Source organism: Haliotis rufescens, unplaced genomic scaffold (assembly GCF_023055435.1).
Source record: "Haliotis rufescens isolate VD_foot unplaced genomic scaffold, xgHalRufe1.0.p SCAF_14, whole genome shotgun sequence".
NCBI classification, from domain to species: Eukaryota; Metazoa; Mollusca; class Gastropoda; order Lepetellida; family Haliotidae; genus Haliotis; species Haliotis rufescens.
In genome coordinates this window covers 14,417,935-14,706,292 of record NW_025963824.1, presented here as the reverse complement: position 1 = coordinate 14,706,292, position 288,358 = coordinate 14,417,935, and the positions used below count along the sequence as shown (strand labels likewise).

Below are 288,358 nucleotides of genomic sequence, written 5' to 3'. Positions count from 1 at the left end.
AAAGAGCTTGACTTTAACGGCCCAGTTTTCTTTAAATGCGATATACTGTGACATTATAAAGTGGTATATAGGTAGATTTAATACTAATCTATAGATGTAAACACATTTGAAGATACATCTGTGTGTTTAAAGTAGATTTTGACCGCCCGGGCCAAGTCGGACCCAACACAAGCCAAACACTTCTGATAGAGACTATGTTCAGAATGTAGAGGGAAAAGGGCTTCACTTTGAGCCCCTTGTTTTCTATAAATACTGCGATCTGTGACATTATAAAGTGGTGTATAGGTAGATATAATACTAATCTATAGATGTAAACACATTTGATGATACATCTGTGAGGTTAAAGTTGATTTTGACCGCCCGGGCCAAGTCGGACCGAACACTTCAGACAGAGATTTTCTTAATAAAATACAGTAAAAGAGCTTGACTTTAACGGCACAGTTTTCTTTAAATACGATGTACCGTGACATTATAAAGTGGTATATAGGTAGATTTAATACTTATCTATAGATGTAAACACATTTGAAGATACATCTGTGTGTTTAAAGTAGATTTTGACCGCCCGGGCCAAGTCGGACCCAACACAAGCCAAACACTTCTGATAGAGACTATTTTGAGAATGTAGAGGTAAAGGGCTTCACTTTGAGCCCCTTGTTTTCTTTAAATACCGCGATCTGAGACACTATAAAGTGGTATTTTGGTAGATATTATACTAGTTTATAGATGTGAATCCATTTGAAGATACATATGTGAGTTTAAAGTTGATTTTGACAGCCCGGGCCAAGTCGGACCGAACACTTGTGTGACTGTTAAGAGTATAGGGAGAAGAGGTCTGCTTTAACCAACGTGTCTGCTTTAAATACGATCAACAGTGACATTATAAAGTGGTATTTACTTAGATATAGTACGTTCCTATAAATAGAAACGCTATGCCGACAGATGGAAATTTGTATCATGATAGCTAGAAGTATTGATACGTTTCAAATCTTATTTCGTTTAACGATTGCTCTTTTACATGTTACCTAGATCAGCGACGCTTACACACAGCTCCACTCTCTGGTTACTCCGAATTACTCAATTATTGTGGACTTTTTTGTTTGGTGATTGTTCATTGATGTCATGTGTGTATGTTGCATCAATTATATGTAGGTATGATGGCCAATAATGAAGTAATTAGCCAATAACACTTTGGCCCGTCTTGGCCCGGCCCGGTCCGACTTTTAGGCAATGCCAAATCATTTCACACGTTAACAAAAGATCGCAGAGGTAAAATCCCTGCCTTTGTCTGGCATATACAGCAATAAATAAAGACCCCGTGTATTTGAGCGTCTCTGACGACGATGTGTATCAAACCACAGACTTTAAATAGTTAAATACCATTAACAACACTTTTAACCGATTTTTTGTTCTCGACACAATATTAAAGTTATCATGTTTTCTTTTAAATTACTGACAAATATACATTGTTGATAAAAGTCCGGTTTGAATTAAGTTATAAAAATATTATGACCCGCTGGTTTATTGAAATCCGGGTGATAATCTCTATTGAAACATGTTTGATACAATAAAGTGCGGTAAAGGATCCTATGAGTGTGATTATAAATGTTTGTAGCGCATTGAGGTAAGGTACTAGTACACGCCACATATTATAAGTTTCCCAACGAACTCGGACTGAAAACAGAAATGCTGGGAGGTGTTAATTGTGTCGAGTTTGTCCCATGTGGACAGACGGATTACCGACATGTCTTATTAATGTCTTGCACCTGTGGCAGTTTAATAAAGCATTTTAATAAATGTAGATTTAACATGCAGCTACCATAAGGGTTTATATTTGAGTGAGTTCAAAAGAATAATATCGCGGTAGCCAGATTTTCTACAAGAAGAAAGCCTGTTTGAGCAATTGTGGAATCTACGAGGTAGTAGGGTGGTTGGTATACTGCAGTATCGCACTCTGTCCTCGTCCTGTGTGGAACTGTTCCACATTAACCTCGGATTTTAGGCTTGTGATGAATTATTTTCGACTTCTTAAAACTTCACTTATTTGAATGCTACTCGTAATCATGCGTGTCTAAATTGTTTAATACGGACAAAGAATAAACTCTAAGTATTTGCTTACCTTTTGAGGTCTCTTTGAGGGGGCCAACAAGACCCATACCGATCTGTAAGATTGGTTGGTTGGTTGGTTGGTTGTTCAACGCCGCACTCAGCAATATTCCAGCTATATGACGGCGGTCTGTAAATAATCGAGTCTGGACCAGACAACCCAGTGATTAATATCATGAGCATCGATCCACGCAATTGGGATCGATGACATATACAGTCAAGTCAGCCTCTACATTGAAAACACTATGTCTGAGTGAAGCCATTTCGTCAACAAAACTTAGTACATGGATAGGTTACATGGTGAACTGGTGCCTTTTGATCCTTTGTGATTTTTGAAAAGTGACATTTGTTTTGGCTCCGTGGCATAAACTTTTATTTGGACTGAAAATGACAAAAGTGCTCGTTTCCGGAGTAGATCTTAAAAACCGTAAAATATGTCGTCATCAAACTTGGTACGTTGATATGACTAATGGTGATGGTTTCGGACCTTTTAAAAAAACGACGTTGACTGAGACGGAAAGTTGGGGTAGTGCTCTTTTTCGTATTGGATCCTAAATACAATTCGATATGTCTTCACCAAATTTGGTACATTGGTAGGCCTCGTGGTGAACTCGTGCTTTTTCGTAGTTTGGGAGTTTTGAATCATATATTTTTCGAGTTTCAATGGCAACACGTTTCATTATTTATTCACGACAATTATCATCATTGCAGGGTTATCGATGAATTTGTCCTCTTGTTTTTAGCCGGTTAAGGGATCACCACATACAAGTCTTTACCAACTGTTGTTTTTTTCTGAAACATTGTTAATTAAATTCGGCAATAAAGTAGGTTCTTTAATCAAAGTTACAACACTGTTTTGTTTGCTCTACGCCAACGTATAGTGTAATAAAGTGTTGTTTTTCCCTGAACTATTAAAGTTACAGCAGTTTATTTTGTTCTACCTTAACGCGTGTAGTGTAATTAAGTATAATTTTGCTCTGAACTATTATTTTTAGAGTACGATGACCTTATTAATATCATCTTGTTCACACACATATTCAAAAAACGATCGAAATGTTTTCTGTTGAAAACGTACTGATCAAGGGTGATCTTGCATCGATAATCAGTGTAAGAGGCGATATCAGTTTATGACGTCACATTAAAAATATAATTAACTGAACAAAAATGCCCACTCTGCCATATGTATGACATAGGTGACGAATTCCACTCATGTTTTATATGTCCTTCATTTGAAAAGAGTGGAAACAACTAATTCAAAAATGTAAATATATTAAATCTAACATGCAACTTTTTAATAACTGAAGATAAGGACTCGTGACATTGAGAAAACTATCAAGATTATATTAATGATGAAGATCAAACCTGGAAAATATACTTCACAATATTTTAGGACACATTTTCAGTGCCCCATGAAGATTCCGGGGTAGAATAGGTCTTCAGCAAACCATGCTTGCCGTAAAAGGTGACTATGCTTGTCGTTAAAGGCGACTAACGGGATCGGGTGGTCAGGCTCGCTGACTTGGTTGATGCATGTCATCGATCCCAATTGCGTGGATCGATGCTCATGATATTAATCACTGGATTGTCTGGTCAAGACTCGATTATTTACAGACCGCCGTCATATAGCTGGAATATTGCTGAGTGCGGCGTTAAACAACAAACCAACCAACCAACCACATTTTCAGTCGTGTACTGTACCTGACTCGACTGCTGGGAAAATATGTTCAAGACATTGTAATATTGTTTTTATGTACATACATTTGGTACAATCAATATTTGAATTGTACCCCAAATGTCGCCTCTTCGAATTCAAACCTGAGTGTAATAAACTTAAGTTCAGTTCAGTTTAGTTCAGTAACATGGATATGCTTGCACGATACAGAGATTAGTCGGTTTTCTGTCAACAACCACCTAGTTAGAAGTGACGTCGCCATTTCTATCACCAACCAAGCAAAGACGATATCTATAATACGAGGGCAGGTCAAAAAGTTCAAAAACTTTTCCGTAGTCAACAACTACCTAGTTAGAAGTGACGTCGCCATTTCTATCACCAACCAAGCAAAGACGATATCTGTAATACGAAGGCAGGTCAAAAAGTTCTAAGCCCAACAATCATATGCAACAATTGTAAAAGTGTTTTTAATTTTATTTTTCCACATGATCTTTTTAATACACTTTTCATATTGATAGTGAAGCTTTTGAATTGCAGTCATGAAGAACTTAGAAGCCAACCTGAAAACCCCATTCACGGAAGCTTTGAAATCATCGTTGTTGTCATAGCGCTTTTCACGAAGGTGTTCTTTCAGTTTAGGAAACAGCTGGAAATAACTTGGTGCCAGGTCTGGCGAGTATGGAGGGTGAGGAAGTTCTTTAAAACTCCATTGTGGCACAGGAGCCTTTGCAACTCGAGAGGTGTGAGAAGACGGATTGTCATGAAGTAGTAGAACTCCAGCAGTCAGCATTCCTTGAGATTTTCTTTGATTGAATCTATCACGCGATGAAGCAGATCAGCATAGCTAGCACCGGTAACCATGTTTTGACTTTCTAAGTAATCAACGAGGACACCCTTTGCATCCTCATTGATCTTTGGTGCCAGAGAAGACCAAATTCACTTTAAATGAACTACTCAAACAATGTACTACATTGACTAGTTCACTTTGTTAAGGCCCATAGTTGAAAGTTATTCAGGCTTAGAACGTTTTGACTAGCCCTAATGTGCCTGTAGTCGCATGCCAATCGAATCAGAAACTAAGGGAAACAACGGTGGCGACGGTGACGACAGCGTGTAAACATAATAGAATGGAAAAATAATTAGCTCGATATCAATGACATGACAATCAGAGAAGTAGTGAGTCATATTGGTTCATCTCCATGGAACAGCCAATCACGGACCTGGCACTCGATATCAGTTATCTCACTTGGTTACTCACCAACAAGCGTGTGAGGAATACCGTTCTCTCACATTACTGTGAAAACGACACCTTCCGCATTCTCACCAACAAGCGTGTGAGAAATACCGTTCTCTCACATTACTCTGAAAACGACACCTTCCCGATTCTCACCAACAAGCGTGTGAGAAATACCGTTCTCTCACATTACTCTGAAAACGACACCTTCCGGATTCTAACTAACAAGCATGTGAGAAATACCGTTCTCTCACATTACTCTGAAAACGACACCTTCCCGATTCTCACCAACAAGCGTGTGAGAAATACCGTTCTCTCACATTACTTTGAAAACGACACCTTCGGAATCTCACCAACAAGCGTGTGAGAAATACCGTTCTCTCACATTACTTTGAAAACGACACCTTCCGGATTCTCACCAACAGGCGTGTGAGAAATACCGTTCTCTCACATTACTTTGAAAACGACACCTTCCGGTTTCACACCAACAAGCGTGTGAGAAATACCGTTCTCTCACATTACTCTGAAAACGACACCTTCCGGTTTCTCACCAACAAGCGTGTGAGAAATACCGTTCTCTCACATTACTCTGAAAACGACACCTTCCCGATTCTCACAAACAAGCGTGTGAGAAATACCGTTCTCTCACATTACTCTGAAAACGACACCTTCCGGTTTCTCACCAACAAGCGTGTGAGAAATACCGTTCTCTCACATTTCTCTCAAAACGACACCTTCCCGATTCTCACAAACAAGCGTGTGAGAAATATCGTTCTCTCACATTACTCTGAAAACGACACCTTCCGGTTTCTCACCAACTAGCGTGTGAGAAATACCGTTCTCTCACATTACTCTGAAAACGACACCTTCCCGATTCTCACAAACAAGCGTGAGAGAAATACCGTTCTCTCACATTACTCTCAAAACGACACCTTCCGGATTCTAACCAACAAGCGGGTGAAAAATACCATTCTTTCACATTACTCTGAAAACGACATATTCCGGATTCTAACCAACAAGCGTGTGAAAAATACTGTTCTCTCACATAACTCTCAAAACGACACCTTCCGGTTTCTCACCAACAAGCGTGTGAGAAATACCGTTCTCTCACATTACTCTGATAACGACACCTTCCGGATTCTAACAAACAAGCGTGTGAGAAATACCGTTCTCTCACATTACTCTGAAAACGACACCTTCCGGATTCTCACCAACAAGCGTGTGAAAAATACCGTTCTCTCACATTACTCTGAAAACGACACCTTCCGGATTCTAACCAACAAGCGTGTGAGAAATACCGTTCTCTCACATTACTCTGAAAACGACACCTTCCGGATTCTAACCAACAAGCGTGTGAGAAATATCGTTCTCTCACATTACTCTCAAAACGACACCTTCCGGATTCTAACCAACAAGCGTGTGAGAAATACCGTTCTCTCACATTACTCTGAAAACGACACCTTCCGGATTCTAACCAACAAGTGTGTGAAAAATACCGTTCTCCCACATTACTCTGAAAACGACACCTTCCGCATTCTCACCAACAAGCGTGTGAGAATTATAGAATACTAAACGAGCTCCCGTGTAGTACCAATTTTATGAAACGAGTGAATAGTTCTGGTATCTGACGAGCGAAAGAGTTTCATAAAATTGGTACTACACGGGAGCGAGTTTAGTATTTTATTTATTACTCGTCATTTGTACCTACGTAAAAATCAGCTGATTGACTCCGTACGTCGCATCCCGAGTTCAAATCAGGTCATGCGTATGAATACAAAGTCATGTAAATAGTCATCGTCAAGTGCATCTATAATATCAAAATTTTAGCAATTCCAATAGAGAAAACACCCGAACGCTCTTTTTTTCCACAATAAATCTACTTTAATGAACTTCCTGCGAAACTTCGAAACTGCGGTAATGTTTCGAAAACAATAACAAAACAAGTTTATTCGTTCGTTGACAAGGCCAAGGTCACAACGTCACATGACCGCAGGCAGAGGGATTCCCCCGATGACAGTCTGTTTTCAAACTTTCTATCACTGGCGATTCATGTCTGATGACATGTCACTGCTATGGTTTAGAAAATTTACATTCATCACAGAATTGGTGATTGTACCGGCAAAGATAGAGCTGAGTGTGCGAGACTGGCTAGCTGTCACATTGAAAGTTTGGGATGGAGCAGAGACGGTCGACGGTTGGCAAGTCGGAACACAGAGCAGTGATTGTGAAGTGCAAGAATCACTAGGCCTGTCAATCAATGTACTGATGTGTTTGTGCTGCTCTTCAGAAATTTGTGAATAGTTATTGACACTCTGCACATTTCTATGGCCACTGATTTGAATTATCTGAGTAGGTGGAACATTTTTCTCAGAAAGAGTTTGGACCAGATACTTTCGGGCGGAATGATTCGTCAACCGTTTGGTAGATTCAAGTTTTGCATTCGCTGCCATGCGTTTCATTATGGACCCAAGCTTGTTGATGCCAACAGGTTGTCGCTTAAACCAAGGATGTGTCGGAGCGGGAGCAGTTTTAGAATTTGTTGCCAAGTAGAAAGGCGCGTCATGGCCACTGAAACCAGTTGGTCTAAGGTTAGCATAGCGCTTATACGCAAGGACGGGGCAGCGATTGTCACCTGTCGCCCAAGCTTTCGGCGTGACAGTCCGAACATCCCGGATGTTTACACCAGTGCGTGTTTTGGTTTGCCGCTCAGCAAACTGCAGGTACTCCATTCCATTTCCATCTTGATTCAACATCACGTCTCCCCAGTGCATATTTCTATGGGGAGTAACGCTACGCAGTCCAAAATGTGTCGTGTTGTGCCACCAAAGTGTATACAAAATGGACTCGGGAGTTTCGAGACCTAATTCCCCGGATTTCAATAACGTGTCAATGTCGTTCTGACTTAATGACTGCGCACGCATAGGTAAGTTTCCGAGACCTTCTTGTTTTAGAATTTTTTGTTTGGTTTTCAGTACCTCCCTGACGTGTGTAAACTCTAAATCGTGCAAAATTGATTTCCCGTAAAATTTTGTTTTGAGGTGCCTGTCTATACTGGCAATCATCCCCCTCAAACTTGTGGGCTCATAATCGGACCCGTCTCCCTTTTGGACGTTCATAAAGCATTTGCATAAAAGTTTACAAAGTTCATGGGCAGGAATGGCTTCTAGTTGTCTGAAGTCATTCTGCTCGTGCATGAATCTAGTGATGATTTTCATGTCATACGCGGTCTTCCTGGAAGTGTTGACATTCTGATTTGTTGCAATGAAATTCGCAATTTCGGATTCGTCACAGTAGGTTGGCGGAACAGGTATTTCATCCCCCTTTAGAGGCACAGGCACAATATCAAAAAAGTCATCTTTGAATAGATCATTAAGATCGAACAAACTGTTGTCATTATCAACAAAGGTGGGTGGGGGTAACATGGCCGAAACTGTCTCCGGAATTCGTTGCGTTCGATAGCGAGGTACCTGTTTCATGGAACCATCATCCAGTTTAACGTTGAACATGCTGTATGTCCCTAAAGGTTGAACAACCGATAGCACCCGTCCCTTCAGCTGACCATCAATTTTGACACAATCGTTTACTTTTATGGCTTCGGTTGCCATTGTGATAGGATTATTCACTTGACGATAGATTCATCGTCTGCTATATGTACTTTAATGTTCATGTCGTTTATTATTTCTAAGTAATGAATATTTTCTCATCCATATACTTAGAACACATTATTTTTTCGATTTCATGAAAATTCATCTGAAGAAAAAGTATTTGTAGTCACGCCCTGGTGAGAATCGGTACATTTTGACAGTAGCCATTTTGTTTGGTCATGTGACGTATCATGTGGCCGGCCAAAAATAGTTCCGTGTGCACGTGATGTTATTAAACAATGTGTAATACTGCTGTATGTTTATTAAACGGGTGATCTATTCACGGATGAGTAATAAATACCGTTCTCTCACATTACTCTGAAAACGACACCTTCCGGATTCTAACCAAAAGCGTGTGAAAAATACCGTTCTCTCACATTACTCTGAAAACGACACCTTCCGGATTCTCACCAACAAGCGTGTGAGAAATACCGTTCTCTCACATTACTTTGAAAACGACACCTTCCGGATTCTAACCAACAAGCGTGTGAGAAATACCGTTCTCTCACATTACTCTGAAAACGTCACCTTCCGGATTCTAACCAACAAGCGTGTGAAAAATACCGTTCTCTCACATTACTCTGAAAACGACACCTTCCGGATTCTAACCAACAAGCGTGTGAAAAATACCGTTCTCTCACATTACTCTCAAAACGACACCTTCCGGTTTCTCACCAATAAGCGTGTGAGAAATACCGTTCTCTCCCATTACTTTGAAAACGACACCTTCCGGATTCTAACCAACAAGCGTGTGAGAAATACCATTCTCTCACATTACTCTGAAAACGACACCTTCCGCATTCTCACCAACAAGCGTGTGAGAAATACCGTTCTCTCACATTACTTTGAAAACGACACCTTCCGGATTCTCACCAACAAGCGTGTGAGAAATACCGTTCTCTCACATTACTCTGAAAACGACACCTTCCAGATTCTCACCAACAAACGTGTGAGAAATACCGTTCTCTCACATTACTCTGAAAACGACACCTTCCGGATTCACGGAGTTTCACTTCACAATCCACGGAATATGACATTTATGAATAAAAAGGAAAAAGGAAAGGAATAGTTTATTCAGTTAATGATGAATACATATAATTAGTTGCGTGTACATGTCAAAATGTAATTTGATTAATCTAGTATCAGGATCAATCAGTATAAGTGGACTATCAAATCCTTATCCCGTCAGTTTGACAAAAACGCCGTGTCGGAAAGTGTATCTTTTCACTCGCATCGTGCCGAGTAATGACCAAGGTTCTGGATTCGATTCATTTCAAGGTCAAAGTCTTCAGGTCCATGCAAGGTTTCCTCTATCGCATCCATTCGGCTTTGGCTAACTGGGGCGAAGTGGATCAGCTGAAATGGTGGCAGAAAATCAAGTTATTGCAAAATGTTCTTTAGAACGATATCACAGTATTCATAACTGACAGTGAGTGAGGTAAATTGGTGCAACGCGCCTTTAAACAGTTTCATGAATAGCCTGAAGTTATGCATGAAGAAACGTGTACCACGTTGGTGAAACCCACGACCACTGGAATGGTAAAAAAATATCCACGCACACGCACACGCACACGCACATGCACACATACACAGACAGTCGTTAATGTACTAACCATACATATTTCTTATAAATATGAGAAGGGTTTTCTCAATTTTCTCTTAACAGTATGTATGTTAAAGGTATGGAGTGTCGAGGTCAACCAGAAATGATGCATGAATAGATCGTTTCCGATTAGAAGCACAACAAATGGTACTTAATTTTATATACAAACAAAGTGGTTGGTTAATCGTAAAGAAAGAGAGAAAGTAGTGTGAGTGAGTGAGTAAGTGAGGAGGAGGTTACTCCACTTTGAACAGTATTTAGGTTATACCACGCCGTCTATATTTGATGTGGCAGGAACGACTGACGTGATACAGATTTAGACGTTTTGCATCTTTGGTAGTGGTGCTGACAAACCTTGAAACGAGTGAGTGAGTATGGTTTTACGCCGCTTTTAGCAATATTCCAGCAATATCATAGCGGGGGACACCAGAAAACGGCTTCACACATTGTATCCATGTCGGGAATCGAACCCGGGTCTTCGCCGTGACGAGCGAACGCTTTAACCACAAGGCTACCCGACCGTCCCATGTTGAAACGAACTCAGGGGATTAATGAAGTGTGCAAGGAGGGTTACCTCAACTGGAAGGCTTGCTAGAGTTCTGAAACATGCTGCCCGTTGACCAGCGTTCAGAATGCCCACGTCTCTCACAAACATCTGTCTCATCTTCTCGTCAAACTCAGCTGTTGTTATATCTGAAATGTAAGCATGAATAGGATAAAATACATGAGTCTGGAATAGGAACTTTGAGATTTTATTCACAGAGGATGGTGTATTGTGATCATTTGTGAGAAGCTGTCACTTCTCTTGTCCTATTCTATCGATACATGTATACTTTGACCCGTGAAGATTCCGGGATAGAATAGGTCTTCAGCAACCCATGCTTGCCGTAAAAGGTGACTATGCTTGTCGTAAAAGGCGACTAACGGGATCGGGTGGTCAGGCTCGCTGACTTGGTTGATGCATGTCATCGATCCCAATTGCGTGGATCGATGCTCATGATATTAATCACTCGATTATTTACAGCTGGAATATTGCTGCGGCATTAAACAACAAACCAACCAACCATCCAACAAGTATATTTTAATATAAACCACCTCTGATTGTACTGTATAAGTTTAACCGCTATCCGCCTCAGATGTTTCAGCAATATTAGTTGGTGACATCAAGGAAGTACTAAAGCCTCACTTGGAATGCGATGAGCAACTGGTTTACAGATTTCTACCTCAAAGTAAAAAAGTAGGCCAACTAATTGAGAATTTTGGCCAAGGTTATACTCGCTGGAACGGGTGCAGTGTTTACACACATCTCAACACCTACCGGACTAGGCACATCTGTACAGACGAGTTATCCTGTGTGTACATTGAGCGATGCTCCACCCATATATTTTTAACTCTGGATACTACTCACACGTAACTATCTATCTGTAAGAGCTTAAGTGCCAGGCATACCTTTGACATAAAATATCTGCCGGCCAAGAAGTAAGTTCTCGTCATCCTCGAGACTAGAGTCATAAAAACCTCTCGTCATATGGACCCCAAGTTCCCGGGCGTAGTCACTGCAGCGGTACACTGGGGTCGTCTTCACCTCATAGCCCTTTCGTGACAGAAAGCTTGTCAACTGTGGCCAGCTGCATGCTTTCTCGACATCAAGAACTGAAATTGAAAGAAGCGTAAATGGTCAATTTAGTGTGTGTTTTCCTATTAGTCTTCTGAAAATCATTGTGTCATCAAAGCAAACTGTAGGTCATTAGACGACAACAGAACAACATCAAATGTAAACATCGCCATGGATTTGGCGCCGTAATCTAGTATTAGAGTTTAGGAATACATTCTGTATAGTGAATCTGTGTTTCGTAACAATAACGCGTTTCTTAAAGCAAGTGTGTTATGAAGAAATTCACAGCAAATTGTCCATAAATGAACTTACCATAAATTAGCCTTGGGTTCCCAAGATCCTGTTAAAAGAAACAGGAGTTTGTTAGCTCGTGCGTGCGTGCGTGCGTGCGTGCGTGCGTGCGTGCGTGCGTGCGTGCGTGCGTGTGTGTTGATTGAAGTGAATTGGTGAAGCCACAATTAACACTGTTTGAGCAGCCTGTGAATAATCTTACCTTGGCCAGACAAACCATAGGAATGATACAGGGCCATTTAAGGCCAATTTAAGGTCATATCACCGACACATAAGGCCCTTTCAAATACAATTGTATTGTATGTCAAACCCCACAGATCTTTGTCTACAAATTACCACATATAAACCGGTGATGAGAACGAGGGAGGAACAACACCATCGGGGCAAGATCACTTGCAATCAGCTCTAACCCAGACCACCCGATCCACAGAAAGTCGTCTCACGTGACAAGCAACGTAAGGTTGTCTACGCGTTAGAACCAAAATGGCAATGCAACTATTTCACAAACCTTAAATGATAATAGCACGTTGATACCAGTTAGACCTCCCACTGTTGCTTTTATTGCCAGTATGTCCGCCGTCTCGTCCCTCCCCACCTTTGGGGGAAGAGTGATGTCCATTCTGTACAGAAGGGCGTCTCTATCGACATCGGAGCCGAGGACCGACCGGGGGAGACACGACAGGGTGAGGAGACCAAAGAGGAGCTTGAACATTGTTGTAAAGTCGTAATTTCTCCGCACAGACAAATACCAGGATTCTTTGAGTTCCGCACTCAAGTTCTGCCAACAGGATAATATAATTGCCATATGATTAAGCAAATTGTTAAAACTGCCAAAACATGTGTGTATTAAATAATTAAAGACAAATGTATTCCTAGTATTGCTAGTCGTGAGAATGACTCAGTTGAATCTGGTGGTCAGACTTTGGTGCCTCGATTGATATCAAACCTGATGGCGTAGAACGTTTCTCATGTCACTCGATTGTCTGGCCAGACTCGATGATATCAATGGCGTCGGTTAATTTCAAGGATTGATTTTGAGCGTTTATATAACACTATCAATAGCTTTGGTCAGAAAATTATTCATTAATGAATCCATCAAAATGATCAGTCTTCAGCTTATAACCATCGATCAGGTGGCGAGAATCAGTGTCAGTCAAGCTCGACTTACTGCTTGTGAATACGGTAAACTACGGTTATAACGAACTCAAAGGGACCACAAATTTTAGTTTGTTATAACCGTAGTTCGTTATGAGCATATATACAGCATATATATACAGCAAATGGCCGGGACCCAAAAAAAGTTCGTTATATCCCCCAGTTCGTTATAAGCGTGTTCGTTATAAACATAGTTTACTGTCATCTTTGACATCAATGTCTTAACTGATATATATATATATATATATATATATATATATATATATATATATATAAATTTGAATCTTCTAAACTGTTATAGTGTAGGAACAAATGATATTTCTTATCCCGTATTTGTGTCCTCCCGTAAGCAATGTAGCAATATCATTAATAGAGTATTTATATTACATCACAAGTGTAAGTAAATGATTATAACATTACCATTACTAATTATCCCAGCACGACAACGAAACATTATAACATTTAGACTATAGAACTCCTGCTAGGCCGTCCTAGGGGCACCATACTGTTTTCTGCTATTGGAATGTTACTCTGCGGGACTTCCACCATTACCCTAGCTAATGGCAACTGTTGAAAAGGTCGTTTAGCACAAATACCATTCACGCATTAAATAAGATCAAGGTATCATAAGAAAAGGTTTTGCCAAAAAGAGCCGTCTATTATAATAATTTTGGAAACCTTTTGAAATTGCTATACATGTAAAAATAAATGTTGTTATTCCCAGGAACTAGAATATGGCAACTTGCCAGAGTTTTGGCTTTTGACAAAAGGACAACCGAGTTCCAGTTTGACAGTGGTTACACTTCTGCCTCTACTTATGGTGAAAATACGTCTACAATACTACGTTAGGACAAAGGAACCTTGTGACTATTGTATTGTATGTCTCTCTCTCTCTCTCTTTCTCTCTCGCTCTCTCTCTCTCTCTCATCTCTCTCTCTCTCTCATCTCTCTCTCTCATCTCTCTCTCTTTCTCTCTTTCTCTCTCTCTCTCATCTCTCTCTCTCATCTCTCTCTCTTTCATCTCTCTCTCTTTCTCTCTCTCATCTCTCTCTCTTTCTCTCTCTCACTTCTCTCTCTCTCTTTCTCTCTCTCATATCTCTCTCTATCTCTCTATCTCTCTCTCTCATCTCTCTCTCATCTCTCTCTCTTTCATCTCTCTCTTTCTCTCTCTCTCATCTCTCTCTCCTCTCACTTCTCTCTCTCTCTCTCTCTTTCTCTCTCTCTCATATCTCTCTCTATCTCTCTATCTCTCTCTCTCTGGCACAAATATGTTAATAAGAATTCGTTATTGGTACGCCGGTTACGGTCCGTCCACCAATTTGTACAATCATATTTGATCAAGTGTACAGGGCAGTTATACCGTGATAGGACGAGTTAGCTCGACACGCAGCTTATATCCAGATATAGGCTGAATCGGCATGCCATCATCCAAATCATTGGGTCCCACCTCCAACAGCCGACTACGATACTTGGCAAAAGGTGGTTTTCAGTCTGACATCGGGGACCTGCACGGCGTCAGTCAACCTACCTAGTGTATCGAGGGTGATACACAAAACCATAAATCTACTGTGCAAACATCTGAATTTGATACACTTTCCAAACGATGCTTTGTAAGTGGCAGACCGCCTCCGTGGTCTAGTGGTAGAGCGTCCGCCAAGAGAGCGGAAGGGCCGAGGTTGGATCCCCGTCCGCGTCATACTAAAAGACGTTAAAAGATGGTACTTGTTTTTACCCTGTCTGGCGCTCGGCGAAAAGGGGCTAAAACAAGGAATGGTCGGCTCGGAGTCAATATACTGTGTCTGAGTTGGGCATTCAAGATAAACTGCGGCATGGTATCTCAGTGAGCTAGCAATATAAATCGGCATCAGTCCGGACTAGTACAAGCAGCCACACACACACACACACACACACACACACACACACACACGTGCATGTACGTCGCTAAATAAGTGGAATTTTCTTAGACGCGACGTTAAACCCAATTTCACCTCACCTGTAAGTGGAACATTGTCTGATACTGAGGTGATCAGTACTAGCCCCATGCCTGTTCCTTGTGAGGTGAGGTGAAATGGGGTTTAACGTCGCGTTCAAGATTATTGCACTTACATAGCGACGTGCATGTACTTGTGTGTGTTTGTGTGGCTGGTTGTACTAGTCCAGACTGAAGCCGATTTATAGTGCTAGCTCACTGATTTATAGTGCTAGCTCACTGATATACCATGCGCAGTTTAACATGAATACCCCACTCAGACACAGTATACTGACTCCGAGCCGACCAGTCCTTGTTTTAGCCCCTTAATGCCGAGCGCCAGACAGGGTAACAACAAGTACCATCTTTTAACGTCTTTTGGAATGACGCGGCCGTATGAGCTACATTCCAAAATATACTTGGAAAAAGAAAACTTTCAAAATGTTAAAACACACAAACACCCGGGTGATATATTGTCGTCATCGGGCAAGTAGTCATGTCATATTGATTTAGTCGTTATAACTACATGAAGATGTTTTTGTCGTTGTGTAACGCCGCACTCATCAATATTCCAGCTATGTGACGGTGGTCTGTAAGAAATCGCGTCTGGGCCAGTCAATCCAATGATTCAAGATGGCAATAATCAGTTGATGGAGTTGGCAATACAGCTGTTTCAAATAATGCCTCCGAACACAGTTTTAGGAAAGTACATTCAAGTAGGAAGAAAACAAAGAGCAAGGTTGATGAACATAGGTTTGTTGCATCTTTCCTTTCTGTCGACCCGCGAAGATCCAGGGTAGAATAGGTCTTCAGCAACCCATACTTGCCGTTAAAGGCGACTATGCTTGTCGTAAAAGGCGACTAACGGGATCGGATGGTCAGGCTCGCTGACTTGGTTGATACATGTCATCCATCCCAATTGCGTGGATCGATGCTCATGATGTCAATCACTGGATTGTCTGGTCAAGACTCGATTATTTACAGACCGCCGTCATGTGTAGCTGGAATATTGCTGAGTGCGGTGTAAAACAACAAACCATCCAACTAAAATTTCTCTCAGTTAATGCTTTAAATGTAAATAAGCATACATGTACATCTATGAGATACATTCAAATCTGTAATATGATACAGACATTCAAGTATATCAGTTAATTTAGGAAGGCATTTGTCAAATTTTAAACAGCTTACCTTGTGGGTTGTTGCTCTGTTGAATACTGTTTGGAGACTGCAGCGATACAGATTCTTCTCATAGAAATTCCCACTGCGCATGTCAGCATAAGGCAGAGAGGGGGCAAATGAGCACGTGTTCCACTATACTCTATGCATATATAAGAGATAAACTTTGTGATTGAGATGAAGATTACTTACCTGCAGATTTAACCCTATTATGTTTTGTTTGTTGTTTAACGCCGCACTCAGCAATATTCCTGCTATATGACGAGTGTGGACAAGACAATTCAGTGACTGACTTCACGAGCATCGATTCATGCAATTTGGATACGATGACAGGCATCAACCAAGTCAGCGAGCCTGACCACCCGGTCCCGTCATTCGCATCTTACGACTCGCATAGTCGCCTTTTATGGCAAACATGGTTTGCTGAAGACCTATTCTACCCCGGATTGGTTAGGTGTAGATCGAACTATAACACAATATATATATATATATATATGTTGTTTTGCAGCGCATAATTAATTTCTTACGACAAGAAAAGTCGCCTTTTTCGACAAGCATGGGTTGCTGGGGAGCTACTCTCAACGGATCTTCACGGGTCAACAGCACTATGTGGGCAACTTCATACACATCTAATGTTAAGAATCTACATTCTGGGGCGTCCAGCTACTCTACTCCATACACAGGCATTGAACTTGGCACTGAAACTTCAGTCAACAATCTGTGGCGTTAACCTACTTTACTCCCTGCACAAAGTTCAGTATCTACACTCTGTGGCGTACACCTACTTTACTCCCTGCACAAAGTTCAGTATCTACACTCTGTGGCGTACACCTACTTTACTCCCTGCACAAAGTTCAGTATCTACACTCTGTGGCGTACACCTACTTTACTCCCTACACAAAGTTCAGTATCTACACTCTGTGGCGTACATCTAGTTCACTCCCTGCACAAAGTTCAGTATCTACACTCTGTGGCGTACACCTACTTTACTCCCTGCACAAAGTTCAGTATCTACACTCTGTGGCGTACACCTACTTTACTCCCTACACAAAGTTCAGTATCTACACTCTGTGGCGTACACCTACTTTACTCCCTACACAAAGTTCAGTATCTACACTCTGTGGCGTACATCTAGTTCACTCCCTGCACAAAGTTCAGTATCTACACTCTGTGGCGTACACCTACTTTACTCCCTGCACAAAGTTCAGTATCTACACTCTGTGGCGTACACCTACTTTACTCCCTACACAAAGTTCAGTATCTACACTCTGTGGCGTACATCTAGTTCACTCCCTGCACAAAGTTCAGTATCTACACTCTGTGGCGTACACCTACTTTACTCCCTGCACAAAGTTCAGTATCTACACTCTGTGGCGTACATCTAGTTTACCTCATATCATATTTTGACTCGCTCTCAGAATTGTTCTTGCTTTGTCAGCATCTTCCTAGACTGGGTGCAAATGTTCACGCCAACGACTGTACCTATCTACTGATTATGTGTCTTGGTTTGTGAGCATCATATCTATACTTGTTGATTTCACTAAAGGTGGTCTAAAACCTTTTGGGGGTTTCCTTAACATCAAGCTGACACGTCGTGATATATATGAAGTACACGTTTCCTGTGGCATTCAACAAAACTCACTCGTTCGAATGAATGAATTAGACAAAAATAAATCCAAATTGAACTTTAAAAAAAGGAGTAAAAAATTGACATCGCATCTGCATTATTTCAGCCATATAGCGACGAGAACAAGTTGATATACCCACAATTTATCTATGAATACAAAGTTTTAATAAAAAACAAATTTATGAAACATATTTGAGCATATTATTTATACAGGTTAAAAAACGTGCTATAGGCCACCAGTAACCAAAGCTAGGCCACCTCGCTGGGGATCATGGGGACTTACAGTACCTCTGCTTCCTGCATGATACCCCAGCAGGATTTACGTCATCACTTTAGCCACCGGTGGTTGTGCACAATACTAGCCAATATTAAAAAGTACTCAGCAATGAGTTGGCACAAAACACTGGTTGATGTTAGTTACATCTATTATGAAAGCGATTACGTGTCACACAGGGGGACAATTATTTTACGATTCTTAAACCTCCTGGTCAGCCTTCAATAATGTTAGTTGACAAAAGCATCACACAAAACAAGCACTTAATTATCCACATACATATTCACAAATTTATTATTCAGACCGATTTCTTTCAAGTAACTGAGTATTTGATGCCCGCCTATACGGGAAAAGCGATCTTTCAGATGTACTGTTTAATAATGTGAATCCTTTGCAATTGCAACGTCCACACAGTCAAGCAGTATATGCTTGACGGTGAACCTTTCATCACAAGGGATACACTTAGGAGGTTCGTCCCCATCTGTTTTAAGCAGATATTCGTTGGTAAAAAGACGTTGGCCAATACGACATCGTAAAACGACCTCATCATGTCTTGACAGACAATCCAAATAGGTATGACCGATAGTTCGTTAAAATTCATGAAGTTTATTGATTCCTCCCTGGTTTTCCCACCTTTTTTGCATTAGATCCCGGGTATTGCTCTTGACGGTTGGTTTGAATTCACTGTACGGGATAGGGAGTGGAAATAACGGTTTGTCAGGAGCTGTATCCTTGTAGGATTCTTTTAACATTCAGGGTGTGGGACCACAAACGCATTCTGGGGAATAGGCAAGCAATAGTTCCAGGACTCCCCTCGTTACTATGTATGGTTTTCTTAATGTTGCCACAACGTCATGGCGTAACGTTACTAAACACATTATAACATGTACACCATTGCATTTTGTAAACGCTCTTATTCATGATAGACATGCCCCCTTTCATATATTCTCATCACTTCGTGGAAGGGCTGATATATGTAGTTATACGTCCGTGCTAGTTTCCATCTGTTTCCAATACTGTAGATTTAGTGATGTGGTGCTCTGTGTTTTTAAACATGACGGTCATAAGCTAGAGCTGCTGCTGACCACTGTTTCCAATATCCCAATTGTCAATCATGTGCAATGTTTTAGGTTTGAAAAAGTGTATATAATGATCTTACAATAGTTTCTTTACAAAATGAAAAGAAAAAAATAGCCAACTTTCAAAATGGCAGTGTAGGAACAAGTGTTTGTCATGTGTTGTGAATGTTTCACTTTTTTCGCATACAGTAAACTACGTTTATAACGAACACGCTTATAACGAACTAACGGATATGACGGACTTATTTTTTTGTCCCGGCCATTGCTGTATCTATGCTGTACATATGCTTATAACGAACTACGGTTATAACGAACTAAAATTAGTTACAACCGTAGTTTACTGTACAGGTCAAAGTAGATGATGGCATTTTTGTCACTGATGCGATAAATTTGGAACTGACATCCACATGTCTACCATAAAACGTTTTGAAAGCTTTCCTGAGGCCTAAAATGTTGTAACTCGGATAAAACTACTTTTGAACACGAATCGTATGGCGCTCTTTGAAATCATAGCAGAAAGAGCACCCTGGTTTGTAACTCAAATGTTGTGAAATATATACACCAAACAATGGATGACGTCTACTGGTATTTTGATCATTGTTGATGTAGAAATACTTGTTTAGTGACTTCTATATATGTATGTCCAGATGTCTACAGGCTGTGCTCAATTGGGAAACATTATTGTCTTTAGTGAGTGAGTGAGTGAGTACGGTTTTACGCCGCTTTTAGCAGTATTCCAGCAATATCACGGCGGGGGACACCAGAAATGGGCTTCACACATTGTACCCATGTCAGGATTCGAACCCGGGTCTTCGTCGTGACGAGCGAACGTTTTAACCACAAGGCTACCCGACCGCCCCTATTGTCTTTAAGTTTCTAACGAGGGTGTGTGTGTGTGCACTTCTGTCTTTCTGCCGGTTGACAAACCAGTTTCATATCGCTACGTGATTCCACATTGAATACTGTTCTCAATGTCACGATAACTTTTTACAGATATCTCCTTGGACATCATGTATTAGAAACAAAGTCACGTTTCTTCCTTGTGTTTTAGCATGTGAACGTATTCATTTTTTTCAATAGTATTTTCTTCCGTCATATTTATCTTTTTCGTCATCAGATGTAAAATGCATATAAAATGTGTAGTATGTCAATAAATGCAGTTTGACAAGTAGGTGTCCTTAACATTTATAAAAAGGTGAGGTGAAATGGTGTTTAACGTCGCGTCCAAGATTATTGCACGTATATAGGGACTGCATGTACGTGTGTTTGTTTGTATGGCTGACAAACACACTGATGCCGATTTATAGTGCTAGCTCACTGAGAAACCATACCGCAGTTTAACATGGATACCCCACTCAGACACAGTATACTGACTCCGAGCCGACCAGTCCTTGTTTTAGCCCCTTAATGTCGAGCGCCAGACAGGGTAACAACAAGTACCATCTTTTAACGTCTTTTGGTATGACGCGGCCGGGGATCGAACCCCGGACCTTCCGCTCTCCGGGTGGACGCTCGACCACTAGACCACGGAGGCGGTCACATGTATAAAGAAGCAGCAGGGATCAAGGAGCAATTAAAATATATTTCTTAATTTTTTCATAACGTACCTGAAAAAACACTCACCGGACAATTTGTTGACAAAATTTGTGTAACCTGACACCACATATTAAAGCCAGATCTTTGTTCTCGGAAATGAACTTCTTTCATCGCCACTTGAACAAGTCTCTAAGGTAAAAACTATTAGTTTAGATCATTAATTCTAGATTATAAAATAATAAGAACAAGTTGTCCCTATAACAGAATGGCGACCTTAGACTGTCCATTTATCTAGACTTGCCTATTTTAAGGAAAGAATTACAATGCACTCATGGGCTTACCATTCAGAACAGCTTTGTATCAAGGGTATATGGTCTTTTGTCTTCTTTGAGGTTGTCCGCATGGTACAACGCAAGAATGTAAGAGGTAAGATGAGGTTATTATAAACTAAGAGACTGTCCCCCACTGTGTAGGTACAGGTCAAAATGGCTACAGATGGCCAAAGAAAAATAATTTAAAACGGCCATTGAATAAAGTCAAAATGACCAATAGGAACTAAATTCAGCCAATGAAAAATCAAATGTAAACAGTGTGTATGACATTATATTTATTGATATAACATATCACACACATCTTTATTGATAAATTTGGCAAACCAACAATTATATTCATCTTAATTTACAGTGAGTGAGTGAGTGAGTATGGTTTTACGCCGCTTTTAGCAATATTCCAGCAATATCACGGCGGGGGACACCAGAAATGGGCTTCACTCATTGTACCCATGTCGGGAATCGAACCTGGGTCTTCGGCGTGTCGAGCGAACGCTTTAACCACTAGGCTACCCGACCGCCCCTCTTAATTTACAACAACCACAATAACATAACACAAATTTGTTGTACAAATGGAATGGTTGAAAACTGTGTTATTCATCTGCTGCGAGGGGGCACGGGTGGCCCAGTCGTCTAAGGCGCCGTGATTCGCTGTGCAGAGTTGCGTCCCTTGGGCACGCCAGAAACCTATGATTGTGGGTTCGAATCCCGGTTCACCCTGATTATGTTTCTAGGTTTGTCAGCACCATACCCGTGCTCGTGGGTTTCACCGGAGTGGTAAACGTCTGAGACCTGCATCACTTCGGACTTTCCTCCCACATTAAGCTGACACGCCGTGATGTAACTGGAATAATGTTAAAAGCGGCGTTAAACCCAACTCACTCACTCACTCATCTGCTGCGATGACATGTAGTCAGAGAGATCAGTTAATTTTCCTTCGGGTAACTGTCGAAACATTGGTTACCAGTGTGCAGTGGGAATGACATGCGGGACAATCAGCTGCCTGTTGTATTCGTTGTGTCTAAAGAAGTTAAATAATTGAAAAGTGTATAAGTTTGATATTATCTATGTTTCGCTATATCCATTAAGTTTTCCACAATTGTCAATGTCGCCATATTCCTGTGTCAGATGGGACCCGTGAAGATTCCGGGGTAGAATAGGTCTTCAGCAACCCATGCTTGCCGTGAAGATTCCGGGGTAGAATAGGTCTTCAGCAACCCATGCTTGTCGTGAAGATTCCGGGGTAGAATAGGTCTTCAGCAACCCATGCTTGCCGTGAAAGGCGACTATGCTTGTCGTAAAAGGCGACTAACGGGATCGGGTGGTCAGACTCGCTGACTTGGTTGATGCATGTCATTGATCTCAATTGCATGGATCGATGCTTATGATGTCAATCACTGGATTGTCTGGTCCAGACTCGATTATTTACAGACCGCCGTCATATTGCTGTAATATTGCTGAGTGCGGCGTTAAACAACAAACCAAACCAAAAACTGACGCCTTGCACTCCATCTTATTTCTAACACGACACCTCCAGTCGGTCTTCTTTTCCGTGAGAGACAACAACACAGTTACACATACACAGATAATAATATGTTTTAATGTATTTATATCTTGCATAATACTACTGTTTATCAACTATATATAATTTATACATTGTGAAAATAATATGTAAATCCGTCTCTGCCATCAAGCTTCTGTAGGGACAACTAAGGGTAATGGCGTATGTCGTCGCCGGTCGGACCTCTCGTCAAGAAAAGTTTTATTCTTCCCTGTATCAGAAAATGAACACATTGAATAACCTCAGTGTAAATATAATTACTTAAGAAATACACGACGAATGGCGCAGCTCCGCATGGTTTATTCTCCCTGCAGTATTTTAACTTCTTTCAGTGGCATTTAGAAGTTGGTGTGATTAAGAAAGACAAGTTCTATGGATGAACAACTTCTTTATTACAACTTCTTTAGTAATAAAGAAGTTGTTCATCCATTGAACTTGTCTTTCTCCTGCAGTGTTTTCTTGTACGATAAACCATGACCACGAGTCGTTTATTTCTTACATGAGATATCAAATTTATGTACAACCTCTTTAAGGAGGATGATGAAAATACAAGCTTTAACAATATTTAACCGTATTTAAATAATGATGACTCCTTCAATAAAATCCAACTTCGGCAATGTCGGACAGGTCCATTTTATGCACAGGTTGGTATTTCCGCATATTCTCACAATCCTCACGTCGATTACCTGTACCTTATCTCCCAATACCGAGTGTCATCTCTACCGCTTCTGGATGCGATCGACCGCCTCCGTGGTCTAGTGGTAGTGCGTCCGCCCGGAGAGCGGAAGGCCCGGGGTCATACCTAAAGACGTTAAAAGATGGTACTTGTTGTTACCCTGTCTGGCGCTCGGCATTAAGGGGCTAAAACAAGGACTGGTCGGCTCGGAGTCAGTATACTGTGTCTGAGTGGGGTATTCATGTTAAACTGCGGCATGGTATCTCAGTGGGCTAGCACTATAAATCGGCACCAGTACACTAGTACAATTTCACCTCATCTCACCTCTGGGTGCGATCGATCGGCCATTGCGTTCATCTACAATGACAAGCTTCGTCTAAGGGCAACAACTCACTATACACTCCACTCTCAAAAGTAACGTCATCCTATATACGACGTCATCAAGTTGCGAGCGCATGTTCGAATCTCCGGAAATGACGCCATGATAGAACAATTTTTTATCGAGAAAACAAACACACATTTTCACGTATGCTTACATGTCGTGTATAGTCCGTACATCTTCAATAGATGTGCCTTGATTCTCCAAAGTGGATATGTCTGCATGTACTTCATTGTCAAAAGAATCCCAGCTGACGGTGAATTCTGTGGGTGGCATATAGACACTGATTTTAATGAGTGTGACTGGTGACACATGCTGCATATACCTCGAAGTAATTCGCCAGATGAGCGTAGTTCCAAATTTAAATGAGTCAAAACTTTACATTGGTCGCTCAAGGGCATGCTAATTGCGCCTGATTATCTAATCATAGTTTAAGCACTTGACAGACATTGTACACGCCCGCCATGGAATTGGTCAGAAAGCGTAACACTCTTCATGAACGTATTGCACGTCACAGATGTTTCCAGCTTGGAGTGGGGGAACGGGTGGCCCAGTCGTCTAAGGCGCCGCGATTCGCTGTGCAGACTTGCGTCCCTTGGGCACGCCAGAAACCTATGATTGTGGGTTCGAATCCCGGTTCGCCCAACTATGTTTCTAGGTTTGTCAGCACCATACCCGTGCTCGTGGGTTTCACCGAAGTGGTAAACGTCTAAGACCTGCATCACTTCGGGCTTTCATCCCACATCAAGCTGACACGCCGTGATATAACTGGAATACTGTTAAAAGCGGCGTTAAACCCAACTCACTCACTCACTCACTCACTCCAGCTTGGAGAGCAACAAACTCTACAGGTACACCGCAGGTAGACGACGACGGTCAGTTGATTATCATACAATGAAACAAACACCACAGGGAGATGAACCAGCGGGCATTCCACTGTACGATTGTACACTAACCATACTTTCATGCTTTCATGAACCACAACCAAACAGTGATGAGACCCGTGAAGGATCCTGGTTCGAATAGGTCTTCAGCAACCTATGCTTGCCGTTAAAAGCGGCCATGCTTCATGATACCTGGTTTTCGCGAAGAGGTGAGTAGCAAATTGCAGACTGAGCAATACCATATGGTTATTCTACCATCGAAAATAGTCCGCCCGGAGAGCGGAAGGTCCGGGGTTCGATCCCCGGCCGCGTCAGACCAAAAAGATGGTACTTGTTGTTACCCTGTCTGGCGCTCGACATTAAGGGGCTAAAACAAGGACTGGTCGGCTCGGAGTCAGGATACTGTGTCTGAGTGGGGTATTCATGTTAAACTGCGGCATGGTATCTCAGTGAGCTAGCACTATAAATCGGCATCAGTCCGGACTAGTACAAGCAGCCACACACACACACACACACACACACACACACACACACACAAACACACACACACACACACACACGCACACGCACACGCACACACACACGCACACACACACACACACACACACACACACACGTCGCTATATAAGTGCAATTATCTTGGACGCAACGTTAAACCCAATCTCACCTCACCTCACCTCACCTCACCATCGAAAATACACTACATGTTTCGAGATAAGTTAACGCCGGAGGAAGGGACAAGAGAGATAGCGAGGTCTGAGTGTTGCGGCAGACAATCGGCTTCCCGGTGGGAAGGAAATCAAACGTGTTACAACAATACGTGACCACAAACACATTGTTACTTTACAGATCGAAGATCAAGTGAGCACAAACAACGTTAGTATTGACCAGATGACTCGGACGAAAGAGGCAATGACACTAACGAGTTAGAGGTGAATATAGTTCCACAACCATCTGCTCGATATATTACTATCAGAATATTTTAAAAATGTACGGCTTATTTCTCGTTACGATTTAAGCGACATAGATAAGCTGATACAAATATGTTTTTATTTGAAGTACAGTAAACTACGGTTATAACGAACTCAAAGGGACTATTATTTTTAGTTCGTTATAACCGTAGTTCGTCATAAGCATATATACTGCATAACTACAGCAAATAGTCGGGACTAAAAAGTTAGTTCGTTATATCCGTCAGTTCGTTATAAGCGTGTTCGTTATAACCGTAGTTTACTGTATGTGTTATGAGTTAATGCCTGTGTCCCCTTACATTCAATGCGTTCATAATCACTCACTCCGTGAAGAATTGGTACAGAACAGGTCTTCAGCAACCCATGTTTGCCGTAAGAGGCGACTTTGCTTGTCGTAATAGGCGACTAACGGGATCGGGTGGTCAGGCTTGCTGACTTGGTTGATGCATGTCATCAGGTCCCAATTGCGTAGATCGATGCTCATGATGTCAATCACTAGATTGTCTGGTCCAGACTCGATTATTTACAGACCGCCGTCATATAGCTGGAATATTGGTGAGTGCGGCGTTAAACAACAAACAAACAATCTAAATTACTCAAATAAATACATTTGACACACATGCAGATGTATGTCATTAAAGTGTCAACATTGTTTCTCATATACACTTCAGACTCCATTTAAAAAAATACTGAGGTCACGTTTTCTTCCATCGCCACTTGAACAAATCTCGAAGGTAAAAACTAATAGTTTAAATTATAATTTCTAGGTTCTAAAACTAATAAAAACAAATTGTCCCTATAACAGACTGTCTGCTGATCTAGACTTGACTATTTAAGGAAATAATTATTATTCACCCATGGACTTACCATTCAGTTCAGCCTTGAAACAAGGCTAATTGGTGGGCATCCTATTCGTCTTCGTTGAGGTTGCCTGTCTCGTACAACGCAAGAATGTTAGAGGTAAGAAGGGGTTATTACAAACTGAGAGACAATAAAACTGCCCCCCCCCCCCCCCCCCCCCAACTGTGTTGCAAAAGGAGAGGAGTAGATTTTTTTATTATGTTTCTTTACTTACAAGCAGCAGAATGTCTCCACTTGTACACAGTACACAGCAGGTGTAATTCAGATTTAACATATCGTTTTTTATTAGTTACAACAAAATATGTTTATAACGTCTGTATGAACAGTTGGCGATAAAATAATGATATCTTAGTCTAAAACTGTTTGAAATGGGAAATTATGTGTGTACATCTCCCTGTCGAGTGGTCACTTCATTCACCCAAGATAAATCTTATGTTGGTAGTAACACGATCTAGACATGCAAAATTACAGGTATAGGCAAACACTGTTGTGTCGAAGTTGAAGGGACCTGCGTAAATATTTCAAGTTTTCCGGGGTTCGACACAACCAAAAATGATGAATAAATAAGAAAAACACAAGGAAAAACAACAACGTGCAGGATAGAATGGAAATGAAGCTCAGAACTCCTACCTACCTGCCTGCCTACCTGCCTACCCCCCCCCCCCCCCCCCCCCCCCCCACACACACACACATATATATATACATACATACATACGCACTATATACTGAACAACAAAAGTTCCTGTGACATTGAATAAGATTAAATGCAAAGTTATGTTTTTTTTACCAAATCTGAAACAATTTCGGTTTGCAACTGCTATAAGACTCCTGTAGGTGTTCAAATGGTTTAATTTGCCATACTGACTTCAGAAAATGCGTGATTTCATAAAAAAAAAAACATGAACATGCCAAAATGTCACCTTACAAATCAATAGCGTGTGTGTCCACCTCTGGTTGCGATGCAAGCAACACATCTTCGTCTCATGGAATGGACCAGGCGCCGCACAAATTCTTGTGGGATATCTGTCCGAAAGCGCCGATCCATCTCATCCCACATGTGCTCGATTGGTGAGAGTTTAGGGGAGCGAGCCGGCCAGGGGATGACATTCACGTTGTTTTTTTTAAGAGTATCCTGAGCTAGTCAAGCAACATGAGTCCGGGCGTTGTCATGTTGAAAGGTAATGCCTGGGCCGTGGGGAGGTAAAAACGGTAGAACGACAGGGCCGATGATCTCGTCGCGGTAGCGCTGTCCATTGAGATTTTCCTCTAACACTATCAAACGGGTCCTCTGTCTTGCTGTAATCCCACCCCATACCATAACGCTGCCGCCCCCGAACCGATCTTCTTCCATGACACAATGATTGACGTAACGTTCACCTCGACGTCGGTACACTCGAATCCTTCCATCGCTGTGGGTGAGGTGAAAACGAGACTCGTCAGTGAATAGAACTTGTCCCCATTGCATGGCCGTCCAGCGTAGACGCTGTCTGCACCACTGTAGACGTGCTTGACGGCGGTTTCCTGTCAAAATGGGACGTCTGGTGGGTCTTCTGACGACAATCCCTGCCCATCTGAGGCGACGACGTACGGTTTGTGAAGATATTCGTCGAAGGCCAGGGATGCTTCTTGCAGCCACTGTTGCTGGCTGGAGTCGAGTTCGTAGGTGTGTTGTTCGAATCCAGTTGTCTTGTCGATTATTGGTAACGCGTGGCCTGCCACTCCGAGGATGGTCTCTGACTGCATTCGTCTGTTGCCAACGTCGCCATAAACACCAAATGATGTGTCTGCTCATTTTCGGAAAGGCGTGGCATTGCGTAATGTTGAATAATTGCGTAATTGTGTTGTTTTTCTGAGTGGTTGTTGTCAGCACGATGCTAAACAAGACTTATGGAATCCCGTTAACGCACATGTTTTTATACCCATTCTTGGGTCGTGAAATGCATGGTTCTTGCATTAAAGTCAACTTTTGCGTGGGATGCATGCTGTTCTGTTGCAGTTGCGTTTTTGTGACTTGATTCCATACATGTACTACTATTGAAAACCAAACTTTACTTGTTTAATAAATACACTTAAACATTGGTGTCACAGGAACTTTTGTTGTTGAGTATATTAACCAAGAGTACTAGGTAATTTTGACCTCTGACTAGAGATATTGCCTCGTTGTAGACCGGAAGCTGTTTGTCTGTATTTTTGTGATGCCGGTGTAATCACACGGGACCCGGAAGACGTCACCTTTCGAAGCTATTCATTTATGCGTTTGTCAACCAGCAAGAAGCCATGTCCTTATATAGCTCTATTGTTTATGCAATTTCATCTTCCTCATATCAGAAATCCAGTTATGTTCGTCATTAATATTTCGAGTGTTTAGTTTCATAAAGGTTATGAGAGTGTCAGTGTATTTGTTCGGTTGTATTTGACGGCGTCTTAACAACAGCAAGTATGCACATGTTTTCTCTGTTGTCAACTCGTGTTTTGTGTTAAATAATGTGAAGCAAAACATATATAACACATTTATATCGTTATTTATTGTCAAAGCCTTAAAGGGGGCACGGGTGGCCCAGTCGTCTAAGGCCCCGCGATTCGCTGTGCAGAGTTGCGTCCCTTGGGCATGCCAGAAACCTATGATTGTGGGTTCGAATCCCGGTTCGCCCCGATTATGTTTCTAGGTTTGTCAGCACCATACCCGTGCTCGTGGGTTTCACCGAAGTGGTAAACGTCTGAGACCTGCGTCACTTCGGGCTTTCCTCCCACATTAAGCTGACACGCCGCGATATAACTGGAATACTGTTAAAAGCGGCGTTAAACCCAACTCACAACTCAAAGCCTTATAACTCCTGAAACCACATTTGTAGTTTCAAATGTATAAATAATACATTCGAAATGTATAGTTCATGCTTCTGGCGTCAATTATGCGGAAGTATTTATTGTGTGGGTTTTACATCAGTCAGTGTCATCATTGTTTTGTACGACGTATTTGTTAAAAGCTATTGTGTTAGACTCCCACCTACCAGTGGCCCTTCCTAACTTGTAATTCGAAGTAATTCTATTTCTCAGAACACTATGGATTTGTTATGGGCGATGTTCTGCTTTAGCTGTTTGACCGTTTCTTCTCCAGGACCTGGGGTTAAAGGTACAGATGTTGTTTTGTCACATGTTTTGTACTTCATATGGATTTACGTGACATTTTTTTTGTGCTTTGAAAATTAATTTCGGGCTCACAGGGATGCATGCGTGATTGTCACGTAATACGCACCAATCCGAGCGTGAGAAACTGTAGATAATTATTTAAAAGGTTCCGACTTTGCGGAATTGTTTTCTTCATTTGCGCTGGAAATTGTTAATCGATGAGACCCGTGAAGATCCGGAGTAGAACGGGTCTTCAGCAACCCATGCTTGCCGTAAAAGGCGACTATGTTTGTCGTAAGATGTGACTAACGGTTTTGGGTGGTCAGGCTCTCTGACTTGGTTGATGCATGTCATCGTATCCCAATTGCGGGGATCGATGCTCCTGTTTTGTCAATCACTGGATTGTCTGGTCCAGACTCGATTTACAGACCGCCGTCATATAGCTTGAATATTGGTGAGTGCGGCGTTACACAACAAACAAACAAAAAACAAATGTTAATTGATGATGAAGTAGATTCACCTTGATTAGTGATGATTTAGTGGTCGCTGGTACGGCAGGTTTTTTAATGTAGGCTAGTGTAAGCTTACTTCATCATGTGAGATTTCTAGTTCGGGACTTACAGTCAGCGCAGCTTCCTTTAAATATATGATATCTTTACATTAGCAATATTTACTGCAGTATTATTAAATGGGTGAGATGAAATTGGGTTTAACGTCGCGTCCAAGATTATTGCACTTATATCGCGACGTGCATGCACGTGTGTGTGGCTGCTTGTACTAGACCGGACTGATGCCGATTTATAGTGCTAGCACACTGAGATACCATGCCGCAGTTTAACATGAATACCCCACTCAGATACAATATACTGACTCCTAGCCGACCAGTCCTTGCTTTAACCCTTAATGCCGAGCGCCAGACAGGGTCACAACAAGTACCATTTTTTAACGTCTTTTGGTATGACGCGGTCGGGGATCGAACCCCTGACCTTCCGCTCTCCGGGCGGAGGCTCTACCACTAGACCACGGAGGCGGTCTATTAAATGACATATCTATGCCATGTAACAGCAAATTGTATCGATATTTCAGCAACCCAGTGCAAGGATAACCAACACTGTTCAGACTGTGACAGCATATCAGGACACTGCATCATAGAGTGTGACCCTGGATACTACGATCAGAAATGCTCGTCTGTGTGCAACGAGAACTGTAAAAATAATACGTGCGTCATTTCAATCAGTGGCAGTGGTAATTGCACCAACGGATGTGTCCCAGGATATCAAGGCACCAGCTGCAACATACCATGTGACAGTCCAGGAGGTAACTGTACAGCATGTCCAGGTGGTTGTGATGGAGGATATTGTCAGCTGGGCTCCTCCTGTGTGTCTGGATGTGAGGACTCCTACTACGGGACTGGCTGTAAGAACTGTTCAAGTGGATGCTCTCCATGCAACACAGTAACAGGAACATGTAAGACAAGAATACGTGCAACGATTTGCAACCATGGACATCATATTTGTAAAATATGTCTATGCTTAAGGCTCTGAGCCATAGAACGGTTTCTTGAACCAGCAGAAAGAGTGAGTGAGTATGGTTTTACGCCGCTTTTAGCACTATTCCAGCAATATCACGGCGGGGGACACCAGAACAGCAGAAAGAACATGAAAAAGACATAAAGATTCCATAACGACCAACATAAATATGTCATTTAAAATTTTCAAAATATTTTAACATGTTCGTATTTACACTCGCACTTTTGAACGATGGAAATGGAGCAACCAAATTAGTTGGTTTGAATGCTTTTTATACCTTTTAGAATTCCGCTTCAAACAGTATATTTCAGTAAAGCTGATAGATTCAAAGGAGAGCAGAGCAGCAAACCAATAGTGCACACAACCCTTACATTCTGCCACAAAAGTGGCTGCTTAGTGTTGACGCAAAACAGTTCGTGAAAAATTAGCAACATCATTTTTCTTCATCAGTGATGTATCTTGATGGTTGCAAAAATTCAATCCAAAATCTTCTCAAACCTTTAAATTCTTACATTAGCCCATATGACAACAGCCGATCAACGACTTAACTACTGTGTGTGCCTCTATGTAATAATTGTGTATAATGAGATCATACTGTATCCCGCTGTCATGACAACTAGTGTTTTCTATGAGTATCTGTTTCAGGTCCCCATGACGAGGGAAGATACTCCACATATTTAAACCTTGCAGTGGTGACGTTATCACTGGTCTGTGTATTCTGCGCGTGCACAACAGTTGTCGCGCAGGTCCTGAAAATGTGGCATACAAAACGGTGAGTATGTTATATTTTGCTTCATTTTGTATACGCCGTTGAGAATCAAGACTGATTTACAGCAATATATGCTGTTACCACCAAAATATGATTTAAACTGGTCCATCAGGACCATGTTAGAATTGTGGAACCTATATAAAAACTCCTATTTGGAATTATAAAAAAGAAACTCAGAAATGTAGTATGTTATGCACACAGACATGGTTGTTCATACCAGGGCTGACGACAAACGTATCTTTTATAGAGAGGCTCAACAGGAGGAGGTTGAGCTTGAATATCATCGTGTAGCAGACCGATGGAGCTCTTCACCTGATACATTTCGACAAACGGATGAAACATACAGTGAAGTCCATGACAACGACATGGGTAGGGTAGTGGTGTTCCTCTAGCAACAACTGGCGTCTATAACACGGGCACCGTAGTGGTCTTCCTCTAGCAACAACTGGCGTCTATAACACGGGCACCGTAGTGGTGTTCCTCTAGCAACAACTGGCGTCTATAGCACGGGCACCGTAGTGGTGTTCCTCTAGCAACAACTGGCGTCTATAACACGGGCACCGTAGTGGTGTTCCTCTAGCAACAACTGGCGTCTATAACACGGGCACCGTAGTGGTGTTCCTCTAGCAACAACTGGCGTCTATAACACGGGCACCGTAGTGGTGTTCCTCTAGCAACAACTGGCGTTTATAACACGGGCACCGTAGTGGTGTTCCTCTAGCAACAACTGGCGTCTATAACACGGGCACCGTAGTGGTCTTCCTCTAGCAACAACTGGCGTCTATAACACGGGCACCGTAGTGGTGTTCCTCTAGCAACAACTGGCGTCTATAACACGGGCACCGTAGTGGTCTTCCTCTAGCAACAACTGGCGTCTATAACACGGGCACCGTAGTGGTGTTCCTCTAGCAACAACTGGCGTCTATAACACGGGCACCGTAGTGGTGTTCCTCTAGCAACAACTGGCGTCTATAACACGGGCACCGTAGTGGTCTTCCTCTAGCAACAACTGGCGTCAATAACACGGGCACCGTAGTGGTGTTCCTCTAGCAACAACTGGCGTCTATAACACGGGCACCGTAGTGGTGTTCCTCTAGCAACAACTGGCGTCTATAACATTCCATGTAAATAAAAGCTACAAACCCTTTCCGTATTCATAAAAAATCTCTGCAAAATGCAGAGTCGCTTGTACGATTCCGACTACATCATGAGAATGTGTTTATGAATCGCTATCAAATAGTGATGATACCATGTGTTCGCGAAACAGTGAGCGTATCAAGTGTCACCCGTCACAAACACATGCAGAGGCAAGTCAATTGTTCACCTGAAAAACGCTGGAACATATGGCACAAGTCAACAAAAGGGGCATTTCATCGGACATCATTCTTGTCAAATGACGCATCTACCACGAAGAGTGAGTGAGTTGTGTTTATCGCCGTTTTTTAACAGTATTCCAGTTATATCACGGCGTGTCAGCTTAATGTTGGAGGAAAGCCCCAAGTGATGCAGGTCCTAGACGTTTACCGCTTCGGTGAAACCCACGAGCATGGGTATGGTGCTGACAAACCTAGAAACATAATCGGGGCGAACCGGGATTCGAACCCACTATCATAAGTTTCTGGCGTGCCCAAGGGACGCAAGTCTGCATAGCGCATCGCGGCGCCTTAGACGACTGGGCCACCCGTACCACCCGTGCCCTCCTACCACGTGGAAGAAACATGATGAAGAAACTGAAGGAAACTGGTCGTGTCATTTTAGTTTTCAACGGACCTGATTTGTGTTTCATCTAGGCCTGTGTTTTAATACCATTTTTAAGCTCTTTGTAACGTGTGTCAATATACTCTGTGTTTGTTTCCTACAACAGTACTTAAAGAAATAAACAAAACTTCGAGTCTTCCTTTTATGTTTTGGTTACAAGATCGTGTTAGTCAACTAGTTAAGTTATACTCCTCGTTTATATAGTCCTAACTCTCCAAATCTGCTTGTGAAAACGTAATGTATGCGATAATTCATGGGTTGAGGATAAACTTACCGTAACGATGTACTACAATACCATCCAAATTGTAAGAATTGCTCATTGCGTTTCATCTGTTATGAATTACATGGTATGATTTCGCATATCGTTTGATTATCAAATTGTGAGCTGCGAGTTACTTGTTAGTTGGAAACCAGTTTCCTTCCTTCCTGTTAATGAATATCATCTGACGTCGTCCTGTATTTGTGTAGTGCACGACGTGTGTCTGTTGTTATACGGCCATATCAGTTTATCAATATTTTGAGAAATGATTTTATTTTGAATATTACAGTAAACTACGGTTATAACGAACACGGTTATAACGAACTGACGGATATAACGAACTTACTTTTTTGGTCCCGACTATTTGCAGTAGTTATGCTGTATATATGCTTATAACGAACTACGGTTATAACGAACTAAAATTAGTAGTCCCTTTGAGTTCGTTATAACCGTACTTTACTGTAGTATGCTTATGATTGAACATTTATGATACAGGCATCAAATCCGCTCTCCCTGTACAAATAAGGAAGATTTACACACCAGATCGATTTATCGAATTATATCATATGTTTATGTTTAACAAGTAGATGTTTTCATAAAGTGCATGACCTTAGCTCGTGTACGTTTGGTTGACATGCTATCGCTTGATTCAGCTGTAGGACCCACGTCACAGACATGCCTATACAAACATAAAGAGTCTACACAAATTACGTACGCAAGTCATCCCTGAACACTTGTCAGCACAGTGTCAATGGCCCTGTATTACATGTGTCACATTTACCTCGCGGGTGGAGTGATGAAGAAGATGCAAAGATGGGGAGTTGCGGGTTAAAAGATGGGGAAGAGCGGCGTACTGAGATGTGGGGGATGAGGGTGTAGAGATGGAGAGGTGTGAGTGTTGTGATGGGGAGGTGCAGGGGGTAGAGATGGAGAGGTGTGAGTGTTAAGATGGGGAGGTGCGGGGTGTAGAGATGAAGAGGTGTGAGTGTTGTGATGGAGAGGTGCGGGATGTAGAGATGGAGAGGTGTGAGTTTTAAGATGGGGAGGTGCGGGGTGTAGAGATGGAGAGGTGTGAGTGTTGTGATGGAGAGGTGCGGGATGTAGAGATGGAGAGGTGCAGGGTGTAGTGATGGGGAGGTTCAGGGTGTAGTGGTGGGGAGGTTCAGGGTGTAGTGGTGGGGAGGTGCGTGGTGTAGTGATGGGGAGGTGCAGGGTGTAGTGATGGGGAGGTTCAGGGTGTAGTGATGGGGAGGTGCAGGGTGTAGTGGTGTGGAGGTGCAGGGTGTTGTGATGGGGAGGTGCAGGGTGTAGTGGTGGGGAGGTGCAGGGTGTAGTGGTGGGGAGGTTCAGGGTCTAGTGATGGGGAGGTTCAGTGTGCAGTGATGGGGAGGTGCAGGGTGTAGTGATGGGGAGGTGTGGGGTGTAGTGATAGGGAGGTGCGGGGTGTAGTGATAGGGAGGTGCGGGGTGTAGAGATAGGGAGGTGTAGAGATAGGGAGGTGCAGAGTGTAGTGGTGGGGAGGTGCGGGGTGTAGTGATGGGGAGGTGCGGGGTGTAGTGATGGGGAGGTGCGGGGTGTAGAGATAGGGAGGTGCAGGGTGTAGTGGTTGGGAGGTGCAGAGTGTAGTGGTGGGGAGGTTCAGGGTGTAGTGATGGGGAGGTGCAGGGTGTAGTGATGGGGAGGTGCGGGGTGTAGTGATGGGGAGGTTCCGGGTGTAGTGATGGGGAGTCGCGGGGTGTAGTGGTGGGGAGGTGCGGGGTGTAGTGATGGGGAGGTGCGGGGTGTAGTGATGGGGAGGTGCGGGGTGTAGAGATAGGGAGGTGCGGGGTGTAGTGATGGGGAGGTGTGGGGTGTAGTGATAGGGAGGTGCGGGGTGTAGTGATAGGGAGGTGCGGGGTGTAGAGATAGGGAGGTGTAGAGATAGGGAGGTGCAGAGTGTAGTGGTGGGGAGGTGCGGGGTGTAGTGATGGGGAGGTGCGGGGTGTAGTGATGGGGAGGTGCGGGGTGTAGAGATAGGGAGGTGCAGGGTGTAGTGGTTGGGAGGTGCAGAGTGTAGTGATGGGGAGTCGCGGGGTGTAGTGGTGGGGAGGTGCGGGGTGTAGTGATGGGGAGGTGCGGGGTGAAGTGATGGGGAGGTGCGGGGTGAAATGATGGGGAGGTGCAGGGTGTAGTGATGGGGAGGTGCGGGGTGTAGTGATGGGGAGGTGCGGGGTGTAGTGATGGGGAGGTGCAGGGTGTAGTGGTTGGGAGGTACAGGGTGTAGTGGTGGGGAGGTGCAGGGTGTAGTGATAGGGAGGTGCAGGGTGTAGTGATGAGGTGCAGGGTGTAGTGGTGGGGAGGTGCAGGGTGTAGTGGTGTGGAGGTACAGGGTGTAGTGATGGGGAGGTGCAGGGTGTAGTGATGGGGAGGTGCGGGGTGTAGTGATGGGGAGGTACAGGGTGTAGTGATGGGGAGGTTCAGGGTGTAGTGATGGGGAGGTGCAGGGTGTAGTGATGGGGAGGTGCAGGGTGCAGTGATGGGGAGGTGTTGGGTGTAGAGATTGGGAGGTGCAGGGTGTAGTGATGGGGAGGTGCAGGGTGTAGAGATGAGGAGATGCAGGGTGTAGTGATTGAGAGGTTCAGGGTGTAGTGATGGGGAGGTGCAGGGTGTAGTGATGGGGAGGTGCAGGGTGTTGTGATGGGGAGGTGCAGGGTGTAGTGGTGGGGAGGTTCAGGGTGTAGTGATGGGGAGGTGCAGGGTGTAGTGATGGGGAGGTGCAGGGTGCAGTGATGGGGAGGTGTTGGGTGTAGAGATGAGGAGATGCAGGGTGTAGTGATTGAGAGGTTCAGGGTGTAGTGATGGGGAGGTGCAGGGTGTAGTGATGGGGAGGTGCAGGGTGTAGTGGTGGGGAGGTTCAGGGTGTAGTGATGGGGAGGTGCAGGGTGTAGTGATGGGGAGGTGCAGGGTGTAGAGATGAGGAGATGCAGGGTGTAGTGATTGAGAGGTTCAGGGTGTAGTGATGGGGAGGTGCAGGGTGTAGTGATGGGGAGGTGCGGGATGTAGAGATGGGGAGGTTCAGGGTGTAGTGATGGGGAGGTTCAGGGTGTAGTGATGGGGAGGTGCAGGGTGTAGAGATGAGGAGATGCAGGGTGTAGTGATTGAGAGGTTCAGGGTGTAGTGATGGGGAGGTGCAGGGTGTAGTGATGGGGAGGTGCGGGATGTAGAGATGGGGAGGTTCAGGGTGTAGTGATGGGGAGGTTCAGGGTGTAGTGATGGGGAGGTGCAGGGTGCAGTGATGGGGAGGTGTTGGGTGTAGAGATTGGGAGGTGCAGGGTGTAGTGATGGGGAGGTGCAGGGTGTAGAGATGAGGAGATGCAGGGTGTAGTGATTGAGAGGTTCAGGGTGTAGTGATGGGGAGGTGCGGGGTGTAGAGATAGGGAGATGCAGGGTGTAGTGATGGGGAGGTGCAGGGTGTAGTGATGGGGAGGTTCAGGGTGTAGTGATGGGGAGGTTCAGGGTGTAGTGATGGGGAGGTACAGGGTGTAGTGATGGGGAGGTTCAGGGTGTAGTGATGGGGAGGTACAGGGTGTAATGGTGGGGAGGTGCGGGGTGTAGTGGTGGGGAGGTTCAGGGTGTAATGATGGGGAGGTGCAGGGTTGTAGTGGTGGGGAGGTTCAGGGTGTAATGATGGGGAGGTGCAGGGTTGTAGTGATGGGGAGGTGCGGGGTGTAGTGATGGGGAGGTACAGGGTGTAGTGATGGGGAGGTGCAGGGTGTAGTGATGGGGAGGTACAGGGTGTAGTGATGGGGAGGTGCAGGGTGTAGTGATGGGGAGGTACAGGGTGTAGTGATGGGGAGGTGCGGGGTGTAGTGATGGGGAGGTACAGGGTGTTGTGATGGGGAGGTGCAGGGTGTAGTGGTGGGGAGGTGCGGGGTGTAGTGATGGGGAGGTACAGGGTGTAGTGGTGGGGAGGTGCGGGGTGTAGTGGTGGGGAGGTTCAGGGTGTAGTGATGGGGAGGTTCAGGGTGTAGTGATGGGAAGGTTCAGGGTGTAGTGATGGGGAGGTTCAGGGTGTAGTGATGGGAAGGTTCAGGGTGTAGTGATGGGGAGGTTCAGGGTGTAGTGATGGGAAGGTTCAGGGTGTAGTGATGGGGAGGTTCAGGGTGTAGTGATGGGGAGGTTCAGGGTGTAGAGCTTGGGAATGTACACTGGATGGGACGTGTGTGCCGTAACTTCTGGTGTGCTATACGTCACACATATGAAGAGGGACTATAGTTGTGTCAACATGACCTGACAAGGAATAGTGCGCATTAATGTGTTAAGATCGCAAAAGGAAGTGTTTGCTTTGCTATGACACCGGGACATTTCAGTTTCATAAATATGGTTAATATTAGCTGACAACGGTAATTAATTTACACAATATCAAACTTCCTGAAAATGTGTTTCCTCAAATTCACAACCTTTACACTCACAACAATGAAGCAGAAAACAAACACTTTGTATGCAAACAATCTTCCTTTTCACGATCATTTGTGCATTAAAACATACACTGAAAGGCAAAAGAAACGTCACTTCTGAAAATACTTATAAAACTTAACAGACACTAGCAGTTACATGTTCTGTAGTCAATAAACTCATTTATCGTTCTACTGCTTCTCTTTGTATCCTTAAAGTCCATTTAACAATTGAGTTTAAAATGGAGTGTTTTCCCAAACACAGCCTACAAAAGTGCAACGGGACTCAGTTGCGGAAAAGTCTTGTCAAAAACATGATGCACGTGCATCCTGTGCAACTAATTAAATGAAGTGGTACATCACAACTGCAGCTGAAAAACTAGAGACAAATCATTATTTGAAGTGGCGCGTTACACCAGGAGCTGAAACATAAGAGACCAGCTCATTTTCCAGGAAGTGGCGCTTCTTATAATTGATCTGAAATGTTGAAAGACCAACTCATTTAAAAAGGATTTTGCACGTTTAGATCAAAAACATTAAAAGACATCAACATGACTAAATAATCTTTACTGGAGGTGGTACATCCCACTATAGACTATGGAGTCTTGATTTTGTTTTCCAAAATGATCCTTTGGTAGTGATACGCAAATCGTTATAAACCTCTACAAAAGTTACTTGACGGAACGGGTACACACCACAGAGGTCCAAAACTCCAAATCTTTGCACTGACTATTGTGCTAAATTAATAGTCAAACGGAGACAGCGTATCTCTTCATTTTAACCTGAAGCTTAGAGCTTTTTAATGTTTATCAGTATATGTGCTCTAGAGATCAGACTTCCAGACGACCTCAGCTGACACTACAACTGCCTTTCTACGGTAACTGGGGTATCATTGGGTGTGGACAGCACCCGCAACTCATTCTTACACTTCACCATGAATGCGGAAGGTTATACTTTCCCTACTACTCGGAACATTCGGACCAGCAAAATACACCCCTATATCTACTGACCACATTCTTCACAGAGAAAGTCCAGCATAGCATGGCTTTCTCAGAATGGAGCCCACATGACCACGGACAGTTGCAATGTGTAACCCATGTCCAGGCACCTTGGTCGTCTAGGTATAACGTACAATCGTAGAAGGACATGCTTACATTCAGTCAAGGTCACCGAGTCTATAGAAACTATATGGAGTTAAAGTACCACCGATGTTATACCAAAATATTGAAAAAATGATTCCGTCTGGAGAAATAATCTGCTTCGTCTAAGTGATGCGTCTCAACTGGACATAAATCATGAAAAAAACAGATCATACCAGAAGGAAGTGGCTCGTCACGACTGGATCTAACATATGAGACCAACTTATATGAAGTGTTGCTCACAACTGGACCTGAAACATCACAGACAAACTCATTACATCAAGTGTTGCTCACAACTGGACCTGAAACAGTGAAGAACAATTAATATGAAGTGGTGATCACAACTGGACCTGAAATATCACAGACAAACTCATTACATCAAGTGTTGCTCACAACTGGACCTGAAACATTAGAGACCAACTAATTTGAAGTGGTGCTCAAAACTGGACCTGAAACATTGGAGACCAACTGATTTGAAGTGGTGCTCACAACTGGACCTGAAATATGAGAGACCAACTAATATGAAGTGGTGATCACAACTGGACCTGAAACATTGGAGACCAACTAATATGAAGTGGTGCTCACAACTGGACCTGAAACATATGAGAACAACTCATTACATGAAGTGATGCTCAAAACTGGACCTCAAACATTAGACACAAACTCATTAAATGAAGCGTTGCTCACAACTGGACCTGAACCATTGGAGACCAACTAATTTGAATTGGTGCTCAAAACTGGACCTGAAAAATTGGAGACCAACTAATATGAAGTGTTGCTCACAACTGGACCTAAAACATCACAGACAAACTCATTACATGAAGTGTTGCTCACAACTGGACCTGAAACATTAGAGACCAACTATTTTGAAGTGGTGCTCAAAACTGGACCTGAAACATTGGAGACCAACGGATTGAAAGTGGTGCTCACAACTGGACCTGAAATATGAGAGACCAACTAATATGAAGTGGTGATCACAACTGGACCTGAAACATTGGAGACCAACTAATATGAAGTGGTGCTCACAACTGGACCTGAAACATATGAGAACAACACATTATATGAAGTGACATGTAACAACTGGAGCTGAAACATTAGAGATCAACTCATTATATGAAGTGGCGCTCACAACTGGACCTGAAACATTAGAGATCAACTCATTACATGAAGTGATGCTCACAACTGGAGCTGAAACATTAGAGACCAACTAATATGAAGTGTTGCTCACAACTGGATCTGAAACATTAGAGACCAACTAATATGAAGTAGTGCTCAAAACTGGACCTGAAACATTAGACACAAACTCATTATATGAAGTGTTGCTCACAACTGGACCTCAAACATTGGAGACCCACTCATTATATAAAGTGTTTGTTTGTTTGTTTGTTTGTTTGTTTGTTTGTTTGTTTGTTTTATAACGCCACACTGAGCAATATTCCAGCCATACGATGGCGGTCTGTAAATAATCGAGTCTGGACCAGACAATCCAGTGATTGACATCATGACCATCGATCCACGCAATTGGGATCGATGACATGCATCAACCAAGTCAGCGAGCCTGACCACTCGATCCCATTAGTCGCCTCTTACGACCAGCATAGTCGCCTTTTATGGCAAGTATGGGTTGCTGAAGACCTATTCTACCCCGGATCTTCACAGGTATTATGAAGTGGTGCGTCACAACTGGAGATAAAACATTAGAGAGCAACTAATTATATGAAGTGGTGCATCACAACGCAGCTGAAAACTAGAGACCAAATCATTATTTGATGTGGCGTGTCACAACCAGAGCTGGAACATAAGAGACCAATTCATTTTCTAGGAAATGGCGCTTCTCAAATTGATCTGAAATGTTGGAAGACCAACTCATTTAAATAGGATTTTTCACATCTGAACTGGATCTAAAACATTAAAAGACATTAACATGACTAAATCATCTTTACTGGAGGTGGTTCATCTCAATTTAGACTATAGAGTCTTGATTTTGTTTTCCAAAATTATCCTTTGGTAGTGATACGCAAATCGTTATAAACCTCTACAAAAGTTACTTGACGGAACGGGTACACACCACAGAGGTCCAAAACTCCAAATCTTTGCACTGACTATTGTGCTAAATTAATGGTCAAACGGAGACAGCGTATCTCTTCATTTTAACCTGAAGCTTAGAGCTTTTTAATGTCTATCAGTATATGTGCTCTAGAGATCAGACTTCCAGACGACCTCAGCTGACACTACAACTGCCTTTCTACGGTAACTGGGGTTTCACTGGGTGTGGACAGCACCCGCAACTCGTTCTTACACTTCACCATGAATGCGGAAGGTTATACTTTCCCTACTACTCGGAACATTCGGACCAGCAAAATACACCCCTATATCTACTGACCACATTCTTCACAGAGAAAGTCCAGCATATCATGGCTTTCTCAGAATGGAGCCCACATGACCACGGACAGTTGCAATGTGTAACCCATGTCCAGGCACCTTGGTCGTCTAGGTATAACGTACAATCGTAGAAGGACATGCTTACATTCAGTCAAGGTCACCGAGTCTATAGAAACTATATGGAGTTAAAGTACCACCGATGTTATACCAAAATATTGAAAAAATGATTCCGTCTGGAGAAATAATCTGCTTCGTCTAAGTGATGCGTCTCAACTGGACATAAATCATGAAAAAAACAGATCATACCAGAAGGAAGTGGCTCGTCATGACTGGATCTAACATATGAGAACAACTCATTACATGAAGTGGCGCTCACAACTGGACCTGAAACATTAGAGACCAACTTATATGAAGTGTTGCTCACAACTGGACCTGAAACATCACAGACAAACTCATTACATCAAGTGTTGCTCACAACTGGACCTGAAACATTAGAGACCAACTAATTTGAAGGGGTGCTCAAAACTGGACCTGAAACATTGGAGACCAACTGATTTGAAGTGGTGCTCACAACTGGACCTGAAACATTGAAGACCAACTGATTTGAAGTGGTGCTCACAACTGGACCTGAAATATGAGAGACCAACTAATATGAAGTGGTGATCTCAACTGGACCTGAAACATTGGAGACCAACTAATATGAAGTGTTGCTCACAAATGGACCTGAAACATTGGAGACCCACTCATTATGTAAAGTGTTTGTTTGTTTGTTTGTTTTTTAACGCCACACTGAGCAATATTCCAGCTATACGATGGCGGTCTGTAAATAATCGAGTCTGGACCAGACAATCCAGTGATTGACATCATGACCATCGATCCACGCAATTGGGATCGATGACATCCATCAACCAAGTCAGCGAGCCTGACCACTCGATCCCATTAGTCGCCTCTTACGACCAGCATAGTCGCCTTTTATGGCAAGTATGGGTTGCTGAAGACCTATTCTACCCCGGATCTTCACGGGTATTATGAAGTAGTGCGTCACAACTGGAGATAAAACATTAGAGAGCAACTAATTATATGAAGTGGTGCATCACAACGCAGCTGAAAACTAGAGACCAAATCATTATTTGAAGTGGCGTGTCACAACCAGAGCTGGAACATAAGAGACCAATTCATTTTTTCTACGAAATGGCGCTTCTCAAATTGATCTGAAATGTTGGAAGACCAACTCATTTAAATAGGATTTTGCACATCTGAACTGGATCTAAAACATTAAAAGACATTAACATGACTAAATCATCTTTACTGGAGGTGGTTCATCTCAATTTAGACTATAGAGTCTTGATTTTGTTTTCCAAAATTATCCTTTGGTAGTGATACGCAAATCGTTATAAACCTCTACAAAGGTTACTTGACGGAACGGGTACACACCACAGAGGTCCAAAACTCCAAATCTTTGCACTGACTATTGTGCTAAATTAATGGTCAAACGGAGACAGCGTATCTTTTCATTTTAACCTGAAGCTTAGAGCTTTTTAATGTCTATCAGTATATGTGCTCTAGAGATCAGACTTCCAGACGACCTCAGCTGACACTACAACTGCCTTTCTACGGTAACTGGGGTATCATTGGGTGTGGACAGCACCCGCAACTCATCCTTACACTTCACCATGAATGCGGAAGGTTATACTTTCCCTACTACTCGGAACATTCGGACCAGCAAAATACACCCCTATATCTACTGACCACATTCTTCACAGAGAAAGTCCAGCATATCATGGCTTTCTCAGAATGGAGCCCACATGACCACGGACAGTTGCAATGTGTAACCCATGTCCAGGCACCTTGGTCGTCTAGGTATAACGTACAATCGTAGAAGGACATGCTTACATTCAGTCAAGGTCACCGAGTCTATAGAAACTATATGGAGTAAAAAGTACCAAAATATTGAAAAAATGATTCCGTCTGGAGAAATAATCTGCTTCGTCTAAGTGATGCGTCTCAACTGGACATAAATCATGAAAAAAGCAGATCATACCAGAAGGAAGTGGCTCGTCACGACTGGATCTAACATATGAGAACAACTCATTACATGAAGTGCGCTCACAACTGGACCTGAAACATTAGAGACCAACTTATATGAAGTGTTGCTCACAACTGGACCTGAAACATCACAGACAAACTCATTACATCAAGTGTTGCTCACAACTGGACCTGAAACATTAGAGACCAACTAATTTGAAGTGTTGCTCAAAACTGGACCTGAAACATTGGAGACCAACTGATATGAAGTGGTGCTCACAACTGGACCTGAAATATGGGAGACCAACTAATATGAAGTGGTGATCTCAACTGGACCTGAAACATTGGAGACCAACTAATATGAAGTGGTGCTCACAACTGGACCTGAAACATATGAGAACAACACATTATATGAAGTGACATGTAACAACTGGAGCTGAAATATTAGAGATCAACTCAATAATGAAGTGGCGCTCACAACTGGACCTGAAACATTAGAGATCATCTCATTACATGAAGTGGTGCTCAAAACTGGACCTGAAACATTAGACACAAACTCATTATATGAAGTGTTGCTCACAACTGGAGCTGAAACATTGGAGACCCACTCATTATGTAAAGTGTTTGTTTGGTTGTTTGTTTGTTTTTTAACGCCACACTGAGCAATATTCCAGCTATACGATGGCGGTCTGTAAATAATCGAGTCTGGACCAGACAATCCAGTGATTGACATCATGACCATCGATCCACGCAATTGGGATCGATGACATCCATCAACCAAGTCAGCGAGCCTGACCACTCGATCCCATTAGTCGCCTCTTACGACCAGCATAGTCGCCTTTTATGGCAAGTATGGGTTGCTGAAGACCTATTCTACCCCGGATCTTCACGGGTATTATGAAGTAGTGCGTCACAACTGGAGATAAAACATAAGAGAGCAACTAATTATATGAAGTGGTGCATCACAACGCAGCTGAAAACTAGAGACCAAATCATTATTTGAAGTGGCGTGTCACAACCAGAGCTGGAACATAAGAGACCAATTCATTTTCTAGGAAATGGCGCTTCTCGAATTGATCTGAAATGTTGGAAGACCAACTCATTTAAATAGGATTTTGCACATCTGAACTGGATCTAAAACATTAAAATACATTTACATGACTAAATCATCTTTACTGGAGGTGGTTCATCTCAATTTAGACTATAGAGTCTTGATTTTGTTTTCCAAAATTATCCTTTGGTAGTGATACGCAAATCGTTATAAACCTCTACAAAAGTTACTTGACGGAACGGGTACACACCACAGAGGTCCAAAACTCCAAATCTTTGCACTGACTATTGTGCTAAATTAATGGTCAAACGGAGACAGCGTATCTCTTCATTTTAACCTGAAGCTTAGAGCTTTTTAATGTCTATCATTATATGTGCTCTAGAGATCAGACTTCCAGACGACCTCAGCTGACACTACAACTGCCTTTCTACGGTAACTGGGGTATCATTGGGTGTGGACAGCACCCGCAACTCATTCTTACACTTCACCATGAATGCGGAAGGTTATACTTTCCCTACTACTCGGAACATTCGGACCAGCAAAATACACCCCTATATCTACTGACCACATTCTTCACAGAGAAAGTCCAGCATATCATGGCTTTCTCAGAATGGAGCCCACATGACCACGGACAGTTGCAATGTGTAACCCATGTCCAGGCACCTTGGTCGTCTAGGTATAACGTAAAATCGTAGAAGGACATGCTTACATTAAGTCAAGGTCACCGAGTCTATAGAAACTATATGGAGTTAAAGTACCACCGATGTTATACCAAAATATTGAAAAAATGATTCCGTCTGGAGAAATAATCTGCTTCGTCTAAGTGATGAGTCTCAACTGGACATAAATCATGAAAAAAACAGATCATACCAGAAGGAAGTGGCTCGTCACGACTGGATCTAACATATGAGAACAACTCATTACATGAAGTGCGCTCACAACTGGACCTGAAACATTAGAGACCAACTTATATGAAGTGTTGCTCACAACTGGAGCTGAAACATCACAGACAAACTCATTACATCAAGTGTTGCTCAAAACTGGAGCTGAAACATTAGACACAAACTCATTAAATGAAGTGTTGCTCACAACTGGACCTGAAACATTGGAGAACAACTAATATGAAGTGGTGCTCACAACTGGACCTGAAACATATGAGAACAACACATTATATGAAGTGACATGTAACAACTGGAGCTGAAACATTAGAGATCAACTCATTATATGAAGTGTTGCTCACAATTGGATCTGAAACATTAGAGACCAACTAATAAGAAACGGTGCTCAAAACTGGAGCTGAAACATTAGACACAAACTCATTAAATGAAGTGTTCCTCACAACTGGACCTGAAACATTGGAGACCCACTCATTATATAAAGTGTTTGTTTCTTTGTTTGTTTGTTTGTTTGTTTGTTTGTTTGTTAACGCCACACTGAGCAATATTCCAGCTATACGATGGCGGTCTGTAAATAATCGAGTCTGGACCAGACAATCCAGTGATTGACATCATGAGCATCGATCCACGCAATTGGGATCGATGACATGCATCAACCAAGTCAGCGAGCCTGACCACTCGATCCCATTAGTCGCCTCTTACGACCAGCATAGTCGCCTTTTATGGCAAGTATGGGTTGCTGAAGACCTATTCTACCCCGGATTTTCACGGGTATTATAAAGTAGTGCGTCACAACTGGAGATAAAACATTAGAGAGCAACTAATTACATGAAGTGGTGCATCACAACGCGGCTGAAAACTAGAGACCAAATCATTATTTGAAGTGGCGTGTCACAACCAGAGCTGGAACACAAGAGACCAATTCATTTTCTAGGAAATGGCGCTTCTCAAATTGATCTGAAATGTTGGAAGACCAACTCATTTAAATAGGATTTTGCACATCCTAACTGGATCTAAAACATTAAAAGACATTTACATGACTAAATCATCTTTACTGGAGGTGGTTCATCTCAATTTAGACTATAGAGTCTTGATTTGGTTTTCCAAAATTATCCTTTGGTAGTGATACGCAAATTGTTATAAACATCTACAAAAGTAACTTCACGGAACGGGTACACACCACAGAGGTCCAAAACTCCAAATCTTTGCACTGACTATTGTGCTAAATTAATGGTCAAACGGAGACAGCGTATCTCTTCATTTTAACCTGAAGCTTAGAGCTTTTTAATGTCTATCAGTATATGTGCTCTAGAGATCAGACTTCCAGACGACCTCAGCTGACACTACAACTGCCTTTCTACGGTAACTGGGGTATCATTGGGTGTGGACAGCACCCGCAACTCATTCTTACACTTCACCATGAATGCGGAAGGTTATACTTTCCCTACTACTCGGAACATTCGGACCAGCAAAATACACCCCTATATCTACTGACCACATTCTTCACAGAGAAAGTCCAGCATATCATGGCTTTCTCAGAATGGAGCCCACATGACCACGGACAGTTGCAATGTGTAACCCATGTCCAGGCACCTTGGTCGTCTAGGTATAACGTACAATCGTAGAAGGACATGCTTACATTCAGTCAAGGTCACCGAGTCTATAGAAACTATATGGAGTTAAAGTACCACCGATGTTATACCAAAATATTGAAAAAATGATTCCGTCTGGAGAAATAATCTGCTTCGTCTAAGTGATGCGTCTCAACTGGACATAAATCATGAAAAAAACAGATCATACCAGAAGGAAGTGGCTCGTCACGACTGGATCTAACATATGAGAACAACTCATTACATGAAGTGGCGCTCACAACTGGACCTGAAACATTAGAGACCAACTTATATGAAGTGTTGCTCACAACTGGACCTGAAACATTTGAGAACAACACATTATATGAAGTGACATGGAACAACTGGAGCTGAAACACTAGAGATCAACTCATTATATGAAGTGGTGCTCACAACTGGACCTGAAACATTGGAGACCAACTGATTTGAAGTGTTGCTCACAACTGGACCTGAAATATGAGAGACCAACTAATATGAAGTTGTGATCTCAACTGGACCTGAAACATTGGAGACCAACTAATATTAAGTGGTGCTCACAACTGGACCTGAAACATATGAGAACAACACATTATATGAAGTGACATGTAACAACTGGAGCTGAAACATTAGAGATCAACTCATTATATGAATTGGCGCTCACAACTGGACCTGAAACATTAGAGACCAACTAATATGAAGTGATCCTCAAAACTGGACCTGAAACATTAGCGAAAAAATCAGTATATCAAGTGTTGCTCACAACTGGACCTGAAACATTGGAGACCCACTCATTATATAAAGTGTTTGTTTGTTTGTTTGTTTGTTTGTTTTTTAACGCCACACTGAGCAATATTCCAGCTATACGATTATATGGAGTTAAAGTAGCACCGATGTTATACCAAAATATTGAAAAAATAATTCCGTCTGGAGAAATAATCTGCTTCGCCTAAGTGATGTGTCTCAACTCGACATAAATCATGAAAAAAACAGATCATACCAGAAGGAAGTGGCTCGTCACGACTGGATCTAACATATGAGAACAACTCATTACATGAAGTGGCGCTCACAACTGGACCTGAAACATTAGAGACCAACTAATATGAAGTGGTCCTCACAACTGGACCTCAAAGATTAGAGACCAACTCATAATATGAAGTGTTGCTCACAACTGGACCTGTAACATAAGAGACCAACTAATATGAAGTGTTGCTAACAACTGGAGCTGAAACATTAGAGACCAACTTATATGAAGTGTTGCTCACAACTGGACCTGAAACATTGGAGACCAACTCATTGTATGAAGTTGTGCTCACAACTGGACCTGAAACATTGGAGATCAACTCATTATATAAAGTGGCGCTCACAACTGGACCTGAAACATTAGAGACCAACTCATTATATGAAATGGTGCTCACAACTGGAGCTGAAACATTACAGGCTAACACATTATATGAAGTGGCATGTCACAACTGGAGCTGAAACATTAGAGACAAACTCATTATATGAAGTGTTGCTCACAATTGGATCTGAAACATTGGAGACCAACTAATATGAAGTGGTGCTCAAAACTGGACCTGAAACATTAGACACAAACTCATTATATCAAGTGTTGCTCACAACTGGACCTGAAACATTGGAGACCCACTCATTATATAAAGTGTTTGTTTGTTTGTTTGTTTGTTTTTTAACGCCACACTAAGCAATATTCCAGCTATACGATGGCGGTCTGTAAATAATCGAGTCTGGACCAGACAATCCAGTGATTGACATCATGACCATCGATCCACGCAAATGGGATCGATGACATGCATCAACCAAGTCAGCGAGCCTGACCACTCGATCCCATTAGTCGCCTCTTACGACCAGCATAGTCGCCTTTTATGGCAAGTATGGGTTGCTGAAGACCTATTCTACCCCGGATCTTCACGGGTATTATGAAGTAGTGCGTCACAACTGGAGATAAAACATTAGAGAGCAACTAATTATATGAAGTGGTGCATCACAACGCGGCTGAAAACTAGAGACCAAATCATTATTTGAAGTGGCGTGTCACAACCAGAGCTGGAACATAAGAGACCAATTCATTTTCTAGGAAATGGCGCTTCTCAAATTGATCTGAAATGTTGGAAGACCAACTCATTTAAATAGGATTTTGCACATCTGAACTGGATCTAAAACATTAAAAGACATTAACATGACTAAATCATCTTTACTGGAGGTGGTTCATCTCAATTTAGACTATAGAGCCTTGATTTTGTTTTCCAAAATTATCCTTCGGTAGTGATACGCAAATCGTTATAAACCTCTACAAAAGTTACTTGACGGAACGGGTACACACCACAGAGGTCCAAAACTCCAAATCTTTGCACTGACTATTGTGCTAAATTAATGGTCAAACGGAGACAGCGTATCTCTTCATTTTAACCTGAAGCTTAGAGCTTTTTAATGTCTATCAGTATATGTGCTCTAGAGATCAGACTTCCAGACGACCTCAGCTGACACTACAACTGCCTTTCTACGGTAACTGGGGTATCATTGGGTGTGGACAGCACCCGCAACTCATTCTTACACTTCACCATGAATGCGGAAGGTTATACTTTCCCTACTACTCGGAACATTCGGACCAGCAAAATACACCCCTATATCTACTGACCACATTCTTCACAGAGAAAGTCCAGCATATCATGGCTTTCTCAGAATGGAGCCCACATGACCACGGACAGTTGCAATGTGTAACCCATGTCCAGGCACCTTGGTCGTCTAGGTATAACGTAAAATCGTAGAAGGACATGCTTAAATTCAGTCAAGGTCACCGAGTCTATAGAAACTATATGGAGTTAAAGTACCACCGATGTTATACCAAAATATTGAAAAAATGATTCCGTCTGGAGAAACAATCTGCTTCGCCTAAGTGATGCGTCTCAACTGGACATAAATCATGAAAAAAACAGATCATACCAGAAGGAAGTGGCTCGTCACGACTGGATCTAACATATGAGAACAACTCATTACATGAAGTGGCGCTCACAACTGGACCTGAAACATTAGAGACCAACTAATATGAAGTGGTCCTCACAACTGGACCTCAAAGATTAGAGACCAACTCATAATATGAAGTGTTGCTCACAACTGGACCTGTAACATTAGAGACCAACTAATATGAAGTGTTGCTAACAACTGGAGCTGAAACATTAGAGACCAACTTATATGAAGTGTTGCTCACAACTGGTCCTGAAACATTGGAGACCAACTCATTGTATGAAGTTGTGCTCACAACTGGACCTGAAACATTTGAGATCAACTCATTATATAAAGTGGCATGTCACAACTGGAGCTGAAACATTAGAGACAAACTCATTATATGAAGTGTTGCTCACAATTGGATCTGAAACATTGGAGACCAACTAATATGAAGTGGTGCTCAAAACTGGACCTGAAACATTAGACACAAACTCAGTATATCAAGTGTTGCTCACAACTGGACCTGAAACATTGGATACCCACTCATTATATAAAGTGTTTGTTTGTTTGTTTGTTTGTTTTTTAACCCCACACTGAGCAATATTCCAGCTATACGATGGCGGTCTGTAAATAATCGAGTCTGGACCAGACAATCCAGTGATTGACATCATGACCATCGATCCACGCAAATGGGATCGATGACATGCATCAACCAAGTCAGCGAGCCTGACCACTCGATCCCATTAGTCGCCTCTTACGACCAGCATAGTCGCCTTTTATGGCAAGTATGGGTTGCTGAAGACCTATTCTACCCCGGATCTTCACGGGTATTATGAAGTAGTGCGTCACAACTGGAGATAAAACATTAGAGAGCAACTAATTATATGAAGTGGTGCATCACAACGCGGCTGAAAACTAGAGACCAAATCATTATTTGAAGTGGCGTGTCACAACCAGAGCTGGAACATAAGAGACCAATTCATTTTCTAGGAAATGGCGCTTCTCAAATTGATCTGAAATGTTGGAAGACCAACTCATTTAAATAGGATTTTGCACATCTGAACTGGATCTAAAACATTAAAAGACATTAACATGACTAAATCATCTTTACTGGAGGTGGTTCATCTCAATTTAGACTATAGAGCCTTGATTTTGTTTTCCAAAATTATCCTTCGGTAGTGATACGCAAATCGTTATAAACCTCTACAAAAGTTACTTGACGGAACGGGTACACACCACAGAGGTCCAAAACTCCAAATCTTTGCACTGACTATTGTGCTAAATTAATGGTCAAACGGAGACAGCGTATCTCTTCATTTTAACCTGAAGCTTAGAGCTTTTTAATGTCTATCAGTATATGTGCTCTAGAGATCAGACTTCCAGACGACCTCAGCTGACACTACAACTGCCTTTCTACGGTAACTGGGGTATCATTGGGTGTGGACAGCACCCGCAACTCATTCTTACACTTCACCATGAATGCGGAAGGTTATACTTTCCCTACTACTCGGAACATTCGGACCAGCAAAATACACCCCTATATCTACTGACCCCATTCTTCACAGAGAAAGTCCAGCATATCATGGCTTTCTCAGAATGGAGCCCACATGACCACGGACAGTTGCAATGTGTAACCCATGTCCAGGCACCTTGGTCGTCTAGGTATAACGTAAAATCGTAGAAGGACATGCTTAAATTCAGTCAAGGTCACCGAGTCTATAGAAACTATATGGAGTTAAAGTACCACCGATGTTATACCAAAATATTGAAAAAATGATTCCATCTGGAGAAATAATCTGCTTCGCCTAAGTGATGCGTCTCAACTGGACATAAATCATGAAAAAAACAGATCATACCAGAAGGAAGTGGCTCGTCACGACTTGATCTAACATATGAGAACAACTCATTACATGAAGTGGCGCTCACAACTGGACCTGAAACATCAGAGACCAACTAATATGAAGTGGTCCTCACAACTGGACCTCAAAGATTAGAGACCAACTCATAATATGAAGTGTTGCTCACAACTGGACCTGTAACATTAGAGACCAACTAATATGAAGTGTTGCTAACAACTGGAGCTGAAACATTAGAGACCAACTTATATGAAGTGGTGCTCACAACTGGACCTGAAACATTGGAGACCAACTCATTGTATGAAGTTGTGCTCACAACTGGACCTGAAACATTGGAGATCAACTCATTATATAAAGTGGCGCTCACAACTGGACCTGAAACATTAGAGACCAACTAATTATATGAAATGGTGCTCACAACTGGAGCTGAAACATTACAGGCTAACACATTATATGAAGTGGCATGTCACAACTGGAGCTGAAACATTAGAGACAAACTCATCATATGAAGTGGTGCTCACAACTGAACCTGAAACATTAGAGACTTACTAATATGAAGTGGTGCTCACAACTGGACCTGAAACATTGGAGACCAACTAATCTGAAGTGGTGCTCACAACTGGACCTGAAACATATGAGAACAACTCATTATATGAAGTGTTGCTCACAACTGGAGCTGAAACATTAGAGATCAACTCAATATATGAAGTGGCGCTCACAACTGGACCTGAACCATTAGAGACTAACACATTATATGAAGTGGGATGTCACAACTTGGGCTGAAACATTAGAGACCAACTCATTATATTAAGTGATGCTCACAACAGGACCTGAAACATTGGAGACCAACCAATATGAAGTGGCGCTCACAACTGGACCTGAAACATTGGAGACCAACTAATATGAAGTGTTGCTCACAACTGGACCTGACACATTAGAGACCCACTCTTAATATGAAGTGTTGCTCGCAACTGGACCTGAAACATTAGAGACCAACTAATATGAAGTGTGCTCACAACTGGAGCTGAAACATTAGAGATCAACTAATATGAAGTGATGCTCACAACTGGACCTGAAACAATGGAGATCCACTCATTATATAAAGTGGCGCTCACAACTGGACCTGAAACATTAGAGACCAACTCATTATATGAAATGGTGCTCACAACTGGAGCTGAAACATTACAGGCTACCACATTATATAAAGTGGCATGTCACAACTGGAGCTGAAACATTAGAGACAAACTCATTATATGAAGTGGTGCTCACAACTGAACCTGAAACATTAGAGACCAACTCATAATATGAAGTGGTGCTCAAAACTGGACCTGAAACATATGAGAACAACTCATTATATGAAGTGTTGCTCACAACTGGACCTAAAACATTAGAGACAAACTAATATGAAGTGGTGCTCACAACTGGACCTGAAATATTGGAGACCAACTAATTATATGAAGTGTTTGTTTGTTTGTTTTTTTGTTTACCTCCACACTCAGCAATATTCCAGCTATATGACGGCGGTCTGTAAATAATCGAGTCTGGACCAGACAATCCAGTGATTGACATCATGACCATCGCAATTGGGATCAATGACATTCATCAACTAAGTCAGCGGGCCTTACCACTCGATCCCATTAGTCGCCTCTTACGACCAGCATAGTCACTTTTTATGGCAAGTATGGGTTGCTGAAGACCTATTCTACCCCGGATCTTCAAGGGTATTATGAAATGGTGTGTCACAACTGGAGATCAAACATTAGCGAGCAACTAATTATATGAAGTGGTGCGCCACAGCTGGAGCTGAAAACTAGAGACCAATGAAGTGGCGTGTCACAACTGAAGCTGAAACATAAGAGACCAACGTAGTGATACGCAAACCGTTATTAACCTCTACAAAAGTTACTTGACGGAACGGGTACACACCACAGAGGTCCATAACTCCAAATCTTTGCACTGACTATTGTGTTAAATTAATGGTCAAACGGAGACAGCGTATCTCTTCATTTTAACCTGAAGCTTAGAGCCTTTTAATACCTATAAATGTTATGTGCTCTAGAGATCAGACTTCCAGACGACCTCAGCTGACACTATAACAGCCTTTCTACGGTAACTGGGGTATCACTGGGTGTGGACAGCACCCGCAAATCACCATGAATGCGGAAGGTTATACTGCGCCTACTACTCGGAACATTCGGATCAGCAAAATACACCCCTATATGTTCTGACCACATTCTTCACAGAGAAAGTCCAGCATAGCATGGCTTTCTCAGAATGGATCCCACATGACCACGGACAGTTGCAATGTGTAACCCATGTCCAGGCACCTTGGTCGTCTAGGTATAACGTAAAATCGTAGAAGGACATGCTTACATTCAGTCAAAATCACCGAGTCAATAGAAACTATATGGAGTATAACAGCTCGTTTGTATACATCGTTAATGCTATATTAGGTTAGTACGAGCTGTTTTAGTTGACATTACATTGATATATATACATATAAAGTATAGCATAATGGATTATGAATGTATTGCAGATAAGCTGTATTTAGATATGGGGCCTACTAAAGAGACAAAAGGGAATAAGTCTATGAGTCCTGGTGGCAAGGTAGGGAGGCGATTGATGGCAGTGAGCGGTGTTATTGTGTCCTTGACATTGACAGTTGCCTTGGTAATTGATGTTCTACGTTAGTGTTATGGATAAGTGGATTTTCGCGAGTGGACGTCGTGGAAGACAGTTCGCGCAGGATATTTCGATCCCGATGATTATGAGATTGTGAAGCAGAGTTTGTTTGGGATGTTCTAAAATTGGTATTGAGCATTGAGAATGAAATTGATAATGGAGTTGTATATTGGTGGGGGGCTGAAGGGACGGAATGGTAAGGAAATATTGTGCTGATAGTGATATGGGATAGAGTGATATAGTTGAGAGTGAAAAGTGCTATAAAGTGGATATCAGGAACTGAATTACTGATATAACAAAACATGACTTTTTGATATTTTTAAATCATATTTTGATATCATTACTCGAATTTAAGATATCATCAATTCTTTTCAAGATAACAGTAATAAGCTTCACAATATCTTCAATTCAATTCAAGATATCTTTAACACAATTGAAGCTATTAGTAATTCCGTAATAAAATGTGAAAACGGCTTGCCGGATCTTCACGGGCCTGAAACATTAGAGACCACGGTCTTGATTTTCGAAGCGATCTTAACAACTTACGTACAAAGATAAGATACCTCAAGTTTAAGATCAGATACATTTTCGAAACTATCTGAAATATGTCGCAGATCGTATAAAGTTACGATTACTATCAGAGAGCTCATTTGTGTTAGAGATTGAAAACGCGGGGTGTTTTCCAGTGATGTCACGGGTGTGTTCCCAGCTGTTGACATAATTCATAATCACATTGTCAGGTCACACTGTTTAACACGCAACTTTTTGAATGACAGTCCGTTCAATGCTACAGATGTCCAATATGTAGACGTTTTGTTCATATTATAAATTATACCATAAATACCCGAACACAAATAGCATTCTAGTGCCATGTAAAGTGAATGAGTGAGTGAGGATGGTTTTACGCCGCTTTTAGCAATATTCCAGCAATATAACGGCAGGGGACACCAGAAATGGGCTTCACAAACTGTACCCATGTCGGGAATAGAACCCGGGTCTTCGGCGTGACGAGCGAACGCTGTGCTATGCAAAGGCATTTTTCAAACCCAATAAATGTTATAAGCAATAAGTGTAGTGTTACCACGTTATAGTTATTAGAATGAACCCCTCGCGAGAGTAGAGCTTTGAGTAAATACATCGCGTACAAAGTCAAGGACGAAAGTAATTGAGGGACGTTAGTCTAAATGACAATGACGAGACCTATGATCGAACTGCAGGCGTTCAGCATATAAGATGCGTGTTCAAGTCTGATGTTACGTGATGTATGCTGGGTCAGTTTCACAATATTGCTTGTTTTTGTGTTCAAGCTTATAGAGAAATCACTTACATTATACATGGAAACGCTCAAAACAAAAACTGTTCAGGAAGCAGCGCATCCACGAGCGAGTTACAATGACAATGTAAGTTTCTTTTGTTATTTATATATCCAATCTATTTCACGAATAAACAAAGGACTCAAATACAATATCAAGCTATTTGTATTTAGATGATGTAAATCTTTTTTAAACCTATCTAGATCCATAATTCTTATCAAAATTTGAAAGTGCCACTTTCGTTCACAAAGGGAGATAATTTAGGAAATGTCAAGTTATGTTGTCTCATGGAACACGCCACAAGTTAACGTAAACATACATATAATGTAGTCCTCTGCTATCATTTTAAACTAAGTAGAGCTATTAAACTAATTTGTCTGATTTGATTTAAATCTGGCGGAGGATCGAAATATCTACATTGTCAATGTGTAAAATCTATTCAAGAACGTAGTTCGATGACGCTCGGCCTGTCTGACAGCATTGCTGAGAGTCAATTTATAGTATTATCCTTCACAGTGATATTATTGTTTGAATGGTCTCATATATATTTTGTGAACAAGAAATGGGTAAATGTACACTTAAATTTTTAAAAAACCAACATCAATTATTATTTTAAAATCGGTCCATTGAATGCAAAATTCAAAGATTATTGTAGTGAAAATGTCTATTTTATATTGATCAGTAAATTTCATTCAATGAAAATTTTCTGCGCAAATATATTGGAAAGTGAATTTTGGACAATATTAAAAACTTGTTACTTCTTAACGACATTTTAAACCCAAATGAGCATGTGAACCCATTTTTTACTTGATTTTTCAAATCGCCATTCTCGAAAATACGATGCAAAAATATGTGCCTAACTTTTGCTCTCAAAATATCAATAAATTGCTATATTTTATGCAATACATCTATGTCGTTAATCACCTGTTTTTAAAGAATGCAATTATTCAATAGACAACATTTAATCACTTGCCAAATATGTGTCTTTCAGTAATATAGATAACCTATGTGTTGTTTTGAAAACGATACCAATCACAATTACTTTTGCAAGAAAAACATTAAATATACTCTTTATACAAATATACTATACGCATATTTGATCACATGCTTTTCCTTGTTAAATCAATAAGATAAGCTGCCCCTGAGTTATTAATAAGGTCACGGTCATTACTATAGCCTGCCGACGCCTTCCGTTTTAATCCTTCAAATTATCGAAAAGGTATTATGTTTCACACTACTTCAGCATGGGCTCGGATAGAAATATATTGTAAGCTATCGATAGCTATTCGATAGTTATGTGGATCGCTGTCGCGATTAAGAACATTTCTAACGTGGTATCTTCGATGCGTTCTTCCTGTCTTTTCGAAGTGTCAATTTGAATCACACAGTTTAACAAAATGAAATGTCAATCTTTGAACGTAAAGCAGATTATTTGTTTGAAAAATATCTATGGCAAAGTATGCCGCCATCTTGGATGAAGATAACATAAACTTTTTACGACAGGTATGGGGCTATCTTAGATTAATGACAATCGTACGAAATCTTAGGGCTACGATAGTTTCGAAAATAGGCTACGACAGCCTACGATTTCCTTACGATAACTTTACGATAATTTTAGGGCTACGATCGTTTCGCAAAAAATCTAGCTCATTTTTATAGAAGTAATGCGTCTAAGCTGGAGCTAAAGAAGATACACTCATCTTAATACAAAAATGGGTGCCTCAACTGATACTGACACATTAAAAGACCAATTCATTCCAATAACCATGAAATTGAAAACGATAATGTCTGTATCTGCATCGTCTAATTATAAGAGATCTAGATATCGATGGATCTCAACTTGAGCTAAAACATTAAAAGTACAACTCATTTTAATAGGAAGTGGCGCGTCTCAAATGGAACAAATGCATTAAACTAACTCGGAATTGTAGGAAGTGGGATGTCACAACTGAAGCTAAAACATACGAGACGAACTGATCATGATAGGATTTCACGCATCTGAGCTGGAGCCAAAACATTAAAAGACGCACTCATTATGATTCATTCATTCACATTATTTCATGGTATAATCGGTCGTTGCAAGTACTATCAGCGACAGCGACAGCAACATCCCGGCATCAACATCAGCACAACGTCCGACTCGCCAACATCTTTCAACCTCCACCACTAAAGTCTCCATCTCAAACCTCCGACCCTACCACAATCCAACAAAGTCCTGCCCCCATTCTTCTATAAAAAAAATATAAGCGACAATTCCCTTACCACATTCAATAGAAATCTCTGCTTAAAGCAGAGTCGATTGTACGATTCCGACAATGTCATGAGCATGTGTTTATGAATCACTCGGGAAAAGTGATGATACCAGGTGTTCTCGAAAAGGTGAGCGTATCCTGCAGCACCGTTGGCACCCGTCACAAACACATGTCAAGGCAAGTTAATTGTTCACCTGAAACAACACGGGAACATACCCCACGCAGCTACCATACCTGTCGCCATTGCTGGCGCCAGTCGAGCCCCGACGTTCATTCAGCTTGGACCACACTCTATGAAGGTTCATACTTCAATGAACTCACCCAAAATGAAAGTCCATTCTTAAGTAAGTCCTAAAGGGAGCCCTGGGGGCAGAGCTGGAACCTCCCTCAACACATTACTTATATTATCTGACCTATTATCTACCCTCGCCAACTTTACAACTCTTAAAATTAGCAAGAGGATCAAAACATTAATATAAAATAGCATCCAATTTCAAAATTTATATTCCAAATTGTAAATCTATATGGACATAAATCCCTTAACAATAAAAGTATTACTAAACGGCACATTTTTTTCTAACTCGACCCATTTAGACAAAATAAATTCAAGAATTCACAGAGCCATTGCAACTTAACACCACAGTGATCAATGTACAAACTGCAAAACAACCGATGATATTTTCTGAATCGCATTTGTGTCATGCTTTAGTCTTTATTTTCGCAATTTAATAAACTTATATCAATCTACATATGTAAAAACATCATAAAGGTTTCGCATCAGTTTTTACATCTAAAATCGTGTGGGACGAGTGGTTTTAACAATTGAATTTTAACTATACAGTGTAGGATTTATTGACTTAACAAGGAAATACATGTGATCAAATATTTTTATGCGAAATTTAATATTTTTCTAGCAAAAGTAATTGTAATTTGTTTCGTTTTAAAAACAATACCTATGTTATCTATATCCTATTGAAAGACAAATATTTGATAAAATGTCTGTTGAACAATTGCATTCTTTAAAAACATGTGATTAACGGCATATAGATGTATTCCATTAAATATAACATTTATTGAAATTTTGACAACAAATGTTAAGCACAGATTTTCGTATCGACAAATCAAAAAACAAATAGGTTCCCTTGCTCGTTCGGGTTTAAAATCTCCTCAAAAAGTAGCATAGTTTGAACATTTTCCAAAATTCACTTTCCAATATAGGGGCGGTCGGGTAGCCTAGTGGTTAAAGCGTTCGCTCGTCACGCCGAAGACCCGGGTTCGATTCCCGACATGGGTACAATGTGCGAAGCCCATTTCTGATGACCCCCGCCGTGATATTACTGGAATATTGCTAAAAGGGGCGTAAAAAAACATACTCACTTACCTTCCAATATACAAGTATGTTCGCAGAAAACCTTTATTGAATGAAATTTACTTTTCAATACAATAATCATTAAATTTTGCATTCAAAACCCCGATTTTAAAATAATAATTGATTTTGGTCTTTTTAATTATTAAGTGTACATCTTTTTTGTTTAAAAAAATATAGATACTTGAGACCATTCAGACAATAGATTCGTTGTAACGTATAGGGTCTACGGATACGTATACATACTAGTAAATGATCCTCAGCAATGCTGTCAGACAAGCCAAACATTATCGAACTGCGTTCTGGAAAAAATTTGATACAATAACAATGTATTTCGCTCCTCAGTCAGATTTATATAAAAGACAATTCAGTTCATTAGCTCTATTTAATTTAAAAGGATAGAAAAGGACCACATTATATGTATGTTCACGTTAACTTGTGGCGTGTTCCATGAGACAACATAACTTGACAATTCCTAAATTATCTCTCTTTGCGAACGAAAATAAGTGTCACTTTTAAATTTTGAAAAGAATTATGGATTTAGAAAGATAAAAAAATTAATGACATCATCTAAATACAAATAGCCCGACAATTGATATTGTTAAGTCCTTTGTTTATTCGTGAAATATATTGGATTTATAAATAACAAAACAAACGTAACAAGCTCAGATTGTCATTATAAATCGCTTGTGGGTGCGCTGCTCCCTGAACAGTTTTTGTTTTGAGCGTTTCCGTGTATAATGTTGGTGTTTACTTTGTAAACTTGACTTTTGACATAAACACAAAAAACATGAAGTTTTGTCAAACTGACCCAAAATACATCACCTAACATCAGACTTGAACACGCATCTTAAATGCTGAACGCATATGCTGTTCGATCAAAGGTCTAGTCATTGTCATTTAGAATAACGTCCCTAACTCTCGTCCTTGACTTTGTACGCGTTGTGTTCATAGCATAAAGTTCTGCGCGCTCACGAGAGGACCATTTGAAGGGAAAATAGTGAAGTATCTTTTGGCACATTATTTCAATTCTAATAGCTAAAGTGTGGTAAAACTTCACTTATTGATTATAACATTTATTGGTTTTGAAAAATGCTTTTGCGTGGCACACGAATGCTATTTGTGTTTGGGTAGTCATGGCATCATTTTTCATAAGAACAAAACGTCTACATGTGGGACATATGTAGGATTGTACAGAATTTATCTAAAAATAGTTGCGTGTTTAACAGTGTGACCCGACAATGTGATCATGAATTCCTTGTCACTTCTCCATGTTGTTATTGCCAGCGGCTGGGAAATCCCTGTGACGTCATTGGGAAACACCCCGTTTTTTTCAATCTCTAACCCAAATGAGCTCTCACAGTTACGATAGCTAACGTATCCTTGTGCGATCTACGACAGGTTTACGATAGTTTCGAAAATCTATCTGTCTTAACCTTAAGATATCTTATCTTTGAACGTAAGGTGTTAAGATTTATCTTAGCTAAGATCGTTTCGAAAATCTTCTTTACGCGCTCTGTATACATCAAAATATAAAAACAGTCTAGCTTTACTCTTCAAGCCATTTAATGCATCGACAGTATTCCGGCGGCAACTTCAAATTTCATTATATCTTTGACAAAACATAATCCCAAACAAACCAATTGCCATATATACTGAATCTAAATATTTTGTTTTAAAATCTGTGTATGCATGTAGATATCGGTCAATGGGTGCAGGGGTTCAGCAAACTCTCACCTTGTGAAGATTTGTTGATAAAAATTCCTAACACCTAACCTCACCCCTCCCTGTTTCGACACTGGTACTAAGTTTGCTGTTGCTTACAGCGGTTCAAATTTACAACTACCCTCGTAGGAGTGAGACTGCTGAATCGACGGAGCTAAACTCGTTTTTATTGAAATAAAAGGTTTCACAAAGAAACAGCATGTATTGATGTTACTACACCTCTCATAGCGGAGCTGGACAATGTAGAGCTGCAATGAATGGTTAAAACGGTCATTTCCCAGCAAATATGTATGCATATGTTGTCTGCCAATGTGTGGAGGCGTTGGACAAAATTGGAGTTTCCAAATGGTATATTAACACTGCTTAATTGTGTTGAGGAAGCCGTTATGACGGCAACGAAACTGTTTTTTGTTTACATCACTGGTGTTGTGTGGAGAAACCATGTTAAAACGTTCGCTCCTGTGACGAAAATCCGGGTCTTGTACCCAAATTGGGTAAAACGTGTGCAACCCATCCTTGGCCTTCCCGTCGTAATGCGGTTGAAATATAATTATAATTGTGTAATGGGTTAAGTTGAAACACACACGACATAAACAGAATAAAATTTAGGATCAATGTATTTTATGTACATGCTGTATTCTTACTGTTATTATAGTGTTGGCTGAAGAGCGCGCACATATTGGACGCACAAATATGTGTTTCAACGCACTTGCGTAACATGTGTGGGTCTCGTGAACGCAATGACTGGACCATTATTAATTTCGGAATTTCATATCAAATGGCCACTGTTATTGTAAATCAAGCCGTACGTCTTTGCGTAAAGGTATTTATTGCCAAACAAGACAGCGAAGCATGTGGATCAACACTTGCGTTTGCTAAACCAAACCAATTTCATTATTCTCTCCCTTCTTATGACAAATACCTAAACCGGTTTCTTGACCTATATCTATTTTCGGTTTTGCATGTATGGGTCTGTGGGTTCGCTGTAGTAGGTCTTTCAGACCCTGATACAAATATATATCAAATGCAGCCCATGCAAGTCTATAATGTTTGGCAAGTCTAGATTACTGCAGTATCACTGGGCTCCCTTTTATCATATTTTTATTAAGATAACTGAACAACTGTTTTTTCTGTACGATATGTTCATTTCAGAGACTAGATGTTAGTCTAGGTTCGCTGTGGTCTGTGGGTTTGCTTCAGGCAATCAGGTGCCGGTTATTAAGCCGCTCGGATACCGTCGTAATTCTTTTAGCTTGATGATTGGTCAAAAACATCACGACCTCGTGTCAAACTAAAAATAGACAGACACATCAAGGGTATACTTCGGAACGTGGTTACAGTGATCCGCGAGACCAAGTGACCGTGAAGGGTGGTACGCTATATTATCGCTGTAGTTAGTTTATGACGGCTCGTAATGGCGCACGCTTACAAACTTATTAAAAATGGCAACTTATCAAAAATGTTTGTTGTTCATTGTTCAACTTTTATGTCACATAAATAAGGATTGACGGATGCTGATTTTCTTTACCGAGTTCGGTAAACAAAGTACCTGTCATTAGCGAATCTCACCGCCGTTAGGAAAAGTGGTTTACATCACTTCCTGTTTTGGATTGGGCATAATCAGTATGCATACGACAGAGGTTGGGTCAAGGGACAAATGGGTTCTTTTCTAATCAATTTCGATTTGAGGTAGGGGTAATTCCACTTCAAAAACATCCCAGAACCTATCATAAACAAGAGTCATCCGAAGATGACATATCCCCCCGACATGGCATGTCGGTAAACTGTGTGTACATGTACCTTCAAATGTATGAAGATTGGCAAGGAAATCCTTTTCCTTGATGCCAAAACCAGATATATAATGAAGGTTATTAAATATTGGTTCATGTAGCTCATTTTCTGATTATCTCAAATGTCAGGGGCTACAAATTAAAAAGATTAAAATCTATAAATAACAAACTGCACTACTAGTGAACATGATTGATATGTGCATAAAGTTTGGTGAATCTCTGTCGCATGGTTTAGAAGATATGCTCCAGACGAGGACATTACCCTAAGTTCATCAATTTTCAATTTAAATTGAAAAAAGAAAAAAATCTGTTAATAGCAAAGGCACCACTACATAACCTGCTTGATAGGTGTAAAAACTTTTGAGAAGCTACGTAAGTTGTATGGTTCGGGAGATATGGTCCGGACTAGAGCACTACCATCAAATTTCCTAAGTTCATCATATTTCCATGGAAACGACAAAAATATAAAATTCTAAAAATCTCTAAATAGAAAAAGGCACTTCTACTGAGCCTGATTGTTAAGTCTACCAAGTTTTGCGAAGCTAGGTTGTACGGTTTAGAAAATATGCTCTGGACAAGAGCAGTACCCTCAAATTTCCTAAGTTCATAATATTTCCATGGAAACGACAAAAATAAAAAATTCTAAAAATCTCTAAATAGCAAAAGGCACTACTACTGAGCCTGATTAGTAAGTGGTCCAAGTTTTGTGAAGCTAGGCTGTACGGTTTAGGAAATATGCTGCGGACAAACAATGATTACAGACGGACAGACAGACGGACAGACAGACAGACGGACGGACAGACGGACATACTGATGGCTACATCCCCCCGTCATTATATGTCCGGGGGGGGGGGGGGGAGATAAAAAGTGTGTGTATATAACGTGTGTATACTTGCTAGTAACCGCGACAAAGCGCAACAAGTCCTGTATTCGATCATGCGATGAAATATATCGCGATTTGCATAAGTAAACAGTCGACAGGGTGTGTGGATGACGAGATTTACCGATACCGTGATACTGTATATGATCAAGAATAAATGCAAACACTTGAAAGTAAGCGTTGTTTTGATCTAGCAGACTCTGAATATTTAGTCATTCTACAACAGACTTATCCAGCTGTTTATAACTCATTCTATATTTGTCATATTAAGAATTGCAAAACACATTTTGCCAGAACAGTTATCAGTGTAACTGACATGTTTAAACATTTATAGCACCTGAAAGATATTGACTAGAAAATTATCAAGGAAATGCTGGATCCCGAACACACTCTTACAAAAAAACGTTTGATATGCCAATTATGTCAGGACTCATTGATGTAATTGTCACAGTCACGACATGATCGCACTACTCAGTACGTAGCATCAGAACAGCCATTGAACTTGACTGAATCCATAAACTTCAAATCATTGGTAGATCTAGATAAAAACATTCACAAATATCTGTCCCAAAGACCCCTTACCAATGTAAGTCTAACATTAAATAATATGCTTCATTCATTGACGACATAGGACAATCTCCCCAAACCCCTCCACACACACGCGCGCGCGCGCACACACACACATACAGAGTGACAGAGTAACGCTCTTACGGGCTTCGTGCCCTGGTGCTGTTTTGTATCGAATATAACATCATATCATTTGCGAATCGTTACAGCCGCAGCAAGTATTTGTTTACATAATTATAGGTTCACCAACAGATTGTTTAATAACATATTGCTGCACTTACCATGTCGGTTTGTTCAACGTCCTCTCCAGAGTGAAAACATACGGCAGGGCAGGAAATCAAGCTGAAAAATGTTTCTTCGTGAAAAGTCTTCATAATGAACATGACATACCAAAACGCAGCGTTCAAAGTAGCGCGTGAATAATATAAACATGAGAAATAGGGGTCTAAGCCCATTGTAATCTCGATTTTAAATGAATTCTAAACCGCTTGTTGAAATTAATTTAACATGCACCGGTGCATTTGATAAAGTAAGCGTCGTCTGCTTCGATCCAAATCTGGATTACGCGCAGGACAAACTCGTGCACCGGAAGTGTTTCCCGATTGGCTAAACTCGTAACCATGACATCACGCGACTATTCTGGTGAACACCTGCATGAAATATACAACACTTCTAACCTGATCCGACATTTGTTTGTGTTAATAATCTTAACCGACAAAGCCATTGGCGGTGGGGTTTGTTTAGCGAGGTTAAAGTGTTGACTCGTCACACCAATTCACCACATGGGTACACCATGTAGAGCCGATTTTGACGCCCCTCTCATTAATATAGCTCGGATTTTGTTCCAAATTCGCAAATGATTTTGTAATAATATATGGTAATTTTTAGCGGTATTCATCATAATAGAATGGAGATGTAAGAGAGTGGATGGTCGACCATGACTTTGGCCAAGCGCCTTAACATTTTAATGCATTTTAATCATAATGATGATTATGAGAGAAAAATTATCAAAGAATTATGAACAATATGTATGAAGCACCACACGGGTCAAAACGTTAGGGTCAAAGGAGAGTATACCGAGTTGTTGTTTTCATGTAATGGACAATTATTGAAACAACTGTTGTTAAATTTGATTATGTCTATTTAACCATCACTCATTCCTGAAACAGTTTGTGAAAAGGAATCTGTGGCTGAATAATTTTGTGTAAACATATATTGGTTCGATGGAGACTGGGGTAGGAAATGAACTTGCAACCACATGACCCCCTAACATGTTTGAAATGCTATTAAGATAAGATATCAAAGATACCCATCAACGAAATTCATATAGTCGGTCTCTTAGAATGTATATATTGTGAGACCAAATCGCTGAGTTTCAAGTATCCAATGGTACAGAGGATAATGAAGGGTGGGGGGTGGGGGTGTGGGGGGGTGTTAGCCTTTGTGGTGGTTTCGTGAATTGCCGTAAAAGTGGACTAATGGGATCGCTGACGTGGTCGGTGCATATCATTATTATAATTGTCATCGGACCCATTTGATCGGATCGATGCTCATGATGTCAATCACTGGATTGTCTGGTCCAGTGTCGATTATTTACAGACCGCCGTCATATAGCTGGAATATTGCTGAGTGCGGCGTTAAACAACAAACCAACAAACCAACCAACCAACTGTGTGGATAGATGCTCATGATGTTAATCACTAGATTGTCTGGTCCAGTATCGATTATTGACAGACCGCCGTCATATAGCTGGAAACTGGGTTAGAATAGGTCTTCAGCAACTCATGCTTGTCGTAAGAGGTGACTTACGGGATCGGGTGGTCAGGCTCGCTGACTTGGCTGATGCATGTCATCGTATCCCAATTACGTAGATCGATGTTCATGATGTCAATCACTGGATTGTCTGGTCCAGTCTCGATAATGTACAGACCGCCTTCATACAGCCGGAATATTGCTGACTGCGGCGTTAAACAACAAACAATCTTTATCACATACAGGGGCGTGGATGGCCAATTCATCTAAGGCGCCGCAATTAGCTGTACGGGGGGCACGGGTGGCCCAGTCGTCTAAGGCGCCGCGATTCGCTGTGCAGTGTTGCGTCCCTTGGGCACGCCAGAAACCTATGATTGTGGGTTCGAATCCCGGTTCGCCCAGATTATGTTTCTAGGTTTGTCAGCGCCATACCCGTGCTCGTGGGTTTCAGCGAAGTGGTAAACGTCTGAGACCTGCATCACTTCGGGCTTTCCTACCACATTAAGCTGACACGCCGTGATATGACTGGAATACTGTTAAAAGCGGCGTTAAACCCAACTCACTCACTCACTCAATTAGCTGTACAGAGTTCCTTAGGCATGCCAGAAACCTATGATCGTTGGTTCGAATCCCGGTTCGCATCGATTATGTTTCGATGTTTCTCAGCGCCCTGCTCGTGGGTTTGACCAATGTGGGAAATGTCTGAGACCTTCATCACTTAGGGTTTTCATCCCCCACTAAGCTGACACGCTATGATATAACCGTAATACTGTTAAAGCGGCGTTAAAACCAACTTCCTCACTTAACTGACATATACAATGTTGGCAGTTAGTCGACCTGAATATTGCTGAATACAGCGTTAAAAAACAAACAAACAAACAAACAAACCCACATGGGTATAATGTGTGAAGCCAATTTCTACTGTCGGGCGCAGTGATATTGCTGGAATATTGTTAAAAGAGTCGTAAAACCGAAGTCACTCAGAAGATATTGAGAAGATATGGCGAAAAGGGTAAACAAGCTGGAGTAACGGAAAGGAGCTAGGATTAATAATCAGTTTTATATTGAAATATGCAAATATACTGCGACGTGCACAAACTTCTGTAGCTCACCTTTTTTCTGGAATATTTTCAAAATAATAAAACTATTTATAAACAATATTACCACGAAAATGCCAAACCTATCACCGGAAGTTTCAATACAACAAATATGCATTTTCCAGAGACACCCATACTGGTATCATAAGCAAAAACTCTAAGTTCATGATGATGCATTGAAAAATAAGTTATAATAAAACGTAATTAAGTCATAGTAAATAATGTCATGTTCTGTATGGTTTACATGGCAACGATGTTTAGAATCGGATCAAAATTCTGGTATCCAAATTTGCAGAGACACCAGGGTTTTACCGGGGGCAAAATATAGCACCCTGTACGCATAACAATTATGAATGGACGCAAATAATATCCATTGGACACACAGGGATATGGATGCTGGGATGATTAAATTGAAACTATAAGTTGGATTTGTATGATATTTCTGTATCAACGTTCGGACATTCCACGTCCGATTTCTTCACTCAGTCATTAAATTTCATTTCAAATAAGAAAATCCCTTTCCGAAAGAAGCAAAAGGCCTCACACATAAATTGTATATTTTCGCTGTTGGTACAGTGGTCACTAAGCTGATATCCGAATTTATCCGCGGGACCCCCAAAATTCATTACCGATTCCACAGGACTCGCAATTACACAGGCTTCGGTAAATCCCCGTGATACCTTTGCTGGGATGATCGATCACAGTCTCTGTCTTCATGCAGTAAACGTTCATCACGTGAGAGTATTGCTTCATATGGATGTCCGTTCCCGTTTTTTTCCAGGTGAACAATTAACTTGCCTTTGCGTGTGTTTGTAACGGGTGCTACCGGTGGGGAAGGATTCTATCACCTTTTCACGAACACCTGGTATCATTACTATTTGATAGTGATTCATGAACACATGATCATGATATAGTCGGAATCGTACATCTGCTTTTAGCAGAGAATTCTTATGAATATAGAAAGGGATTTGTCGCGTTTATCTATTATAGATACATAAAGGCTAAAAGGCGTTTACAGACAGATTGTTAGGTGATGTTGGCCTTCCGTTGAGACTGATTGTTTCTCGCTAAAGCCACACTCAGCAATATTCTCGGCCTGTACATAATCGAGTCTGGACCAGACAATCCAGTGATCGATGTTGTGATCACGCCGTCGGAGTACGATGACACGCAATGAACTAAGTATTCGAGTCTGGCCACCCGATCCACGAAGTCGACTGTACGACCACCATAGGTAACTGGGGACCTATTCTAACCTGAAAACCCCCGGGGCGTTGAGAGTGGTTGGTTGGTTTGTTGTTTAACGCCGCACTCGATAATTATCGAGCATCGATGCACGCAGTTTGGATCGATGACATGCATCAACCAAGTCAGCGAGCCTGACCACCCGATCCCGTTAATCGCCTTTTCCGACAGGCATAGTCGCCTTTTACGGCAAGCATTGGTTGCTGAAGACCTACTCTACCCCGGACCTTCACGTGGAGAGAGTGGTGGGGTGAAAGGGAGCGAAACAACTTCAGGTGTATGACGGTTATGGGGTAGCAATGCCACATGCGAAAATGATTGGGTGTTTTGGTGTACAGATATGTATATATATGAATACTGTTGACGTCATTTATATGTTTGTTGCCGGAGTAAAAGTCTTAATAAGGGTTTTTGCAAAGAGTTCACACACACGCAACATGCTTGGTGATTATCGGGACTAACGACTAACGGGATCGGGTGGTCAGACTCGCTGACTTGGTTGACACATGTCATCGATCCCAATTGCGTGGATCGATGCTCATGATGTCAATCACAGGATTGTCTGATCCAGACTTGATTATCTACAGACCACCGTCATATACCTAGGATATTGCCGAGAGCGGCGTAAAACAACAAACCAACCAATTTTGCTAGTTTCACAATTTCGTTCTGTACCTACCGAGTTATGGCATTTGTGTCAAGCATGTAGTGTTTGTGTCAGGCATGTGGTATTTGTGTCAAGCATGTGGTATTTGTGTCAAGCATGTAGTGTTTGTGTCAAGCATGTGGTATTTGTGTCAAGCATGTAGTGATTGTGTCAAGCATGTAGTGTTTGTGTCAAGCATGTAGTGTTTGTGTCAAGCATGTAGTGATTGTGTCAAGCATGTAGTGTTTGGGTGTATGCTGACCTGGGATCCTCAAGGGCTTATTTAGCCTCTACTGTATGCCAAAAACTTATTGATCAGTAATACGTCAAAATCCACAGTGCATGCAACATATGTGTAAGCACAGTGTAACCACAATATTCATTACATCCACTCAAAGGCAAGGAAATCGATCTATCTTCGACTTGAGCAACATCTGTGTGACTGTACTCCGTATTACAGTAGAATCTGTGTTCGACGTGACTTCAATCAATTCGCTGTTGGGATCTGTCGAACAATCTCACAGGGAGGTCTGAACGATCAGTTGTGTTGACGGCTTGACGGGTAACGGTCTCTCTGTTTGGTAAGAGTAAGTTTAATCAACACTTTTGTCTGGATGCGTTCCGAGTGTGGAAGTGTCATTTTGAAGGGGATTGTGCCGACGACAGTATCAGGATATTCCCTGTTTGAAAGGGTTTCGGTGTTCCGCGTCCTGGAAGTGTTATATGCAAGGATTATGTCGTTGTCATTATCCAGATATTCCCATAAAATAGAGTTTCGATGATGCGGGTGCTGGATTGTTATATTCAAGGGATGCGTCGATGACAATAGTCCAGTTGTTCCAATCTGATTATTGGAGGACCGTTATAATTTCAGCTATGGAGGACACGCTATGCCAAAATGTGTTTCTATGTGACTTGCATCATAAAATGCCTGATGCAAGGAAATCGAGAACGTCATGCTTACATGACAGCTTACACTGAAACCTCTTTAGTCCGGCTTATTGTCATTGACGTCGTTAATGAATAACGACTTAACGTATTATTGCTATGTAGTGATGCCTGTCTATTTGTGAACGAATTTGACAGTATTTGTCCGGGGTGGCCGTATTAACGGGGTCATGAGGGGTCATGGCGTGATGGACATTTACACGAACTGTGGACAGGGACATAGCTTTACACAGGAACAGATATATTTCATCATGTCGGACTTTGGTTCTCTGTCAATGACAATCGTGTTGATGATATGACCTCTTCTGTTCCGATATTTCAGTTTGCGGAAGGCTAGGCTATAGAGGACACACGTTTACTGCGAAAACGTGTCAATTCAGAATAGCCACACAAGAAACAAAGGCTTCTACAAGTATTGATATATATCAGGATATACGTGTATAGCGGAACGTGTCAATATATAATAGCCACAAAAGGAAATCAGGAATTCTACAAGCATTGATATGGCGATATCAGGAAATACGTGTATAGCGGAATCTGCCAATACAGAATAGCCACACAAGAAACCAAGGCTACTTCAAGTATTGATATGGTGATATCAGGATACACGTGTATAGTGGAATCGTGTCAATATATAATAGCCACACAAAGCATCCATGACTACTACAAGCATTGATGTGAGAGAATCCTCCATTCATATAATACGTTCGAGGCTAATTCTGAAGCGGAAACAGCAAGTATTGATTTATTGTTAGGAACAATTGTTTTGATCTAATCAATTATACAATGTAATTGTGCTCAGCGATCGTATCTACCCCCAGGCTGCTAGATTATCCATAGGTATGACAGGCACGTGGTCCCGTGTATTGCCGCACAGGGTCTAAATTAGGCGAAGTTAAGCAACAACGTTGCGGAGAGTAGGTGGATGGGTGCAACTTGACTCGTGAGAGTTTCTTGGACTTCTGTCCAGCTCCACATTGAAACAATCGTTACATATGATGTCCTATGAGGCAAGAGACTGTTCAGCAGGATCATCAATGAGTGGGATGAGATGATAATGAGATGATAATGAGATGATAATGTGAGATGATGATGTGACTGCTAGCTTCTATTGCCATATTGGTAATATGTGTTGTACGTGTTGTATACTCCCCAGGGAAATAACAATGACATTCGAGAGCACACTGATCTATTGACCAGATACAAGAGCATACATGACTTGGTTGGTTGGTTGGTTGGTTGGTTGGTTGTTTAAAGCTGCACTCAGCAATATTCCAGCTATATGACGGCGGTCTGTAAATAATCGAGTCTGGACCAGACAATCCAGTGATTAATATCATGAGCATCAATTACATGACTTGGATCAGATAGGCCGGTTCACATATACTATATTCAAACTACTGAAAAGGCATATGTTTAAATTTGTCTCGGGAGATTTAGTTTATGTTAGTTTAGTCAGTTTAGTTAGTACTTTGGGACGAGTTTTGCAAGGTCAATTCAAACAAAAATTCAAAAAAGGGGTTCTATTAAACAAGGAAGAACTGTTCAGATGTTGTTCAACAGAATGACGTTTAAATCATTTTTACCGTATACATTTTTCTATATTGTTATCATTAATATAGTTATGTTTTCTCTTGTCATTTTTTACATGCATTGGAGCATGGGACAAACTACATCAAAACTTAAATCAGCGGACGCGAAATCGTGGGGCTTTCATTTTTCATTACATGCTCGGAACAAAAGCCGGTCAAAACATCGATCAACAACAAAATATCCCCATAATTTCATCGGTCGTTACTCCCTCAATAATCCACATATGTGTTCCAGCCTGGAGGTGGACCTTGTGTTTATCATAAGCAGTGCGTGTGATAATTTCAATCGCCGTGAAATTATTAGATCAACATTTACTAATCAAACATTCTTCAAGAACTACACAATAAAACTGGTATTTTTTGTGGGATTGACGACTTCCGGTAATACGCAGCAAATGTTAACCGCGGAACACCGGAACTATGGTGACGTCATACAAGGTCACTTCCTGGACACTTATCACAACCTTACTCTCAAAGTGACCACGGAACTGCAGTGGCTAGCAACCTATTGTAAACACACAAATGTTGTGGCAAAACTTGACGACGATACCTTTGTCAACACATATGCATTTTTTGAAAAATATTATCAAAGCAAATCAGGTAGAAATGTCATTTATTGCGACATAAACAGCCATGAGACAAGAATACGGCGACAGGGAAGATGGCGTGTTCCGACGAACGTTCTTAAGCGATATCAGTTCTATCCCTGGAAATATTGTCTTGGTTACGGAATGTTTATTAGTGGAGAGTTGATAACCCGGATGTATAAATCCACGATGTTCTCCCCATTCCTCTGGGTGGATGATGTGTATTTCACGGGGACTCTCACTTCACAGCTGACGTTCACATTTGTTAAAATTGACAGCAGTTATTTCAGGAAAGATTTAAAGTGTTTCCTAACACAGAACTGCTCTTTATTGTTTGCGGCGGGCAATGTTTCAATGTTTCCTTACTTATGGAAACTTACAACTTTACGACATCAAATTTATGTGTGATGGACATTGCATTATATAGAATGCATAACTATGTTTTGTCACATATTGTCACATTTGTTTCACATATTGTCACATTTTTGCCACATACTGTCACATTTTTGCCACATACTGTCACATTTTTGCCATATACTGTCACATTTTTGCCACATACTGTCACATTTTGCCATATATTGTCACATTTTTGTCACATTTTCGTGACATATTAACAAAGGGTTACCAGTATCAGATTTGACCTGTAGCTGTATAAAATAGCCTTGCCCCAAGGCTGTACTGAAAGAAAAGTCCATGGATGTGTGGTAATTCTATCCCCTCAAAAGGCAAGTCTAGATATGTTAATTGTTTGATAGGTATTACTTAGAAGTTGACGGATTGACACAATTTTATGGATAACAACTTCTTTAATACTGTAAAAAGCGACGTTTCGGTATAGATACTTATACCGTTGTCAAGCACTTATCCTCTATAATTAAACAGGATAAGTGATTATTGCTTGATGAGTTCATAGTAGGCAACTGTCCTGATCACATCATCAACTGGGACATCGTCCGAATCCTCTCCAACAACCTCCATGATTTCACTTAAAGAAAACTCACAGAAGCAGTCCACATTCGCCGCCACAAGCCATCAATCAACAGAGATCAAGTCTATTTCATCCCACCCACCTACTATGAAGTCATCAAGCAATAATCTCTTATCCTGTTTAATTGGCTTCATGTCAATTGATTTCTACCTATGTGTTCTCTGTCCATCGTGTTGTGACATTATTATCCGCTTGTTGTCAACACCTACCTATGTTATCCCCCTCATATCCACCTACTATATATATTCTGTACTAAGTCCCTCATTCAGTCTTACTTGACAACGGTATAAGGATCTATAACGAAACGTGGCTTTTTACAGAATTAAAGAAGTTGTTATCCATAAAATTGTGTTTACCTTGTCTAGGTATGTGGACAGTGTAATCTGAGGACTCCCTTCTCTAAAAGGGACAACTTGTTCTTATTATTTAATAATTATGGCCTTAGAGACTTGTGCAAGTCTACTGTAAGAACTGCTCGGTTGAAATAACTTTTATAACTTGTGCAAAATAAAACATAGTTTGTTGGGTTTTTTATATCGTTGTTTCAGTTGTACATATTCTGCTACCACACGGACATCCTGAAACAAAGCTATGCCATGGCTGATCACGATTTTAGGGGCGGTCGGGTTGCCTAGTGGTTAAAGCGTTCGCTCGTCACGCCAAAGACCCGGATTCGATACCCGACATGGGTACAATGTGTGAAGCCCATTTCTGGTGTTCTCCGCCGTGATATTGCTGGAATGTTGCTAAAAGCGGCGTAAAGCTATACTCACTCACGATATGAATATTGGATATTCGCGTAAACATGAAAAAAAGAATTATTTACCGAAAATGCCGTTGCCCAATTCAAGATGGCAACCATTGAAGTGGGATATTATGAGCGAACACTCTTGATTGACAAGCAGGAACTTGTTCTTGCTACGCGTCCAAGATTATTGCACTCATAGCGACGTGAATCCACGTGTGTGTGTGTGTGTGTGTGTGTTTGTGTGTTTGTACTAGTCCGGACTGATGCCGATTTATGGTGCTAGCTCACTGAGATACCATGCCGCAGTTTAACATGAATACCCCACTCAGACACAGTATACTGACTCCGAGCCGACCAGTCCTTGTTTTAGCCCCTTAATGCCGAGCGCCAGACAGGGTAACAACATGTACCATCCTTTAACGTCTTTTGGTATGACGCGGCAGGGGATCGAACCCGGACCTTCCGCTCCCCGGGCGGACGCTCTACCACTAGACCACTGAGGCGGTCCCATTGAATCAGGAAAGGACAGACATATCACATTGGGATTCGCACAACCTGATCTAAACCCACTTGAACACCTTTGAGATTACCCGGCCTCCTAGTGAGAGGGGGCAGAGTTGCGTCCCTTGGACACCCCAGAAACCTATGATTGTGGGTTCGAATCCCGGTTCGACCCGATTATGTTTCCAGGTTTAAGCACCATACCCGTGCTCGTGGGTTTCACCGAAATGGTAAACGTCTGAGACCTGCATCACTTCGGGCTTTCCTCCCACATTAAGCTGACACGCCGTGATATAACTGGAATACTGTTAGTGGTGTTAAACCCAACTCACGCACTCAATCAATCCAAGTGAGATCTAGAGACCGTCCTGTTCAAAACCTGAATGAACTGCAACATAAATGGCGGAGGATCCTAATATTGAAAATCAGTCGTCTGCTCTGCTGCATGAGGAGACGCCTCGGGAATTTTATCCGTGAGAGGGGTGGATACTCCCGCTAATACTGATTGCAGTCAGTGCTTACTTGTTTGATTGTTGTTTAACGCCGCACTCAGCAATATTACAGCTATATGACGGCGGTCTGTAAATAATCGAGTTTGGATCAGACAATCCAATGATTGATATCATGAGCATCGATCCATGCAATTGGGATCGATAACATGCATCAACCAAGTCAGCGAGCCTGACCACCCGATCCCTTTAGTCGCGATTGCTGTTAGAGGGGATTCCTGGGTTCACAATTATTGTTTTTCGCTGCATAATCTGACAGCCCGATTCGTGGTGTGGACTGGGTGCTGATACTTTTCAGCGATGTTAAAATGACTTCTTCGCATGATGCCAATAAATCGTTACCGATTGCTCGTGTCAGCGTCTTTATTTGTGTGATAGTACCATGGCTTTCGATCGTCTGTCTACTACTCTTTTGTCGCGTTTCCAAAAATGAATCACAGTCATTTTTTAACATACCTGAAAAATGAGTGGTGCATAATTAATTAATTAAACTTCATATTAGAAACAGGGCTACTTCCAGGCTTGGCGGGGGCGGTCGGGTAGCCCAGTGGTTAAAGCGTTCGCTCGTCACGCCGAAGATCCGGGTTCGATTCCCGACATGGGCACAATGTGTGAAACCCATTTCTGGCGTCCCCCGCCGTGATATTGCTGGAATATTGCTAAATGCGGCGTAAAACCATATTCACTCACTCACTCACTCCAGGCTTGGCGCGTCCTTGTACTGGAGTGCTTGCCATTTTAAACAAAAGAAAGAAGAATTTGTGTAAATATATTCACGAGTGTGCATTGTAAAATAGTTTAATTTGTACTTAATCCTTTTCGGATCTCGCTAAACACTCTGACACCATATTTAATGTGATAATATTGCGAAAACTAAATCACACGATAGCATCAGGAAATGTTGTGCTTTGTCCTACGAGTTGGATATTTCTTTACAAGCTCTTGTCTACCCAAGTGTTGAATTAAGTTTAACAAACCAAATGGAGAGGCTAATTCAGGTTGCGAAGTCAGGTTTCTTAAAAGGGCGTCGAAGTCTTTCAAGCAATTACTCTCGGGACAGATAAATCTAACAGGTAAGATTACAGCAAAACATAGTTTTGATACCGTAAGTGATATGAAGTCAATGCTTTGACACCTTTAGGTTTTTTTCCTGAAAATTAACCATTGATGTACTTTTCCAGACAAAAGAGCATCAGTACTGCTTGTCTCAATAAAAAAGTATTTATATGAGCCTCCCAAATACAACGCCGTAGATTTGGTCTTCAGCAACCCATGCTTGCCGTAAAAGGCGACTATGCTTGTCGTAAGAGGCGACTAACGGGAACGGGTGGTCAGACTCGCTGACTTGCAATTGGTTGATGCATGTCATCAATCCCAATAGCATGGATCGATGCTCATGATGCCAATCACTGGATTGTCTGATCGAGACTCGATTATTTACAGACCACCGTCATATAGCTGGAATATTGGTGAGTGCGGCGTTAAACAACAAACAAACAAAAAAGATCATGTTTTGCTCAATTCTTCAAGACATAATGTGTATTAATCACAGTCTGGAAAATTGTTGTGCTATTTAAAATTTAAATACAAATTCTGGATGACTTTTACAAATCAGCAGAACACTTGTTTGAGAAAGTATTGCCTACAAGATATATATAAGGATTGACTGTGTATTTTATTCGGTTCATTGACGTATGAATAGAAAAACCGATGTTCAAAATGTATTAATCTCCGTATCAATGTTGATAGGACCTGTCAATCAAGGCAAGAGGCGAGAAGAACTGCAACAGTCAGACTGTAACGAACCGGAGGAAATATGTCCGGGAGAAAGCGACTGTTTCAAATGACATGATATTTACCGCCAGATTCAAACATTAGGTCCCTGAGAACGGGAAGACACAGTTGGAAAAATGCTAGTTAGAAATGAAATCCGAAGACATGAAAGTTGTGGAACCGAGGCGAGCGGGAAAAAAACAGGCGAGCGAGCCTGCACGTTTGCTATTTCATTCATTCTCGGCCTTCGGTTTCAAAGGGTAGTTTGGACAATGAATATGCACGAAAGTCGCTAAATGTCCTGTGCATGACGATACACGTAATATTGGGATTCCCCGACATTCCGTAGTAATTAAAGTAGTCGCCTCGGTGGGCGCGGCTTAATTCTTTACATTCATTGGGAAATGAATGCAATAACACGTGACCATTTCGGCTAATCAGAATGCAGGAATTTCAATGAACACAACGAAAATTTAATTCCAGGCGACGGGAATACATACAGTTTGTTTGATTCATACCTCAATGAACCGATAAAATACACAGTCAATCCTTAAAATAATAAATTGTTATTGTGTTCATTGAAATTACTGCATGTCACTGCAGTATGTGCTCACATCCCTGGAATATTTATCAATCTCGTCATTTCGTTCATTGAGGTTTGAATCGAAAACCCGATGTGCAAACTTTTGTTTGCGTCGCGGATTCTTTGCACATCAGTTTTTCGATTCGTACCTCTCAATGAAGCGAAAAAAGTACACAGTCAATCCTTAAATGAAGCGAACAAAATACACATTCGATCAATCCTTAAATATATCAAAGATGTTTAAAATATACAAACTTTCTTTCGGTATTCACGGGAATCCACTTTAAACACCATTATTAAATATTCTAAAGTTTAATTTAAGAAACACGTACACACAAAAGAAAACATTTGGAAATACTTAATAGGAAATAAAATTAAATTTCGTGTTGCCTTGGCAAAGTTCGGGCAGGTGTAGCTCGCACCACTTGATTAGATAATGTGTACATGCCAAGAAAACATAGACGATGTTTCATTTGTTTGTTTGTTGTTTTACGCCGCACTCAGCAATATTCCAGCTATATGACGGCGGTCTGTAAATAATCAAGTCTGGACCAGACAATCCAGTGATTGATATAATGAGCATCGATTCACGCAATTGGGATCGATGACATGCTTCAACCAAGTCAGCGAGCCTGACCACTCGATCCCGTTAGTCGCCTCCTACAAGTGGAATGCATTTTATATTGACATGTAATGCATAGGAACATCTGCATAAACTATATATCCCAAACTATTATATATACTATTTTATACAATCGTAATTGGCTAAATTTGGTCAACAATCTTGACATAATAAAAACAATGGCAATGTTTATCTTCAATGCAAAGGTTGAGTGAGTGAGTGGGTTTAACGTCGCTTTGAACAGTATTTCAGTTTACAGGGTGTTAGTTGAATGTGTGAGGAAAGCCCAAATTGAAGCAGGTCTCATACGTTTTCGTCTTTGACGATGCACAGAACCACGGGTATGGTGCTATCAAACCTAGAAACATAATCAGGGCGAACCGGGATTCGAACCCACTTTCACAGGAAATAGCGGCGCCTGGGCCATCCGTCCTCATCGCTTCACCCCATGCAAATATTGAGAAAGTGTAAAATATAAATGCTTGCATGTGCCAATACACTCTGATGAAAAAGATCAAAAAGCGATCGACATGATTCCGTTCTAGCCAAGTTGGTGCGATGACGTATGTGATTTGATGCAGTGCCGTGCGCGAGACCTCTATATTACCGATACGGCAAATCGGATTATATAACCAGTTATTTGTTTTTATCTACATTTAAAAAACGAAAAAAGACTCAATAATACGTTAGACAATTTATACCATGGAAACGTTTGTAAAATATCCCATTGCTCCAGAATGAATGATAAACTTGCAACATAAAATCTTCGCATTTCTACATATTAGCCTATTGACCAATATTTTCTTGAGTATGGTGCGCACACAAGTTCAATGCCCATCCTCCTCTAGGGGATTCAGTATTTCTGACAAAAAAATCACTTCACTCACACAAGTAATTCATAGTTAATGTGCTAAAAAAGCAGTGAACTGGTTGTTCTAAAATAAACCTGAAATATTGCTATTATTAATAAAATGTAACAACTGAGTATTATTATTAGTAGTATTAGTAGTTTTATTATAGATATTATTATAATCATTATTATTATTATTATTATTATCATCATCATCATCATCATCACCATCATCATCATAATTATTGTTATCATTATTATTATTATTATTATTCAAACAGTATTTAGGCTTCACTTTATCGCCATTTAAGTCATGCGCTTTTTGAACTGCACCGAACTCCAAGTCCGGCTTTTACAGTTTACGCGATTACCTCCCTTTACCCGATTCTAAACATCACCACGTGCGGTCGACGACAAGTAAACAAACACCGGTGCATTGCATCCTGCCTGACAATCGTCAGCTGTTGATTCCAAGAGATTGATGTTGTTGGTAAGAGGTTGTATGAAACTGACACAACACCATGCAATAACCTAGACAGAGAAAGAAATATATACTAACCACTGCGAAAGTAGATTGAGATTTGTTCCGTGCATGAAGTTTATTTTTAGAGATTTCAGTTTTGGACTTCCGTCCAGTTTAATTAGAGCTGCTTTGCAATAACTTTTTGAATGGTACTACGTATGAATGAAGGAGTTGGTGGATGAAGTTGTCGACGGCGTTGTTGGAGTCTGGCGACGTTGTTGGAGTCTGGCGACATCATATGTTGGGACCAGGCTAGACTAACATCTATAGTCTCTGAAATGAACATATCGTACAGAAAAAACAGTTGTTCAGTTAAAAATATAATAAAAGGGAGCCCAGTGACTCTCTTCATTTTCAGATACTGATACTGGTGTAATCTAGACTTGCCAAACATTATAGACTTGCATGGGCTGTATTTGATATATATTTGTATCAGGGTCTGTAACACAGAATAGGACCAGTGCAGTGTTTGAAATAATTCTAAAACCCATGAAGACAGTCACGAAGATGACCAAATGTTGCCTATCCATCTTCAAAGTTACCTGCCCGCATTTAGACATTATAAATATGGAAAAATCGTGATAAATACGCAACAAATTGTGTCTTGATTCAGTTGAAATAATTCAAAATTGTGAAGTCTCTGACCTTTCCCTTTCTTAATGTCAGGGGCAGTGTGCCCAGTTGTGTAAGATGCTGCAATTTGATGTGCAGACTTGCATACCTTAGGCATGTCAGATAGACCCGTGAAAATCCGGCTTAGAGTTGGACTTCAGCAACCCATGCTTGCAGTAAGAGGCAAATAACGAGATTGGGTGGTCAGGCTCACTGACTTGGTTGATGCATGTCATCGTTTCCCAAATGCGTGGATCGATGATCAATATATCAATCACTGGATTGTCTGGTCCAGACTCAATTATTTACAGACCAACGTCATATGTCTGGAATATTGTTGAGTGTGGCGTTAAACAACAAACAAACAAAAGCAGGTCAGATGCAGTAAGTGATTTCAATTCCCAGATTTGCCCTGATTAGGGTATTAATGCAAATGTGCATCCAGTACTCACAAATGAGGAGAATATACGCAGAAAAAATATTACACAACCGATAGGAAGCACAATAATATTCTTTGTATCTCCAGAGCATCAAGAGCAGTTATGGGTGTTTGTTAGAGCTGGGACGGTACTCGGGTCAGGTGGGTACTGAGTAGGACCCGGGTACCCACAGGACTAACCAGCCCGTGGTTAGTCACATGGTATTTTATTTAATGATAAAAACTCACTATATAACTACAAGGTTACACGACAATTTTAAGTCTCTAATGTTCGCATTTCTTTTTGATTATGAACACGTTCCTTCTGACTTATATATGTTTGAACAAAGCTAAAACTTCAGTCAACTTCAGTGTATGCATGACCACATGGTTTTATATGTGTATCTACATTCTGCCAGCGCTATTGTAAGACTATTCTCAATCTGACATTTTGTACCTATCTCTTGACACCAACAGCGGGTACGCAGGTAGGGTCAGAAATAGGGGTGTGGGTACCCGGATAATAAATTTGGACTCGTCCCAGCCCTAGTGTCTGTTATTTCATCCATCAATCATGACCACTGTCCACAGGATCATTAATTGATTCCTGGCTCCCCAGTAACTAACAAAAACTTGCAATACACTACACCATTTCATTATTTTATAGGATCCTTAAAATTAAGAATTGGGGTCTCCTAAACTAACACTTAAAATAAGACCGCCTCCGTGGTCTAGTGGTAGAGCGTCCGCCTGGAGAGCTGAAGGTCCGGGGTTCGATCCCTGGCCGCGTCATACAAAAAGACGGTACTTGTTGTTACCCTGTCTGGCGCTCGGCATTATGGGGCTAAAACAAGGACTGGTCGGCTCGGAGTCAGTATACTGTGTCTGAGTGGGGTATTCATGTTAAACTGCGGCATGGTATCTCAGTGAGCTAGCACTATAAATCGGCATCAGTCCGGACTAGTACAAGCAGACACACACACGTGCATGCACGTCGCTATATAAGTGCAATAATCTTGGACGCGACGTTAAACCCCATTTCACCTCACCTCACCATTAAAAAAATTGTATTTTTTTTTAAAAGAATCTTTCCTCTTCTGCTCTTTTCATGTGGAATCAAGGAAACTAGACTTGGTTTACTTTGATCTAGACTTGCCTTTGCTGTTAGTAAAATAGACAGATAGATTCCACAGTCATAGCACAGGGCTAGCCCTGGAGCCCTACTTTCTGACTTTCGGACTGATGCCGAGTCAAGGTAATCTGGCCCTGATTATGTAATGTTATGATAAAACTAAATTACTGTTGAAATCAGCATTCACCAAAACTCGCTTGTATGATTGAATTGTTAAAAACGACTTTGTAAACATCTCTGAACAGCTTCTAGATTGAGACTAAACAATTGCTATAAAAACATGATTACTAGCTATATATATATTTTAGCATGAGCTGTATAAATAGACTCAACAAACAGGGGAACAAGCTTTTAGCAGCATATAATTGGAGAAGTGAAAATGTTAATTAAATTATTCATTCTCTCGCCTTTTCCTCCTAAAAATAATAGGTCTGTGTGTTGCCATGGCAATGAACATGCAATGTGTTGACCACATGATAGTCGGACCCAGTGACCGACTGGCAGTTACTTCCACCTCCCTGTTTGCTATTTCTGAAGCAACTTGCTGTTCTTTTTACCTCCCTGATATAAGAATATAAGGACATCCTTGATCTGTATTAAGAGTTTTTTTCATAAAGGTGTTTTTAAACACCAGCTGATTTTATCTAACTTTACTTCATTCCACTCTGGGAATGAACACAAAAGAGGATCTAGCTTTCCATTTACATCCTATAGATAGTCTTCAGCAACCCATGCTTGTTGTGAAAGGCGACTATGCTTGTCGTAAGAGGCATCTAACAGGATCGGGTGGTCAGGCTTGCTGACTTGGTTGAAGCATGTCATCGATCTCAATTGCGTGGATCGGTGCTCGTGATATCAATCACTAGATTCTCTGGCCCAGACTCGATTATTTACAGACCGTCGTCATATAGCTGGAATATTGCTGAGTGTGGCGTTTAACAACAAACCAACCAACCAACCTATAGATTGCAATAAGTGCATATACATGTACCTGCCAAATTCACACTTTTCTGTTGAAGAATATTGGCAAAAACATCCGAAATCTATCACTGTGTTAAGAGTTTTGCATTAAAATATTTTTAATGGTATTTAAGTACGACAATAATTTATCCATATGTTGGCGGAATGTTCATCACATCTGGACCAGACATTCCTTTGATTGACATGAGCATCAGTTCACACATTTGGGATACTATAAGACAGTCAATAATAGCCCAGGGTAGGGCTGGGACAAGTCCAAAATTACTACCCGGGTACCCACCCCCCTATTACCCGACCCTACCCGGGTACCCACTGTAGGTCTCAAGAGATAGGTAAAACATGTCTGATTGGGAATAGATTGACCATACACCTGTCAAAAATAATTTAGATACACGTATAAACCCATCTGGTCATGCATACACTGAAGTTGACTGATGTTTTATCATTATGAAAACATATGATTGTAACTCTAACTTTAACAGAAGCTTACAATAGTTGTAGCACTAAGATTGCTTTGTGCAAGTGGACCGTATCTCCGTGAATCTAACTGTTGTTCATCATGTGACACTGTGAAGCCCGTTTCTGGCGTCCCCGTCGTGATATTGCTGGAATGGTGCTGAAATCGGCGTAAAACCATACTCACTCAAGTGAAGCATTGCAAGTGATATGAGAGAAGGAATCTGATTGGTCAGTAGGAAGGACATAGAAGGGACATTACTCATTGTTTGTTTGTTGTTTAAAGCCGCACTCAGTAATATTCCAGCTATATGACGGCGGTCTGTAAAAAATCTAGTCTGGACCAGACAATCCAGTGATTAATATCATGAGCATCGATCCACGCAATTGGGATCGATGACATGCATCAACCAAGTCAGCGAGCCGGACCACCCAGTCCCATTAGTCGCCTTTTACGACAAGCAGAGTCACCTTTCACGGCAAGCATGGGTTGCTGAAGACCTATTCTACCCCGGAATCTTCACGGGTCGTATCACATCCGATTGAGCCCAGTAATTCTAGCACAGTTCGGCAAGGGTGTAAACTGGATCCGATCTAAATCCCTGATATACATATCTAGGTCACTGGGCCATGTGTTCGACAGTTGCCATTTTGTGGTTTAGCATGCCCTTTGTAGGTCTTACGATCCAGGTTAGAATTGGTATTCGGCATTTCATGCTTGTTGTAAGAGGTGACTAACGGGATCGGGTGGTCAGGCTGGCTGACTTCGTTGATGCATGTCATCGTATCCCAATTGCATGGATCGATGCTCATGATGTCAATCACTTTATTGTCTGGTCCAGACTTGATTATTTACAGACCGCCTATGCTGGTCATAAGTGGCTAGTAATGGATCGAGTGGTCAGACTTGGTGACATTGGCCCTGTTCCACAAAGCGATCTTAGTGCTAAGACTGCCGTAAGTCTATGTTAAATTATGGGAGTTACGGTTGTCTTAGCGCCACGATCGCTTTGTGGAACGGGGTCATGGTTGCTTGTTATCTACCCCGATAACATGGATTATTGCGCATAATATCAATCACTGGATTGTCTGGTCCAGACTCAGATTTTTTACAGACCGCCGTCATATGCCTGGAGGGGCGGTCGGGTAGCCTAGTGGTTAAAGCGTTCGCTCGTCATGCCTAAGACCCGGGTTTGAATCCCGACATGGGTACAATGTGTGACGCCCATTTCTGGTGTCCCCCGCCGTGATATTGCTGGAATATTGCTAAAAGCGGCGTAAAACCAAACTCACTCACTCACATATGCCTGGATTATTGCTAAGTGGGGTTTTGAACTACAAACAAACCAAAAAGGAAACACATTTTAAACAGAAAACACTCTAAAAGGAGAATATAATTGCCAAGAAGCTATTCTCAAAACTTTTGAGTTTCATCAAAAGTTTTAACCAAGTTTGTTCTCTATCACTTTATCTCTGATTGTATGGTTTAAATATGTGTTGCTACCACCCCCCCATATTTGTCGTTCTAAGTGGCCAAGCAGGGATTGATTTTGCTGTATGTAGGCAGCACCAGTGCAGCTAAAACATTACTAGTGCAGGTGACATTTTTTGCCAGGTTGCACACAGTGCAGGTAACAGTTATATTTGATAAAAGTAGAAAACTGAATTCTTTTAGAAATGGCTGCAAATCTTTATGAATCCAGGAAATAAAAGTTTTTGAAAATAGTGAAATACACAGTTTGTCTGAATGCAGTGAACTTGTAGAACTAATTCTTCACAATTACCACTAGAACAGTCACTCATGAGGGGGTCGGGTAGCCTAGAGGTTAAAGCGTTTGCTTGTCACGCCGAAGACCGGGTTCGATTCCTGACATGGGTATAATGTGTGAAGCAATTTCTGGTATTCCTCTCCATGATATTGCTGGAATATTGCTTAAAGTGGCGTAAAACCACACTCACTCACTCACTCATGAGGTTACAGTCACATCAAACAGACACTTCTTTTTGAAGTTGTTTACTGGATATCATGTGAAAAGCCACATGCAGATTTACCCAAAATAATATACTAGAGGCTCGCTGACTTTTTTTGCCATTTTTTAGTATGTCAAGATTGTTGACCAAATTTAGCCAATTACGATTGTATAAAATAGGATATATATAACAGTTAGGGATATATAGTTTATGCAGATGTTCCTATGCATACACAATAATATATAATGCATTCCACTTGTAGTAGGAGGCGACTAACGGGATCGGGTGGTCAGACTCGCTGACTTGGTTGAAGCATGTCATCGTATCCCTATTGTGTGGATCGATGCTCATGATGTCAATCACTGGATTGTCTGGTCCAGACTCGATTATTTACAGACCGCCGTCATAAAGCTGGAATATTGCTGAGTGCGGCGTTAAACAACAAACAAACAAACAAACAAACAATATTTAGAGCTGCAGGTAAGCTGCATTACCTAAGAAAAAAACTGCATTATCAATTTTCAGTTATATACAAATACACATCTGAAATTAAAAAAACAACTACAGTAGAACACGGATATAACGAACTACTAGGGACCAGAGAAATCAGTTCGTTATATCCGTTGTTCGTTATACACGTTTTTTCATTTTTCGATTTAGATACGAAATGTGTAGTCTGTGATTTTACTTTGGCCTCGTTTCGCTGACTGCATTCTTGAAACGGCATCGTTCAGATCCGCCAAGCTGTCAAAAACTGTTTGGTTTACAGACAAGATTACATGTACAGGTAAGATTAACACAATGCAAATTTAACAAGGTTGATCCGTCACCACTGATTGTATCGATTCGCCGCCATTGTTTTGATTCGCCGGTGATTGCATACAGCCAATTGTCAGTGACACTTGACACTGAGTGAGATTTCTCAGTTCGCTATACACGTCGCTAATAAGTGATAAATGGGCTTGTCGGTGATCAGGTATCAGTTCGCTGTATCCGTTAGTTCGCTATAGAGAGTTCGTTATATACGTAAATTTTATATGATTATATAGGAGATAAATCGGGGATTTTTTAACAGTTTGTTGTATCCGTTTGTTCGCTATATCCGTGTTCGTTATATCCGTGTTCGTTATATCCGTGTTCGTTATATCTGTGTTCTACTGTATACGATAACAACTATGTTTCCCTTTGAACTTGTGTACCTGTAATCTTCACAGATCGTTATTTCCTCTTTTCACAACTAGACTGTAGTGAATAATGCATAAAAAGGCGCTAGGTCATGTATGTATCGCTGGGGCGGCACTCGAACAGATACTAATTGATAGAAAATACAAGAGTCACCTTAAACAACATTTGAAACAGAATTATTTAAAAATTGTCTATTGGTGTAGAAATACCCAATAGGATGGGTCCACAGGAGTAGAAATCTATTGAATATGCAAAGGATACTATTAATACCCAATGGGGGCATGGGTGGCCAAGTTGTCTAAGGCGCCACAATTTGCTGTGCAGAGTTGCGTCCCTTGGGCACACCAGAAACCTATGATTGTGGGTTCGAATCCTGGTTCGCCCCAATTATGTTTCTAGGTTTGTCAGCACCATACCCGTGCTCATGGGTTTCACCGAAGTGGAAAAACGTCTGAGACCTGCATCACTTCGGGCTTTCCTCCCACATTAAGCTGACACGCCGTGATATAACTGGAATAATGTTAAAAAAGCGGTGTTAAACCCAACTCACTCACCCTCACTCAATTAATACCCAATGTGAATGTTAACTTGTCAGTAAATACTCAATGCTTCAGAAATGTACAGACCTCAAAGTTGGGACTAAAACGGTCGCCAATGTGACCTAATTTTCAACTTGTCTACAGTCTAAAATTCAGGGGTAGCCAAATGACTACCTTGAAAAATATCTTGTGGGACTAAATTCTACTGCTACACATATTTAGACACAAAAATAAACATGTCTGCTACTAATTGTACTCGGAAATAATTCCTCCTAAAGTCAACAATGACACAACATACATAAATATTAATGTAATTAGTATTTTATTTTAGTTGATAGTTTATTGGATAAGCAAGGATATACCTATATAATCTACAAACATAAATTGCATCATTTGAGTCACAAATAACAAAACTCAAGTATAGTTTCCACTAATATACAATAATAGTTATTTGATTAAAGATAATTTCAAATGCTTTTGGCTACCTACACTATTGGCTTGACTTCTTAATTTTGCCACTGGCTACCTGGAAAAAAACCACTTGTAGCCATACAGCTACTTGGTAAAAAATTAAACTTGGAGGCCTGAGTGTTTTTGGAGCCCTGAATAATATAATTACATCAAATCCAGTAGTTGTATACTACTACTGGCAAACTTGATACACACTTGGGTAAATCCTGATATACTGCGTGGATATACCCTTCATTTGTGTGTGACCTTGAGTGACCTTGACCCCCCTGCACTCGCCCCCACATGTGAGAGGAGGGGGGGGGGGGGGGGGGGGGGGTCTAGTCTGGTGGAATAGATACAGCCTGCTCCCAGCATCACACCACACATCCTTATCCAGGGCTAATGTGTGTACGCTATGGCACAGCACAGCACAGGGAAATGATTCACTCGTGTCGTGGTCATTTCTTTCTTGTTCAATTAGTTGTAGGACTGATTTTGTTATTTAGATTTTTTTTAGATTGTAGATATCACAGAATATATATTTTATTGTTATTGTGTAAAATAAAAAAATACCTGCAATATCAAAAACATTCAGAGGGGGGTGAATGAATGAATGAATGAATGAATGAATGAATGAATGAATGAATGAATGAATGAATGAATCTCTCACAACATGTCATACTAAGTGTAGTATCCTTTTAATGTGTAGTTATTGTATGAAACATTAACTTAATATTTAGATTGAGTTTCATATTATACAAACTACCTGCAATATCAAAAATATTTTATTCAGAGGAGGCTTATTGTAATGAATGATTGAATGAATGAATGAATGAATGAATGAATGAATGAATGAATGAATGAATCTCTCACAACATGACAGACTAAGTGTAATATCTTAATCAGCAGCTATTGAATGAAAATTATATTTAGATTTAATTTTGTATTATATGAAATACAAAACTGTTATTTCACCCTTACTCTGTAACTTGTTTAATAACCCATTACCGAGTTCATAAAAATCATATGTGCACTCGTGCAAATATTACTTCTTATGCACCAGTATTTTATTTCTGTCATCCAGATGACTTTGTTGACGTCGTTCGAATCTTATTGTGATGTAAGGTCAGAGGAGAAACGTCAAAGCTTAAGATTGTTGACGTCATTCGACAGTTGTGGTTTTCTTGGACAGTGGTGACGATCACTGCATTTTTCGAAAGGGGAGCTCAAAAGGATTAAGAAATAATGGGTAATTAGGAAATTATTACACTCACATGTGTGTCATACTGATTGTACCAAACTTGTGTAAGAATGCATGTATTACCCACGCTCTCGCTCAGGAAATACAAGAATTCTGACACATAAAACCAGTATGACACACGTGAGTGTGATCTTCTCTGTGTAGGGAGGTCGGGTAGCCTAGTGGTTAAAGCGTTCGCTCGTCACGCCGAAGACCCGGGTTCGATTCCCGACATGGGCCCATTTCTGGTGTCCCCCGCCGTGATATTGCTGGAATATTGCTAAAAGCGGGTAAAACCTCACTCACTCACTCACTCACTCACTCTTCTCTGTGTATTGCTGATAATACTGTTACAATAGTGAGGGATGTCATCGGTACCCCATAAAACTAACTTTTAGTCTCTGAAATGAACATTTTACAGATAAAAACAGTTGTTAAATTATTGTTATGAAATATAATATAAAGGAGCCCAGAGACTTTCTTCATTTTCAGATATTGCATGTATCTAGACTTGCCAAATAGTATAGACTTGCATGGGCTGTCTTGGATATATTTATTTCAGGGTCTGTATGAAAGACTACGTGCTATAGATACTGTAAGATGTATAGCTTTATAGTACATGTAATAGGTATTCTAATGTTATTTCCCGTTATTATAAGTACATGTACAAATAAGGTAGGTTTCAACTGTTTTTAAACAATTTATATTTTTTACCTTCATGCATGTATTTTGAAGTCAAACTGAATTTGTGCTTTAAAAAATGTTGATACAAAACGAGATGTGAGCTTGAAAAAACTCAGAGTAAAGAAGTTATATCATTGGGTAAGTTTTAACCGAATCACCGGTAGATTCCAAGACAATGTGTGTACAGCTGATTGCTATTTCCATCTTAGTTTACGAGAAAATACACAACTAATCTTAATCCCTGGATAAAAAAACAATGCCTAGCAGAACAAAAAATACAATTGAAACGGTAAATCAACATGTCTGGTGATTTTTTATCTCAAATTTCAAATTTGTACTGACCAAGTTTCTCATCACCCATTCGTTCATCGAAATTCGCTGAAGGGGTACGGTGTAATTTTTTACTTCGAATAATATTATTTTATTTTTTCCAAAATACTGAATCCGCTAGAGGGGGCTGCGCATTATACTTGGGTGCACACTATACTCAAGAAAATACGGTACTTATAAGTTATTTGGGCTGGAGTTGGTACGAATCAGGAATATGTTTTATAGTTGAGAAGGAGTATGGGTGTAAGCTGAGGAATATCGGGACACACTTTCCCCACAGTATTCTGTTATTGAGGGCGTATCTCCCATTGGTGAGCAGGATCTCTGCCTCACACTAACCCTGGCAGATGTGTACTGAGATGCAGGCTGCATGTACCACTGTGTTATTTATGGAGCATGAAGATCAATTTCAGATATTCGCGTACCTTGAACATGTTGGGGTGTTCTCGCACACCACACAGCATACTGGTGTCTCAACTCAACTTCTAGATTCAATTATGATGATACTCGCAAACTACCTATTGTTACTTTTTCTTTTAACAAAACAGACCAAATAAAAAAAATAATTGAAAATATTTTTTTAAATAATTATGATTTCATTCGTTGGAAACTTGGGATTTTTTTAATTTATTGTAAAGTAATATTGAAGTTGCATGACCTTTTGTAAAAGATCTTGTTAAACCTTCCACCCCTCATGTCAGAAATGGACTAATCCTTGGTGATATTAAAGTACTGGGTGTGTGTCAAAATAGGAATCTAACATTTTATCACAGAACACACCTATCAACCCTAAAGATATAAATGGACTTGCCCAACATGATGGCATATTGTGAGGTAAGTATAAATATAGGACTGGGTATTTTTTGCTTTGTACCATTTTCGCGATGCTGGTCCTGTCGGCTGTTGAAACCCTCACCGCTTTCCCCTCTCACAGTTTTAATAAGGTGAGAAATTGTGTAGATTTATAGAAAATTCTGCAAATTAGTAAAAATATTTTTCACATGCAGTCTATGACTCGTCCGTAACCTCAGTAGAACAATAAGTGTTAATTCATTTTTTTTCCGTTTGAAATGTCCGTCATTAGCTGAACTTTCTCTGAATTTCTATTTAAATGGTGTAAGTTTATTTGTACATTCATTAAGAAGCCGTGAGATCCTTCATTCTCTCCGACACAAGGTCTTGGCAAGTGACTTGGCTTGTGTTTTTTCAGCGGCCATGTTTGTTGACATGTGCACAACTCAACAGGTTGTTGAGAATGATTGGAGGTCATTATGAGACTGTTGTGTGTTAGACAGGGTATATTATAGTTGTGTTTTGTTCATGGTATTTAATACATGTAAAGTTTATTGCCAATGTCAACCCTATTTTCCTTGCACTTGCAGTGAAGGTCAGATAGTTGGTTTTTTTAATGAATTTTCTGAAAGGTATTTTTTAAAAGGATATTTGTAATTGACAGTTTAATAATTCACTAGTGTTGAGCCATTTCCTGAGATATTTGAAGTTTTTTTTATAAAGAATAATCCCTCTCAGGCCTCAAAGTTGCGACTAAAACAGTCGCCAATGCGACCTAAATTTCAGTTTGTCTACTGTCTAAAATTCAATGGTAGCCAAATGACTACCTAGAAAAATATCTTGTGGCGACTAAATTCTATTGCTACACATCTGTAGACACAAAAATGAGTAACAGCTGATCTCAGAAACACATCTGCTGATAATTGTACTCGCAAATAATTCCTTCTACAGTCGACAATGAACCAAAATACATAAAAAATTAATGTAATTCGTTCTTTATTTTAGTTGACAATGCTCATTGGATAAGCGAGGATATACCTATATAATCTAGTAACATAAATTGCATCATTGTTCAAGTCACAAGTAACAAATGTCAAGTACAGTTTCTATTAAGATACAATTTCAAGACTAGTGCTGTAACTTGTACATATTATAATAGTTATTTGATAATTTCAAATGCTTTTGGCTACCTACAATATTGACTTGACTTCTTGATTTTACCACTGGCTACCTGGAAAGAAATACTTGTAGCCATATGGCTGCTTGGTAAAATTTTAAACTTTGAGGCCTGCCTCTAGTACTGACTAATAATTATGCAAAATGTAGTTTTTTTGGTACTTGTCTTATTTACTGAATTACTTTTAAGAAACATCTTAGTTTTGAATAGGTTTTTAGTCATTGCGCTTTTGTAATATGAAAATTTATTTAACTTGAATAATCAGAACTGATAGTAATTTTTCATTAAGCTGAAAAACCTTTGCAATTATCATATACTTGAAATGACGTGGATGTTTTCTGTGTCAAACACTGTGACCTGTTTATCCCAAATATTTCTATATTTACATCCAAATTACTAATTAGACTTAAAACAGATAACATTCCTTTTATTAAAAAATGTCAGCTAATTTTCCAAACATGTTGATAAACGTCTACTTGCCATGAATTTATCAGGACATCTAAAGTGAGGTTGTTAGGAAAGTATTCCATCAGCTGCAGTGCGGATCGGACTGAGATGCACTTGGCAAGTGGTTGCATACTTCTGTTGTTGTCTCCAATTACTTGCATGTTACTTGCACATGACATGCATGCCGATTGCACCTTCAGTGCTGTAGACAGAAGCTAGCAGCTGGGAACAAATCACCGCCTCATCCAGAAACTTATCCATCTCTTGGAACCGGCTCATATGTTCTAGAATGTGTAGGAGAAGTGTATACAGAATTCATATTTTCTTGCCAGCATGGATATATCTAGACTTTCTCGGGGGCCGATATTTGGCTCAAAGTTTGATGCAAATGTCAGTGACATTTCCCAAATTAGAATTAAAAATTTGTCATATTATTATGGTAATGACTAATGTTTTTAGGGTAATAACTAATGTTATTGTGGTTATGACTAATGTTATTGTGGTTATGACTAATGTTATTGTGGTTATGGGTAATGTTATTGTGGTTATGACTAATGTTATTGTGGTTATGGCTAATGTTATTAGGGTAATAACTAATGTTATTGTGGTTATGGGGGCACGGGTGGACCAGTCGTCTAAGGCGCCGCGATTCGCTGTGCAGAGTTGCGTCCCTTGGGCACACCAGAAACCTATAATTGTGGGTTCCAATCCAAGTTCGCCCCGATTATGTTTCTAGGTTTGTCAGCACCATACCCGTGCTCGTGGGTTTCACCGAAGTGGTAAACGTCTGAGACCTGCATCACTTCGGGCTTTCCTCCCACATTAAACTGACACGCCGTGATATAACTGGAATAATGTTAAAAGCGGCGTTAAACCCAACTCACTCACTATTGTGGTTATGACTAATGTTATTGTGGTTATGGCTTATGTTATTAGGGTAATAACTAATGTTATTGTGGTTATGGCTTATGTTATTAGGGTAATAACTAATGTTATTGTGGTTATGGCTTATGTTATTAGGGTAATAACTAATGTTATTTCTTTGCAAAGGTGACCTGTATATCACTGATAACATGCAGGACCAATAAACAAGAAGCTGTAATGTTAAGTTGGACATGGAATGTTACAATACCCCTGAATTATCAAAAGATGGACTTTTAAGAAAACCACAAGTTTGAACAAATCTACATTTTTCCCTATTTGTCTGCCAGGGCATTTAGTTTGAAATCCTAGTTAAATCCCTGGTCAATATTTCTCTCAATAAGAGAATGAGTAATTTTATTTTTGGACAGCATCCACTGTAACTATCTCAATATATCTCAATTCTATTTGATGATTCATCCTATTTGGATGCAATGCGATGACGTTCTATTTTGTGTCCATTTTTATGAAGTTGTCTTGGGTCAACGTCAGAATTACACGGTTATGGATCAACCAAGTCAGTAAGCCTGACCACCCGATCTCGTTTGTCACCTTTTACGACAAGCATAGTCGCCTTTTACGGCAAGCATGGGTTGCTGAAGACCTATTCTACCCCAGATCTTCCCGGGTCTTATTTATCAATGAGTATCTACGGGGTTTTGCAGTTACCTGATTATCACTACCTTACCCCCTTTCATAAAACATATGCTAAATCCGATTGCATGTTAGAACACGCCAAACTTAACCTGTCATGTGAGTAAAACAGTCTGGTTGATAGCACCATCGACATGGAGAATTTCATAAAATTAGAAATGATTCTGTCGCATGACGTCACACTGGCTGTTACATGACATCATAATCAATGTAACCGTTGCATGACGTCACAATGGCTGTTACGTGACATAAAGAATGTAACTATCGATGTAACGTGACGTCATGAACAATGTTACTGTCGCATGACGTCACAATGGCTGTTACGTGACATAAAAAAGAATGTAACTTTTGTATGACGTTATAATGGCTGTTATGTGACATCATGGACAATGTAACTATTGCATGACATCACAATGGCTTTAACATGACGTCATAATCAGTGTAACTGTCCAATGATGTCACAATGGCTGTAACATGACGTTATTATCAGTGTAACTGTCACATGACGTCACAATGACTTTTACATGACGTCATAATCAATGTAACTGTTCTATAATGTCACAATGGCTGTTACATGACGTCATAATCAATGTAACTGTTCCATGACGTCACAATGGCTGTTACATGACGTCATAATCAATGTAACTGTTCCATGACGTCACAATGGCTGTTACATGATGTCATAATCAATGTAACTGTTCCATGACATCACAGTGGCTGTTACATGATGTCATAATCAATGTAACTGTTCCATGACGTCACAATGGCTGTTACATGACGTCATAATCAATGTAACTGTTCCATGACGTCACAATGGCTGTTACATGATGTCATAATCAATGTAACTGTTCCATGACGTCACAATGGCTGTTACATGATGTCATAATCAATGTAACTGTTCCATGACATCACAGTGGCTGTTACATGATGTCATAATCAATGTAACTGTTCCATGACGTCACAATGGCTGTTACATGATGTCATAATCAATGTAACTGTTCCATGACGTCACAGTGGCTGTGACATGACATCATAATCAATGTAACTGTTCCATGACGTCACAATGGCTGTTACGTGACGTCATGAACAATGTAACTGTTCCATGACGTCACAATGGCTGTTACGTGATGTCTTGAAAAATGTAACTGTTCCATGATGTCACAGTGGATTGTTACGTGACGTCATGATCAATGTAACTGTTGCATGACGTCACAATGGCTGTTGCGTGACGTCATGAACAATGTAACTGTCGCATGACGTCACAATGGCTGTTACATGACGTCATAATCAATGTTATTGTCGCATGATATCACACTGGCTGTTACGTGACGTCATGAACAATGTAACTGTCGCATGTCACAATGGCTGTTACATGACGTCATGAACAATGTAACTGTCACATGACGCACAATGGCTGTTAAATGACATCATAAACAATGGAAAAAATGTCAGGAATAATCAGTCGTTGTGTTTATTTTTAAACGTCATAAATGCCTATGTTGACTTGTGAAAAGCCTTAGCTTGTTGTTTGATTATTAAATGTCAGCATATTGTTTTTGAGATCAAACCTAGCAAGGCCACGGAAGCCTCAAACAGAGACTTGTCAAACTATTCCATGCATAAAAAATAACAGGCAATATATATATAGCAAAAACTGAAATTCTGATGTAGATCCACTTTTGATTGATGGGTTTTACAAGACAAACACAGGGCTTGATTTAGCTTTATAAAACATGCACCAGTGCAACCTATCATTAAATAATGCAACCTAATATTTATGTCACCATGCACTAAGTGCATCTTAAAAAGAATCGTGTCTGTCTAACTCTTACTTTTCCACACCACAACTGTCTTGGAACACATTCAATGCCTCTAAGGTATATTTATCACACTACACCAATAATGTCTGTATTGTGTGACTTGTCATGCTTTGGTGGGTATGACATTATCAAAGTGTGGGTACTTCAAGATCATGTTCACATGTTACGTTTTTCAGCAATACGTCATTAACTTACGTGACACTGACAGCAGACCGACCTGTTTCAACGTTGATAAACTTACGGGACCAGGGTGTTTGGTGCAACTGGGTTTTCATGGTAACAAGAAGTACAACTGGAGTGGTAAATCATCAGGTCTAAAGATGTCTTATCACAAATTTCACGTTTCTTTTCGCCATGTTTGTTATCTCCTGTTGGTCCACCTGAAGCCATGAATGTAGTTTTTGACTGCATAATACACAGAGTAGCAAATACACACAGAAAATGAAATACTTTGCCTGATTTTGATACAGTTATTGATCAAGATGGACATTAGTGCAGATGGATGTTGTTAGGTGTATTCCCACAAGGCTTTGACTTGAAATAACTGCAGACTATTTGTTATTTAAATCCAATAACAGGCTTTGAAATTAACCAATCTCATTCAAATCAGATCTTAGTTTTCGCTACCGCTAAACAAAGATCTGAGGACATCCCATTACGGGTCACGTCAGAACGACCTTTCGTGAATTTTGACTGACCAATGAAATGACTCACAAGAAATCGACATTAGCCAATCAGAAGGCAGCTTTCTCGAGCTTTACGACACTAGTTTCAAACTGGCGACTACGCCTAGAAACATATTTTGACGTATTCTCCATTAAAAATTTTAAAACTGATAAGAAGAACATTCTGGAATGGCTTATAGATGGCCTAGATTGTATGGATATAACTATAAAACCCGTAGCTGGTTTGGAATTCCCCGTGTTAAATATTTCGTGGTTGCATGATTAGAAAACACATTCCGACAGTCACTTTCATGATCTGGTAAGCGGCGCTGTGATTGGTTGGATGCAAGGTCGCTCTGACGTGACCCTTAATGGGATGTCCTCAGATCTTTGTTTTAGCGATAGCGAGAACTAAGATCTGATTTTAATGAGATTGTTAAATTAACATAATCAGTGTCTCTGCCTGCTCTTGAAACTAACAGTCCTGCTGGACGGGCAACTCTAAAAATTACCAGTCACCTCTAATTTTGTAATGACTTCATCTCTAAAGTAACATAGTGAGATCTGCATGTCCTTCACACATAGTTCAGTCACTATTTTGTATATTTTTTTCTAACATTTTGAGACTAAGTCACTACAAATATATATTTAACCTCAAAGCAAAGTGTGGGGCGGTGAGGTAGCCTAGTGGTTAAAGCGTTCGCTCATCACGCCGAAGACCCGGGTTTGATTCCCGACATGGGTACAATGTGTGAAGCCCATTTCTGGTGTCCCCCGCCGTGATGTTGCTGGAATATTGCTAAAAGCGGCGTTAAACCATACTTACTCACTCACTCAAAGCAAAGTGAAAGGTTATTTCATTTCACTAAATATAGACAAGCGGAAAACCTGATGGTAACAGACAAACTGACTTTATTCGAAAAATATACTTAAATGAATATTGCCAATGTTTTGTTCAACAACAAAGATCGATAAAGTACCTTATTTGCCAGTCCACAGGGACTGGCAGTCACATGAATTACCGACCGACTGGTAAAAAACTAGTACTTCCTGGTAAACAGGAACACTGCATAATTTTTGCAAGTCATATTCAAGTGGTTATTTCTGAAACATTCCATGTATAGCGTAGACTGTACCCATAACGCTGACTTTCATGAAATATGGACAAATGCGCTTATTTCTGCCTGTGAAAAAAACTTTGAGTCGATTTCTGTAATAAGGAGATGGAAGGTAATCAAAACCGTAGAAATGGAACTTTCCCGTTCCCATCATCTAAATAGCATGTGCCACATGATAGCACGCACATCTTCAGTTATAAAAATCACATTACAGTGTTCGAAATCATTTTAGAACTCAACAAGACAGGAGGGCAGGTGACCCAGAAATGTTGCCTGCCCATCTTCGAAGATACCTGCCCCCATTCAGACATTATAAATATTGAAAAGTCGTGAAAAATAAGAGACAAATCACGTTCTGATTCAGTAGAAATAATGCAACAATTACCAGAGAATCTACGAGGAGTTATGATTATACTGAATATGTAAGTAGTTTTAAAATTTTCTGACAGACAGTCGGGCAGGTAGAGAAAAAGTTTATGCAGCCCGACAGAAAAGTTACCAGCCACAGACAGGCGGGCAGGTAGTTATTTCGAACAGTTCTGGTGTCACATTAAAAAATTTTAGTCATCAAAATTGATAAGGCTTTTATCAGTTGTTTTCTACCCACCAGACATAAACCCATATTCCCCAATTTGAAACTTGTTTAATATGACACTATGTGCTATGGATTCACAATTATCTACAGGTTATGCCTTTTAAAAAAAAAAATGCTACAATAGGTTTTAATGTCGTATTTTGGAGAAGGAATGACGGATTGTAAGCAATGACCAAACTGAATGTGCTTCATCATGTTGTTTGGATGTTTGTTTACACAGGAATTAGTCATGTGACATCCCACACGTCATGTGACAAAGTCCCACACGTATGTTTTTGATGTTTCCTAACAAGAGATAATTTTGTTATTATTTTTATATAAATATTTCTCTCTTCCAATAAAAACGAGCAAAAGTAAAATGAGTCACGATCCTGTGGGTGTTGGCAATGATTGGTCCACAATAACCGGTCACCAGCCTCATTTTTCAGATGAGTTTGTTTGTTTGTTTGTTGTTTAACTCGGTACTCTGCAATTTACTATTACATGACTCTAAAAATTACCAGTCACCTCTAATTTTGTAATGACTTCATCTCTAAAGTAACATAGTGAGATCTGCATGTCCTTCACACATAGTTCAGTCACTATTTTGTATATTTTTTTCTAACATTTTGAGACTAAGTCACTACAAATATATATTTAACCTCAAAGCAAAGTGTGGGGCGGTGAGGTAGCCTAGTGGTTAAAGCGTTCGCTCATCACGCCGAAGACCCGGGTTTGATTCCCGACATGGGTACAATGTGTGAAGCCCATTTCTGGTGTCCCCCGCCGTGATGTTGCTGGAATATTGCTAAAAGCGGCGTTAAACCATACTTACTCACTCACTCAAAGCAAAGTGAAAGGTTATTTCATTTCACTAAATATAGACAAGCGGAAAACCTGATGGTAACAGACAAACTGACTTTATTCGAAAAATATACTTAAATGAATATTGCCAATGTTTTGTTCAACAACAAAGATCGATAAAGTACCTTATTTGCCAGTCCACAGGGACTGGCAGTCACATGAATTACCGACCGACTGGTAAAAAACTGGTACTTCCTGGTAAACAGGAACACTGCATAATTTTTGCAAGTCATATTCAAGTGGTTATTTCTGAAACATTCCATGTATAGCGTAGACTGTACCCATAACGCTGACTTTTATGAAATATGGACAAATGCGCTTATTTCTGCCTGTGAAAAAAACTTTGAGCCGATTTCTGTAATAAGGAGATGGAAGGTAATCAAAACCGTAGAAATGGAACTTTCCCGTTCCCATCATCTAAATAGCATGTGCCACATGATAGCACGCACATCTTCAGTTATAAAAATCACATTACAGTGTTCGAAATCATTTTAGAACTCAACAAGACAGGAGGGCAGGTGACCCAGAAATGTTGCCTGCCCATCTTCGAAGATACCTGCCCCCATTCAGACATTATAAATATTGAAAAGTCGTGAAAAATAAGAGACAAATCACGTTCTGATTCAGTAGAAATAATGCAACAATTACCAGAGAATCTACGAGGAGTTATGATTAAACTGAATATGTAAGTAGTTTTAAAATTTTCTGACAGACAGTCGGGCAGGTAGAGAAAAAGTTTATGCAGCCCGACAGAAAAGTTACCAGCCACAGACAGGCGGGCAGGTAGTTATTTCGAACAGTTCTGGTGTCACATTAAAAAATTTTAGTCATCAAAATTGATAAGGCTTTTATCAGTTGTTTTCTACCCACCAGACATAAACCCATATTCCCCAATTTGAAACTTGTTTAATATGACACTATGTGCTATGGATTCACAATTATCTACAGGTTATGCCTTTTACACACAAAAAATGCTACAATAGGTTTAAATATTGTATTTTGGAGAAGGAATGACCGATAGTAGGCAATAACAAAACTGAATGTGCTTCATCATCTTGTTTGGATGTTTGTTTACACGGGAATTAGTCATGTGACATCCCACATGTATGTTTTTGATGTTTCCTAACAAGAGATAATTTGGTTATTATTTTCATATAAATATTTCTCTCGTCCAATAAAAACGAGCAAAAGTAAAACGAGTCACGATCCTGTTGGTGTTGGCGATAATTGGTCCACAATAACCGGTCACCAGCCTCATTTTTCAGATGTGTTTGTTGTTTAACTCTGTGCTCTTCAATTTACTATTACATGACGGCGGTCTGTAAATATTCGAGTCTGGACCAGACAATCCAGTAGATGACATCTTGAGTATCGATCTATGCCATTGGGATACGATGACATTCATCCACCAGGTCACCGAGTCTGACCATCCGATTCCATTAGTCGCCTCTTACACCAAGCCTAGTCGCCCTTTTCGGAAATGTGAAATGAGTGAGTGAGTGAGAGTGAGTGAGTGAGTGAGTGAGTGAGTGAGTGAGTGAGTGAGTGAGTGAGTGAGAGTGAGTGAGTGAGAGAGAGTGTGAGTGAGTGAGTGAGAGTGAGTGAGAGAAAGTGTGAGTGAGTGAGAGTGAGAGAGAGTGAGAGTGAGGGAGGGAGGGAGAGAGAAAAAGAGTGTGAGAGAGTGAGAGAGAGAGTGAGGGAGGGAGGGAGAGAGAGAAAGAGAGTGAGTGAGAGAGAGAATTGTGCAGGGATTTGGAAGTTCACACACTGGACATTTGATATTTGATCATTCCTTGCTCTGGTGCAGAATGTGTTTCTTCAGTGCCATTTATTGACAGAAGCATACGTACTGATATCAATTTTAGATCATCAAGTGGATATATGTAAGAATCAGCTAAATATTTTCATTTCATTGAACAGAGCTCCAGATAACTTTTTGAACAGTTGAGTTTTTACTCCAGGGTTTCTATTTTAATTTGGTTATAACATTTTTCATTGGGTAACCAATATTGTTTCACTCGCCCATTCACCACTCTATTGGGTTATTCCCCAAATTAGTGAACATTTTAAGATTTAAAAAAAATTAAATAATAATTTAGATGTATATAACTGTTCTGAATATATAGGCTTGACTCAGAAAGTTAATTAGCTCGTAATTGTGTTTCGGAAATTAGCTCCGTTGTACGCATGCTGAAAAAGCTTCATTGAGTATTTACACATTTGTGTTTTTCATTCAATGCATACGTTTCTGTACCCAATTAAGATAATTGAAAGTAATTGGGTTTTGAATATTTTTGGGGAGTATTTTATGCGTATGCGCAGCGTATCTGTAGCCCTGATTGAAAGACTTCAAGTTTACACTTGTCATAGTATGTTTTATTGATGAAGGAAAACGTGTACCATATTCACCCTAATAACGGTCCCTGGCAGTTAGAAATTTGACAAAGTAGATGCTTTTTAAACCCATATTAAATATGCAATAAATTTTCAAAGATTGAGAGGCAGTGAACGAGACAAGGGAGTTAACTGACTTTAAAAGTCCAGATTTCACCCTTATCGAACTAGGCTACAATTATGGAATTATATTTTGGTTGGACTAACGAGTCTATGTATAGTCCAATCAAATTCGCGTAACGAAATTGACATCTGGTTTATAAACAACATGGATTTCAACGTGCAGATTTCGGTCGACTTTTAGGATTTTTAAAGTATATTTTCCCATTTTTACTGTTCTCACAAGATTTGATGCGCTTCAAGAAGGAAGACCCGTTTATTCACACTAAAGATCTTGATAATCGATCAGATCATCTTGACTGGGCGTGGCCATTTTGTTTAAAGCAATTGCAAGTGATATGAGTAATGGAATCTGATTGGTCAGTAGGATGGACATAGAAGGGACACTGGTTTTGCTATAATCGAGCCCAGAAATTCCAGCGTATCGGCAAGGGTTGAAACTCGACTTTAAACTCTCTTGCCTCGGGAAGATGGGGTAGAATAGGCCTTCAGCAACCCATGCTTGCCATAGGGAGTGACTATGCTTGTCGTAAAAGGCGACTTACAGGATCGGGTGGTCAGGTTCGCAGACTTGGTTCATGCATTTCATCGGATCCCTAATGCCTAGATTGCTGCTCATGATGTTAATCACTGGATTGTCTGGTCCAGACTCGTTTGTTTGTTTTACAGACCGCCGTCATGTAGCTGGAAAACGACAAACAAACATACAAACATGGGGATGTTTGTGAGGATTAATTACAGATGAGTTGAAGAGTTGGATAGGGGGCCCTAATTGAAGCAGGGCTATAAACACGGTGAATATGGTAACTTAATGCATACACCTGCAATAGACTGTAACTGACAGCTATAAAATCTCTCGAATGTTCTTTATGCTGTGAAGGATGCAGGGGAAGAGCAGCCATCTCGCTCCGACACCAGTCAGATGTAGGGGGGATCATCTTGCTGTTCCCTTGCCAAGTTGGGGAGTCGTGACATTCACCTAGTTCCTCCTCCTGATAGCATTGGCATTATCTTGTACTGGGAGGTGCTCCTATGTAATCCTACACACATGGGCTCTCTTCTCTCAGTCTGTGGTGGGCGGTGGGTGAGTGAGTGAGTGGGCGGTGAGTGGGTGACTGAGTGAGTGGATGGTGGGCGGTGGGTGAGTGAGTGGGCGGTGAGTGGATGACTGAGTGAGTGGATGGTGGGCGGTGGGTGAGTGAGTGAGTGGGCGGTGAGTGGGTGACTGAGTGAGTGGATGGTGGGTGAGTGAGTGAGTGAGTGGGTGGTGGGTGAGTGAGTGAGTGAGTGGGCGGTGGGTGAGTGAGTGGGCGGTGGTTGAGTAAGTTTGTGGGTGGGCAGTGAGTGAGTGAGTGGGTGGTGGGTGAGTGAGTGTGTGGGTGGGCGGTGGGTGAGTGAGTTAGTGGGTGGACGGTGGGTGAGTGAGTGAGTGAGTGAGTGAGTGAGTGGGCGGTGGGTGAGTGAGTGGGCGGTGGGTGAGTAAGTTAGTGGGTGGACGGTGGGTGAGTGAGTGAGTGAGTGGGTGGTGGGTGAGAGTGAGTGAGTGAGTGGGCGGTGGGTGAGTGAGTGGGCGGTGGGTGAGTAAGTTAGTGGGTGGGCAGTGAGTGAGTGAGTGGGTGGTGGGTGAGTGTGTGGGTGGGCGGTGGGTGAGTGAGTTAGTGGGTGGGCGGTAGGTGAGTGAGTGAGTGGGTGGGTGGTGGGTGTGTGAGTGTGTGGATAGGCGGTGGGTGAGTTGGTTGGCATAGGGTGAGTAAGTGGGTGGGCAGTGGGTGGGCGGTGGGTGAGTGAGTGAGTGAGTGAGTGGGTGGTGGGTGAGTGAGTGGGCAGTGGGTGAGTGAGTGAAGGGGTGACTGAGTGAGTTGGTGGTGGATGAGTGGGTGGGCGGTGAGTGAATGGGTGGTGGATGAGTGGGTGGGCGGTAAATGAGTGGGGGGTGGGTGATTGGGTGGGCGGTGAGTGAGGGGGTGAGTGGGTGGGTGGTGAGTGAGTGAGTGCGATGAGTGAGTGGGGGTTGGGTGAGTGGGTTGGCGGTGAGTGAGTGAGTGGGTGGTGAGTAAGTGAGTGAGTGGGTGGTGAGTGAGTGAGTGGGTGGTGAGTGGGTGGTGAGTGAGTGATTGGGTGGTGAGTGAGTGGGTGGTGAGTGAGCGAGCGGGTGGTTGGTGAGTGAGCGAGTGGGTGGTGAGTGAGCGAGTGAGTGGGTGGTGAGTAAGTGAGCGAGCGGGTGGTGGGTGAGTGAGTGAGTGGGTGGTGAGTGAGTGAGTGGGTGGTGAGTGAGTGAGTGGGTGGTGAGTGGGTGGTGAGTGAGTGAGTGAGTGAGTGAGTGGGTGGTGAGTGAGTGAGTGGGTGGTGAGTGAGCGGGTGGTGGGTGAGTGAGTGAGTGGGTGGTGAGTGAGTGGGTGGTGGTGAGTGAGTGAGTGAGTGAGTGAGTGGGTGGTGAGTGAGTGAGTGGGTGGTGAGTGAGTGGGTGAGTGAGTGAGTGAGTGAATGAGTGGGTGGAGAGTGAGTGGGTGGTGAGTGAGTGGGTGGTGGGTGAGTGAGTGAGTGAGTGAGTGGGTGGAGAGTGAGTGGGTGGTGGGTGAGTGAGTGGGTGGTGAGTGAGTGAGTGAGTGAGTTGGTGGTGAGTGAGTGAGTGAGTGGGTGGTGAGTGAGTGGGTGGTGAGTGAGTGAGTTAGTGGGTGGTGAGTGAGTGGTGAGTGAGTGGGTGGTGAGTGAGTGAGTGAGTGGGCGATGAATGAGTGAGTGAGTGAGTGAGTGAATGAGTGGGTGGAGAGTGAGTGGGTGGTGAGTGAGTGGGTGGTGGGTGAGTGAGTGAGTGAGTGGGTGGAGAGTGAGTGGGTGGTGAGTGAGTGAGTGAGTGGGTGGTGAGTGAGTGGGTGGTGAGTGAGTGAGTGGGTGGTGAGTGAGTCAGTGAGTGAGTGGGTGGTGAGTGAGTGAGTGAGTGAGTGGTGAGTGAGTGGGTGGTGAGTGAGTGAGTGAGTGGGCGGTGAATGAGTGAGTGAGTGAGTGGGTGAGTGAGTGGGTGGTGAGTGAGTGGGTGGTGAGTGAGTGAGTGAGTGAGTGGGTGGTGAGTGAGTGGGTGTAAGGAGATTGTGTGAATTTGTCCTGGGAGTTGCTCCACTGTAATCTTCCACACATGGACTCTCTTCTCTACCTCTGTCTGTGGTGGGTTTGTGAGTGTATGGTGAGTGAGTGGATGGCAGAATGAGTGAGTGAGTGAGTGTAAGGGAGATTTTGTTTGTACTGGGAGTTTTTCCTTCTCCACAGCGATTTTACATTTTGAGCACCTCTCTTCCCCCTTTTATTCATATCATGACCAACAGGTTTTCTGGGTTGGAATAACGGCATTATACAACCAACCAACAAACAAACAAACAAACAAACAAACAAACAAACATAGCTCACTGATCATGCAAATAAGGTGTGAACTTTAATCCAAGACACAGCCAACATTACACAGCCATCCAATACAGGTGGTGGTCTGTGCCTACGGCACATCAGAATGACATATTTGAAACTTAATAAACAAATTAAATCAAGAAGTTGGTTTCATTGTTGACATTTTAGTTCCACAGACATATAGACATAACATGTATGATTATGTATTATTTTGACAATACTCATGACTAGGTCTGCAACGAATACACTATGAGGTGAATACGATTCGTATCACGAATATGGGGTAAAGAATACAAATATTAATTCACAAATACAATAACAAGTCAGCAGTCGATGTATTATTTGTAATATTCAGTGAAACTTTAACATAAATTTTTTGACATGGTTTGTTAATTATAAATATATTATACATTTATATACTGCATTTATACAGGTTCTAGTATCTGCTCAAATGCTACAATGACCCCAATACTGTTAAATTAAATATTATAAGAGTGTTGTCTTTGAAGAAATCTATACATATCATATGTTCTTATGGATATTTTAGGGGGCACGGGTGGCCCAGTGGTCTAAGGCGCTGCGATTCGCTGTGCAGAGTTGCGTCCCCTGGGCATGCCAGAAACCTATGATTGTGGGTTCGAATCCCGGTTCACCCCAATTATGTTTCTAGGTTTGTCAGCACCATACCCGTGCTCGTGGGTTTCACCGAAGTGGTAAACGTGTGAGACCTGCATCACTTCGGGCTTTCCTCCCACATTAAGCTGACACACCGCGATGTAACTGGAATACTGTTTAAAGCAACGTTAAACCCAACTCACTCACTCACTCACTATGGATATTTTAGGTACAGAGTATGTAAATGCACATATTTGCCTATTCATAAATATTCGATTCTAATGGCAACGAATGACGAATTCAATTCATGAATGGAAAGAGTTCGATTCACCGAATACGCGAGTGAATCGTAACAGCCCTACTCATGACAAACATGCCCAATGCAGTAATTCACAATCATGGCTTCCTCTAGACGTTCAAGGGTCGGCCATCTTGGATGCTTGACGTCTGCTCCTTGTATTTTGGGATATCCTGTGAGAGCAATGTGACTTCAGCCAGGAATTTGAGTAAATAGAACCTGTATCTATGTTCCCTGCCAGAAATGTGTGTTTTTTCCCTTCGATATCATGTAATTTGATGGCATAAAACAAGAGAAGAGCTGAGAGTGTTGCCCCTTGAAGATTGCGCCACCATCTGGTCTCTAACAAGGCTGGAGCACCCTCTTTATAAACCCTTTCATCTTTTGATTGGTGTTGTAACAGAAACCTGATATGGGAGTCTTAAAAAATGGGGGCATTTGAAAAAACAGAATTAATGTTTTGATTTTTTTACAAATATGAATCTTTTGATTACCTCGATCATTATAGTCGAGTACACAAAAGTATATTTTACACTAAAATCATATAGATGTGTACAGAAAAATAAAGTAACTGATTTTATTCTTGTTTTTATCATCTTGTGTTTTTTCGGAAGCATCTATCTCAAAACACACTAAGGCGTTTAAAAGTGTGCTGATGTTTATGGGCTGAAAGTAGACTCATTGGCTTTTTAAAGATTTAGTCAAGTTAGGTGTTGTTTGTGCACAGATTAAATATTGATTAATCCTGAAATCCATTTAGTCAGTATCATCAGACCCGTGAAGGTCCGGGGTAGAATAGGTCTTCAGCAACCCATACTTGCTGCAAAAGACGACCATGCTTATGGGTCAAAGCTCATGATGCCAATCACTGGATTGTCTGGTCCAGATTCGTTTATTTACAGACCGCCGTCATATAGCTGGAATATTGCTGAGTGCGGCGTTAAACAACAAACGAACAAACAAACAATATCATCATAATTATGATTAAATTAAATAATAAGAAAGATTTAAAATCACTGTTACTTTTGATTTTCAGTTTATTCATTAAGATACTTAAGATTCATGGAAGGACTGGTTCTTGTTGTAGTCTTACCCTTTTGATAAGTTGGTTGGTTGATTTGTTGTTAAACGCCGCACTCAGCAATATTCCAGCTATATGATGGCGGTCTGTAAATAATCGAATCTGGACCAGACAATCCATGAGCATCGATCCACGCAATTGTGATCGATGGCATGTATCAACCAAGTCAGCGAGCCTGACCACCCGATCCCGTTAGTCGCCTCTTACGACAAACATAGTCACCTCTTACGGCAAGTATGGGTTGCTGAAGACCTATTCTACCCCGGATCTTCACGGGTCCCCTTTTTATTAAGAAGGTAACTTACACACATAGTTGTATGTCTGATGACGATTTCTGATGAGATCAGTTTCTGTCTCATTATTTACTTTCAGAAGTAATTTAATTGATATCAGAACCATATTGCTAATTAAAAGAAAAAAGTATTAAAACACTTTATATCCTAAAATTCTTTGTCAATGATTGAAAGTAACATTACTGGATGACGAGAACAGTTGATAACAAATAGTTTGATTATCATTGCTCATCCGTTGATGCGATACACTTTGTTCCCATACAATACAAGAAAAAATCAAGTCAGGCAAACCACACCACACAGGAACAAAGATAGCCAATCAGTTAACTCACTGACCATCTGATCAAATTACTCCGCTTACTATCTAGCAAGGGTCTGTTTGGTAATGGTCCATCTAGCAAGGGTCTGTTTGGTAATGGTCCATCTAGCAAGGGTCTGTTTGGTAAGGATCCATCAAGTAAGGGTCTGTTTGGTAAGGATCCATCAAGTAAGGGCCTGTTTGGTAAGGATCCATCAAGCATGGGTCTGTTTGGTAAGGATCCATCTAGCAAGGGTCTGTTTGGTAATGGTCCATCTAGCAAGGGTCTGTTTGGTAATGGTCCATCTAGCAAGGGTCTGTTTGGTAAGGATCTTTCCAGCAAGGGTCTGTTTGGTAAGGATCCATCTAGCAAGGGTCTGTTTGGTAATGGTCTATCTAGGAAGGGTCTGTTTGGTAAGGATCCATGTAGCAAGGGTCTGTTTGGTAAGGATCTATCTTGCAAGTTTCTGTTTGGTAAGGATCCATCTAGCAAGGGTCTGTTTGGTAGGGATCCATCTGGCATGAAGCTGTTTGGTAAGGATCCATCTTGCAAGGGTCTGTTTGATAAGGATCCATCTAGCAAGGGTCTGTTTGGTAAGGATCCATCTTGCAAGGGTCTGTTTGATAATGATCCATCTAGCAAGGGTCTGTTTGGTAAGGGTCCATCTAGCAAGGGTCTGTTTGGTAAGGGTACATCTAGCATGAAGCTGTTTGGTAAGGATGCATCTCGCAAGGTTCTGTTTGGTAAGGATCCATCTAGCAAGGGTCTGTTTGGTAAGGATCCATCTAGCATGAAGCTGTTTGGTAAGGATCTATCTTGCAAGGGTCTGTTTGGTAAGGATCCATCTAGTAAGGGTCTGTTTGGTAAGGGTCCATCTAGCAAGGGTCTGTTTGATAAGGATCCATATAGCAAGGGTCTCTTTGGTAAGAATCCATGTAGCAAGGTTCTGTTTGGTAAGAATCCATGTAGCAAGGTTCTGTTTGGTAAGGATCCATCAAGCAAGGGTCTGTTTGGTAAGTATCCATCTAGCAAGGGTCTGTTTGGTAAGGGTCCATCAAGCAAGGGTCTGTTTGGTAAGGATCCATGTAGCAAGGGTCTGTTTGGTAAGGATCCATCTAGTAAGGGTTTGTTTGGTAAGGATGCATCTTGCAAGGGCCTGTTTGGTCAGGGTCCATCTTGCAAGGGTCTGTTTTGTAAGAATCAGTTTGTTAAGGGTGTAATCTCGGCAACTCCATTGTTTGATATGTTTGGTGTATCATGTGTTCCAGGATGTTTGGTAAGGATCAGTTAGTTAAGGGTGTAATCTCAGCAACTCCATTGTTTGATATGTTTGTTGTTTCGTGTGTTCCAGGATGTTTCGAGAAGCGAGAGGAGCTGACCCTACTAGCCACACCCACACCCGCTGCCTTCCGATGCTGCAGTGTTAGCGATGCTGGAGCTGACCACTGCAGGAAAAATCGCCTTGTTCCTCGCCGTCCCCACCACCTTTGTCCTGCTTTACTGGCTGCTGAACCACGGAGACGACGGTAAGCTGGGCAGAGGGAGTCCGTAGGGGGGAGTGAGTGAGTGAGTTGGGTTTAACGCCGCTTTTAACATTATTCCAGTTATATCAAGGCGTGTCAGCTTAATGTGGGAGGAAAGCCCGAAGTGATGCAAGTCTCAGACGTTTACCTCTTCGGTGAAACCACGAACACGGATATGGTGCTGACAAACCTAGAAACATAATTGGGGCGAACCGGGATTCGAACCCACAATCATAGGTTTCTGGCGTGCCCAAGGATCACAACTGCCAAGGTCTACAGCACAGTAAAAAGTCCTAATTAGGAATTAACAGTTTCACAATTCGGCTGCTGTTAGTCACTCTATATTAATTAATTAAAAGATTGAGTTTTTGCAATCAGTTATGGTGAATTTTAACTAACTCAGCCGTTGTTATAAGTCGTTATTGTGTCAATGTCAAGGGTCATTTTTGAAGGTCATTCCTCATGACTGGAGGTATTTCCAGGTTTATCCTATACAGTAATATTCTTGCCTGTGATTGGATGATGTTGAAGGTCAAGGTCACTCAGTTAGACGTAGACATCGACAAGCTTTGTCAGTCCGGCAGGCGGGTTTTTTTAACAATGCTGATGTAATATACAAAACTAGTTGATTATTCTTAGTTTTACATAACTGCAGTTATTAAAATATTTCTAAATTGATGAAAATAAGGACTTAAAAAGATCCATATATATTGTAGACAATGTATTACTTTCTCCAGTTTGCTTGCCACAGGCACTTAATTTTAGATCCACGATAACTCCCTGTGTGAGCTTAGCTCAACTGGTCCAAAGCTCACCACTTAAAATAACTATATTCTGAGGTAGTGCTTTAAGCAATAATGTTTTTTCAATTGTTGTCTTTGAGTGATTATATTATTTGTTTCAGTCAATGATATTGTTGTTGTTGGGAAACGTTGTGTGGTTTTTTTCAGATAAAGGTTATTTATGTCAGATAATGTTTGTTTCAGATGAAGTGATGTTTGTTTCAGATGATGTTTGTTTGTTTCAGATGAAATGATGTTTGAATCGGATAATTTTGTTTGTTTGTTTTAGATGAAGTGATGTGTGTTTCACATGATGTTGTTTGTTTCAGATGATGATGATCTGCTCTCTGCATCCAAAGTTACCACATCACGTCAAACCGTTATCGAGGTTAAAGTCCCCCGAGCAGCTGTTGGTTCAGTGATTGGACGGCAGGGAGCTAATATAAAACAGGTAGGAAAGTCTGTTATATAGGTTGTTTTGTCAAAGATGCCTGGTGCCGTTTTGACCAATTTGGTGTTTTTGTCATCTGATCCCTTTTCGTCACAAACTGTATTTGATTTGAGGAATTCTATTGGGCTTTTACATTTTGAGACCATTGAGTTACAAATGGGGTCGTAGTCAAGATTATTTTACACATATATCAACATGCATGCATGTGTGTGTTCTTTTGTAGGGGTTGGAGTGGGCAAGCGGTCAAAAGTGACAGGCTAGAAGGACCCAGGTGCTGAGATCGTATCCCGCTTGTGACCGGGTTGTTATTCAGCCTTGGGCCCAACAATGTTTACATGTCCTTACAGTGTTGTCACTACCCCTAGTTTACAATACATACACCCTGTGCACTCAAAAGAACCCACTCGTCCAATGGTAGATGAAACACGAATACGTACAGACACCCGAAACACAAGTGTCAAAACGCGCGGTGTCACCCTGGGCAAGTGATGTAGTTCAAATGTGTTTCTGTTCACACAGCAGGGAATGGGTACCTGATATGTGAGGTTGAAATTAAAAAAAACTTGCCCCTGTTGGCAGGTTGGGTTGTATACTCCCCAGGGAGTTGAGAATGATAACTGGAATCAACACTTATCCACTGGTCGGGGAACACATAAAACCACAATTGTGCAGATAATTTTACCTGGATACCTGCGCTATATATAACTGTATAATCTGAGTTTGTCAGTCGTTAGTTTATTCCCTTATAGGATTCCAGGTAAGAATAGGTCAACAGACTGCCTATCCTGGTCAAAAGAAACACAATCCCGTGAAGATCTGGGGTAGAACAGGTCTCAGCAAACCATGCTTGCTGTAAAAGCGACTATGCTTGTAAGGGGGGACTAATGGGATCGGGTGGTCAGGCTCGCTGACTTGGTTTATGCTTGTCATCGTGTCCCAATTGCCTAGATCGATGTTCATGATGTCAATCACTGGACTGAGTGGTTCTGCCGTCATATAGCTGAAATATTGCTGAAATATTGCTGAGTGCGGCTTTAAACAACAAACAAACAAACAAACAAACAAACAAACAAATCATAAGATACGGCTGAACCGATCAGGTTAATCGTGTATCATCATAACCCAATCACTGGATTGTCTGGATTCAATTATTTACAGACTTTCACCAAATAGCTGGAATATGCAATCTCATTAAAATTCTGATCTTAGTTCTCGCTATCGCTAAACAAAGATCTGAGGGCATTCCATCACGGGTCACGTCAAAACGACCTTTCACCAAACCAATCAAAGCGTGGCTTACCAGATCATGAAAGTGACAATGTGTTTTCTAATCATGCAATCTCAAAAACGTTAACACTGGGGATTTACGGCCCGTATGACTGATTCCGTCAAAATTATTGTCTATCTCTTGCTTGCGTGGGATGAACATTTGAACAGGGGAGGCGTTGCACAGTACGTGGGAAGCACTGCCATAAAATCGCAACCATGAATATTAGACATTCCTGAATGTTAGTTTGTTCAGTTTTCAAAATTTTAATTGAGGACTGTGTCAACATATTTTTCAAGCATAGTCTGAAATGGAAGTCGCCAGGTTGAAACGAGTGCAGTTAAGCTCGAGAAAGCTGTTTTTCTATCAAAGCCTAGTTTCTACATCTTCCCGAGGCCAGCGTGTCCACTAGTCTATATCAAAGCCTAGTTTCTACATCTTCCCGAGGCCAGCGTGTCCACTAACCTATATCAAAGCCTAGTTTCTACATCTGCCTGAGGCCAGCGTGTCCACTAGCCTATATCAATGCCTAGTTTCTACATCTTCCCGAGGCCAGTGTGTCCACTAGCCTATATCAAAGCCTAGTTTCTACATCTTCCCGAGGCCAGCGTGTCCACTAGCCTATATCAAAGCCTAGTTTCTACATCTTCCTGAGGCCAGCGTGTCCACTAGCCTATATCAAAGCCTAGTTTCTACATCTTCCCGAGGCCAGTGCGTCCACTAGCCTATATCAAAGCCTAGTTTCTACATCTTCCCGAGGCCAGCGTGTCCACTAGCCTATATCAAAGCCTAGTTTCTACATCTTCCCGAGGCCAGCGTGTCCACTAGCCTATATCAAAGCCTAGTTGTCCCCCGCCGCGCGAAGCGCGAAGCGGGGGATATAGTATTCACGACCGTCCGTACGTCCGTCCGTACGTCCGTCCGTACGTCCCACCTGTTTGTTGCCGCGATATCTCAAGAACTAAACACTGGATTGTCTTCATATTTGGAACTATGGTGTATATACAGACACCGCAGACGCCAGTCGGTTTTGGTGACCTTGACCCCATTTTCAAGGTCACAGCAGGTAAATCTGCTTTTGGAGTTGGAAAACGGTGTTGCCGCGATATCTCAAGAACTAATCGCAGGATTGTCTTAATATTTGGAACTATGGTGTATATACAGACACCGCAGACACCAGTCGGTTTTGGTGACCTTGACCCTATTTTCAAGGTCACAGCAGGCAAATCTGCTTTTGGAGTTGGAAAACGGTGTTGCTGCGATATCTCAAGAACTAATCGCTGGATTGTCTTCATATTTGGTATTTTGGTGTATATACAGGCGGGGGACATTTCGTCCCTTCTGTGACAAATACTTGTTTCTACATCTTCCCGAGGCCAGTGTGTCCACTAGCCCATATCAAAGCCTAGTTTCTACATCTTCCTGAGGCCAGCGTGTCCACTAGCCTATATCAAAGCCTACTTTCTACCCTTGCCACATCAAGGCATCTTTCCTTGGCTTGACCCTGGCGCCACCTCGCATTGTGCCCCTTGTGATGAAAACGTGATATCCAAACAGATCGCTGTTCTTATCTCGTATAGCTTCACAAAAATGGTGACTACCATAGGCGACAACCAAGTTGATCAGACAACGAAAAGATGTACGATCACATCCCTGACACAAAAACGTAGGCAATTGTCGGGGGGGGGGGGGGTTTAAAAGATGAAAAAGACATATTTCAGAAGTAAATCACTTTCATATGAAGGTGTACCAGTCGTGGATGTTGATTTTGTAAAACGAGCTCTGATTGACTATCGATACGTGGGATAGTCCAATCATATTTATCACAGGAAAGTGGGCTTGATGTGGCAAGGGTGGAAACAAGACTTTGCTATAAAGGCTAGTGGAGGCCCTTGCTTCGGGAAGATGACAGGCACAGTGACAGTGACCAAGAAAATTTAATATGATTCTGAAACAATCACCTCCCAAAATGTTCTCAAAAGTCATTAATTATACCCCCATTTACGGAGTAAATCGGGGGTATATAGCGTTCCGTTCGTCAGTCCTTCCGCCCGTCCTTCCGTCCTTCCGTCCGAGCTTTTGTACGGCCCATAACTTTTTAACCATGCACCCTAGCTTCACCAAACTTGCTACACACATTTACCACAATGAGTACTTGTGCCTTTTGCTAGTTTGAAGATTCTGAACTTTTTGATTTTTGCTGTTTCCATGGAAACAGTTTCCATAGAATCATGGTGAAACATAAACTTTGGGTAGAGTTTTTGTACGATCCATGTTTACAATATTATGTATCCTAGCTTCAGCAAACATGCTACATTTAACCGCTATGATTGTTTTTTATCTTTTATAAGATTCTGAAAGTTTTCTCTTTTGCTGTTTTCATGGAAAGATGATGGAATTTAGAAATTTTGATGACTGGTTTTGTATAGCTAATATATTTTCCAAAATTGTTTCCACACATGTAGATCATCATAAGTATCTGTGCTTTGTGTTAGTTTGAATTTATGAATTCTTTACCATATCTGTTAAGGCTAGGGGGAAATTATTAATTTATTGATTTTCTTATATGATATTGTTCCACTTTTTATGTGTTTTTATATCAACAATTTTTGGTCCTTTTAATAATCCTTCTTATGTAACTCCTCAATCAAATTTTTATTCAAAGGTGTTCATGATGATCTACTTCCTCGTAGTGAACACTGGTAACATGGGGGATTGGTGGGGGGGGGGTCAATTGTCACTGGAACTTAATCTTAGTTTTTAAAACATTGAAGTTAAAATCAGTTAGAAATATATAATATTTCATTAATTACCAGACTATTCACTATTTATTGTTGACCAGCGGGGATAACGGGGGTATGTGAGCTTTGCTCACTTCTTTCTTGTTTTTTTTCTTCTAAATTATGTATTTATTTTAAAGTCAGTTGGATTTATGTAACACCACTAGAAATAAGGTCTTAGAGAATGTGAGCAATACTTGAATGGGTTAGGCGTGATGCATCTCCACCTCTTGTGGCATGGGTGTGGGTGTTTGACATTTGCCTGGCTTGTCTGGAACAACAGGAGGCAGCCTGGCAGGGAGAGGGGGGACTTGTGGGGATATACTCAGTGTATTGTGTGAGCAAGTGAATCAGAATGTGCACTGCGTGGAGGCCGCAACGTGGCATTGTAGGGGCCACAGGTTGGAGCAAAGTCACCTCTGTGTAACAGGAAAATAAATGTGTTATAACAGAGATATAGGTTGAATGTGTTATAACAGATATAGGTTGAATATGTTATAACAGAGATATAGGTTGAATGTGTTATAGTATAACAGAGATATGGGTTGAATGTGTTATAGTATAACAGAGACATAGGTTGAATGTGCTATAGTATAACAGATATAGGTTGAATGTGTTATAGTATTTTAGAGATATAGGTTGAATGTTATAGTATAACAGAGAAATGGGTTCATGTGTTATAGTATAACAGAGATAAAAGTTGAATGTGCTTTAATATAACAGAGATATTGGTTGAATGTGTTATAGTATAACAGAAATATAGGTTGAATGTGCTATATAGTATAACAGAGATATAGGTTGAATTTGCTGCAGTATAACAGAGATATGGGTTGAATGTGTTATAGTATAGCAGAGATATAGGTTGAATGTGTTATAACAAGATATACTCGTAGGTTGAATGTGTTATAGTATAACAGAGATATAGGTTGAATCTGCTATAGTCTAACAGAGATATGGGTTGAATGTGTTATAGTATAACAGAGATATAGGTTGAATGTGCTATAGTATAACAGAGATATAGGTTGAATGTGCTATAGTATAACAGAGATATAGGTTGAATGTGTTATAGTATAGCAGAGATAAAAGTTGAATGTGCTTTAATATAACAGAGATATTGGTTGAAAGTGCTATAGTATAACAGAGATATGGGTTGAATGTGTTATAGTATAACAGAGATAAAAGTTGAATGTGCTTTAATATAACAGAGATATTGGTTGAAAGTGCTATAGTATAACAGAGATATGGGTTGAATGTGTTATAGTATAACAGATATAAAGGTTGAATGTGTTATAGTATTATCAAAGTATTGGTTAAACATGTCATGGTATAAGTATAACAGATATATGGTGAGTTTTTCGTTATAACAAAATGACACGGTCAGGTTTCACGAGAATGTAATCATGTGATTCTATTACAACTTTCGATTGTCTAATATTTTGCTAGTTTCCCAGACCTGCAATCTAATTTGGACAGTGAGAATAATACATGTCGATGTCAGGCAGGTCAATAATGTCAACCAGACTTGTTTCACTGATAAATCGTAGTAACCATGGTAACACTTTGGTACACGGCACACACTTTTTAGAAAATGAAATGACGGTCAGTTGACTACATTTCTAGAAATTTGTAACATGAGGTAGACCTAACGTATCAAATATGCAGCAAAAACCATAAATACACTGACATAAAATAATGCGTATATTATATATTAGATAAAATGATTGCGTATGTTACAACTGTTAGATACAATGATTGTGAATGATCCAATTGCCAAATTCACTTACCGACAGTTACGTTCTGAAAAGCTTCTGTGACTAACATACTAATAGATGTCAATTGAAAAGCACATTGTGCCTAGTTAATGTACAAGTTGTATCTTAATTAGTTGCTGATTGGTAATTAAGACAATAGCACCTTTCTCACAATGCTAGGTTTTGTAAACCAATAATGGCAGATGCAGACAGGTACTATTCACATGGTTTTATATGATTTAGAGCGATTGTTATGAAACAGGTTTTAAGTTAAATACATAAATGTCAAGAAACAGGGGGGTAAAAAAATTTGAATACCCTCTAAAAATTGTAAAACTTGTGCATACCCCACCAAATGTTATATTTGGGATGACACTTTCTCAGTAAAAGTACAGATTCTTGTACTTTTGGGGGTTAGTCCTGTTCGGGATTTGAACCCACACTGCCAGAGTGAGGCACCTAATCGCAAGCACACTTAGTCAGCAATCTAATCTGTGCGACTTTGTGTGCTGGCGATTATGTGCCTCACTCTGGCAGTGTGGGTTCAAATCCCGGACAGGACTAACCCCCAAAAGTACAAGAATCTGTACTTTTACTGAGAAAGTGTCATCCCAAATATAACATTTGTTGCATTTGAACACTTTCTAAGTGGCGTTGTGTGATGTGGATACGCATCAAAATTAAACCCCTGGATACAATAACCAAATAAGCAAAAGCTTATCTACAGCTCTGTGGTAAAAGGGAAATATCGGCTGTTGAATGAGCAATAAAGTCCATTTGTATTAACAGGTATTTTATTAAATTGTTCGATAGGCATTACTTAGAAGTTGACGGATGACAAGGTGGACACAATTTTATGGATAACGACTTCTTTAATACTGTAAAAGGCGACGTGTCTAGGTAGATTATTAGATATCAGAAATACAGGCTCATCTGTAGTGATGAGGATTGCAAAATGATGGCCTTCTCCAGAAACAAAACACATCAATCGAAGGAAATCTCCACACAACTGAATATTAATTCATGAGACAAGCGGAGTATTCTAACACGGATCATATTGGATTCCCTGCCCAGTATAGTCATGATGGCATTCCAGAGACTGGCGCTCACGTTTTGTCTATTTCCAATCACGAACCAGTTCCTCCGTTAAATGTCAGGGCTGCTGAAGATGGGAGATCGTGATGCTGTGCTTACCGTTCCCATTTTGTGAGAACCGTTGATGCTTCTATTGGCATTTCTTATGTGCCCAATTGAAGGTGTGTGCGTGTGCCGTGAATTATTTGTGTAAACAACACCCTTGTCTGCACCTAAAAAACAACCTCACGGACATGTGGCTTGAATCTGTAGCATCATGTATTTGATGGGACTTGAAATGTACGTGCTATTGACCAGCGCTTTTTGCTTTGCGGTGTGAACGGACATATAGCCCACCTATAGCATTGGGTGTGGTGAACACCTGCTGTAGTAGGGGCTAATGCAAATTGTCACGTATTATCAAGATAAGAGATTTGGTTTTGTTTGTATTTGAAAAATAACAAAAGTATTTCAAATTTTAACCAAGTCACAATATGCTGGAAAAGGTAGAGCAGTGATAAAACCTTCTTTTTATTTAATGTGCTTTGTCAGTTTGTTTGTTTGTTGTTGAACGCCACACTCAGCAATATTCCAGCTGTATGACGGCGGTCTGTAAATAATCAAGTCTGGACCAGACAATATTGATCGATATCATGACCATCGATCCACACAATTGGGATACGATGACATGCATCAACCAAGTCAGCGAGCCTGACCACCCGATCCCGTGAGTCGCCTCTTACGACAAGCATAGTCGCCTTTTAAAGTTCCACAGGGCTCTCATCTGTATGGTACACTTGAATTCAAGTGTACCACAAAGTACGACACTTTGATCCATCTTCGGCCTCAGCCAATGACTTTCTACCAAGAACTGGTTTGTTCCCGTCCTGAGATTTACACCACGCTCTGAAGCTGCAGTTCTCAACATCTGTGTTTTTGAAAAAGTAGTGAGTGAGTGAGTTGGGTTTAACGCCCCTTTAAACAGTATTCCATTTATATCGCGGCGTGTCAGCTTAATGTGGGAGGAAAGCCCGAAGTGATGCAGGTCTTAGACGTTTACCACTTCGGTGAAACCCACGAGCACGGGTATGGTGCTGACAAACCTAGAAACATAATCGGGGCGAACCGGAATTCGCACCCACAATCATAGGTTTCTGGCGTGCCCAAGGGACGCAACTCTGTACAGCGAATCGCGGCGCCTTAGACGACTGGGCCACCCGTGCCTCCCTTTTGAAAGAGTAAGGATAGTTTGATAATAATGGGTATTTTTCTATCAGGAATGTATGTGCCAAATATTGGTTCATTCATCCCATGTTTAATGAAGACACGACTGTTTTTAATCATCCACCCTCTTTACAGTGCCTTATGACCCGTCAAGTTCCGGGGTAGAATAGGTCTTCAGCAACCCATGCTTGTCGTAAGAGGTAACTAACGGGATCAGGTGGTCAGGCTTGCTGACTTTGTTCATGCATGTCATTGTATCCCAATTGCGTGGATCGATGCTCATGATGTCAATCACTGGATTGTCTAGTCCAGACTGGATAAATATTCATAGCTAACTGGAATATTGGTGAGTGCGGCGTTAAACAACAAACAGAAGGAACAATTTAAACAATGTTATGAGTGAGTGAGTATCGTTTTACACCGCTTTTAGCAATATCCCACCAAATGACCAATATCAACGGCAGGGGACACCAGAAATGGGCTTCACACATTGTATTCATATTATCATGCATAGGGTTACAAGGTAATATATATTTCGTGTTAATGACAAATGTTACACAAGTGTAGGGTGGTGAAATAAGTTTTAAATGTGCCTACCTTTTTGTTTCTATACACACCTTGTCAGGTGGCCAGGTCTTCTAAGGCGCCGCGATTCGCTATGCAGAGTTGCATCCCTTGGGCAACCCAGAAACCTATGATTGTGGGTTCGAATCTCGGTTTGCCCCGATTATGTTTCTAGGTTTGTCAGCACCATACCCGTGCTTGTGGGTTTCGCCGAAGTGGTAAACGTCTTAGACCTGCATCACTTCAGGCTTTCTTTACACATTAAGCTGACACGCCGCGTGTAACTGGAATACTGTTAAAAGCGGCGTTAAACCCAACTCACTCACTCACTCACTCACTCACTCACTCACTCACTCACTCACTCACTCACTCTCACTCACTCACTCACTCACTCACTCACTCACTCACTCACTCACTCACTCACTCACTCACCGTTGCCTTTGTGTTTGCTGAGGACCGATTCTAACCCAGATCTTCACTGGGTTCCAAGCCTCTAGGAAGTCATGAAGTATTAAACCTCAGCTTAGTAATTCTCCAAACCAGATTACCAATTTTTTTCCTCTAAAACTTTGAAAATATTAGCAGAATATTTCATAACATTGATTTGCCAGCAAAAATTTTCAAGAGGTAAAGTGAACCTGAATGTACCAGTACTCTTTAAAAAAATCAACAAACTATTTTTTTCGAACTTGCTTCAACATTTTAAAGGTTTCCTCACCTTTGGAGGCCAAATTATTGTCTCTGTGTGTCCTTGATAGTTTCCATTGTTTACGTATGCGTGAACAGATCGTAAACAATGAACACTGCACTTGAAGCCTTAACCTGTTCACAGCTATTTCCTTCATGTGGGACTACTTGAACCTTGTGTTTTCGTCTTCAAGTCACATCATCCATGTGGCTATCATTCTTCAACCTCAAGTATGTTTTCCATAAGATAATTTTGTGTTACGATAGAAAATGTGGCATTTGATAGGTAAGTCATTGCATTTTTTTTAGCCCATATCATTGTTTGAGGGGACAGACTTAATGGATTGTGTCATATTGCTTGATGAGTTGATTAATAGCATATCAATACACCCTGACATTGTGTGTTGTGCTCATGGTATCAGTCACTGGTTCATCTGGTCGAAACTTGAATATTGACAAGCTGTCAACATAAAGTTTTAATATTGGTGAGTGTGACGTAAAACTATAGACAAATATGTGAATGTATGCCTGCTAATGATATGTGCCGTTTTTCTGTGTTTTTCAAATAATGTTTAATGTCAAATTTCTCTACCACAATACGTTGCCTATTTCATGCAGTGATATGTTAGTGTTTAATAATGACCGTTTCCTACAGATCTCACCTTTGTATGACTGTAGAATTTGTTTGTTTGTTTGTTTAATTTTTGGTTTATGCCGCACTCAGCAATATTCCAGCTACATGATGGCGGTCTGTAAATAATCGAGTCTGGACCAGACAATCCAGTGATTGACAACATGAGCATCGATCCATGCAATTGGGATCGATTACATGCATCAACCAAGTCAGTGAGCCTGACCACCCAATCCCGTTACTCGCCTCTTACGAGAAGCATAGTCACCTTTTATGGCAAGCATGGGTTGCTGAAGACCTATTCTACCCAGGTACTGTAGTATTTGGGATTCAGTAAGGTGGAGAGTTGCCCCTGTGCCACATCAATCAGAATAGATGCTGGCCTCTAATAGATGCAGGGTCAACGACCCTGGTATCTGCTACAATAAATATGGTAGATATGTTAAGGCAGTGTTCGAAATACCTGCCTGCCCGACCGTCCGAGACGGGTTGATTTCAACTCGGGCTGCCAGATTTTCAAATCCCCCTGCCCGACGGTCGGGTTATATTTCATATGTGAAAATATTCAAAATATTTCCCGATGATAAGCATTAATTCACATGTAAAGATGAATGATAAAATGTAACCAAAAGGAAACCCCGTTAGCTTATCCTGAGAAACATGTGACTATAGTGGGCAGGCGGGTTTTGGTCAGGGCTGGCAAGTATTTCAGCTAGCCAGTCCTGTGGTCTGGCTGAAATTTTTGGGAGTTTCATACCCTGGTTAAGGGCTCATTTATAAGTGGCTGTGATTTTGACTGTAGATCTATCAGCATTTTGATTGGTTGTTGATTTCAAACTCATGATACCCGTGAAGATCTGGGTTAGAATTGATCCTCAGCATCCCATGCTTGTTATGAGAGGCGACAAACGGGATCGGATGGTCAGGCTCGCTGACTTGGTATCCCAATTGTGTAGATCGATGCTCATGATGTCGATCACTGGATTTCTTCTCCAGACTTGATTATTTACAGACTGACGCCATATTGATGGAATATTCCTGGTTAGAATTGATCTTCAGCATCCCATGCTTGTTATAAGAGGGGACAAACGGGATCTGATGGTTAGGCTCGCTGACTTGGTATCCCAATTGTGTAGACCGATGCTCATGATGTCGATCACTGGATTTCTTGTCCAGACTTGATTATTTACAGACTGACGCCATATTGATGGAATATTCCTGGTTAGAATTGATCCTCAGCATCCCATGCTTGTTATAAGAGGCGACAAACGGGATCTGATGGTTAGGCTCGCTGACTTGGTATCCCAATTGTGTAGACCGATGCTCATGATGTCGATCACTGGATTTCTTGTCCAGACTTGATTATTTACAGACTGTCGCCATAGAGATGGAATATTCCTGGTTAGAATTGATCCTCAGCATCCCATGCTTGTTATGAGAGGCGACAAACGGGATCGGATGGTCAGGCTCGCTGACTTGGTATCCCAATTGTGTAGATCGATGCTCATGATGTCGATCACTGGATTTCTTCTCCAGACTTGATTATTTACAGACTGACGCCATATTGATGGAATATTCCTGGTTAGAATTGATCTTCAGCATCCCATGCTTGTTATAAGAGGGGACAAACGGGATCTGATGGTTAGGCTCGCTGACTTGGTATCCCAATTGTGTAGACCGATGCTCATGATGTCGATCACTGGATTTCTTGTCCAGACTTGATTATTTACAGACTGACGCCATATTGATGGAATATTCCTGGTTAGAATTGATCCTCAGCATCCCATGCTTGTTATAAGAGGCGACAAACGGGATCTGATGGTTAGGCTCGCTGACTTGGTATCCCAATTGTGTAGACCGATGCTCATGATGTCGATCACTGGATTTCTTGTCCAGACTTGATTATTTACAGACTGCCGCCATAGAGATGGAATATTCCTGGTTAGAATTGATCCTCAGCATCCCATGCTTGTTATAAGAGGCGACTTATGGGATCGGGTGGTCAGGCTCGCTGACTTGGTATCCCAATTGTGTAGATCGATGCTCATGATGTCAATCACTGGATTTCTTGTCCAGACATGATTATTTACAGTCTGCCGCCATGTAGATGGAATATTCCTGCCTGCAGCATTAAAAAAAACCAAACAAACAACTCAAGGACATGAATCTGAGAAATTCTGTGCTAAAAATAGATCCAAATTATCACAAAGCGTCAGTGTACAAATCAGATTATATCAAAAACATATATACGCCTTGGTATATATCCATGCTGCTGCCATCTGGCAACAATAGATGTTAATTTCGCATGATATAAACACTGCTGGTATGAAATGTGCAACATATTTCCCAGAATTCTTCCCGCTTCCTTGACCAGGAATCGTGTAGACGGCAGGCTGCCGGCGCCGTGCCAGGACAAATAGATTACTCATACGTGTGAAATGAACATGCTGTCCGTCAGCTTTGTGTGGGGGGTCGACTTGTTTGTGGCAAAAGAAATGGATGTTTGAGACATTTTGGGATGACATTTTTTGAAAGGTTGTGTTTCTGTACTATGTCAAATAAATAGAAAATACTTGAGAAATAAATTCAAAATGCAGCTTCAGAAAGAGAACAACGAATCAATATTATTTTAGGCTTTGCAAGAATGTTCCTCCAGTGTTCGAAATTAAACATGGACGTCAAGAGGTCTTTGAACATGTCGTCACCCTATTGTTAAGAAGTATGGGTTTACCGTATTTGATGTAATAAGCACCCCGCTCTAATAAGCGCCCACAGCGATATTTGCTAATTTATTGGCTAGTGAACAATCCCAATTAGCACCCCTTCTGATTTATCGATGTACACAAGACTTAATTATTCGCGTATGATACGCACTCGTGTTTTACAATGCACCCTTAATTATTGGCAATTAAATTCTGGAAAAATATATCTGTCGCATATGAACATTTCAGTCTGTCAGCATAAACCATGAAATTTGTCTTTCAACTCTGTTTTTTCCACCAAAATAATATTCTAATAAGAGCCTCCTATTTCTTATTTTGAGAGTGCCCTGGGCGCTTATTACGTCGAATACGGTAGGGGTCCTCATGACCCCTGGGCCTCCTGAATTTTGAACAGCCTTTTATCAGGCACTCGCAAATTAAGGTGAGGTGAGGTGAAATGGTTTTAATGGCACATTCAAGATAAAGCACTTATATAGTGACATGCATGCATGTGTGTGTCTGCTTGTACTTCACATGCAAGTTTAACATGAACACCCCACTCAGACGCAGTATAGTGACTCCGAGCCGACGCGAAACCCTTAATGCCAAGTGCCAGACAGGGTAACAACAAGTACCATGTTTTAACATCTTTTGGTATGATGCAGACGGGGATGGCATCTCAGTGGGTTAGCAGCCACATATACACACCATACAGTCAAACATCATTGTGTCAAATTACTGTTGTCTCAAAGTAAAATCTTTGTCCCTTGGTTTTTGTTCTTTATTTATCAAATTTCGGTTACTTCTAACCTAAGATAACTCAAATTATTGATGTAGGTCACTTAAACTTCGACAAGACAGTGTGCAATAATTAGGAATGTGACATTAAGAGTGAGTGAGTTTGGTTTAACGCCGCTTTTAGCAGTATTCCAGTTATATCACGGCGTGTCAGTTTCATGTGGGAGGAAAGCCCGAAGTAATGCAGATCTTAGATGTTTACCACTTCGGTGAAACCCACAAGCACGGGTATGGTGCTGACAAACCTAGAAACATAATTGGGGCGAACCGGGATTCGAACCCACAATCATAGGTTTCTGGCATGCCCAAAGGATGCAACTCTGCATGGCGAATCGCGGTGCCTTAGACGACTGGCCAACCCGTGCCCCCTGATGTAAAGACTCATTTCATCTCAACTCATGTTAATGATACAGGTGCAATGTCTCAGTTTTACACAGGCCACTTGTAACAGCAAAACATTCGCTGGAATTGGGCCCCAGACAGAGGAGCATCACGTCTCTCTCACATTATGAGTACCGTGTTCAAGGTAATAAGCGCCCAGGGTGCGCTCAAAATTAGAAATAGGGGGCTCTTATTAGAATATTATTTTGTGGAAAAAAACAGTTGAAAGATAAATTTTGTGGTTTATGCTGACAGCCTGAAATGTTTATATACGAAAGATATATTTTTCCAGAATTTAATTGCCCATAATTAAGGGTGCATATAACACACAAGTGCGTATTATATGCGAATAAATAAGTCTTTTGTACATTGATCAATCGGAAGGGGTGCTAATTGGGATTATTCACTAGCCAATATATTAGCAAATATCGCTGTGGGCGCTTATTAGAGCGGGGCGCTTATTATGTTAAATACGGTAGTTACAGAACAGACGCTGGGTCTACAATATCACTGAATGAAGGCAGGGATTGCAAACTAAGCATTTGGCAGGCGAAATTGGAAACAAATTGTGATTTATTTGGGATAACTTTCTTAGTAAAGTGCGGATTCTAGTACTCTTTGGGGTTAAGTTCCGTCGCCATCCGAGACTTCCACAAGTGGGCTGAGTGGGTCAGATGAAGAACTGTGTGTGCTGGCAAAAAGGCGCCTCACTCTGACAGTGTGGGTTCGAATCCCGGATGGGACTCAGCCCTATGAAGTACTAGAATCTTTTTAAACTTGGTGAACACTTTGCTCATATTTGCCTTGTTTTTTAATGTTTTTATTTGTTTAAATTCTGAGGTATTGCCAATTGTTTATGCAAATTGGGAATATTTGATGTTGGTTGGTTGGTTGGTTGGTTTGTTGTTTTACGCCACACTCAGCAATATTCCAGCTATATGACGGCGGTCTGTAGATAATCAAGTCTGGACCAGACAATTCAGTGATTAATATCATGAGCATCGAACCACGCAATTGGTATTCGATTGCCTGTATCAACCAAGTCAGCGAGCCTGACCACCTGATCCCGTTAGTCGCCTTTTACGACAAGCATAGTCGCCTTTTACGGCAAGCATGGGTTGCTGAAGACCTATTCTACCCCGGGATCTTCACGGCCAGAATATTTGTTGTCATTTACTGCGGACTTGGGACCGAATATCAACCTCTGAGGCCTGGATGTGTGAAATTCACTCACTCACCATAAAACAATTAAATACAACTATCACGTCATTACACACTATGAACTTGTGTGTCATGTCAAAACCATGGGCACCTCTTTTTAATTGAAAAATGTCTCAAATATCAAACAAGTTAAATTTACAACATGTACGTATTTTGACTTTATGAAGTTAATTACTATGTGATTTGTTTACAGCCGCCAAGCCAGCCAGCTTTCTTAAATTATAAAATAGACACAATCATGGTAATTAAATTGTATATTTCTTACAGAAAGGTGAAGATATTCGTCTTTGAGAGCAGCTTTTGCCTTCGCCTTTAAGCACACTGTTTGACATTTAGTACAATAGCCAGGATATTCCTCCTGTTGAGGAAATCCAATATGGCCGCCAGCTGGTCGGCCACAATTGTTGGCTGGTTGCCACGGAGATGCTAGATCTACCTCAGACTGTGTTGTCCCGCCATTCTTGAAATAGTGACTGAATGTTATCTCACGGCCCGTGTCTGGACACTGGGGCAATGGGTTTGTGTGTTTGTGTGGAGATGTGAGACGGGCTATGTGGGGCCTCACCAAATAGATTGTTACTTCAATGTGTGTGTTCATGTACACGTTGTAAGAAAGAACACAATTACCCTGTTAATGATTTTGTTGATGCTAAATACTGGGGCTATTGTGTGAAAAACTTACTGGCCCATCCAACTTTTCACTAGACTTGAACCAGCAGACTAGCGGATTTGTCGAACCCTATTCAGTAGATCATCAAAATATTGTTTTAGTTTAAAGAGGTTTCCATGAATTTTAATTATTTAAGAATTGTTTCTAAATAATTACTACTCAAATCTCCCATGAAGTATAAAGACAACAATGAGACAATGAGCAGGAATACCTGATAATATTTAGTTGCCTCTTGTGAGGTGCTGGGACTTACACTGACCATGGAGGCTTTAAATTACAAGAGTTTACAGCAATTGTTCAGGTGAGCTTATAGTACTGGGGACACATTCTAACCTAGACCCAAGGAGTCTAGATAATTACAAGAGTTTACAGCAATTGTTCAGGTGAGCTTATAGAGTACCGGGGACACATTCTAACCCAGGTCTCTTCAGGAATATTAGGGGCGGTCGGGTAGCCTAGTGGTTAAAGCGTTCGCTTGTCACGCAGAAGACCCGAGTTCCATTCCCGACATGGGTTCAATGTGTGAAGCCCATTTCTGGTGTCCCCCGCCGTGATATTGCTGGAATATTGCTAAATGCGGCGTAAAACCATACTCACTCACTCACTCACTCACTCACTCACTCACTCACTCACTCACTCACTCACTCACTCACTCACTCACTCACTCACTCACTCACTCACTCACTCACTCACTCACTCACTCACTCACTCACTCACTCACTCACTCACACTCACTCACTCAGGAATATTACTTAATAGTAACTCTCCAGTGCAAACTATTCCAACTTGGCATTTCACCAGCATCTATGATCCAAAAGCACATGCAACTTATATGATAGCTTATATTCTACCAGCAGAAAGGATCAAACTGACCCAATGTGTTAATTCCCTTTGAATGAATACGAAATATTGGCTACTTTTGCTTAGCAACAGTTCCAAATAGTGGCCATGTCGTGCTGCACTGTTCCTCAGCTGTGTGTGATAAGCTCCTGGTAGTGGGGCGTGTGTTTTGCCCAGGCCTTCCGCTATTACGTAGGCGCCAAGGTATTGTTTCCACGGTATAAAACCCTACCCTTTCCAAATGGTGCCCATATATTTATGATCTTTTTCGCTTGGAGGAGTCTCCTGGAGCCTGAGTTGAGGGTTTGGTACTGGATATTTGGATGTACTCAAGTGATCGGTAGGGTTAGATTTCACATTTTGTCGTAAACTTTGGGCTGATTTGAAATGCTTTTGATTGATATATTTTGTGAAATTATACTACGTTTGGATCTTGATATACTTGTTGCTTGTTGTAATCTGGTTGGGTGGGAGTTAGATGATTTTGTACAAGGTCAGATTTATTTGTTTGTTATGTTAAATTATAATATTTTTTTATCATCCTGAGGTACTTCTTGTTCCAAGTTCAGGCTATTGTAGGAGGTAAGATTTTTTTGGGAGACTTTCAAACTTTTTTATTTGTACTGAACTTGTGTCATTTTCTTTTTTTTCTTCTTTAATCATATTTTGTTCCTTTTGCAATTTTTTTGTAATTTTTTTTCCAAGTACAAAATATTCTCTTTTTATAGTTACTTCATAGAGAGGGCACTATTGGAAAGTATATTATTTAGGACTCCATCGTAACGGTGGATGTGCAGTCCTATGTAGACTGTGTAGCTGAAGATTGTGACTTATCTCCTATTATTGTTTATAAAAAGAGTTTCAAAAGTTTAACAAGGTTTGTGTGGGTTCGTTATGAAATTGAATATTTTTAAAATTATTTTTCAAGATAAACATTATAATGTCTTTAAATGGCATTTTGAAGTGATACACATGAAGAGAAAGTTTACAGATGCCATGATAAAGATATTGACATCCATGAATTCTCTCTTTTACATTATACCGTATGTGGATTTTCCCAAGGCGTTTAAGGTATGATAAAAGGAAATGGCAAATGACCTTTTCTTAAAATTATGTTCTGCAAAAGTATTTGTGATGATATTGGTTTATAAATAAATGAACATTAATATCAACTTTTATGATACGGCTTTAATGTCACGTCCATCCTCCGGTTCCTGATTTGAGCTAAACACAATAAACTGTCATTTAGCATCAGACACTGTAACACCCACCAGTCACTAGTCTAGACTGTCATATTTCACAGGAACAAATTTGTTTTCTTCCTGCCATTGTTTTTCGTTGAAGGTTGCATTTATTAATAACCTTGGCAATAAAGATTGGCATGCATATCTTACTGATTACATGTTAAGATTATTTTAGCAATGTGAAGCATGCTTTCTCCTGCAGACGAAGGGTTGCCCAGGATAGAGTTCCAATCTTTAGGAGTGGCAGATTTCTATGATCGAGGGCTTGAATCTCAGTTTTCGCCCTGATTATGTTTCTAGATTTGTCAGCACTATATGCCTGCTTGTGGGTTTATCCCTAGTGGTGAAGGTGACGGGTCTAAAACAATTAGGGCCTTCTTCCTACATTAACCTGATGAATACAGGTGTTGTAGCTTAATGGCTGTTCAAAGCAGAGATACACTCACTCGCTCACTCACTCACTCACTCACTCACTCACTCACTCGCTTGCTCACTCCCTCACTCACTCACTCACTCACTCGCTTGCTCACTCCCTCACTCCCTCACTCACTCACTCACCCACCCACCCACCCACCCACTCACTCATTCACTCACTCACTCACTCACTCACTCACTCACTCACTCACTCACTCACTCACTCACTCACTCACTCACCCACCCACCCACCCACTCACTCACTCACTCACTCACTCACTCACTATGTGCTCACTCACTCACTCACTCACTCACTCACACTTGCTTGTACCCCAGGGATATTTCCAGTGGTTGCCAGTTTTGGATGATAAATTCATATCACACAAATATTGACAGAACATATATATTTACTCCCACCCCCACCAAACCCCCCTCACCCCCACCAAACCCCCTCACCCCAACCCCCTACTTCCCCTCCACTGATGCCTACAAACCACATGCAGGCCATGCTAGCTATGGTGAAATCTTTAACCGACACCCATTGCATCAGACAAGGTTTCATGTCAAAATCTATACTTAGAAATCTATAGAAGATTTATACAAGTGCTCCGCAGCTGGAGACGTTTTTCTTGCTATTTTCTGCGGAAACACCGCACAGGACTGGAAAGGCGTTGGCTTCTCGTAGCTGTACAGTCCTTCGTCTTGGTCTACCTTTGATGGGTCGGATAAAATGCCTGGAGAGTGACTCTCTCTTCCTGGTTATTGTTATAAGGGCAAATGAGAGAGCTTGCAATGTTTGTGTGGGTAAAGGGCAATATTGTCGTCATTTTATCTAAACAGTAGGTGTGGTAGTATTTGTGAGATTAATTCTGTTTGAATATCATGACTTTGTACTGTTAGATTGGTGGTAAACAGAGGAATTTCACTGTTCTTTTTTGTTGTTGGTTGATTTGATAATGGAGCATCTGGTAGATTTATTTTGGCTGAAATGATTATGACATTCTTCTCAGATGTTTAAATCTCATGAAGCAAAATGTTAATATCCCACACCCTAAAACTGTGAAATTGCTGACATCCTCAAAGAGATTTTCAGAAGTAGAAACAGATTTCTACTTACTGATGCTTGACTTTTGTCAATAGAAGTTGAGGACCAACACCAACACTGACATATAAGAGGCTACTAACGGGATCGGGTGGTCAGGCTTGCTGACTCGGTTGATGCATGTCATCGTATCCCAATTACGTAGATCGATGCTCATGCTGTCAATCACTGGATTGTCTGGTCCAGGCTCAATTATTTACAGACCGCCGTCATATAGCTGGAATATTGCTGAGTGCGGCGTTAAACAACAGACAGACAGACAGAAAATATAAGTACCCTGAACCCCCATTTACTGTCTGTATCAATAACATAAATTATTCAAAATACTTTAATTAAAACATTTTGAAAATTTATCTAATAAAGTTCAAAACACAACAATTTAATTGAGAGGATTTTGAAAAAAATATGTTTGAAATTGGAATTTGTTCAATGCATATTTATTTATTTTATTTTTTTTGACCTACCAACCTCCAATTTACAAATTTAATTTCTTGCCTGAATTCCGTTCATGGACACAGTGTAGGCAGCCTGTTCTTAGTGTTCCGGTCCCCATGGGCTATACAGGGTAGAGTAGGTCCACCTGAGCCTATCCTGGTCTTTGGGGGGGTCGGGTAGCCCAGTGGTTAAAGCGTTCGCTCGTCACGCCGAGGACCTGGGTTCAATTCCCGACAATGTGTACAATGGGTACAATGTGTGAAGCCCATTTCTGGTGTCCCCCCGCCGTGATATTGCTGGAATATTGCTAAAAGTGGCGGAAGATCAAACTCACTCACTCACTCACTCACTGCCCTGGGCTTAGAAGCCAACATGAATTGGGTTGTCATACTCGGGAACTTAATGGACAACATGTCAACGTATCCTGCTGTCATAGGTCATGCTCATTATATCAACCACTGGTTTTATTACAGTCTGCTGTCATAAAGCTGATTCTGAGTGCACAATCAAACAAACATTAAATAGGTCTTCAGGAACCAATTCTTCCCGTAAAAGGGGATTATCATTGTCAATGGTTAATGGGATCGGGTGGTCAGGCTCGCTGACTTAGTTGATTCATGTCATCGGATCCCAATTGTGTGGATCGATGGTCATGATGTCAATCACTGGATTGTCTGGTCCAGTGAGACTCACTTATTTACAGACTGCCGTCATATAGCTTGAATATTGCTGAGTTTGGCGTTAAACAACAAACAAACAACAACAACAACAACAGCAGCCTTTAAACAACCAGTCTTCACCAAACAATCCAGTGTAGTCGCCTCATGCAACGAGCATAGGTTGGTGGGGACCAATTCTAACCCGTAATCTCCAAAGGATAATGTGCTCTTTCTAACCTGAGCCTTGAAGGAGAAATCCTGATTGGCGCCAACTCATTATCTAACACTGACTTCTTGTTCACCTGAACCAATGCTGTTACCACTTGAAATTATGGACGCCTTATGGTGTCCTGGTTAGAACATGCTCCCAGCGCGCTACTGGTTGTAGTGCGAGGCAACTAACTTGGATCTCGTGGTGAGGCTGGTGTCTGGGTTGATGACGTTATTATGCTGTGATAATCTTATTCATTTATGATCCAAATTCCAGTCAAGTAGTTTTCAATCCCATGAAGTCGTACATTAGAATGCAGGTGAGCTACAGAATGTTTTTCCCTGGTTAAAACAGCAGCACTGACATGACCCTCGTCCTGACAATGAATCCCACTGTTCGGTATAATCACCTCCACAATTGTTCACGGGGGGGGGGGGGGGGGGGGGAAATGATTCCCTCCTGATGTGGTGTGGCGGCCCAGCTGGCTGTGAGGTACATGTTTACATCTACACTGACCCAATACCCTGAACTAACAAACAGCCACAGGAAACAGAGACATCCATGCTTGGTCCAACTGTAGGGGAACAGACATTCATGCTTGGTCCAGCTGTAGGGGAACAGACATCCATGCTTGGTCCAACTGTAGGGGAACAGACATTCATGCTTGGTCCAACTGTAGGGGAACAGACATTCATGCTTGGTCCTGTAGGGGAACAGACATCCATGCTTGGTCCAACTGTAGGGGAACAGACATCCATGCTTGGTCCAGCTGTAGGGGAACAGACATCCATGCTTGGTCCAACTGTAGGGGAACAGACATCCATGCTTGGTCCAACTGTAGGGGAACAGACATTCATGCTTGGTCCAACTGTAGAGAAACAAACATTCATGAATGGTCCAACTGTAGGGAAACAGAGACATCCATGCTTGGTCCAACTGTAGGGAAACAGATCAATGCTTGGTCCAACTGTAGGGAAACAGACATCCATGCTTGGTCCAACTGTAGGGAAACAGAGACATCCATGCCTGGTCCGACTGTAGGGGAACAACAGCATTCATGCTTGGTCCAACTGTAGGAAACAGAGAGATCCATGCTTGGTCCAACTGTAGGGAAACAGAGAGATCCATGCTTGGTCCAACTGTAGGGAAACAGAGACATCCATGCTTGGTCCAACTGTAGGAAACAGAGAGATCCATGCTTGGTCCAACTGTAGGGAAACAGAGAGATCCATGCCTGGTCCAACTGTAGGGAAACAGAGAGATCCATGCCTGGTCCAACTGTAGGGAAACAGAGACATCCATGCTTGGTCCAACTGTAGGAAACAGAGAGATCCATGCCTGGTCCAACTGTAGGGAAACAGAGACATCCATGCTTGGTCCAACTGTAGGGAAACAGAGAGATCCATGCTTGGTCCAACTGTAGGGAAACAGAGAGATCCATGCTTGGTCCAACTGTAGGGAAACAGAGACATCCATGCCTGGTCCAACTGTAGGAAACAGAGAGATCCGTGCTTGGTCCAACTGTAGGGGACAGACATCCATGCTTGGTCCAACTGTAGGGAAACAGAGAGATCCGTGCTTGGTCCAACTGTAGGGGACAGACATCCATGCTTGGTCCAACTGTAGGGAAACAGAGAGATCCGTGCTTGGTCCAACTGTAGGGGACAGACATCCATGCTTGGTCCAACTGTAGGGAAACAGAGAGATCCGTGCTTGGTCCAACTGTAGGGGACAGACATTCAAGCTTGGTCCAACTGTAGGGAAACAGAGAGATCCATGCCTGGTCCAACTGTAGCGGACAGACATCCATGCCTGGTCCAACTGTAGGGAAACAGAGAGATCCATGCCTGGTCCAACTGTAGGGAAACAGACTTCCATGATTGGTCCAACTGTAGGGAAACAGAGACATCCATGCCTGGTCCAACTGTAGGGAAACAGACATCCATGCCTGGTGCAACTGTAGGGAAACAGAGAGATCCATGCTTGGTCCAACTGTAGGGAAACAGAGAGATCCATGCCTGGTGCAACTGAAGGGAAACAGACATCCATGCCTGGTGCAACTGTAGGGAAACAGACTTACATGATTGGTCCAACTGTAGGGAAACAGAGACATCCATGCCTGGTGCAACTGTAGGGAAACAGAGAGATCCATGCTTGGTCCAACTGTAGGGAAACAGACTTACATGATTGGTCCAACTGTAGTGAAACAGAGACATCCATGCCTGGTCCAACTGTAGGGTAACAGACATCCATGCCTGGTGCAACTGTAGGGAAACAGAGAGATCCATGCTTGGTCCAACTGTAGGAAAAAAGAGAGATCCATGCCTGGTCCAACTGTAGGGAAACAGACTTACATGATTGGTCCAACTGTAGGGAAACAGAGAGATCCATGCCTGGTCCAACTGTAGGGAAACAGACATCCATGCCTGGTCCAACTGTAGGGAAACAGAGAGATCCATGCCTGGTCCAACTGTAGGGAAACAGACATCCATGCCTGGTCCAACTGTAGGGAAACAGACATCCATGCCTGGTCCAACTGTAGGGAAACAGACTTACATGATTGGTCCAACTGTAGGGAAACAGAGAGATCCATGCCTGGTGCAACTGTAGGGAAACAGACATCCATGCCTAGTCCAACTGTAGGGAAACAGACTTACATGATTGGTCCAACTGTAGGGAAACAGACATCCATGCCTGGTCCAACTGTAGGGAAACAGAGAGATCCATGCCTGGTGCAACTGTAGGGAAACAGACATCCATGCCTAGTCCAACTGTAGGGAAACAGACATCCATGCCTGGTCCAACTGTAGGGAAACAGACATCCATGCCTGGTCCAACTGTAGGGAAACAGACATCCATGCCTGGTCCAACTGTAGGGAAACAGACTTACATGATTGGTCCAACTGTAGGGAAACAGAGACATCCATGCCTGGTCCAACTGTAGGGAAACAAAGACATGTAGCGTGACATGTAGTGTGTAGTAACACTTAGTAGTTTCCCTGTATAGTGAGTGAGTAGATATTGTTCCATTCCAGTTGGAACTTTATTCCAGCGTTGCATACATATGGGAAATAAAACCTCAGTTTTGTGTGACAAGCAAATGCTTCACAACTTGGCTACCTAAAGGCCCCTTCTGAAAGAGCTAAACGTAACACTGAAGTCTTTGATAGACGTTTAGAAGTTGGAAGAACAGAAATACATGGCACTATTTATGGATAACTTCTTTTTTTCTTTGTCACGACATTCAGAACTACTCCTCGCTCCTTCATCAGGTAAATGATGTAGCTCTCTGAAGAGTGAGGGTTTCACACGACGCACAAACGTAGAGAATGGATGCAGAAAAAGAATATACCGCATCCCAAGGGAAACACAATATTCATTGTACCTACAGCGCATCAAGAGCAGTTATAGGTGTCTGTTATTTCATCCTTCAATCAGGGGCACGGGTGGCCCAGTCGTCTAAGGCGCTGCGATTCGCTGTGCAGAGTTGCGTCCCTTGAGCACGCCAGAAACCTATGATTGTGGGTTTAAATTTAGGTTCACCCCGATTATGTTTCCAGTTTTGTCAGCACCATACCTGTATTGTGGGTTTCACCAAAGTGGTAAACGTCTGAGACTTGCATCACTTTTCTCACACATCAAGCTGACACGCCGTGATATAACTGGAATAATGTTAAAAGCGGATTTAAACCCAACTCACTCACCCATCAATCAGGACCACTGTCCACATGATCACTGATTCATTCCAGGCTCTAAAGTAATTATCAAAACGTACAGAACTCTACAGCATTTCATTACTTTAAAGGGGGCGGTCGGGTAGCCTAGTGGTTAAAGCGTGCGCTCGTCACACCGAAAACCCGGGTTCGATTCCCGACATGGGTACAATGTGTGAAGCCCATTTCTGGTGTCCCCCGCCGTGATATTGCTGGAATATTGCTAAAAGCAGCTTAAAACCATACTCACTCACTCACTCAGTCATTGCTTTAAAGGACCCTCATAGGACCCTGAAAATTCAAGCTAAAACGCTGAGCTCGGAAACGCGACAAGGAATAAAACTAGTTGTTATCCATGAACAGTGTGCAAATAAACGTCAGCATCCTGTTAGACAGTAGACAATTAACATCCACATGGATGTAGTGAAACTGTTCACTCCCCTAGTTCAAGCCTAATGTAACAGACGTAAACATTTCTAGTGGGTAAATAACAGCTTTTAGGCAATTAATATAAACAATGAATTTATGAATTTAAATGTGTTTCGAAATTGCTTTGTGTGAGGTCCTTTTTAATGGGTTTATTTTCGTGTACTTGCGTATCCGCCCAAAGTGTATGCATTTGATTTCCTCTTTCAGACAATTATATTTCTTGATCAGGGGTTTACTGGGTGCATAAATCTTCTACAATTCTTAAAATGGTACATGGAGAGATCGTAATTTATCGCGCATTACGTTAAAATACTGGCTTCTGATTGGTTGAGGTGTGAGCAACTATTTCCACGTGCCCTTCTGAAATATCAATCAAAACACTGATTCCAATTGCGTCGATCGATGCTCATGATGTCAATCACTGGATTGTCTGTCAGACTCGATTATTTTACAGACCGCCGTCACATAGCTGGAATATTGCTGAGTGCGGCATTAAACAACAAACAAACAAACAAACAATGAAAACACATCTTAGGTAACTCTCACATAAATATCGTTGGGCTGAAATGAGCTGATGTTTATCCGAATCCATTCGGTAAAGGGAAGTAACTTGGTTCATTTGATCGTCTGCTAGCTGTCAAACTGGCTGAATCAATGCGTTTTACTTGGTATATTCTGGGTCTGCATGATTGAATGTCGGTGAGATAAATTTGTTGTCAACCGATCCCTCTCTTGGGGGTGGGGTTGGTTGTTGGTGGGGTGGGACGGAAGGGGTTGCATTATTCTTTGGTGCATTCTATAGCATACATATAATATCATGGTGAAAACTCTATTCTGATAAATAATGCTTCGAAGTTGAAGTTTGAAGTTTCATATCAAACCCAGAAATCTATAATTATCAGAAGGTTCCAAATCATGAGTGGTGCTATGCTATGTCACAATACATCCGGGGTAGAATAGGTCTTCAGCAACCCATGCTTGCCGTAAAAGGCGACTATGCTTGTCGTAAAAGGTGACTAACGGGATCGGGTGGTCAGGCTCGCTGACTTGGTTGATGCATGTCTTCGGTCCCAACTGCATGGATCGATGCTCATGTTGTCAATCACTGGATTGTCTGGTCCAGACTCAATTAATTACAGACCGCCGTCATATAGCTGGAATATTGCTGAGTGCGGCGTTAAACAACAAACCAAACCAAACCAAAATCACAATACCACTTGCAAGTAAATAGAGGATATTATATTCGTGTACATGTCATACTATGTTTATGACACAAGCGTCGTAAACATAGTGTGACATGTACATGAATATAAAGTTCTATTTATTACCGAAGAAGATGTATCCACAAACAGAGACAAATTTTAGTGTTTACCTATAAGGACAACAAGTCACAAGAGCAGCAGAACCACAATTTGTTGAATGATGTCAACAATCTTCAGCTATGACATCATTTCTAGTGTAGCGTCATTCCAACCTCACGTCACAATAAGATTCGAATGTTGTCAACAATGTCGTCAAAGTTACGGAAACAATACATTGTTGTCTTGTGACGGGATATGACCCAAGGGCACGTATGATTTTTATGAACCTCAATATGTTTGCCCTCGTAGGTGACCCGTGAAGATCCAGGGTAGAATAGGTCTTCAGCAACCCATTAGCCGTAAAAGGCGACTGTGCTTGTCGTAAAAGGCGACTAACGGATCAGGTGGTCAGGCTCGCTGACTTGGTTGATGCGTGTCATCGTATCCCAATTGCGTGGATCGATGTTCATGATGTAAATCACTGGATTGTCTGGTCCAGACTCGATTATTTACAGACCACCGTCATATAGCTGGAATATTGCTGAGTGCGGCGTTAAACAACAAACCAAACCAAACCCTCGTAGGTAATGAAGTGTATTATGTCACATGTGGCCGGCCAGTAGGTCGCAGTGATTACCTTTGACCCCCATGTTTATGCCTGGGCCTCCCAAAGTTAGCCCACTGGACTCACAAATAGATAGACCAAGGTAAAATCCTGGAAAAGTGAGTTGTGTTTCACCATTCAAATCCTTCACAACAACAGACAATGGCTGTGGAAGGAGGCGACAGATTTAGATGTGTGGTCACGCTCAGGACCATGGCTGCTTGTGTGTTCTCATCGCTTGAAAACGTAGGATGATGCTTATAACATTAACAGCTAGGTCGTCTTGATTATAGACTTGGGAATCCTTCCTTCCTGTAGAGCTAAATTCAGTCTTGAATCATTCTGAATATTATTGCTGGGATACTAAGGATTGCGTCCCAATTGTGAAAGGGTGGCTTTGAGGTAGGGTTGATGTGGGTGAGCGTTGTGGCTGAAGCGCTGGTGGCCGGGTTGCCATTGCACAGATGGGTTCCATGCGTTGAGCCCATTTCTGGTGTCCCTGTGATGTTCTTGGAGTGAGTGAGTGAGTTTGGTTTTACGCCGCTTTTAGCAATATTCCAGCAATATCACAGCGGGGGACACCAGAAATGGGCTTCACACATTGTACCCATGTCGGGATTCGAACCCGGGTCTTCGGCGTGACGAGCGAATGCTTTAACCACTAGGCTACCCGACCGCCCCTGATTTTCTTGGAATAGTTCTAAAAGTGGCATGAAAACCATACTCACACTATTAGTAGGCATGGTTCTTGTGATTCTTGCAGCTGTGTTGTACAATAAGTGCGATTAAACATGTTGAAATGGTAGCAAATTTCAGAATTAAATAAAATCAACACTTTATCAAATTTTGGGGGCATGTTTTTGCACACAAAACTTTGACAATGTCAATAGTTCATTCACCAGTCAATGGATCAGGGTGTAGTCCATTTTCATTCTCAGCTCCCTGGGGAGTATACAACCCAACCCATATCAGTTAAAGAGTCAGATTGTTCTTTTCTTTCCCCAGGAGGGATTCTAGTGGTGAATAGGGGCGGTCGGGTAGCCTTGTGGTTAAAGTGTTTGCTAGTCATGCCGAAGACTCGGGTTCGAATCCAGACAATGTGTGAAGCCCATTTCTGGTGTCCCTCGCCGTGATATTGCTGGAATATTGCTAAAAGCGGCGTAAATCCACACTCACTCATTCACTCACTCTAGTGGTGAATAAATGGCACTGCAGCTTTAGATAAATATCTAAAGTTTCGAATTAATTTTATTAGTTACACCAGAGCTCCAGATAAGCTTTTGGTGTTGTGGGTATTTTACCCATGCATTTTAAAATCATTGGGTATCAGTAATTCTATCTGGGTATTCAAATTTCTGTTACCCACTAGTTTTTACACATGTGGGTATTTAAGTTAAATATATTTAAAAACACTATTTATCTAGTCCCTGCAAACTGGTGTCGTGTGGGTTCGAGAGCTTTATAGGACTCAAAAATACCACGATACTTCCAAAGGAAAGTGTGATCACCAGGCAAATGATCATGATGTAACTGTCATCGTGGAGTTTGGCAAGGTTGACGGAATGCCTGTTTATAATTTCAAAATAAGTTACTGATTTGCTAATCGAATACGCAGGGTTACTTCACAATATTTTGATGATAAACACAAGTTTAATTTTTGTAGCTTATCTATATTGTTCGTTGCGTATTTGATACGCTTGGATTTTATTTTATTTTTATTTTACTGCGTATTTCTGCATTTCTGATGCGTATTTTACGTAGATACGCAGCTTATCTGGATCTCTGTTACACCCATCTTTAATTACCAAAATGTTAATGATATCCAAACAGCTTTTTTGTTCTTGATGAATGTTTTTTTTTCAACGACAATGTTATTGATTCCGTGTAACATGGTTTTCATGTTCAAGACGATATCAAGAAATGAAACATTTATCCCTATTTATAAACATGATAAAGTGGCCCACCAAAAATACCTGTTTACTGTTTCATACAGTTTCCGTTCATCAAGTCTGTGAGTTTGACTTTAATCAGTGCAGAGCAGTGCGAGAATATCTTATTTATACAGGAATAGCCAAATCGTTGGCAGTGTTTATGATTTCTGTAACAAGAAAGCCGTTTCTCACTGCCGACCACTGATGGGAAGGTAATTAACCAGCGGAAATGTGTTGGTGAATCATGTTTAACTATCAGGCCAGGTCGGGGTAACATGGCTGAGTGCAAGCCGACTGCTCTCTCCCACTACACGGAGGGCCAAGTCTGATGGGTTGTGATTGGCTGTGCAGAGTTGTGTCCCTTGTTCTTGCCAGATTTGTATGCTCGTGGGTTCAAATCCCAGATTTCTGCTGTAATGATATTTTTTTTTTGTCATGGGTGCCTGTGCTTGTAGGTATTGTAAATGTCTGTGACATGCATCACTTTGGGCTTTTCTCCTACACACACTGGGCTGATGCAATGTGATGTGAGTGAAATACTGTGTTAATTTAAATTGTGTTAATCCATGATCACCTGCTCCAGGCGGCTAACGGGATCGGGTGGTCAGACTCGCTGACTTGGTTGATGCATGTCATCGATCCCAATGGATCGATGCTCATGATGTGAATCACTGGATTGTCTCGTCCAGACTCGATTATTTACAGACTGCCGTCATATAGCTGGAATATTGTTGAGTGCGGGGTTAAACAACACATTCACCCTGCCACTCCCTCACTCACTCACTCACTCACTCACTCCCTCACTCATCCTGCCACTCACTCACTCACTCACTCACTCATTCACCCTGCCACTCTCTCACTCACTCACTCACTCACTCACTCACTCACTCACTCACTCACTCACTCATTTACTCACTCACTCACTCATCCTGCCACTCTCTCACTCACTCACTCATTTACTCACTCACTCACTCATCCTGCCACTCTCACTCACTCACTCACTCACTCACTCACTCACCCTGCCATTCACTCACTCACTCACTCACTCACTCACTCACTAACTCACTCATCCTGCCACTCACTCACCCTGCCACTAACTCTCTTCTTCAAAACGAGTTCAGGGGATTCTAAGGCCTCTTCACATACTTCACATCCAGACATTTGAATGTGTCCTATGTATAGGTGAATCCCCTCTGTCCCCAGATACAAGAAGAAAGTGGAGCGAAGGTGCACTTCAAGGAGGAGAACGCACTGAGTACAACAAAAGAAGAGGAACGGACTGTGGTGATCCGCGGAACCTCGGACGCTGCTCAACACGCGGAGCTACTCATACGCAGAATAACCGCAGAAATGCCGGACATATTCACAGAAGAGATCCGTGTACCGGGCTATTGCCTGGGAAGGATAATAGGTAAGCGACACCAATTGGAAATGTTCTGTTTTGCAACTATTTTCTCCAAGATTGAGTGAACTTTCCTCCTTAATTTCCCCATATTAAAAGGGTAACGCTATTTTTCAGGGCATTATCATTTGCGGAAGCCCGAGGTTTTCCATTAGCTGCGGGCTTCTGCAAATGATAATGCCCTGAAAAATAGCGTTACCGTTATTATAGCTAAAATGGATGGAATTTGTTATAAAATAAAAAGAAACAACAATATCGGTTTTGAAACATTTACTGCAATCAACACGAATGTCACTGACCCACTTTGACAAATATGGAAACGTCAAAGAACAAACCAGATGACGTCACTATTGAACGTGACGTCACCTATCCCTAACCTATGACGTCACCTAACAACGGGCGTGACAATGGCCCATCGTCAATCAATATGAGGGCATTATCAAGTTACAGTGGCCCGCTCATTTCTGATAACATGTGAGCGGTTTAATGATAATTCTATCCATTTTAGCTATACCATATGATAAAGGACACATATTGCCCTAAGGAATGGCAATTTCGAAAGTTGCAGAATACTTACATACAGTAAACTTTATTACTGAAAATATTTTTGACTTTGGTGTCGACATTTCACAACTTTTGAGGTACAATCAACGTAGTACTTTTTCAAAGCGTGTCATATGACCCTTTCTCAAAAGTTGTTTGTACAAGGTTACAAAATTCTAGGCCTCAGTGATCTTTCAGTCTTCAGGTCGTCATGTGAAGGACATTTCCAAATGGGGCCAACATGTCCGATGCAATCCCTTATAGACTTATAGGGGGGCGCGGGTGGCCCAGTCGTCTAAGGTGCCGCGATTCTCTGTGCAGAGTTGCGTCCCTTGGGCACGCCAGAAACCTTTGATTGTGGGTTCGAATCCCGGTTCGCCCCGATTATGTTTCTAGGTTTGTCAGCACCATACCCGTGCTCGTGGGTTTCACCGAAGTGGTAAATGTATGAGACCTGCATCACTTCGAGCTTTCCTCCCACATTAAGCTGACACGCCGTGATATAACTGGAATTCTGTTAAAAGCGGCGTTAAACCCAACTCACTCACTCACCCACTTATAGACGTATACTATACGTTCCCGTGTTTGTTCAGGTGATCAATTGACTTGCCTTTGCGTGTGTTTGTGATGGGTGCCATTTGGGCAGGATACGGTCACCTTTTCGTGAACACCTCATAGCACCACTATTTGACAGTGATTCCTACACATACTCATCATATAGTCAGAATCGTACAATTGACTCTCCTTGTAGTGGAGGTTCTTATGATTATGAAAAGGGTATTGTTGCTTATAATCAAATAAGGGGGCACGGGTGGCCCAGTCGTCTAAGGCGCCGCGATTCGCTGTGCAGAGTTGCGTCCCTTTGGCACGCCAGAAACCTATGGTTGTGGGTTCGAATCCCGTTTCTAGGTTTGTCAGCACCATACCCGTGCTCGTGGGTTTCACTGAAGTGGTAAACGTCTGAGACCTGCTTCACTTCGGGCTTTCCTCCCACATTAGGCTGACACGCCGCGATATAACTGGAATACTGTTAAAAGCGGCGTTAAACCCAACTTACTCACTCACTGTAATCAAATAAAGATTGTTCATACGACAGGAGAAAATGTTTCTAGATATATGAGTGAGCCCTCAACTCAAGATGTTTTTTCACAATATGTTTTTACTCTTTAATACTACTACTTCTATACAATAGGCCAAGGTCATAGACTTGCTCATGTTGATATTTAGTGAATACTCCCCCAAACTTTTCTGAAACCATTAGCCCTTGTTCGTTGGTTGGTTGTATAACGCCGCACTCAGCAATATTCCAGCTATATGACGTCAGGCTGAAAATAATCGAGTCTGGACCAGACAATCCAGTGATTGACATCATGAGAATCGATCCACGTAATTGGGATCGATGACATGCATCAACCAAGTCAGCGAGCCTGACCACCGTATCCTGTTAGTCGCCTCTTACGACCAGCATAGTCACCTCATTAGCCCTTGTAATGGTCTGGGACCCCCAAGCAAAAAGTAGTCAAACACATAGTTCTCAATCATCAGATAAATTCCAACGTAAACAATTTCTTTAGTCTTTCCTCATTTCTTAAGTATGGCTGTTAAAAAGGATATAAAAATAAAGAAATATTAGCTCATCTATCAAACCTTGATGACACATCGTATTAGTGATTGTGAATATTGTTTTAGAAAAAATCATTAAAATACAAACTTGTTTAATTACCAGGGATACAAAATGAGAGTACAATCAGTACTAGGCTGGAAGAAATTTGATCTGGCAGGGGTTTTGAAATAGTTCTGAAAGTCACTCTCATATTTTATAAAACCCATATCAGACAAGGCAGGACAAGGCAGGACAAGGCAGGACATCTTTGGCACACATGATGTGTATAATTTAAGAATTCGGCAAAACTTTTAGAAATTCTTGCGAACAGTTACAGTAATATTTTTGTGTATCAGTCTTAATTATTTTCACCAGAAAAAAAAGGTATCTTGATTAATGAAGTCCAGTGTATAAGTTAACTGTATGAGGAGTAACATCTGATGAAAAAAGGAAGACATTTGCAGATTTTAAATGGCTTGTTATTTACCACTGGTAGACACACATGTGGTACAGATGTGCACATGTTCATGAAAAGTTGGCGCCGCATATTCTAGGATGATCCCAATTCACACCAGGCAACCACGTTCATGAAACTGTTCCACACACGAAGGTGACAGCACCACCATCATGGGATAACTCGCCTCTGCATCTCGTCTCAGGCTACCGTCAGAGCTCACATATTCAGAGTACTGTTAGCTCTGTCGATTCAGTAAATTAACCCTAAACATATCAGGTGAGGTGAGGTGAAATGGGGTTTAACGTCGCGTCCAAGATTATTGCACTTATATAGCGACATGCATGCACGTGTATGTGTGTGTGTGGCTGCTTGTACTAGTCTGGACTGATGCCGATTTATAGTGCTAGCTCACTGAGATACCATGCCGCAGTTGAACATGAATACCCCACTCAGACACAGTATACTGACTCCGAGCCGACCAGTCCTTGTTTAAGCCCCTTAATGCTGAGCGCCAGACAGGGTAACAACAAGTACCATCTTTTAACGTCTTTTGGTATGACGCGTCCGGGGATCGAACCCCGGACCTTCCGCTCTCCGGGTGGACACTCTACCACTGGACCACGGAGGCGGTCTAGGTTTGGAAGAGAACCGCTCTTCGGGCCGCTAGGTCGGGGGTATAATAATAAAACTGACATTTAACTGACATTTAAGTATATAGTTATAAGTATATAGTTAAAGCAAGGTTCCGTCTGTCCGTCTGTCTGTCCGAAAACTTTGTCTGCACAATTTCTCTTAAACTATTCAGTGGATTCATCTCAAACTTAGTACATATAATCTGTGTCATATGGAGGGGTGCAGTCAAAAGAAAAAAATTGTTTTTATTAATTTTCTATTTTTTTATGAATTTTTCAAACCCTAACCCTATCCATTATTTAATTTGAAACTACTGACACACTAGGCCGGTCGGGGGTATTAGTGAGCCATTATTATTATTATTATCATCATTACCATCATCATCATCATCATTATCGTCAATATGATTATTATTATTATTATTATTAAGAACTGCATCAGTATTATTTGTCCTTAGGATTGTTTTCTTCTGAAATCTGTTTTAGTGGTATAAGGGGAATAACTCTATCAGAACTAATCACCATCTTTCACAATTGCAAACATGACTTCTTCTGTTAAATTTGTGGATAGTTATTCGAACATGTATTTAAAACCAGAATTTGTTGTTTCTTTCAGGACGAAATGGCGAGAACATCAGGCAGATGTCTCGTGCATCAAAAGCCAAAATCTATATTGACCGAACCCAAGACGCATATGGCAGAGACGCCCCTCGAACTGTCGCCATAACAGGCTCAAGGCAACAAATTGATCTTGCCAAGGTTTGTCTTGAGCCCACGTTATTGACCCAACTTCCAACTGTAACCAGACTCGAACTGTGTTCACCTTGTCAGACAAGGACGACACTGACGTACACTCTGTCGTCTAATGGATGCAAATTACAAGCTACATTTTCTCCGTTCGATTTTATAATTTTTCTGTTTTCTGTTTAAGTCGTGCTTAATGAGTTACTGATTTAAAAAAACAAACAAACTTTCTCTAAAATTTCAGCGGGGGCACGGGTGGCCCAGTTCTCTAAAGCCCCGGGATTCCTAGAAACCGCCAGAAACCTATGATTGTGGGTTCGAATCCAGGTTCGCCCCGATTATGTTTCCAGGTTTGTCAGCACCATACCCGTGCTCGTGGGTTTCACCGAAGTGGTAAATGTCTGAGACCTGCATCACTTCGGGCTTTCCTCCCACATTAAGCTGACACGCCGTGATATAACTGGAATACTGGTTAAAACGGCGTTAAACCCAACTCACTCACTCACTCTAAGATTTCAACAGGTACAAAAAAATGACCTGATGAGTTAGGTGACAACAAACATTGGTTGCTTGGGACCTTCTTTGACCTGGAATCCAACAGGATGGTGAACTGCCATTTACAGGGATGAGAATTTTTCGCTCATCCTCAGAATGAAAGTTATCCCATAATGTCAAGGGTAACTTCTGGGATACTTCAGAAATAAACGACGAGTGGGAGTTGTTTATCATACAATAAAACACTGGAAGAAGAATAAAACATGAGGGACGCAGCCCAGAGTGGTTTATTCTCACTACAATGTTTTATTGTACGACAAACAATGACCACGAGTCATTTATTTCTAATGTGAGATATCAGCATTACGTAGTCTCTTTAAGGATGTTAGTCAAAAGTAGACGCTTTAAAAATATTTACTCGTATTTGAATAATGACTCCCTCGATAGAATCCGACCGCGGCAATGTCAGACAAATCCATCTTTTGTACAGTGGGGTTAAGTTTGGTCATAATCTCACAATTCTCAAGTCATATAACTGTACCTTTTCTCCCAATAACGATTGTTATATCTCTCCCACTTTTCAAAAGTAAGTATGGGTTGCTGAAGACCTATTCTACCTCGGATCTTCACGGGTTCCAGAAATGACATCATGATAGGTCAATGTTTTATTGTGACACAAACCACGCTTTGTTCTGCATAGTTGCTTACGATTTATCGCGTAGCTATCTTATTTGCCTTTACAATTTACGCATTAATCAAATAGTCCCACAGACCCCCTGATAACTTTCAGTATTTTAGAAGAAAAAAAAGCTCTCATCCCTGCATTCTCTCACTCACTCACCCAATGGGTGAGGGGCGGTCGGGTAGCCTAGTGGTTAAAGCGTTCCCTCGTCACACCGAAGACCCGGGTTCGATTCCCGACATCGGTACAATGTGTGAAGCCCATTTCTGGTGACCCCCCCGTGATATTGCTTGAATATTGCTAAAAGCGACGTTAAACCATACTCACTCACTCACGCTCACTCACTCACTCACTCACTCACTCACTCACTCACCCAATGGGTGAATAATGTACCAGCGTGAACATGAATAATGTACCAGCGTGAACATGAATAATGTAGCAGCGTGAACATGAATTATGTACCAGCGTGAACATGAGTAATGTACCAGCGTGAACATGACTAATGTACCAGCATGAACATGACTAATGTACCAGCGTGAACATGAGAAATGTACCAGCGTGAACATGACTAATGTACCAGCGTGAACATGACTAATGTACCAGCGTGAACATGAGAAATGTACCAGCGTGAACATGACTAATGTACCAGCGTGAACATGAATAATGTACCAGCGTGAACATGACTAATGTACCAGCGTGAACATGAATAATGTACCAGCGTGAACATGAATAATGTACCAGCGTGAACATGAATAATGTACCAGCGTGAACGTTAATCATGTACCAGCGTGAACATGAATAATGTACCAGCGTGAACATGAGTACTGTACCAGCGTGAACATGAGTAATGTACCAGCGTGAACATGAATAATGTACCAGCATGAACATGAATAATGTACCAGCGTGAACATGAAAAATGTACCAGCTTGAACATGAATAATGTACCAGCATGAACATGAATAATGTACCAGCGTGAACATGACTAATGTACCAGCTTGAACATGATTAATGTACCAGCGTGAACATGACTAATGTACCAGCATGAACATGACTAATGTACCAGCGTGAACATGAGAAATGTACCAGCGTGAACATGACTAATGTACCAGCGTGAACATGACTAATGTACCAGCGTGGACATGAGTAATGTACCAGCGTGAACATGACTAATGTACCAGCGTGAACATGACTAATGTACCAGCGTGAACATGACTAATGTACCAGCGTGGACATGAATAATGTACCAGCGTGGACACGAATAATGTACCAGCGTGAACATGACTAATGTACCAGCGTAAACATGACTAATGTACCAGCGTTAACATGAATAATGTACCAGCGTGAACATGAATAATGTACCAGCATGAACATGAATAATGTACCAGCATAAACATGAATAATGTACCAGCGTAAACATGACTAATGTACCAGCGTTAACATGAATAATGTACCAGCGTGAACATGAATAATGTACCAGCATGAACATGAATAATGTACCAGCATAAACATGAATAATGTACCAGCGTAAACATGACTAATGTACCAGCGTGAACATGAATAATGTACCAGCATAAACATGACTCATGTTCCAGCGTAAACATGACTAATGTACCAGCGTTAACATGAATCATGTACCAGCGTGAACATGAGTAATGTACCAGCGTGAACATGAATAATGTACCAGCGTAACCATGGGGATGTTTGTATTGACAGGGTCTGATTGGAGAGAAGGTAGAGGAGGAAGAAACGTTCCGTGCCAAGGAGGCTGTGTCAGCAGCTAATCAGGATCAGAGAGGCAGAGAGAAACGCAAGGATGAGGAAGGAAGCGCCCACACACTGCAGGGAGCAGGTAGGAAGGACTTTCATTGATCGATCCCGAATTTGAAGAAATCTGATTGGTTCATATTGAAAGAAGTCTCTTTTGATTTGTGTGTTTAAACTTTCAAAGAAAAAGGTCTCAAGTCAAACATTAGATTTGAAGTTAGGAAGATTAGTATAGGTACACTCAAAATGGTGTTAAACCAAACTCACTGTTAAAGTGAGAACCGTACTTGTGCAAGTTAAGAAGTCTCCCCATGCGGCAGGAAGCAATTGACTCTGTGAGGTAAGTCAGCACTGTTGCCTGTAAGGATGCTGTTGTTGCTGTTTCAGTTGTGACACAAGAGGCTTCGTGGGATGAGACAAAGAAGGCTTCTGATTGGCCAGACCAGAAGGACTACCTGGAGGTGTACGTGTCGGCGGTGGAGAACCCCGGCCACTTCTGGATCCAGATCCTCAGCTCCACCGCGCTACAGCTGGACCGAGTCACCGAGGACATGACACGATTCTACACCACGGACGAGGCAACCAGGGTACGTGGGGGGAGCTGAACCAGGGTATAAGGGGGGGGGGAGGGTGAGCTGAGCAAGGGTATGTGGGGGAGTGGGGGAGCTGAAGCAGGGTATAGGGGGGAGCTGAAGCAGGGTATAGGGGGGAGGGGGGGAGCTGAACTAGGGTATAGAGGGAAGGGGGAGCTGAACCAGGGTATGTGGGGGGTGGGGGAGCTGAAGCAGGGTATAGGGGGGAGCTGAAGCAGGTTATAGGGGGGAGTGGGGAGCTGAAGCAGGGTATAGGGGGAAGGGGGGAGCTGAAGCAGGGTATAGGGGGGAGCTGAAGCAGGATATAGGGGGGAGTGGGGAGCTGAAGCAGGGTATAGGGGGAGCTGAAGCAGGGTATAGGGGGGGAGGGGGAGCTGAACCAGGGTATAGGGGGAGGGGGAGCTGAAGCAGGGTATAGGGGGGAGTCGGGAGCAGAAGCAGGGTATAGGGGGGAGTGGGGAGCTGAAGCAGGGTATAGGGGGAGCTGAAGCAGGGTATAGGGGGAGCTGAACCAGGGTATAAGGGGAGGAGGAGCTGAACCAGGGTAAAGGGGGGAGGGGGAGCTGAACCAGGGTATAGGGGGAGCTGAAGCAGGGTATAGGGGGAGGGGGAGCTGAACCAGGGTATGGGGGAGCTGAAGCAGGGTATAGGGGGAGCTGAAGCAGGGTATAGGGGGAGCTGAAGCAGGGTATAGGGGGAGGGGGGAGCTGAACCAGGATAAAGGGGTGAGGGGGAGAGCTGAACCAGGTTATAGGGGGAGGGGGAGCTGAAACAGGGTATAGGGGGAGGGGGAGCTGAACCAGGGTATAGGGGGGAGCTGAACCAGGGTATAGGGGGGAGCTGAACCAGGGTATAGGGGGAGCTGAACCAGGGTATAGGGGGAGGGGGGAGTTGAACCAGGGTATAGGGGGAGAGGGGAGCTGAACCAGGGTATAGGGGGGAGTGGGGAGCTGAACCAGGGTATAGGGGGAGGGGGGAGCTGAACCAGGGTATAGGGGGGAGGGGGGAGTTGAACCAGGGTATAGTGGGGAGGGGGGAGCTGAACCAGGGTATAGGGGGGAGGGGGGAGTTGAACCAGGGTATAGGGGGAGGGGGGAGCTGAACCAGGGTATAGGGGGGAGTGGGGAGCTGAACCAGGGTATAGGGGGGAGCTGAACCAGGGTATAGGGGGAGGGGGGAGCTGAACCAGGGTATAGGGGGAGGGGGGAGCTGAACCAGGGTATAGGGGGGGAGTGGGGAGCTGAACCAGGGTATAGGGGAGAGCTGAACCAGGGTATAGGGGGGGAGGGGGAGCTGAACCAGGGTATAGGGGGGAGTGGGGAGCTGAACCAGGGTATAGGGGGAGAGGGAGCTGAACCAGGGTATAGGGGGGAGCTGAACCAGGGTATAGGGGGGTAGAGGGTGTGTGAACCAGGGAACCCCCAGTTCCTCACGAATTGTCACTTGCTTAAAACAATATGTGGTCACATTCAGCATAAGTCATCATCTTACAAAAGACAACTCCAAATAAATAAAAACATGATCAGTTTTAATTACTGGATGGATGTACATTTAAAAAACATAAAAATCTTACACAATAATTATCCAATCACTGTTACCTGATGTCTCAATCTGCACTGAAGGCTCTCTTCCCAAACAACTGAGGAACAACTGATTCTGACTTGGTGCAGAATCTGTAGGTTAGTAGTGTAGGGGAGGTAACTCTTGGTGCCTTGGCATCTCTCGCAGATGGAGAGTGACTTTGGTCATGGGATTTTGGGTCAGATGTGACTTGGTTTATTCCTGGCTGTACTAGTATGAGTTCATACCCGATGTGCCAGGATTTGTGCTGTCTGTACCTGCTTCAGATCTTGTTCCATATGATGCAGACTGAAGATGTATAAGTGAAAGATTGTAGGACTGAGATTGATACACTCACTGCTCAAATCTTTAGGCAGCCCTAGTCATCTTAGGTGCTCTAATACTCTGTACAGAGACTGTGTTCCAGAAACCTATGAATGTTGGTTTGACCACAAACAACCATCCACTCCCTCACCCATCCTACCATCCACACACTCACCCTGCCACTCACTCACTCACCCTGCCTCTCACTCACTCACTCACTCACCCTGCCTCTCACTCACTCACTCACTCACTCACCCTGCCTCTCACTCACCCACCCTGCCACACCCTGCCACTCACTCACTCACTCACTCACTCACCCTGCCACTCACTCACTCACTCACTCACCCTGCCTCTCACTCACTCACTCACTCACTCACCCTGCCTCTCACTCACCCACCCTGCCACACCCTGCCACTCACTCACTCACTCACTCACTCACCCTGCCACTCACTCACTCACTCACTCACTCACTCACCCTGCCACTCACTCACTCACTCACTCACCCTGCCACTCACTCACTCACTCACTCACCCTGCCACTCACTCACTCACTCACCCTGCCACTCACTCACCCTGCCACTCACTCACTCTGCCTTTCACTCACTCACTCACTCACCCTGCCACTCACTCACTTACCCTGCCACTCACTCACTCACCCTGCCACTCACCCTGCCACTCACTCACTCACTCACCCTGCCACTCACTCACTCACCCTGCCACTCACTCACTCACCCTGCCACTCACTCACTCAACCTGCCTCTCACTCCCACTCACTCACTCACTCACTCACTCACCAATCTGCTGTGACTGTCGTACATGTCATCACTGACACAAAGCTTCATCCCTCTCAGTCCAGTTTATCTCTCCCAACTCAGGACTGCCAGATCCCAGACGTCACTGTGGGGGATATGGTTGCTGCGCCCTTTGACCAAGACCCGTCGTGGTACCGGGCCCGAGTGGTCGGGTTCGACGCCGACCGGGCTGACCTGTATTATGTCGACTACGGAGACAACTGCTGGGTGGCTCGAGACCAGCTGAGACAACTCCGGTAGGTGTACACGCTCAGCTGAATGTGTTGCAGATGTTGTCATGCGAATACTGTTTGACATAGCCAAGGAGCTGCACACTTTCCCCATGTGTTAATAGAGACTACTACACTCATTCTCATTAGATACCATTTCTATGCATCAAACCGCCTCCGTGGTCTTGTGGTAAAACGTCCACCCGGAGAGCGGAAGGTCCGGGGTTCGATCCCCGACCGCATCATACCAAAAGACGTTAAAAGATGGTCCTTGTTGTTACCCTGTCTGGAGCTCGGCATTAAGGGGCTAAAAACAAGGACTGGTCGGCTCGGAGTCAGTATACTGTGTCTGAGTGGGGTATTCATGTTAAACTGCGGCATGGTATCTCAGTAGGCTAGCCCTATAAATCGGCATCAGTCCGGACTAGTACAAGCAGCCACACACACACACACACGTGCATGCACGTCGCTATATAAGTGCAATAATCTTGGACGTGACGTTAAACCCCATTTCACCTCACATCTATGCATCGAGTTAACTTTCTGTCGTGGCTAACTGATATATCATCTCAGAACAAAGAGTGTGTTTGTGTGTTTGTGTGTATGGTGTGTGTTTGTGTGCGTGCGTGCGTGCGTGCGTGTCAGTGTGTGTGTCTGCATCTGTGGGTTCATATGTGTTTATGTGTCTCTGTGGGTTTATGTGTGTTTTTGTCTGTATTGTCGTGTGTGTATGTGTGTGTCTCTGTATGTCGTGTGTATGTGTGTTTGTCTGCGTGTATGTGTCTGTTTGTGTTTATGTGTATGTGTGTGTCTCTGTATGTCATGTATATGTGTCTGTGTGTTTGTGTGTGTTTATGTGTATGTGAGTATCTCTGTATGTCGTGTGTATGTGTGTTTGTCTGCGTGTATGTGTCTGTTTGTGTTTATGTGTATGTGTGTGTCTTTTTGTCTGTATGTCATGTGTGTTTGTGTTTGTGTATGTGTGTATGTTTATGTGTGTGTGTCTGTGTGTATTTATGTGTATGTGTGTGTCTTCCTGTCTGTATGTCATGTGTGTGTATGTTTATGTGTCTGTGTGTGTCAGTGTGTGTGCTACTGTGTGTTTGTGTGTATGTGTCTCTGTGTGTTTATATGTATGTGTGTGTCTGTATGTTGTGTGTATGTGTGTTTGTCTGCGTGTATGTGTCTGTGTGTGTTTATGTGTATGTGTGTGTCTTTTTGTCTGTATGTCATGTGTGTTTGTGTTTGTGTATGCGTGTATGTTTATGTGTGTGTGTTTGTGTGTATTTATGTGTATGTGTGTATCTCTGTATGTCGTGTGTATGTGTCTGTGTGTGTTTATGTGTATGTGTGTATCTCTGTATGTCGTGTGTATGTGTGTTTGTCTGCGTGTATGTGTCTGTTTGTGTTTATGTGTATGTGTGTGTCTCTGTATGTCATGTATATGTGTCTGTGTGTTTGTGTGTTTGTGTGTGTTTATGTGTATGTGTGTATCTCTGTATGTTGTGTGTATGTGTGTTTGTCTGCGTGTATGTGTCTGTTTGTGTTTATGTGTGTGTCTTTTTGTCTGTATGTCATGTGTGTTTGTGTTTGTGTATGTTTATGTGTGTGTGTCTGTGTGTATTTATGTGTATGTGTGTGTCTTCCTGTCTGTATGTCATGTGTGTGTATGTTTATGTGTCTGTGTGTGTCAGTGTGTGTGCTACTGTGTGTTTGTGTGTATGTGTCTCTGTGTGTTTATATGTATGTGTGTGTCTGTATGTTGTGTGTATGTGTGTTTGTCTGCGTGTATGTGTGTGTTTATGTGTATGTGTGTGTCTTTTTGTCTGTATGTCATGTGTGTTTGTGTTTGTGTATGCGTGTATGTTTATGTATGTGTGTTTGTGTGTGTTTATGTGTATGTGTGTGTCTCTGTATGTCATGTGTATGTGTCTGTGTGTGTGTGTGTATGTGTGTTTGTGTGTGTTTATGTGTATGTGAGTATCTCTGTATGTCGTGTGTATGTGTGTTTGTCTGCGTGTATGTGTCTGTTTGTGTTTATGTGTATGTGTGTCTTTTTGTCTGTATGTCATGTGTGTTTGTGTTTGTGTATGCGTGTATGTTTATGTGTGTGTGTCTGTGTGTATTTATGTGTATGTGTGTGTCTTCCTGTCTGTATGTCATGTGTGTGTATGTTTATGTGTCTGTGTGTGTCAGTGTGTGTGCTACTGTGTGTTTGTGTGTATGTGGCTCTGTGTGTTTATATGTATGTGTGTGTCTGTATGTCATGTGTGTGTGTTTGTGTGTGTGCATGTGCAGGTACTCAAACAGAGCAAAGGTTTTCTCCTCAACCCACCTCTAGCCATTTAAAAACACAAACACCACCCTTTGTAGTTGTATTATATTTAGATTGTATTCTCATTGTAGCCTTATTGTAATTTGTTCTATTTTTCAGACCTGATTTCCTAAGTCTACCATTCCAAGCTATTGAATGCAAACTTGCTAATGTAACGCCAAAAGGTGAGAGTAATAGAGAATTGCAGTCCTTTCTTTCGCTTCCTTTTCGTTATGTCGATGTACACTTTCTACGCTCCAAAAATATGTCGCCCCTTTAAAAATTGACTCAAGGTCCATTCGCCACCTATGAAAAATATTTTTGACATTCTTCAAATTTCAAAATTGAATATTGAATCAATTTTACCTCATCTTCTCTAGAGCCTTTTAACTCCATTTCCCCCCTCGTTGCATCTATACGCAACGCATCTGAGCGAAATAGCTCTGAGTCTGCCGAGATGGCCTCACCACTTGACAAGCCCATTATAATTCAACCATTTTTGAAGAAGCCTAGAAATAGGGGTAAGGGGGTTGGCAGAATATTTGTGTTTATTTTCGGGAAGCACATGGCAGTAACCCATAAGAAAGAAAAATAATTTTTTATTCATTTATTATTTTAAAAACAAACACACATCAATATTACACTAATTAAGAAATGTTTATGGGGAAAGTGTGGAAGGCGAAGCCACATTTTCTGCATTATGCATTCTGTACGTACGATCAAAGGCAGATAACTCCAGGCACCACAGGCAGACAGGTTGGTTGGTTGGTTGTTTATCGCCGCACTCAGCAATATTCCAGCTATACGACGGCTGTCTCTAAATAATCGAGTCTGGACCCGACAATCCAATGATTAATATTATGACCATCGATACACACAATTAGGATCGATTGACATGCATCAACCAAGTCAGCGAGCCGGACCACCCCATCCCGTTAGTCGCATCCTTAGACAAGCATAGTCGCCTGTTATGGCAGACAGGTGAGGTGATCGGAGATGGGGCATAGAGTCTAATTCAAGACTTTTGTGCATGTAATGTGACCCTTGAAGTTGCAAGTTAGAATTGGTCTTCAGCAACCCATGCTTGTCGTAAGAGATGACTAACAGGATCGGTTGGTCAGGCTCACTGACACGGTAGATGCATGTCATCGTATCCCAATTGTGAAAGTCGATGCTCATGATATCAATCACTGGATTATCTGCTCCGATTATTAACAGGCTGCCATCATATGACTGGATTATTGCTGAGTGCGGCGTTAAAACAAATTAACAGCATCATGCCCATGCCTGAAATAAATAAAGACATCGCAGAAACAAAACCAGTTGATGATGGCATGAACACACATCCACACACATCAACACAGAACACAGGTCCTAATTCTGGTTTTAATTCATGATGATCACTTTGTTGTTATCAGGAGGTAACTGGAGTGAGGAAGCTATCGAGGTTTTCGAGGAGCTGACTTACTGTGCCCACTGGAGAGTTCTGGTGGCGCGGACTGTCCGGTACGAGTCCCGGGGGGCGGAAATGGTACCCTGCTTACAGCTTTACGACACCAATGGAACACAGGTAAATAGCAGGTTCATATACCGTATTCGACGTAAAAAGCACCCCGCTCTAATAAGCGCCCACGGTGACATTTGCTAAGATATAACAATCCCAATTAGCACCCCTTCCGATTGATCAATGTACACAAGACGTATTTATTCGCGTATAATAAGCACTCATGTGTTTTATGCACCCTTAATTATGGGTAATTGAATTATGGAAAAATATATCTGTCGTACATAAATATTTCAGCATAAATAACGATATTTATCTTTCAACTCAGTTTTTTTCACCAAAATAATATTCTAGTAAGAGCCCCCTATTTCTAATTTTGAGAGCGCCCTGGGCGCTTATTACGTCGAATACGGTAACCAATATGCCATACAGGGATTCCAGGTTGAAATCAGTCCCCAGTAACCTTTTTTGTCATAAGATGCGACCAAATGGATCGGGTGGTCAGACTCAGTGGCTTGGTTGATAGTGAGTCATCAATGGACCTAACGACAAGTTGCCCATTACATCAATCACTGGATTGTCTGGTCCAGACTATTATTTACAGGCTGCCGTCGTTTTGCTGGAATATTGATGAGTGCGGTATTAAACACTATAAATGAATACTTGAAAAAATATTAGTGAAATCTTTCTTTCTTTCTTTGTTGTTTAACGCGCACTCAGCAAAATTCCAGCTATATGACGATGGTATGTAAGTAATCGAGTCTGGACCAGTCAATCCAGTGATTGATATCATGAGCATCGAGCCAAAATTGGGATACGATGACATGCATCAACCAAGTCAGCGAGCCTGACCACCCGATCCCGTTAGTCGCCTTTTACGATGAGCATAGTCGCCTTTTATGCCATGGGCAGGCTTAGGTTGCTGAAGACCTATCTTACCCGGATCTTCACGGGTCTCAAATCTTCAAATATTAAAGCTGTACACAGATGACCCAGTATCTGAGGCAGCACCATTTGTCGACCTGCACACCCAGCTGTGCCTTAGCTTGCCAGAAACCTTTTGATCGTGGGTTTGAATCCCTGATTCAGCGGTAGAAACTAATGTTTTTAGTCCACTAGTCCTTATAATGATAACTTATAGTCCTACTGGTCCTTATTATACTTTGACTATTGGGCAGTTTGGCAATTTCTAACACTGACATTCGCCGTGATTATGAGTTTGGGCGTGGTCTAGTGGTAGAGGGTCCGCCCAGAGAGCAGAAGGTCCGGTGTTCAATCCAAATACCAAAAGATGTTCAAAGATGGTACTTGTTGTTACCCTGTCTGGCGCTCGGCATAAAGGGGCTAAAACAAGGACTGGTCGGCTCGGAGTCAGTATACTGTGTCTGAGTGGGGTATTCATGTTAAACTGCGGCATGGTATCTCAGTGGGCTAGCACTATCAATCGGCATCAGTCCGGACTAGTACAAGCAGCCACACACACACATGCATGCACGTCGCTATATAAGTGCAATAATCTTGGACGCGACGTTAAACCCAATTTCACCTCACCTCACCTCATGAGTTTGGGGTGAAGATGTTTTGAATTAGCAGTGATGAAATTGCATGCTATCTAACTATTATATGTGCCTGTTGTAAATGCTACCATGCTTTTGTTTCAGGACATAGATATTAACGAAGAGCTTGTAAAGCGAGGGTTTGCAGAGCAGGTGGAGATGGATGCGCCTGCCACACTTGAAACAGACCTCACATCACAAGAGGTAGCGATGTCGAGTGGTGCATCCCAAACTATGGCTGCGAGTGAGTGCATGGCTCTGCATGGCAGCCATTTTGAATTTTAGTACCACTGGTTCACCAAGGAAACAAATAATTGTCTTTGATTTATATTTCTCGTTAAACACAAATTTGGTGTTTTTTATAAAAAAATATCCAGAAAGTTTTTTTGTTTACTTTTTATAAATTTTCACTTGGTTTTCCAGTGTTTAGTTTAGATTCATCCTATAAATGTTATGAATGGATCCAGGGTCTCTGAGGAGAGGCTAGTAACTTGAAATTGGTGAAAGAACTTAACTAAGGCCACACAAAAAAGTTTCTCATCAAATCCAGATTTTATAATGACATTGTGACAAGACTTTTTTTCAAACAACATTTTGTGAACATGGCCCTGTTTACAAAATGATTAAAAGCTACATTATCCCTGGGCTGTCGTGAATGTATACAACATGGCGGTCTCACAGTAAAGGATAGATAACTCTAATTGAAAACTAAAATCTTAAATGCGGGAAATTTGTAATGGCTGACTTTGAAACCAAGAAAAGAATGCATAGACCCTCAGGTTTAAAATGCCCCGAAGGATGAGAAACATTTGTTTTTTTCTTTTTTGGCCTCTTTTGGCTTCTGATTTTGAAATAAGAGCCAGACTCTCTGGATCCAACTACGAATGTGACCCAATCATCAAATTGAATAATAATGTTCATGTGTTGAATCTGCTGTGTGAATTCTCCCATGTTTAAGCATGAAATCAGCTCATAGCAGTTAGATCTAGAAATCATGTCATCAAGATTTCATTCATCGTAGTATGTACTTAATATTGTCATAGTTTGGATGAAAAGGATTCATTTTTCATTGCTATTTCTCAAGTAGACTGAGAAAAATCACCAAATTTCTGAACATGTGACATGTCCCTTGCAACAATAAAAAACAAATACCCCTTACAGCATTATCAGCAATTTTACAGTCTGGGTTGTCTCCCCTAGACTATTAAATTATATGGAAAAACAGATGCCATGGCATTGCTGTATAAATTATAATAAACTAGGGTTTATTTATTTCGCTATTTCTCGAGAACTTGAAGTGTCTTTGTACAGCACTGTCCACCCCACAGCTTCCAGTCACATTTCAGTGTTGAGAAAATATTTCTCTAAGGTTTGTTTCCAAGATGGAGACTCTCTAGGCAAACATCTCATCATTCACTCTTTTAACACTACTGGTCCTCGCAGTGCTGTTGTCTGGTAGACCCACAGCCTCTCCCTACATGTATCACTCTCTCTGGGGGGGTGGTGGGGTAGCCTAGTGGTTAAAGCGTTCACTCGTCACGCCGAAGACCCGGATTCGATTCCCGACATGGGTACAATGCGTGAAGCCCATTTCTGGTGACCCCCGCCGTGATATTGCTGGAATATTGCTAAAAGCGGTGTAAAACCATACTCACTCACTCACTCTCTCTTGGGGGGCAGTCGGGTAGCCTAGTGGTTAAAGCGTTCGCTCGTCACGCCGAAGACCCGGGTTCGATTTCCGACATGGGTACAATGTGTGAAGCCCATTTCTGGTGTCCCCTACCGTGATGTTGCTGGAATATTGCTAAAAGCGGCGTAAAACCATACTCTCTCACTCACTCTCTCTCGGGGGGCAGTCAGGTAGCCTAGTGGTTAAAGCGTTCGCTCGTCACGCCGAAGACCCGGGTTCGATTCCCGACATGGGTACAATGTGTGAAGCCCATTTCTGGTGTCCCCCGCCGTGATATTGCTGGAATATTGCTAAAAGCGGCGTCAAACCATGCTCACTCACTCACTCTCTCTCTCTGGGGATTGATTCCGGGTTAGAACAGGCCCCCAGCTGTGTGACTTGTTGTTTGCGCGTCATCGAACCCTAGTGACACAGGTCTTTGCTCATAATAGCAATCACTGATTGTCCTGGGTTAGTTATGACAGGCTACATATAGCTGGAATGACAATAATGTGTGTGTAAAAACTGTGAAAGGAATGAAAATGGCAAAAATAATTTCTGGAACAAATTATTTTTCACAAAATTCCCAGGCTCCAGCTCTGCTCAGGATAATGTGTGTGGCTTGTATGAGGAGTTATCTCCCTTGAAAGACACCCAATTATTCGCATGGCAGATTTAGCCAAGTCTACGTGTTCGTGTTTGACGTTATTTTCTGTCATGAGCAGGCATTGAAATGCGTGACAATTTGAACACGTAGAAAGTGGGATGTACTTGTCAAAGTCAAAGTCACACACACTTCATTCTTGTTCATCAATAAAGGGGCGGTCAGGTAGCCTGGTGGTTAAAGCATTTGCCTGTCACGCCGAAGACCCGGGTTCGATTCCCGACATGGGTACAATGTGTGAAGCCCATTTCTGGTGTCCCCCGCCGTGATATTGCTGGAATATTGCTAAAAGCGGCGTAAAATCAAACTTACTCACTCACTCACTTGTTCATCAATAAAGGGGCGGTCAGGTAGCCTAGTGGTTAAAGCATTTGCTCGTCACGCCGAAGACCCGGGTTCGATTCCTGACATGGGTACAATGTGTGAAGCCCATTTCTGGTGTCCCCTGCCGTGATATTGCTGGAATATTGCTAAACGCGGCGTAAAACAATACTCACTCACTCAATAAAGAATTTCCTCTTCAGCTGTGGCAAATTAATTACTAGACTGTGCATGACATCCGTCCACAGGTAATGAACACAGATTCCTTGAATAGATTGTTTAGGATGTCTAAGGGTCTGTAATAAGAGCATCTATCTTTTCTAAAAAAGAATTTTTAACTTCCTTTTATTTAATCAAACTGTCCAAATAAAGATAGATATCTTAATATAATGGAGATAGTGTTTATTTGTTGTTTAACGCCACACTCAGCAATATTCCAGCTATATGACAGCGGTCTGTAAATAATCGAGTCTGGACCAGACAATCCAGTGATTGACACCATGGGCATCAATCAATGCAATTGGGATCAATGACATGCATCAACCATATCAGCGAGTCTGACCACCCCATCCCGTTTGTCACCTCCTACGTCAAGCAAAGTCGCCTTTTACAGCAAGCATGGGCTGCTGAAGACCTATTCTACCCCTGATCTTCACGGGTGGAATGGAGATATATTATAAGCTGGATAGTTAATGATGTCAATTTCATAAACTTTTTTTTTGTAATGAAATATTAATTACTTCTTTTCGTCTGATCTGAATTCTTCTGACATTGATAAGGCGGAAACGTATCCACGTGTCTACACCCCTGACACTCTCTCGTCTGACTAACCGCCTCCGTGGTCTAGTGGTAGAGCGTCCGCCCGGAGAGCGGAAGGTCCGGGGTTCGATCCCTGACCGCGTCATACCAAAAGACGTTGAAAGATGGTACTTGTTGTTACCCTGTCTGGCGCTCGGCATTAAGGGGCTAAAACAAGGACTGGTCGGCTCGGAGTCAGTATACTGTGTCTGAGTGGGGTATTCATGTTAAACTGCGGCATGGTATCTCAGTGAGCTAGCACTATAAATCGGCATCAGTCCGGACTAGTACAAGCAGCCACACACACACACGTGCATGCACGTCGCTATATAAGTGCAATAATCTTGGACGCGACGTTAAACCCAATTTCACCTCACCTCACCACCTCTCGTCTGACTTCATTGTACATGGAGGATTAAACACTAACATTGATTTTTCTCACAATTTGCCTGCCAAGGGCATCCAGTTTAAAACCCTAGTAAAGTCCCTGGCGCAGGCTTCAAGGCGGTGTTATGAACTGATGCAACTGATGAATGTCAGTGTAACACACACACAGACACACACCCTCATCCCCCCCGACCATGGACCGCCAGGACTCACAGATCTGTGGTACGGAGGCTGAGCCGTCACTGTCAGGGCTCGATGGAAGGCGTCCTTCAAATATCACTTTGTGTTGTAGTGTTAGGAGTTCAAATCCATCAAGAAATTTGTCATGTGTATGAAATGGTCAGGTTTATCTGTTGAAATGACATCATGGCTGACGGGAAATATTTTCTGAACTTTTCATTTACTTGCAAAATAAGTTTGTATACATTCTTTCACCTACTTTGTTTTTCTATAAACTCTAAAAAATATATTTTTTAACTATTTATATAAATTTTAGCTCAAATCATATTCTTGTTTTTCCGATTTTCTATAAAAATATAATAAATTGTCATTGATGACCAAATGAAGACAAAATTGAGAATATTGACATGTTTTAACTCAAAGTTTGTATCAATGGTTGTTCCTAACTCTGACATGGCAGGTTATACAGACAGATTATACAGACAGATATTCTGAAGAGAAATCAAAGGGGAGGCATTGATCATTAGAATAAATGTTAATGAAAAACTCAAATCAATGTATTGTTTAGAAGTGTGATGATAATGATGATGATGATGATGATGTTGACACTGATGATGACGATGATGATTAGGGTGGTGGTGGTAATGATGATGACGATGACGACGACGATTAGGGTGGTTGTGGTGATGATGATGATGATGATGACGATGATGATTAGGATGGTGGTGGTGGTAATGGTGATGATGATTATGATGATGATGATGGTGGTGGTAATGGTGATGATGATTATGATGATGATGATGGTGGTGGTAATGGTGATGATGATTAGGATGATGGTGGTGGTAATGGTGATGATGATTATGATGATGATGATGACGAGGATTAAGGTGGAGGTGGTAATGATGACGACGATGATGATGATGATGATTAGGGTGGAGATGATGATGATGATGATGATGATGATGATGATTAGGGTGGAGATGGTAATGATGATGATGATGATGATGATGAATTTAATGTAAATGTCCTAATTAAGACTAGTGAGTTATCACTTTAATCAATATAACATGTTGATGATGTTGGGGATCCATGGTTGAAATTGTGATGCACAAAGGGATATTGCTATTAAATTGTACTGTTAATAATGTCTTTCACCTGATGAAGAAGCCAGAAGTAGCTCCGAATGCTGCCACCATAAATATATAAAAAGTTGGTATCCATAAGTGTCATGTATTCATGTTCTTCAAACTTCTAAATACCTGTCAAAGACTTTCTGCTGTTAAGAGACACAGAATATCATCATGTTAATGTATTTGCCTCACATCTGCTCATTGTTGCTCATAATATCAATCACAGGATTGTCTGGTTCAGACTCAATAAAATACAGCCTGTGGCATCATATAGGTTTGACATTGTTGAGAGTGGTGTCATACAAAAAATAAACAAACAAACAGATCCGGAAATAACCCATGTGATTCTAAATAGCTCCTCCAACAATGTAGGCCGAGGGAGTTACGCGGGACACATCAGCACGTTCCGTGAGTGGGCATGGCCACCTGGCTCCACACACATCGGTATCTGATTGTGTTGACTCGGGCGTGTTGACTGTAGTTGATACTCTGCCTAGCCTTGCATATTGTAGGATCAAGCCCTGACCAGTCAACCTCCGGACCCGGAGATGTGGGGATTAGGATGAGGCCGTTATTGTTTTATTGCTCACCACCAACCCTATGTTGTCAGCAATACCGTATTCGACGTAATAAGCGCCCTGCTCTAATAAGCGCCCACGGTGATATTTTCTAATATATTAGCTAGTGAAGAATCCCAATTAGCACCCCTTCCGATTGATCAATGTACACAGGACTTATTTATTCGTGTATAATGCGTATGTTATATGCATTCTTAATTATGGGAAATTAAATTCTGGAAAAAATATTTCTGTCATATATAAACATTTCAGGCTGCCAGCATTAACCTCGAAATTTACAATCTTTCTACTCTGTTGTTTTTACCAAAATAATATTCTAATAAGAGCCCCCTATTTCTAACTTTGAGATCGCCTTGGGCGCTTATTATGTCGAATACGGTAATGGGAATTATTTTAAATTTTCTTTTTTTATATACTGGTATATATTTTTTGGATGATACATATCACATGCAGAAATAATGATGGAAAATATCTTACTGAATCATTATATTATTTTGAAACAATACTGTCAGCATGCTGTTTTAAACTCAAGATATTATCCTTTTGTTTAATCACTGTGGGGATTCTGGGTCGGTCCCCAGCCTGTGCTTGTGCGCAGAGACAAAGTAATGATTCGGATTGTCAGATTCGGTGACTTGGTTGATTGTGTGTCATAGATCCCCACTGGCGTGGGAGATTGTTCATGATATCAGTCACTGGTTTTTCTGGTCCGGGCTTGATATTTACAGATGGTCATATGACTGAAATGTGTGGAGTTTACTGTTGTTTAATCTGTGATATTTTTACACAGGTCAGGATTATTAATCAAATAGATCTAAAAAACAACATTTTAAAAAAAGAAGCTGATTTTGCACCTTTTAACACTAAATACCCTGAGGTGGAACAAACTATTTCAGAAAAACAAAAATTTGACCTTACGGACCAATATCAGCATGGTGGGATTTATCCCCCTTGTTGATGAGGCTGGTCAGAATTGATCAAAGGACACACATCACATCAAAATATAAATCACTGTTGACTGGTCACTGCTGGTCCCTTGTCCAGCGAGTACGTGGAATGTGAATGTATACAATACCTCGTAGTTTCTCTCTAATTCGGGGAAGTGGCCATCATTGGCTTAGCGCACGTGACACGTTGTTTTGTTATGTCGGAACTTCTGAGGGAGAATTGCGCCTTTTCTTGTTTAATGTTGACACAGAATAGTGATAGACCTGTGTCTGCATAATAGACTCACAAGGGTGAATAGACATTCGACCGTCACTTAAAGCTGTGCCGTAGAACTGGTGTTTTGAGAGATAGACATTCATCATCATCATCATCACCATATTACTTTCATCATAATCATCATCATGATATGACCTTCATCGTTATCATCACTATACTGAATTGTCAGTCCACTAGATTTTAAATTTAGTTTAAAATAAAATTGTTTTGTTTTAAATAGCTCAGTAACTCTCCAATTCAACAAGACGTGGACATACCTGAAACATCCTTTAGTCAACTTTTTGAGACACTTAGGTTGATGAATTACGACATCTTTGTCATCATTGTCTGTTTTTCGTTCAGGGCAGACTTTTGTTTGGTTTAAAAAAAATTACCAAAAAATTCAGGTCAAAATTTATTTTAAAAAATTCCAATTTCGATTGCTATTTTATTTATTACCTCTTGCAAATTCATCATAACTTGTTGTGTTTTGAAGTTTTTGAGATAAATTTCAAACAGGTTTTAGTCATAGTATTTTAAAAAATTATTTCAATTGATATCAACAGTAAATGAGGTGTTATTTGAATATTTTACTTATTTCTGGTCTGTGGAATGAAAAAAAACTGCATTTTGTTTTTTGTATTGTTTCACATGCCAATTTTTTTTAAGTTGTCGGATTCGAAAAAAAGGTGAAAAAAGTCTGCCTTACTTGTTTTAGTCAGTTGGCTAGGTAGGTGTGTGATGTACTAATGTTATTTGATGGATGGCTGGACCACTTCAGGACCACCCCGGTATTGATGTGTGGTCGTTGATGTGACGAACCCTTGCATGCTTTAGTTCATCATTACATGCGACGGTCGGAGGTCAGGTTGAAGTAGGATCGAGGGAACTGCTTGATGATGGCAGTGCATGCACCTGTGTGTGTATCTCAGTACAGGGTATTGAACATCTCCACAGAAGAATCAAATTAGAGTAGAAGGAAATAGGTTCCTGTAAATTTAATCAGTGAATGTTTTGCGGAAATTAGCCTAATTTTTTAGATATCAAGCAACTTACTTTGGTGGTGCTCGTTTGTCATTTTAATGTTAGGATATTTTGACCCATTTTTGGAAAGAAATGTATCCAGTCAATATTTGGAATACATCTAGACACATTCAGTTGATTTTGTGTACAGTGAAAATCAAAACCCCATTATATGGAAACCTTAACCCCAATATGTGGAAACCTCAACCCCATAATATGGAAACCTTAACCCCATAATATGGAAACCTCAACCCCAATAAGTGAAAACCTCAACCCCATAATGTGGAAACCCCAACCCCAAATGTAGACCTCAACCCCAATATGTGAAAACCTCAACCCCATAATGTGGAAACCCCAACCCCAAAATGTAGACCTCAACCCCAATATGTGAAAACCTCAACCCCATAATGTGGAAACCCAAACCCCATAATGTGGAAACCCAACCCCCAATATGTGGAAACCTCAACCCCATAATGTGGAAACCTCAACACCATAATGTGGAAACCTCAACCCCATAATGTTGAAACCCCAACCCCATAATATGGAAACCCCAACCACATAATGTGGAAACCCCAACCCCATAATATCGGAACCCAAACCCCATAATATGGAAACCTCAACCCCATAATGTGGAAACCCCATAATGTGGAGACCTCAACCCCCTAATGTGGAGACCTCAACCCCCTAATGTGGAAACCTCAACCCCATAATGTGGAAACCCCAACCCCATAATGTGGAGACCTCAACCCCAATATGTGGAAAACCCATAATGTGAAAACCACCAACTATATAATCTAGAAAACCCAACCGTATACCACACATAGCTAAACAACCCTAAGTATGTAGACCCCTGAACCCACACTCGCACCTGCTAACGCTCACATACATGCTCCTACAAAACCAGCGACCACACCCAACACTCACACCCACACCCAACACCCACACCCTCGCTGCCAGTTTCTGTCAGACAAATGTCCTTTAAGAAGTTCCAGTGATCATATTGTGACATTCAGTTTTCCAACAAAAGGAGTATAATAACTCATTCTATCTAAAATCAATATATAAAATCTCTGTTGTGTAAAAGTCAGTGCACAAAGGAAAGAGTTCCACTTCAGATTCACATCCGTTCATTAAAACATTTTGGTGAAGTTTGCTAACAGTAACACCCCTTGCCTCCCCACCAGATCAATGTCCCTGAATATCCCCATTTCAAAAGGCAGCAGTCTGGAGAGGGAATTCCCTGCCTCATGCAGCTCTGCTATAAATGGACGCTGTATTCATTACTTTCCGTCTGCTCTCTTGCGTCTGCTGTGCAAGTATTGACCTATTTCAGCCAAGACAGACAAATTATCTGGATGAAATTAACAGTTATCGTGACTAATTACACATTCTCTTGGAATTTTGCGACCGATAGTACTTCCATTGTAAGCTATGGCTTTTTTGACTGGGCTATTGACGTTTTGAGATTGTCGTCTGCCGAGGCTCAGTCCATTGGTTCAGCGGGTATGGACACTGCCCATGTATCGCAATGAATTAACCCTCTGCTCTATTTGAGATATTAATGGAAACTTCTAGCAGGTTTCGTCAGAATACCACAAAATGTCGGACACCAGGCACATGCACGTGGAACGATAATTGTCAGATGTGAAAGAAAATGTTGGATATTGGTGTGTGCATAGGGATCGTAACATGTGCTGTCATCACTCTGTTTGTTTGGAGGTGGATGTTTGATGACCAGGTAAGCCGCGTGTCGGGTCTGCTTGGAGGAGGTAGTAGGAATGATGTAATGGGGGTAGCATGAAATCAGTGCATCTGTCTTGTAAATTGCCTCCCCCTGTTTGAGATAATTAGCAAGTCTTGAAAATGCATTCTACTTATTTTTTTGATATGTAAAATGATCCTGATAACATTTTGTCACATGCAAAACAATAATGATTTGAAATAATGATTTGGATGGTTTTATGTCTATGTTGTATAGGTTTTGTATCATTAGTACAGAGCTGTTTGTATGATATGTATGATGTGGTTATACGTCTGCAAATCCCATTATGTTCAACCTCCACATAGTGGACACTGTATATACTGGACACTGTATATACTGGACATCTTACTAGTATGCACATATGATAATCAAATGTATTCGCATTACACTTCAAATAAACCATTATTGGACAGTATGGTCAGTGCATGTGCAACCTCTCAAAAGCAGGCATTGCATTAACTGGACACTGCTTAATATGGAGATGATGCCAGACAGTAGTATTTTCAACTGAAACATTATGTTTATGTCAATCCTGTTGTGGCTAGACAGTAACATTGTTAAAATGATTGAATGTTTAATTTAAAACTAAACTACCGTACTCAGTGTATTAAGCACCCTGCTCCAATATTAAGCGCCCCTGCCCGATTTCGACAATATAAGTAATCCATATAAGGCCAAAATTTTCATGACTATTCATATTTTGTTGTGTGTATCACAAATTTTTAGCTCACCTGACTGCACACAATGGTTCAATGTCTGCACAATATGTTAGCCCTGTCCATCATGTGTTGTCTCCTTATAAATATCTTTTTCATGAACCACTGACCCAATAAGGCTGAGACTTCACATACTTGTTCCCCCCAATGAGGGGGCATGGGTGGCCCAGTCGTCTAAGGCGCCGCGATTCACTGTGCAGAGTTGTGTCCCTTGGGCACACCAGAAACCTATGATTGGGTTCGAATCCCGGTTCGCCCCGATTATGTTTCTAGGTTTGTCAGCACCATACCCGTGCTCGTGGGTTTCACCGAAGTGGTAAACGTCCGAGACCTGCATTACTTCGGGCTTTCCTCCCACATTAAGCTGACACGCCGTGATATAACTGGAATACTGGTTAAAGCGGTGTCAAACGAAACTCACTCACTTCCCCAATGATGACACCTAAATTTGTTTAGGAGGTTTGAATCAGATTTTTAGTGTGGCCATATTGAAAACCTCTTTGTGGTCACTTTTCAAAATGTCGTGAAATTTGGTCCTTATGTAGTTACTAGTGGGGCTCAAGATATGTGTTCTGTTTTTCATGATATAAGTTTTGACCCTTATTTGACATTTGACCATGCAACTAAATTCTCTCAAAATGTAATTCTTTGCACTGGAAACGTCATCTGCTAAGAAACCAATGGATCAATGAAAGTTGAAAGTTCATGTCTTGTTCTTGTTCCCTCTCGGGCTGGGACGGGTAACTCGGGTACTCGGGTCGGGTGGGTCCTGAGTAGGACCCGGGTACCCACATGACTACCCGGACCCGTGGTTAGTCACGTGACATACTGTTTAATGAAATTAACAATAAAACTCAATGGTTGCACTACAAGTATAGCTAATGTTCACATTTCTTTCTCACTATGCAAGCATTCGTTCTGACTTTTATATGTTCAAGTAAGGATAAAGCGCCTATCAACTGCAGTGTATGCATGACATATATCTAAATAGTTATTGCCAGGGCTGCGGTAAAACAATTCCCATTCGGACATTTTGTACCCAACTCTTGCGACCTATAGCAGGTATCCGGGTAGGGCCGGGTAATAGAGTGTTGGGTACCGGGGTAGTAAATTTGGATTCGTCCCAGCCCTAGTTCCCACCAATGATGACACCCCAACTGATCAAGAGGTTTGAATCTGATTTACAATATGGCCGCCACTGCAGCCATATTGTAAAAACTATATTTTACATCACTGAGTCATATTTGTTGAAAATGTAATGAAACTTGGTATGTGTAGGTTATAGCAGGGCTCAACACATATGTTCCACTTTTTACGATATTGTAAAATTTTACATTGATTTAGCCCGTAGTTTCAAATTTCTATGGATCCTTATGGCCTGCAGTAAATGTACATGTGAGTTTATTTGTCACAATAAGGTGCAGTTATTTAAATGTAGGCCTGAAGAGTTGAGTCAGGGCCTGCAGCTTCTGAAGTCTGTGGGTCCTGATGGCGGCCTGGCAGTCTTACTTATTTCAAGGTCCAGGGTTTGATCCCCGTCCGCGTCATACCAAAAGATGTTAAAGGATGGTACTTGTTGTTACCCTGTCTGGCGCTCGGCATTAAGGGGCTAAAACAAGGACTGGTCGGCTCTGAGTCAGTTTACTGTGTCTGAGTGGGGTATTCATGTTAAACTGCGGCATGGTATCTCAGTGAGCTAGCACTATAAATCGGCATCAGTCCGGACTAGTACAAGCAGCCACACAAACACACACACGTACATGCATGTCGCTATATAAGTGCAATAATCTTGGACGCGACGTTAAACCCCATCACCTCACCTTATTTATTTCAAACACTGAAGTGCTCAGGTTTCTACCATTGTTGATGGTAATTACTCACAATGTTTGCTGTGACAATTAAATAATTGTTTTAACTGACTATACTTATGACGTGGCATTATAATATCTTTTGACTTGTACGAGTATATTGTCATATATGTTCAAAATGTGCCTGATAGTTATATCTTTCCAATCAGCTGAAAACGATTTTCTCATAGACTATGCTAATGAAATATGTAATGTCAATTCAATAGTTTTGACCGAGATGTCTTATTATGATATTGGTAACCTTTAACTAGATGAATGTATTATTTGCAGTAGGAAAATATATGTTGAAAAATGTATTGTGCTGGATATAATTGTGATTGTCTTTGGAATAAATTGGTATGAAAGAAGTAATATGATTTATAAAATGTCAGGCATTTATTCAGACTGTAATTTAAATCACGATCTGTTGGTCAATGAAAATAGATCGTCTGTGGTCAGGGAGAGAGTTAGGTGGATTTTACACCTCTTTTAGTCCATTCCAACTGTGTCATGGTCAGGGAACCAGAAATGGTCTTCACACTGTACCCATGTGGGGAATCAAACCCGGGTCTTGATGAGCGAACACTTTGACCACTGGGCTACGCCACCTTTCCTTGTACAGTGGTGGGTGGGGAGTGGGTGGGATGTGTGGGTAGGGAGTGGGTGGGGAGTGGTGATCAAGTGGGTGAGGAGTGGGTGGGGAGTGAATGGGATGTGTGGGTAGGGAGTGGGTGGGGAGTGGTGATCAAGTGGGTGGGGAGTGGGTGGGGAGCGGTGAGTGGGTGATGAGTGGATGGGGAGCGGTGAGTGGGTGGTGAGTGGATGGGGAGTGGTGATCAAGTGGGTGGGGAGCGGGTGGGGAGTGGTGATCAAGTGGTTTGGGAGTGGGTCGGGAGTGGTGATCAAGTGGGTGGGGAGCGCCGAGTGGGTGGTGAGTGGATGGGGAGCGGTGAGTGGATGGGGAGTGGTGATCAAGTGGGTGGGGAGTGGGTGGGGAGTGGTGATCAAGTGGGTGGGGAGTGGGTGGGGAGTGGTGATCAAGTGGGTGGGGAGTGGGTGGGGAGTGGTGATCAAGTGGGTGGGGAGTGGGTGGGGAGCGGTGAGTGGGTGGTGAGTGGATGGGGAGCGGTGAGTGGGTGGTGAGTGGATGGGGAGTGGTGAGTGGGTGGTGAGTGGATGGGGAGTGGTGATCAAGTGGGTGGGGAGTGGGTGGGGAGTGGTGATCAAGTGGGTGGGGAGTGGGTGGGGAGTGGTGATCAAGTGGGTGGGGAGTGGGTGGGGAGTGGTGATCAAGTGGGTGGGGAGTGGGTGGTGAGTGGATGGGGAGTGGTGATCGAGTGGATGGGGAGTGGTTAGGGAGTGGGTGGGGAGTGATGAGTGGGTAGGTAGGGTGTGGGTGGTGAGTGGGTGGGGAGCGGTGAGTGGGTGGTGAGTGGTGATCGAGTGGATGGGGAGTGGGTGGGGAGTGATGAGTTGGTAGGTAGGGAGTGGGTGGTGAGTGGGTGGGGAGCGGTGAGTGGGTGGTGAATGGTGATCGAGAGGATGGGGAGTGGGTGGGGAGTGATGAGTGGGTAGGTAGGGAGTGGGTGGTGAGTGGGTGGGGAGTGGTGAGTGGGTGGTGAGTGGTGATCGAGAGGATGGGGAGTGGTTAGGGAGTGGGTGGGGAGTGATGAGTGGGTAGGTAGGGAGTGGGTGTGGTGATGAAGTGGGTGAGTGGGAGTGGGTGCCGAATGGTGAGTGGGTGGGGGTGTGGTGAGTGGGTGGGGTGTTAGGAGTGGTGATCAAGTGGGTGTGGAGTGGGAGTGGGTGGGGAGTGGTGAGTTGGTGGAGGTGTGGTGAGTTGGTGGAGGTGTGGTGAGTTGGTGGGGTGTGGTGAGTTGGTGGAGGTGTGGTGAGTGGGTGTGGAGTTGTGAGTGGGAGTGGGTGGGGAGTGGGTGGGGTGTGATGAGTGGGTGCGGAGTGGTGAGTGGGTGATCCACGTGGTGGGGATACAGACATGTTGAGTCAGTGAATGTTGTATATGGCTGCAGCCTCAATATTCAAGCTGTATCTCAGTGGCCTATAAATAATCGAGTCTGGACCGGACAAACCAGTGATTGACAGCATGAGCAACAATTGTTAGTGGTGAGGTGAAATGGGGGTTAAAGTCGTGTCCAAGATTATTGCACTATATAGCAACATGTGTGGGTGCGTGTGTGTGCTAGCCCAATGAGATACCATGCCGCAGTTTCAACATGAATACCCCACTCAGACACAGCATACTGACTCCGAGGCGACTGGTCCTTGTTTAGCCCCTTAACAACAAGTACCATCTTTTAACATGTTTAGGTATGACGTGGCCGGGGATCGAACCACAGACCTTCCGCTCACCGGGCAGACGCTACCATTAGAACGCGGAATCAGTCAGACACATTGACACACAGTCAACAAGTCATGAGTGAGTTGGATTTTTAAGCTGCTTTCAGCAATATTGAAGCAACATTGACTGGGACACCAGAAACAGGCTTCACACATTTTACCCTTTTGTGGAATCAAACCTGGGCCTTTGGCATGAAGAGCGAACACTTTGACCACAAGGCTAGCCCATCACCGCTGCCAAGTCATGACGAATGTTATGGTGATGGTGATAAAGGGTTTCAGAGGTCAGAGGTCAGAACCCATGATGAGGAATCTAATCATGTGACCCTTCTTGCCGTTATGATGTCCTTGTGGTGGTGCTGGTGCTGATGTTGTTGTGATGACAAAAAGTGCAGCTGCTGGTGGTGTTGGCAATGAAAGCAGTATTGATGATACTAACGATTTTGAATTAATGCCATACATCTACATTCACAGAAATTAAGACATGTAAAATTCAAATGCACAAATGACTTCCGCCATGCTAAGATCGTGCTCAGAGAATCCCCCTTAATGACTCTCCAGAGGTAGTGCTATAGGCCTAATGCCAGAATGAATAGTGACGCTTAAGTCACAGTGAAAGGTGAAATGGAATCACACACAAAATCAATTGATAAGAAATCTCAAGTAACTTATTGATTTAAGTTTTAAATAGAAAATGTTGTTCTACTCCAGTCAGTGTTGTTCTGCTCCAGTCAGCGTTGTTCTGCTCCAGTAAGGGTTGTTCCAGTACAGTCAGTGTTGTTCTGGTTCAGTCAGTGTTGTTCTGCTCCAGTCAGTGTTGTTCTGGTTCAGTCAGTGTTGTTCTGCTCCAGTCAGTGTTGTTCTGCTCCAGTCAGTGTTGTTCTGGTTCAGTCAGTGTTGTTCTGGTCCAGTCAGTGTTGTTCTGGTTCAGTCAGTGTTGTTCTGGTTCAGTCAGTGTTGTTCTGGTCCAGTCAGGGTTGTTCTGCTCCAGTCAGTGTTGTTCTGGTTCAGTCAGTGTTGTTCTGGTCCAGTCAGTGTTGTTCTGGTTCAGTCAGTGTTGTTCTGCTCCAGTCAGTGTTGTTCTGGTTCAGACAGTGTTGTTCTGCTCCTGTCAGTGTTGTTCTGGTTCAGTCAGTGTTGTTCTGCTCCAGTCAGTGTTGTTCTGGTTCAGACAGTGTTGTTCTGCTCCAGTCAGTGTTGTTCTGGTTCAGTCAGTGTTGTTCTGCTCCAGTCAGTGTTGTTCTGCTCCAGTCAGTGTTGTTCTGGTTCAGTCAGTGTTGTTCTGGTTCAGTCAGTGTTGTTCTGGTTCAGACAGTGTTGTTCTGCTCCAGTCAGTGTTGTTCTGCTCCAGTCAGTGTTGTTCTGGTTCAGTCAGTGTTGTTCTGCTCCAGTCAGTGTTGTTCTGGTTCAGTCAGTGTTGTTCTGCTCCTGTCAGTGTTGTTCTGCTCCAGTCAGTGTTGTTCTGGTTCAGTCAGTGTTGTTCTGCTCCAGTCAGTGTTGTTCTGGTTCAGTCAGTGTTGTTCTGGTCCAGTCAGTGTTGTTCTGGTTCAGTCAGTGTTGTTCTGCTCCTGTCAGTGTTGTTCTGGTTCAGTCAGTGTTGTTCTGTTCAGTCAGTGTTGTTCTGGTTCAGTCAGTGTTGTTCTGCTCCAGTCAGTGTTGTTCTGCTCCAGTCAGTGTTGTTCTGCTCCAGTCAGTGTTGTTCTGGTTCAGTCAGTGTTGTTCTGCTCCTGTCAGTGTTGTTCTGCTCCAGTCAGTGTTGTTCTGGTCCAGTCAGTGTTGTTCTGCTCCAGTCAGTGTTGTTCTGGTCCAGTCAGTGTTGTTCTGGTCCAGTCAGTGTTGTTCTGGTTCAGTCAGTGTTGTTCTGCTCCAGTCAGTGTTGTTCTGCTCCAGTCAGTGTTGTTCTGCTCCAGTCAGTGTTGTTCTGCTCCAGTCAGTGTTGTTCTGGTTCAGTCAGTATTGTTCTGCTCCTGTCAGTGTTGTTCTGCTCCAGTCAGTGTTGTTCTGGTCCAGTCAGTGTTGTTCTGCTCCAGTCAGTGTTGTTCTGGTCCAGTCAGTGTTGTTCTGGTTCAGTCAGTGTTGTTCTGCTCCAGTCAGTGTTGTTCTGCTCCAGTCAGTGTTGTTCTGCTCCAGTCAGTGTTGTTCTGCTCCAGTCAGTGTTGTTCTGGTTCAGTCAGTGTTGTTCTGCTCCTGTCAGTGTTGTTCTGCTCCAGTCAGTGTTGTTCTGGTCCAGTCAGTGTTGTTCTGCTCCAGTCAGTGTTGTTCTGGTCCAGTCAGTGTTGTTCTGGTCCAGTCAGTGTTGTTCTGGTTCAGACAGTGTTGTTCTGGTTCAGTCAGTGTTGTTCTGCTCCAGTCAGTGTTGTTCTGGTTCAGTCAGTGTTGTTCTGCTCCAGTCAGTGTTGTTCTGGTTCAGTCAGTGTTGTTCTGCTCCTGTCAGTGTTGTTCTGCTCCAGTCAGTGTTGTTCTGGTTCAGTCAGTGTTGTTCTGCTCCAGTCAGTGTTGTTCTGGTCCAGACAGTGTTGTTCTGGTCCAGTGAGGGTTGTTCTGGTTCAGACAGTGTTGTTCTGGTCCAGTCAGGGTTGTTCTGCTCCAGTCAGTGTTGTTCTGGTTCAGTCAGTGTTGTTCTGGTTCAGTCAGTGTTGTTCTGGTTCAGTCAGTGTTGTTCTGGTTCAGTCAGTGTTGTTCTGGTTCAGTCAGTGTTGTTCTGCTCCAGTCAGTGTTGTTCTGGTTCAGTCAGTGTTGTTCTGGTTAAGTCAGTGTTGTTCTGGTCCAGATATTGTTGTTCTGGTTCAGTCAGTGTTGTTCTGGTTCAGACAGTGTTGTTCTGCTCCAGTCAGTGTTGTTCTGGTTCAGTCAGTGTTGTTCTGGTTCAGTCAGTGTTGTTCTGGTTCAGTCAGTGTTGTTCTGGTTCAGACAGTGTTGTTCTGCTCCAGTCAGTGTTGTTCTGGTTCAGTCAGTGTTGTTCTGGTTCAGTCAGTGTTGTTCTGGTTCAGTCAGTGTTGTTCTGGTTCAGTCAGTGTTGTTCTGCTCCAGTCAGTGTTCTGGTTCAGTCAGTGTTGTTCTGGTTAAGTCAGTGTTGTTCTGGTCCAGATATTGTTGTTCTGGTTCAGTCAGTGTTGTTCTGGTTCAGTCAGTGTTGTTCTGGTTAAGTCAGTGTTGTTCTGGTTCAGTCAGTGTTGTTCTGGTTCAGTCAGTGTTGTTCTGGTTAAGTCAGTGTTGTTCTGGTCCAGTCAGTGTTGTTCTGGTTCAGACATTGTTGTTCTGGTTCAGTCAGTGTTGTTCTGCTCAGTCAGTGTTGTTTAGTTTAGACAGTGTTGTTCTGGTCCAGTCAGTGTTGTTCTGGTTCAGTCAGTGTTGTTCTGGTTCAGTCAGTGTTGTTCTGCTCCAGTCAGTGTTGTTCTGCTCCAGTCAGTGTTGTTCTGGTCCAGTCAGTGTTGTTCTGGTTCAGACAGTGTTGTTCTGGTTCAGTCAGTGTTGTTCTGCTCAGTCAGTGTTGTTCTGGTTCAGTCAGTGTTGTTCTGGTTCAGTCAGTGTTGTTCTGGTCCAGTCAGTGTTGTTCTGGTTCAGTCAGTGTTGTTCTGGTTCAGTCAGTGTTGTTCTGGTTCAGTCAGTGTTGTTCTGCTCAGTCAGTGTTGTTCTGCTCCAGTCAGTGTTGTTCTGGTTCAGTCAGTGTTGTTCTGGTTCAGTCAGTGTTGTTCTGCTCAGTCAGTGTTGTTCTGGTTCAGTCAGTGTTGTTCTGGTTCAGTCAGTGTTGTTCTGGTCCAGTCAGTGTTGTTCTGCTCCTGTCAGTGTTGTTCTGGTTCAGTCAGTGTTGTTCTGGTTCAGTCAGTGTTGTTCTGGTTCAGACAGTGTTGTTCTGCTCCAGTCAGTGTTGTTCTGGTCCAGTCAGTGTTGTTCTGCTGCAGTCAGTGTTGTTCTGGTCCAGTCAGTGTTGTTCTGGTCCAGTCAGTGTTGTTCTGGTCCAGTCAGTGTTGTTCTGGTTCAGTCAGTGTTGTTCTGGTTCAGTCAGTGTTGTTCTGGTCCAGTCAGTGTTGTTCTGGTCCAGTCAGTGTTGTTCTGCTCCAGTCAGTGTTGTTCTGGTTCAGTCAGTGTTGTTCTGGTTCAGTCAGTGTTGTTCTGGTTCAGTCAGTGTTGTTCATGTCCAGTCAGTGTTGTTCATGTCCAGTCAGTGTTGTTCATGTCCAGTCAGTGTTGTTCATGTCCAGTCAGTGTTGTTCTGGTTCAGTCAGTGTTGTTCTGGTTCAGTCAGTGTTGTTCTGGTTCAGTCAGTGTTGTTCATGTCCAGTCAGTGTTGTTCATGTCCAGTCAGTGTTGTTCATGTCCAGTCAGGGTTGTTCTGGTTCAGTCAGTGTTGTTCTGGTCCAGTCTTGTCCAGAAAGTGACTTGATCTGATCCACAATGTTGTGATGGTACAGCCGAGGTTGTCCCGTTACAGAGAAGTGTTGTTTCCAGAATTGCAATGACTACTATTTCTTGCCGATTCCATATGCTTCATAATATGGCTATTAATATTCATGTTGAATTATATTTTTTAATTGTTTTCTAAAAAATACTTCTGCATATCATACAGTTGCAATTATGATAATGTAGTTGCTGTGAAAATAAGTGGAACTTTTTTTTTTCTTTTTTTTGTTTGTTGTTTAACACTACCACATATTGAATGCCTCTGCTGATGAAATCTCCTCACTGACAGTACCGCTTTGGTCCAGTAGACTCTCTCTCTCTCCCTCTCCCCCTCCCATCACCCATCAATATCACCGCACTCTGGAATATTTCAACTATATGACAGCGCTCTGTGAATACTCGAGTCTGGACCAGACAATCCAGTGATTAAAACCATGAGCCTCAATCCACTCAATTGGGACATGATGACATGCATCAACCAAGTCAGTGAGCCTGATCTCCCGATCCCAGTAGTTGCCTTTTACGACAAACATAGTCGCCTTTTATGGCAAACATGGGTTGCTGAAGACCTATTCTAACCAGGATCTTCAGTGGACCCTCATGACACTAGTGACAGATAAACCAATCTCCAGCATATGTTTGGGCGCTGGGATGGCCGAGTGGTTAAAGCGCTTGCTCATCACACCAAAGGCCCGGGTTTGATTGCCCACATGGGTACAATGTGTGAAGCCCATTTCTGGTGTCCCCCGCCGTGATATTGCTGGAATATTGCTAAAAGCTGCGTAAAACCATTCTCACTGTTTTATCTGTTTAAAGTCAAAGCAAATACTTGAAACAAATTGCTGATGTGTCTTTCAACATTTATTCATAGGCCAGTGACAATTCTTTAGATAACTGGCTACTGTTTGACTTGAATTCTTAACCGGTTAAAAGAATTTGCAAACCTGTATTCGTTATGATAGTTTAATATTGTCAATAATCAGTTACAGTTATGTTTAAAAAAGTATGAATATTATCATCGGATTATGTGTTTTGGGACATATACATTTTCAAACAGCGCCTCGCCATAACGACGTGTGTGATGACACACAGACATTGTAGGTACTTATTGTAGGTGAGTGAGATGTTTTACAGTTATTCATATGATTTGCGAAAAAAATACAAATGTTTCTTACGCGTCAGAAAACCTATAAGACAAGGCGAATATTGTCATAATCAGATTCATTCATAATTTTTGTAAAAGGCGACTACCGGGATCGGGTGGTCAGGCTCGCAGACTTGGTTGATGCATGTCATCGTATCCCAATTGCATAGATCAATACTCATGTTGTCGATAACTGGATTGTCTGGTCCAGACTCGATTACTTACAGACCGCCGTCATATAGCTGGAATATTGCTGAGTGCGGCGTTAAACAACAAACCAACAAAACTTAAGAAAACATGGTGGGGGTGGGGTGGGGGTGTGGTGCAAAACAGTTTCCCCTGTGGGAGAATGTTTGAGGCCAAAATATAAACTCATAAACAAATTAATGTATAAAAGTTAAATGCTGAATCCAGTTTACTACAGTCTGTCAGTGACATAGCAAAAGAAAAGTCTATTCAAAACGGGGCAGTCGGGTAGCCTAGTGGTTAAAGCGTTCGCTTGTCACGCTGAAGACCCAAGTTCAATTCCCGACATGGGTACGATGTGTGAAGCCCATTTCTGGTGTCCCCCGCCGTGATATTGCTGGAATATTGCTAAAAGCAAAGTAAAACCATACTCACTCACTCACTAATCAAAACAGAATAAAATGAAATGAATGGCAGGAATTATTGAGGAGCAGATTGTTCTGTTTTTTTGTTTTGATATCATGAAAATGGTTAATTGGATTCGAACGGTTTCTGTATGATGAATAACCAGTTCAAGATGTTCCAAAGCGTGATGTCCCAAGTTATTAATATTGCTATCATCTGTGCGTGTGTATCCATTACCGTCGTCATTGGCAGGTGGACAGCTGGCTCCCAAGTTTGTGGCATGTTCAGTCACGAGAGCTTCAGTGGTATGATGATATAACATACCTCGTTACTTGCATCCTTGGTAACGTGAAACATTTCGAGGGTCCTTTAAGTGAGTGAGGGAACAGTACTGGCGTGCCAGCTTAATGTTTGTTTGTTTAACAACCCAGCTATATGACGACGGTCTGTAAATAATCGAGTCTGGACCAGACAATCCAGTGATTGACATCATGAGCATCAATCCACGCAATTGGGATACCATGACATGCATCAACCAAGTCAGCAAGCCTGACCACCTGATCACGTTAGTTGCCTTTACGACAAGCAGCTTAAATGGGAGGAAAGTCGAAGTGATGCAGGCCTCTGATGTTTACCCCTTTGGTGAAACCAAAGAGCAGGGGTTGAAATGGTGCTGACAAACCTAGAAACATCAAGGCTAACCAGAATTCGAGCCCACAATCCTACGTTTATGGCATGCCCAAGGGACGCAACTCTGCAGAGCGAATTGCAGCGCCTTAGACGACTGGTCCACTCGTACTTATGATTTTTCACGTCATGGTAACTGATGAATTAAATATCTAATTGTCATCAGCTGGCTGGCCTAGATGTAGATTCAGGGCCACATCAAAACAAGTGGTCATAATTAGTTAAATGAATCTGACAATGAGAGTAGAGACCCAATGTCAGCTATCAGCTGGCTGGCGGGTTAGATTCTAATCCACATCTAAACAAATGTTCATAATTAGTTAAATGAATCTGACAATGAGAGTAGAGACCCAATGTCAGCCATCAGCTGGCTGGCGGGTTAGATTCTAATCCACATCTAAACAAATGTTCATAATTAATTCAATGAATCTGACAATGAGAGTAGAGACCCAATGCCTGTCATCAGCTGGCTGGCGGGTTAGATTCTAATCCACATCTAAACAAATGTTCATAATTAGTTAAATGAATCTGACAATGAGAGTAGAGACCCAATGCCTGTCATCAGCTGGCTGGCGGGTTAGATTCTAATCCACATCTAAACAAATGTTCATAATTAGTTAAATGAATCTGACAATGAGAGTAGAGACCCAATGTCTGTCATTGGCTGGCTGTATAGATTCAGGGCCACATCAAAACAAATGTTCATAATTAATTCAATGAATCTGACAATGAGAGTAGAGACCCAATGCCTGTCATCAGCTGGCTGGCGGGTTAGATTCTAATCAACATCTAAACAAATGGCCATAATTCACGGGATGAATCTGACAATGAGAGTAGAGACCCAATGTCTGTCATCAGCTGGCTGGCGGGTAAGATTCTAATCCACATCTAAGCAAATGTTCATAATTAGTTAGAGACCCATCAACCATCAGCTGGCCACCCTGGATGTACACACGATAAGGCTTAATGTCACTGTATCAGACAGTGTCTGTCATTGATTGGGTAGCATCGTAAAGCACACCGATATTGTAACTTGAATTTGTAACCCGTGTCCTGTCAGCTGCTGTGATGTTTACCGACTCACATTTCAAATATCCCAACATGGCAAGGCAAATTTGCAAAGCATGTTTTTTTGCTTGCGTAAATATTGCTTGACTTTGTTGACCATTATTTGGTTGGCCATCCAAGTTTAATCAGCTATTCAACCCAACAGGGTCTATGAGAAAGGGTTAGATGACCTGATTAACAAGTGACTGAGCACCCTGTCCTGTGGCAGGTGTGTTATTAGAGGGATATTAGTCAACTTTTATTGGTTCATTTCATGAGCAGGTGAGGATGATACAGGGTGATGGTTGTGTCTTTGGTTTAGCAAAACAAAAATCTTTCGCCTTGTGGTTTAGTTAATATAAATATTCATCACTTTTACTGAAGGTTTCAAATATATATACAGGTCATCACTGTTTTCTTCATTTTGGTGTCAACTGTTTCAGTATTTTTATGATGAAAACACAATAAATGAAATAAAGTTGGTTTTTTTTGCGGATTTCAATTTTTTTGAGGGGAGGATAAAACACATCAGTTTAACAGTAACATTTTTACCCCTTAAATGTCTGTCAATATAAAAGTGTTAAACTTTCAATTTTAAATGTTTTTGTTAAAATGGAATTTGAGATTTTCTGTGCGGAGTTACATCCCTTATGTGCGCCAGGAAAGTGTGATGGGGGTTCAAGACTCACTCACTCACTCACTCACACTCTCTCTCACTCACTCACTCACTCACTCACTCACTCACTCACTCACACACTGGATTGTCTGGTCCAGACAGATATAGCTGGAATATTGCTGAGTGCGGCGTTAAACAACAAGACAAACCAACAAACCTGTGATATTGATGTTTGGGTGCAAGATTTGGGTGTGTGGAGATTTCAGCAGCATATGCATTAGAGCTGTGGTGTGTTTGAGAATTTAAAGCAAAGAAATTTCATTTTCAATAATAATAATGATACTGATAATGAAGATAATAATAGCTTATTCATATTATTACTCCGGTCATTGGATTAGTGTGCTCTCAACAATCATTCTCAACTCCCTGGGGAATATACAGTGTTCAGATGTTTATTGTAAGTCATTGTGAATACAAATGTTTACTCAAACCACTGTGGAAAGAAATTACATCACTTTGAAATATTGTGATGTTTTCTTATACTACATTTTGAACACATTACCACTGATTATAGCAAGAAGAGTATTTTATATGCTTAGGGCTTTAAATCCCATGCAAGACTAGACTAAATTCTAATTTGCCCAAAATTTTGTAAAATTAGAAGAATACAGTGTGTTTTAATGTCTATTTTGAATATGAATAAATTTAGAGTTATTTTGGGGAAATATAGTTTTTTGAATTAAATTAGCATGATTAGCCTGGTTTTACGGGGTTTTTAAAAACGATTCCTGCAACCCACATATAGTTTGATGTATACACTCCCTGCATCTTTGACCCGTGAAGATCCGGGGTAGAATAGGTCTTCAGCAACCCATGCTTGCTGTTAAAGGTGACTATGCTTGTTGTAAAAGGCGACAAACGGGATCGGGTGGTCAGGCTCGTTGACTTGGTTGATGCATGTCATCGATCCCAATTGCGTGGATCGATGCTCATGATATCAATCACTGGATTGTCTAGTCCAGACTCGATTATTTACAGACGGCCGTCATATAGTGAGGATCGTGTTAATGCGGATCAGTTGTAATAATATTGTAGAATGGATCAAATTGTTTTTGTTAAAAAACAAAATAAGACACCAAGCTTGAAATACGTGCGTTCCCAGATAACGAATTTTTTAGGAAACTTTAATCACTTTGCAGAGCCTATTACTTATTAACAACAAGCATGGGTTGCTGAAGACCTATTCTACCCCGGATCTTAATGGGTCCGGGTGTTTCTTGTAAAGAGTATAGGTCCCTATAAACCCCAGCAACCATTGCTTGTTTCCCCCTGGGGATTCCATGACATCATATCACAGTTGTGTGCTCATGATTTCAATCACTGAGTTGTCAGGCCCAGACATGATTATGTCGCAGACCTCGCATTAAACCAAACAAAGTCTCTAGCGCAATTATTTTTTTAAATGATGAAATTGTCATGTATAAAAACTATAATTCAATCAACTAAAAACTGTGTCTTGAACCATGTTAGGGTTCCTGATAGAATTATATTGAAGGCATCATTGTGATAATTACTTTATAGATGACAATTTATGTCACAGTATCATGGCGCATTTTAAACTCAGTGTTATAATCAGATCATAACTCACGCGTTTCTTAAGCCCACTCTAAAAATATACACTCCCTTTGCGTTGACATATTGATCACCAGGGTTACTATAGCCCTCATGCATGCACTTCCTTAAGGAGGACACTGAGTGTGATGTTTCCTTGATAACAGAACAGTGTTGCACACTTTTGACAATTGAAAGCTTTTATTTATACTATGCCCTTCTTGGAGTAAAATTACTGCGGTATCCATGGTGACTGACAAGATTCATTCGTAGGAGTTCTATTTTTGTCAACACATTCCTGGAGATCTCATCCTGGTTGGGTCAGGGACACTTGGGGAGGCTAGCCTTGTCAGGAGCACTTGTGGAGGAGGCTTACCTTGTCAGGGACACTTGGGGAGGCTAGCCTTGTCAGGGACACTTGTGGAGTAGGCTAGCCTTGTCAGGAGCACTTGTGGAGGAGGCTTACCTTGTCAGGGACACTTGTGGAGGAGGCTTACCTTGTCAGGGACACTTGGGGAGGCTAGCCTTGTCAGGGACACTTAGGGAGGCTAGCCTTGTCAGGGACACTTGTGGAGGAGGCTTACCTTGTCAGGGACACTTGGGGAGACTAGCCTTGTCAGGAGCACTTGTGGAGGAGGCTTACCTTGTCAGGGACACTTGGGGAGGCTTACCTTGTCAGGGACACTTGGGGAGGCTTACCTTGTCAGGGACACTTGTGGAGGAGGCTTACCTTGTCAGGGACACTTAGGGAGGCTTGCCTTGTCAGGGACACTTAGGGAGGCTTACCTTGTCAGGGACACTTAGGGAGTAGGCTAGCCTTGTCAGAGATATTTGGGGAGTAGGCTAGCCTTGTCAGGGACACTTGGGGAGTAGGCTAGCCTTGTCAGGGACACTTGTGGAGGAGGCTTACCTTGTCAGGGACACTTGGGGAGGCTAGCCTTGTCAGGGACACTTGTGGAGTAGGCTAGCCTTGTCAGGAGCACTTGTGGAGGAGGCTTACCTTGTCAGGGACACTTGTGGAGGAGGCTTACCTTGTCAGGGACACTTGGGGAGGCTAGCCTTGTCAGGGACACTTAGGGAGGCTAGCCTTGTCAGGGACACTTGTGGAGGAGGCTTACCTTGTCAGGGACACTTGGGGAGACTAGCCTTGTCAGGAGCACTTGTGGAGGAGGCTTACCTTGTCAGGGACACTTGGGGAGGCTTACCTTGTCAGGGACACTTGGGGAGGCTTACCTTGTCAGGGACACTTGTGGAGGAGGCTTACCTTGTCAGGGACACTTAGGGAGGCTTGCCTTGTCAGGGACACTTAGGGAGGCTTACCTTGTCAGGGACACTTAGGGAGTAGGCTAGCCTTGTCAGAGATATTTGGGGAGTAGGCTAGCCTTGTCAGGGACACTTGGGGAGTAGGCTAGCCTTGTCAGGGACACTTGTGGAGGAGGCTTACCTTGTCAGGGACACTTGGGGAGGCTAGCCTTGTCAGGGACACTTGTGGAGTAGGCTAGCCTTGTCAGGAGCACTTGTGGAGGAGGCTTACCTTGTCAGGGACACTTGTGGAGGAGGCTTACCTTGTCAGGGACACTTGGGGAGGCTAGCCTTGTCAGGGACACTTGTGGAGGAGGCTTACCTTGTCAGGGACACTTGGGGAGACTAGCCTTGTCAGGAGCACTTGTGGAGGAGGCTTACCTTGTCAGGGACACTTGGGGAGGCTTACCTTGTCAGGGACACTTGGGGAGGCTTACCTTGTCAGGGACACTTGTGGAGGAGGCTTACCTTGTCAGGGACACTTAGGGAGGCTTGCCTTGTCAGGGACACTTAGGGAGGCTTACCTTGTCAGGGACACTTAGGGAGTAGGCTAGCCTTGTCAGAGATATTTGGGGAGTAGGCTAGCCTTGTCAGGGACACTTGGGGAGTAGGCTAGCCTTGTCAGGGACACTTGGGAGGCATGCTAGCCTTGTCAGGGATATTTGGGAGGTGGGCTAGCCTTGTCAGGGACACTTGGGAGGCATGCTAGCCTTGTCAGGGATATTTGGGAGGTGGGCTAGCCTTGTCAGGGACACTTAGGAAGTCATGCTAGCCTTGTCAGTGATATTTGGGGAGTAGGCTAGCCTTGTCAGGGACACTTGGGGAGTAGGCTAGCCTTGTCTTGGACACTTGGGAGGCATGCTAGCCTTGTCAGGGACACTTAGAGAGGCATGCTAGCCTTGTCAGTGATATTTGGGGAGTAGGCTAGCCTTGTCAGAGATATTTGGGAGGTGGGCTAGCCTTGTCAGGGACACTTGGGGAGTAGGCTAGCCTTGTCAGGGACACTTGGGAGGCATGCTAGCCTTGTCAGGGATATTTGGAAGGTGGGCTAGCCTTGTCAGGGACACTTGGGAGGCATGCTAGCCTTGTCAGGGATATTTGGGAGGTGGGCTAGCCTTGTCAGGGACACTTAGGAAGTCATGCTAGCCTTGTCAGTGATATTTGGGGAGTAGGCTAGCCTTGTCAGGGACACTTGGGGAGTAGGCTAGCCTTGTCTTGGACACTTAGGGAGTAGGCTAGCCTTGTCAGGGATATTTGGGGAGTAGGCTAGCCTTGTCAGGGATATTTGGGGAGTAGGCTAGCCTTGTCAGGGACACTTGGGGAGTAGGCTAGCCTTGTCAGGGACACTTGGGGAGGCTAGCCTTGTCAGGGACACTTGGGAGGCATGCTAGCCTTGTCAGGGATATTTGGGAGGTGGGCTAGCCTTGTCAGGGACACTTGGGAGGCATGCTAGCCTTGTCAGGGGTATTTGGGAGGCATGCTAGCCTTGTCAGGGATATTTGGGAGGCATGCTAGCCTTGTCAGGGATATTTGGGAGTGGGCTAGCCTTGTGGGCAAAGTGTTGGCCAGTTATGCCAAAGGTATCCATGTGTTGAGTACCATCAGTGTCTCTTCCCACTTTGTGTCCAGACTGGTTCATGTACAGATCATTAGTGACTAACGGGATCGAGTGGTCAGGCTCGCTGACTTGGTTGATGCATGTCATCGATCCCAATTGCGTGGATCGATGCCCATGTTGTCAATCTATCATGGAACTGTTCTGGGTGAACAATACCTTCCAAATGACGTGCTGGTTTTCTTGGGGAATTAGTCAGCAAAGAGCCAGAGTCACAGGAGACTAATCACAATTTTATTTACAAGAACAATTAACAATTTACAATATACTTAGATAATAACTGAGGGTGCCACAGAGAGTCGGTACACACTCTGGGCTGTGGGAGAGAGGTCTGCTTGGTAAGAGAGTCAAACCCCTTCTCTGCCTAAAACCTGCCTACAGTATGTATTTAACAAAAATTTAAACAATAGAAAGGAATGTGATTGGTTGATACACGATTGGTTGTGTCCTAAGCTAAATGGATGGCTAGACAGAGGGGAATACTAAATCCTGTTTATCCTGTTGGACTGGCACTAATCTTGTTGACATATTTACTGGATGCTTTGAAAGAGATTAGGGTGTCACTATAGATGAGCTTGTGTGGGGGCTAATCCTTAATGCCCTATAGACGAGCTTGTATGGGGGCTAATCCTTAATGCACTATAGACGAGCTTGTATGGGGGCTAATCCTTAATGAGTCTTAATTGAAATAATGTTATTCTAATATACCCCGGTGGGTGATGACAGATATACTTAAATAAATATCCTTTGTCTGGGAGATGGGATCTTGATACCTTAGGCTAGCATTTATCTAAAAGCTTTAAATCAATTAAACTATGTAGACGTAACTCTTGTCTTATTGAATAGTATGTCTAGAAGACGCGCTCCCATTACCTTAGGCTAGCAACCATCTAAAAAGCTTTAACTGAAACTACTGATATTTTATATATGCATTTTACCTAATGATAATTATTACTTGCTAAAACTACAATTATATGAAATGATGTATAAATATTACATCATGATAACTCATAAAAGCACTTGATGTAGATCTAATTATTATAAGATAACTTAGTATAAATGTTATCCCATGATAACTTCCCCTCCGTCTGAAAAAGTTTGGACCCCAAACGTGTAAAAATAAAAATAATTAAGGCTTAGATGGACAATGTATAAAGTTAAACTGGTAGTAGTGAATAATAATTATTATAGAGTCTCTTTGATATAATGAAACATAATATAAAAATGCTGTCATCAGGGGTTCTGGATGTGGAGCTGGCTTGTCTTGGCACTCTGTACTGGTGGCTTTATGGGTGATGTAGGAGGCCTTGAGTTCCACATCCTGGATTGGGGTTGTAAGGTAGTAGGCTGTGTCCATGGAGGTTTTACATGGAAACAAAGAAAAGAGAGTTAGCATGTTCAAATAATATGTCATATATAAATACTTCCTTAGTTTGTCTGTAATAACTAGAAAATAAAACAAATATGATAATTATGATGTAAAAGATCAGTACATAATTATTACTAAACGGTGTCATGACCAGGAAGAATGTATTGGCGGCAAATTACAAAAGTTTATCATGAGAAAAAAAAATAGTAATATCCTTCTACTTTTGGATACAATCATTAGACACATTATATGTGCATGTGCATATAACAAGTGCATTGATTTGTTACATTAATACGGTATACAAAAGGTGTATATCATTGTTAGTTTTTGTAACTATTTGGTTTGCCTTTTCTTTGTTTTGGTTCATTTCGGTTGTTAAGTTTACTTTATTTGAATTTGGTTTGTTTCGCTTTGATTTTCCTTCGGTTCAATGCGATAGGGTTTGGTTTATTTTGCTTCGGTACGGTTTGGGTTCGATTCCCAGTATGGTTTGGTTCGCTTCGGTACGGTTTGGGTTCGATTCCCAGTATGGTTTGGTTTGCTTCGGTACGGTTTGGGTTCAATTCCCAGTATGGTTTGGTTCGCTTCGGTACGGTTTGGGTTCGATTCCCAGTATGGTTTGGTTCGCTTCAGTACGGTTTGGGTTCGCTTCCCAGTATGGTTTGGTTCGCTTCGGTACGGTTTGGGTTCGATTCCCAGTATGGATTGGTTCGCTTCAGTACGGTTTGGGTTCGCTTCCCAGTATGGTTTGGTTCGCTTCGGTACGGTTTGGGTTTCGTGTCATTTCACTTCGCTTTTGAGATTGGTTGATCAGGTCAATGCTCAAAATTTGTTGTGATACAAATAACTCAGATAATCAGGCTGATGCCATTTGTTCTCAACTGGCGACCCATAGTGAAAAGACTGGACACAAGAAAACATAACAAGATACAGCTAATAGCTGTTTCGTGATTTGCACCGTTTATTCAGGAGATTTTGTATTTTTATCAAGAATATGTGCAATTGGCATTGTTCGGTATGTATGGTGCGTTGATCCTGGTATGGATGAATACTGTCTGTGAGTGAAATACGGTAGGAAAAGGTGTTGATGTTTTCATGGTCTATATCTTGAAAAATAACCCTTTTGGATTTATAAATTGGTGGTTCCTCTGGATCATATCGAGGATTATCTTCTAGACCCAGCCACTCATGGAGATCGTTCCAGCTATCATCAAGGTAGCGCTGTATGAGGTGGGGAGGAACACTTTCGAAATAGCATGTGAATTGACCAGGATATTCTTTATATGAGACCTTGACATAGCAGTCTCCTTGAATAATTTCAATGCCCATAACTCTTTCCATTTTATGATCTACTTTTCGTAGGTGTTTTGGAAAAAACGGATATGGTTTGACATCTAATTCTATGCATGGTTTGGTGTTGTCTTGCTTGACATTTCCGGACATTGTATTCCCTGACAGAACGTTGATTGATTTATTGTCTTGTGCTGATTCCTTTTGGTCGAAAAACTTATGATTCTTCAGTGGACGTTTTCGTCGTTTTCCTGACATACTTCTTTTGAGGTGAAATTCTCTCCGAATGGAGTCTGGAATGCTGCTGCCATACTCCCATGTGTTTCCTCTTTCTGGATCCTTCCATTTTACTCTGTAGTAGATTTTGCCATTTGCTCTCTTGGAACTAACAATTGAGTGGATGCCCTCTGGATTGAAGACCTGAGGGATATCCTTGGTTTGATTACCTGATGTTGGACTTGGAGGTTGTACCTGGCTGTCGTCAGGTTGTTTTCTGGATTTGGGCTGGTGATGCTTACTATTCACTCCTCTTTCCCCTTTGTTTACCTTTTCATTTACCTTGGTTGGAGCACTAGGACCTGGTGTGGCATGATTTTCCTTCATTGTTGCCGTGGGACTGGTAGGTTTTTCTGTTGTACTTGAAGCAGGGATTTTCTTCTTTGTTGGGGTCTTTTGCTTTGGACTCTTGTTGCTGGAAGTACCTGCCTTTGTTTTGGAATTGACCTTCTTACCTTTCTGTTGTGGAGGTGATTGATCAGTAGCCTGGTAAGTTGAACTTGTTGGTGGGGAATTGTTGCTGTCAAGATGAGTATCATTGACTGGTTCCTCGTTGTCATCCATGACTCCTGAATCTATGTCACTGGGGTTATTGAGGTATGGTTCTGGAGGATACTGTGGACGATCAGCAGGATCAAAATATGGCTTCAGACGGTTGGCATGGACCAGTGGTTTGTGTATTTTGTCGTCAGAACATCGGCGCAGTTTGTAGGTATAATTTGGACCTGTATGGATGATATAATAGCTACCATACCACTTTTTGGTTAATTTGTTGGAAAGGCCTTTTTCAACTTTTTGACAGTAAAGCCAAACTCTTTGACCTGGGGCGAATTCTGGTTCTTTAGCCTTTCTATTATATTGTTCTGAATACACCTCCTTAGCCCGAGCAGTGTTTTCAGCTGCGATTGTTCTAGTGATTTCAAGCTCCTCAAGCAAATTGGAAAGATAACTTTTGTTATTGTGGCCTAAATTTTCTTTTGGAATTAATGCTACATCTTGTGGAGCTCTCATTTCCCGGCCGAAAAGCATAACATATGGGGATTTTTGAGTTGATGAATTTGGAGCCATCCGATAGGCCATCATGATGCCAGGAATAAAACGGGGCCAATCATTTTGAGACTTGTTACAATAGGCTCTTAGTGATTGATTGATGTAAGAGTTGAGCCTTTCTACACAGCTGTTTGTTTGAGGATGGTATGGGCTGGTATGGGTAAATTTAATTGCCAAAAGTTCACAAATTGCTTTGATAAGTTTGGACATGAAATTCTGACCTCTGTCTGAAATTAAGGTCCTTGGAGCGCCATAACGACAAATTATTTCTCTGACGAAAACATCTGCTACCTCTTTGGCTTCTTGGGTCCGAAGTGGAAAGGCTTCACACCATCTAGATGATGCATCTGTGATGACCAAAATGTACTTGTACTTATCTGGTGTTGTTGGCAGGGGACCGAGAATGTCAATGTGCCATCGGGTGAAGACCTCTTCTACAGGTAGTGGACGAAGTGGTGCCTTCTTGCCATGGTAGTGCCTCTTGGTCTGTTGACATACCTCACATGTCTGGACATAAGTAGCAATATCGCTGTACATTTTGGGCCAGTAGTACTTAGGTCTCATGGTGTTGTGCATCCTTTCTTTCCCATGGTGGCAACCGCCAAACTCTGAGTCATGATAGGATTGCAGGACTTGATTTCTGAGGGTTCTTGGGACTGCCAGCTGTTTAATGAACTTGTCTGCGTGGCCTTTCTGTCTTTGTGGAACAAATCGGTATAGGATGCCTTCATCAATTTCAAAAGTATTGGCTTCAATAAGAATCTTTTGACGATCCTTTTCATTTTGTGGAAGGACTTCATCCTCTTTGTAGTCAAAGATTTGGATGAAATCTGGACAAATCCTTTGTAGGTGACGTAAATTTGGATGTCCTTTTATACTTACTTCAACCAATGTGTCTTGGGTAACATCAGCATTTGAAGCATGTAATGCTGCGACAACATTAACTGGTACTGACTGATAATCCTCTTCATATTCAAAGGTGGCTGACCAATGTGTTGTCTGTGTGTCTGATTCTAAGTGATTGACAATAGGTGTGCAAATATCCTCAGTCTGAGTTGTCTGTGTGACCTGTGTGGATGAATGGGTGTTTGGCAAGATTGTATTGCTAGTTGATTTGCTTTGCTGAGTTGAAGTTACTGAGAAGACTGTTTTCTCAGCATCTTCTTCTGTCTGATCATTACAGTTAATATTTTCCTCATATTCCCTACGTGACAGAGCATCAGCATTCCCATTGGCTTTGCCGCTGCGGTGAACAATGTCAAAAGTGTAGGTAGAAAGTTCCAAAGACCATCGTCCTAACCTACCTGTGGCATCCTTGATGGATTTCAGCCACTTCAATGCTATATGATCAGTGTAGACTGTGAATTTGGAATTTGCAAGGTATGGACGAAAGGATCTAATGGCTTCAACTAGAGCTAAGCCTTCCTTTTCTGTAATGCTCCAGTTCTTTTCGCTGCCATGAAGAGCTCTACCACCAAAAGCTATTGGATGTTCATTATTTTTCTCGTCTTTTTGACTCAAAACAAAACCTATGCTCATATCACTGGCATCAGTTGCAAGAAGAAATTCTTTGTCAAAATTTGGATACGCCAGAACAGGTGTATTACTCATAGCATGTTTGAGTGTGTTGAATGCCTGATCACACTCAAGTGACCATTGGAACTTTGGTTTCTTTCCTAGTTCTGCCTCCGAATGCTTCTTTAGCAAGGCATTCAGTGGAAGCGCTATGTGAGCGTAATTTTTCACATACTTCCTGTAGAAGTTCGTGAGACCTAAGAAGGAGCGAATCTGCTTTTGTGACTTGGGCACTGGAAAGGTTCTAATTGCTTCAATCTTTTTGTCATCAACTTGAACACCTCCACATGATAAAACATGACCCAGAAAAGAAACTTTGTCCGTTGCAAAATTGCATTTGGATGGCTTTAGTGTTAATTTTGCCTGTTTCAGATAGTAAAATACTTGCTCCAAATGTTGGAGATGCTCTTCAAAGTTTTTGCTGTAAATTATCAAATCATCAATGTATATTAGCGCAACCTTAAAAAGCAATTTTCGTAGCACTTTGCTCATGAGCTGTTGAAAACAAAGTGGAGAATTAGTCAAACCTTGGGGCAATCGTTTGAATTGATAAAGGCCTTGATGGGTGACGAAAGCAGTTTTATGCTTTGAATCTTCATGTAATGGCACTTGGAAGAAGCCATTAGCAAGGTCTAAAGTTGAGAAGATCTTAGCATGTGCATTGGCGATGTTATCAATAACATCATCAAAAACAGGAAGAGGCCAAGACATTGGTAAAGTGACAGAATTCAACTTTCTGTAGTCACAAACAAATCTATATGAGCCATCACGTTTTTTGACTAGGATAATTGGAGCTGAATACATAGAAGTAGATTCCTCGATCAAATCATACTTTAGAAAATCATCTATAAGTTCTTCAGTGACTTTTTGGAGATGAGGAGATTGACGATATGGTCTACTCTTAACGGGTTGGTGGTTGCCAGTGTCAATGATATGTTGGTGCATGTCAGTCTTACCTAAATCTGCAAGACTCGTTGAAAACATGTTTCTATTTTGTCCCAAAAATCTAAGTAGTCTGTGTCGTTGGTCTGGAGTCAGTTGTGTATTGGTCAAATCAAATCCTAATTCTTGTGCAATTTTAACATAATCCCTGGTGTCATTGGCTCTCTTCTCAGTGGTGTGAACGGTACTGATGAATGGTTGGTCAGAGTCGATTTCATAAACAGAGCCCTGTTCAATGTAACTAAATTTGCCTACAACTGTACCCTTGTCAAGAACCTTTTCTTCTTGGGAGGGATTCATAAGCCTAAATGTAGCAGTTTTGCTTTTCACTTTGGAAAGAGTTCTACCACCTGCTACTTCAGAATGAGCAGTGAGGGAAGCAATGGGTTCAATGAGGATGAGGGAGTCCTCTTTGGTCTCTGATAGTCTAACCTTGAAATGAATTTCACTCTGAGGGGGGATGTAAATCTGATCTATTGTTTTTGCTAATCCACTAATCTCTTGTACTGAATTGGCTATGAAATTGATATATTGCCTGTCTGAGGTGCTGTTGTTAAGTATCAAGGAATGACAGCTATAATCTAAGACTGCATCATTGTCATCAAGGAAGTTTTCACCTAGTATCACTGCCTCTGGAAGTGTAGGCAGAATGTGGAATCTTTGAGAAAATTCCTGATCCTCAATGACAAAATCTAACACAACTGAACCTAACACTTTATGCAATTCGCCGCCAACACCTTTAACCTGTGGAAAGGGTGAGTTTCCAAGAGTAAGGTTTTCAAAAGCTGTGCTAAGAAAAGCAGACGAAATACAAGAAATGGATGCCCCTGTATCTACTAAACAATTTGTTGTTTTTGTGCCAAATTTTGCCTGAATTACACTGTTGGCAAGGGGCGTAACTAAAGACACTGTTGGAATTTCACTTTCAAAGTTACTTTCCATTCCAGACTCCATATTTGCCATGACACCTATTAGTATGTACCGTACTAAATTAAAGGATGACAAGTATTCAACAATGTATTACTTACAATATTTGAAGACTTTTTCTTCCTTTGTTGGTGTCTTTGGAGGAGTTGGTTGTCTTTAATCCAGTGTTGAGGTCAGAGGTAGATGCAGCTTGCTTGTTATTCCATCAGATGATCACGGTTGGGCATGTCCTGCAATGGGTTTCTTGTAGCTGGTCGTAGTTAGTTCCTGGACTCTGTGGTTCCGAAAACGATGATTCTCCGCCAAATTATCATGGAACTGTTCTGGGTGAACAATACCTTCCAAATGACGTGCTGGTTTTCTTGGGGAATTAGTCAGCAAAGAGCCAGAGTCACAGGAGACTAATCACAATTTTATTTACAAGAACAATTAACAATTTACAATATACTTAGATAATAACTGAGGGTGCCACAGAGAGTCGGTACACACTCTGGGCTGTGGGAGAGAGGTCTGCTTGGTAAGAGAGTCAAACCCCTTCTCTGCCTAAAACCTGCCTACAGTATGTATTTAACAAAAATTTAAACAATAGAAAGGAATGTGATTGGTTGATACACGATTGGTTGTGTCCTAAGCTAAATGGATGGCTAGACAGAGGGGAATACTAAATCCTGTTTATCCTGTTGGACTGGCACTAATCTTGTTGACATATTTACTGGATGCTTTGAAAGAGATTAGGGTGTCACTATAGATGAGCTTGTGTGGGGGCTAATCCTTAATGCCCTATAGACGAGCTTGTATGGGGGCTAATCCTTAATGCACTATAGACGAGCTTGTATGGGGGCTAATCCTTAATGAGTCTTAATTGAAATAATGTTATTCTAATATACCCCGGTGGGTGATGACAGATATACTTAAATAAATATCCTTTGTCTGGGAGATGGGATCTTGATACCTTAGGCTAGCATTTATCTAAAAGCTTTAAATCAATTAAACTATGTAGACGTAACTCTTGTCTTATTGAATAGTATGTCTAGAAGACGCGCTCCCATTACCTTAGGCTAGCAACCATCTAAAAAGCTTTAACTGAAACTACTGATATTTTATATATGCATTTTACCTAATGATAATTATTACTTGCTAAAACTACAATTATATGAAATGATGTATAAATATTACATCATGATAACTCATAAAAGCACTTGATGTAGATCTAATTATTATAAGATAACTTAGTATAAATGTTATCCCATGATAAATCACTGGATTGTCTGGTCCAGACTCGATTACTTACAGACCGCCGTCATGTAGCTGGAATATTGCTGAGCGCGGCGTTAAACAACAAACCAAACCAAAACCATACACAGATTACATGCTGGCAAACACACTTCTAACTTCCAGGCTGTGGTAGATAATTGTCTACTGACCTTTTATGTGAATAGCAAATTCCTGATGTGACAATTATTTCATAGTCATTGTGGGTTACATTATTCTTGATTTTTTTCCAAGAATTATTGCAACCACCCAAAACAGAAAAAAGCCACTTAAAATACAAATCAATATAAAATACCAAACTAAACAATTTCAATGTTAAGAGTTGTCATTTATTTCTTCAAATTATTGATGGAATAAGCATTAAACTATTCAAGTAGGATCTTCTTTATCTGTAATAACAGGTGCGCCCAAGGCTGTGTGGTAACCAGACCTACAGATCGGGTTTCAGTGTGTTGCATATGTCACAATGTGTAAGTGTGCCGCTGAACACTGGTTAAGGGAGGGATGTGTTGATTAAAGGCGTAGGCTCCTTCCAGTGCCTCAGTGTCGGGCTCACTGCGGCCAGGGGACGTCTCTGGGGGTATATGATAACAAATACGTCCCTGTGTTGAAAATTACCTTTGTTGCTCCAGCTACCAGCTGGATAGAGCTGTGTTTGAATAGTGCTGATATAGTTGAATATACGTGTGTGTGGCTGGTGAACTTACAATATGAGAAATAAGTTAGACGCTTTAGAATTATTTCATAATAATGTGTATCTGTGTGTATTATTGTGATGATGATGATGATGATGGTGGTGATGGTGGTGATGGTGGTCATGATGATGATGATGATGATGATGATGATGATGGTGGTGGTGGTGGTGATGATGATGATGATGATGATGATGATGATGATGATGATGATGATGGTGGTGGCAGTGATGATGATGATGATGATGATGATGATGATGATGGTGGTGGTGATGGTGGTCATGATGATGATGATGATGATGATGGTGGTGGTGGTGGTGATGATGATGATGATGATGATGGTGATGATGATGATGATGATGGTGGTGGCAGTGATGATGATGATGATGATGATGATGATGGTGGTGGTGGTGATGGTGGTCATCATGATGATGATGATGATGATGATGATGATGGTGGTGGTGGTGATGATGATGATGATGGTGGTGGTGGTGGTGGTGATGATGATGATGATGATGGTGGTGGCGGTGATGATGATGATGATGATGATGATGATGATGATGATAGTGGTGGTGATGATGAAAATTGTGCCGTCAATAATATCTTACGTGAACAATTGTGATGAAATGAAGTTTTAATTTACCAAACAGACTGTTATTATCAATCATGTCAATTGCCAAAGATGGAAAACAACTATTTTTGTCATAACTCAGATGTCCGCAAAGTAATCCATGCATAAATGTGTCACCACTCACCAGTGGCATGAAGTGTGTTGATTTCTTTCGGACTTTTTTTGCATACTTGCTCAAAGATACTTCTCCAAAATTCATCGATAATTGATGGATATTTAGGTAACGATTATCGATCTCTATGATCAGTATTGATAGCCAGCCCTAATGCTTACTGTTCATTCCAAAGTATGTTTGAATGTTTGAAATATACAATCAAGCTGAAGTTTGAGAACAATTATCGTATCCATAACTGACATAATTTTGTGTTTTATTCTTCATTTTTAATTTACTAAAATTGTCATCTGGAGAAATACTACATTGACATGAATAATATGAGCATTGTGTTTCAGATTTTATTATAAAATGAAATGTTGAGAAAATTGTATAATAAAAGAAAAAAAATATATATATATATTTTGAGGTCATTCCTATCTAAAAAGTTAAAAATAGGTTTTGAAACAAGGCCAGTACAAAACAAAAACATATAATAGAGTTATGAAACAAGGCCTGCATGTTCAAAGCAAAAAATCATAATAGAGTTATGAAACAAGGCCAGTACAAAACAAAAAATATAATAGAGTTATGAAACAAGGCCAGTTCAAAACAAAACATCATAACAGAGTTATGAAACAAGGCCAGTACAAAACAAAAAATATAATAGAGTTATGAAACAAGGCCAGTACAAAACAAAACATCATAACAGAGTTATGAAACAAGGCCAGTACAAAACAAAAAATATAATAGAGTTATGAAACAAGGCCAGTACAAAACAAAAAATATAATAGAGTTATGAAACAAGGCCAGTACAAAACAAAACATCATAACAGAGTTATGAAACAAGGCCAGTACAAAACAAAAAATATAATAGAGTTATGAAACAAGGCCAGTACAAAACAAAAAATATAATAGAGTTATGAAACAAGGCCAGTACAAAATAAAAAATATAACAGAGTTTTGAAACAAGGCCAGTACAAAACAAAAAATATAACAGAGTTATGAAACAAGGCCAGTACAAAACAAAAAATATAATAGAGTTATGAAACAAGGCCAGTACAAAACAAAAAATATAATAGAGTTATGAAACAAGGCCAGTACAAAACAAACAAATATAACAGAGTTATGAAACAAGGCCAGTACAAAACAAAACACAAGGCCAGCCATCATTTCCAATATTCAAAATTACTAGTCGTTTTGTTTTCTACACCCAGTAAGAGGATGGACTCTAATTAACAGCATATCAAACACTGAGATACTGTAGTTATTGGGTCACATCAATCGGTCCCTCCTGAACTGACGTGGGCTCACACACGAACACACTGATAGCTGAACATCAGAAACATGTCGACTCAAACATCAAATGAAAATGATCCTAGGTCTAAATATAGGAAGTATATTTTTAATCCCTACTTCAAAAGTAATGGCTAGTGTTTAGATAGGTAAGACCTACATTCTTGTTTGTCCAGTCATCTGTAATCCTTCGCTTGATCACCGTTCTAAACGAGGGACGCTTGTATTGTTACGTGTGTCCGTTTGTACGCTAACACTGGCGGAAGCAAATAGTCACTTCACGAGCCTTTGTGTCGTGGATTGTTTTGCAGGTCAGCAAATTGTACTCCCCCACTCAGTACTGATGAAGCCGGCATTTTTTCAATCTGTCGACTTGGTGAAACTGACTCCGCCCTTTGTAAGCAAGGGATGCGGATGTGGATTAGTGATATATATAATAGGGGATGCTGTACGAGGGGTTTAGTTGATGGGAACGTTTTCGTCGTGTTGGTTATGGTGTGTGGTCGGCCATGGGTTCTTTCTGGTCCAAGGTAGATGAACTGTTTTTTGTTTGAGATTTTACTCACTCATTTTACCCCATGTTTAATTATGTAGTTGGTTGGTTGGTTTGTTGTTTTACGTCGCACTCAGCAATATTCCAGCTATATGACGGCGGTCTGTAAATAATCGAGTCTGGACCAGACAATCCAGTGATTGATGTCTTGCGTATCAATCCACACAATTGACTATGCTTGTCGTAAGAGGCGACTAACGGGATCAGGTGGTCAGGCTTGCTGACTTGGTTGATGCATGTCATCTATCCCAATTGCGTGGATCGATGCTCATGACATCAATCACTGGATTGTCTGGTCCAGACTTGATTATTTACAAACCGCCGTCATATAGCTGGAATATTGCTGAGTGCGGCGTTAAACAACAAACCAAACCAAACCAAAAAGTAACGTCAAGGATGCATTGACGTGTTTTCTGGTGTACAGTGCTCGCTCGAGAATAATGTGCATCCCCTGTTCAGGAAACATTACCCTCTCACTGATAATGGATGAGGGGGCACGGGTGGCCCAGTCGTCTAAGGCGCTGTGATTCGCTGTGCAGAGTTGCATCCCTTGGGCACGCCAAAAACCTATGATTGTGGGTTCGAATCCCGGTTCACCACGATTATGTTTCTAGGTTTGTCAGCACCATACCCGTGCTCGTGGGTTTCACCAAGTGGTAAACGTCTGAGACCTGCATCACTTCGGGCTTTCCTCCCACATTAAGCTGACACGCCGTGATATACCGTGTTCGACGTAATAAGCGCCCAGGGCGTTCTCAAAATTAGGAATAGGGGGCTCTTATTAGAATATTATTTTGGTGAAAAAAAACAGAGTTGAATGATAAATTTCGTGGTTTATGCTGACAGCCTGAACTGTTTATATACGACAGATATATTTTTTCAGAATTTAATTGCCTATAATTAAGGGTACATATAACACACGAGTGCGTGTTATACGCGAATAAATAAGTCTTGTGTACTTTGATCAATTGGAAGGGGTGCTAATTGGCATTGTTCACTTGCCAATATATTAGCAAATATCGCCGTGGGCGCTTATTAGAGCTTGGCGCTTATTACGTCGAATACGGTAACTGGAATAATGTTAAAAGCGGCGTTAAACTCAACTCAGTCAGTCAGTCAGATAATGGCTGATTTGCAGTCAGAACCTTCAGGTGAACGAACAGGAGATAACGAACTTGGTCAGTGTAAATATCAATTAACAATCCCAGTGTGACACTAACTGGCCAGCATGGTGGTCAGGTTGTCAGTGTTTGATCTAGCTTACTAACTCTCAGGTGATCAAACACTGTAGTCGCTCACACAGACTCTGGAACATTAGATACAAAAATTCCTGAACAAGCCTACAATACTTTGTCAAGTCTGGCTATTGTCAGTCTGAAAAAAATATTCTCTGGGTTCATTTCTGTTATGTTTAACAATTTAACAAAACATTTCTTGAATTATTTAAATTTCAGAGTCGAAATGTTTGTCTACAAACACTGGTTTGTCTGGTACAGACTCAAGCAGAATTATATGTGTTCCTATGACTCACCAAAGTGGCGCTTGCTCCCTCCCTCACTCAAACAACTGCAGGACAAGAAACCTTCAGTTATCGGCAACATGTCAGAAAGCTATGGGTCAATATTAGACCGTCACTGTTGTGTCGCAATATGGTCAAAGGGGCATAACTCTAGCTTGAAAGTTGTGAAGTATCAGACCACCATAAAATCCTTGTGCGATCAACCTCAAAAGTATTTGAATTTTGTAATATTTTGTTTCATTTTGTCAATGATTTTTTTGTAATTATTTGCTGTGGTGCATTGAGTTTGAATTTATCCACACTCATTTACATGGCAGTTTTCCCAGCTTTACATATCATCATCATCATCATCATCATCATATCACAAGCATGCACCAGTATTCATTGTATGCTCATCATCATCATCATCATCATCATCATCATATCACAAGCATGCACCAGTATTCATTGTATGCTCATCATCATCATCATCATAGACCTGTGCTTGGCTCAACTGGTCATAGACTAGAGGAGTTCAATGATCACAGCATTATCTCACGGCATCTTGAAGCGGAATTGGGGTCGGGGGGGTAGCCTAGTGCAGAGCTCCAGATAAGCTTTTGGTGTTGTGGGTATTTTACCCATGCATTTTAAAATTATTGGGTATCAGTAATTCTATCTGCGTATTCAAAATTCTGTTACCCACTAGTTTTTACACACGTGGGTATTTAAGTTAAATATTTAAAAACACTATTCATCTAGTCCCTGCAAACTGGTGTCTTGTGGGTTCGAGAGCTTTATAGGACTCCAAAATACCACGATACTTCCACAAGAAAGTGTGATGGCAAATGATCATGATGTAACCGTCATCGTGGAGTTTGGCAAGGTTGACGGAATGCCCGTTTATAATTTCAAAATAAGTTGCTGATTTGCTAATCGAATACGCAGGGTAACTTCAGAATATTTTGATGATACGCACAAGTTTTATTTTTGTAGCGTATCTGTAATGTTCGTTGCGTATTTAATACGCTTGGATTATATTTTACTGTGTATTTCTGCAATTCTGATGCGTATTTCACGCAGATACGCAGCTTATCTGGAGCTCTGCTAGTGGTTGAAGCGTTGACTCGTCACTCCGAATGACAGGTTTGATTCCCCACATGGGTACAATATATGAAGCATTTCTGGTGTCCCCCGAGTCAGTATGCGTTTCTGTTGAATGACATATGACTGCTTTATGGCCAATGAATATTGTAGAAACCTTTGCATTTTGTAATAATTTTTTTGTGTAGGCTCTATTCTACCCTCACTTTTGCAGAAGTAAAACTTTAAATAAAAATGATTTTGGGATTGAAAATAAAAATCCTTTGTCTTTATGTTTGTTAATACGTTCATGTCAAGATATTGACTCTTGACGAAAAAATTCAGAAACAAGAAACATATTGGGAATATTGGGATTGGGAATACCGTATTCGATGTAATAAGAGCCCAGGGCGCTCTCAAAATTAAAAATAGGGGCCTCTTATGAGAATATAATTTTGCTGAGATTAAAAACGAGGTTGAAAGATTGTAAATTTTGTGGTTTATGCTGACAGCCTGAAATGATATAAAAGAAGAATCTGCGCGTATTATACACGATAGATATGTTTTCGAGAATTTAATTGCCCATAATTAAGGGTGCATATAACAAACGAGTGCATATTATACACGAATAAATAAGTCTTGTGTACATTGATCAATTGGAAAGGGCGCTAGCTGGGATTGTTCACTAGCCAATACATTAGCAAATATCGCCGTGGGCGCTTATTAGAGCAGGGCGCTTATTATGTCGAATACGGTATTGTGAATCAGTAAATTGATTGCAGTAAAATCACATTTTTTAAATTTTATTTAGAGACTTAATGGTTCCATGTGTATAAGCTTTATTATGGTAATCTGTATCTAGGTAACTAATAAATAAACTACTGCTTGAATGAATTTTGAGTGAGTGAGTATGATTTTACGCCGCTTTTAGCAATATTCCAGCAATATCACGGCGGGGGAGACCAGAAATGGGCTTAACACATTGTACCCATGTCGGGAATCGAACCCGGGTCTTCGGCGTGACGAGCGAACGCTTTAACCACTAGGCTACCCGACCGCCCCCGAATGAATTTTGAACATTCATACTTTCGAGGATGACCCCAAATTAGGTCTCCATGATGTCGATGTGTTTTGTAGACATTTAAAACTAAATATCGAGGAATCCAGTGGGCATGGGTATGGTGCTGAAACAGGTAGAAACATAAATAGGGTGAATCTTGGATACGAACCATTGATCATAGGTGTCTGACACGCCAAAGGGAGGTAACTCTGCACTGTGAATTGTGGTGCCTCAGACAACAGGGTCACCCGTACCTCCCAGTGTCTATGAGGTACCATCTGGATTATGAAGATCTGAATATCGTGAGGGGAACGGGTGGCCCAGTCGTCTAAGGCGCCGCAATTTGCTGTGCAGAGTTCCATCCCTTGGGCATGTCAGATACCTATGATTGTGGGTTCGAATCCCGGTTCACCCTAATAATGTTTCTAGGTTTGTCAGCACCATACCCGTGCTCGTGGGTTTCACCGAAGTGGTAAACGTCTGAGACCTGCATCACTTCGGGCTTTCCTCCCACATTAAGCTGACACGCTGTGATATGACTGGAATACTGTTAAAAGCAACGTTAAACCCAACTCACTCACTCACCAATGAATATTATGATAAAAATGGAACTCTGTTCAAAGCGATTTTAATTCACTCACTCACTGTGATCTGTTATCCGATTGATAGAGCCTAAATTTGGATTTGTGTTATAATTACCTATGAAAGTGAGCAAAATCTGGCCAGGATGACTTGTTGATGACATCACACATATCAGCAAGAATTCAATTGATATTTCTCCTTGACAAAGAATTATTCAACTTGGTGAGCTACTGAACCTTGAGGTATGAAATGTATTATTCCAGGATATATGTCATACTTACAATCACCATTCTCTTTTGCAGAAGAAAAGTGAGGGTGATGCGAACAGTGATGTTTTCTTCCGCGGAGCCTCGGCAGAAAGCGAGGTTGGCGAGAAGGTCATTGTTCCTCCAGTCGACGAAAATTGGACCTCAGAATTCCCCTGGGCGTGGGCTTACAATGACGAGGATGCCCCTTGGCAAGATGCTGTACATAGAGAAAATGAATACTATGACCAATGGTTCGCAGAGAGAAGCAGCCTCAACCAATCAGATTCTCCGGCACAGGAGACAACTCTGGATGGGGCTGAAAGAGAACAAACGACAATTTCCAAACAAGTTTCGACGAGAGATGAAGTGCAAGAGAGTGAAAAGTTATGTTTCCGAGAAGATTCTACGGAGGTGATGACAAGTGATAATGATTATGTGAGAGACAATAACAAAAATGACTTTCAGTTTGAAATTCTCGATAACCGAGAAAGTGCCAAAACTGAATCCACAGAACTTTTGAAAATCATTGACAGTGATTCTGATCTGAAGATGAAAGACGAGCCGTACAGTGAAAGTGATTTGAATGACCCGACAAGTGTTGGGGACTTTGAAGTCTCAGCAAGTGACGACACCGGATTGAACATGTCCGTGTCGGATGTGGACACGACAGACCAGGACATGGGGATGAGCATATCGGACATGACAAGTTCTCAGTCTTCGGGCACACTGTCGTGTGGTGAGATCATGTCGGACAGTATGTGCGAAAACCTAGAGGACATCGAGGTTTCAGACACCCAAGTCATGACTTTCGACGATTCAAATGTGCCCAAATTAATGTCCGATTCAAGTTTCGCTACCGATCCTGATAGTGGCTTGGACAGAACGATTGATGATTCCATGTTGGACATACTGAACATGTCCACGGACACCAGTCATAGTTCCATCTTTTACTCTGAAATGACATCAAGTGAAATCCCTCCTATCACAGACAGTGAAAGTGTTATGAAGCTTGATAGCGGATTGAGTGAAGCCACTGAGGAGTCCTTCCAACATAAACCCAAAGAATCTGAAGGTATGGCTCCAGGCATTTCTCCAGGAGTGATTGGAGACTCCAGCCACAGTACTGTCATCCCTTCAGATGCTTCTCAGTCCATTCATGACATAACCAAAGATGATTCATTTCACGAAGATCCTACTCATATCTCCACTTCTCAGGAAGGTGTTCACCAGTGGGATCCTTCATCTTCTGACCAAAGTCTTTCATACTCACCCTCCACTGTTGATGGGACCACGGACATGACTAGTCACGATAGTGATGAACATTATGAGAATTTTGTACCTGGGACAGATCCGGATGGCCAGACTGGCCCTGAATCTCAGGAGTCCTTATATTACTCATATCCAGATGATGACCTTTCCTCTATGGATCAAGATTCAGGTCTGATTTCCAACACACAGACCTTACCCCGACTAGACCTCGACCAGTACTCTGGAGAAGTTTCGAGGATTCCTGGCCAGCCAATTATTGTGGTGTCAGAGTATCAAACTCCAGATAGTACTCCTCTAGAAGAGACTGCAAAATATTCTTTTGATGCATATCGAGATCAGGTTGTGCCTTATTCTGAAGAAGACGCTGAAGATGATTTTCTTGCCAATGAGAAACTTTGTGATACTGAACCCACTGAAGTAGCATCCAAGGACTTCAAACACAAACAAGAATGTGATGATTTACAAGATTATGATAGTACAATACATTCTGGTCCATACGAATCCCGAGCCATATCGGATGTTTACCATAGGGCAAAAGATAAAGCAAGTGCAATTCAACAGGAACCTTTCTTTGTAACTTGTGAACCTTGTGGTGAGACTCTTGACAATGTCACTGAAAGTGATCTTAGTTCCACACCAACATCTGAAGCCAGTGCTACTGTCCATGAAGTATTTAGTGACTCTGTAACAGACATTTCAAGGACTATTTCACACTTAAGTGAAACAGAGTCAACACAGATAGATCAGGTTTTTAATCAAGATAGTAATGCAAATATGATAACAGGCGTAACCGACAGTGTTCCAACAGGATTTCAGTCCCTTACAGATATGTCTGCTGGGTTTATTTCTTTCGATACACATAAACAGACAGATGTTTCCAGTCAGTCTCAAAATGAGCTAAATGATGATGACTATGATGAAACTGCAACTGAGTCTATTGTTGCAGAATCCGAGGCAGAGTCTCAGGACACATCTGCTAGTGTTGTGACTGTAGTTGAATCCAGACTTGTGGATTTCGACAATTTATCTGAGAGTGCTTCCTTTGAAGATCTTGCAAATATCCAAGAGTCAAGAAGCATGCACAGTCTTGATGGAACGTCTGTGGATGTTTTGGGTGAGGCTGTTGATTTGTCCTGTTCCTCAGTTGATAGTGAAATGCTGCCTGAGAGAAGTGGAATCTTCAGTGATGGCACATCTGTGGATGATATGTCTGCAGCTGACAGTGAGGGAAGTCCAAGAGAAGTAGATGCTGACAGTCCTCTAGTTACAGCGTCTGAGGGAACATCTGTTGATGACTTCCTGGACTCCTCATCTTTGGACAATGTCGACACAAAATCAACATCATCTGAACAGATGTTTGAAAGTGCAAGTGAGACGTCCTTGATGGAAGGGTCCTCGGTTGATGAAGCATTTGTGACATTGGTTGAGTCTTCAGTTGATAAGACTGTTGCAGGAGTAAGTTCAATGCCAGGTACTTACCCATCTCAAGAAATTATCAGCGAGGAGTCGGCAGTGTGTGTTGCCTCAGATACAGGTGCCAGTCAGTTTGAGGATGCTGAAGGCTCCTCTGTTGATGGCCTTCCAAACACAGAAGCAATACCAACTGGGGAAACAGAACACAAGACAATAGAACCCTCAGACAAGGAGGAACACATTACCACACCTCAATCAAGTCATTCTGTTGTCAGTCCTGAGACGGCGTCAAGTGTTCTGTTACGAGAGGAGCAGCACAGATCAGTGACAGAAACTGCTGAAATTGAAACAAACAGACTCTCCACTCCTCTGTCAGACTATGCAACATCTTCAGATGGAGCCAACAGTGATGATGTTGGTATCACTGATATGGATGTAGCTGCTGAACTGGCTGCATGGGATTCAACATCGAGTCAACTTGTTTACGGAGAATCGAGTCAGATTATACCCGAAGATGAGGTTGCTGTAGGATCTGCTGTTATCCCTCCAGTACAACCGATGACAACTGAAAACATGCCAGACTCTTCTAAAGAGCAATCAGAGAATGCTGAGTCTGTTGATGTAGAAGAGGAGCTGTTTGGTGAAACAACTGATTCTCTTGAGGCTTCAGCTGATGATACAGCTACAACAGAGGCTGGTCTTACATCAGATGAGACTTTGGACTTATTAGAGGAATGTTTTGAAGATGTCAAAGAAGATCAAAGCTATCCATTTGATGCTGAACTGGATACAGTGACAGCAAAATCTACTCAAGAAACTGAACAAACACTGGCAGATAGTGACGTTGACTTGTCCGTTTCACATATTACCTTGGTAGAAGAGTCTCAGCAAGTTGCCTTGGGGGAATATGCTCAAGGAGCAAGTAATACCAGTTCATCAAGGAATGAAACACTGTCTACCTCAAATGAATTAGAAGCTGTGGTATCTGAAATGTTCCACGATGGAGCTAAGCAGCTGGAGATCACGAGGGAAGCAGAAGGGGAGGCTCTTGAATCTGACACAAGTGGTGATAAAGTGTTGGCAAGGGAAGTCAAAGACACATCCACTGCAGAGATGGATCGAACAGACCAAGTAATATATGCATCAGATATGTCAACATCTCTGTCTTCTGCTGGAGGTGATTCACTGGAAATAAAACAAGCCCAAGAAACAACTGATGAGTCTGTATTGCTATCAAGTAAAGATACAATCAGTGAGTCAATAACATCAATGGGTGAACCTCAAGACGAACTCCATGGGTTATTGCACCAGTTTGAGGATTTGGTTGTTACTGAAGGTGACCTTGATGACTTTGAAAGAACAGAACATCACATGACATCAAGTGAAGATTCAGAGCTGAGCAGAGAAAGGATGAGTGGCTCTGAATTGGCAGCCCTATCACTGGAATATTCTGAATGTGCAACAATCTTAAGACACAAAGGAGTGTCAATGTCACTTGAACAACAAAAACTGTCTGAAGAGCCAGAGCTTTGTGAAATGGAACCTGCTAAAGCAGGAACAAATACCCTATCATTTGCTGGAGAATCTACATACTCATTCTGTGAGTACAACACTGAACTGAAGCAACTAGGAGTTATGGGTCTTCAAAGAGCCCGGGAATTTGTAGAGCTACCATTTCACGTAATGGAGAGTGAGTACCTAGTGCGCTACCTCACTGTTGAGACGCACTTAGCCACACTAGAGGTGCAGAAGGAGATTGAGACAGTGAGAAAAGAACAAGAAGATATTACAGAAAAGGAAAATGCACAGTCCTTTATTATGGTTGACAATGGGGACCATATTGATTACAACCTCTCCACTGAAATGTTTCAGAGTATGAAACTGTTTGATGATGCTCCACCTGCCAGAAGAATGTCTCTGCTGTTCTACTCTGGTGACAGTACATATATTGAGCCCTCTGTGGAAATGGTCTGTCCATTCATAATTGCACAGGAAATGAGGCAGGATTTAAAGTCAGCCTACAGCACGCATACAAAAGATCAGCAAGGATTCCAAGGTTATCTAGATATAGGATGTGGCACAGATGTTACATATCCTGATGACTCCCTAAGACCTACGCATTCTACTGAGCAGAGATCAGATAGTACTCCAAGCCAATTTTTTTACCAAAAAATGGATGCTGAAAGTCTAATGGTTCATGGTCAGATTTCCCAACTAGACACTGAAGATGAATCTAAAACCATCGAGGCTGTCAGTGAATACGAACAAGGAGAGGTGTCTCATCAAGTCACTGAAGATGAACCAGAAAACATTGAGACTGTCACTGAATACAGACAAGAAGAAGTACCCCAACAAGTCACAGAAGATGAACCAGAAATCTTGGAGGCTGTCACTGAATACAAACAAGGAGAAGTGCCACACACAGTGAAAGAAGATGACACTGAAACCATCGAGGCTGTCAGTGAAGACAAACATGATGAAAAGAAACCAGAAGAGAGCTCTGAATTTGCTCCAGGTGGATGGTTTGACAATGTTGAAGATGGTCAAGAAATTGGTGCTGAAATTCTGACAGTTGATGGCCAAGTGCCCCAACCAGTCACAGAAGATGAAACTGAAACCTTCGAGGCTGTCAGTGAAGACAAACAAGATGAAAAGAAACCAGAAGAGAGCTCTGAATTTGCTCCAGGTGGATGGTTTGACAATGTTGAAGATGGTCAAGAAATTGGTGCTGAAATTCTGACAGTTGATGGCCAAGTGCCCCAACCAGTCATTGAAGATGAAACTGAAACCATTGATGTTCATAGTGAAGACAAACATGATGAAAAGAAACCAGAAGAGAGCTCTGAATTTGCTCCAGGTGGATGGTTTGACAATGTTGAAGATGGTCAAGAAATTGGTGCTGAAATTCTGACAGTTGATGGCCAAGTGCCCCAACCAGTCACAGAAGATGAAACTGAAACCTTCGAGGCTGTCAGTGAAGACAAACAAGATGAAAAGAAACCAGAAGAGAGCTCTGAATTTGCTCCAGGTGGATGGTTTGACAATGTTGAAGATGGTCAAGAAATTGGTGCTGAAATTCTGACAGTTGATGGCCAAGTGCCCCAACCAGTCACAGAAGATGAAACTGAAACCTTCGAGGCTGTCAGTGAAGACAAACAAGATGAAAAGAAACCAGAAGAGAGCTCTGAATTTGCTCCAGGTGGATGGTTTGACAATGTTGAAGATGGTCAAGAAATTGGTGCTGAAATTCTGACAGTTGATGGCCAAGTGCCCCAACCAGTCACAGAAGATGAAACTGAAACCTTCGAGGCTGTCAGTGAAGACAAACAAGATGAAAAGAAACCAGAAGAGAGCTCTGAATTTGCTCCAGGTGGATGGTTTGACAATGTTGAAGATGGTCAAGAAATTGGTGCTGAAATTCTGACAGTTGATGGCCAAGTGCCCCAACCAGTCATTGAAGATGAAACTGAAACCATTGAGGCCGTCAGTGAAGACAAACAAGATGAAAAGAAACCAGAAGAGAGCTCCGAATTTGCCCCAGGTGGATGGTTTGACAATGTTGAAGATGGTCAAGAAATTGGTGCTGAAATTCTGACAGTTGATGGCCAAATACCTCAAGCAGTCACTGAAGATGAAACTGAAACCACCGAGGCTGTCAGAGAAGACAAACAAGGAGAAGTACCTGAACCAGTCACAGAAGATGAATCTGAAACCATCAAGGCTGTCACTGAATATGAACAAGGAGAAGTGTCTCATCAATTCACTGAAGATGAACCAGAAAACATTGAGACTGTCACTGAATACAGACAAGAAGAAGTACCCCCACAAGTCACAGAAGATGAACCAGAAATCTTCGAGGCTGTTACTGAACACAAACAAGGAGAAGTGCCACACACAGTGACAGAAGATGTCACTGAAACCATCGAGGCTGTCAGTAAAGACAAACAGGATGACAAGAAAACGGGAGAGAGCTCTGAATTTGCTCCAGGTGGATGGTTTGACAATGTTGAAGATGGTCAAGAAATTGGTGCTGAAATTCTGACAGTTGATGGCCAAGTGCCCCAACCAGTCATTGAAGATGAAACTGAAACCATTGATGCTGTCAGTGAAGACAAACAAGGAGAAGTGCCCCAAGCAGTCACAGAAGATGAATCTGAAATCATCAAGGCTGTCACTGAATATGAACAAGGAGAAGTGTCTCAACAAGTCACTGAAGATGAACCAGAAAACATCGAGACTGTCACTGAATACAGACAAGAAGAAGTACCCCCACAAGTCACAGAAGATGAACCAGAAATCTTGGAGGCTGTCACTGAATACAAACAAGGAGAAGTGCCACACACAGTGAAAGAAGATGACACTGAAACCATCGAGGCTGTCAGTGAAGACAAACATGATGAAAAGAAACCAGAAGAGAGCTCTGAATTTGCTCCAGGTGGATGGTTTGACAATGTTGAAGATGGTCAAGAAATTGGTGCTGAAATTCTGACAGTTGATGGCCAAGTGCCCCAACCAGTCATTGAAGATGAAATTGAAACCATCGAGGCTGTCAGTGAAGACAAACAAGATGAAAAGAAACCAGAAGAGAGCTCTGAATTTGCTCCAGGTGGCTGGTTTGACAATGTTGAAGATGGTCAAGAAATTGGTGCTGAAATTCTGACAGTTGATGGCCAAGTGCCCCAACCAGTCATTGAAGATGAAACTGAAACCATTGAGGCCGTCAGTGAAGACAAACAAGATGAAAAGAAACCAGAAGAGAGCTCCGAATTTGCTCCAGGTGGATGGTTTGACAATGTTGAAGATGGTCAAGAAATTGGTGCTGAAATTCTGACAGTTGATGGCCAAATACCTCAAGCAGTCACTGAAGATGAAACTGAAACCACCGAGGCTGTCAGTGAAGACAAACAAGGAGAAGTACCTGAACCAGTCACAGAAGATGAATCTGAAACCATCAAGGCTGTCACTGAATATGAACAAGGAGAAGTGTCTCATCAATTCACTGAAGATGAACCAGAAAACATTGAGACTGTCACTGAATACAGACAAGAAGAAGTACCCCCACAAGTCACAGAAGATGAACCAGAAATCTTGGAGGCTGTTACTGAACACAAACAAGGAGAAGTGCCACACACAGTGACAGAAGATGTCACTGAAACCATCGAGGCTGTCAGTGAAGACAAACAGGATGACAAGAAAACGGGAGAGAGCTCTGAATTTGCTCCAGGTGGATGGTTTGACAATGTTGAAGATGGTCAAGAAATTGGTGCTGAAATTCTGACAGTTGATGGCCAAGTGCCCCAACCAGTCATTGAAGATGAAACTGAAACCATTGATGCTGTCAGTGAAGACAAACAAGGAGAAGTGCCCCAAGCAGTCACAGAAGATGAATCTGAAATCATCAAGGCTGTCACTGAATATGAACAAGGAGAAGTGTCTCAACAAGTCACTGAAGATGAACCAGAAAACATCGAGACTGTCACTGAATACAGACAAGAAGAAGTACCCCCACAAGTCACAGAAGATGAACCAGAAATCTTGGAGGCTGTCACTGAATACAAACAAGGAGAAGTGCCACACACAGTGAAAGAAGATGACACTGAAACCATCGAGGCTGTCAGTGAAGACAAACATGATGAAAAGAAACCAGAAGAGAGCTCTGAATTTGCTCCAGGTGGATGGTTTGACAATGTTGAAGATGGTCAAGAAATTGGTGCTGAAATTCTGACAGTTGATGGCCAAGTGCCCCAACCAGTCATTGAAGATGAAATTGAAACCATCGAGGCTGTCAGTGAAGACAAACAAGATGAAAAGAAACCAGAAGAGAGCTCTGAATTTGCTCCAGGTGGCTGGTTTGACAATGTTGAAGATGGTCAAGAAATTGGTGCTGAAATTCTGACATTTGATGGCCAAGTGCCCCAACCAGTCATTGAAGATGAAATTGAAACCATCGAGGCTGTCAGTGAAGACAAACAAGGAGAAGTACCCGAACCAGTCACAGAAGATGAATCTGAAACCACCAAGGCTGTCACTGAATATGAACAAGGAGAAGTGTCTCATCAAGTCACTGAAGATGAACCAGAAAACATCGAGACTGTCACTGAATACAGACAAGAGGAAGTACCCCCACAAGTCACAGAAGATGAACCAGAAATCTTGGAGGCTGTCACTGAATACAAACAAGGAGAAGTGCCACACACAGTGAAAGAAGATGACACTGAAACCATCGAGGCTGTCAGTGAAGACAAACATGATGAAAAGAAACCAGAAGAGAGCTCTGAATTTGCTCCAGGTGGATGGTTTGACAATGTTGAAGATGGTCAAGAAATTGGTGCTGAAATTCTGACAGTTGATGGCCAAGTGCCCCAACCAGTCATTGAAGATGAAACCGAAACCATTGAGGCTGTCAGTGAAGACAAACAAGATGAAAAGAAACCAGAAGAGAGCTCTGAATTTGCTCCAGGTGGATGGTTTGACAATGTTGAAGATGGTCAAGAAATTGGTGCTGAAATTCTGACAGTTGATGGCCAAGTGCCCCAACCAGTCATTGAAGATGAAACTGAAACCATTGAGGCTGTAAGTGAAGACAAACAAGATGAAAAGAAACCAGAAGAGAGCTCTGAATTTGCTCCAGGTGGATGGTTTGACAATGTTGAAGATGGTCAAGAAATTGGTGCTGAAATTCTGACAGTTGATGGCCAAGTGCCCCAACCAGTCATTGAAGATGAAATTGAAACCATCGAGGCTGTCAGTGAAGACAAACAAGGAGAAGTACCCGAACCAGTCACAGAAGATGAATCTGAAACCACCAAGGCTGTCACTGAATATGAACAAGGAGAAGTGTCTCATCAAGTCACTGAAGATGTACCCGAAAACATTGAGACTGTCACTGAATACAGACAAGAAGAAGTACCCCCACAAGTCACAGAAGATGAACCAGAAATCTTGGAGGCCGTCACTGAATACAAACAAGGAGAAGTACCACACACAGTGACAGAAGATGACACTGAAACCATCGAGGCTGTCAGTGAAGACAAACATGATGAAAAGAAACCAGAAGAGAGCTCTGAATTTGCTCCAGGTGGATGGTTTGACAATGTTGAAGATGGTCAAGAAATTGGTGCTGAAATTCTGACAGTTGATGGCCAAGTGCCCCAACCAGTCATTGAAGATGAAACTGAAACCATTGAGGCTGTCAGTGAAGACAAACATGATGAAAAGAAACCAGAAGAGAGCTCTGAATTTGCTCCAGGCGGATGGTTTGACAATGTTGAAGATGGTCAAGAAATTGGTGCTGAAATTCTGACAGTTGATGGCCAAGTGCCCCAACCAGTCATTGAAGATGAAACTGAAACCATTGAGGCTGTCAGTGAAGACAAACAAGGAGAAGTACCTGAACCAGTCACAGAAGATGAATCTGAAACCACCAAGGCTGTCACTGAATATGAACAAGGAGAAGTGTCTCATCAAGTCACTGAAGATGAACCAGAAAACATCGAGGCTGTCACTGAATACAGACAAGAAGAAGTACCCCCACAAGTCACAGTAGATGAACCAGAAATCTTGGAGGCTGTCACTGAATACAAACAAGGAGAAGTACCACATACAGTGACAGAAGATGACACTGAAACCATCGAGGCTGTCAGTGAAGACAAACAAGGAGAAGTACCCGAACCAGTCACAGAAGATGAATCTGAAACCACCAAGGCTGTCACTGAATATGAACAAGGAGAAGTGTCTCATCAAGTCACTGAAGATGTACCAGAAAACATTGAGACTGTCACTGAATACAGACAAGAAGAAGTACCCCCACAAGTCACAGAAGATGAACCAGAAATCTTGGAGGCTGTCACTGAATACAAACAAGGAGAAGTACCACACACAGTGACAGAAGATGACACTGAAACCATCGAGGCTGTCAGTGAAGACAAACATGATGAAAAGAAACCAGAAGAGAGCTCTGAATTTGCTCCAGGTGGATGGTTTGACAATGTTGAAGATGGTCAAGAAATTGGTGCTGAAATTCTGACAGTTGATGGCCAAGTGCCCCAACCAGTCATTGAAGATGAAACTGAAACCATTGAGGCTGTCAGTGAAGACAAACAAGATGAAAAGAAACCAGAAGAGAGCTCTGAATTTGCTCCAGGCGGCTGGTTTGACAATGTTGAAGATGGTCAAGAAATTGGTGCTGAAATTCTGACAGTTGATGGCCAAGTGCCCCAACCAGTCATTGAAGATGAAACTGAAACAATTGAGGCTGTCAGTGAAGACAAACATGATGAAAAGAAACCAGAAGGGAGCTCTGAATTTGCTCCAGGCGGATGGTTTGACAATGTTGAAGATGGTCAAGAAATTGGTGCTGAAATTCTGACAGTTGATGGCCAAGTGCCCCAACCAGTCATTGAAGATGAAACTGAAACCATTGAGGCTGTCAGTGAAGACAAACAAGATGAAAAGAAACCAGAAGAGAGCTCTGAATTTGCTCCAGGTGGATGGTTTGACAATGTTGAAGATGGTCAAGAAATTGGTGCTGAAATTCTGACAGTTGATGGCCAAGTGCCCCAACCAGTCATTGAAGATGAAACTGAAACCATTGAGGCTGTCAGTGAAGACAAACAAGGAGAAGTACCTGAACCAGTCACAGAAGATGAACCAGAAAACATCGAGACTGTCACTGATTACAGACAAGAAGAAGTACCCCCACAAGTCACAGTAGATGAACAAGAAATCTTGGAGGCTGTCACTGAATACAAACAAGGGGAAGTACCACATACAGTGACAGAAGATGACACTGAAACCATCAAGGCTGTCAGTGAAGACAAACAAGGAGAAGTACCCGAACCAGTCACAGAAGATGAATCTGAAACCACCAAGGCTGTCACTGAATATGAACAAGGAGAAGTGTCTCATCAAGTCACTGAAGATGTACCCGAAAACATTGAGACTGTCACTGAATACAGACAAGAAGAAGTACCCCCACAAGTCACAGAAGATGAACCAGAAATCTTGGAGGCCGTCACTGAATACAAACAAGGAGAAGTACCACACACAGTGACAGAAGATGACACTGAAACCATCGAGGCTGTCAGTGAAGACAAACATGATGAAAAGAAACCAGAAGAGAGCTCTGAATTTGCTCCAGGTGGATGGTTTGACAATGTTGAAGATGGTCAAGAAATTGGTGCTGAAATTCTGACAGTTGATGGCCAAGTGCCCCAACCAGTCATTGAAGATGAAACTGAAACCATTGAGGCTGTCAGTGAAGACAAACAAGATGAAAAGAAACCAGAAGAGAGCTCTGAATTTGCTCCAGGCGGCTGGTTTGACAATGTTGAAGATGGTCAAGAAATTGGTGCTGAAATTCTGACAGTTGATGGCCAAGTGCCCCAACCAGTCATTGAAGATGAAACTGAAACCATTGAGGCTGTCAGTGAAGACAAACATGATGAAAAGAAACCAGAAGAGAGCTCTGAATTTGCTCCAGGTGGATGGTTTGACAATGTTGAAGATGGTCAAGAAATTGGTGCTGAAATTCTGACAGTTGATGGCCAAGTGCCCCAACCAGTCACAGAAGATGAAACTGAAACCATTGAGGCTGTCAGTGAAGACAAACAAGATGAAAAGAAACCAGAAGAGAGCTCTGAATTTGCTCCAGGCGGCTGGTTTGACAATGTTGAAGATGGTCAAGAAATTGGTGCTGAAATTCTGACAGTTGATGGCCAAGTGCCCCAACCAGTCATTGAAGATGAAACTGAAACCATTGAGGCTGTCAGTGAAGACAAACATGATGAAAAGAAACCAGAAGGGAGCTCTGAATTTGCTCCAGGCGGCTGGTTTGACAATGTTGAAGATGGTCAAGAAATTGGTGCTGAAATTCTGACAGTTGATGGCCAAGTGCCCCAACCAGTCATTGAAGATGAAACTGAAACCATTGAGGCTGTCAGTGAAGACAAACAAGGAGAAGTACCCAAACCAGTCACAGAAGATGAATCTGAAACCACAAAGGCTGTCACTGAATATGAACAAGGAGAAGTGTCTCATCAAGTCACTGAAGATGAACCAGAAAACATCGAGACTGTCACTGAATACAGACAAGAAGAAGTACCCCCACAAGTCACCGAAGATGAACCAGAAATCTTGGAGGCTGTCACTGAATACAAACAAGGAGAAGTACCACATACAGTGACAGAAGATGACACTGAAACCATCGAGGCTGTCAGTGAAGACAAACAGGATGAAAAGAAACCAGAAGAGAGCTCTGAATTTGCTCCAGGTGGATGGTTTGACAATGTTGAAGATGGTCAAGAAATTGGTGCTGAAATTCTGACAGTTGATGGCCAAGTGCCCCAACCAGTCATTGAAGATGAAACTGAAACCATCGAGGCTGTCAGTGAAGACAAACAAGGAGAAGTACCCAAACCAGTCACAGAAGATGAATCTGAAACCACCAAGGCTGTCACTGAATATGAACAAGGAGAAGTGTCTCATCAAGTCACTGAAGATGAACCAGAAAACATCGAGACTGTCACTGAATACAGACAAGAAGAAGTACCCCCACAAGTCACAGAAGATGAACCAGAAATCTTGGAGGCTGTCACTGAATACGAACAAGGAGAAGTGTCTCATCAAGTCACTGAAGATGAACCAGAAAACATCGAGACTGTCACTGAATACAGACAAGAAGAAGTACCCCCACAAGTCACAGAAGATGAACCAGAAATCTTGGAGGCTGTCACTGAATACAAACAAGGAGAAGTACCACATACAGTGACAGAAGATGACACTGAAACCATCGAGGCTGTCAGTGAAGACAAACATGATGAAAAGAAACCAGAAGAGAGCTCTGAATTTGCTCCAGGTGGATGGTTTGACAATGTTGAAGATGGTCAAGAAATTGGTGCTGAAATTCTGACAGTTGATGGCCAAGTGCCCCAACCAGTCATTGAAGATGAAACTGAAACCATTGATGTTCATAGTGAAGACAAACAAGATGAAAAGAAACCAGCAGAAAGCTCTGAATTTGCTCCAGGTGGATGGTTTGACAATGTTGAAGATGGTCAAGAAATTGGTGCTGAAATTCTGACAGTTGATGGCCAAGTGCCCCAACCAGTCATTGAAGATGACACTGAAACCATCGAGGCTGTCAGTGAAGACAAACAAGATGACAAGAAACCGGAAGAGAGCTCTGAATTTGCTCCAGGTGGATGGTTTGACAATGTTGAAGATGGTCAAGAAATTGGTGCTGAAATTCTGACATTTGATGGCCAAGTGCCCCAACCAGTCACTGAAGATGACACTGAAACTATCGAGGCTGTCAGTGAAGACAAACAGGATGACAAGAAACCGGAAGAGAGCTCTGAATTTGCTCCAGGTGGATGGTTTGACAATGTTGAAGATGGTCAAGAAATTGGTGCTGAAATTCTGACAGTTGATGGCCAAGTGCCCCAACCAGTCATTGAAGATGAAACTGAAACCATTGAGGCTGTCAGTGAAGACAAACAAGATGAAAAGAAACCAGAAGAGAGCTCTGAATTTGCTCCAGGCGGCTGGTTTGACAATGTTGAAGATGGTCAAGAAATTGGTGCTGAAATTCTGACAGTTGATGGCCAAGTGCCCCAACCAGTCATTGAAGATGAAACTGAAACCATTGAGGCTGTCAGTGAAGACAAGCAAGATGAAAAGAAACCAGAAGAGAGCTCTCAATTTGCACCAGGTGGATGGTTTGACAATGTTGAAGATGGTCAAGAAATTGGTGCTGAAATTCTGACAGTTGATGGACAAGTGCCCCAAGTAGTCATTGAAGATGAAACTGAAACCATTGAGGCTGTAAGTGAAGACAAACAAGATGACAAGAAACCGGAAGAGAGCTCTGAATTTGCTCCAGGTGGATGGTTTGACAATGTTGAAGATGGTCAAGAAATTGGTGCTGAAATTCTGACATTTGATGGCCAAGTGCCCCAACCAGTCACTGAAGATGACACTGAAAACATTGAGACTGTCACTGAATACAGACAAGAAGAAGTACCCCCACAAGTCACAGAAGATGAACTAGAAATCTTGGAGGCCGTCACTGAATACAAACAAGGAGAAGTACCACACACAGTGACAGAAGATGACACTGAAACCATCGAGGCTGTCAGTGAAGACAAACATGATGAAAAGAAACCAGAAGAGAGCTCTGAATTTGCTCCAGGTGGATGGTTTGACAATGTTGAAGATGGTCAAGAAATTGGTGCTGAAATTCTGACAGTTGATGGCCAAGTGCCCCAACCAGTCATTGAAGATGAAATTGAAACCATCGAGGCTGTCAGTGAAGACAAACAAGGAGAAGTACCCAAACCAGTCACAGAAGATGAATCTGAAACCACCAAGGCTGTCACTGAATATGAACAAGGAGAAGTGTCTCATCAAGTCACTGAAGATGAACCAGAAAACATCGAGACTGTCACTGAATACAGACAAGAAGAAGTACCCCCACAAGTCACAGAAGATGAACCAGAAATCTTGGAGGCTGTCACTGAATATGAACAAGGAGAAGTGTCTCATCAAGTCACTGAAGATGAACCAGAAAACATCGAGACTGTCACTGAATACAGACAAGAAGAAGTACCCCCACAAGTCACAGAAGATGAACCAGAAATCTTGGAGGCTGTCACTGAATACAAACAAGGAGAAGTACCACATACAGTGACAGAAGATGACACTGAAACCATCGAGGCTGTCAGTGAAGACAAACATGATGAAAAGAAACCAGAAGAGAGCTCTGAATTTGCTCCAGGTGGATGGTTTGACAATGTTGAAGATGGTCAAGAAATTGGTGCTGAAATTCTGACAGTTGATGGCCAAGTGCCCCAACCAGTCATTGAAGATGAAACTGAAACCATTGATGTTCATAGTGAAGACAAACAAGATGAAAAGAAACCAGCAGAAAGCTCTGAATTTGCTCCAGGTGGATGGTTTGACAATGTTGAAGATGGTCAAGAAATTGGTGCTGAAATTCTGACAGTTGATGGCCAAGTGCCCCAACCAGTCATTGAAGATGACACTGAAACCATCGAGGCTGTCAGTGAAGACAAACAAGATGACAAGAAACCGGAAGAGAGCTCTGAATTTGCTCCAGGTGGATGGTTTGACAATGTTGAAGATGGTCAAGAAATTGGTGCTGAAATTCTGACATTTGATGGCCAAGTGCCCCAACCAGTCACTGAAGATGACACTGAAACTATCGAGGCTGTCAGTGAAGACAAACAGGATGACAAGAAACCGGAAGAGAGCTCTGAATTTGCTCCAGGTGGATGGTTTGACAATGTTGAAGATGGTCAAGAAATTGGTGCTGAAATTCTGACAGTTGATGGCCAAGTGCCCCAACCAGTCATTGAAGATGAAACTGAAACCATTGAGGCTGTCAGTGAAGACAAACAAGATGAAAAGAAACCAGAAGAGAGCTCTGAATTTGCTCCAGGCGGCTGGTTTGACAATGTTGAAGATGGTCAAGAAATTGGTGCTGAAATTCTGACAGTTGATGGCCAAGTGCCCCAACCAGTCATTGAAGATGAAACTGAAACCATTGAGGCTGTCAGTGAAGACAAGCAAGATGAAAAGAAACCAGAAGAGAGCTCTCAATTTGCACCAGGTGGATGGTTTGACAATGTTGAAGATGGTCAAGAAATTGGTGCTGAAATTCTGACAGTTGATGGACAAGTGCCCCAAGTAGTCATTGAAGATGAAACTGAAACCATTGAGGCTGTAAGTGAAGACAAACAAGATGAAAAGAAACCAGAAGAGAGCTCTGAATTTGCTCCAGGTGGATGGTTTGACAATGTTGAAGATGGTCAAGAAATTGGTGCTGAAATTCTGACAGTTGATGGCCAAGTGCCCCAACCAGTCATTGAAGATGAAACTGAAACCCTTGAGGCTGTCAGTGAAGACAAACAAGATGAAAAGAAACCAGAAGAGAGCTCTGAATTTGCTCCAGGTGGATGGTTTGACAATGTTGAAGATGGTCAAGAAATTGGTGCTGAAATTCTGACAGTTGATGGCCAAGTGCCCCAACCAGTCATTGAAGATGAAATTGAAACCATTGAGGCTGTCAGTGAAGGCAAAGAAGGAGAATTACCCCAACAAATCACTGACGATAAAGCCGAAATTCCTGAGGTTGTCTTTGAAGAAGAACAGAGAGAAGTGCCCCAAACAGTCACTGAAGATGAACATGAAACTTCAGAAGCTGTCATTGAAGACAAACACAGAGAAGTTCCCCAACCAGTCACTGAAGATGAACCCGAAAGCATTGAGGCTGCCAGCGAAGACAAACAAGATGAAGATAAACCTAAGGAAGAAAGTGACCAGAAGACGTTAGGAAAAGTTGAATATGAAAGTTGGTTTGCTGGCATTGTCCCAGTGGCATCAGAAGAAAAGGACAAAGCTGTATCGGAGGTTACAGTTGATCAGCAGGTTACAATAGATGAAGCTGTAGAAGTGATGTCACAGGAATCTGTATCAGTCAACCAAGCCTCCAGCTGGTTTGATGAAACTATTGACATGGAATCAAGTCAGGAAAAATCAGAAGCAGAAGGTATACAAGAAGTGATAACTTTTAAAGATTTCACTGGCGAGAAGAACCTTGAACCAGTCTTGGAGGGTGAAGCAGATGATGCTGAAACTAGAAAGTCTCACACATCAAAAGAGGAAGCTCAGGCTGAGAGGGTTCCTGAATACGAATTGTGCAAATCTCCACAACAATCATCCGAAATGGATACAACTTTGTATGATATTGCTGGAGATGCAACTTTGGATTTGTTTACATTCCACAGTGACTCTTCCAAAGCAGAAACTGATGTTCTCACATCTTCTGTTGAATCAAGGGAAGAAGACACAGCCTCAACATATCTTGAGGAATCGGCATCAAAGATGGAAACAAGGTCTGAAGCAACTGACGAGGATGTGGATATTTTCGCTGATGAAATGTCACCACTCTCAGCATTAGAACAGTTTTCTGTAGATGGTGTTGATAACCTCTTAGCTCAGCCAGAGTTACTGTCATCCGAAATAGCATGTCAGGGTGGTTCAGGAGAAGAAACTGCATCACACATCCAATTTGATGAGAAAACCACTGAATGGGCCATTTCCTCACCTGGACAACTCTACAGGTCTATGGTCCTTGAAACAATGGGCAATTCTGAGTCTGAGATGGAGGAGACAGTAAGCGATCCAGATCACAGCGAGGATGGAGATGAAGCCTTGCAACATTCTACACAGATTGATCGTGAAAGATTCCTTCAAGCAATTGAAAGCATTAATGCAAAGTCCCTTGAGCCACTCTCAGTTGCTGTGGAGAATAATGAGACCAATGTACACCCACCAATATCTGCTATTCCAGAAGAACACATGACTGAAAAAGAGTCTGAAGTAGACGACATTGAAACCACAGTGAAGGAAGTAAATGACAATTTATTTGGTGCTGACTATGACTCTTTTGAAGAGAGTGATGACCAACAGGGAACACTGGAGGCTGTGCCACATCACGATGATGATAATGACAGTTTAATAGAAACCGAAATGGAGGAGTTTGAAACTGAGAGCCCGCCCTGTGAGCTAGATGAGGAGATGATGATGAAGACTTCTGATATGCCAGCACAAGTGGTCACAGAAACTGAACATGATGAACAATTCAATAAGGACAGTCCTACATTTTTGGATATTGATGGAATGAAGGTTCAGCTCGATGGTATCTTGGATGATGAAACTGTCTTGCCATCAGATGAACTGTCTACTCAGGATATGATAGATGAAGCTGAAGAGGCAACAGCTGACCAACCTGTAAGATTTCTTGCGTACAGATCATTTAGTGAAGATGTCAGTGATGAGTTAGCTGTACAGGAAGATGTGACTTTGATTTCACATAGGGTTGTCGCAGACAATCTTGAAGCTGCTGCCTATGATGAGTTAAGTCTCCCTGGCGGACAAATCATTCCAGCTGAGTTTGTGGAGGAACTCCATTCAGTTGATGACTTCAGGAAGGAAAGTGATATTCATATTGTTGAGGATATATCTAACAAAGACGAGCAGTGTCAAAATGCTCTTGTGGAAACACCGACAACTGCTTCAGTAGAAAGCAATGTGGAAGATGAATTCGCTGATGCACAACCTGAGATCACTGGAACTTCTGATGGCCACATTGATGATGACAGTACTGATGCTTCAAACCAGCTTCGTCTTGACTCTGAAACTTCCGATGCTGACACCTCTTCATTAAAAAGACAAGATTCTGAGTCTTCACACTATGTTACTGTAGATGAAGACTTTCCTGATTCTGATTTGACAGAGAACGAGTCTGCTGCTGATACTGAACAGGATTCAGATGCAGAAGAGTCTGATGAGTCTGAGGAATCTGAAGCAGTGTCTGGAGAGGAAGGAGAAGATGAAGATGAGGCCACTGAGGAAGCAGCCAGTGAGGAAGAAGATGATGAAAGTGATGAAGAAACATCAGATGTGGAGGGATCCGATGCAGTGGACTCAGAACTGGCAGATTCTGAAGTAACAGAATCCGAAATAGAAGAGTCTGACATTGCAGCTTCTGATGCAACCTCAGCTATTTCAGGAGCTGAGTCTGATGGGGAAGAAAGTGATGAATCTGAAGAGGAAGATGATGAGGAAGACACAGAAGATGATGACGAACCAGAAGATGAACCTACTGATGTAACGCAAAGTGATGGGCTTAATGAGACGGGTGTCCAAACTCGAAAACAAGTTTTGGAAATCTCAGAAACAGCAACATCTCAAGCCGTTGCTCATGGAAACATGTCAGAGCCTGAGGGTGATGACCTGAGTAGTGTAACCGAGGCACAGTTTCTGACAGAACTCCAACGACAGAGATCATTAGATGATACAGCCAAGGTTTCTGATGCTGGTGACGTGAATCCTGACAACGCCCCTGCTTCATCACACGTTTCACAAGCTGACCCTGTTGAAACACCTGAAGAAGTTCCAATTGAAGGCCCTGCAGTAGAAGAGTCTGCGGAAGATGCGAGTGTCGATATGTGTCAAGGTTGGTTTCAGTTGTTGGTTACACAGTTAAGAATAATGTCAAAAGCGAGCTATTGATAAAACAAAAGATTAATTTGTGGTATTCATCTGGGAAAATATTACGCCCTAATGATATATTTCCACCCAACATATCCCTTTATTTATTTATTTGTTTTAGTTTACATTGAAATATCCATATAAAACTACAGACACAGAAATTGAAATTTAATTGTTTTGTAATTATTGAATGGTAAAAGTAGTTTTACTATACTTTCAATTGCTACCCCTGCTTGTTAAAATGACATGACTTGTGATCCTGTGGAAGACCATACAATTGTCTTGTACCAACCATTCAGCAGGTATTGTTAATAATTATCATGAAGAGATCAATATCGTCTGTGGATATTTCCAAAACATACATGGAAAGCAGGGTTAGATGTAGAGCTGGTAGTTAAATTTTTCTGGTTAATGTGGTACAATAAACAAGTAGATGAAATATGATTATGGATTTGAAATTGTATTTTGAAAGTATGAATATGAAAGATATATACACCTGTGCAAAAGTTAAGCACCACCGATATTTTTATGAATGTGACTGTAAGCCTTTCATATTGTAAGTATTAATATCACTGGAGAAAATATGTAGCATGTGATGTTCATTTGCACCCACACCTATATAAAAAGTTACTTGACCAGTATTTCACATTTTTTTTACCTTTTAACAAAATGTTACATTTTGGATTATTATTCACCCAATTTATGTTTTTGGTTCTATTTGCTGTCAGTCATGGAAAACATGTTGCTGAGCCTTCTGACAAACACACTCTGTGTCAATGATCAACTTGATCAGATGACAGTTACAACACACCTACTCGTCAAATAAGTAAAAATGCAAAATACTGTCAAGCTAACTTTTTACTGAGGTGTTGGTTCAAGTGAACATCACTTAAAGAGGACCCGTGAAGATCAGGGGTAGAATAGGTCTCCAGCAACCCATGCTTGCCGAAAAAGTCGACTATCCTTGTCGTAAGAGGCGACTAACAGGATCGGGTGGTCAGGCTCGCTTACTTGGTTGATGCATGTCATCATATCCTAATTGCGTGGATCGATGCTCATGAAATCAATCACTGGATTGTCTGGTCCAGACTTGATTATTTACAGACAGCTATCATATAGCTTGAATATTGCTGAGTGCGGCGTTAAACAACAAAGAAACAAACACTTAAAGGGCAAGTCATTTTTATTTGTGAATATAAATTTTGCTAAATGCAAGAGAAAACTTCATGATGTTCGTAAGAAGTATTTAAATGTGCAGGTGAAAGTGATGAAATCACGCGCTCTAGAATCGTGGCCAAAAGCTAACTGCGCAGCAGTGACAACTGTTTTCATTGGCTGATAAGTTGCCGCATTTATCTATCTTGTGATTCTTAGCTGTTATATTTATACTGTTTCTGCTATTTCTGTTAATCCCACAAAAATAAGAACATTGGATACATAATTGAGTGTGTGAAACGACCTTTCATCGTGACATTGTAGATAATTCAAATAATAATTAATAATGAGTAACAAGAGTGTTATTACTAACATCCTGTTTGGGTAATAACACACCAGCTGCCCTCTCCCCTATCAAACACAATGAAAGCCTGTCAGGGATTCATCCCATGAGTAAACAACTGAAGAGTTGTTACTGAGGTGTCATAAGTTGTTGATACGGGAGTCAAATGGATGAGCAGACAGAAAAAAGACAATGTATTACAGACTGGGCGTCAGTCAGATCACCACGATTATTGAAATTGCGTAGTGTTTCAAACTTCAGGAACCCATTCTAACCTCCAATAAAGGGAATCCAATTACTTGCTCATTTTTTTGTTAGGGGGGACGATTTCGTATGTCGTTTTATATTGTCTGTTTACACTATTCCCATTTTTCAGATTTCATTTTGGTCAAGTATTTGTGATTGAGGATGCCCTAAAGTAGTAACATCTGCAAAGTTGTTTTGTTGACTTTACTTGCCCTTTAAGTGATATTTCATACATACAATGTGGCAGAATTACAGTCAGTGTAAAGACAACACATAAATTATGGAAGATGCTTAACTTTTTCATAGATTACATAAGTCAGAGGCCCATGAAGATCCGGGGTAGAATAGGTCTTCAGCAACCCATGCTTGCCGTAAAACGTGACTATGCTTGTCGTAAATCGTGACTAACGGGATCGGGTGGTCAGGCTCGCTGACCTGGTTGATGCATGTCTTCGATCCTACATTGCGAGGATCGATGGTCATGATATCAATCACTGGATTGTCTGGTCCAGACTCGATTATTTACAGATCGCCGTCATATAGCTGGAATATTGCTGAGTGCGGCTTTAAACAACAAACCAACCAACCAACCACATACCAGCAAAATCAAAATATTTGTAGTTTAAATTCACATTCTGTTTTCTTCACAGGAGAGTCACAGAGATTAGACGACACAGAGGAGGAGGAGGGAGACGCGGAAGCTTTATTAAATCAGGATAGACAGAGGGAAAGAGAGAGAGAAGAAAGAAAGAAAAGGCGATCACGCGAGAGAGAAGATGCAGGGCCTGAAGAGGAACTAGCGCGTCACAGGGAGAAAAGAACACAGCTTGAGTCAGAGATGTATGACTTGCTGTCAGAAATCCTCACGTTGGTGTCTGATACATCAGAGAAGAAAGCAGTTGAGGATTCCTCTACTGATCAGTCACGACTGGAAAGTGAAGTGTCTGAGGGAGAAATGTGTGATGAGAAGAATGTATCTGTTGTATCAGACACTGCAGCATCATCAGGTGAATTTCAAGAGGAGGAAGCAGCAGGTCAGGATAACATGGATGAGCATCATCAGAAGTTGGATGAAAAACAAGATAAGACTGAGCTAACATCATCCGATGTTTGTGAAACAACAAATGCTGAAACGGCTGCAGGTGCAGGAGACATGGACGTTCAGACAGAAGAACTGGGGGAATCAACAGCTGGTGATACGAGTGTCAGTGACCAGGAACTTGGAGAGAATATGAACGATACGCCCCAGGAACTATCACAGTCTACAGAGACAGTGGAAAACACAAATATGAAAACCTCAGTAGAATATCAGCAGGATGCAGATATTGTTGAAGCTGCAGAAGATACAGCTGCTTTAGAAAAGAGACTTGAATCAGGATCACAGTCCGACTCAGACACTGAGTATGAGGATTATGCTGGAGATACTCCTACAAAAGTTGCTGCATCAGAGACAAAGTTAGCTATGGAAACATCAATTGATGCAACCCATCAGCAAGTATCGGATTCCGACACTGAGTATGAAGAATATGCATCAGAAGAGATGCTTGTTGATGACATAACAGCTGATGTAGAACAACCAGTGGTTGAGGAAGAACAGTCATGTGATGGCTATAAGGACGAACCAGGAAGTGCTTCGACAGTCCTTGATGACATGGAAGCAGCCACTAAGATGAAGACTGAAGAGCACATTGTGTGTGAAAGCGATTTTCCTGAACTACAATCTGGTATTGAACCGTCTGCTTCCTTGACATCAGATGATTCTGAATTATCTGCAGCTGAGGGTGCTATTACTGATCCAGAAAAACAGCAATTTGTACGAACTGTTTCAAAAGAGCTTGATGAGGAGCTGAGACAAGCAACCGATGAGGAATGTTCTTCCACTAGATCAACCGAGAGCCTAGATTCGCTGAAGAAAGAGTCATTCATTCGGAAAATACATCATGACATGGATGCGGAACTATCCCAGGCTCCTGGTGTTACGGAGTCTCAGTCAGTTGATGGACTTACGAAGCTGAAGGATGTCCTAGATGAAGTGGATGCAGAGCAGAGAAAGGAATTCATTGAATCCATTGTGAATGAAATGAATGTTGACATCACTGATGACGCAGGGAAAACCACAGAAGAACTTAAAGATACAGAATTATTTACAACACAGGATTCATCTGACCTACCCCATACTGAGCAAGAGCTATGTATAGCTGAGGGACACCCTTCTGAAATGGCAGTCACGGATACTGATTCTATACCTACTTTGGAAATGCAGGAATCACCATCAGAACTAACACAAACTGATGAAATAAATGTCAGTGAAGATGCAAAAGAAACAGCCACTCCAAAAGAAGAGTCGGCAATCATAGGGACTGAGGAAGAACTTAAACGCACTCACAGCCAGGAAAGAGAGATCTGTGGTGTTTCAACCGTCAGAAATCTTAGCTCACTTTCAGAAGATGTCAGCAGTGTTGAAGGTGATGTACCAGTTGCACTCGAGTCATCAGAAGTAGCAGATCCTTCCTTGGCACTGCTGTACCATCTGGAGACCTTCTACTTCATAGGTGACAAGGAGAAAGAAGAGAGACAGAAGTCAGAGATTTGTGTCAATCTGCCGGAACGAAGTCCAAGTGAAGAAAGATCTGGTGAAAAACAGTTAACCAGGCATATGTCGGTGACATCATATGAGGTTAAAGATACTGACATAAAGGAATGTGAGGGAAGTGGAGACACGAACATACCTTTTGAAAGACAGGTGTCTGAAACCTCCTTTGTCATAGTGTCACCAAGCGAGGTGGAATCTCCCAAAGAACAAGCACCTGAGACTAATGTTAGACAGTTTGGTAGACAGATTTCTGAGGTCTCGTTCCAAATGTCATCCCCAAGAGCTAGTGCTGAAAGAGACACTGCAGCAGAATCGAAGAAACTGCTTGAGCGACAAGTCTCAGAAATATCTGTTGACATTGGCACAGACAGCAAACAGTTTGAACGACAGATCTCTGAACTTTCATTTGATCTGGATGAAGAAGGTAAACCAAGACAGGTCGAGAGACAGATTTCGGAAGTCTCCTTTGCAGTCCATCCCTTTGAAACAACAGCTTCCGATGAAGATGAAGAAGGCAATCAAAAGAAAAGATTCACTAGTGCCTCATCATATATGATGGAGAACTACTTGAAGGACCAATCAGAGAGCGCCACAGTCCAGCAGACATCAACTGCAGAACATGGGTTCTTTCCTGATGCATTTGTTGTTGAAGTGCCATCAGCTGATGAGAGCAGCCTTAGCTATACACATTCAGACCTGGATGACAGCGTGTTCGGAATGGACACAGAATCGGAAGCATCTAAGAGCCGACTTGATATAAGTCAGTTGACAGAGAGTGAACATGAAGACAATACAGGATTCCAGTTTACTCCAGGAATGTATGGCTATAAGGAACCTCCCAAAACCTACAAAAGTGAACTTGTCAAAGAAGTCAATATTGGACAGACAGTTATAGCACAAGCTGATGAGATACCCAATCCTACATCCCCAACATTGAAATCAGAAAGCTTGTCAGATTCACAAAAGGATGACTTAGACGTTTCAACAGAAACAGTTGCAGATGAAGATGATGATGAAGATGAATTCATTGATGCTGACAGTGCACAAGATGATGTTTTACTTGATGAGCAGATAGCTGATGAAACAAGAGAAATATCAATAGCAGAAGCGGGTGAAGGCCTTACAAGCATCACATCTGAGGATACAACTATGATGTATGAGGAGAAACCATACCAGTCAGCAGAAATCGCAGAGACTCTTGAAACTGGTGATGTGATGCTCCAAAGTGAAACCATTTCGGATGAAACAAATGACGAGGAAGTAGTGGCCACAGTTGAACCTAAAGATGGTCCTTCCGCATGTGAAGACATTGCAACAAGTGAGTCTATTTCTGCTGAATGTCAAGGTGCAACTGCAATTGTTGTATCAGAGGAAAGTGACAATGAATCAATGGTCATCTATGAATCAGAAGAAGAGATTACTGGTATTGGGGAAATCAATTCATCGTCAGACATTGAAGAAGCTGTGAAATATGCAGAAACGTTTGATGTCCAACCAGATAGAGGTCTTGTTGAAGAACTTGGAGAAACAACTGAGGGTGATGCTTGTTTACAAGATGTCCCTTATGGTCAGACAGATGACCAGCTGCCTAAGCGAGTTGAAGATGATAAAACTCTGCGACAGTCTCCAATCAGAAGTATCCATGAAGATGACGATGAATCTGATAAAGACTTTGAAGAAGCCGCTTATGTCAAGGAAACAGATTCTGACTGGCTTCAGATGAGAACCTCAGACTTCCTGGTCACAGTGACTGACATTGAAAGACAAGAGAAGATTAATTTGTCAATATCTACATCAGATTTGTCTACCTCTACAGATGCTGATGCTCATCTCAGAGAAGTTGCTGATGATGCAGAAGAACTCGAAACAGGAGCCAAGTTCAGCAGTGGCGATTCAGAAGACGATTTGCTTGCAGAAGATGTATGTGAGGATGTTATTAATGTCAACGCAAGTGAAGAAATTGTGAAATCTGATCAGGATATGTCTGAAGATAAAGAAGTAACAGAGAAAAGTGAAGATGTTAAGGAAGGGGTATCATCAGATGCAACCAAATCCGAACAGGATCAGATGGAAGAGATGATACTTGCACAGGGACAAATGATTGGAGATAGTGACAAAGAAATATGTGATGTTGATACTCAAAAGAACACGCCCTATAGATACATGTATGAAAAAGAATTTGAAGAATTACGAAGATTTGAATCATTTGATGACTTGGAACCAGTTACTAAAAGCAATGTTGAGAGTGTTCAGTCACAGTTACCAACTGATGACCAAAAACCCATTCAAGAAGAGGATTTGACTGAAATGCGAGACACTGTTGAATCTACAAAGCCCAAAATGTGTGAGCTTTCAGAATCTGAAAATGACATGGATGAAAGCTATGAAAGTCTAATTGAGACATCAGGTGAATCTCTAGGAGAAAGTCAGCACAAACAACTTCAGCAGTTGACAGCACAAGAACAGCAAATCAATACAGAGTCAATAAAAAAGCTATCACAAGAGGCACCTGATGAGGTGGAAGATTCTGTTGAAGACGCAGAAAGCCCCGAAAGTCTACTTGAGACATCAGGAGAATCTTACTCAGAAGAGAGTCAGCACCGACAACTTGAACAAGATGTTAAACCAGAAATTGTGTTGGAAACATCTACTGACACATCCATTTCTGAGACTGGTGTGTTTGAAGAATCTGTATCCATGACTGAACCGGAACATAGACAGCTTGTACAATCAGACACTGAAGGTATGGTCAGTGAGAGTTCACTGTCAGAACATTCACAAGTTGTCAAGTCTGAAAATAAACTCTTTAATGTTCCAACACTAGAAAACCTAGTGCAGATGACAATGTCATCATCAGGGGAATATAATGACCTGATAAGAGACCTTACCCTGTCAGAAACAGATACATTTGACCAACATGGTAACAATGTTACCATACCAAAGGAACCTATTTTTGAAGGCCTGGACAATCTTACAGAGGACAAGGAAATTACATTTGGTAATCAGATCGAGGAAGACATTGAGACGAAAGCAGCTGAAGATCTTGTGCAAGCTGTCATTGCCAGTGCAGTTGTGAGTTTGCAGGAAGAAAACAGGGAGACAGATGTTTCTTATGGGCATGTTGAAACTGAAATTGATAGAAGAGAAGAGTTTGCAGATGAATTGTATCCAGGAAAGCGCCCCTCAGTCGAGAGGTCTGCCCCTAAGACAACAGTTGATGTATCAGACGAGGGTGGAATTCAAGACATCATAGATACAGTTGTAGATGACAACACTGCAAAGTCAGATGATGTCCACGTTGTACAAGAAGAAGCTGCAGAAGAAGATGTACACTGGAGTCGCAGAGACAGTTCTGTATCTGAAGGGCCAAGTTTTGACCAGTTGAAAGACATCCTGGCCAAGGTTGTTCCAGCTGCACCAGAATACTATGACCAAGAACCAGCAGCCACTCATGTTAGTGGGGAGGAGAGCCAAGGAATCGAGGAGCAACAACTACACATGGATGATCGGAAAACTGATCATGTGCCTCGGTCCGATAACCAAACACCAAATGCTGCTGAAGTTGCTGAATCTGTTGATGCAGATGACACCCAACTACCCAGTGAAGACAAAGTTGAATCCATACCTCATACATCTGAAAGTAAAGAGAATATTGAAACAGGATTAGAGACAAATGAACAGACATTACGGTATATGTATGACAAAGAATTCAAAGAACTTCTTCAGTTTGAAGGCAGTGAGGAAACATCCGCCCAGCCAATAGCATCAGTCGACCATTACAGTGACAGTGAACATGAAGTCGCAACTACAGAAACAGAACCATCAGTTCAACCCGAGACACAGGATGACCTATGTGAAAAAGAAAAGGAATCTGAAACCGTTGAACAAACTGAGGCTTCAGATATGTATATGCCAAATAATGATGATGAGCAACTGCAAGAACGGGCTATTGATCACATGGAAGAAGTAATTTCAACTCCTGACATTTATGAAGATACAGAGCAAGAGGAAAAGGATGTGCCCTATAAGGAATCCAAAGACCAACTTCAAAATACATCTGTGCCATTAATCACAGCGACTGATGTAAGAGAACAGCTTACCACGATGTCCGAAGATGACATTGATGTGGAGGATGCTAATGAGGAAGAGTCTGAGAGATGTTGCATCAGTCAATCAGAAGAGGATGTCCAACCTGCAGGTGAAAATGCTGAAGGCAGTGCTGACAATGAATCTGAAAGCCCAGCATTGAAGGAGTTCGAAGAATCAACTCAGAATTATGAAACCTCAGATTCTGAGATTGCAACAGAACCCGAAAGAACAGAGCACAGTACCCTGGATGAAGACAGTTCAATGTCAGCAGAAGTTAATGATTGGACTATTGATGAAACAGAGAAGCTTGCAGAGGAAATAGTTCAAAATGCTGTTCAGAGTGCATTGTCTAATTTGTGGACTGAAAAAGATTCATCATTTGTTGAACAAAGTTACCAGTTACCAGGAGATGACCATGAGATTGAAGATGACACTGCGAGTCGAGAGGTGCTTGAGGAGAATGAATATCCTGTTGAAGCAGTCACTACATATGCCAAGCAAGAGGTTTCTGAAAAGGGGGCTATTGAAATTGAACAGGTTCAGACATTGATGGCTCCATATGCTTCAGATGAATCACAAGCTTGTGTAACAGAAGATATTGATGACATGGAGAAAGTAGCTGAAGAAATTGTCCAAAGCGCACTTGAGAGTGCAAAGGCAGCTCTGACCCATCCTGACCAATTCACACAAGTCGATAAAGCAAGAACAGAGGATGTGATTTTGCAAGAACACGTTCATCACGATCAACTTGAAGGACACACTGGTCATATGCTGTTACCATCAGCTGCAAAATCAGAAGAAATCAAGGAAGGCCATGAGACAACAGAAGTTGTGACAGAGGGCGAGGAATGGTTTGACGGCAAATACTCTGCTGAAACATCTATGGTTGACCAGCACCAACAGTCAGTGGTTGTGGCTACTGATGAAGTGATTCAAGCTTCAGTTGAAAGGATGGACAGTGAATGTGAGAGATATGAAGGAATGGAGACTGTGACAGATGAGCTCAGTGGAAGTAGGAGCGAATACTGTACTGGGCATGAAGAAAGTCTGACAGAAGAAGCACTTGAAACAGAAACTAAAGTGACCGGTGGTGAAATTTCTAGAAAAGAAGAACAATTGAGCAGTGCAGACCCTGAGGTTTTTGAGGATGAACAAACATCCTCAGACCACAGACCACAACTTTCAAGGCAGGAATCCCTGTTAATGAGAAGGATCCGAAGTATTGTATCAGATTCAGATGAGGAGGAGTATGATGAGCCTGAACCATCAACTGATCGTGCAGAGGAATTTATGCCATCTGAAGATTTGACTGCCAGTGCCTACAGACCTCAACAAGGCCAGTATGCACCATATGGTTTGGATGAGGATTATGAAGAAAGTAATCTTGAGTATGAAGAAGCCTCTGGACAGGATGGTTATGTTAGAGATGAAAGAGAAAGAGAAGATATTTTCTGTGAAGAAACTGAAGATAGAGAAACAGATTCTCGTCAAGGATTCTCTGATACATCAGGAAGTGTGACTTCAGAATCGACTACTTTAGTACCAGATGAAAGTGAAAGCCTTCAGATAGCTGAGCAGTTAGATGTTATTCAGGAAAGAGTTTTAGATCCAGAGGACCATATTGCTGATGATGATGACATTGACAAAGATGAGGAGCAAGGCCAGGAAGATGATGTTACTCTCACAACTGATGACTCATCTGATCAGGTAACATTCACAGAAGCAGAAGAATCAGGTGAACTGTTTGAGACTGAAGGGAAGTCTAACATAGGCTCAGACATTCCACTGATGACACAAGATGAAACAGCATCTGTTCAAGCCAATGAAAAAATGCAAGACGATCAAGTTGAAGCTTTAGCTGATGTTGATATTCCAGAACCAATATGCAGTGATCAATCAAACCAAGACAATCAGTTTGACCTGACCCGAGGAACAGACGATGGTGCACCAGAGGTGGATGAAGAAAGATCTGTAAGGGAAGGTTCAATAGACCATATGGAAAGATTCCTCTATGCCGTTGAAGAGTGGGAAACTGAACTTGTACAACCACCAGAAAATACTGTACCTTCAGTTGATGTAGATGAATCTGCTTCCAAACAAGTGATAAACATGACAGATGAACTTGTTAAAATGACGGATGATGTAACTGGGGAGAGCTGTGGTAGACATCACTTTGTCCTAAACCCAGAGGCAGATGAATTTATCCCTCAGTCAGATGAATGGAAACTACAACTGTTAAAGGACACAATGTCAGGTTCTGTGGTTAGAGAATCAAGACTGGAAACCGACTACAGAAGTCAGCCAATCGAATCCGCTGATGATGAGTTAACGTTAGACCAGTTAACAGAGAAGATTGCGTCTTTCTGTTTTGATGAACAAGCTGAATATGACGAATCTTCAAGTCGGCTTGTGCAGCCATTGCCGGTTGCAGGAGAAGAAGATACATTGACATCACTTGACAAAGAAGAGATTCTTGAAGAGACAGTACTTGCTGATGAAAAGAAAATTCTTGAAGGAGAGACAGTGTTGGAGACAGAACAGAGAACACTTGATAAGGAAGAGACATCATTTGATAAGGAGAATGTACTTGAAGAAGAGACACCTCTTGAAATGGGAGTGACTGTGCTTGATGAAGAAGAGGCAATTCTTGGCAAAGAAGAGATGGCACTTAAAGAGATCATACTTGGAGGAGAGACAGCACTTGATATAAAAGATTCAGTACTTGACAAAAAAGAGATGACAATTGATGAAATGACCTTACTTGGAGGAGAGGCAGTACTTGATGAAGAGACAGCACTTGAAGAAGAGACAGATATTGATAAAGAAGAGACAGTGCTTGAGAAAGAAGAGAAAGCACTGGATTTAGAAGAGACAGTACAGGACAAAGAAGACACAGTTCTTGCTGAAGAAGAGACAGCACCTGAGGAACAAGCAAAAGAACTTCAAGAAGAAGAGACAGTGCTTGGTAAAGAAGAGACTGTTATTGCTAAACAAGAGACAACACTTGAAACAAAAGAGACAACACTTGAGGAAGAAGGCGCAGTACTTGCTAATGAAGACACAGTTCTTGATGAAGAAGAGACAGCCCCTGAGGAACAAGAGAAAGAACTTCAGGAAGAAGAGACAGGACTTGCTAAAGAAGAGACTGTTATTGCTAAACAAGAGCCAACACTTGAAACAACAGAGACAACACTTGAAACAAAAGAGACAACACTTGAGGAAGAAGACACAGTACTTGCTAATGAAGACACAGTTCTTTATGAAGAAGAGACAGCACCTGAGGAACAAAAGTTAGAACTTCCTGAAGAAGAGATAGAACTTGAAGAAGATACAGTACTTGCTAAAGAAGAGGCAGCACTTGAAGAAGAGACAATGCTTGACGAAGAAGAGTCTGCACATGATGATAAAGAAACAGCACTTGAGGAAGAAGAGAGAGCACTTGATAAAGAAGAGATAGTACATGATGAAGAGGCGGCTTTTGAGGAAGAAGAGACAGTACTAGAGGAAGAAGAGACACCACTTGATAAAGAAGAGGCAGCTTTTGAGGAAGAAGAGACAGCCTTTGAGGAAGAAGAGACAGCACTTGATAAAGAAGAAACAGCACTTGATAAAGAAGAGACAGCTCTTGATAAGGAAGAGACCGTACATGATGAAGAGGCAGCTTTTGAGGAAGAAGAGACAGTACTTGCTGAAGAAGAAACTGTTATTGCTAAAGAAGAGACAACACTTGAAACAAAAGGAACAACTCTTGAGGAACAAGAGACAATACTGGATGAAGAAGACGCAGTTCTTGATAAAGAAGAGACCATACTTGTGGGAGAGACAGCACTTAAAGGAAAGATAATACTTGACAAAGAACAGACAATACCTGAGACAGTTCTTGATGAGGAAGAGACAGCACTTGAAGATGGATCTGTACTTGAAGGAGAGACAGAACTTGATGAAAAAGAGACATTGTGTGATGAAGAAAAGACAGACCATTATAGCGAAGACACGGTTCTTGAAGAATATGAGACGGCACTTGATAGAGAGACATTACATGGAGTGGAAACAGTACTTGATAAAGAAGAGAGAACACTTGAGAAAGAAAAGACAGCTCTTGTTGAAAAAACAATTCTTGACAAGGAAGAGATAAAACTTGATAAGGAAGAGACTGACCCTGATGAAGAAGAGACCCTACTTGACAAGGGTGATATAGCACTTGATGAAGATCAGACTGCACTTGACAAAGTGACTGTTCTTGAAGGGGAGACAGTACTTGAAAGAGAGACGATACTTGACAAAGAAGAGATAGCATTTGATGAAAAAGAAACAACACTTGACAGAGAGGAGACAACCAAAGATGAACCAATTGAACAAGTGGCGACAGCTGAAGAAATGACACTTGATAAAGAAGAGACACCAATAGAGGCAGCACCTTTTCAAGAAGAAACATCCACCATGGAAGCACTTGATGGAGAACAGATACTCAGAGAGCCACTGCTTGATGAGGAAGTAACACCCAGACATGAGGCAGTTGACAAAGATGAGATGTTGACAGTGGAAACACTTGATAAAGAACAGACACCAGTGGAGGTTGTTCTTGATGAAGAAGGAACACCCATACAGACAGCACTTGAAAATGATGACAAGCCCACAGAAGAAGCAAATTCTCAAGACGTGTATCCCGAAAAGTTATTATCTGGTGCGGGAGAATCATCTAGAGTGGTATCACTTGTTGATGAAGAAGAAATGGAAAAGAAGGAATCACTTGACACAGAAGAGACATCCAGAGAAATTCCCCTTAATGGGGAGGAAACACTCCAAGAGGAGGCATTTGAGGAAGAAGAGATACCCAGAGTGGAATCATTTGATGACAAAGAAAAACCCAGAGAGGTATTACTTGATGAAGCAGAATCACCAAGATGGGAAGCACTTCATGAAGAACAGTCACCCAGGGAGGCATCACAAGATGAGGGAGAAACATCAAGAGAGGAAGCTATTGACAACAGAGAGAGCCCATCAACAGAGGACAAAACAAATACAGATGAGGAACACGCATCAATAGACGAAGCAGAGTTTGCACTTGGTTCAGATGAGCCAGCTAGAGATATCAAGCCTGATACAAATGAGGACAAATCAGATTTGGCTGATGCTGAAACTACAGATATTGGTTCCGACATTGGTCAGTCAGAAAGACAGTTAGAGACACAACCTAAAATTGCTAAACAAGAGCCTGAATTATTAGAACACTTTGAAGAATTTGCAGAAAGCTACATTGCAATGTCATCAAGCATATGCACAGATGATGGATCAAAAGCAGAAGAGGAATCATCAGAACTGGAATCACGTGATCCACAAGCCGAAGAAAGTGGGGAGGCCAGTGAACAGGAAACATGTGAAGTTGTTGACAACAAACTGTTGATTACAAATGATGCTGAACCGATCATTTCCGATAATGTTGTGGAAACCGATGATACTTCAACTCTAACTGATACTCTTGAGAAAAGTGAAACAGATGCAACTCAGACTGAGGGTGCTTCGACAGATAAGGAAGTCTCTGAGACAGAATTTACAGAAGCAGATGACGACAGACGTGATGACAATAGTCTCATAGATTCTATGGAGCCAGTGGATATCAAAGAAATAATGACGGATTTGGAAATCCTTAGACCATCAGATTCTGATTTAGAGAAACTTGTAAAAGAAGTAATGCGAGAGGATGATATTAACATTTGCCCTGACTATCTTCCTGTGGAAGGGATGGTAGCTAAATCAATGTATGAGTCTTCTTTAACCTCACAAGAAATCAGCCCGGACAGGGAGAGTGATTCTTCTAATGCTCTCTCATTTGATATTGACGCAACTACTCTTGTTCCTTCATCAGCAGAAGAAGACAAGTTCCTGATGTCAAGCAAGGAAGACACATCTACGTCACTCTATCTATCAACTCAGGAAACATTGGACGTTGAAAATGCAAAAGTCGATGCCTCTGCCATGGTATTTGAAAAGGTGCAAGAAGCCAAGGTCAAGCGAATGGAATCTCAAGAAATTTATGAATTTGATGAAGTATCTACTGTGGCTGTTTGTGGCGATGGACAGGCTGCATTAGAGTCATTGAAAGATGAAACCAAGTCCTTGTCTGAAGTTTCTTATGAGGATGACAATGAGATGGGCAGTGAACAGACTGGAGAAATCCGGCATGAAACACAATGTACTGAGGAAGTGCAGTCAAATCTGACTGATGCTGATAAAGTGATGGATGATCTGTCAGTTGGAAGTGATACTAGTCCATCTGCCCCAAACAGCCTCCAAGGGTTTTCAGAAACACCATCATCAGAAGGACTGCCAGAAGACCTAAAAGCCACATTGGAGTTATTGGAAACCCCGCCAGAGATCACTGTTCTACCCGATGCATACTCAGACCAAAGTGCCAAATCCCTGAACGAAGCATCTGTGGAAGTTGGGCAACATCATGACGTCGTTGGGGATATGATTGAGAGGGATGATGAGGAAGAACACTTTTACAGACCTGAAGAGGTTGAACTGAAGATGGATAGTCTTGGAATCCTAACACCACCTGAATCTGCGCATACTGAATCCGGCTCTGATTCACTTGATGCTGAGTATGAAATGGTACAAGTCGATGACACAGATGATGATGTAAAAGCTGATAATCATTTTGATGCAGAAGATGACTGGGTTATCGCGGATGCTGAAAAGAAGAAGCTGGAAAAACTTGAGCCTAAACTTGAGGAGAGCATTGATATCGTTCCTGCAGAGGCTGAAGCCAAACATCAAGAAGCTCCTGGTGATGTTACTGATGAGAGCAGGAGACCCAGAATCCCATCACTTTACCAACGAACAATGTCAGCTGTACTGTCTGGGGCTGCTGAAGAAACGGATTGGCAGCTGGATATGGCATCTTTTGTCGCTGATGAAGATGATGATCTCTTTGCTGAAGGTGGTGCCGATGAAAGTACTGAGTCCGGTTCAAAGGAAAAAAGACCTCGTATTCCTTCACTTTACAACAGACAAATGTCTGCAGCTTTGTCAGGTGTAGCTGAAATTCCTGAATGGCAATCTGAAATTGTTTGTGAAATGATCAGAGGCCAAGACAATGCACCTGATGACGATGTAACGCTTGTTGATGATGACAAGACCATTAAAACTGATGATGAATCAGCTTCTTCTGCTGCAATTTCGGTGAGAAATCCTTTTGGTGCTCTTGCCAGTGATACTACGGACACAACTTCAGAAAGTGATTCAATTGCAGGAAAAATCTACACGTACAAAGCACTCCAAGACAGAGCAGAACGTGAAAGGGATGTGTTGCAGAGACAATCAGAACCTACAGTGGACAGTGAAACGTTGTCCAAAGGGGATGGTGAAGAGAAAAACCAAGAAACGAAGAAGAAACAGAAGAAGAAAGTTAAGAAATCATCACCAGTACAGTATGATGAGTCGGAACAAACATGGACAACCAAACCAGACATAAATGAACAAGAAGCTACAGAAACTCAGCAACCACAGGAAACATCTGACTCAACTAAAGAAGCCAAGAAAAAGAAAAAGAAGAACAAGAAAAAGACTGTGGAAGAGATCCCACAAGAGACTCCTCAAAAGAAAACAGATGAGAAACCTGCCATTATAATCCCATCACTTCTCTCAGCTCCTGATGTAGAAACAGCAGATGAACAGGGAAAGAAGAAGAAGAAAAAGAAGAAGAAGAGATCTTCTTCAACTCACTCATCGCGATCAGAGCCTGTTGTTGAGGATATTAGGGATATTACAGAAGATCCATTCCTTGTCTCTGGGGACTGGAGTCAGATGGCTGTCATGACAGAGATGTCCACACAGGCTACACCTGTTTCCAGTCCTTCCTGGGCAATGGCAAGTGTTCTGGACACATCAATACAGGATGCAGTACTCATAGGCAATGGAAGACAGTCTCGAACAAGACCAGACAGTCTTATTCAACAACCCTTGGTTCAGCCAAGTGCTGCTGTAAATGTGCCAATCATTGAAGTGCATCCAGTTGAAGAGACGTCACCAAAGCCCAAAAAGACCAAGCGTAGATCTAAATCTGCAGCTTCTCCGTCCCAAGAACCAACAACAGGTTCAGCACGAGATGCTACATCCCCAGCCAAATCTCTCCTTTCACCAACTAGTGCAAGTGAGACAGACACAACCAGCAATAGCCAGCAGAAGAAAAAGAAAAGAAGGAACAGATCGAGATCTACATCGACTCAACCCAGGTCCCTTTCGGCCCAGCCACGTGAACGTTCTGTTACACCATCGTTGTTCACTGATGATGAATCTGATGATGAAAATGGGGCTCGTGGGAGATCAGCAACGAGGAAAGCTCTGAAGAAAGCCTCCAGCATGCCTCCCAGTCTTGCGAATATCAGTGGATCAAGAAGGAGAAGAAGCAGAAGGAAGAACATTGTGGTTGTGCATCAGCCAAAGAACTTCTAAGCCTGGTGACTTGTAATAAGATCAAATTGATGACTGTAATAATATTTTGAAACACTGTGGGAATTGTGATTTTTATAATGGTGATTTATGCTGAATTTGATGTGAATTTTCACTACATTATCTGACTTCAAATGAAAACTGTGACTCACACTGACAGTTTCCAGATTGATGTCATTGGAGACTGTCAAACCAGATTGACTTATTGCCATTTTGCTAAAAAAAACAGTATTTATGACATCATTCACTATTGTTTCTTATCGTACTGAAAAGAAGTATATTTTGCATCCAATGCTGCTTCGACTTTTGGGAAACTTGGTATCCTAGTCACGAACATTTCATCTACAGGTGCACCTTGTGTCTGTGTAAATTATCAGTTGGATAAGGAACGAAGCACGGTGACGTAGGAATGCTGACTCAAAGTGATTGTTTGGACGTCAAGTTAGGTTGGGACTTAATGTTTCAGAAGTATTGCTCAAATCTCTTTGGCATCATATAGTACCGTTATTGTCACTGAATTCTACACTTTGAAGGCACACGAACAGCTGCTGTTTGTGAATGACCATTTTAACTTTGTGTCTGCTTGTTACCTTAGGCAGTGGTCAGTCTCTGACCATTGGACATGATATGCCCGTAGAGGTGTACTGCCTGCTGTTTGGTTTCAAGATAACCTAAGCAGCCTGTGATGTGTCTGTGTCATTGTATTTAGATGGGTTATGTTTCAACATACTCAGCATTGTGCCTTTAAAGAATAGATCTTTAGTTGTGTAACCATACGTGTTTAGAGACAGGATATAGAGGATGTAGATGTACCTGTATGTTTGTCAACAAGAGGTTATTCATGTTATCCGTAACTTGACGTCCAAATAACAGTATTCAACTTGCATTTATGATGTTAATATTTCAGGATTTGACATGTGAAAGACAAAGGACAGGGAATTGATTTGATCACAATGAAAAAACCCGATGATGACTGACTTGAAGGCATTTAAATGACTTTGGTGGAAAAAATTGCTGACTTGCAAATCGACTGATATAATGTCATTCGTTGGTTGATGGACATAATATCACAAACCTGTGACTGTCACTTGATTCATTGCTTTGCTTTTGTGAAGACTTTATCACACCAATGTAACCGACATATTCACTTGTTGAGGGTTCAGATTCACATATCAAATGGCTTGTCAAATCTTCTTCATATTTGTATGCACAGGAAATGTCAATAGTGTCTATTGTAAACTAAGAAAGTATAGTTGTGTATATGGCTGTACATTTTGAAGGAGATATTTGTATGCTGTGGGAAATATTTCAGAGTATGCTTTTTATATTTTTTATACTTGTTATTTATGTTGATATTGTGGTGCGTTGACATTTCCTGCGAAATACACATTTGTTGAAGACAGTCATTTTGTAATGTAGGTTCTTAATGGCATAAATGCATACGTAATTAAAATGTAAATATGTCAACATGTCTGTACCTAGACTTGGTACCATTCCTTTTTGAGAAATTAATTAAATGCATTTATGTTATTCAGAACTGAAGTTCACGGTTGTAAAATGTCAACTTCTGATTGACTCACTGATATGGAACTCTCGAAATCGACATGTGTTTTACCTGTGATTGACATGTGTATTACCTGGTTACCATGGTGATGGGTATGTTCCCACCAAGGAAGCAAACACTTTCTTATTCAAAGCATAAAAATTGTCACTCTCCATAAAACTTGTGTGGAAATTACCGACTGAAACTCTCGTCTGTGATGGCAATCCTTAAGTATGTCAAGCATTTAGTCGGTTTATGATTTAGTTGGTATAGAGCCAAAGACATTGAGTATTCAATTGATATAGATGTCGGACAGGAATATCTACCATCACCCCTCTGTAATGTCAGTGGACCCTTCTGAGACATTGAAGGGTTTAACCATTTCGTTATTTAGGGGTGATAGAGTATTACTACAAAGTGTGTGATTCCATATTAATTTCCAGTTGTGTTATATTACAGTGAATATGTTCGACTATACATTGTGATATTTCTGCAAGAATGTATAGTGAATAAAAATGTAAACATTTTACTACATTGTTTATTTTGTATTTTCGAATGATGAAAAGAATGGATTTTTGCCTCCAGTTGCCAACATCCTCTCTAAGCCCTGGTTGAATGTCACATTGGCCGCTGGTGTCCGCTTTGTGGCAGCGTTGTGACACTAAGCTGTATTCCAGCTACATGATGACGACCTGATAAAAAAAATCGATTCTTGATCAGACAATCAAGTGACTGATATTATGAGCAACGTCCAACACTGTGAGGGTACGATGAGTGAGTGAGTGAGTTCAGTTTAACGCCGCTTTTAACAGTATTACAGTTATATCTCGGGGTGTCAGCTTAATGTGGGATGAAAGCCCGAAGTGATGCGGGTCTCAGACGTTTACCACTTCGGTGAAACCCTCGAGCACGGGTATGGTGCTGACAAACCTACAAACATAATCGGGGCGAACCGGGATTCGAACCCACAATCATAGGTTTCTGGCGTGCCCAAGGGACGCACTGTGCACAGCGAATCACGGTGCCTTAGGCGACTGGGTCACCCGTGACCCCCAACACAGAAAGACGACCGAACACAAACAGGTGTAAAACGCTATCCTGACATTTCTAAATAAAATGGTTGTTTATCAATAAAAAAATAATTCGTGAGTTATTCTTGTGTAAAGAGTACCAAGTGTAGATTTATGATTAGCATTGTCAAAAACATTGTTAATTGTGTTGTCTTTATGCCAGACAATTAGCAAATTTTATTCCTATACAAATGAATGTTATGTGTTAAAATTGTATTGTCTAGTGATAATGGGTTCAGTTAAGACTGCCGTGTAAACAGTTACAATAATACGTACTTCACTCACCAATACAGGGATATATCAGTGGCAGACATTTAGCTTACTCCATGCACAGTGACTCTACTCGACTTGTCCAAAAAACATTCATCATCAATCATGGGCAACCATGTATTAGAGAGAGACGCAAACGCAGAATGAACTAGATAAAAATAACAACAAACAAATGAACTAAAACTGACAATATCACACTAAAATACCCGTCACATTATAATTTCTCTCAAAATGTACACCAAATTCACACTTATCTTGACATGGGTACAATGTGTGACCATTTCTGGTGTCCCCCGCCGTGATGTTGCTGGAATATTGCTAAAAGCGGCGTAAAACCATACTCACTCACACTTATGTAACCTGAAACAGATTTTTTGTCAAACAATAACTTATCCCCGGATTTAGACAGAAAATGACTTAAATAACCGTAGGTGGTGGATCCAGAGGCGGGATTCAGGAGGTAAACCACCCCCATCCCCATCCCCACCCCCATCCCCATCCCCATCCCCACCCCCATCCCCATCCCCACCCCCACCCCCATCCCCACCCCCATCCCCATCCCCATCCCCACCCCCATCCCCATCCCCACCCCCATCCCCATCCCCATCCCCATCCCCATCCCCACCCCCATCCCCATCCCCACCCCCATCCCCATCCCCACCCCCATCCCCATCCCCATCCCCACCCCCATCCCCATCCCCACCCCCATCCCCATCCCCCAACCCATCCCCATCCCCACCCCCATCCCCATCCCCATCCCCACCCCCATCCCCATCCCCACCCCCATCCCCATCCCCATCCCCATCCCCCAACCCATCCCCATCCCCCAACCCATCCCCATCCCCACCCCCATCCCCATCCCCATCCCCACCCCCATCCCCACCCCCATCCCCATCCCCCAACCCATCCCCATCCCCCAACCCATCCCCACCCCCATCCCCACCCCCATCCCCATCCCCACCCCCATCCCCATCCCCATCCCCCAACCCATCCCCATCCCCCAACCCATCCCCATCCCCACCCCCATCCCCATCCCCATCCCCACCCCCATCCCCATCCCCATCCCCCAACCCATCCCCATCCCCCAACCCATCCCCATCCCCATCCCCATCCCCACCCCCATCCCCATCCCCATCCCCATCCCCCAACCCATCCCCATCCCCATCCCCATCCCCATCCCCACCCCCATCCCCATCCCCATCCCCAAACCCATCCCCATCCCCAAACCCATCCCCATCCCCATCCCCATCCCCAAACCCATCCCCACCCCCATCCCCATCCCCATCCCCATCCCCAAACCCATCCCCATCCCCATCCCCAAACCCATCCCCATCCCCCAACCCATCCCCATCCCCATCCCCAAACCCATCCCCATCCCCATCCCCAAACCCATCCCCATCCCCAAACCCATCCCCATCCCCATCCCCATCCCCAAACCCATCCCCATCCCCATCCCCATCCCAATCCCCAAACCCATCCCCATCCCCAAACCCATCTCCTTTTGAAATCCACAACCAGTAAAATCCTTCATCCCCACCGAGAGTCGTTTGAGAAAAACTGGATCCGCCTCTGAGTTAGTGAGTGAGCATCACTTCGGGCGCGGGTATGGTGCTGGCACTGAATATCATGATCCCGATTCGCCCCGATTATGTTTCTAGGTTTGTTAGCACCATACCCGTGCTCGTGGGTTTCACCGAAGTGGTAAACGTTTGAGACCTGCATCACTTCGGGCTTTCCTCCCACATTAAGCTGACACGCCGTGATATAACTGGAATACTGTTCAAAGCGGCGTTATTAAACCAAAATCACTCACTCACTCCTCCTGATGGCCACTGATACAACTAACAGCATGAAGTGCCAGCGTTTCTGTTTCGCTACTTTTTCTCTTTTTCTTCCTGACGTCTATGGTATCTTTCCCTGGCAGAATTCTACACGTGATGATGTTCTTTTTTTGCATTCAGCCTCAGACACTCCATAGGTGTTCTTTCAGTTTAGGAAACAGCTGGAAATCACTTGGTGCCAGGTCTGGCGAGTATGGAGTGTGATGTCTAACTGACTGGGTGAGAGCTCACCTGACTGAATAAAAATCAATAAAAGTTAAATGTCAACAAATTTGGTTTTAAAAAAGCTGGTTAAATCCAGTAGAACCAGCATTATTCCCGATAGCTTTTTCAACCACCTTCAATCTTACACTTTTCATTGTTTTTAATAGTCGTTCTTCATTTGTACAATTTCATGAAAGTGTCTCACATGCATTAACAACATGTTCTTCAGCTTACTCAGAGCTATTGACGCTTGTTGGCATAAAGGGGCTGTCGGGTAGCCTTGTTGTCAAAGTGTTCGCTCGTCACGCCGAAGACCCGGGTTCGATTCCCGACATGGGTACAATGTGTGAAGCCCATTTCTGGTGTCCCCCGCCGTGAAATTCTGGAATATTTCTAAAAGCTACGTAAAACCTCACTCACTCACTCACTCACTCACTCACTCACTCACTCACTCACTCACTCACTCACTCACTCACTCACTCACTCACTCACTCACTCACTCACTCACTCACTCACTCACTCACTCACTCACTCACTCACTCACTCACTCACTCACTCACTCACTCACTCACTCACTCACTCACTCACTCACTCACTCACTCACTCACTCACTCACTCACTCACTCACTCACTCACTCACTCACTCACTCACTCACTCACTCACTCACTCACTCACTCACTCACTCACTCACTCACTCACTCACTCACTCACTCACTCACTCACTCACTCACTCACTCACTCACTCACTCACTCACTCACTCACTCACTCACTCACTCACTCACTCACTCACTCACTCACTCACTCACTCACTCACTCACTCACTCACTCACTCACTCACTCACTCACTCACTCACTCACTCACTCACTCACTCACTCACTCACTCACTCACTCACTCACTCACTCACTCACTCACTCACTCACTCACTCACTCACTCACTCACTCACTCACTCACTCACTCACTCACTCACTCACTCACTGGGATACGTTTGTGTTTGACACTCTACATGCTCTATATCTCCAGGACTCGCATTTCGGTAAACCTACACTAACCCTTGACCCATCCAAAAGATGTTCGCGATCTTAAATTACCAGCCCTTGATTTTCATTAACATGTTACGAACCAATCAAACGCCGACATAAGGAAAAAGTAAAATGGGTAAGGGAGGTAACTCGTATTGCCTCAATACCAAAGCCACTGCCAGTTGCATTTGTGACCAACTCGTGTTATTCCGGGACAAGCTTGCCGGTTACGGAAAGGGGCGAGTGGTGACGAATGTGCCAGTTGTTATGGACATCCTTTACATTCAAAAAACTTTTGAGGGCTTTCTTGTGCGTGTCAGTTTTTCAATGTTGAATATCTCGCAAACTCTATCGTATTCAAATGGGGCTGGCCGCTCCGTTGTTGATATCGCCATGAGATAAAAGCTGGTTTGTAACCCGCTCTCTGATTGGTGCGTTAAACCTACCCATATTCCAGCTACATGACGGCGGTCTGTAAATAATCGAGTCTGTACCAGGCAATCCAGAGATTGACATCATGAGCATCGACCCACCCAATTGGGATACGATGACATGAATCAACCAAGTCAGCGAGTCTGACCACCCGATCCCGTTAGTCGCCTCTTACCACAAGCATAGTCACCTTACACGGCAAGCATGGGTTGCTGAAGACCTATTCTACCCCGGATCTTCACGGGTCTGTTGATTTTGCAAAACGTTCACTGATTGGACTATTGATATGTGCGCTAGTCTTCTCATATCTTAGGACAGAAAAGTAGGCTGGAAGTGGAAACTGGAGTTTGATATAGGCTACTGGATATTCTTGTCTCTTGATGCCGATAAATATACGCATGAAGCTACATTACAGGAAGTATTTTACAGTGTATATATACTAGAATCATTCGTCAACATTCGCCCCTTTCCGTAACCTGTAAGAAGACTCGTCCTCCTGTCGATGAAAGTTATGTGCGAAAATACGACAAACCAATCAGAACGCGCGTATGATTTCAAGTTCTTCGTCAAAGAATCCCTCAGAAATAATTTTTGATTTTACATATATCTTGCATCTAAAATATACGAAAGACACAGTTAAATGTGTTCAATCATACTGTATAATTCCGCACGTCCCGATGTTCTTTAAATTGCATGTGAAATATATATAATACATGGGGAAATGTGTGAACCATTACGCAACGAGTCGACAATTGTTTTAGGTATGCCCGTTTGAGCAAAGACGGAACCCGGTCGCAAAAATGGCCACGAGAGGGGCACGAGTCGCTATTCGGCTTGTCCCGGAATAACACGAGTTGGTCACGAATGATACTAGAATATGGGGCGATTAACTCAGTAAATGTATTCCTACGCAATTGCTAAAGTTAATATATTAAATGAAAATATGGTTAAAACTTCTATTATTTTATAATTGCCATGATGTAATAAAGACATATTACACTCTGCTAATATAATAAGCCTGTTTAACCTATATAATTGAGTGAGTGAGTATGGTTTTACGCCGCTTTTAGCAATATTCCAGCAATATCACGGCGGGGGACACCAGAAATGGGCTTCACACATTGTACGCATGTCGGGAATCGAATCCGGGTCTTCGGCGTGACGAGCGAACGCTTTAACCACTAGGCTACCCGGCCGCCTCTTAACCTTTATAAAACACAATGTTTATGTTTTTCCATAAGAGAGTGAGTGTGAGTGAGAGGCAGATTGCAGTACACTGTAAGGCTCACTTTCACTCGCATTCGCAGTCGAATAAACGATTCATCAGCAACATTTGACTCTATAGTAGTGCAACGACCTCAATATTGATTTTTAAATTAATTCAAGAAATACTTGGTTCAACACGCCAGTGAACTTCCTTGTCAGGGAAATAAATTTCTTTGCTGAAGGGGCTTTGTTTGACGATGAGATGACAAAGCTTCCCTCTGTCAACCTGTGACATAACATCACGGTTGAGTGAGTGAGTGAGTTGTGTTTAACGCCGCTTTTAACAGTGTTACAGTTATATCGCGGCGTGTCAGCTTAATGTGGGAGGAAAGCCCGAAGTGATGCAGGTATCAGACGTTTACGACTTCGGTGAAACCCACGAGCCCGGGTATGGTGCTGACAAACCTAGAAACATAATTTGGGCGAACAGGGATTCGAACCCACAATCATAGGTTTCTTGTGTGCCCATTGGACGCAACTCTGCACAGCGAATCGCGGCGCCTTAAGGGGCATTCACACGGTACAACTAGTGGTATACAACTTGTTGTATGCAATTAGTTGCACAAACTAAAGTTGTATACAACTCGGCATTCACACGGCGGCGAGTTGCATACAACTCGGGTCTCGCGAGATCTCTGACAAAAAGCTTGTGATTGACTTCACTATCGCTGGAATCTTGGTTGCCGAGTTTATGTTCAGACGCATTGCTTTGAAAAATCAACGCTGTGCGAGAATTGCGGTCGCGCGGTACTGGACCAACCTCTGACTTTGCAATTTAACGGACTTGTATAATATTGAATTTTTAACCCCATGATGGAAAATTAAATGTATAACGTGACACATTCGATACGAAAACGTACTTGTTTTGTGTCGAAAACAAATTTTCCGTTACATGACGTCAAAACACGAGGGCGATGCCCACATGTCGAAGACAAAAAAAACACGCAATTCCTAGTCATTGCAAAACTCAGTATCCGTCATGTCCGTGGTGAGCATCTGCTTTGGCTCAGGACAATATATTCTAGTATCTTTTTGTTTATGTGTATCTACAAAGTTCCCACACAGCTATCGATTTTAATAACCACATCGGTTCCTTTTCTGGGACATTGAATGATTGTCATCCAAAATGTCCTGAAGACATATTTCAGATTTTGTTATGATATAGAAGAATGAACTATAAAAATCCTGAAAGTGCCCTTTGGCCAGTTGAAATCAGATACCTTAGCTTATTTCCCAATTTATAAGAAACGTTGGAATCGGTAACACAAAAAAGTAACAGTATATTACCAATTATATTCGGGTATAGTATGGAAAATTTCGATTAAAAGAACAGAATGTTGGGCTTATCACTACAACAGCTCCACAACCCCTCCACCCCCCAGCAACGCACACCCAAACCCCAACAGACCATGACCCACCTCCACCCATGAATCTCAAATGGTCGCCCCCTATTTTGAAACGCGCACCTGATGCAATCTTTAGCTGTCAATGTTCCGCCAATTAAACGTTAAAATCCAAATGTAAGACAAGTAGTTGTCCACACTTGAGTTATACATTAATAAAAATATAACGTGGCGAATTTCCTTCAGGTATACATTTACTTTAACTTAAGAAATGAAGTGCCTGTTTTATTTAACCTATCTATACAAATTTGCCACAATTAATATTTAACAATTCTCCAAAGGAAATATGTATATGCTGCAGTGTGTTACATTTACAAGGCAACTTATGGGAAGGATAACACGATGAATGTCTATGACCAAACAAACAGCTGATTATTATGAGTTTTATAAATTCTATGGCATTTTAGATTATATTAATAACAGTACTGCATACAGTGCATTATTTTGCTGGGTGAAACGATATATTGAAGAGATATTCAAATTATAATTCAAGATTGAAACAGTAAACTACTTCATGAACTGAATGCGTTGTGTACTAGTTCACCCGCACCTCAAAGAAAATAACAAATATGTACAACGATGTTGATGCTGACGTATACTAATATGACATCACTACCGGTAACCTCCCGTCGTAACTTAGCGAGTTCACTGATAGCAGTACGCGGAATGTTTGGAGTAGTTTTACCGTGTAACTGGGATCACATACATACATAAATGAGTCATGTAAGTTAAGTAATCAGAATCAATCTGAAATCAACAAGTTCTGTTTGTTTTTATGTTTCCATTCTCGCCTTGATACTACGTGGAAAGGCAGACCAATACCGTCGTCAGTGTGCGTGATTTTGCGTCAATCATGGCGGCACGTTGAACGATTTCTGTTGACTTTTTCCAAATAAGTATCTTGACTCTAATTATTAATTCCTCAATTCTTGCAACGATTATCGACCCATGCATATTCGTAATAAAATGAGCTAATATATGCAACAAATTGACGACCGAATCTCTCGGAATAGTAAAATGTCAAGTAAAACTAGAAGTTTGCTTTGTTTACATTTTTAAATGAGAAGGCCCACTGGTAGGTTTCAGAGCGCAGGGTTTGGTTTCACACTTGAATATTGCGGTTGATTTCATTTGGACCGTTTGTATTAGTGACTTAGACAAAATGTCAATTGATTCTTAATGGTATGATGAATTCAGAGATGTATGTATGGTAGCTGAGTGTGAAATACATGTGATGTGACAGGCATCTCGCCTGACGCGAAAAGAACCGTGATTTTGCAACGCTATCCAACATGGAGGTTCGGTCCAGAGTTTTTATATTTCGAAAACAAATATATAGGGTTATTGGAGTCTTTTCGGAATGCAGATTGGTGTTTTGACAAAGAGCAGACACCCAATGGTTTTGTAATGGAACTTCTCGTGTAGCTATACGTTATTTGAATAAATAATCACATTTAGAACAGTGAATTGGTAAAATGCGAAAATGGCATTTTTTTCGTTGTACACTATTTTCAGATGTCGTTAGTGATACATATGCTTGGGCTAAAATAGTTGTTAATGGCATCATATTATAGATACTTTCCCACAGAATCTAAAACTGTGACGTGTATTTGTGTGTATGATGTATTTTAAGTTTTAGAAACGTATTATGGACCTTATCTCATCTTGGTCTACACTACAGCGAACAGTCACATAGCCATCGTCGTTTCAGATAACACCATGAACAGTTAACCAGGAGAATTAGATCGATGAAAATGTCAAAATATATAATTTGGTACAGTGGTATTCTACGTACCTACTTTTCATAGGTCCTTTATTGAGTGGTGACACTTAGGATACCGAAAACAGAGGTTACCGACGTGAATCGGAGTCGCCATTTTTGTTTACAAATTGACGTGTAAATGTCACATGATTTTCATACGCGTTTTGATTGGCTGCGTTCATACAACTTGTCGCATGAAAATAGAGCATGTCCTATTTGGTACAACTCGCGTCCAACAAGTTGCATACGTCAAAAGTTGGACCGACTTGCCCGTTCACACGATGCAATGTGTTGCATGCAACAAATTGTATACAACTAGTTGTACCGTGTGAATGCCCCTTTAGACGACTGGGCAACCCGTGCCCTCATATCACGGTTGAAGATTTGGTGAAGATAATTAATTGCCAAGCGCAATTTTGCAATGTCTGTTAAAAGTCATCTACTTTGTTAAAATAATGTTACGAATTCTTGGGAGTTTTTCTTATTGTTCTCCATATTGTTAAAAAAAAGCGAATTTTGACGTAATGTTTGATGACATCACAATAGTAATGACGTCACAATTGACGTCACGACTCTTTTAGATTCAAGTTTCAACTGTGGTTTATATGATACAACTCGGAACCATGATCCAGTGTCTTCTGGCCATGTGTATTGACCATGGTGAAATGCTTTTAGTGAGTTTGTCTCCCACGCCGTTTTTGTGCATTATTAATTGGAGTTATATCTCGGCGTGTCGGCTTGATGATGGAGGAATGTCCGAAGTGATGAAGGTCTCAGACGTTGACCACTTTGATGAAACCCAGGAGCACGGTTATGGTGCTGACAAACCTAGAACCATAACCGGGGCGAACCGGGATTCGAATCCATAATCATTAGTTTCTGGTGTGCCTAAGGGAGGCAACTCTGCACAGCGAATTGAGGCACCTTAGACGACTGGGCCACCCCCGGTGTATGTACTAACGTGATAACTCCACAGAGGAAGAATAGAACTTTCTTTTCTGCGACAGATAAATGCCTTTTTCTTTTTTTTTCTTGAATAACCTTTACAATCATATATCACAAAGTGACAGAGTGATTACAGCGCAGTCATCAACAATGCAGCTACATTGTATGTCACGTGTCTGTGTGGGGCAGACAGCAATATTACAGCCACATTGTATGTCACGTGTCTGTGTGGGGCAGACAGCAATATTACAGCCACATTGTATGTCACGTGTCTGTGTGGGGCAGACAGCAATATTACAGCTACATTGTATGTCACGTGTCTGTGTGGGGCAGACAGCAATACTACAGCCACATTGTATGTCACGTGTCTGTGTGGGGCAGACAGCAATAGTACAGCTACATTGTATGTCACGTGTCTGTGTGGGGCAGACAGCAATATTACAGCCACATTGTATGTCACGTGTCTGTGTGGGGCAGACAGCAATATTACAGCCACATTGTATGTCACTTGTCTGTGTCGGGCAGACAGCAATACTACAGCCACATTGTATGTCACGTGTCTGTGTGGGGCAGACAGCAATATTACAGCTACATTGTATGTCACGTGTCTGTGTGGGGCAGACAGCAATATTACAGCTACATTGTATGTCACGTGTCTGTGTGGGGCAGGCAGCAATATTACAGCTACATTGTATGTCACGTGTGTGTGTAGGGCAGACAGCAATATTACAGCCACATTGTAAGTCACGTGTCTGTGTGGGGCAGACAGCAATATTACAGCCACATTGTATGTCACGTGTCTGTGTTGGGCAGACAGCAATATTACAGCTACATTGTATGTCACGTGTCTGTGTGGGGCAGATAGCAATATTACAGCTACATTGTATGTCACGTGTCTGTGTGGAGCAGATAGCAATATTACAGCCACATTGTATGTCACGTGTCTGTGTTGGACAGATATAAATATTACAGCTACATTGTATGTCACGTGTGTGTGTGGGGCAGACAGCAATATTACAGCCACATTGTATCTCACGTGTCTGTGTTGGACAGATAGCAATATTACAGCTACATTGTATGTCACGTGTCTGTGTGGGGCAGACAGCAATATTACAGCTACATTGTATGTCACGTGTCTGTGTGGGGCAGATATAAATATACAGCTACATTGTATGTCACGTGTCTATGTGGAACAGGCAGCAATATTACAGCTACATTGTATGTCACGTGTCTGTGTGGGGCAGATATCAATATTACAGCTACATTGTATGTCACGTGTCTGTGAGGGGCAGACAGACAGCAATATTAAAGCTACATTGTATGTCACGTGTCTGTGTGGGGCAGATAGCAATATTACAGCTACATTGTATGACACGTGTCTCTGTGGGGCAGACAGCAATATTACAGCTACATTGTATGTCACGTGTCTGTGTGGGGCAGCCAGCAATATTACAGCTACATTGTATGTCACGTGTCTGTGTGGGGCAGACAGCAATATTACAGCTACATTGTATATCACGTGTCTGTGTGGGGCAGACAGCAATACTAAAGCTACACTGTATGTCACGTGTCTGTGTGGGACAGGCAGCAATATTACAGCTACATTGTATGTTACGTGTCTGTGTGGGGGCAGATATCAATATTACAGCTACATTGTATGTCACGTGTCTGTGTGGGGCAGATATCAATATTACAGCTACATTGTACGTCACGTGTCTCTGTTGGGCAGACAGCAATATTACAGCTACATTGTATGTCACGTGTCTGTGTGGGGCAGACAGCAATATTACAGCTACATTGTATGTCACGTGTCTGTGTGGGGCAGACAGCAATATTACAGCTACATTGTATGTCACGTGTCTGTGTGGGACAGACAGCAGTATTACAGCCACATTGTATGTCACGTGTCTGTGTGGGGCAGACAGCAATATTACAGCTACATTGTATGTCACGTGTCTGTGTGGGGCAGACAGCAATATTACAGCTACATTGTATGTCACGTGTCTGTGTGGGGCAGACAGCAATATTACAGCTACATTGTATGTCACGTGTCTGTGTTGGGCAGATAGCAATATTACAGCTACATTGTATGTCACGTGTCTGTGAGGGGCAGACAGACAGCAATATTAAAGCTACATTGTATGTCACGTGTCTGTGTGGGGCAGATAGCAATATTACAGCTACATTGTATGACACGTGTCTCTGTGGGGCAGACAGCAATATTACAGCTACATTGTATGTCACGTGTCTGTGTGGGGCAGCCAGCAATATTACAGCTACATTGTATGTCACGTGTCTGTGTGGGGCAGACAGCAATATTACAGCTACATTGTATATCACGTGTCTGTGTGGGGCAGACAGCAATACTAAAGCTACACTGTATGTCACGTGTCTGTGTGGGACAGGCAGCAATATTACAGCTACATTGTATGTTACGTGTCTGTGTGGGGGCAGATATCAATATTACAGCTACATTGTATGTCACGTGTCTGTGTGGGGCAGATATCAATATTACAGCTACATTGTACGTCACGTGTCTCTGTTGGGCAGACAGCAATATTACAGCTACATTGTATGTCACGTGTCTGTGTGGGGCAGACAGCAATATTACAGCTACATTGTATGTCACGTGTCTGTGTGGGGCAGACAGCAATATTACAGCTACATTGTATGTCACGTGTCTGTGTGGGACAGACAGCAGTATTACAGCCACATTGTATGTCACGTGTCTGTGTGGGGCAGACAGCAATATTACAGCTACATTGTATGTCACGTGTCTGTGTGGGGCAGACAGCAATATTACAGCTACATTGTATGTCACGTGTCTGTGTGGGGCAGACAGCAATATTACAGCTACATTGTATGTCACGTGTCTGTGTTGGGCAGATAGCAATATTACAGCTACATTGTATGTCACGTGTCTGTGTGGAGCAGATAGCAATATTACAGCTACATTGTATGTCACGTGTTTGTGTGGGGCAGACAGCAATATTACAGCTACATTGTATGTCACGTGTCTGTGTGGGGCAGGCAGCAATATTACAGCTACATTGTACGTCACGTGTCTGTGTTTGGCAGACAACAATATTACAACTACATTGCATGTCACGTGTCTGTGTGGGGCAGATATCAATATTACAGCCACATTGTATGTCACGTGTCTGTGTGGGGCAGATATCAATATTACAGCCACAGTGTATGTCACGTGTCTGTGTGGGGCAGATAGCAATATTACAGCTACATTGAATGTCACGTGTCTGTGTGGGGCAGATAGCAATATTACAGCTACATTGTATGTCACGTGTCTGTGTGGGGCAGACAGCAATATTACAGCCACATTGTATGTCACGTGTCTGTGTGGGAGAGATAGCAATATTACAGCCACATTGTATGTCACGTGTCTGTGTTGGGGCAGATAGCAATATTACAGCTACATTGTATGTCACGTGTCTGTGTGGGACAGACAGCAATATTACAGCTACATTGTATGCCACGTGTCTGTGTGGGGCAGATAGCAATATTACAGCTACATTGTATGTCACGTGTCTGTGTGGGGCAGACAGCAATATTACAGCCACAGTGTATGTCACGTGTCTGTGTGGGGCAGATAGCAATATTACAGCTACATTGTATGTCACGTGTCTGTGTGGGGCAGATATAAATATTACAGCTACATTGTATGTCACGTGTCTGTGTGGGGCAGATATAAATATTACAGCTACATTGTATGTCACGTGTCTGTGTGGGGCAGATAGCAATAGTATAGCTACATTGTATGTCAGGTGTCTGTGTGGAGCAGATGGCAATATTACAGCTACATTGTATGTCACGTGTCTGTGTGGAGCAGATAGCAATATTACAGCTACATTGTGTGTCACGTGTCTGTGTGGGGCAGACAGCAATATTACAGCTACATTGTATGTCACGTGTCTGTGTGGGACAGATATAAATATTACAGCTACATTGTATGTCACGTGTCTGTGTGGAGCAGATAGCAATATTACAGCTACATTGTATGTCACGTGTCTGTGTGGGGCAGATAGCAATATTACAGCTACATTGTATGTCACGTGTCTGTGTGGGGCAGACAGCAATATTACAGCTACATTGTATGTCACGTGTCTGTGTGGGGCAGATATAAATATTACCGCTACATTGTATGTCACGTGTCTGTGTGGGGCAGATAGCAATATTACAGCTACATTGTATGTCACGTGTCTGTGTGGGGCAGATATAAATATTACAGCTACATTGTATGTCACGTGTCTGTGTGGGGCAGATAGCAATATTACAGCTACATTGTTTGTCACGTGTCTGTGTTGGACAGACAGCAATATTACAGCTACATTGTATGTCGCGTGTCTGTGTGGGGCAGATAGCAATATTACAGCTACATTGCATGTCAAGTGTCTGTGTGGGTCACACAGCAATATTACAGCTACATTGTATGTCACGTGTCTGTGTTTGGCAGACAGCAATATTACAGCTACATTGCATGTCACGTGTCTGTGTGGGGCAGATATCAATATTACAGCCACAGTGTATGTCACGTGTCTGTGTTGGGCAGATAGCAATATTACAGCTACATTGTATGTCACGTGTCTGTGTGGTGCAGATATAAATATGACAGCTACATTGTATGTCACGTGTCTGTGTGGGGCAGATATAAATATTACAGCTACATTGTATGTCACGTGTCTGTGTGGGGCAGACAGCAATATTACAGCTACATTGTATGTCACGTGTCTGTGTGGGGCAGATATAAATATTACAGCTACATTGTATGTCACGTGTCTGTGTGGGGCAGATATAAATATTACAGCTACATTGTATGTCACGTGTCTGTGTGGGGCAGATAGCAATATTACAGCTACATTGTTTGTCACGTGTCTGTGTGGGACAGACAGCAATATTACAGCTACATTGTATGTCGCGTGTCTGTGTGGGGCAGATAGCAATATTACAGCTACATTGCATGTCAAGTGTCTGTGTGGGTCACACAGCAATATTACAGCTACATTGTATGTCACGTGTCTGTGTTTGGCAGACAGCAATATTACAGCTACATTGCATGCCACGTGTCTGTGTGGGGCAGATATCAATATTACAGCCACAGTGTATGTCACGTGTCTGTGTTCGGCAGATAGCAATATTACAGCTACATTGTATGTCACGTGTCTGTGTGGGGCAGATATAAATATTACAGCTACATTGTATGTCACGTGTCTGTGTGGGGCAGATATAAATATTACAGCTACATTGTATGTCACGTGTCTGTGTGGGGCAGACAGCAATATTACAGCTACATTGAATGTCACGTGTCTGTGTGGGGCAGACAGCAATATTACAGCTACATTGTATGTCACGTGTCTGTGTCTGGCAGACAGCAATATTACAGCTACATTGTATGTCACGTGTCTGTGTGGGGCAGACAGCAATATTACAGCTACATTGTATGTCACATGTCTGTGTGGGGCAGGCAGCAATATTACAGCTACATTGTATGTCACGTGTCTGTGTGGAGCAGATAGCAATATTACAGCCACATTGTATGTCACGTGTCTGTGTGGGGCAGACAGCAATATTACAGCCACATTGTATGTCACGTGTCTGTGTTTGGCACAAGGCAATATTACAGCTACATTATATGTCATGTGTCTGTGTGGGGCAGATAGCAATATTACAGCTACATTGTATGTCACGTGTCTGTGTGGAGCAGATAGCAATATTACAGCTACATTGTATGTCACGTGTCTGTGTGGGGCAGACAGCAATATTACAGCCACATTGTATGTCACGTGTCTGTGTGGGGCAGACAGCAATATTACAGCTACATTGTATGTCACGTGTCTGTGTGGGGCAGATAGCAATATTACAGCTACATTGTATGTCACGTGTCTGTGTGGGGCAGAGATCAATATTACAGCTACATTGTATGTCACGTGTCTGTGTGGGGCAGACAGCAATATTACAGCCACATTGTAAGTCACGTGTCTGTGTGGGGCAGACAGCAATATTACAGCTACATTGTATGTCACGTGTCTGTGTTTGTCAGACAGCAATATTACAGCTACACTGTATGTCACGTGTCTGTGTGGGACAGGCAGCAATATTACAGCTACATTGTATGTCACATGTCTGTGTGGGGCAGAGAAGAATATTACAGCTACATTGTATGTCACGTGTCTGTGTGGAGCAGATAGCAATATTACAGCCACATTGTAAGTCACGTGTCTGTGTGGGGCAGACAGCAATATTACAGCTACATTGTATGTCACGTGTCTGTGTTTGTCAGACAGCAATATTACAGCTACACTGTATGTCACGTGTCTGTGTGGGACAGGCAGCAATATTACAGCTACATTGTATGTTACGTGTCTGTGTGGGGGCAGACAGCAATATTACAGCTACATTGTATGTCACGTGTCTGTGTGGGGCAGATATCAATATTACAGCTACATTGTACGTCACGTGTCTCTGTTGGGCAGACAGCAATATTACAGCTACATTGTATGTCACGTGTCTGTGTGGGGCAGACAGCAATATTACAGCTACATTGTATGTCACGTGTCTGTGTGGGGCAGACAGCAATATTACAGCTACATTGTATGTCACGTGTCTGTGTGGGACAGACAGCAGTATTACAGCCACATTGTATGTCACGTGTCTGTGTGGGGCAGACAGCAATATTACAGCTACATTGTATGTCACGTGTCTGTGTGGGGCAGACAGCAATATTACAGCTACATTGTATGTCACGTGTCTGTGTGGGGCAGACAGCAATATTACAGCTACATTGTATGTCACGTGTCTGTGTTGGGCAGATAGCAATATTACAGCTACATTGTATGTCACGTGTCTGTGTGGAGCAGATAGCAATATTACAGCTACATTGTATGTCACGTGTCTGTGTTTGGCAGACAGCAATATTACAGCTACATTGTATGTCACGTGTCTGTGTGGGGCAGGCAGCAATATTACAGCTACATTGTACGTCACGTGTCTGTGTTTGGCAGACAACAATATTACAACTACATTGCATGTCACGTGTCTGTGTGGGGCAGATATCAATATTACAGCCACATTGTATGTCACGTGTCTGTGTGGGGCAGATATAAATATTACAGCTACATTGTATGTCACGTGTCTGTGTGGGGCAGATATAAATATTACAGCTACATTGTATGTCACGTGTCTGTGTGGGGCAGATAGCAATAGTATAGCTACATTGTATGTCAGGTGTCTGTGTGGAGCAGATGGCAATATTACAGCTACATTGTATGTCACGTGTCTGTGTGGAGCAGATAGCAATATTACAGCTACATTGTGTGTCACGTGTCTGTGTGGGGCAGACAGCAATATTACAGCTACATTGTATGTCACGTGTCTGTGTGGGGCAGATATAAATATTACAGCTACATTGTATGTCACGTGTCTGTGTGGAGCAGATAGCAATATTACAGCTACATTGTATGTCACGTGTCTGTGTGGGGCAGACAGCAATATTACAGCTACATTGTATGTCACGTGTCTGTGTGGGGCAGACAGCAATATTACAGCTACATTGTATGTCACGTGTCTGTGTGGGGCAGATATAAATATTACCGCTACATTGTATGTCACGTGTCTGTGTGGGGCAGATATCAATATTACAGCTACATTGTATGTCACGTGTCTGTGTGGGGCAGATATAAATATTACAGCTACATTGTATGTCACGTGTCTGTGTGGGGCAGATAGCAATATTACAGCTACATTGTTTGTCACGTGTCTGTGTTGGACAGACAGCAATATTACAGCTACTTTGTATGTCGCGTGTCTGTGTGGGGCAGATAGCAATATTACAGCTACATTGCATGTCAAGTGTCTGTGTGGGTCACACAGCAATATTACAGCTACATTGTATGTCACGTGTCTGTGTTTGGCAGACAGCAATATTACAGCTACATTGCATGTCACGTGTCTGTGTGGGGCAGATATCAATATTACAGCCACAGTGTATGTCACGTGTCTGTGTTGGGCAGATAGCAATATTACAGCTACATTGTATGTCACGTGTCTGTGTGGTGCAGATATAAATATGACAGCTACATTGTATGTCACGTGTCTGTGTGGGGCAGATATAAATATTACAGCTACATTGTATGTCACGTGTCTGTGTGGGGCAGACAGCAATATTACAGCTACATTGTATGTCACGTGTCTGTGTGGGGCAGATATAAATATTACAGCTACATTGTATGTCACGTGTCTGTGTGGGGCAGATATAAATATTACAGCTACATTGTATGTCACGTGTCTGTGTGGGGCAGATAGCAATATTACAGCTACATTGTTTGTCACGTGTCTGTGTGGGACAGACAGCAATATTACAGCTACATTGTATGTCGCGTGTCTGTGTGGGGCAGATAGCAATATTACAGCTACATTGCATGTCAAGTGTCTGTGTGGGTCACACAGCAATATTACAGCTACATTGTATGTCACGTGTCTGTGTTTGGCAGACAGCAATATTACAGCTACATTGCATGCCACGTGTCTGTGTGGGGCAGATATCAATATTACAGCCACAGTGTATGTCACGTGTCTGTGTTGGGCAGATAGCAATATTACAGCTACATTGTATGTCACGTGTCTGTGTAGGGCAGATATAAATATTACAGCTACATTGTATGTCACGTGTCTGTGTGGGGCAGATATAAATATTACAGCTACATTGTATGTCACGTGTCTGTGTGGGGCAGACAGCAATATTACAGCTACATTGAATGTCACGTGTCTGTGTGGGGCAGACAGCAATATTACAGCTACATTGTATGTCACGTGTCTGTGTCTGGCAGACAGCAATATTACAGCTACATTGTATGTCACGTGTCTGTGGGGGGCAGACAGCAATATTACAGCTACATTGTATGTCACATGTCTGTGTGGGGCAGGCAGCAATATTACAGCTACATTGTATGTCACGTGTCTGTGTGGAGCAGATAGCAATATTACAGCCACATTGTATGTCACGTGTCTGTGTGGGGCAGGCAGCAATATTACAGCTACATTGTATGTCACGTGTCTGTGTGGGGCAGACAGCAATATTACAGCCACATTGTATGTCACGTGTCTGTGTTTGGCACACAGCAATATTACAGCTACATTGTATGTCATGTGTCTGTGTGGGGCAGATAGCAATATTACAGCTACATTGTATGTCACGTGTCTGTGTGGAGCAGATAGCAATATTACAGCTACATTGTATGTCACGTGTCTGTGTGGGGCAGACAGCAATATTACAGGCACATTGTATGTCACGTGTCTGTGTGGGGCAGACAGCAATATTACAGCTACATTGTATGTCACGTGTCTGTGTGGGGCAGATAGCAATATTACAGCTACATTGTAAGTCACGTGTCTGTGTGGGGCAGATATCAATATTACAGCTACATTGTATGTCACGTGTCTGTGTGGGGCAGACAGCAATATTACAGCTACATTGTATGTCACGTGTCTGTGTGGGGCAGACAGCAATATTACAGCTACATTGTATGTCAAGTGTCTGTGTGGGGCAGATAGCAATATTACAGCTACATTGTATGTCACGTGTCTGTGTGGGGCAGAGAAGAATATTACAGCTACATTGTATGTCACGTGTCTGTGTGGAGCAGATAGCAATATTACAGCTACATTGTATGTCATGTGTCTGTGTGGGGCAGATAGCAATATTACAGCTACATTGTATGTCACGTGTCTGTGTGGGGCAGATAGCAATATTACAGCTACATTGTATGTCACGTGTCTGTGTGGGGCAGGCAGCAATATTACAGCTACATTGTATGTCACGTGTGTGTGTAGGGCAGACAGCAATATTACAGCCACATTGTATGTCACGTGTCTGTGTGGGGCAGACAGCAATATTACAGCTACATTGTATGTCACGTGTCTGTGTGAGACAGACAGCAGTATTACAGCTACATTGTATGTCACGTGTCTGTGTGGGGCAGACAGCAATATTACAGCTACATTGTATGTCACGTGTCTGTGTGGGGCAGACAGCAATATTACAGCTACATTGTATGTCACGTGTCTGTGTGGGGCAGACAGCAATATTACAGCTACATTGTATGTCACGTGTCTGTGTTGGGCAGATAGCAATATTACAGCTACATTGTATGTCACGTGTCTGTGTGGGGCAGACAGCAATATTACAGCTACATTGTATGTCACGTGTCTGTGTGGAGCAGACAGCAATATTACAGCTACATTGTATGTCACGTGTCTGTATCGGCAACACAGTCAACAATACTACATGCTACATTGTATGTCACGTGTCTGTACCGGCAACACAGTCAACAATACTACAGCTACATTGTATGTCACGTGTCTGTATCGGCAACACAGTCAACAATACTACATGCTACATTGTATGTCACGTGTCTGTATCGGGCAGTCAGTCAGCACTACTACAGCTGTATGTCACGAGTGTGACGTTTGATGTATTACCGCAAGAAACTATAAACATGGGTAAGGGGCCGATTGATATTCTGGAAGTGTATGTGTATGAAGACTAGCTATTAATTCAGCTACAACTGCAAAACCAGGTATTTGTTTAATTAGCAGTATGAGCCAAAGCATTTTTCACAAAAGACAGCTTGCAACAATGTATTTTTGTAGCTAACAGTTTCATTTCATTAAACTGTCAGAGGCACACAAAAAATTCAAGAATTTTCTGGGACAATATACTTTGTAAGATAAATCCCAGCCCCCCCCCTCTCCCCCTCAATGTCTTATAACCCTACAGGAAAGTTCAGATCGACATAGTAAAGTCGCTTAGTGCTAGTGTTTTGTCTGACAACTTGTTCACTCCACGAGAGGTCTATCGGTATATTTTGCCAATCAATACATTCTAGAGTGATTGGCAAGTATTGCCTCCGTCACACGGGCGCTGCTGAGGACATCAATCAGCAAGGTAGTAAGGTAAGGCGCATTTCGATTTCAAATGAATTGTTTCATTTCAAAGAATATATTAAAACTTCTAATCCTTACAAAATGATTGCATTTGAGAATAATTTTACATTTTTCAGAAAAATATGTGTACCTCTTGTCCAAACCTTTTTACTGATTCGCATATAAATTGTCCTTACCCGTGAAGATCCGGGTTAGAATTGGTCTTCACCCAACTATTCTTGTCGTAAGAGAAACTCACCGAATCGGGTGGTTAGACTTGGTAAAATGGTTGGTGCATGTCATCGTATCCCAACTGCGTAAATCGAAGCTCATGATGTCAATCACTTTATTGTCTGGCCCAAGCTCGATTATTTACAGATCGGCGTCAAGTGGCCGGGTATCTACTAAGTGCGGCGTTAAACAACAAAGCAAACAAAATAACATGTCCCTTAATTTGTATTGTCTCATAACGCCTTGGGCAATTGCCATGCCTTGGAATAAGTTACAGTGAGTGTATCTTGACATATAGCATCTTATCGAGTGTTCTGACAGCATTGGTACCGGAGTGAAAATATCAACCTTGTCAGGTCATTTGACGTAAACATGTTTTTTTACATGCATAATAATTATATAAACAAGTGCAATTTCTTAATTATCTTCCCGACGGTATTCTGAAAACAATAGTGTCAATGTCAAAGTGTTATTTTACTCGAGTGAAATACGTAGTTTATATTTTAAGATGAATATAAAATGCATCACTAAATAAACAATAAGTACAGTAAACTACGGGTATAACGAACTCAAAGGGACTACTAATTTTAGTTCGTTATAACCGTAGTTCGTTACAAGCATAAATACAGCATAACTACAGCAAATAGTCGGGACAAAAAAATTAAGTTCGTTATATCCGTCAGTTCGTTATAAGCGTGTTCGTTATAACCGTAGTTTACTGTATAAGCGATCGGTTCCAAGTTATTATTAGAGGTGTCTTATCTACAGAGGACTACATCAAAGTTCAGAACACAGTAGGTTTATCTCCATTCTACCGTGGCAGCAAGAGCACTTTGAAAAGGGTGCTCTCTCAGAACGCGAAATTACACTTGAGTACAAAGGTCCGCTACCTTAAAACACTATCTAAAAAGGGGTCACAGGTAGTTATAAAAGTAACCAATATTACTAAAATTCAAGATTAAAATACTCCTAGTCTTGACTATTTCAAAATAAAGGTTCAAAACACATATTCTTTCAAAAAAGAAAGTGTTAAATAACCCTTTAAATATATAATTTATAAGTTCATCGCAACCTGTTGCATATATGCAATAAGCATGGACACAAACAAGTTTTTCACGGAAATCAAAATAAGGTCTCCAGGGGATGACAGGTTGTAGATATAGTGAACAAAATAGTGAATTAAATTATTTCTCCAACAAACTTTATTAAATAATAGGATTTTAGTTATTTCAAAGTTGTACTTATATAGCAGTTGATTTGAAATAAACCTCCAACAATTTTACCTTTAATACATATTCAGAATGACTATCTCTCATCCCCCAACTTCGACTGACCCATGGTCTTCGTCGCTGTCCATAGCTGTTAAAATATGTGTTAACGCTGACAGTGCTATTTACAAATGCCATGAGAAAATCCCCTGCTGGAGTTATGTTCATCCTTAACCTGGGCCAACTTGCACAAAGCGATCTTAGCGCTAAGATGATCGTAACTCCCATACTTAAACATAGGCTTACAATAGTCTTAGCGCTAAGATCGCTTTGTGCAAGTTAGCCCTGATGATGTACTGGTGACAGAGAGCCTGCTGGCAACTACATGTACAGTAAACTACGGTTATAACGAACTCAAAGGGACTACTAATTTTAGTTCGTTATAACCGTAGTTCGTTATAAGCATATATACAGCATAACTACAGCAAATAGTCGGGACCAAAAAAATTAAGTTTGTTATATCCGTCAGTTCGTTATAAGCGTGTTCGTTATAACCGTAGTTTACTGTATGAGGTATTGCTGAATACCGCCGTTTTTAGCTGCAGACGGCGACACGAGAGAGACTGCTCGTTTTTGTGACCGATCGTGAGTGAGTGAGTTGGGTTTAATGCCGCTTTTAACAGTCTTAGACGTTTACCACTTCGGTGAAACCCACGAGCACGGGTATGGTGCTGACAAATCTAGAAACATAATCGGGGCGAACCGGGATTCGAACCCACAATCATAGGTTTCTGGCATGCCCAAGGGACACAACTCTGCACAGCGAATCGCGGCGCCTTAGGCGACTGGGCCACCCGTGCCGCCTGACCGATCATGTTTCATAGGCTGTTGTTCTGAGTGGGTGAGTTAAAATTTGACGTCACATCGGCATTATTTTAGCCATATAGCGACGAGATCAAGTTGATATATACACAAGTGAGTCATGAATGTAAAGTTATATTTGAAAACAAATTTGTCAAAAATATTTGGGCATAACAATCTTATTTATACAGTTTGAAACACGGGCTATAGGCCACCAGTAACCAAAGCTAGGCCACCTCGCTGGGGATCATGGGGACTTACAGTACCTCTGCTTCCTGCATGATACCCCAGCAGGATTTACGTCATCACTTTAGCCCCTGGCGGTAGTGAACAAAACTAGTCAATACTAAAACATATTCAGCAATGAGTTGTCTTAAAACACTGGTTCATGATAGTCACATCGATAATGATAGGAATTATGTGTCAGACAGGGGGACAATAATTTTAGAGTACTTTAACCTCCTGGATAGAGCGTTTATCTTTATTGATAAAAGCATCACTCCAAATTTAAAACAAGCAATTCATTATTCACTTATATATTTTAAACTATACATACCAATTTCTTTGAAGTAGCTTAATTTGATGCCCGCTTACATGGGAGAAAAAGACCTTTCAGATTTATTGTTTGATAATGTGAATCACTTGCATTTGTACCCATGAAGATCCGGGGTAGAATAGGTCTTCAGCAACCCATGCTTGCCGTAAAAGGTGACTATGCTTGTCGTAAAAGGCGACTAACGGGATCGGGTGGTCAGGCTCGCTGACTTGGTTGATGCATGTCATTGATCCTAATTGTGTGGATCGATGCTCATGATATTAATCACTGGATTGTCTGGTCCAGACTCGATTATTTACAGACCATCGTCATATAGCTGGAACATTGCTGAGTGCGGAGTTAAACAACAAACCAACCAACAAACCAACCTTGCGATTTCACACAGTCAAGCAATATATTCTTGACGGTGAACCTTTCATCACACAGGATACACTTAGGAGGTTAGTCCTCAATTGTGTTAAGCAAATTGGGATATCAGTAAGTAAGCTGACTGTGGCCAATAGGACATCGTGGTAAAACGGCCCCATCATCTCTTGACTGACAACCTAAGCAGGTATGAGTGAGTGAGTGAGTGAGTATGGTTTTACGCCGCTTTTAGCAATATTCCAGCAATATCACGGCGGGGGACACCAGAAATGGGCTTCACACATTGTACCCATGTCGGGAATCAAACCCGGGTCTGTGGCGTGACGAGCGAACGCTTTAACCACTAGGCTACCCGACCGCCCCTAAGCAGGTATGACCGTTGCTGGTTTAAATTCATGAAGTTTATTGATTCCTACCTGGGTGTCCCACCTCTCTTGCACTAGATCCCGAGTATAACTTTTGATGGTTGGTTTGAAATCACTGTAAGACAGACAACGGTTAGAGATAACGGTTTGTCAAGAGATGCTTTAGCTGCAGCATCGGCTTTTGCGTTACCGTTATGTCTACATGACTTGGCAACCAGCAAACGACGATGTCACCATTGACCAGTAGCAAGATCATTGAACAATTCTAAATGTCTAGGATTAGAGTGAGTGAGTGAGTATGGTTTTACGCCGCTTTTAACAATATTCCAGCAAGGGGGGGACCTGAAATGGGCTTCACACATTGTACCCATGTCGGGAATCGAACCCGGGTCTTCGGCGTGACGAGCGCACGCTTTAACCACTAGGCTACCCGACCGCCCCCCTAGGATTAGAGGGTGAATCGAGGAGACACTTTTAAGTCCGTGACAGCATGACAATAAATCTAAAAATATGATGAAGATGATGTTTATGTTGATTTTGATGTTTAATATAAGTCTGATGTTCTGATATCGAACGTATCCAGTTCAAATGGGTTATCGGCAGCCATGGGTAAATGCATCGATTTGTCGATATATCGATGTTTTCATACGCAATTTTTTGTTGTTGTTGTGAACAGGCTTAATTTCTTTAGGAAAAGGATACCTTTTTTACCAATCAGAAGCAGTCGGGATACTCGTGAAAGAATCTAGCTATCTGATTGGCCAGTAGCCGTATTGTGAAAATTGATATTGATACAAGTCATAGATCAGTCATTGTCATGCCATGCTAAATTTGATCCTTCGTTGCTGGCACAGTGCGTAGATTGAACCGCATGATGTCAATCACTGGATTGTCTGGTCATTATTGTCGATTAGTCACAGGGAGATGTCATGTAGCTGGAATATTACTGTGTGCGGTGTTAAACAACAAACCAACGTGTATTTATATCACAAGTGTGCGTTTAGACCTTTTCTTTTGGCAGTTTGTTTTTTCTTAACGACCCGCACGTGCAAAGCGCCGAGGCCGGACGATTCGATTCGGGCGAGAGGGGAGCGTGCCTCGGTTCGCGGTTTTGCATCGTCCCGCAGAGGTACAAGCCAGTTAGCGCCCCCTAACGGTTTAGAACAGGACGGTCTCTAGATCTCGCTTGGAATGAGTGAGTGAGTGAGTTGGGTTTAACGACGCTTTTAACAGTATTCCAGTTATATCATGGCGGGTCAGTTTAATGTAGGAGGAAAGCCCGAAGTGATGCAGGTCTCAGACGTTTACCCCTTCGGTGAAACCCACGAGCACGGGTGTGGTGCTGACAAACCTAGAAACATAATCGGGGTAAACCTTACAACGTCCACCGAAGCTATTTAAAATGGTGCGATTTTAGTGTGTGTAAGAAACAGATTACTGCACTCGTGCCTCTTAAATACAATCTTTTGTACAACTTATTTCAAAACTTATCTTGGGCGGTCGAATAGGCTAGTGGTTAAAGCGTTCGCTCGTCACGCTGGGTTCGATTCCCGACGTGGGTACAATGTGTGAAGCCTATTTCTGGTGTCCCCCGACGTGATATTGATGGAATATTGCTAAAAGCGGCGTAAAACCATACTCACTCACTCACACAAAACTTATCTAACTCGCTTTCGCTCGTTCCAACGCGAGATGGTTAATGACCGACTCCCGTGTAGTAATCTCTACGTCATAATACCCAAAAAATCACACACACCCCACACACCCAAAGCCTGACTTTTGTACAGTGAGTGAGTGAGTTGGGTTTTACCGCCTTTAAAAAAGTAGTTCAGTTATATCAGGGCGTGCCAGCTTAATGTTGGAGGAAATCCCGAAGTGATGCAGGTCTCGGACGTTTACCACTTCGTTGAAACCCACGAGCACGGGTATGGTGCTGACAAACCTAGAAACATAATCGGAGCGAACCAGGATCATGTCCAGTGCCAGCACCATACCCGCGCTCATCAGTTTGACGAACGTCATCCTGCACCGTCTGTACCAAGCAATGTCGGAAGCCAGGGACGGTCGGGTAGCCTAGTGGTTAAAGCGTTCGCTCGTCACGCCGAAGCCCCGGGTTCGATTCCCGACATGGGTACAATGTGTGAAGCCAATTTCTGGTGTCCCCCGCCATGATATTGCTGGAATATAGCTAAAAGCGGCGTAAAACCTTACTCACAGACTCACTCACTCGTAAGCCATGTCCGCCTCCGTGGTCCTGTGGATAGAGCGTACGTGTAAGTGGAAGGTCGGTGGTTCGATCCCCGGCCGCGTCATACCAAAACACGTTAAGAGATGGTACTTGTTGTGACCCTGCCCGGCAATCGGCATTAAGGGTCTAAAACAAGGACTGGTCGGCTCTTATAGTCACTATACTGTGTCTGAGTGGGTGTGTACAATCTTGGGATATTTTTTTTTAATTGTTTTAAATCGTTTCCGTTTACCATCTTGAATTATTCTCATATCCATCCCAAGATTGTAAAAAAGAAATCTTAAGATTAGACGAGAGAGTCGGGTAAAAAACCAGTTTTGTTCATCGGTGCATTATTGGATTAAGAAAACAAATAAAAATGTTAAGTTGATAAAATTATTAAGTTTATATAATCTTACGGTACATTCAGAGCTGTGTAGAAACGACAATGTGCAAAGTTCAAGAAAGTTTGCTTATCAAATATTTGTATAGAAATAAGAAATCTCCTAGATCAATACTCTCCAGGACCGTGTTGTGTGCCAGAGCGTAGAGATGTGATGAAATAGTGCCCAACCATTGCAGTATTGATTAAGTCAACAATTTGCATCCTTTAGAAAAATAAAGTTTCTCGAAAAGGTGACAAAGGCTGCATAAACGCATTTCGATCATAAATCGATAGATGTAGTTCAATAATAAATCGACTGTGGGTAAATCGATTCTATATGAGGTTGATTTCCTTCAGATGCTAAACAGGATTATGTTCGCTGAATACGAAACTGTTAACTCTCTCTCTCTCCCTGAATGTGTTTAAAAACTGAACGGAATTCCCGTTTGGCGTGTTCTATCTAAACATGTTTAGGGTCTTAACACATGAAATAGGTTAAAGTCTCACAGCCTAAACACCTCCTAAACACAACAACCCACAATCTAAACGTGTTTACGACAAACTGCATATCATTGTGTATTATCCTAATAATCTGAACATGATCCATAGTTTGGGTGCTCTCTGCGACCGCCTCCGTGGTCTAGTGGTAGAGCGTCTGCCTAGAGAGCGAAAGGTCTGGCGTTCGAACCCCGGCCGCGTCATACCAAATCACTTTAAAAGATCCCCGACCGCGTCATACCAAAACAAATTAAAAGATGAGGATCGAACCCGGACCTTCTGCTATATTATTATTATTATTATTATTATTATTATTATTATTATTATTATTATTCGATGCGCATGAAATTAATCATTATATGGCCCAGACTAGATTATTTCCAAACCACCGTCATATAGCCCGAATATTGCTGAGTGCGGCGTTAAACGACAAACAAATCATCATCATCATCATCATCATGTTATCATCATCATCATCATCATCGTCGTCATCATCATCATCATCATCATCATCATCATCATCATCATGTTATTATTATCATCATCATCATCATTATTATTATTATTATTGTTGTTGTTATTATTACCCAAACTGAACGAAACAGAATCTGACCATGGCACACACAGGGTATCAACACCGAGGCCCATTAACATAAGATCAATCAGCCTACATGTCCTCGTTATACTGTGTCCTTGTGCGTTTCATCTGCATCCTTCATTTTCACCGAACAGCATCAGTGTTTGTTTGTTTGTTTGTTGTTTAACGCCGCACTCAGCAATATTCCAGCTATATGACGGCGGTCCATAAATAATCGAGTTTGGACCAGACAATCCAGTGATATCATGAGCATCGATTCACGCAATTGGGATACGATGACATGCATCAACCAAGTCAGTGAGCCTGACCATCCGATCCCGTTAGTCGCCTCTTACGACAAACACACTCGCCTTTTACAGCAAGCATGGGTTGCTGAGGACCTATTCTACCCCGGAACACACTCATAAGTGAATTTTGCTGTTGAATGATATATATTGATGTATCGTGCACTGAAATAGATTTGGCGTGATAGTGGTTGTCTGGAAATCGATAACGATGAAGGGACCTTCGAGAAAGCATTGAGAAATTATATATAACACAAATTAACACAATTCATCATGTATCAACCATGAGCGGGAAGCAGCCCGCCCGTTTGTCGATTAATGGATCGCTCGAATTGAAAATCATAATTAAAGAAGTAATACACTTGTACCCATATATTGATTTTCCATGGGCGTCGGTCACAGTGTTTCGGTTATTTAAATGGATACATTGTTTTGTCATTTATCTGTCAATATGGATTGACTAAAACATGTTTTGGGAGCCATTACTTTCCGGAGCCATGTAGGCCGGTTAAACAAAAAATGCTTCTCGGGCCCATTTGTTTAAAAAAGGGAATAAAAAACATTTGGACAAATAAAGTGAAGAGGGAGGAATACTTTTATATCTTTTCCCTCAAAGAATACCAGCAAAATTAGAATACAAACAAACTAAGAATACCAACAAACTAAATAGCAGCCAACTAAGAATACCATTTAACTAAGAATACCATTTAACTAAAAGCAGCCAACTAAGAATACCATTTAACTAAGAATACCACCAAACTAAAAGCAGCCAACTAAGAATACCATTTAACTAAGAATACCAATAAACTAACAATACCAACAAACGAAGAATACATACATCCCAAGAATACCAACAACCTAAGAATACCAACAACCTAAGATTCCTACAACCCAAGAATACCAACAAAACTAAGAATACCAATCAACTAAGAATACCAACAACCCAAGAATACCAACAACCTAAGAATACCAACAACCCAAGAATACCAACCAACTAAGAATACCAACCAACTAACAATACCAAAAACCCAAGAATACCAACAACTCATGAATGCCAAAAAACTAAGCATACCAACAACCTAAGAATACCAACAAAACTAAGAATACAACCAGCTAAGAATACCAACAACCCAAGAATACCAACCAGCTAAGAATACCAACACCAACAACCACGAATACCAACAAACTAAGAATACCAACAAACCAAGAATAACAACAAAACAAGGATGCCAACTTACACAACTGGGCGAACATTGAACTCGACGTTTTAATACAAGCCTCGGATACAAAACGACACAAGGGTTAGATTTCTCTATTTTTCATACAACACTGGCTTCCACAACAGATATCGCATGGTGAGAAATGAAATCGTATGAGTTGAGACCATTGTAACGTCATCGGCCACCATGGCGCCACAATCAAATGACATGAATAACCACTCTGCCACTGAAATTGATTATCTTCCTTTCAAACGGGCTATTTTTGTTTACGAACTGAAAAAGTTGGATTGGTTTGGTTTGGTTGGTTGGTTTGTTGTTTAACGCCGCACTCAGCAATATTCCAGCTATATGACGGCGGTCTGTAAGTAATCGAGACCAGATAATCCAGTGATTAATATCATGAGCATCGATCCTCGCAATTTGGATCGATGACATGCATTAACCAAGTCAGCGAGCCTGACCACCCGATCCCGTTAGTCGCCTTTTACGACAAGCATAGTTACATTTTACGGCAAGCATGGGTTGCTGAAGACCTATTCTAACCCGTAATGGGGAGATGAATTTGGACGATAAATAGAATCTCACCTGAGTTTTTTTCATATCACATGTATCAACACGCGTCAATTCAGGGTTGAAACTCCAAACCTAGTTTTATCAAATTATTTTTTTATTAATCGCAATATTTTGTATTGATTTCCTGTTCGACTTGGTCCTACAAAAACTCACGATTCCTTTTGAGGACATATTGCCACTACTACAAATACAACGCTATTGCTCCGAGGATTTCTCTCCAGATACGTTTGATCTTGTCATGAGTACCAGGAGATGGAGCTAACATGAACAACCCCCAACATCGTTGTTGCATCGTTGCTAACAGATACGCGTAAAACATATGCATGTGTGATAACGGATTTATCTAAAAGAAAGGTTTGAGGCAAAAAAAACGTCGCCATGGATAGATATATGAGAAACCTCATTTGCCCAAACACTGTCAACATACTTTGAGACATATTAAAAAGATAACCTTTAACAAAACTGATCATCAAGGTTGAAATGAAAGTGTCAAATGTTGTTAAAGTGAAACACAACACTAGACTCTGAGAAAATGGCATCACAAGTCAGTATCTCGTGTGTCCGCCATGTGCATTGATGACTGCCGTGCAACATGGAATGGTTGAGGCGGTTGATGAAGGCCATAGGCACTTGAGAGTTCACACTCTGAGGAACGCCTGACGCAGTTCAGCTGCAATTGTCGGCCTTGGTCGGAAGTCATTCAGCCGTCTTCGAATCTTGTCTCCCAGGTGTTCAATGGGATTTAAATCGGCACTGAGGGCAGGCCACTGCATGGGTCTGATGTCATTCTGCTGGAGGAAGTCTCTTGTTGCTCTCGCAGTGTGGGCACGGGCTTTATCATGGTGAAACTTGCGGCGTCGTGCCAAATGATGTATGGCGTGTCGTCTCAAGATTTGATCACCGACCGAGCTGCAGTGACACCATTGCCTCTCCCTGGACTGATGTTCTGGAAGACCACAGGGCCGACCCTCTGTGCAAGACCAATTCCACCCCACACCATGATGCTCGGACCACCCCACGAGTCTGCCTCAACAAGACAAGCATCCGAATAACGTTCCCCACGGCGTCCCCAGACTCTCTCTCTCTCTCTCTCTCTCTCTCTCTCTCTCTCTCTATCTCTCTCTCTCTCTCTCTCTCTCTGCCATCTGCTGTTGAGATACAGTAACGGATCTCGTCTGAGAAGAGGACTCTTCTACACTGCTGGTGGCGCCAATACTGGTGATGTGTTGCCCACTGAAGACGGTCCCGGCGATGAGGTGATGTCAGAATGGGTCATCGGTGTGGCCTGTGACAGTGGAGCGCGCTAATGTGTCGCTGGTATGTCCTCATGGTCTGTCGAGTAGTTTCAGCAGCAGTGACAAAGCGATCTTGAAGATGCTGTCGCACAATCTGACGATCCTGACGATCCTGACGTCGGGTTATGACCCTTGGCCTTCCACTACGTGGTCTGTCATCTGTAGTGTTGGTGGTCTGGTACAGTTGCTGGAGCCTCTATATGGACCTTACGTAGACTTGAAATGCATTGGTTGGTTGTTTAACGCCGCACTCAGCAATATTCCAGCTGAGTGACGGCGGTCTGTAAATAATCGAGTCTGGACCAGAGAATTCAGTGATTAATCGCGATTGGGAACGATGACATCAATCAACCAAGTCAGCGAGCCTGACCACCCGACCCGTTAGTCGTCTCTTCCTGAAATTCATTGGCTACTTGCCGTTGGGTTTATCCAGCTTGTAATCGTCAAAGGGCTTGGTGTCGCTGCTTTCTTGTCAGTCTTGGCATGTAGTAGAAATTGAATAACGAATGAATGTTATCCGATCTGGATGGATTTTTATAGGCCAAGACATGGGGGAACGCATGTGCATTTCAATTTGCACGGAGCTGACGTGCATCGGGTTACCATGGCCGTTGCCGTGATGCGTTTGAGTGATCGGTTTCATTGTCATCTGCTTTGTTTTTTTTATCATCAAATGTCATTTTTCCGGACCAGGTGATGTTAAGTTTTAGAAATTTTGACAAGAAATACACAGATATTTAAATGACAACTTTTCATGCAATGTTACTTGGGGTGACGTTTCTTTTGCGGTTCAGTATATATTAAGCACTTGGTTGTGCAAAGGTCGAACACTACTTCTCCTAAAGAAAAGTGATGTGACTGATCCCCGAAACTTTGGATGTTGGGGTTGTAAGGATCAATTACTGGTTCAAACTTACCACCGTAACCTCTCAAAGTGTTGGATAGACCACAGCAAAGCTAATGATTCTGTACCTCACAAATGATTTTTGAGGTCACTGGAATGTATTGACCTCCCCGAGCGACTGCTTGTTTTACTCAAGTCTTTATTGAATTGCTGGTCAACTCAACTTGAGATGTATTCGCAAGGGCAGATGGTGACTTCGATTCGGAACCCATTTCTATAAGAAGAGGAATATTTCAGGGCGATTCTTTTAGTCCTTCGCTTTTCTGTTTGTCACTACATCCATTAAGCCTTTTGCTTAGAAGCGAGGAATGTTATCATCCTGGACCGCCTCGGCACAGACCCCCAATACTCCTTTCTCGCCTCCTTTACATGGGTGACCTTGAACTTATTGCGAATGGAGGATGCTCACCGAAAACAGCATTGTCGACAAATGTAACATTCTTCATCTGAAACGTTGATAATCTCATGGAAGGTCAGGCCTATACGTACTTAGGGATGATGGCTAGGGACTAACTCCAGAATGCAGAGTACACATGTAGCCTTAAGAAAATCTGAAGTTCAGAGCCGAACGCTCAAAATAAAGTTACATCTCACCACCCCAACACCCTAACTCTTCCCTCAAACTCTTAGATTTACCACTCATAATGGGAGGGCGTGGTTTGATTATCGTAGAGGCTCTTCATGATAGAATTGTATTATGCACTTTTGCATATGTCTATTTGTCTGATGATCCTCTTGTGAAGCATGCCAAGACTCATGTTGACAACAAGGCATTCCACAGTTTTCTTAACGAGCCATGTATGTGGGACATTATTTCAATGTCAATGTTGTTTTTGTTGATGGTTCTGTACTGCTTGACGACACAGAAATAAGTGTCAACCAAGCGAGGTGCCATATCTCAAGGAGAGGCTATAAACGTGAGTTTATGTGCAGTGTGTTGAGAAGATCAGCAACCTCGCAGAGTCCTTCGCTTGGATGAAGTCAGCTGGCCTGAAAAATGAAAGAGAAGGCTTTCTGTTTGCTGCTCAGGGCCTGTCACTTCCAACTCGAAACCGTCAACGTGTGGGGAGTCAGTATCCGACTCCCCATTGTTCTCGGTGCCTTAGGTTCGTTGCCAGGAATACAGCCCTTCGGACAATCTGGGTAATGCAGAAGGCTTGATTGTTGGGGAGTCTTCACGTCTTCCGAAAAGGTCTTGTTGGGTTTGATTAGGCTGCGCTTCCTGGGAGAAGTCCCATTCGCTGTCTGGGCTGCGTGTAGAGGGGGGTAAGAATCCTGAGCTAATGATGAGCCTAGCCAACCTGACTGTGCCAGGATCACCCAAAACCTGTTTGCTGCATTTTATATATTTTAACACTTTTATTCTTACTACTACTACTACTACTACTACTACTACTACTACTACTACTACTACTACTACTACTTTCTAAATGTCACGCTTGCATCCCAAGTACCAAGTTGTCCCAATCTTTTGACTGACATTGGGAGGGCCCGCATACTTTTTCAGTATTTTATCAGTAGTTACTTCAAGTAGGTCGATAAAGACATGTGTTCTGTTGAGATTTCAGATCAGAAACAAAGTAATCATTGCTTGCCGAAAGATACCAGTTTTGTTAAGTGGGTGAGTGGATGCGGTCATCCCCAGACGGCGTCCATCGTAATTCACAGAATCTACCCCATCCACCCTGTCGCCAGTTTTGACAAGCATAGGGTGCTAGGGGGAAACATATTCTTACCCGCTATAAATCACTACAGTTTAGTTCGTAGTGTTGATTCACAGATGATGTATTATTTAATGTCAAAGAAAGTGACCGCCATTCCATGTTGCTATGTTACAGACGCCATGACCGCCATCACGATCACGTTGATATACACCAACGTCCTTGACGTTAGTCACGTGGGGTTGACGTCACAATTCTCTGACTGCATCCACACGTGCTACCAAGACCTCCACTGTTCGTCCTTCTTCTACGGCAACGACAAATGCTACACCAGCAAAACGTTCTCCAACGCCACGCCATTCACAGACAGCAATGATGTAAACTATTACGGATGGGGTGTTGGAGGTACGAGATATGGACGTTCTGATTGTTGTATTTGATGTATTCTAATTGTACGAGACAAAACAGGTTAAAACTAATTTTGTGAAATTGTTATTAAATCTAAGATCAAAGTGCAATCTGATCTCAAAGTGCAATCTGATCTCAAAGTACAATCTGATCTCAAACTGCAATCTGATCTCAAAGTGCAATCTGATCTCATAGTACCATCTAATCACAAATTGCAATCTGATTTCAAAGTGCAATCTGATCTCAAAATGCAACCTGATCTCAAAGTACAATCTGGTCTCAAGGTACAATCTGATCTCAAAGTACAATCTGACCCCAAAGTGCAATGTGATCTCAAAGTGCAATCTGATCTCAAAGTGCAATCTGATCTCAAAATGCAATCTGACCTCAAAGTACAGTCTGATCTCAAAGTGCAACCTGATCTCAAAGTGCAACCTGACCTCAAAATGCAACCTGATCTCAATGTACAATCTGACCTCAAAGTACAATCTGATCTCGTGATTTAAGGTACATATGAGTAGATCAGTTCGTGCAGTAGACACTACAGTAGGCAATAGACGGACCAATAGCAGACCAATAGCAGATCAATAGACAGATTAATAGCGACGAAGTGTGTTGCGTGTTATATTGATGGTTATTATTGATATTCATAAAACGTCAGGTGACTTTAGAAATTTAGGCCATCAAACAATGCTGCTGATACTTCTATATTGATCTATCGATTTTGCGTATTCAGCAAAAAGATTAAAGCACTGACTGAAGTAGACCTGTACCTCTGAAGTACTGGAGTGTCATGTATAAAGTAGTCCTCCATCATCAGGTGTTTTCAAAAATAAAAATTAAAAAGTACCATCCTTTTGAGACAAATATGCAAATTATGTTTCCGCGCAGCTTGATATATTGTTTCAGGTATAGATTACGCTGTCGTGGGTGTAAACCTGTAAATTAATCTCGACCAAAAAAGCAAGAAAACAAGAGATACGGTCGGCACAATGACACGCAGTCAACTCGGTCTCAGAGGCACGCGTCAACTCACTTCTAGAAGAACAGTCACTAGTCAGTGTAAGCTAGTCGAATAGTCACTAGTCTCTGACTGCTAGTCGGCTGGTCACTAGTCATTGCCTGCTATTCGAAAAGTCACTAGTCACTGCCTGCTATTCGAAAAGTCACTAGTCACTGACTGCTAATCGAATAGTCACTAGTCTCTGACTGCTAGTCGACTGGTCACTAGTCATTGCCTGCTATTCGAAAAGTCACTAGTCACTGCCTGCTAATCGAATAGTCACTAGTCACTGCCTGCTAGTCGAATAAACGAACAGTTACTAGTCAGTGTAAGCTAATCGAATAGTCACTAGTCACTGATTGCTAGTCGAATAGCCACTGACTGCTAGCCACTAACTGCTGGTCAAAATAGTCTCTGGCTGCTAGTCGAATAGTAACTAGTCACGGACTGCTAGTCGAATAGCCACTGACTGCTAGTCGAATAGTAACTAGTCACTGACTGCTAGTCAAATAGTCTCTGACTGCTAGTCGAATAGTCACTAGTCACTGATTGCTAGTCGAATAGCCACTGACTGCTAGTCGAATAGTAACTAGTCACTGACTGCTAGTCAAATAGTCTCTGACTGCTAGTCGAATAGTCACTAGTCACTGCAAGTCGAACAGTCCCTGACTGTTAGTCGAATAGTCACTTGTCACTGACTGCTAGTCGAATAGTCACTAGACACTGACTGCTAATCGGATGATCCCTGACTGCTAGTGGAATAGTCTCTGACTGCTAGTCGAATAGTTACTAGTCACTGACTAATAGTGAAATAGTCACTAGTCACTGCCTGCTAGTCGAAAAGTCACTAGTCACTGACTGCTTGTCGAATAGTCACTTGTCACTGACTGCTAGTCGAATAAACGAACAGTTACTAGTCAGTGTAAGCTAATCGAATAGTCACTAGTCACTGATTGCTAGTTCGAATAGCCACTGACTGCTAGTCGAATAGTAACTAGTCACTGACTGCTAATCAAATAGTCTCATATCAAATAGTGAAATAGTCACTAGTCATTGCATGCTAGTCGAATAGTCACAAGTCACTGAATGCAGGTCGAATAGTCTCTGACTGCTAGTCGAATAGTCACTAGTCACTGACTGCTGGTCGAATAGTCTCTGACTGCTAGTCGAATAGTCACTAGTCACTGACTGCTGGTCAAAATAGTCTCTGGCTGCTAGTCGAATAGTAACTAGTCACTGACTGCTGGTCGAATAGTCTCTGACTGCTAGTCGAATAGTCACCAGTCACTGACTGCTAGTCGAATAGTCACTACTCACTAACTGCTGGTAAAAATAGTCTCTGGCTGCTAGTCGAATAGTAACTAGTCACGGACTGCTAGTCGAATAGTCACTAGTCACTGACTGCTGGTCGAATAGTCTCTGACTGCTAGTCGAATAGTCACTAGTCACTGACTGCTGGTCGAATAGTCTCTGACTGCTAGTCGAATAGTCACTACTCACTAACTGCTGGTCAAAATAGTCTCTGGCTGCTAGTCGAATAGTAACTAGTCACGGACTGCTAGTCGAATAGTCACTAGTCACTGACTGCTGGTCGAATAGTCTCTGACTGCTAGTCGAATAGTCACTAGTCACTGACTGCTGGTCGAATAGTCACTGATTGCTAGTTGAATAGTAACTAGTCACTGACTGCTAGTCGAATAGTCTCTGGCTGCTAGTCGAATAGTCACTAGTCATTGCCTGCTAGTCGAATAGTCACAAGTCACTGAATGCAGGTCGAATAGTCTCTGACTGCTAGTCGAATAGTCACTAGTCACTGACTGCTGGTCGAATAGTCTCTGACTGCTAGTCGAATAGTCACTAGTCACTGACTGCTGGTCGAATAGTCTCTGACTGCTAGTCGAATAGTCACTACTCACTAACTGCTGGTCGAATAGTCTCTGGCTGCTAGTCGAATAGTCACTAGTCATTGCCTGCTAGTCGAATAGTCACAAGTCACTAAATGCAGGTCGAATAGTCTCTGACTGCTAGTCGAATAGTCACTACTCACTAACTGCTGGTCGAATAGTCTCTGGCTGCTAGTCGAATAGTCACTAGCCACCGACTGCTAGTCGAATAATCACTAGTCACTGACTGCTGGTCGAATGGTCTATGGCTGCTAGTCGAATAGTCACTAGTCACTGACTGCTAGTCGAATAGTCTCTAGTCACTGACAGCTGGTCGAATAGTCACTGACTGCTGGTCGAATAGTCTCTGCTAATCGATTTGTCACTAGTCATTGAATGCTAGTCGAATAGCCACTAGTCCCTGACTGCTGGAGGAATAGTCACTGACTGCTCATCGAATAGTCTTTTGTGCATTGCATTGAAATTGAATTCACCCGAAGCTCGAATGTATGGCATTTTTGTGAGATGAAGAGTTTTATCATGTAGGAATCTTATGGGGTAATAATATGTTGTCATTCCGTAGTTATATTCGAATTCTATAATGTGCCACGTCACCACGTGTAGGCTTGTTCCGACAACAACGTGTTAAATAGATCCGTGTGTGCATGTCACTCTTATACAACTAAAAATACACAATTTGGGTTATAAAATAGATCATAGTATATAAGGGAGTATCCATTTGATTTCTCAACAGATTTTTTAAATGAATAGTTTATTCCGATATATGCCAAAAATGAATAGTTTGTTGGCAGTGGTGAAAAGCAATGACCAGTTTGATAAAATTTTCAATTTAGTTTTCAACAAAAGTAGTTTGTTCTAAAAAAACAATTCTCCCCACCCATATAAACTGAAGTACAAAAGAAAGTACACACCCCACTATTCTGACAGTAAAAGAAGACAGGGCAAACTTTATTGTGATTGTAATGTTTAATGTCATTGTTGAGTCATTTTCAAACATGTGTAGAATGGATTTAAAGATTTGTGGCCACATAAAACTTTTCAGTTGACAATAACGTCCACAGGCGGTCACTCATCAAAAATCACACTTGTAGAAATGATGACAGTCCCAGGTATGAAGGCCAAGCGAGTGGTCTCAGTACCTCGTATGACCCCCATTTGAGTTAATGCAAGCCAGGACACGCCTTCTCGTGGAAAAGGTCAACCGTCGGATGACGTCATTAGGGATCCGCTGCCACTCTTCTCGCAGAGCCTGTTCCAGCTGTGGTATGGTGGTTGGTGGCTGTGCACGTCGTCGCAACTGTCTACCGAGATGGTCCCACAGGTGTTCAATGGGTGACAAGTCCGGAGAGCGTGACGGCCAAGGCAAAAGCTGAATGTTCTGACGGTTCAGAAAGTCCATAGTGAGTCTAGCGGTGTGTGGTGGGGCGTTATCTTGCTGAAAAAGAAACCCCTGCCTTTGCCCCTGCATGAAGGGGATCACCACCGGCTGTAACACTTGGTCCCTGTACCTCTGGGCTGTCAGGGTCTGGTGGAGAATGACCAAATCCGTCTTCTGTTCGCCGCAAATGCCTCCCCAAACCATAACGCTGCCTCCGCCAAAAGGATGAACCTGTTGGACACATGCTCCAGCCAGTCGCTCGCCTCTACGTCGGTAGACTCTCACTCTACCGTCAGCATGGTAGAGGTTGAATCGACTTTCATCGGTAAAGAGGACTCGTGACCAGTCACGACGTTGCCAGCGTCTGACCCTTCTTTCCCAGCGAAGACGGCTGATACGGTGTTGAGCGGTCAAGGTCATCCCACGGAATGGTCGATAAGCCCGGATACCGGCAGCTCGTAGTCGTCTCATGACTGTGTTCCTGCTGATGTGGTGACCTAACGCTGTCGACGCTGTTGATGCCATGGTGAGGAACCTGTTGCGCAGGTGTAATGTGCGTATGTACCGGTCTTCTGCAGGGGTCGTCACTCTCGGTCTTCCTCTTCTCGGGCGGTCGGATGTCTGGCCAGTCTGGTTGACACGACGAAGGAGTCTGATAATGGTTTGCCTGGTGCAGCCAAGGGTCCTTGCGATGTGACTGTTCGACGCCCCCACTTGGGACATTCCCACGGCTCTCTCTCGCTCCGCTGCTGTTAAACGTGGCATTTGTCTTGTGTTTTTTTCGTTGAATGTGTAATGAACGATAGAATCCACTGCCTTTTATACTGTTTCTACGCACATTGCACGTGCAAATGGAGAAAATTGCCATTTTCACAATGTGTGCTTTTGTTGCCTATCATAATGTCAAGGTTACGTTTCTGCGATATGCTCTCAATGGTTTTGTTCATTACATTACGATAGCGCCAAAAATGTAACAACTTTTTCAACCATATGCGTAATATATGATATTTTAGGGGTGTGTACTTTCTTTTGTACTTCAGTTTATATCAAATGGATGCTCCCTTCGAGTATCAGCCTATTCTGGAACAAGGGCGGTCGGGTAGCCTAGTGGTTAAAGCGTTCGCTTGTCACGCCGAAGACCCGGGTTCGATTCCCGACGTGGGTACAATGTGTGAAGCCTGGTGTCCCCCGCCGTGATATTGCTGGAATATTGCTAAAAGCGGCGTAAAACCATACTCACTCACGATTCTGGAACAGAACAATTATTGTGGAAAGGTTAACACGATGACTGCCACTTTTCCGCTCGTTGTAAGTGAAGCCACGCTCTGGTGTTCCCCGCTGTGATATTGCTGGAATATTGCTGAAAGCGGCGTAAAATCATGTTCATACTCCGCTGTTTGATGCTAAATTATTGTGGGATTGACGAAACTGCCTGCATCAGGGCTTCCTCCCACCGTAAGCAGACACGCCGTGATATAACTGAAATACTATTCAAAGCGGTGTCAAACACAATTATAACATGTTTTTTGCTTATAAGAATCAGAGGTTTCAAATCGCAATAACCATCTCCAATTGAAGCAGCGGATTTTATGGCCGCATCACTGCGTAAGCTAATATTGATTGATTGATTGTTAGAAAGTTTTATAGGTGTTCGGGCAACTAGGCCCATGTACACCTTGCCCATAATAAAGGTTTGCTAAGTACCTAGATAGTTCATAGACTAGTGAAACTGCCACACGCTTTAAAAGCACCACACACTACTTTAAGATTGGCTGACATATTCAACAGAGACCCATGGTCATCAGAGATAGCAATAGCGTTATTAGAGACATTAAAAATGGAGACTGATTTTTTTATCCTTCAAATGAAGAATGACTTCATTCCCTTGTAAATGGGATGGTTGAACCTTATTTCACTAAACGACAGTGAGTGAGTGAGTTTAGCACTACCACCTGTAAAACCAAACTGACGATCTTTACGTAGGCAGACATAACCTTCCCAACATAATCGCTGGTTAGGAGTCAAGAATGTCTCCGGAAGACAAAACATCTGGGTCAAAACTTAATACAAACTTTAAATCCTGGACCTTTAGCACTGAGTGATCTAGCATCAAGAGATCCATAAGAAGGATGGATTAAGACTTCCATTGTTGACCCTTAACCATGCTCGTCAGATCATCAGGGGACAATCTTAACCCCAAGAGGGACTGGGCAGCTGACGCTATCGTCTGAAGACCATCAGACTTGAATGCACGAGTAGTGCCAAGATTAGCAACTATACAAATAACAAAGTTGAGAAAGTCAACAGGAGAGACATTGTTAAATAGAGGTTTGCAAGATGATTCAGGCATGATGTCAACAACAGGATCAGTCTGACATTCAACTTCAAGAGTCTCAGTCTGAGTACTAGCAGTCACCATGACAGGAGAAGACACAACATCAGAAATTGTAACAACCTGAGACAGTGGTTTAGCTGCAGGAGGTGGCTTAGGGACTGCTGGAACCTGAGCGACATCAAAATCTCCACGCACCTGTCGAACAGCCTGAGAATAAGACAACTTACCCTCCACTCGGACTTTCTGAATCTGGACAGCTTCCTGGTATTTAATACAACCTTTATATGCCGCAGAGTGTGCACCACCACAGTTCTTACATTTAAGGGAACTTTCATTGCACTCCTCGTATTTGTGCTTCCCTCCACATTTAGCGCACACATGATGAGTGCTTCTACACTTAGCAGAGACATGCCCAAAGGACTGACACTTGAAGCATCGAAGAGCAGGAGGAACATATATCCGGATTGGAAATCTCTGGAAGAAAATGACAACATGATCCGGTAAAGACTGGCCAGTAAATGTAAGAAGAACAGATTTGGTGGGAACTTTATCAGGCCCACGAGTCAGACGCACAGCAGAGCACATTAGAGGTAACACAGGTTTCAACTCGTCCTCAATTTCATTCATCTCAATATCCAGATCAATACCATAGATGACTCCACGTGTTCTCATTAAGGATTCAGGCTCATGAGGGGTGACAAAATGTTCATCAAGTTCTGTGACTTGCAAAAGTGTTTTGGCAGCCTCAACGGTTTTTGCAGTGACACTAACATCTCCCCTGGCCATCCGCTTAACACTGACTATTTCTGTAGTGATCTTAGCCAAGGCTCTAGCCAAAGCACGCTGTGTCATAAGTTGACAGAGGGTCGGTGAACCATCAGCATATTCATCTACATCGGCTTTGAAGATAACAGTGGTTGATTTGACCCGAGGTGGTTCATCAAAGACAAAAGTAAGATCAGACCTTGGAGTAGGAGGAACAGTATTTGGTTGCTTGGCAACACAGGCTTTTTTAGAAGTACCATCTGGAATACGGCCGATTCGCTTCCTCCCTGAAGCAACGACTTTAAATCCTTCCTCACATTCCATTCTGTTGTCAGCCATTGTCGAGGACAATCCCCAACAACTGACTGTAACAATCAGCAAACACCAAATAGAAATTAAAAGGTTGAATGCACTCTAACACAAGAGAAATCAAAAGCCAAAGAACAAAAGAGGAAGTATCATAAACAGTCAAGTGCGCTGTATAACACTAGACAAGTTGCTGAGAAGCAAAAGACGTCCGAACTCGACGGCAGTCAAGACCGAACCTTTCTTAAGCTAATACTTGTGTTCTGAAGAAATGTCTGTTCATTAAAAATGTGCTCCAAAACGCACCCGGTTCCTATAGATCGCGCTTCACGTGCACTCGTGTTAGTTTTAAATAAAGAATCTGTTCTCCAAAACGCACCCGATGCATAACGATCGCATCGCCTGAACGCACCAACGTATGGCTGTGACTGCACGTGAAATGTGAGGGTTGTGAACAAATATAAGGCGGTAGCGCGCATCAGTTAGTTACTTGGTCATAGTTCGCTAGACAGCTGGTTAGGTAGATGGTTAGAGAGATGGTGTCAGACATGATGTTAGACAGTGTTAAGACTCCCTTAGGAGTAACTGTTAGAATTAGCATTCGTTTCTTTCATTTGAGGTTGATTCATCTTTCCTTCATATAATAACAGGTAATCACGTTTAGTTCCTTATAGATCTCCATAGTTTTATAATAGGTTATCACGTTTAGTTCCTGGTTCCATTCAAAAAAGGTAAGTCATACAAATTTAAGATTAGTTTTCATTTTAAGTTAAACCACACTCAAATATTCAGTTCCACTGCGCTGTTTATAGAAATAACTCTCCTTTCATTTTCGTAAGGTGTTTTAAAGTATCGATACGTGCTAACCTACTCGCTCATTTCAGATCTGTGTCCAGAGCCGTTTTTATACCACAAACCCACTGGTCAGTGTCTGTATGGGGAATGGGTGAACAAGCGTAACTACACGTCGGCGGTCAGTTTCTGTGACGGCGTTGGAGGTCGACTGACCGTCACGGATGAATCTTACAAAGACAAGTATTTGGCTGCTATCGGTGATGCGCGAGGTAAGCATTGTTCCGTCATATCCTGCTGTATTCCGCGTTTTGCTGAAATCTACTGAGTGCAGGAATGTACCCTTCTTGCAGAAAATCACTTTGCGTGCAGAACTGGTGCAGAGTTTTGAATTTTTCTAATTACACTGTAGAACTGCTAAATCTGGTTGTGAACGTTGAATAGGCTTACTATGCTTGTCGTAAGAGGCGACTATGCTTGTCGTAAGAGGCGACTAACGGGATCGGGGGTTAAGGCTCGCTGACTTGATTGATGCATGTCATCGTATCCCAATTGCGTGGATCGATGCTCATGATGTCAATCACAGGATTATTTGATCCAGACTCGATTATTTACAGACCGCCATCATATAGCTGGAATAGTGCTGAGTGCGGCGTTAAACAACAAACAAAACAACAACAACCAAAAAAGCTTTATGGAGAAATAGGAATCAAGAGGCGTTTGAACATGGAACAGTCAGTCGGCTCCAGCGCAAGGGTCAAACAAACAAAGCGGAAACAAACAGTCGGTATTTGAATTGTGAATTCTATTCATTAAAATCATTTCAAATGCAAATTTGAGGTGTTTGTTTGTGTTATATGGAACAAAAATTACAAATGAACTTTTTAAACATTTTTCGTTTGGAGAAATCAATATCCTGACTTCATTTTGAAGTGAAATTGATTTTTGTATCATTGCTTACGTGAATGTCGGTATGTTTACACAAGAGATCGCCAGATTCACTTCAATGAGCTATACTAGCCATGGACGTCGGTATGTTTACACAAGAGATCGCCGCATTCACTTCAATGAGCTATACTAGCCATGGACGTCGGTATGTTTACACAAGAGATCGCCAGATTCACTTCAATGAGCTATACTAGCCATGGATGGCGGTATGTTTACACAAGAGATCGCCAGATTCACTTCAATGAGCTATACTAGCCATGGATGTCGGTATGTTTACACAAGAGATCGCCAGATTCACTTCAATGAGCTATACTAGCCATGGATGTCTGTATGTTTACACAAGAGATCGCCAGATTCACTTCAATGAGCTATACTAGCCATGGATGTCGGTATATTTACACAAGAGATCGCCAGATTCACTTCAATGAGCTATACTAGCCATGGATGTCGGTATGTTTACACAAGAGATCGCCAGATTCACTTCAATGAGCTATACTAGCCATGGATGTCGGTATGTTAAAACAAGAGATCGCCAGAATCACTTCAATGAGCTATACTAGCCATGGACGTCGGTATGTTTACACAAGAGATCGCCACATTCACTTCAATGAGCTATACTTACCATGGACGTCGGATAATGTGAATATAAAACGGAACTTTGTTTCTTGTTTAAAAGTCATATTCTGACTCTGTTACTAATGGACCAGACAAACCAGTGATTAATGTTATGAGGTATGTTCCAAACGGCGGGGATATGACCACCAAGATTGATTAACCGATCAGTTTGATCTCTGAGCCTCTTACGCCTAGCATTACAGTGCTTGGGACCAATTCCTACCGGGTACCCACACGGACCGTGCCATTGGCTTAGGCTAACTTAACATATTGACACTCACACGAAACCTCTGTGTTACGAAAACATGCGAAAAAAACACAGGGCTTTTTTTGTTTTGTTTTGTGTTTAACGCTTCTTTCAGCAATAGGCCAGCTATATCACGGAGGTCTGTAAATAATCGAGTCTGGACCAGACAATCCAGTGATTGACATCATGAGCATCGATCTTCGCAATTTGGATACGATAACATGCACCAACCAAGTCAGCGAGCCTGACCATCCGATCCTGTTTGTCGCCTTTTACGACAAGCATGGGCTGCTGAAGACCAATTCTATCAGGATCTTTACAGGAAAATGTAACGGTTTCAAAACCAAGAATTACATTATTAATAACAACTATCTATAAAGAGCGGGCGGTAGGGTAGCACAATGGTAACAGTATCTTCAAGCAACACCTATGGTTTGAGTCCCCATAACGAAACTGTGAGAAGCGTATGCTTGGTGATATTGATGGTATTGCTGCTTAAAGTGGTGTAAACGATGACGAGGGTGGTACTGATGCCAATGACAACGATGATGATGAAGACGACGGTGGTGATGAAGACGACGGTGATGCCTATGACGTCGTTGATGTCGATGGCTATTAAGTCATGATGGTCAGACTGATGATGATGATTATGATGGGTAGTATAGTTATGATTGTATTTAAACTACATTTTAACTACAGTTTTGTGACGATGGTCAGATTGATCCCAATGACAACGCTGAAAACGACGAATATGATAATGGTGGTTTTAGTCGTTAACGCGGCAACATTGTGTGTTCAGTGAGGATGGCCAAACTGTTAACACTGACGACGTTGATGATGATGTTGATGACGATGTTGATGATGATGGTCTTGTTTTGGTTTGCAGTCGTTACAGCTGCTACATTGTGACGTTGATGATGACGTTGATGATGTTGTTGATGATGATGATGATGATGATGTTGATGACGTTGATGACGATGTTGATGATGACGTTGATGACGATGTTGTTGATGACGATGTTGATGATGACGTTGATGACGATGTTGATGATAATGGTCTTGTTTTGGTTTGCAGTCGTTACAGCTGCTACATTGTGACGATGATGATGACGATGATGATGATGATGACGACGATGATGATGTTGATGATGATGATGTTGATGATGACGTTGATGATGATGATGTTGATGATGACGTTGATGACGATGTTGATGATAATGGTCTTGTTTGGGTTTGCAGTCGTTACAGCTGCTACATTGTGACGATGATGATGATGTTGTTGATAATGGTGATGATGATTATGATTATGATGATGATGATGATTTTTTTTTTTATCGTTGCAGCTGCTACATTGTGGCTTGGAGGAAAGCGAGAAGGTGGCTCCATGACATGGCTGACAGGGGCGACAGTTGGGCCGTTCACCAACTGGGAGGCGGATCTGTCTTACAGAGTGGAAGACTGTATGATTATGTCACGGGTCTCCCACAACTGGAGGACATATAACTGTAGCGCAGAGTTCAGATTCATGTGTGAAAAGATCATCCCGTCAGCTAATAAACCCTGCGGGATACTGACGACGTTGTAGTCAAGACTGGGTATTGTTGTTTAACTGGTCACACAACTGGGTTGCGAGAGAAACCGAAACGACGGGTTGTGATAATGCTCCCCTTTAAGTCCCTCGCAGCAAATGACGAAAAATAAAGTTACAGAAAACTTGTTAAAAAGGAATTTGACACGTTCTTATGGCTTAAAAAGTATGTTTTCTTTCTTATTCTTGCAATTTATTACGATCATAAATGTGGATAAAATGAGTGGTAAAAGTCGTTTTTCAAGAGGACGTCTAGTTATGAACAATTACACACATTAGATGTATGACGTGATTATGTTCAAATTAAAGTTTAACGTTTAACATTTTTGGAAGGACTAAACAAGTCATTCCAACCTCACTCGCCTCAAGGGGGCACGGGTGGCCCAGTCGCCTAAGGTTCCGCAATTCGCTGTGCAGAGTTGCGTCCCTTGGGAACGCCAGAAACCTATGATTGTGGGTTCGAATCCCGGTTCACCCTTCTTATGTTTCTAGGTTTGTCAGCACCATACCCGTGCTCGTGGGTTTCACCGAAGTGGTAAACGTCTTAGACCTGCATCACTTCGGGCTTTCCTCCCACATTAAGCTGACACACCGCGATGTAACTGGAATAATGTTAAAAGCGGCGTTAAACACAATTCACCAACTCACTCGCCCACTCGCCTCAGCAAAACGTTGTATGGTCATGTCGTCTTGTACCAAGATTCCGGGTAAGATTTGTCCTAAGAAGCGGCGAACTTATGATGTCAGTCACTGTATTGTGTGGTCCCGCCTCGATTATTTACAGACCGCCGTCACGTTGTAGCTGGAATGTTGCTGAGTGCGGCGTTAAACAAACAAACAAACAAATCATGCAGTCGAACCCATGTGAAAGAACGTCTAATATTAATTCATACGAACGCTTTTTATAACAATCGTAACGATTTCTAAAATATGCATATTTCTTTTAAATACTGATTCTTTCAGCCAAAACAGTTCTTATCATTCTGAAGTTTGAAGAAATTATTTGCTTAACAGTTACTATTTAGGAATATATCGATTTGATATATAATTCCAATAACATTCACAACACGAGATGAAATGGTAATTTGTCTCTTGCCAATCAGAATATTTGTTGATTGTTTCATAGTACCAAATATCGCCCAAATCACTGGAAGATTTAGAATTTGAAATTTGAAAAAAATGAATTCGTTTCATGCATCCTTGATTATCAAGAATATTATAAATAATTTCGATTGTGCTAATTAACCTGGAACAATTTACCATCAACGCTTTATTCCGGAAGTGACGTCACCATCTTTATCTCTCTTATCACTAGTTTGGCACAGGGGGCAAGGGTGGCCAAGTCGTATAAGGCGCCAACATTTGCTGTGCAGAGTTGCGTCCCTTGGGTACGCCAGAAGCTTATGATTGTGGGTTCGAATCCCGGTTTACCCTGATATTGTTTCTAGGTTTGTCATCACCACCGTTGGTTTCACCAAAGAGGTAAACATCTGAGACCTGCATCACTTCGGGCTTTCCTCCACATCAAACTGACACGTTCTGATATAACTGAAATACTGTTCAAGCTGGCCTTAAATCCCCCTCACTCACTCACTGTGTTGAAGAAAATGACGCGGAGCTTTGTTTGTTTGGGCTTTTCTTGTTTAGACTAAAATACTGCTCACCCAACTCACTATCTAATTTGGCACACCTTTGCTCGCTCATGACTATTTGACTGGGCAACTATTCTTGCAGGAATATTGCTTACCATGATCTTAAAACAAAAACAACATCAACAACAACAACACTCACTCTAATCCACCAAATTTTCGGATTAGATGCCAGACTGTCAGTCTCTTAAGAGTTAACAAACAAATCCAGTGTAAAAATACTCTATTTTTCAGCTAACCCTTTCTACGCCCCCCCCCCCCCCCCCCCCCCCCTTACCTGGCTACCCCCCTCCAACCTGACTGTTCTTCATCCCAATGTCAGTACTTCATATATGTCCACACAACTACATAGATACATTTAATATTTATTTATATTTTCATCTTCCCACGGCAAGGGAGTTAACTGAATGTAAACATCCACTTTCCATCCTTGCCGAACTGGCATTTCTGGGCTCTATCATAGCGCCACCCGTGGATATGGTTTAAACATATTTATTTTCACAAAAGGATGCCAAGCTAGATGTGTATATATAATAAATATATTTGCAGTTTATATTAAACAATCATTTAACTGAAAATCTGCCAGTTTTTAATATAAAGTGTTTAATATAAAGAATCTTATATTAGCACCAGTGGATATTACGAGTTATGTCCCTTCTATGTCCCTCCCATTGACCAATCATATTCCACCTCTCATGTCACTTGCATTTGCTTCGAACAAAATGGCGGCGCCAAGTCAAGACGATATGATCGATAATTGATTAACAAGATCTATACTGTAATAAATCAGGTCTTACTTCTCGATGTGCATCAATCAGGTAAACACCTTAATTAAAAACATGAACAGATTTGGAAAATATCTGTGGTAGCTAAGTTTGCAAATCATGCAATCGACCGAAATCTCGTTAGTCCAGCCAAAATATTACTCCATAATACCAGCCTAGTTTGGCAGGGGAGGAAACTGGACTTTTATAGTCAGTTAACTCTCTTGCCCCGCGAAGATGTTACATTTGAGGCTTAGCGTGGGCTAATATTCACCATCAGTCAATTCTGACAATGTCATCAATCCAGGGAAGGACTTGGCGTGTCCAGTGGGTTATCAGACAAAGTCCTTGACCAGTGTGTGCAGAAAAGGCACTCCATGATGACAGCTGTGAAAAATGTGTGCATAATGCCATTTCTTAGTTGTTGACTTGTGTCCTAATATTTAGACATGAAATAAAGATTGTAAACCTCATGACTATTATTTTAGTAAATATTCGTGTCTCATAGTATTGCTATTACCACCATCATCATCATCATCATCATCATCTTTATAAATATTGTCTTCGGCAACCCATACTTGCTGTAAAAGGCGACTGTGCTTGTCGTAAAAGGCGACTGACGGGATCGGGGGGTCTGACTTGGTTGATGCATGTCATCAATCCCAATTGCGTGGAGCGATGCTCATGATATCAATCACTGGATTGTCTGGTCCAGACTCGATTATTTACAGACCGCCGTCATATAGCTGGAATATTGCTGAGTGAGGCATTAAACAACAAACCAACCAACCAACGTTATTATTATTATTATTGTTGTTGTTGTTGTTGTTGTGCATACATGACGTGACGTAGATGAGTCAATAATGTCCCTTCACTTTCTGCTTATCAGGATATCATTGTAATTTCTTTATCGAATTGTTATCACCCACA

General features: G+C 41.9%; 5 protein-coding genes across 11 annotated transcripts; 4 read left to right on the top strand and 1 right to left on the bottom strand.

The window, feature by feature from the left end:
- Positions 1 to 9,708: 9,708 nt before the first annotated feature.
- Positions 9,709 to 16,586, bottom strand: LOC124117928. Its single transcript, XM_046479941.2, has 6 exons — positions 16,475 to 16,586; positions 12,671 to 12,940; positions 12,184 to 12,211; positions 11,706 to 11,909; positions 10,831 to 10,949; positions 9,709 to 10,009 (listed from the first exon to the last, which is right to left on the bottom strand). The coding sequence occupies exons 1-6, from the start codon at positions 16,553 to 16,555 to the stop codon at positions 9,878 to 9,880; spliced, it is 834 nt and encodes a 277-aa protein (XP_046335897.2). The 5' UTR covers positions 16,556 to 16,586; the 3' UTR covers positions 9,709 to 9,877.
- A 12,378-nt stretch (positions 16,587 to 28,964) lies between these two features.
- LOC124117924 (multiple epidermal growth factor-like domains protein 10) lies at positions 28,965 to 33,365 on the top strand. Its single transcript, XM_046479936.2, has 5 exons — positions 28,965 to 29,076; positions 29,694 to 29,769; positions 30,852 to 31,202; positions 31,940 to 32,066; positions 32,311 to 33,365. Exons 2-5 carry the CDS (start codon positions 29,700 to 29,702, stop codon positions 32,453 to 32,455), a joined length of 693 nt encoding a protein of 230 aa, XP_046335892.2. The 5' UTR covers positions 28,965 to 29,076; positions 29,694 to 29,699; the 3' UTR covers positions 32,456 to 33,365.
- A 46,556-nt stretch (positions 33,366 to 79,921) lies between these two features.
- On the top strand, positions 79,922 to 238,872 carry LOC124124414 (titin-like). Of its 7 annotated transcripts, XM_048395765.1 has the most exons (17): positions 79,922 to 79,936; positions 108,847 to 109,021; positions 110,130 to 110,251; positions 140,088 to 140,295; positions 144,138 to 144,280; positions 147,156 to 147,291; positions 147,594 to 147,793; positions 150,558 to 150,730; positions 153,138 to 153,202; positions 154,436 to 154,587; positions 156,183 to 156,281; positions 200,217 to 210,051; positions 210,223 to 210,479; positions 210,927 to 212,798; positions 213,075 to 219,885; positions 222,315 to 231,339; positions 231,640 to 238,872. In XM_048395765.1, the coding sequence occupies exons 2-17, from the start codon at positions 108,925 to 108,927 to the stop codon at positions 236,801 to 236,803; spliced, it is 34,359 nt and encodes an 11,452-aa protein (XP_048251722.1). In that variant the 5' UTR covers positions 79,922 to 79,936; positions 108,847 to 108,924; the 3' UTR covers positions 236,804 to 238,872. The 7 variants fall into 7 exon arrangements, with proteins under 7 accessions (XP_048251722.1, XP_048251725.1, XP_048251726.1 ...); XM_048395768.1 differs by lacking the exon at positions 79,922 to 79,936 and having other exon boundaries at positions 200,217 to 206,964; positions 207,583 to 210,051; positions 222,315 to 238,872; XM_048395769.1 differs by lacking the exon at positions 79,922 to 79,936 and having other exon boundaries at positions 200,217 to 207,621; positions 208,516 to 210,051; positions 222,315 to 238,872.
- LOC125379199 (LWamide neuropeptides-like) lies at positions 108,016 to 108,922 on the top strand. Its single transcript, XM_048395424.1, has 2 exons — positions 108,016 to 108,698; positions 108,847 to 108,922. The coding sequence occupies exons 1-2, from the start codon at positions 108,016 to 108,018 to the stop codon at positions 108,920 to 108,922; spliced, it is 759 nt and encodes a 252-aa protein (XP_048251381.1).
- A 20,586-nt stretch (positions 238,873 to 259,458) lies between the features above and the next one.
- On the top strand, positions 259,459 to 285,387 carry LOC124124423. The gene is made up of 4 exons (XM_046487592.2): positions 259,459 to 259,525; positions 272,905 to 273,132; positions 281,711 to 281,890; positions 284,771 to 285,387. Exons 2-4 carry the CDS (start codon positions 272,910 to 272,912, stop codon positions 285,010 to 285,012), a joined length of 645 nt encoding a protein of 214 aa, XP_046343548.1. The 5' UTR covers positions 259,459 to 259,525; positions 272,905 to 272,909; the 3' UTR covers positions 285,013 to 285,387.
- Positions 285,388 to 288,358: the final 2,971 nt, after the last annotated feature.

Coding starts and splice junctions, on each gene's coding strand:
- LOC124117924 (XM_046479936.2), top strand. CDS start 29,700: ATGGATTTGTTATGGGCGATGTTCTGCTTTAGCTGTTTGACCGTTTCT. Junction 31,203..31,939: donor TAAGAACTGTTCAAGTGGAT/GCTCTCCATGCA, acceptor TATCTGTTTCAG/GTCCCCATGACGAGGGAAGA. Junction 32,067..32,310: donor AAAATGTGGCATACAAAACG/GTGAGTATGTTA, acceptor TATCTTTTATAG/AGAGGCTCAACAGGAGGAGG.
- LOC125379199 (XM_048395424.1), top strand. CDS start 108,016: ATGAAGCTGTTTGGTAAGGATCCATCTTGCAAGGGTCTGTTTGATAAG. Junction 108,699..108,846: donor GGTCTGTTTTGTAAGAATCA/GTTTGTTAAGGG, acceptor CGTGTGTTCCAG/GATGTTTCGAGAAGCGAGAG.
- LOC124124414 (XM_048395763.1), top strand. CDS start 108,925: ATGCTGGAGCTGACCACTGCAGGAAAAATCGCCTTGTTCCTCGCCGTC. Junction 147,292..147,593: donor CCACACACTGCAGGGAGCAG/GTAGGAAGGACT, acceptor TTGCTGTTTCAG/TTGTGACACAAGAGGCTTCG. Junction 147,794..150,557: donor CCACGGACGAGGCAACCAGG/GTACGTGGGGGG, acceptor CTCCCAACTCAG/GACTGCCAGATCCCAGACGT.
- LOC124117928 (XM_046479941.2), bottom strand. CDS start 16,555: ATGCGCAGTGGGAATTTCTATGAGAAGAATCTGTATCGCTGCAGTCTC. Junction 12,941..16,474: donor ACAGAGCAACAACCCACAAG/GTAAGCTGTTTA, acceptor TCCTGTTGGCAG/AACTTGAGTGCGGAACTCAA. Junction 11,910..12,183: donor GAACCCAAGGCTAATTTATG/GTAAGTTCATTT, acceptor TTTCAATTTCAG/TTCTTGATGTCGAGAAAGCA.
- LOC124124423 (XM_046487592.2), top strand. CDS start 272,910: ATGACCGCCATCACGATCACGTTGATATACACCAACGTCCTTGACGTT. Junction 273,133..281,710: donor TTACGGATGGGGTGTTGGAG/GTACGAGATATG, acceptor CGCTCATTTCAG/ATCTGTGTCCAGAGCCGTTT. Junction 281,891..284,770: donor TGCTATCGGTGATGCGCGAG/GTAAGCATTGTT, acceptor TTATCGTTGCAG/CTGCTACATTGTGGCTTGGA.